This window comes from Pongo abelii, chromosome 9 (genome assembly GCF_028885655.2).
Source record: "Pongo abelii isolate AG06213 chromosome 9, NHGRI_mPonAbe1-v2.0_pri, whole genome shotgun sequence".
NCBI classification, from domain to species: domain Eukaryota; kingdom Metazoa; phylum Chordata; class Mammalia; order Primates; family Hominidae; genus Pongo; species Pongo abelii.
Genome location: NC_071994.2, coordinates 104,892,204 through 105,149,345, shown reverse-complemented (window position 1 = coordinate 105,149,345; position 257,142 = coordinate 104,892,204). Strand labels below are relative to the sequence as shown.

The window sequence follows — 257,142 nt, the reverse complement described above, 5'->3', positions numbered from 1 at the left end:
TTTATACAATTTCAGCCATGGTGTAGTAGGGGATAAAGATAACATATTCAATCCTTTGTCTACTCCCTTCCTCTTCTGCCCATTTTGTGGACCAATTATCTGTTGACAGCATCTTAAAATAGGGAGTCACCTTCTTCATATAAAGATGCACCCTTATCCTGGATCATTTTCAATGTCCAGGTAGATCACTATCTCAAAACACACGTATCCCAATTACTTGACCTCTCAACTACAATGGACCCTCATCTCTACTTCACTTTAGCCACCTGCCCCTTCGTCTGTACTCTGCATCATCCAGAAATACTCCAGTAGTGAAGTCAGACTATGGTATACCATGTTCTTAATAATCATCTGGTTCTCTTATTTCATTACTCACACCTCATTTATCCTTAACCTCTCCCTTTTCTGCAACCTATCACTCCCTTCCCTTTTCATTTCTGTTATGGTTTGGATGTTTCTGTCTCTCCAAAATTCATGTTGAAATGTCTCCAGTGCATCAGTATTAAAGAGGTGGGGCTTTTAGGAGGTGATTAGGTCACGAAGTTTCCTCCCTCCTAAATGGGATTAAGAACTTTTATATAAGAGGCTTCACACAGCATTCAGCTGTTTTGCCCTTTCATCTGTCTGCTGTGTGAGGACACAGCCTTCATCCCTTTAAGAGGATGCAGCAACAAGGCACCATCTTGAAAGCAGAAAGCAGCTGTCAGCAGACAGCAAACCTGCTGCTGCTTTGATCTTGGACTTCCCAGCCTCCAGAACTGTGAGAAATAAAATTCTAGTATTTATAAATTATCCAGTTTGTGGTATTTTTTATAGCAGCACAAACAGACTAAGATAACATCCTTGTCATTCGGTTTGGAAATCGTAATTCATTGTTTAAACTTCCCATGCTGGGTATGGTGGCTTATGCCTATAATCCCAGCACTTTGGGAGGCTGAGGTGGGTGGATCACCTGAGGTCAGGAGTTCAAGACCAGCCTGGCCAACATGGCAAAACCCTGTCTCTACTAAAATTAGCTGGGCATGGTGGCACATGCCTGAAATCCCAACTATTTGGTAGGCTGAGGCAGGAGAATCACTTGTATCCAGGAGGCGGAGGTTGCAGTGAGCCGAGATTGTGTCATTGCACTCCAGCCTGGGCAAAAGAGCGAAACTCCATCTCAAAAAACAATAATAATAATAAATAAGTTTCTCACAATTATCTAAGTCTTCAATCCCATTCGCTCATGGATTTTAATGAACTGAATCTGTTAAACTGTTTTAATCCAGTTATCTGTGTTTTATTTCAACACCTAAGCTTATGGGGCCCTAGCCCCACATTCATGAGAAGCTTCAATCAAAGCTTTTGATGTTTTGTCCAAATAAGGTTACACTACCTTCCCAAATGTATGCCTACACTATACAATTACAAGGAGGCATTCTTTGTAGAACTTTAAACTTTGTCTCATCACCAAATGACACTATCTATAATGCATTATGAATTAATAGTTTAAGTAGGCCAAGTGTGGTGGTGCACGCCTGTGGTCTCACCACTTTGAGATGCCAAGGGGGGTGGATCACCTGAAGTCAAGAGTTTGCAACCAGCCTGACTAATGTGGTAAAACCCCATCTCTACTAAATACAAAAAAATTAGACAGGCGTGGTGGCACATGCCTGTAATCCGAGGTACTTGGGAGGCTGAGACAGGAGAATCACTTGTACCTGGGAGGCGGAGGTTGCAGTGAGCCAAGATCGAGCCATTGCGCTCCAGCCTGGGCAACAAGAGTGAAACTCCATCTCAAAAAAAAAAAAAACAGGCCGGGCACTGTGGCTCACACCTGTATTCCCAGCACTTTGGGAGGCCGAGGCGGGTGGATCACCTAAGGTCAGGAGTTTGACACCAGCCTGGCCAACATGGTGAAACCCTGTCTCTATTAAAAATACAACAATTAGCAGGGTGTGGTGGTGCACACCTGTAATCCCAGCTACTCTGGAGGCTGAGGGAGGAGAATCACTTGAACACAGGAGGCAGAAGTTGCAGTGAGCCGAGATGGCACCACTGAACTCCAGCTTGGCTGACAGAGCAAGACTCCATCTCAAAAAAAATAAAAATAAAAAAATAGTTTAAGTAAATTCTATAATTATCTGGTGAATATCACAATTATTTTTCTTTGTAATTATCCCATGTTAAAAGTATTAACTTGTTAAGTGTAAACATTTGAAACATACCCATGTTTTAGAAACTTCTCTTGGCGTTCTGGCATGCTAAGTACACTGGGAACTTAAAAGAAGTGGTCAGCTCTCTTCCAGCCTCCAAGAAGCCTGGCTAACACCTTGGTTTCTGGGGCCAACGGAAAGGAATCTCACAGGTGAATGGATTAGTGTCCTTCCACATTTATAGTCTCTAACCAAACCATGTTTCCTTGCATCTGTAATGAGCCTTTTCTTGTATGATACAGCTATTCTAAACTTAGTCATGCAACTCATCACATTTATTCATTATCCCCCTGCCCCTCAGAAAATGACATCTTCTCCAATTGTTCAGAGATTTGGAGGCCACCATATACAAAAGCCTTGAAAGTCTTTCCCTGGCTGGTTGTGGTGGCTCACGCGTGTAATCCCAGCACTTTGGGAGGCTAAGGTGGGCGGATCACCTGAGGTCAGGAGTTCGAGACCAGCCTGACCAACATGGAGAAACCCGGTCTCTACTAAAAATTCAAAAATTAGCTGGGTATGGTGGCGCATGTCTGTAATCCCAGCTACTCAGGAGGCTGAGGCAGGAGAATTGCTTGAACCCAGAAGGCAGAGGTTGTGGTGAGTCGAGATCGCACCATTGCACTCCAGCCTGGGCAACAAGAGCGAAACTCTGTCTCAAAAAAAAAAAAAAAAAAAAAAAAAAAGTCTTTCCCTGACCTACATAAACATATCTACATCTTCACAAGTTCTTCCCTTCACAGGTACATTTTTGGAAAGAGAAATCCACATGCCTGTTCACTTCACTTTTTGTTCATTTACCTTTGACTCAACACATCTAAAAGTGAACTCTTGGCCAGGTGTGGTGGCTCACGCCTGTAATCCCAACACTTTGGGAGCCCAAGGCAGGCAGATCACTTGAGGTCAGGAGTTCGAGACCCGCCTGGCCCACAGAGTGAAACCCTGTCTCTACTAAAAATACAAAAATTAGCTGGGCATGGTGGCACACGCTTGTGGTCCCAGCTACTTGGGAAGCTGAGGCACTGAGAATCACTTGAACATGGGAGGTGGAGGTTGCAGTGAGCTGAGATCACACCACTGCACTCCAGCCTGGGCGACAGGGTGAGACTCTGTCTCAAGAAATTAATTAATTAATTAATTAATTAAAAGCGAACTCTTTACCTCTACCCTCCTCCATCACCAGCCATGTACACAACCTCACAAGCCACATCCTTCTTCTGATTCACCAGCTCAGTTAATGGCATCATGGTCCACATGCTTGTTTAAGCCAGAAAACTGGGTGTCCCCTTAATCACCTTCTCACCATCACTTACAACTTACTTATTACTCATTTGTGTTAATTTTCTTTCAGATATCTGAAAGTCTATCACCCAACCACATGCCCATTTTCACGTCTATAATACTTCACTTCTTATCTTTTTTTTTTTTTTTTTTGCAGTACCACCAAAATCATGTTCCTGCTTCTAGTTTTTTTTTCTTTTTTGAGACAGAGGGTCGCTCTGTCACCCAGGCTGGAGTGCAGTAGCGCGATCTCGGCTCACTGCAACCTCCGCCTCCCAGGTTGAAGCGATTCTTCTGCTTTAGCCTACCAAACAGCTGAGACTACAGGCGCATACCACTACGCCCGGCTAATTTTTGTATTTTTTGTAGAGATGGAGTTTCACCATGTTGGTCAGGCTGGTCTCCAACTCCTGACCTTAGGTGATCCACCCGCCTCGGCCTCCCAAAGTGCTGGGATTACAGATGTGAGCTACTGCTTCCGGCCTCCTGCTTCTAGTTGTACCTGGCTCCATCAGACTTCTATTCTGATGTCAGAGTGAGCTTCCTAACATGTAAGTCTGATCAAGGTGTGATACCATTCAGGACAAATTCAGCCCCCTTAGAATGGCATATGAGGCTTTTAACCATTCTGGTCCTTGCTGCTCCCCTCAACCTATCTTTTGCCACTCCTCATCTATGTCTGCTTTGTTTTCCAGACATATTGAACCACTTGTGGTTTTCTTGAGTGAGCCATTTTTCCTCTCATCCTTTTGCCACTGAAGATGTTTTTACTGCTGCTTGGAACTCACTTGCCTCCTTTTCACATAGTTTCCCCTGAAACTCAGCCTTCAAAACTTAACCTCTAACAGAGAGCCCTCATGGTTCTCCTCTGCTCATCAGTCCTCACCCCAGAGTAGGCAAGGGGCTTCACCTCTGGGCTCTCAAAGAATCTAGCTATTGCCTCCATCATGGCATTAACCATAGTTTGTTATAATAGTTTATATACATGTTTGTGTCCCAGCACTCCTCTGAGTGCTTCTGCAACAGTATCTCCCATTTTTATATCCCCATGACAGCAATGCTCAACAAATAATAGGTGTTCAAGAAATGTACAAAAGAGGGAGGGGAGAGAGGTAAGGAGAGAGATGTTGGATCCCAAAAGTGAAGATACGGTTGAATCTCAAACAACTAACTTGCTGCCATGACTCTAATTTTGAAAATTCAGCCTCCACAGACCAGACAGATGTTTCTATACCGTATATCTCCAAGACATCACAACATTGACTAAATGCTAATGCATTTGTCTTGTATGCTCAAATGTTTTTGATGGAATAAAAGTAACAGTTGGCCAGGCGCGATGGCTCATGCCTGTAATCCCAGCACTTTGGGAGGCAGAGGCAGGTGGATCACGAGGCCAGTTTCAGACCAACCTGGCCAACATGGTGAAACTGCATCTCTACTAAAGATACAAAAAATTAGCTGGGCATGGTGGTGCGTGCTTGTAATCCCAGCTACTCGGAAGGCTGGGGCAGGAGAATCGCTTGAACCCGGGAGGCGGAGGTTGCAGTGAGCCAAGATTGTGCCACTGTACTCCAGCCTGGGTGACAGGGCGAGACTCTGTCTCAAAAAAAAAAAAAAAAAAAAAAAAAGAAAAAGAAAAAAAAAGCCAACATTTAATTGGCTTCTTTGACACTGCTTTGTATACTGAGCTAATTTGTTCAATACTTTTTGCTTGTTTGTTTGGTATGCTGGAGATGTCACGCCTATTCCAGAAAGGCTTACTCCTTTCAAATATATATGTTATTTTCATATTATTCCAACTATAGATGCATTTTGGTTAATCAGCTTCTTTTTTTAAAATATAAAGTCATATGTGCTACAGTAAAAATTAATTTTCAATTAGATTTGTTTTTCTTCTAAAATCTAGCTGAAGTTATCCTTATGAGAGAAATTAAAGTTGGGCCGAATAGCCAGGTGTGAAGAATTTTGCAGTATGAGGCCCCTCAGGCTTAGGGCAGAACTGGGTGTGGCATGCACCAAATAGGCCCCCTAAATAGCCTCTCAAATGCTGTATACAATACCAGTTGTCAAATTCCGGCTTATACTTTTCCACATCCCGGCTTGAAAATAAAGGCTACTAGATCTCATTATTTATTATACTTTACTAAATTATACTAAAAATGGAAAGATGTTTTCTAAATATACTAAATATATGATTATCTGTCATTGGTTCTCACAGTGTGGTCCCTAAACCAGCAGCATCAGCATCACTAACTTGTTAGAAATGTAAAATCTCTGGCCATAACCCAGACCAATGAAATCAGGGACTCTGGAGGTGCACACAGTAATCTGTTTTTTTTCTGGGGGGTTTCATTTTTGTTTATTCATTTATCTTTTGAGATGAAGTTTCACTCTTGTTGCCTAGGCTGGAGTGCAATGGCGCAATCTCGGCTTACCGCCACCTCCGCCTCCTGGGTTCAAGCCGTTCTCCTGCCTCAGCCTCCCGAGTAGCTGGGATTATAGACATGTGCCACCACACCCAGCTAATTTTGTATTTTCAGTAGAGATGGAGTTTCTCTATATTTGTCAGGCTGGTCTTGAACTCCTGACCTCAGGTGATCCACCCACCTCGGCCTCCCAAAGTGCTGGGATAACAGGCATGAGCCACTGCGCCCGGTGCAATCTGGGTTTTAACCAGTCCTCTAGGTGGTTCTGGTGCATGCTGGCGTTTGAGATCCACTGCTCTATATTATCTTCTACATTCTATTTTTTTCTATTAATATTAAATATCATCCTTTGTAAACATTATGCATCAAAGTAAATGTCTTCATTTTATAGACAAATCCTTTAATCTCATTTTCCCCACAAATATCTATATCTAGCGTATAATATGTATTTAATTGATAATTGAAAATATCTATCTCATTTGTAACATATTCATGTTGTAAAGGATCTTACAAACTGATGTCTTGACTCCTATCTGAAAGCTGACAATTAATCTCTTAAGCAGTGATTCCAATTTGTTTGTAATTTTTTTTTTTTTGACCTGGAGTCTGTCACCCAGGCTGGAGTGCAGTGGTGTGATCTCGGCTCACTGCAACCTCCACCTCCTAGGTTCAAGCGATTTTCTGCCTCAGCCTTCTGAGTAGCTGGGACTACAGGCATGTGCCATCATACCCGACTAATTTTTCTAATTTTGTAGAGATGAGGTTTCACCATGTTGGCCAGGCTGGTCTTGAACTCCTGACCTCAAGTGATCCACCTGCCTCGGACTCCCAGAGTGCTGGCATTACAGGCGTGAGCCACCGCACCCAGCCATGTTTATAGTTTTAACATTCTGTGACTGCTGCTTTGTCATACACGTATCTTCAACATAACGTAGCATAATTTTTTTTTTTTTTTTTTTTTTTTAGATGTAGTCTCACTCTGTTGCCCAGGCTAGACTGCAATGGTGCGATCTCGGCTCATCACAACCTCTGTCTCCCAGGTTCAAGCGATTATCCTGCCTCAGCCTCCCGAGTAGCTGGGACTACAGGTGTGTGCCAGCATTCCTGGCTAATTTTTGTATTTTTAGTAGAGACAGGGTTTCACTATGCTGGCCAGGCTGGTCTCAAACTCCTGACCTCATGATCTGCCTGTCTGGGCCTCCCAAAGCGCTGGGATTACAGACGTGAGCCACCGCGCCGGCTGCACAAATACGTTTTAAAAACCATTAAGTAGGCTGACGCAGTGGCTCAGGCCTGTAATCTCAGCACTTTGGGAGGCTGGGGCTGGTGGATCTCTTGAGCTCAGGGGTTCGAGACCAGCCTGAGCTACACGGCAAAACCCCATCTCTACAAAAAAATATAAAAATTGGCCAAGCATGGTGGGGCATGCCTGTGGTCTCAACTACTCGGGAGGCTGAGGTGGGAGGATCACTTGAACCCAGGGGATGGAGGTTGCAGTGAGCTGAGATCATACCACTGTACTCCAGCCTGGGCAACAGAGAGAGACCCTGTATCAAAAAAGCAAAACAAAAAAACTGTTAAGTAGAAACCACTAGGCTGGCGCAGTGGCTCACACCTATAATCCCAGCACCTTGGGAGGCCAAGGAGGGCGGATCACCTGAGGTCAGTAGTTCGAGACCAGCCTGGCCAACATGGTGAAAGTCTGTCTCTACTAAAAATACAAAAATTAGCCGGTTGTGCTGGTGGGCACCTGTAATCCCAGCAACTCGGGAGGCTGATGCAGAATAATCGCTTGAACTTAGGAGGTGGAAGTTGCAGTGAGCTCAGATCATGCCACTACACTCCAGCCAGGGTGACAGAGAAAGAAGACTCCATCTCAAAAAAAAACCAAAAAAAAAAAAACCACTAAATTTCTGTTGAGAATTTAATATATCAACTCTCAACTCTCTGGAAGTGCCTTCTAATACCCACTTATTTCCTCTTTAACCTAAGTTCCTAGTATTTTGTCTAATAAGTGGAGAACAGCTGGATACCATTTCTGTCTAATAACCCTTCATATACTTGAATGTAGTCATTATTCCCTCAGTCTTTTTTCTAAACAATCTGGGTCCCTTAACATTTACTCAGTCTGTTTCTCAACTCTTTAATCATCTCACAGACCTCTGAAGCCTCTCCAAGCAGTCCACGTTCTTATTTATTTATTGAGACGGAGTTTCACTCTTCTTGCCCAGGCTGGAATGCAATGGCGTGATCTCGGCTCACTCCAACCTCTGCCTCCTGGGTTCAAGCAATTCTTCTGCCTCAGTCTCCTGAGTAGCTGGGATTACAGGCATGCACCACCACGCCCAGCTAATTTCGTATTTTCAGTAGCGATGGGGTTTCTCCATCTTGGTCAGGCTGGTCTCGAACCCCTGACCTCAGGAGATCCGCCCACCTTGGCCTCCCAAAGTTCTGGGATTACAGGCATGAGCCACCGCACCTGACCTCTTCTTTACTTATTAACGTCATGATATATGCTACAGACAGTCCAAAACATCATTTTTGTATATACAATTGATTAAAACTTATCAAGATTTTCTTTATGTAAAAAGTGTATAATTTAACATTCTTTAAAAATATTTTTTTGGTTAGGAAATAAAAATTTAAGCTCTTATCTTGTGCCCATGTATTTGTTGTGCTGAATTAATAAAAGAACATTTTAGAACTAAAAGGCAAAGGAGATCACTTCTTCATTTTACAGAAGAACTCAAGGGCTTGGGAGGTTAATCTGCATCATCCAATATGGCAGCCACTAGCCATATTTTAACAAAAAATTCAGTTCTTTAGTCACACTAGCCACTTTTCAAGTGCTCAGTAGCCACACATGTGGCTAGTAGCTATGATAGATAGCACAGATATAGATAATTGTTTCTTTATCACAGATATTTCTCTTGGACTGTGCTGGTTTAAATGATTTGCCCAAAGCAAATCATCCCACCATACTATCTACTACCTTTGAAAATAAGATGAAATATGAGCGATTACATCTCTAATATACAAGCATTTATTACATTTATGTACAAAGCATTGTGGTAGGCACGGATCCTGACGCCAAAAAGTTGTTTTTGTTTTGTTTTCAGACTGAGCCTCGCTCTGTTGCCCAGGCTGGAGTGCAATGGTGAGATCTCAGCTCACTGCAAGCTCTGCCTCCTGGGTTCACGCCATTCTCCTGCGTCAGCCCCCCAAGTAGCTGGGACTACAGGTGCCCACCACCACACCCAGCTAATTTTTTGTATTTTTAGTAGAGACGGGGTTTCACCATTTTAGCCAGGATGGTCTCGATCTCCTGACCTCGTGATCCGCCCACCTTATCCTCCCAAAGTGCTGGGATTACAGGCATGAGACACCGTGCCCGGCCTTTTTTTTTGGTTTTATAGACAGGGTCTCACTATGTTGCCCAGGCTAGAGTGCAGTGGCCATTCACAGGCATGATCATAGTGCATTAAAACCTCAAACTCCTGGGCTCAAGCAAGCTTCCTGCCTCAGCCTCCCCAGTAGCTGATAGTACAGGCACAAGCCACTTGCCTAGCTCCAAAAAGGTCTTAAAAAGAAAATTACTTTAGGCCAGGCACAGAGGCTCACGCCTGTAATCCCAGCAATTTGGGCGGCCGAGGTGGGCAGATCACTTGAGGCCAGGAGTACGAGACTAGCTTGGCCAACATGGTGAAACCTCGTCTCTACTAAAAGTACAAAAATTAGCCAGCCATGGTGGCATGCACCTGTAATCCCAGCTACTCAGGAGGCTGAGGCAGAAAAATCGCTTGAACCCAGGAGGCGGAGGTTGCAGTGAGCCAAGATCATGCCACTGTACTCCAGCCTGGATGACAGAGTGAGACTCTGTCTCAAAAAAAAGAAAAAGAAAAAAAAAAGCCAGGCATAGTGGTTCACGCCTGTAATCCCAGCACTTTGGGAGGCCAAGGCAGGGGGATCACGAGGTCAGGAGTTCGAGACCAGCCTGAGCAACACAGTGAAACCTTGTCTCTACTAAAAATACAAAAATTAGCCGGGCATGGTGGCAGGCACCTGTAATCCCAGCTACTCAGGAGGCTGAGGCAGGAGAATCGCTTGAACCCAGGAGGCAGAGGTTGCAGTGAGCCGAGATTGTGCCACTGCACTCCAGCCTGGGCAAGAGTGAGACTCTGTCTCAAAAAAAAAAAAAGAAAGAAAAAAAGAAAATTACTCCATTCTCCTGCCTCAGCCTCCCAAGTAGCTGGGACTACAGGGCCCGCCACCACACCTGGCTAAATTTTTTGTAAACTCGGGAGACAGAGCTTGCAGTGAGAGGAGATCGCGCCACTGCACTCCAGCCTGGGCAACAGAGTGAGACTCCGTCTCAAAAAAAAAAAAAGAAAGTTACTTTAAATGGGATTGCTGCCTATACAGAAAATGACATACGGTTTGGTCACATTTTTCCTTTTGGCCTCTAGCTATTTAATGCATTTATGTATATAAAAGTATATGTGTGTATGTGTTTTACTGAAATATCTCCAATCCCTTTGACCTTCCCTGGGACATCAGATAATTCTCAGCTCATACCTCAATTTCTGCAGCCAATTCCTGGCTGGTTTCCCAGGCTGCATACAGCCTTTCCTGTTTCTATCAATCTTCTTCAATTCTACAGCCATTTCCCTCAAGTACCATTTTCACCTTTGCTCACCCACTCAAAAGTGTATTTGATCACTATAGTGTATCATACACTAAAAACAACCATGATGAAGTTAACAACAATGACTTACATTTGTGTGACACACTTTTCTCAAGGCTTCCACATATCATCCTGTTTCATTTAATTCCTGTACTTCTCTCTGGATTTCAAAGCCTTCAATCAACTGTTGCTCTTTTATTTCATAAGATTGTTTCTTGTTAAATATTTCAAGTACATCAAGGCTGGATGTAGTGGCTCATGCCTGAAATCCTAACACTTTGGGAGGCCAAGGCGGGAGGATCACTTGAGGTCAGGAGTTTGGGCTCAGCCTGGCCAACATGGTGAAACCCCATCTCTACTAAAAATACAAAAATTAGACAGATATGGTGGCGCACACCTGTAATTCCAGGTACTCGTGAGGCTGAGACATGAGAATTGCTTGAACCCGGGAGGCGGAGGTTTCAATGAGCTGAGATAGCGCCACTGCCCTCCAGCCTGGGTGACAGAGCAAGACTGTCTCACAAAAAAACAAAAAACAAACAAAAAAGGTCAAGTAGATCTATTCTAAAAGTTTTATAACAAGGAAGCTGAGAGTCTCCTTGACTTTCCCAATTCAATCCACCAGCAAGTAACATTGGTTTCAGGTCCAAAAGCACATCTGGATACACCTACTTCCTTCCATATATATTAGTTTGCTTTAGGCTGTCATAACAAAGTACCACAGGTTTGGTGGCTTAAACAATAGAAAGTTATTTTCTCACAGTCCTGGAGGCTAGAAGTCCAAGATCGAGGTTTCAGCAGGATTGGTTTATTCTAAGACTTCTCTCCTTGGCCTGTAGATGACCATCTTCTTCTGGTTTCTTCACATGATCGTTCTTCCATGCTGTGTGCTAACTTCTTCCTCTTATAAGGACCACAGTCAGATTTAATTAGGGCCCACCCAAATGACCTCATTTTGCCTTCGTTACCTTTTCAAAGGCCCTATCTCCAAGTACAGTCCCATTCAAAGGCACTGGGGATTAGGATTTCAACATATGAATATGGGGGAGAGGGGCACACAGTTCAGCTCATGACACTCCATCGTCACCGAAACCATCCTTGCCCAAGCTGCCCTCATTTGTCGTTAGACCGTGATGCTAGTTTCCTTACTTCTACATGTCCTCTTGAATCCACTTACCACATAATAGCCACAGTGATCTTTTGATCTTTCAAAAATGTATAGCACTCTCTTGCTTAAAATCTTGTACTAGTTTCCCATTACACTTAAGTTAAATTTCAAACTCCCCTCATTGGCTTACAAGAGGTATGTGATCTATCTTTCTATCTTTCCAATTTCAATTCATGGCACTTTCTTTCTTGCCGACTTGTTCCATCCACAATGACTTCTGTCAGGTCCTAAAACATAACAAATTCATTCCATCTTGGAGCCTTTGCATTTGCTATAATTGTTTTTGAGAACATTCATATGCTTAGGTCTCAATTTAAATGTTAACCTCCTCAGAAGAATCTTCTCAGACTTACCACTATTATTTCCTACTAAAATCATAATTTATAATTACTTTATGTATTTTACTATGTTTTTGGTCACTAGATTGTACGTTTCTTTGAGCCATGATAATGTGTTTTGTTCATCACTGTTTCTCCAAGCTTAGCATTGTGCCTGGCACACAATAAACATTCTTTGAACAATCTACTCTTTCGGCAGATCTCTTGCTCTATTCAAGAAAGTTTGTAATTGCACATGTATTTCTTACTTCTCTGCACCATAGCATGAAACATTCTTTCTACCTAGAAATCTTTCCCCATCTAAGCCAATCCATGGCTATCATTTCTTTTAAAATAAACCTCAATTCCCTTCCCAAGGAAGCCTTTGATTATGGCTCATCCTTGACTGTCATCTCTCTCTCGGTTCCCTTAGAACTTCAGTGATATGTTTATTAAGTACTTAAAAACATAGTTTTCCTCTTTTTTTTTTTTTAGTTGAGACGGAGTCTGGCTCTGTCACTCAGGCTGGAGTGCAGTGGCACTATCGCAGCTCACTGCAACTTCTACCTTCCAAGTTCAAGCAATTCTCTTGCCTCAATCTCCCGAGTAGCTGGGATTATAGACGCCCACCAGCACGCTCAGCTAATTTTTGTATTTTTAGTAGAGACGGGGTTTCACCATGTTGGCCAGGCTGGTCCCGAACTCCTGACATCAGGTGATCCACCCAACCGGGCCTCCCAAAGTGCTGGGATTACATGCGTGAGCCACCATGCCCGGCCAGTTTTTTCTACAAAATGTTTTATTCTACAATATGTTAAGGTAATAAAGGGTGCTAGTTGATTAAAAAAAAAATTGGCTGAGTAAAAGTTAATTTAAAAGTTAACTTACATTATCATACATGGTTTCTACATTACTATCTCCCTCTCATACCTTTCTAATAGCAAAGGTGATAAAGAATATAATTTATAGATCCATAGTGTTTGTTAAAGCCCCATGAGGTTACTTTTTTCTCTTTGCCAAAAAAAAAAAAAAAAGAAAAAACCAAAAAAAAAAAAAAAAAATAGAAAGAGAAAGCATGAGAAAAGAAACATAAGCAGGAACGGTATCACTTCTTGGCCTTTTGGCTAAGATCAAGTGTAGCAGGAATGGTAAGTTTCAACCTTACTTAAACCAAGTTCAGCCTGCTTATTCCAATGAACTTGGCATGTGTACCAAGTCAGGAGATTGAAGACTTACATTAGAGGATATCAGGTTTACCAGCTACTGGAATTTACCAATTGGGACACTGCTAAATATGGCACTATATGTAGCTTTTAGTGTTAATTAATGCAGCTTTCACTGTAAAAGAATACTTCCCTGTCTCTTATTCTTTCCTTTGTTCTTTTGTTTTCATCTCTTCTTTTCTTTCTTTTTCTCTCTGGTTTTTTAAACCAGAGAAGGAGTAGAGAGTAGAGTAGTCATTCCCAACCCTGCAGTTGCCAACCAGAATGAATACACATTTTAAAGGGCAATATACAAAATAATGCTCTATCTCATAAACAGGTTAGAGCAATTAAAATAATACCATTTTGGCCGGGTGCAGTGGCTCATGCCTGTAATCTTAGCACTTTGGGAGGCCGAGGCAGGCGGATCACCTGAGGTCAGGAGTTCGAGACCAGCCTGACCAATATGGAGAAGCCTCGTCTCTACTAAAAATACAAAATTAGCCAGGTGTGGTGGCACATGCCTGTAATCCCAGCTACTGAGGAGGCTGAGGCAGGAGAATTCCTTGAACCCGGGAGGTGGAGGTTGCATTGAGCCGAGATCACGCCATTGCATTCCAGCCTGGGCAACAAGAGTGAAACTCTGTCTCAAAAAAAAAAAACAAAAACAAAAACATTTCAGACTGGGCATGGTGGCTCATGCCCAGCACTTTGGTAGGCTGAGGCGGGCAGATTGCTTGAGCTCAGGAGTTTGATATCAGCTTGGGCAACATGGTAAAACCCTGTCTCTACCAAAAATACAAAAAATTAGCCAGGCATGGTGGTGTGTGTCTGTGGTCTACTCAAGAGGCTGAGATGGGAGGATTGATTGAGCCCTGGAGTTCGAGGCTGTAGTGTGCTAAGATCATGCCACTGCACTCCAGCCTGGGTGACAGAGTGAGACCCTGTCTCAAAATGAAAATAAAAATAAAAACAATACCATTTCACATTCATCATACTGAAAAAAATTACAGATTTGACATATACTAAGTGTTATCTAGAAAGTTGTAAAATGGGAGTTCTTATATCAGCAGTGGGAGCATAAATTTGTGCAATCATTTTGAAGAGCAAGTTGTCAATATCTAGTAAGGCTGAATATATCCTACTAATCAACAGTTCTATGAGATAGAAGCCTAGAGATCCAGGAGCTCAAGCCCAGCCTGAGCAACACAGAAAGACCTCATCTGCAAAAAAAAAGAAAAAAGACTTAGAGAACACTTCAGAGGAAGATATGCCCAAGGATATTTATTCCAGCATTATTCATACAACCAATATGTCTAACAACAGGGAGATGGATAGATATGGTAAGGCCATCCAGTTAAAATGGATAAACAGGCTGGGAGCTGTGGCTCACGCCTGTAATCCCAGCACTTTGGGAGGCTGAGGCGGGCAAATCACCTGAGGTCGGGAGTTTGAGACCAGCCTGACCAACATGGAGAAACCCCGTCTCTGCTAAAAATACAAAATTAGCCGGGTGTGGTGGCAGGTGCCTGTAATCCCACCTACTCGGAGGCTGAGGCAGGAGAATCACTTGAACCCGGGAGGCGGAAGTTGCAGTGAGCCGAGATTATGCCATTGCACTCCAGCCTGGGCAACAAGAGCGAAACTCCGTCTCAAAAAAAAAAAAAAAAAAAAGGATAAACAGGAGTTATTTGTATCAACATAGATAAAATCTGAAAAAATGCTGGGTAATAAAAGTAAGTTTGCAAAAATTTTAAAACAGTATAATATATAACATATATAACAGTATATAATGTTAATAGAAACATACGTAGTAAAAGTATAAAATATACAGAAGGGCTGGGCACAGTGGCTCACACCTATAATCCCAGTACTTTGGGAGGCTGAGGCAGGAGAATCTCTTGAGGCCAGGAGTTCAAGACCAGCCTGGGCAATATAGGAAGACCTCGCTCTTTAAAAAATTTTAAAAAGGCCAGGTGCGGTGGCTCATGCCTGTAATCCCAGCACTTTGGGAGGCCGAGGCAGGTGGATCACGAAGTCGGGAGTTCAAGACCAGCCTGGCCATGATGGTGAAAGCTCATCTCTACTAAAAATACAAAAATTAGCCGGGCGCAGTGGCAGGCGCCTGTAATCCCAGCTACTCGGGAGGCCGAGGCAGGAGAATCACTTGAATCCAGGGGGCGGAGGTTGCAGTGAGCCGAGATCCTGTGACAGAGTGAGACTCTGTCTCAAAAAAAAAAAAAAAAAAAAAAAAAAAAAATGAGCCAGGTAGTCCCAGCTACTCCGGAGGTTGAAGTAGGAGGATTATTTGAGACTGGGAGTTTGAGACTGCGGTGAGCAGTGTTCACACCACTGCACTCCAGCCTGGGTGACAGAGTGAGACCCTGTCTCAAATAAATAAATAAATAAATAAATATATAAATATAACAAATATCAGATATATATATATGTATATATATATATATGCAGGAGAAGGATGCCCACTGGCTTCAGGATATCGGTTATTTCCAGAAAGGGAAGGAGGAAGATGGTTTGGGAGTAAAAACTTCAAGAAAATCTGAAGTAAGGCCATGAGCAAGGTGACTGTGGTTATAACAAGGTAATGTGAGATATCACTGTGGTGTTAGAATTGTTCATTATCTTTTTATTTTCATTTATTTATTTATTTATTTATATTTTATTTATTTATTTTTTTGAGATGGAGTCTCATTCCATTGCCCAGGCTGGAGTGCAGTGGTGCCATCTCGGCTCACTGAAATCTCTGCCTCTGGGTTCAAGCAATTCTCCTGCGTCAGCCTCCCTAGTAGCTGGGATTACAGGCACCCACCACCATGCCTGGCTAATTTTTGTATTTTTAGTGAAAACAGGGTTTCACCATGTTGGCCAGGCTGGTCTCAAACTCTTGGCCTTAAGTGATCCACCGCCTGTGCCTCCCGAGGTGCTGGGATCACAGGCATGAGCCACTGCACCTGGCCATTTAAAAAAAAATTTTTTATTTGTTTTGGAGACAGGGTCTCATTCTATTGCCCAGGCTGAGTGCAGTGACGTGAAGAAGGCTAACTGCAGCCTCAACCTCCAGGGCTCAAGTGATATTCCTATCTCAGCCTCCCGAGGAGTTGGGACTAGAGGCACACACCACCATGCCTGGCTAAATGTTATTTTTTGTAAAGGCAGGGTCTTTCCATGTTGCCCAGGCTTGTATTGAACTCCTGGGCTCGAGAGATCCTCCCGCCTTGGCCTCCCAAAGTGCTGGGATTATAGGTGTAAGTCACTGTGCCCAGCCTCTGTTCATTATCTCGACTGTGCTAGTGAATAGAGAAACTTACACAGGTGATAAAACTGAATAGAACGTAATATACATACCACACACACACACATGCACAAATGAGTATGAGTAAAACTGGAAAAATCTGAATAAGATCAGTGAGTATCAATGTAAGTATTCTAGTTATGATATTACACTACAGTTTTGTACAATGTCACCATTATCGGGGAAACTGGGCAAAGTGTACAAAGGATCTGTCTGTATTACTTCACACAATTGCATGTGAACCTACATTTATCTCAAGAATTTTAATTTAAAAATGTTAAATACGGTAAAATTTTAACTGTCAAACCTGGGTGGAGGGTATGTTATGTATTCCCTGCACTTTTTTCATATTTAAAAGAAAAAAGCAATATCTGGAACCCACTACAGAACTGATTCAATCACCAGAAGTAGAAGTAGAGATCAGTCATCTATACAGACAGTCCTCAACTTACGGTGGTTCAACTTCAGATCTTTCTACTACAACGGTGCAAAAGGGATACACATTCCATAGGGACTGTACTTCAAGCACCCATGCAACCATCATTTTTCACTTTTAGTACAGTTTTCAATAAATTACATGAGGCATTCAACACTTTATTGTAAAATAGCCTTGGTGTTAGATGATTTTGCCCAACTGTAGGCTAATATATGTGTTCTAAGCACATTTGAGGCAGGCTCGGTTAAACTATGATGTTTGGTATGTTAGGTGTCTTAAATGCATTTTTGACTTCTGATATTTTCAGCTTACAATGTGTTTATTGGGACATAACCCCCTCATAAGTTGAGGAGCATCTCAATTTGTAAAAAGCTTCACTCATTATTCTCAAGCAAAGCCAGGATTGTAAACCATTTGTTACTTTGGAGTGAGACCAAATTGGGTTCAAATCCTGGACCCAGCAATCACTTGTCCTGTGACCTATGGCAAATTACTTAACCTCTTTAAGTTTTAGCCTCCTCATATAAAGTGGAAATGTAATAGAACCTTGGTAATCCACTTTTTGGATGTATAGCATATTTTCTGCTTCCATATCTATAAGCACATCCTTGACTGATGCAGGAAGCTAGCTTACTCCTTTTCCTAATGTCAGGCAATGCTGCTGATATACAGTGCTGCTCCTCTAATTCTAGTAACTGTTCCTCATTCTGAGTTTAGGGTTTTCACTACTCCTTCCGTCTGGTTGTCATGTTGTTGATTCCACCTCTGGCTGAGTAGTATGTATCTCAGATCTGGCCAATAGCATTTCTAAGGCTACAGGGATTAGTTAACAGATGGTCAAAGTACCCCACTTAAGCCAATGTCACAAGATGGGATTTTTGTTGAGATTCTTGGGAATCTTGAGATAGGTGTTATTTTCCCACTGGTTTTTTGAACTGACAGGATGTATGCTAGGTATACTAAATTTTTTTTTTTTTTTTTTTTTTTTTTTTGAGACGGAGTCTCGCACTGTCGCCTGGGCTGGAGTGCAGTGGCGCCATCTTGGCTCACTGCAAGCTCTGCCTCCTGGGTTCATGCCATTCTCCTGCCTCAGCCTCCCGAGTAGCTGGGACTACAGGCGCCCGCCACCACGCCCGGCTAATTTTTTGTATTTTTAGTAGAGACGGGGTTTCACCGTGTTAGCCAGGATGGTCTCGAGCTCCTGACCTTGTGATCTGCCTGCCTCGGCCTCCCAAAGTGCTGGGATTACAGGCATGAGCCACCGTGCCCAGCCAGGTATACTAACATTTTTGTACATGGAAAGACACAAACTAAGAAGGGAGTCAACAGAGAGAATATGAACTGAGAGAGAAAACGGGTCTTGCATTAAATCAGGCCAAAAAGCAAGCCAAACTACTATGGGACTTTTCAGTTATGTGGGCTACTACATTCACTTTTTGCTTAAGACAATTTGGATCAAATTTTCTTTCACTTATAACCCCAAAGATTCTACTGACTTAACCTACTTTGAAGGGGTAGTTGAGAAGATTAAATAAAGTAAGACATGTCAAGCACTAACTCTGACTAGAAACAAACATAACAACAGGCTGGGAGTGGTGGCTCACACCTGTAATCCCAGCACTTTGGGAGGCTGAAGCAGTCGGATCACCTGAGGTCAGGAGTTCAAGACCAGCCTGACCAACATGGTGAAATCATGTCTCTACTGAAGCTACAAAAGTTAGCCAGGTGCGGTGGCAGGTGCCTGTAATCCCAGCTACTCAGGAGGTTGAGGCAAGAGAATAGCTTGAACCTGGGAGGCGGAGGTGGCACTGAGCCGATATTGTGCCATTGCACTCCAGCCTGGGTGACAGGGCAAGACTCCATCTCAAAAAAAAAAAAAAACCCAATAATACTGTCTTTCTACTTCCAGAACTATAAGCACACCCTTTGACTTACAAGGGATGCTAATTTGTTCCTGTCATTAATGTCAGACAACGCTGCTAGTATAAAATAGAAATAAATAGGTAATCTGATTTGTTGCCAAATAATATTTTAACTATTCGGTTAATACAAGGGAGAAAGACAAGGAAATCCCTACAAAACTTTATTTTAGGTTTCTTTGGACATATACTTCTGCCTGTGGAACAGTTTAATCTTTCTTAACTTTCGCCTTTCTTCAAGGTACCTTTCCCCATTCTTTGTTTCTTCACAAACATTATCTAATAGGACTCCCAGATCTATTTTGAAGAATTTCCTGACTACTTCACGCAGGCATGATTTCTTCTCTTGAAGTTTTTTTGCAATTACGGTCTCTGCTAGGCATCCGATACTTACATGCTGTCTTGTACTATTAGTAATACTAACATGTATGAATGCCTTACGTCTCCACAAGACCAACTTTCTTGAGTAATTGAGTCTTTCTCTTTCTCATTGCACCTATCACAGTTATGGGCACTAGAATGTAAGCTCCCTAATTTAGAAATTTTTGTTCATTGGTGTATTTGCAGTGCCTCGAAAGTGGCCAGGACATAACAGGTAATCAATAAGCATCTGTGGGGCCGGGCATTGTGGCTCACACCTGTAATCCCAGCACTTTGGGAGGCTGAGGTGGGCAGATCACTTGAGGTCAGGAGTTCAAGACCAGCCTAGCCAACACTGTGAAACTCCATCTCTACTAAAAATACAAAAATTAGCCAGGCATGGTAGCACGCGCGTGTAGCCCCAGCTACTTGGGAGGCTGAGGCCCGAGAATGGGTTGAGCCCAGGAGGTGAAGGTTGCAGTGAGCTGAGATCGCGCCACTGCACTCAGGCCTGGGTGATGGAGCGAGACTCCGACTTAAAAAAAAAGCACCTGTGGGATGCATGAGAATGAATGGTAGTTCCTTAAAAATTCTTGTTGATTAACTGGATGACTGAGAAGCCTTCAGGGTAGACAGTTTTTCTTAAGAAGCCTCCAGTGAGTTTCTAGAACCTTCAGACCAGTTTTCAAAGTTTTAAGGACCAGTGCTGGTTGCAGATGAGTTGGAACAAGGATGACAGACCTGTGAATCTGAATACAAGGAGAACTCAGGACAAGGGAGCTTCCTTCTCTGACCACAGCTTCCTACCACAGTTCCCACTTCCCAGTTCTTAGTACCTCAAACACCAAAATTTAATAATTCACACATAATTCATCATGAAGTATGATGCCTTGAGATGTTATCACTGCTATGAGCTCGGTTCAGTTAATTCTGTGCTTTGACAACTACTATGTACCTCTATTTGATCTTTGGACTTTGGACTTTTTTCACCCCAATTTATCACTGCCGGACTAATCTTTCTAGAATATCACTTTCATGATGCTACTACCCCTATTCAAAAGTCCTTAATGATTGCTATACATCACCTACTTAAAAGATTTAAATTTCTTAGCTTTGTGCCCACAGCTCTCAGTGACCAAGTCCCCAGTAATCTATCTTCCCTGTTATTATCCAGAACTCCAGAACAGAACTTATTAGTTTTAACTACTCAGATGTACTCATGTCCCCCCAAATCACCTTATGTTTTTGTATCTTTGAATTTATTTTTGCTCATGTGATCTAAATATCCCAACTTCTCTAAGTCCCTCTTTTTAATGTCCAAATTACAATTCTGCAAGACCCCTCTTCTTTAAGTTACTTTTGGAATTTTTGGAGAATGCTCTCAGAAAGTCTCAGAAAGCCATTCTGTGGTCACTTGTCACCACGGCCAGTTGTCTCACTCCAGACAACCCCTCTTCTCTCAGTTGATCAGAGTTTGCTTTTACAAAGCTGGCTTCTACGGGCTGCGGCTGCTGCTCTCTAGGGACAATTTTTGCCACAGACATGTTCCTGGGCTGCATATCTAATCCCATGCTGGGCAGCTAAATCCAGACTACAGTATGAATCCAGACTATAATAGTCTGCAGAATTTAACAAAAGGTTGAAGTATAACTAGAGGGATGACTGTACAGTAAATTTAAGGTGGGCACATAGGTATGAAGGCTGCTAAAGTCAATCAGCTCAGCCACTGCAGAGGAGGCTTCCATGCTGATGATCTATAACCCTCAGCACCAACCTTTCCCCCTCCCTCACTTTCCACACTCTCCACAGTTGCACTTCAAAGGCCAGTTTCTCTCTACCAACAGTTGTCAGTCAGACAATGGGTATGTATTGTCTTTCAAGTTCTAGGCATTGTGGACACAAAGGTAAACAAAATGGATACAGTACTTGTTTTCATGAAAGATATTAAACAAATTATAACAAATAGCTGAGCAAATAGTTCCAAGTGTACAAATGCTGCCAAAGAAATACCTGGAGTCTGTGCTCAGGACCTCTACGTTCTCTGGGGCCCCCAAAGAGGAAAAACCAATTTTCCCATCTCTTCAGTCAAATTAATAATAATCTATATAAAAGCAATTCAGGCTCCAAGAAGACAGCTTTTTACATTATTATGCAGACAGTTAACTGTTTCTCTTTTTTTTTTCTTCATATTTCCTCAGTAGAGAATGCAGCCAAAATTCGTGAGCACTCAAACTATGCGCCTGGCATCATTCAAAGCCCAACATATGTATTAATTAATATAATTTTCCAAAAAACTTATGAGGTAGTCCTATTATTATTATTATTTTATTTTATTTTTTTTTTTGAGATGGAGTCTTGCTCTCTCGCCCAGGCTGGAGTGCAGTGGTGCGATCTTGGCTCACTGCAACCTCCACCTCCCGGGTTCAAGCAATTCCCCTGCCTCAGCCTCCCGAGTAGCTGGGACTACAGGCGCCTGCCACTACGCCCAGCTCATTTTTTTTGTTGTTGTTATTTTGTTGTAGACATGGAGTTTCACTGTGTTAGCTAGGATGGTCTCGATCTCCTGACCTCGTGATCTGCCCGCCTTGGCCTCCCAAAGTGCTGGGATTACAGGTGTGAGCCACCGTGCCCTGCGAGGTAGTCCTATTATTTTTTTCCATTTTATAGAAAAGACAATTGAGGTGCAGAGAGTTAAGTAACCAGCTCAAGGTCACACACCAAGTAATGGCAAATTTAAAAATCCAGGCAACCTGACAGCCCAGCCCAAACTCTTTATCACTACTCTATTATGCCTTATAATACAGTTAATTTGCATAATCACAAATGAGTCATCAAATGATTTGTCCAAAACAATGGAGCAATCTTTCCTGAAAGGTCCTATCTACCTCCACCTTTAGAGCTGAGGAAAAATAGTGGCAATTCCTCAGTATCACTTTCCCATCTTTTGCCTCTGGACTTTCATCCGAGGGCCAAGCCCAGAGTACCTTGTCACATCATGTGCTCCCTTCAACTGCTGTTCTCTTCCGTTACTGATATCCCACCAGTCTTTCCATAGAAGCCAGACTATGCCTATCTTAGTTCAGAGTGATCTCTTCTATCTCTGAATTCATGCAACAATCACTCTTGGTAGTCACACTCTGAAAGATTACCTTCCTAAATAGGTTTATAGGGAGTGTATGTTTCCCCAAAGTAAACTGCCCAGTGCCTTGCATAGAATTGGTATTCAAAACGAGTTACTGATTGGCCAGTTGATTGATCGAAAGGGTCTCCAGGTCATAGGGAACTGTGAGGTAAGCAGCAAAGCTGGTAGCAAACAGACATTTCAGTTCTTGATTTTATGTTTTTATGTAATTTTAAAAAATCTATGGGTATTATGAGGATATCTGGAAAGTAGTTATTCATTCAATAAACATTTAATATGCCAAGGCATTGTGTTAGGTATTAGAAGTAAAACACACTCTTTCCCATGAGCCCTATACCCAAATTGCCAGCTGCATTCCAGATACAAATCCAGGTTCAAGTCCAAGATTATTGCTTTATCCCACAACACAGAAACACATCTTTCAAACTTGCTCCTGTTCCTCCTCAAACCTCAACATTTCTTACAGGCTTCCCATGACCCATGGGATATATGTCAATGATTTTTGCCATCAAAAAAAAACCAAAAACAATCTAAGTTATACATTAATACTATGAATGAAATAAGGAACAGTAGTAAGATAACCTGCTTCTCACTCTTTGAACAACTTACTAATGCCATCAGGCAACTTTCTCTGTTTACATGTAGCTCTTGTATTAGCTGTGGGACAGCTGCAGTTTTAATTTATTATGTGATAAAAGAGTTTACGACTACTTTCAGAACTTTTTTTTTTTTTTTTTCTGAGACGGAGTCTTGCTCTGTTGCCAGAGCTACAGTACAGTGGCGCAGCCTCGGCTCACTGCAACCTCCGCTTCCCGGGTTTAAGTGATTCTCTTGCCTCAGCCTCCTGAGTAGCTGGGACTACAGGCACACGCCACCACAGCCAGCTAATTTTTGTACTTTTGGTAGAGAAGGGGTTTCACCATGTTGGCCAGGATGGTCTCGATCTCTTGACCTCGTGATCTGCCCGCCTTGGCCTCCCAAAGTGCTGAGATTACAGGCGTGAGCCACCGCGCTAGGCCCCAGAACATTACTTTTTTATTGAGGCTTTTAAGTGGAACAAATGAAGCAAAAGAATTGTTATGCTTTGCCTAGCTTTAGAGATGTAAACGCTTGTGCAATGAAGAAATGTAATTAAATGAAACAAGTTAAATAAACTAACAATTCATATTCATGATCAGTGGTAGAAATGTTTAGTTTTCTGCTACATTTTCAATCCAGAATTAGTTAGCTTATAAATTAAAATACATGGAAAATTGAGGATTCACTTGAATTGCAATGCAACAAATATGAACTAGATTTCTAATTCCTTGTAACTTTTTGTAAAAATTCCACAACTTTTTTGGTATAGATTTTATTATGGATGAAATTTGATCCCCGGTTAGTATTCCACACAAATTTTTAAAACGGCATCTTGGTGTTTGCTTTCTTCTGCTCTAAGTAGGCTCCTTACATTTTTCTTGAATTAATTTGCAAGGTATATGTTTATCTATAAGTTAGTATTAAGATAGAAAAATGATAAATAAAAAATAGTAGAGGTACATAATCTGAAAGAGCATTAAGACATGTCTCCCACACCATAACAGTGGTATAAAACATGAAGGTGACGCCTGATAGGATCCACAATAAAGTAAGAAAATGTCTGTTCATGATTCTTTGCTGAAGGATAGCACATACCAGTAGAATCCTGAAAAAGACAAACCTAAATTATTATCATTATTTTCATTTTTATTTAATTAATTAATTAATTAATTTTTTTTTTTTTTGAGACGGAGTCTTGCTCCGTTGCCCAGGCTGGAGTGCAGCAGCGTGATCTCGGCTCACTGCAACCTCTGCCACACGGGTTCAAGTGATTCTCCCGCCTCAGCTTCCCGAGTAGCTGGGATTACAGGCATGTGCCACCATGCCCAGCTAATTTTTGTGTTTTTAGTAGAGATGGGGTTTCAGCATCTTAGCCAGGCTAGTCTTGAACTCCTGACTTTGTGATCCACCTGTCTCGGCCTCCCAAAAGGCTGGGATTACAGGCGTGAGCCACAGCGCCCGGCCAATCCTAAATTAGTTAGTATACAACTACATTTAAGTGATAATCAACATATTTGCCTATTATGTATTTTCTGTCAAAACAGGAAACATGGATAAAATCTTTGACAATAAATTGGCAGATAATTAATGATTAACTATGATAGGAATACATATGTACTATACTTACATGCATAATTTTTGTCTTTAAGGAATTTATAGTCCAAAGACAAATCCCATCATTTAAAAAAAAGTGCTTTTAAAGTGCTAATATTGCAAAAATTTTATATTTAGCAATTTTCTATCTTTGTTTTCTCTTTTTTTTTTTTAATTTTTTTTGGAGTTGGGAGTCTTACTCTGTTGCCCAGTCTGGAGTACAGTATTGGTACCATCACAGCTCACTGCAACTTTCGCTTCCTGGGTTCAAGCAATTCTCATACCTCAGGCTCCCGAGTAGCTGGGATTACAGGCGTCTGCCACCACACCCCGCTAATTTTTTGTATTTTTTGTAGAGATGGGGTTTTACCATGTTGGCCAGGCTGGTTTCAAACTCCTGACCTCAAGTGATCCGCCCTCTCAAAGTGCTGGGATTACAGGCTTGAGCCACTGCACGGGGTGGGGACTATGTTTCTTTTGTTTATCACTGTGACTTAGCCCAGTACAATAGCTGATACACAGTATATATTTAATAAATGCTTGTTAAGTGACTGAATGAAGATACTTAGAAACTGCTTTGAATGTAATAATATCTTTTGTATAATACTGAAATTCAAGTACCAGATTCTATGTATAAAGACACATTTATGGAATTCTTTTTTTTTTTTTTTTTTTTTTTAAGATGGAGTCTCGCTCTGTCGCCCAGGCTGGAGTGCAGTGGCAAGATCTCAGCTCACTGCAACCTCCGCCTCCCAGGTTCAAGTGATTCTCCTGCCTCAGCCTCCCTAATAGCTGGGACTACAGGCGCGTGCCGCCATGCCCGGCTAATTTTTTGTATTTTTAGTAGAGACGGGGTTTCACAGTGTTAGCCAGGATGGTCTCGATCTCCTGAGCTCGTGATCTGCCTGCCTCGGCCCCCTAAAATGGGATTACAGGCGTGAGCCACCAGGCCCGGCAACATTTATGGCATTCTTATTTATCTGCCCTATAAATGATGGTTTGACAGACTAAGAGAACTGTGCTCTACTCCATCTGAGTCACAGATTTAGCTCTAAAATAAGTAGGCAATGTTATTAGATACAGATGACAGAAAGGAAGCCAGGGAAAAAAGTTCAAACTGTTCTCCAAACAAAAGCATACTCTACCAACTTTTAATTTTAACAAAACTCTAAATAACATTGTCTTTTCTCCTAGGCATAACATTGTCCTGATTGTTAACTCCAGTTGTACAACTCTATTAATAAAAAGTAATTAAATTCTTGGTTGCAAAAGTTCTCTCACACTTACATAGGCTGAAACTTTAAAGACAGAAGAGGTAATTTGTATTTTCTTGGTTTGAGGATTCTTTCGAACACTAAAAAAAGGAAGAAAAGGTGATTTTAACATTTAATAGGCACTGGCATATACATTTAAGTAATGATCCCTTTTAGTATTTAAGTGTTCTTATTCATATAGAACATGGAAATACATACTATCCAACTAAGTGGTTTGAAAAAATGGCATCTGAGGCTTCATCCAAGAATGGGCAAGGTCAACTGAATTGAAATAGCAGAAAATTGAATCTTACAGTTAGAAGGTTTAAAGTCAGTCTGAGACTCAGATGATGAAATTACCTTCCCAGGCGACAGAGACAATTATTGGACAAATAGGGATTTGTAAAAATCAGACTGAAGTGTAAACAGCCATACGGGGTAGATAAAAGCATGCTAGACTGAAGACTTAAACAATGTAAATATAAATGCTAGTTCTGCCACTGACCTGTTCTTTCACTTTGAGTAGGATTAACCTTTCTGAGCCTCAATTTTCTCATATGTAAATTGGGAATAATATGTTCCTTTTAGTATATGAAAATCAAATGAGATAATGTATATAAAAACTATTTGTTGACCGGTCGCGGTGGCTCATGGCTGTAATCTCAGCACTTTGGGAGGCCTAGGCAGGCGGATCACCTGAGGTCGGGAGTTCAAGACCAGCCTGACCAACATGGAGAAACCCCGTCTCTACTAAAAATACAAAAACATAGCCTGTAATCCCAGGTACTCGGGAGGCTGAGGCAGGAGAATCGCTTGAACCCGGAAGGCGGAGGTTGCAATGAGCCAAGATTGCACCATTGCACTCCAGTCTGGGCAACAAGAGCGAAACTCCATCTCAAAAACAAACAAACAAACAAAAAAACCCCAAAAAACCCAAACAACTATTTGTTAAATTATATACTGCTAAGTTATATCATATTACAAATAATTTTTTTCAGTAGCTTTCTTTCAGTTACTCTCCCCACAAAAGATTTCCTATGGCAATATGTAGTGAGAAAGCAAACTAAGGATTGAGAAAATAAGCTACAGATATATATTTATAATTTGTTACATATATATAAATACATATACACACACTTTATATTTATAATGCCTTACAGTTTGTAAAACATTTTTTACCCAATTTTTAACTTTTTATTATTTTTTATTTTTGTAGAGACAAAGTCTTGCTATATTGCCCAAGCTGGTCTTGAAACCCTGGCCTCAAGAGATCCTTCTGCTTTGGCCTCCCAAAGTCCTGGGATTACAGGTGATGGCCACTGTACCCTGCCTCCAAAATACCCTTATATACATGACCTCATTTAAAGATCACACAACTTATTGAGGTAGGCATTATTTTGTCAATTTTATGGACAATATAACTAAAGAAGCTAAATGCTATAATTAAGATAAGCTAAATAAAAGTGGTATTTCTGGGAATAGAATACAGGTGACTCAGAGTCCAGTCATCTTTCTGTTACACCTCAGCTGCTTATCCCTGACCTATACACTCTATAAATATTTAATACATATGTATCAAAGGTATTATTAATGTGTGACATGTATAGGTAAAATTTAAAGGAAGATACCCTCTTCTCTACTTTTTTAGGTGTAAGTACTGCTTCTCCATCTACTACACATGTAAAAGTAATTGGGAGAGGGAGAGAAGAAAGAGGAGGAGGAGGAAAAAGGAAGACTCAGTTTGAGTGGTGTGTGTGTATGTATGGTTGAGCTTGTGTACCTTTTGGGGATGACCAGCCATAGCCATTTCAGGGTTCAAGAAACTTAGGTGGTTTTCATCTCTACTAGATATTTCATTTAGACTTAAACCCAGGATTAAACTGATTTCCAAATATTTCTATGACATAGGTCAAGTTCATTTTCTTTTGATTTCTCTATTGCTTAACATACTGCTTAAAAGTTGAATACTACTTTTAAGATTTTGTGCGTACCCAAGGGATGACTATAACCACTATATATAAAATACTTTGCATACACCTATATAATCACCTAGGTCAATATAAAGAACATATCTATGGTTATATCTAATTCTAAGTATTGATCTGTGGGTGGTTATTTGGTATAAACATACATAAAGATTCACCAAATTGTATGTATATTTATGATTTATTCATTTTACTATACATAAATTATTTCCATTTAAAAATCTGACGAAAGAAAAAACTTTGTAAAAGTGTTTATCAAATCAGTTTAGAGGAAAATTTAGTATTTGATATTAGAACAATCACTTAACACATATAAACATGTACCACAAGTATATCGGCTGGGCACGGTGGCTCACACCTGTAATCCCAGCACTTTGGGTAGCTGAGGTGGGCAGATCGCCTGAGGTTAGGAGTTCCAGACCAGCCTGGCCAACATGGTGAAACCCCGCCTCTAATAAAAATACAAAAATTAGCTGGGCCGTGGTGGTATGCGCCTGTAGTCTCAGTTATTGGGGAAGCTGAGGCACGAGAATCGCTTGAACTCAGTAGGCGGAGGTTGCAGTGAGCTGAGATTGCACCACTGCATTCCAGCCTGTGCGATAGAGTGAGACTCCATCTCAAAAAAAATCAAAAACAAAAACAAAAACAAGTATATTGTTTTAGAAAGAAACCACCATTTGTACATTATTAGATGTTAGTTTCTAATAGAAAGAAATCATATTATGCTATTACCTCTGATCCTACGTTAGTATTACTTTAAAATACCTCTAAAATAATTTGTCTAATTTTTTATAGGCCTAGCAAGAAAGTACAGTTATCATCTGTCCTATATCTCTTAAGAAAAAACGAAAAGGAAATATAAAGTGATATTGATTAGTGCTCTATGGTGTTCTACTAATAATTGCATTATATCAGATCTTTATCCATCACTAATTCCATCCTCTGATTACCATGGTTTTTAAGGATAAAGAAACATAATTTCCATATAATATTTTTTAAAGTGTAATTATATTAATGGTTTGGACATAATATAGCTGTTTCTTGTCAATGTCATTTGCGATTATTTCTGAGGATCAGTCCCATATTGACTCTAAACTCTGGGGTGTCCAGACTATTCTAAGTAACTCTGCACATTTTAAAAAACAAGGACCTGACTGGGTGCAGTGGCTCACACCTGTAATCCCAGCACTTTGGGAGGCTGAGGCAGGTGGATCACCTGAGTCCAGAAGTTTGAGACCAGCCTGGGTAATATGGTGAAACCCTGTCTCTACAAAAAATATGAAAAACTTAGCCAGGTGTAGTGGTGTGTGCTTGTGATCCCAGCTATTTGGGAGGCTAAGGTGGGAGGACTACCTGAGCCCAGGAGGCAGACGTTGCAGTGAGTCGAGACTGTGCCACTGTACTGCAGCCTGGGCAACAGAGTGAGACCCTGTCTCAAAAAAAAAAAAAAAAAAAGATAAAAAATAAATAAAATAGGCTGGGTGCAGTGGCTCACGCCTGTGATCCCAGCACTTTGGGAGGCTGAGGCGGGCAGATCACCCGAGGTCAGGTGTTTGAGACCAGCCTGGCCAACATGGCAAAACCTCATCTCTATGAAAAATAAAGAAATTAGCCAGGCATGGTGGCATGTGCCTATAATCCCAGCTACTTGGGAGACTGAGGCAGGAGAATCCCTTGAACCCAGGAGGTGGAGGTTGCAGTGAGCTGAGATCGTGCCACTGCACTCCAGCCTGGCCTGGGTGACACGGTGAGACTCCGTCTCAAAAAATAAATAAATAAAATTAAAAAAATAAAAAAGGTGTGTTTTATAGGACCTGTTATAATGGATTAAGAAGAAAATATTTTAATAACATTTTTACCCTTTTGTTTGAGTTAGAGACTCCTGAAATCACACTCTATAGTGTGCTCCCAACATGTGTAAACATAAGGGATGGACTGTGCTAGAATGGATTAGGAATAATATTTATCTGCAAGGGCAGGTTAGACACTGTAAAGCAGTCATACTTTTTCTTAGCATCCAAAAATGTAGAAGAGAATCGCAGGTGAGAATCTGGAGAAGGGAATGTTGGGAAAAATAGCAGTTTCTTCAATGTGTAGGTTCTAAACTTAGTTCTACTTCAAATATCTCCAACACAATCTCCTCCTCCACAGCACACAGTAGTGAGGAATTCCACAGGTTCATGTGGCTGATGGGGTACAACGCGTTGTGGCAGCAGTGGTAGTAGTATGTGTGTAAGTGCATGAGTGCGTGTGTGATTGTGTATGTGTAGGGTACACAGAGAAGTATCTTCAGGGAGTGCTAGAAGCAGTCTAGCAGGTTTACATGAACTTCAAATACTTAGGACAGTATGTTTAATATATTAATAGGTATGTGTATGCTTTTTCTGAAATTCTGTTCCTAACATATCTTCTTCCAATAATCTGTATGTGTTGACAATAACTTGTTCATTAAAATCACAGAGAGATTATAGAAACATTTTTCTGTTTTTAAAACCATAAAATAAATTAATTGCATAACTAAATTATGCAGTTTGCTGTATAGCTATATGACACATGGAATGGATATGAGAATTAAGGTGTTGAGTATAAGTAAAGTAACAATTATGAGTCCAATGAGAAGCTAATTCTGGTTTTCTCCTATTAAAGTAAAATTATATTACTAACTTTTAAGACCCTTTGCTTTCTATTGTTTTGCCTACTAAGATGATCCAATATCCTCATAACTGAAAAACCCAACCAAAGAACATTCACTTCAGTTAAAAGAAAGGTACAAATAAGAAATTTGTAAGGTTTTAATTCTCATTTGATCTTCAAAAAGAAAAATACTACTAGAATACCTCAAACTGTATAAGCACTGGGATTAATTTGAAAAGATAAAGATTACATCTACGTGAAAATTCTTCTACTTCTTTGGAACAAAGGTAATAATTGTTTTTACTATTAGTTAAGCAAACTCAAACATCTGGAGGGATCTCTTGTGTTCCCTTCAGATTTAAAAGGAGGCTTGGTAAGAAAAAAAGAAGGCTTGGAAGATGGCAGTTGGTAACAGGTCTGAATGAGGAAAAAAGCAGAAGAGCTAGATGAAGAATGAGGGGACTGAGAACTAAATGAGAGAGAAATCCAGAAATCTTTCTATTCTGGAAGAGAGGGGGAAGGTTATGAGAGGGGGGTGAGGGTAGAGCTTTTTATATGCTTTGGTTGTTAATATGACCACTGAATGATGTTGTGTAATTCCATCATGGTTAAACAAATAATTTATTCTATTAACTAGAGATTTACATATTGTGATCTAGCAACATTACCTCACCAGATCCTTATAGATAAGCTTTGTTGTTTCCAGATATGGGCTAATCACATCTTCATATTGACAAAGGGCTCCACCAAGGCAAAGATGTTTGAAAAGACAAAACAGGAACTCTTCTCTATCTGGTTGGCTGAATATTTCATATTTTTCTGAGTCTTCCACTAGCAAAACCTAAGATGATAAAATTCATCTTAATGTAACATAACTCAAGATTTTAACTTTTATGTTTTCAAAGGTTTCATTTTATAGACTTAAAAATAATCTTACACCTATTTTAAGAACCAATCTTGAGTCAACTGAAGAGAGTAACCTGTAATCTGCATTTATTTGCCTCTATTTTATCATTAGGAACTGACATTCAATGAAAAGAACAAATCAAAATTTAAAACACAGTGGCTACGTCTTCCCTCCTTCCACTTTATTTCTTTATTCTAGTTTATATTTTTAGTAATTGTTTTAGTGTTATGTCACCTCAAATCTTATTTGGAAATAAATAGGAGCATAAATATAAATGAGGACACTTCTCCATCCCATAAGGCCTCCATCTTGGCTTCTACCCAGAGACTAAATGGTCATTTTCTAAGCTCTCTCCTCTTATGGATTTTGGATCACTATTGTTCTTACTCCCACAAGTACTCCTTTTTGAACCATTCAGGTGCTGGAACCTCATATCCAGCTCTCGCTTTCCTGCTCTCCTCTAGTAAGATCACTTCACACATCACCTATTGACATTGACTCTTGCTCTTCTGAGGTCTTGCTACCTCATACAGAAAGCAGAAAACTAGATCCGATGTAGGGGATTTTCTTATGCCATTGGGAAATACAGACCACTGATTCATTTATCGATTGTAGTGGGTATAAAAGGTGACCAATGTAAGACATAACATATATTTTTTCCACTGGATTGTTTATATCCTACCTACTTTGTTTATTTTTTCTTCTTTTAGAGATGGAGTCTCACTATGTTTCCCAAGCTGGTGTCAAACTCCTGGGCTCAAGTGATCTTCTTGCCTCAGCCTCCCTATTTTAAAAAAAGAATGTGAAGGCTGGGCATGGTGGTTCGTGCCTATAATCTCAGCACTTTGGGAGGCCATGGCAGGAGGATCGCTTGAGGCCAGGAGCTTGAGGCCAGCCTGAGCAACACAGTGAGACCTCACCTCTACTAAAACCACCCCCCAAAATAAGCTGGACGTGGTGGCGAATGCCTGTAGCCCTAGTGAATCAGGAGGTTGAGGTGGGAGTATTGCTTGAGCTCAGAAGATGATTGAAGCTGCAGTGAGCCACGACTGCACCACTGCACTCCAGCCTGGGTGACAGAGAGAGAAAAAAAAGAATGTGAAATAGCTAAAAATAAAATATAGATATAATAAGACCCCAATAATAAAGGACAAAAAAACTATGGTCAAGAAATAAAGTGGAAAAAAAAATAAATACATACAAACAACTTTAGATGGGAGGGATGTCAAGATGGTTGACTAGAGGCATCTGGCACTCACTTCCTGAACAAAGTAGAACCAAAATAGCAAGTAGATAATCACACTTCAAAGAGGCATCTAACAGAGAACACTGGAATTCAACAGAGAGGTGACAGGAAACATACAAGCACAGAAGGAGCTGGGATTGGCTGGGAGTCTGGAGAGGCTTCCCAATGCAGGGAAATGGTAAATGAAAGACCCCAGCAGTCTACATTTCTACTGTGGACTCCTGCAATCCTCACCATGGGAGAGCTCCTCAACCCTCATGGGCCCAGAGACTAGTAATAGGCTGCTGCCTGGAGACCACATAATGGCACTGCTCCAGAGAGGAACTCATGCTGGCTGCCACCACCCCTCCCCCACCTCCAAGTCCTAAGCAGCTGCAGGATGGCACCATTTTGAGAATCCAACTCCTACCAGACTGCATCCTTCCTTGGGGCCCAACAGTCCCTGCATCTCCACATCCCTAGAGCCCCAATGACATCCCCAAATGTCCACCCGGACTCTGCACGGTGTCTTGTACCCCGGGGAATGAGTGATGCAGTACACTGAGGAGGCTGCCCTTGAGACAAAGGGAGACAAAGTGTGTGTTCCCCAGAGCCTGAAACCCACTTACCTGGGGCCGCTGTCACTGATAGCAACCTTGCCACCACCAGCAACAGGTCTACCACGCACTTGCATGTTCTCTGACGATGGGGTCTCCCACTCACAGCTGAGGGGCTGAAGCATACACCACTGGCAGCGACCTTGTACCCCCCATTCCTTTGGTAGCAGGGCCACTACACACTTGCATGTGCCCTGAAGACTGGCTCTCCCTACTGTTGCTGCCACTACTGCCAAGGCCACTGTTGCTGGGGGCTGAATTGTGTGTTCTGCAGAACCCAAGAGCCACCTGCCAGTGGCTGCAGCCACTGACAGCAACCCCACCCCACCCCCTGCAGCAGGGCCACAGCTCCCTTGCACATGCCCTCAGGATGAGCTTTCTCCACTCATTGCCCCTGCTGCTTCCATTAGGGGGCTTGAGGATCACCCTGCCCAACTCACAAGAGGCTCCACCTGTATGCACCACTGGAGGACCTGAGGACAGCCCCTCTGGCCTGGCACTGTCCCCCATCCAGTGCCCAAGCACACCCAGGACTCTGGGGTTTGCCCCGTCCCATCCACCACTGCTGACATCTGTGCACTCCTCTTGGGGACCTGAGCACAGGCTTACTCAACTGGCCACCACCACAGCAGCTGGCACCCACCCATACTTGCTCCCTGGGGGCCTGGGGATTGGCCTGCCTAGCATGTCACAGCCACCACTAATATAAGTGTGTACTGCTTGGGAACCCAAAGGTTGTCCCACCACTGCTACAGCCATCATCCATTTAATGCACACTGCCTGAGGACCCAAACACACATCCACACACCAAGCCCACCACTAACACTGCTGGCACATGAGCAAGCTGCGTGGAGGCCCAAGAATCAGCCTGCTTGGACCTGCTAACACCACTGCCTGCCTATACTGCTCAGGGGCCCAAGGACAGGTGTGCTTTGGCCAGCTGCTGCCACTACTAGAGCCCAAAAACTGGCCTACCTGTCCCCAGCAAAACCTCACCCCAGTCTCTACTAACAATTGCAACCTAAGCCACTGAGGAAACCACAGACACCAGTGATGCTGAGTACACCTGAATAAATCATATGGAGACTACACTACTGCATACACCCAGAATCAAAACCAAAATGCTCTACCCAACCACCACCATAAGTACATCTTCGGGAAAAAGTCTTCTAAAAAAGCCAATCCAATAAATTCAAAGAAGTGACTGTTAAACTAGATGCGCAGATATTAATATAAGGACACAAGAAATACAAAAAAGCAAGAAAAGATGACACCTCCAAAAGAACACAATAATTCTCCAGCAACAGATTTAATAAAAAATAAATTTATGAGCTATAAGAAAAAAATTCAAAATAATGATATGGCCAGGCATGGTACCTCACACCTGTAATCCCAAAACTTTGGGAGGCTGAGGTGGTGGATCGCTTGAGCCCAGGAGTTTGAGACCAGCCTGGGCAACATAGTGAAACCCTGTCTCTAGTCCTAAAAAACAAATTCTCCCAAAAAATTAATGATATTAAAGAAGCTCAGTGAGATACAAGAAAGCACAGATAAAGAATACAAAGAAATCAGAAAAACAATTCGGGATATGAATGAGAAATTCACCAAAAAGATAGATATCATTAAAAAGCACCAAACAGAAATCCTAGAACTGAATAATTCAATGAATGAAATAAAAGATTCAATTGAGAGTTTCAACAATAGACTACATAAAGCCAAAGAAAGAGTTTCAGAACTGGAAGACAGGTCTTTTGAAGTAACCCAGTCAGACAAAAAAAAAAAGAGAAAAAGAATGAACAAAGCCTACATTACATATAGGATACCATAAAGCAAACCCAGTTTTGAATTATGGGTGTTCCAGAAGGTGAAGAGAAGCCCAAAGGCTTAAAAAAAATCTATTTAACAAAATAATATCTGAAAACTTTTCAATTCTAACAAGAGATTTAGACGACCAGATACAGGAACCTTAAAGATCCCCAAATGAGTACTACCCAAAAAGGTCTTCTTGAAGGCACATTATCATCAGACCATCAAAAGTTAAAGAAAAAGAATTCTAAAAACAGCAAGAGAAAAGTGTCTAGCCACATATAAGGAAACCCTCAATAGATTCACAATGGATTTCTCAGAAGAAATCTTACAGGCCAGTAGAGGATGGGATGATTCAAAGTGCTCAGAGAGAAAACAAAGAAAAAAACTAGCAGCCAAAAATACTATACCCAGCAAAATTATCCTTCATAAATGAAAGAGAAAGTATTTCCTAGACAAGCCACAATGGAGAGAATTCATCATCACTAGGCCTGCCTAAGAAATGGTTAAGGGAGACCTATACCTGAAAGCAAAATTTGAAAACACAGAAAGGATTCAAATATTGCCACTAAAGAAAACCACCAAACCCCAAAGATAAACAAAAAGAGAAAAAGGAACAAAAGATATACAAAATAACCAAAAAATTTAACAAAATCACAGAAGTATGTCCTCACATATCAATAATAACCTTGAATATAAACAGACTAAATTTTTCACGTAAAATGTGTAAACTGGCTGAGTGGATTAAAAAAAAAAAAAAAAACTTGATCCAACTAACTATATGTTGCCCATAACAAACTCACTTGACCTGTAAATAAAACAGTAAAAAGGGACAAAGAAACTCATTATATAATGCTAATGGGGTCAATGCAGGCAGAGGATATACTGTTCTAAATATATATTCATCCAACACCAGCAGACATAAATATATAAAGCAAATATTATTAGAGCTAACAGAAGAGATAGACTCTAATACAGTAATAGTTGGAAAATTCAACACCCCACTCTCCACATTAGACAGATCATCTAGACAGAAAATTAATAAAGAAACACTGGATTTAAACTGCACTCTAGACCAAACAGACATCTACAGAACATTTTATCCAACAGTTACAGAATATCTATTCTCATCAGCACATGGAACATTCTTCAGGATAGACCATATGCTGAGTCACAAAACAAGTCTCAACACACTTAAAAAATTGAAAACATACCAAGTATCTTCTCATACCACAATGGAATAAAACTAGAAATCAATAACAAAAGAAATTTTGGAAACTATACAAATACATGAAAACCAACACACATTCCTGAATGACCAGTGAGTCAATGAACAAATTCAGAAGAAAAATTTAAACTTTCTTGAACAAATAAAAATGGAAATATAATATACCCATGCCTATGGAATATAGCAAAATTAGTGCTAAAAGAGAAGTTTACAGCAATAAATGCCTACATCAAAAAAGTACTAAGACTTCAAATAATCTAATGATGCACCTCAAGAAACTAAAAAAGCAAGAACAAACCTAAGTTAGCATAAGGAAATAAATACCAGAGCACAAATAAACAAAATAGAGACAAAAACAAACAAACAAACAGAAAGGAACTCTAGATGGAGAAAGGCTATCAAAATTGTACATTACACTTAACACTACCACACAAGGGAAAGAGGAAAATACAATGAATTATACAACAATCACTGTCTAGTAGCAAGTGCACTTAATTGTGAAAACTGATTAAGCTCATTCACAGTCTCTACAGAAAACTTACCAACAGGTCATTGCATATAAGAAGTATTTAAAAAACTCAACTCTATGGTGTTGTCCATACGCAGTTTATTTTTAATGCCTTGATGAAAATCAAGGTTAGGTATGTCTAGGAAAATATAGGTAAGGGAAAGCAGTCCATACTTAATTGCTTTCTGGGTGTGCCACATGTAACACTTGCACATCTCCACTTCCTTCTTTCCTCCCTCTTTCCCTCCCTCCCTCTGTAAGAAAATGATGATGTGTTATTGAGGCCCATGTTTGCAACTATCTGAAGATCTGGCTTAAGAGAAAGGTGAATAAAGTACTTAGGAATGAATAGTTAACACATTTCTTACATGAATACTCTCATATATTGAACTGATTAGGCTGTGCAATTTTTTGGGGGTGGAGGAGACAGGGTCCCACTTTGTCACTCAGGCTGGAGTGCGATGGTGCCATCTTGGCTCACTGCAGCTTCAACTTCCTGAGTTCAAGCAATCCTCCCACCTCAGCCTTCCAAGTAGCTGAGACTACAGGTACACGCCACCATGACCAGCTAATTTTTTTTCTTTTTTTAGATGGAGTCTCCCTCTGTCACCCAGGCTGGAGTGCAGTGGCGCAATCTCAGCTCATTGCAACCTCCACCTCCTGGGTTCAAGTGATTCTCCTGCCTCAGCCTCCCTAGTAGCTGGGATTACAGGCGCGTGCCACCATGCCTGGCTAATTTTTGTATTTTTAATAGAGATGGGGTTTCACCATGTTGGCCAGGCTAGTCTTATACTCCTGGTCTCAAGTGATCCACCCGCCTCTGCCTCCCAAAGTGCTGAGATTACAAGCATGAGCCACCATGCCCGGCTAGGCTGTGTAATTTAAAAAAATATAATAAATTTAAAAAAATATAATAATTTTAAAAAATTTTTTGGAATGAATGTGAAAACCTAATATTCTATGGCTGTTCTCCCTCTCCATTCACATACAGATCTCTTCAGCTATGTAGCTCTTAGACAGAGGTCACACTTCTGAGCCACAGTCAGGAAAGTGGTTGTTATTAGTACTCACATTACAATGAGCCAATACACTCTGTAGTGCTGCACAATGGGGGACCCTTTTTAGTTCAGGCTGAAGCTGGATGTTAGTTTTATTTTTTATCAGCCAGAAAGCAACCAAGTTAAAAGCCTTTCCTCCCTATTGCCACAGAGTAGCAATGAACCCAAGAGCAAGCCATACAGGCAACTAGTAGAAAAACACTGAGCTTCAGCATTTCATGAATAGAGGTGCTATTCATGGCAATAAATAAGACAGACAGCAAGCAGTTTTGCAGAGTATTCTGTTGGAAAACTAATACTTCTTTTTTAAAAAAAAATGTCCACTGATGATGCTTTTTCTGTAGAAGTGACAGTGAATTATCTAAAATTAGAGGTAAGGGTCTTTAGACCCTTATGCCAGAGAAGTGTGAGAGAGAAGAGCTGACAGTAGTACCCAAAAGGAGGGAAACCCAGACCAAACATTTCCTGATTAGTAATTTCCAATCCTTGGTAAGGAGAAACAGAAATTATATCAGATCCTTACTGTATAGTATTTTTTGTTTTGTTTTGTTTTGTTTAATTTTTTCTTTTGAGACGAAATCTTGTTCTTTCACCTAGGCTGGAGTGCAGTGGTGTGATCTCAGCTCACCACAATCTCTGCCTCCCGGGTTCAAGGAATTCTTGTGCCTTAGCCTCCCAAGTAGCTGAGATTACAGGCACCCGCCACCACACCTGGCTAATTTTTGTGTTTTTAGTAGAGACAGGGTTTTGCCATATTGGCTAGACTGGTCTCGAACTCCTGATCTCAGGTGATCTGCCCACCTTGGCCTCCCAAAGTGCTGGGATTACAGGAGTAAACCACCACGCCCAGCCATGTATATTATTTATATTATCTTATGTTAGATATACTTCATTTACCTAAGAGCAAACTATATGTAGTCTCATTCAACTGTGTGTGTTTGGGTATTCTCAGTCAGTTAATTTTATTTTCTTCTTTAACTAAGTTAATGAGTGCTTTTAGGTATTGCCTTAGTGTAGACTGGTTGGATGCCTCCTGTTCTCCTACAGACAAGATTCCTGTGTCCGGAATGATGGATCAGTAGCTTCCCTAGTTCACTGCTATCTGGATTTGTAATACATCAGACTTGTACATCTCCCTTCTCTCTTAATTGAGGATAATAATAACAGTAGTAATTAATAGTAGTTGTTAATATTTTGGAAAACTTACTAAGCTCCAGCCATTGTGCTAAGCAGAGTAAGTGCATTATCTCACATAATTCTCACATTATGCCTACTTTATAGATGAAGAAACTGAAGCTTAGAGAAGTTAAGGATCAGTTACTAAGTGACAAAGACTGGATTTGAACATATGGCTATTTGACATGAAAGCCCTCATTTTTAACTACTTTAACACTCTCAATAATTGTAACAATGTTAATATCAATAATACATTTCTTTTTTCTGCTTTTTAGAGACAAGGTCTCACTCTGTTGCCCAGACTGGGGTGCAGTGGCACAATCATAGCTCACAGCAGCCTCAAACTCCTGGGCTCAAGCAATCCTCCCACCTCAGCTTCCCAAGTAGCTGGAACTACAGGTGCACTCCACTGCACCTGGCTTATTTCTTAATATTTTTGTAGAGATGGGGGTCTTGCTCTGTTGCCCAAGCTGACATTTCATTTTAGCAGCATGTGATATTTCTAAAAGGTACATGTAAATTCTTCAATTAATTTTCTCAATGATTTTAGGAAGAAGGTAGAATGGGCACTTTCATCTTCATATTGTATATATAAGACCTTGAGGCTCAAAAGATTGAGAAGTTTGCCTAAGATTATTATCTTCTAAATAATAAATCAGGAATCAGGTAAGTAATCTATACATTTTAATTCCAAGTTCGGTGTACTTTTCACTAAAACAAAATTGAATTTAGTTAATCCAATGGCTTTGTTGATATTAGCAATGAGATAAAAAGATTCTTTTACTCCTGGGATGTTTTTATTTATTTATCTAAGTTTATTTTTGAGACAAGGTCTTGCTCTGTCGCCCAGGTTGGAGTGCAGTGGCATGATCACAGCTCATTGCAGCCTTGACATCCCAGACTCAAGCAATCTTCTCACTTCAGCCTTCCGAGCAGCTGGGACTTCAGCCTTCCGGGCAGCTGGGAATACAGGTGTGAGCCACCAGCCTTGGCTAACTTTTGTAGTTTTTGTGGACAGGGTTTTGCTATGTTGCCCAGGCTGGTCTTGAACTCCTGGGCCTAAACCATCCACCCGCCTCAGCCTCCTAAAGTGCTGGAATTACAAGTGTGAGCTACTATGCCCAGCCCCGGGATGTTTTTAATATTCATTTGATAAGTTAAAAGGCCCACACTGAGCAAAAATGGCCTTATTAAATAGGCCAGGACTTCCCTGCTTCAGCACTATAGATATTTTGAGCCAGATAACTTTGTTGTGACTGTCCTGTGAGTTATATGACGTTTCGCAGCATCTCTACCCATCAGATGTTAGTAGCACCTATTTGAGAATTACTGAAATACACAAATAATTAAGTTGACGGTTAAAGTGCCATCTAAGTAGAAATCTACCAATGTTAGGATTATTACTGATCATTACTTATAAATAAGTGGTATTTTATGACAAGGTATTTTATGCTTTAAGCAGGCAAAGTTTTTGACATTTTTGCATTTCCTGAAATAAAATTCCACTGCAAAATTTTAAAATTCTGTACTTACTCTTCGTAACTCATCAGAAATGAGAAATGGATCACAAAAAGAATCTAAACATTTAACAATATGTCCACTGTCTCGTACAATATCTTCATCATATAACCGATGAAAAAATGACATTGAAAGCTGTGTGCAAGGAACATTTATAGCTTCAATTTTTTTCACTTCTGTTCCTGAAAAAAGATATTTTATAAAGAATGGAGATAGAAAAATTAATTTAGTATTCTCAACTATTTCCAAAATAAATCGCTATGCAGAAATTCTAAGAAGTTAACAAATATGACATTTTTGATATATTTAAAATATATATCAGTTTATGAATTTTATTAAATTCTTATTTTGTAGCTTCTTCATTTTTGTTAATCATTAAGAGTTTATAACAAGACCAGGCATGGTGGCTCATGCCTGTAATCCCAGCACTTTTGGAAGCAAAGGAGGGCAGATCACTTGAAGTCAGGAGTTCGAGACTAGCCTGGCCAACATGGCGAAACCTCATCTCTACTAAAAATACAAAAATTAGCCAGGTGTGCTAGCACACACCTGTAATCCCAGCTACTAGGGAGGCTGAGGCAGGAGAACTGCTTGAACCTGGTGGGCAGAGGTTGCAGTGAGCCAAGATTGCGACACTGCACTCCAGCCTAGGCTGCGTCTCAAAAAAAAAAAAAAAGTTTATAACAAAATCTCACCATTTCAGGACTAGATGAATATAAATTAGAGGATACTTAAAAATGAAATACGTTTTTGAAAAATGTAGTAGAGGATTCTTAACGCGTATATTATCAGAATTGCCTATAAAAGCATAGGAATTGCTTTGTATGATTTTTTATTCCTACTATGCTTAACGCTTTATAACTCACTTTTTTTTTTCTTTGAGATGGAATTTTGCTCATTTCCCATGCTAGAGTGCAATGGCGTGATCTCGGCTCACCACAACCTCTGCCTCCCTGGTTCAAGCGATTCTCCTGCCTCAGCCTCCCGAGTATCTGGGATTACAGGCATGCGCCACCATGCCTGGCTAATTTTGTATTTTTTAATAGAGACGGGGTTTCTCCATGTTGGTCAGGCTGGTCTTGAACTCTCGACCTCAGATGATCTGCCCGCCTCGGATTCCCAAAGTGCTGGAATTACAGGCATGAGCAACCGCGCCTGGCCACAAAAATTTTAATTGATGAGCATTTGTAAAGTCCTTGAGTGTATCTTGAAAACATTTTCTCTTCATTTAAAAATTTCTTAGCAGGTGTGGTGGGTCACACCTGTAATTCCAGCACTATGGACAGCCGAGGCAGGTGGATCACTTGAGGTCAGGAGTTCGAGACCAGCCAGGCCAGGAGTTCGAGACCAGCCTGGCTAACATGGTGAAACCCTATCTCTACTAAAAATACAAAAATTAGCTGCATGTGGTTGCAGGCTTCTGTAATCCCAGCTACTCGGGAGGCTGGGAAGTGGAGTTTGCAGTGAGCCGAGATGGCGCCACTGCACTCCAGCCTGGGTGACCGAATAAGACTCCATCTCAAACAAACAAACAAACAAAAAATTTCTCCCTTGGGGTCTCATTTATAGTATTTACTACAAAAGACGGTTTTCTAAGTGAAGGTAAATTTCAAATCAGGCCCTAATCAAATTATCAAAATTCAGAATTACAGAAAACTGAAATAACGGCATTTCGTCTATTTTCCTCTTGTAGACTTAATTTTGCCCCATCCTCCATTCCCTATCCCACACTTATTTCCTGAATTTATCATTCAGGGATGGATTTTCTGCTACTAGAGGTTCCATTAAATTACAGAAAGTCATAAAGATTAAAATGAATATTTTTATTATTACCTCCATCGATCACTGAATCAGTCTCTATGTACAAACATATACACACACTCTCATTCTGATAGAAGAGGGGTGGTGTTCTTTTGTTCAAAGTTCTAAGATTGTAGACCTAGGTGTGGTGGCCCTCGGTGTATCCCTACCCTGGATACATTTGCTGGATCTCTGACCTGAGAAGTAGCTTGTGCTTAAGAAGAGTAAGTAATGCTGGTAATGTTTACACTAGCTCTTTTGGCTGTCCACTTGAGAGTCATGCTAGGACCTGTTATTCTATGTCCTGAGCTGGGCTCATGTGGAGGCATGAAGGATGCCTGGAGCCAGGAACTATATATGCCTCAGTAATTGCAAAACTGTGTTGCTAAGAAGCTTCCTTTGTTTAGAGGTAAGATCCTCTGAGAGATTAGATAAAGAAAAAAGGAGACCAGAGGAAATGATAAGAGGAGTTCTAGGTGATGTTGAAAGACCAAAATAACAAGAGCAGTGTAGAGCCTGATAGTTTCTGAAGATTGGTCAGTGGACACAGAAGGAGGGACTGACATCGGGCATGCCATTTTAATTAGCCTACCCTAGCTCTGATTTGGGGAGTGGAAGGAGGGTTTGGATGGTGAAAAAATATGATTAAGTTCAAACCACTTAATAAGAGATATGAAAATAGCATTTGCTGTGGACTGAATTCTATCCCTTCAAAATTCATATACTGAGACATAAAAAATAGCATTTTCTATGGACTGAACTGTATGGCCAAATATTCATATATTGAAGTTCTAACCCTCAACGTGATGGTAGTTGGAGATGGGGCCTTTGGGAAATAATTGGGTTTCAATGAGGTAGAAGGAGGGATGGTCATGGGACTTCAAAATATGAATTAGGAAGGACATAGTTCAGTCGTTGAGTCTATAACATGTAACCACTAGGACCCCAATTCATGTTCTTCTCACATGCAAAATATACTCATTCCATTCCAACAGCCCCACAAACTTTTTTTTTTTTTTTTTCCTTAGACAAGGTCTCACTCTGCCACCCAGGCTGCAGTGTGGTGATGTGATCATGGCTCATTGTGGCCTCAACTTCCTGGGCTCAAGTGATTCTTCTGCCTCAACCTTCTGAATAGCTGGGATTACAGGTGTGTGCCACCACAGCCAGATAATTTTTCGTAGAGATAGGGTCTGCTGCATTGCCCAGGCTAGTCTCAAATGCCTGGGCTCAAGTGATCCTCCCACCTTGGCCTCTCAAAGTGTTGGGATTACAGGGGTGAGCCACCTTGTCCTGCTCCCAAAATTTTCACTCATTCCAGTATCAACTCTAAAGTCCAAAGTTTCTTCTAAATATTATAAAAATTGGATATGGGTAGACTTGAGGTATGATTCATCCTAAGGCAAAATTCCTCTTCAGCTGTAAACCTGTGAAGAAGGACAAGGTATGTGTTTCCAAAATACGTAGGTGGGACAGACATAGGCTGGTCATTTCCATTCCAAAAAGGAGAAACAGGAAATAAGAAAGGGGTGACAGGTGTCAAGCAAGCTCTTAACTTAGAAAGTCAGATTCCTTTAGATCTTAAATGCTCAAGGATAATCTTCTTTGGTTTGATACTCTGCCTCTGGACCCACTGAGGTGGCAGTCTTGCTTCTACCCTGGTGGCGGTAGGGCCCTGAAGGCTCTGGGTGGCCCAATCTCCAAGGTTCCACAGGGCCAACTTAGCCCGTATGCTCTGCAGGGTGGCCCTGCCTCCAAGGCTTTGGTTGGAGTCCATCTGGCCTGTTGAAATGGAGGCAGTGTCCCTGATGGCCCTGAAGATCTCTGAATTGCTTCGGGGTCTTTCTAACCTTTTCTTGAAGAATAGCGCATGTTCACAGCCCAATAGCTCTATGGTCCAGTCTTGCAGGATCTAAGAAGTCCAACAGCCTTCCTTCATCTCATCTCATTGTTCAAACTAGCAGAGTCTTTGCTGCTGATATAATTCCATCTCTGTTCCTGACTTCTGTTGAAATGGCTCATTAAGTCCATGAGTTATACCCATGATCTCTTCATCAAATGGCTGTTCAGTGTTCTGAACAGTGTTCTCTTCAGAACAAACTTTCTCATTTTTTACAATAATGATAGGTTGAAAACTTTCCAAATCTTCAAATGTTTGTTCATTTTTGGTTAACAATTCGTTCTGCATTTCATCTCTCTTCTTTCATACTTTACTATAAGCAAGACATTACTTTAAGACTTTGCTTAGAAATCTCGTCAGCTAAATCTCCAATTTCATCACTTATAAGTTCTACCTTCCATAAAAGAATAGAAAACAGTTCATCCAAGTTATTTGCCACTTTATAACAAAGATCACCTTTACCCCAGTTTCCAATAACATATCCCTTATTTCCTTGGGAGCTATCACCAGAATGGCCCACAGTGTCCGTATACATGCACCTCAAGCTTCCATCCATCATTCAGTTCCAAAGCCACTTCCACATTCTTAGGTATTTGTTACAGCAGCACCTCACTTCTCAGTACCAAGATCCGTCTTAGTCAGCTTGGGCTGCTATAACAAAATGCCATAGTCTGGGTGGCTTAAACAATAGACATGTATTTCTCAAAGTTTTAGAGGCTAGAAAGTCCAAGGTCAAGGTCCAGATGATTCAGTTGCTGGTGAAGGCACTCTTCTTGGCTTGCAGAAAACTGTCTTCTTTCTGTGTACTCAGATGGCTCTAGTGCTTTTACTTCTTCTTATAAAGGCATTAATCTCATCATGAGGGTCCCACCCTTGTGCCCTCATCTAAACCTAATTTATTTTCCAAAGGCCCCATCTCCAAAAACCATCACATTGAAGGGTTAGGGATTAAACATATGAATTTGGGGGTGGGGACACAACTCACTCCATAACACATGCTATTTTTTATGTAGGAATTTCATTAAATTATGTCCCCAGCATTTATAAGACATGTAATGCATCACTGTGATCACATACAGAAAGAATACAGTTTTTCCCTAGTACTAGCATTATAAAACACTGGGTGCCTCCTTATCATTTGGTGTCTTAAGTTAGTACTTTTATGGCAACCCCATCAACTTGGAAGTGACAGAGGCAGGAGAGTGAAGTGGTGAATGTCTTCAATTCTGAATCCTCTGCTCACTCAGTCGAGTAAAACTGCACACATTACTTAGCTTATGCCTCTGACTATTCATTTGTAAAATAGTGATATATAATACTACCTTTCTTGCATTGTTTCATGAATCAAAGGAGGTAATGTGTATGATGCCCTTAGCTGAGCACATAGGAAGCAACCATTATATGTTATTAAAAAAAGACAAAGTGTATCTAAACATAGCAGCTATGGCGGCTGGCTGAGAGGATAAAACAGCACCGACAACTGGCAATCTCCAGGGAGTGCAGCACAGTGAAGGAGGTTCCATCATCACTTTCTTTAGAACTGGTTCACTTCCCAAAAGAATGTCTCTTCACCTATTTAAAAAAGCTGCTTCTTTTGCTTTAAAAGGGCCCCAGAGGAAAATAAGAGGGGGTGTATCAGAAAAAGAAATGTAGCAGAAAAAGAAAAAGTAAAAGGAGATAAAAATGAGGTAGTGGAAGAGTACTAACATTCCACTAGAACTTCTACTTCTGAAATAGTGTTATTATTCTTCTGTCCTATTTTTCAGAGTATTTGTAATTCATCAAGTCAGGCACATGAGACATTTGAGAACCTCTTTTTGCAATGATTTTTTCAAAAATTAGTACAAAATGCTATTTTGTGTATGTACTAACATGGGGAGAGGGTTGAGCACTTACTTCAGTGAGCCTTATTTTTTCAAATAGATTGACTGAAGTTACGGTAAACATGTTTTATAAACACTGTGATACATGGCTCTGATTATTTCCTTTTGAAAATTTTGAGTTGGGTAAATATATTCTCTCAGATACTCAGTTTAATTTTGTAAGGAGTCTGTACCAGCTTTTTGCTCTATAAATTTTGCAGGAGTCTTTAGCCAAAAGCAATAAAATCTGACCTACTAAGTCTAACATCATGAGCTGTTTGTAATCTTGTTCTTGACTAATACTTTAAGTTACTTTTGTGTAATTTACCAAAATACATCCCTAAACAAAAAAATCTAATTTAAAATGCATTTTATTGAGTATAAATCCATATCACCAGATTCTTCTAAATGGAACGTTGCTTTTATTCATTCTGTTGCTAAGATACCTCAACCTAAAATTTAAAATATAGCTTTCATTTTTTTTTCCAAAATAGTCTTATATTAACTCTCTGCTTTCTTCCTTGACCCAAGAGTTATTGAAGGGACTTAAGTGAGTGTTATTAAGTGTTTAAGTGTTTGGGTAATTTTCTTAAAAAAAATTTCTGACTCTTTCAATGTATTATGAAATAATACATTATGAAAATATAATCTAACTAGGCGCGGTGGCTCACACCCATAATCCCAGCACTTTGGGAGGCTGAGGCAGGTGGATCACTTCAGGCCAGGAGTTCGAGACCAGCCTGGTCGACATGGTGAAACCCTATCACTACAAAAACAAAAACAAAAAAAACAAAAAAAAATTAGGCTGAGCACAGTGGTTCACGCCTGTAATCCCAGCACTTTGGAAGGCCAAGGTTGGCACATTTACTTGCGGTCAGGAGTTCAAGACCAGCCTGGCCAACACGGCGAAACCCCGTCTCTACTAAAAACACAAAAATTAGCTGGGTGTGGTGGCACACACCTGTAATCCCAGCTACCTGGGAGGCTGAGGCAGGAGAATCGCTTGAACCTGGGAGACGAAGGTTGCAGTGAGCTGAGATCACGCCACTGCACTCCAGCCTGGGTGACAGTGAGACTCTGTCTCAAAAAACAAGCAAGCAAAAAACCAAAAATTAGCTGGGAATTAGCCGGGTGTGGGGGCCCACGACTGTAATCCCAGCTACTGGGGAGGCTGAGGCATGAGAATTGCTTGAACCCAGAAGGCACCACTGCACTCCAGCCTGGGTGACAGAGTGAGACCCTGTCTCAAAAAAAAAAAAAAAAAAAAAGTCCTATGGTTGGCTGATTCCTCTGTGAGAAATCAATGTACCCATGTACTCATCTCAATTTAGATTTTGCCTAAATATCCCTATATCAGTGGACTCTTTACTGATCTTTTCCCTCTGGGCAGAACTGACCACTCTTGCCCACACTTTTTAATTTTTTTTTAGTTTTTGAGGCAGTCTTGCTCTGTCACCCAGGGTGGAGGGCAGTGACACAATCTCAGCTCATGGCAACCCTCCACCTCCCAGGTCCAATCAATTCTCCTTTCTCAGCCACCAAGTAGCTAGTATTACAGGTGCTCGCCACCACGCCTGGCTAATGTTTGTATTTTTAGTAGAAATGGGGTTTCACCATGTTGGCCAGGCTGGTCTTGAACTCCTGTACTCAAGTGATCCACCCGCCTCACCCTCCCAAAGTGCTGGGATTACAGACGTGAGCCACCACGCCCGGCCCTTGGCTACAATTCTATGGTAGCACCTTTGACACATTAGTACATACACACACACACACACACACATTTTAACATATCAAGTTCCTTTAGTACAGGTTTTCTTATTTACCTTAATGTTCCCTATATCTAGCAGAGTACATGGAAAATACACAATAAATACTTTTATATGAATAAAAAGACAGAAAAATTGCTCTTATGTGTTAAGCCAGGATAGTAGCAGTAGACTCCCAGGAAAGAGATGCAGGGCAGGCCTGGCACAGCTGGTCATACTCGATCTTGATGTATCAAACAGATGAGTCATTCACAATTTATATTTTAATAATGAAAATTCCTGAGGCAAAATTTTGTTATAATAGTAAAATAGTATCTGAAAAGATGAAAATTTTATTTACCTAATGTGATCCATTGTCCAGAAGAATCTGAAAGTAACTTCAAATTGGGAATAACATTTGGGTCTTTGAAAAAAGCCTAAAATACAAATTTGAGGGGAATAAGTTAGATATTTTATTATAAATGATAGTAACAATTAACATAAAATAACTATAATCTCGTTTTATTCAAATAGAAAGGACAATTTTAAATTGGTAAAATGTCTGAGTAATAAAGAGTTTATAAATAAATGAAGTTTTATTACATTCAAGTTGGAACAGTATGAACATTGTGTGTCCAAGTACAGATGTCTTTGGAACTTAATTTAGAAAATAATGATATACAGTAAACATTAGGAGGTTATATAATGTTTGAAAACTTTGTTTTCCTTCAATCTTGCTTACTGAATTGCCTTAGTAACAACTCACATACTAGATCTAAATCCAAAAGTAACTGTCAATTTAATTCTTTCCAAAAGGCATGTAAAAAAGTGAAAAATCTAACTTCCTAAAAGTGAAACGTTTTCTGCATGGCAAAAGACAACAAAGCAGGTAAGAGTTTTAGTTCCAGATCCTTTTGTAGTTTATGAGCATGATGACTGCGTTTTTGCAGGTATGTGTGAAATGTGCCATCCTCGAACCTTGTTATGATGTAGGCATATTGTCAGTCTGACATGAAAGAAGAAAACAATATATAAAATAAAAAAGAGCTTTAGTTCTAGGCACCAGCAGCTGACTCAAGCTGAAAAGGCAGAAGAAAATTTATTAGAAGCATCTCAGGGAGTCCACAAAATGTTCCGGAGGTGGAGGGCATCAGGCTGAAGGCTGGACCCAGGAACAATCCAAAATCATATGCAGACCTGCCCTCATGAGGAAACTGTCACCCTTGCTGCAGCCCCACCAAGCACTACAGTTGATCTTAGCCAAAAGGCTGAGAAGCGATAGCCCCATCAAGCACTAGAGGAAACCACCACCACCCCTTTCTCCTATTCAAGTACTAACCAGGCCCAACCCTACTTAGCTTTCAATATCAGGTACATTCAGGGTGGTATGGCTATAAACATCAAGTACTAACCAGGCCCAATCCTGCTTAGCTTCCAATATTCAGGGTGGTATGGCCATAGACATCACCATCACTCCCTTCTAACCTAGGCCATTGCTGTGCCAGGTCTGTCTGGCCTGAAAGTGATCTCTGCCACTACCTTTGCCAAAGAAATGAATTCTGTGTGTGCCTCCTTCCTTAAGTTGCTCACTCCAAAATTCCAGTCTTGCACTGATGAATCTGTTTGTAAACCTAGGTCCCACGCTTACGATCTGGATGCAAGGGAGTTCCTTGCATTTTGGGAGGTTTCACTTGCACTTCCCAAAAGTTACCTCCAAATTGCATGGTTGTTCATAAGGTGCTGGACAGCCAGAAAACCTAATGTCTGTGAAGAGCAATAAATAAAAGAAAAATAATAGACTGAGAGAAAATATTTGCAACACATATGTTAAAACGGAGAAACTGACATCCTAGTGATTAAAAAAAAAAAAACTAAATGTAAGAAAAACCGACAAACCTAAGTTTTCTTCTGCCTTTTCAGCTTGAGTCAGCTGCTGGCGCTTGGAACGAAAGTTTTTTTTTTTTTTTTTTTTTTTTTTTAGATGGAGTTTCGCTCTTGTTGCCCAGGCTGGAGTGCAGTGGTGTGATCTCGGCTTATTGCAACCTCTGCCTCCCAGGTTCAAGCGATTTTCCTGTCTCAGCCTCCTGAGTAGCTGGGATTACAGGTGTGTGCCACCATGCCCGGCTAATTTTTTGTATTTTTAGTAGACAAGGGGTTTCACCATGTTGGCTAGGCTAGTTTCAAACTCCTGACCTCAGGTGATCTGACTGCCTTGGCCTCCCAAAGTGCTAGGATTACAGGCGTGAGCCACCGCACCCAGCCTACCTCTTTTTTATTTTATAATTTTTTTTCTTTTTTCATGTCAGAAGGGTAATGTGCTGACATCATCACAAGGTTTGAGGGCGGCACATGTCACCAAAGGATAAAAATAGGCATATAAAAAATAAAAATAGGGCCAGGCGCGGTGGCTCAGGGCTATAATCCCAGGACTTTGGGAGGCCAAGATGGGTGGATCACTTGAGGCCAGGAGTTCAAGATCAGCCTGGCTAACATGGCGAGCCCCGTCTGTACTGAAAAAATACAAAAATTAGCTGGGCATGGTGGCACACTCCTGTAATTCCAGCTACCGGGGAGGCTGAGGCATGAGAATTGCTTGAACCTGGGAGGTGGAGGTTGTAGTGAGCTGAGATTGTGTCACTGCACTCCAGCCTGGGTAACAGAGTGAGACTATCCTAAAAAAAAAAAAAAAAAACCCAAAAAACAAACAAACAAAAAAACCCCACAAATAGCCAATAAACTTTAGGAAAAGATGCTCAATTTCAAAAGCAGTGAAAGAAATGAAAATAAAATCCAGAAGATACCACTTTTATCCATTACATTGCCAAGATGTAAAAAGACTGGTAACTTTTGGTGAGAGCACCGGAAGACATGTACTTTCACAAGCTGCTGGCAGAAGTGTGAATCTTTATAACCCTTTGGGAAAGTAATTTGCTATTATCTTGAACAATAAAAACATGCATATCTCATTCAACAAACTCTACTTGTGGGTTCTGAAACCACCAGTGGATAAGATTTAGGTATAAGGAGTTTTTTGTTTTAATATAGTATTGTTTGTAGTGTCAAAACTTGGAAACAATTTCAATGTCTATCAGTAGAAAAACAGTTGAATAAAATATAGTCCATCTATATCAGACAGAATGTAGCTATTGGAAAGAAAGTATTAGAATAGAATGTAAGCTCCCTAAGAGGAGGGGTCCTGTTTTTCTTATTCACTGCTATCTCCCAGGACTTAGAACAGAGCCTAACATACAGCACTTACTAAATAAACATCCCCTGAACAGACTATGTATTGATTTTCAGGAAAAATCATAAATACTTTCAGTTAAAAAAGGGTAGTTTAGGGCTAGGCGCGGTGGCTCACACCTGTAATCCCAGCACTCTGGGAGGCCGAGGCGGGCGGATCACGAGGTCAGGAGATCGAGACCATCCTGGCTAACACAGTGAAACCCCGTCTCTACTGAAAATACAAAAAATTAGCTGGGTGTGGTGGCGGGCGCCTGTAGTCCCAGCTACTCGGGAGGCTGAGGCAGGAGAATGGCGTGAACCCGGGAGGCAGAGCTTGAATGAGCCAAGATCGTGCCACTGTACTCCAGCCTGGGCGACAGAGCGAGACTCCGTCTCAAAAAAAAAAAAAAAAAGGGTAGTTTAAGAGTAATGTATATGGCCAGGTGTGGTGCCTCACACCTATGGTCCCAGCACTTTGGGAGACTGAGGCAGACCACTTGAGCTCAGGAGTTCAAGACCAGCCTGAGCAACCTGGTGAAACCTCATCTCTACTAAAAATACAAAAAATTAGCTGGGCATGGTGGTGTGCACCTGTGGCCCCAGCTACTCGGGAGGCTGAGTTGGGAGGACTGCTAAAGCCCATGGGAGTGGAGGTTGCAGTGAGCTGAGATCGCACCATTGCACTCCAGCCTGGGTGACAGAGTGGGAACTCATCTCAAAAAAAAAAAAAAAAAAAAGAGTAACGCATGTGATAAAACAAAATAAAACCTCTATACATTTATATGAGCATAAAGAAAAGTATGTAAGAATATGTATCATAGGCCGGGTGTGGTGACTCACACCTATAATCCCAGCACTATGGGAGGCCAAGGCAGGCAGATCACGAGATCAGGAGTTCAAGACTAGCCTGACCAACATGTTGAAACCTTGTCTCTACTAAAAATACAAAAATTAGATGGGCGTGGTGGCACGTGCCTGTAATTCCAGCTACTCAGGAGGCTAAGGCAGGAGAATCGCTTGAACCCCAGAGGTGGAGGTTGCAGTGAGCTGAGATCGCACCACTGCACTCCAGCCTGGGTGACAGAGCGAGACTCTGTCTCAAAAAAAAAAAAAAAGAGTATCAAACTACTTGCTTCAGAAGTGGTGGTTACCGACTCGTGGTAAGAGGAGGGTTGAGAGGGTAGGGAGTAGGAGTAGATTGGGATAAGACTGACTTTTTCTATGAATTATTCTTTGTTGTTTAAATTGTTACAATAAATAGTTTCATTTTTTCAACATTCCCTTCAAGTGATCACTCACTTTTCCTTCCTGAGAGAGGAATACCTTCTTGAGAGAGGAATCTAAACTGTCTCACTTTTTATTTTTTTTTTTGAGACCAAGTCTCACTCTGTCATTCAGGCTGGAGTGCAATGGTGTGATCTCAGCTCACTACAGCCTCCACCTCCTGGGTTCAATAGATTCTCCTGCCTCAGTCTCCCGAGTAGCTGGGACTACAGAAGTGCGCCAACACACCCAGCTAATTTTTGTGTTTTTAGTAGAGACAGGGTTTTGCCATGTTGGCCAGGCTGGTCTTGAACTCCTGACCTCAGGTGATCCATCCATCTCAGGCTCCCAAAGTGCTGGGATTACAGGCGTGAGCCACCGAGCCCAGCCTCACTTCTCTTATCTACTTCTCATTCCTCTCTATCTGGTTCCTGCTCCTATCACTTAATGAATAGTACCTTTGACTTCTTAATACTAAAATCCAATGGACAGTGCTTGCCCTCATGCGCAGGCAGATAGTAAGAGCGGAGACAGTAACATGCCATGTATGCTATAAAAAAGTGCAGGTGCTATCAAAGTACAAAATGGGCAGACATAATCTAATGGCATTGGGAAGAAATGTTAATATAGAAAGAACATTTAGGTTTAGATCAGAAAGTTGAATAGGAGTTAGCTGGGCAGAGGGGTATACTGGTAAATGTTTAACAACTGGCCACTCCTCCTCCCCTAAAAAGCCCTGATTGTAGCGTTTCCCTGTTTCCATGGTGGATTTCAAGTTGCCAACAGTATAACAACCAGCAAACAAAGATTCCTGAAAGTCTAGCAATCAGGCTCTCCTAAACTGGTTCCGGTATGCCACTGGAATTACCATTTTTCAAGGGAGAGAAAATGGTAAGTATGAAGGCTGTAAGGTGAGAAAGGATGATACATTCCATTCAAGGAAAGTGAAGAGGTTTGGTGTGACCCAGAAGCAGCAATGGTCAGATAAGGCTGGGGAGTTAAATTGATCTTGCAGTCAAGTGAAGAATTTTAATCTTGATCGAAAATCGATCTAGATCTTGATCAGTATTTTGATCTAAGGGCAGTGGGAAAACACTGAAGTTCTTTTTCTTTTTTCTTTTATAATTTTATAATACAGACAGAGTCTCACTTTGTTGCCCAAGCTGATCTCAGACTCCTGGCTTCAAGCGATTCTCTTGCCTTGGCTTCCCAAAGAGCTGGGATTACAGGCATGAGCCATGGCACCAGCCACATTGAAGGTTTTTTTTTTGATGGAGTTTTGCTCTTGTTGCCCAGGCTGGAGTGCAATGGTGTGATCTCGCCTCACCACAGCCTCCGCCTCCCGGGTTCAAGCGATTCTCCTGCCTCAGCTTCCCAAGTAGCTGGGATTACAGGCGCCCGCCACCATGCCCGGCTAATTTTGTATTTTTAGTAGAGATTGGGTTTCTCCATGTTTGTCAGGCTGGTCTTGAACTCCCAACATCTGGTGATCTGCCCACCTCAGCCTCCCAAAGTGCTGGGATTATAGGCGTGAGAGCCACTGTGCCTAGCCTTTTTTTAAATTTTATTTTTAAATTATTATTATTTTTTTTTTGAGAAGGAATTTCACTCTGTCACCCAGGCTGGAGTGCAATGGCGCAATCTCAGCTCACTGCAACCTCCACCTCCCAAGTTCAAGTGATTCTCCTGCCTCAGCCTCCTGAGTAGCTGTGATTACAGGCACTTGCCACCACGGCCACCTAATTTTTGTGTTTTTTAGTAGAGACGGGGTTTCACCATGTTGGTCAGGCTGGTCTCGAACTCCTGACCTCAGGTGATCCACTCGCCTCAGGCTTCCAAAGTGCTGGGATTACAGGCTTAAGACTCTGCGCCTGGCCAGACTGAAGGTTTTTAAGCAGAGGAAAGAGTTATCAGAATCATCTATTTTTTTTTAAAGTTCATTCTGGCTGCAGTGTGGAGAATGAATTGAAGGGCTGGAAAAAGACTGGCTAGGAGGAAGGTTACTGTTGTAATCATGGAAGAGCTGATGTCCTCATCAGTCAAGGAGATACCAAGTGGGGAGGTAGAGAAGTAGATGGATTTAATGTTATTTAGGAGGAAGAAACAAATGGAGAAGGAAGATGACTCCTGGGATTTCTCTTCATGAAAAACCATTTAATAAATGCTATTTAACAAGAAAGAGAACAGAGAAGAGATGTGAGCTGAGTATTATTTACAAATATCTACATTATGCCAAGCCAGACACAGTCCCTGTTCTTATGGAATTTACATTCTAGTGGTGAAGAATTAAAGGTAAACACATTTTTTTCAAAAAGGTATCATATATGCTTAATTATAAAAAGATAAATTTTCCCCAAAGTTATTTCTAGACAAAAAGCAAGTTGCCTTATGACATTTTAGTCTTTCAAATAAAAGAATATTCATGCAAGTATTTTAATTTATATAATGGTACATTTGGAAAAAGATAAACTGGAATTAACCTCAATGAATATTGGTTTTGAATGCATTTTACGCCTTCTGAAAGAATCTCTTAAAAAAAAGAAAATTTAATTCAGATTTAGTAATTATTCCTGGAGGTTATTAACTTAACAGTTACATGTTAGATGTCATTATAAATGGAGCAGCAGGTCAACTGGCCTTTAGTGAATTGGCCTAGAACCAAAGGAAATGAGTCTTTATAAGGGAACCTCGAATAAGGCAATGCAAGTTACATCATTGAGATTATGATCATATGTCTAATAAGTGAATTTTTAAAAAATGTCCTAATACATGCAAATTGCATTTCTGGCTTGTTACGGAATTTCCAGTAAGGCATTAGAAGAGATTTTCTGTATCTCAACTTTAGGAAAGCTGACTGTGCTTTGGAAAAATATAAGATGATTCCTAAACTAGTTACAGTAATAACAAAGTTACTGATGTCAAAATGCATGTGAAAATGTTAAATAAACTTGTTTCATAAAATGTGAAAGTGGGCTGGGGTGATAACTCACACTTGTAATCCCAGCACTTTGGGAGGCTGAGGCAGGAGAATTGCTTGAGCCTAGGAGTTTGAGACCAGCCTGGGCAACATAGTGAAACCCTGTCTCTATTAAAAATAAACAAATAAAGAAATAAAAATGTGAAAAGTGGAAAAAAGATAAGTTTCTCTATTTTTAATTTTCTTATTAATTTAATTTTTACATCCAACATGCATACTGGACAGACAATATTTCTAAATTATTTAAATATATATTTGACTATATTATCTATCTGGCAGACTGATGGTTTCTAGTCTAATATCAATTCTTTCTTCCTTAAGGAATCGCGTTTTTATTTGGGACAGCAATGTGCTCAGCTTAGTCTGCATTTACAGCCTCTCTGGGATGTGGGAGGCCTAAATTCTGGTCACATGCCTAAGTTCTGGTCATGAGATGTAAGCAGAAGCATTGCGCAGGCTTCCAGGAAAGCTCTGTAAATTAAGGCGCTTCCTTGCAGTTGTTTATGTGGAAAATTCTCCTTATCATCCCCAGTCCCACATTGAAGATGTCAACACTATATGCTGAGCCCAGAGCTTTCTTGAAATCCAAAGTTAAATGCTATATTCAACTATCTAGAATACTGCCACTTGTATGTACCTCAAATTCAGCATGCCTAAAACTGAACTCATTTTCCTTGTAATTCTTCCATGTTTTCTACATATTTAATGGCATCATCAGCCACTCGAGTCAACCAAGCCAGAAACTTGGGAGTCATCCTACATGTCCCCTTCTCCTTTACTCTCAATATCTTACCATTCCTTAAGCCTTTCTCCTAAACCTGGGCCATACTGGTACTCGACATTATCATGTAACTGTCTAGAGGACAACAGTTTCCAATTTGGTGTCACTACTTCCTGACTCAGTCCTAACAACCCACCCTCCACACTTCCGCCAAGGTGATCTCAATATTTTAACATTGAAAGTCTTTCTTAAAACCTTCTCCTTCTTAGCCAGATAAAGTCCAAATTTCTTTGCATGGCATGAAAAGTCTTCTAAAATATTATCCCACCCATCTCTCCAACATTATCCTTGCCATTTCATCTACCTGATGAATTCCTACTCATCTTTCAGGCCCCGCCTTAAGAGTCTTGTCTTTTATAAATATTCTTCTGACCACCTCTGGCAAAAATGGTCACTTTCTCTTTTGTACCACCAAAGTACCTTATGCCTCTGGTATGTATTATATCACTTCTCCCTCTGCAATGCAATTTTTGGTATTTCCCTCGCTTTAATTGTGTCTATTCATCTATATAGACTTAGGAGCTAAAGAAATGTTTGCCAGATAAATGTTTCCTTCCATCCATTTATCATCTCACAGATACATTTTTGGAACATAATTTGTTTTTAAATTGAAAGGGAAAATTCAAAATCTGGAATTGTAGTTTAAACAACACCCTCTGTTCAGTAATCAGTTTTTGTAGTAGAAACAGCATGGTTTCTAGATTCAAAAATGCCTGGGTTCTGCCCTTTGCTGAATGTTTTTGCATAAATTACATATCCTTTCTGAATTTTCAGCTATAAAATGGAAGTCAGAACACCAAACTTCGCAGATTGTTGTAAAGATTAATGATAAATGTAATATAAAAAGTGCTGAAAGCTGAATCCGCGCACACTGGAGTCACTACTGCTATAGAAAAATACTTCATAAAGTAATATAGAATTTTTTTTTTTTTTGAGACAGGGTCTTACTTTGTCACCCAGGCTAGGGTGCAGTGGTGCAATCACAGCTCAAGCAATCCTCCCACTTCAGCCCCCCAAGTAGCTAGGACTACAGGTGTGTGCCACCACACCCAGCTAATTAAAAAATTTTTTAAAAATAGCCACAGGGTCTCACTATGTTGCCCAGGCTGGTCTCAAACTCCTGGGCTCAAGTGATCCTCCTGCCTCAGCCTCCCAAAGTGCTGGGATTACAGTTGTGAGCCACCATGCCGTGCCTCAGACTTTTTTTTTTCCTTGACATTTCTAGCTCCCCAAACTATACATGCCTTGTAAGCTGGGATCAGGTCTCTTCATCTTTTTAATACCCTCTAGAGGGACACAGTAAATATTCAACAAATATTTATTGAATAAATGAATTATATTAAAATGTTTACAGTATTCTAAAATTCAGTGACCTCAAATCCTGATCTTTAAAAAATATTATAGACAGCCAGTACTGGTATAGATAAAAAATATAAAAAACTACATAATAATCTAACCATGAGTATTTGAGAAATGTTATTAATGTCATTACCAGTAGCATTATAATATAATGGCACCATAACACTATCTTAGGGAAAGGGAGATAGACATTTAACCAATTTACTCTCTGTTATGGGTTGATAGTGTCCCCCCAAAATTTACATCCTTCCTGAAATATCACAAAGTGACCTTAGTTGGAATTAGGGTTGTTGCTGATGTAATTAATTAAGATCAGGTTATGCTGGGCCCTTAATTCAATATGACTGGTGTCTCTATAAGAAGAAGAGATGCAGACACATGAAGGGAAAAGGCTATGGGACTGACAGGAAGAGAAGAAACTGCTGCAGCTGCAAACTAAAGGACGCCAAGGGTGGGTGGCAACCGCCAGAAGCCAGGAAGAGGCAAGGATGGATTCTCCCTTACAGGTTTCAGAGGAATGATGGCCCTCCCAGCACCTTGATTTAAGACTTCTAGCCTCCAGAACTATGACACAATCCTACCTAATGTTCTCCTTTCTCCATTTCCTCCTATTTTCTTTAGTGCCCTTATCACTATATGAAATAATCAGATTTTTTTTTCATTTATTGTAGTCTTGCCAAGGCCTGTACAATCTTTGACAGCTGGGCTCTTGTCTTGTTCCTCCTCGTATTCCCAGCACTGGAAGGAATTCCTAGCACATGATAGGCCCTCAGGAAGTGTTTGTTATGCCAAACTATAAACTACAGTCAATGCGTGAAGGACATGAATGGCAGAGAATGAAGATAATTTCATAAACTGTAACAGTATTTTCCATTTGATTGAGGAGAAAAAAAAAACAGGATTGAAAATGATGGACTAAATTTTAACAAACACACCAAAACTTAAACTTTCAAGTGAGTTTTACCTCTCTCAAAGTAGTCACCTCTAGTAGTCAAAAGACTTATTCAAATCACTGTGCTATGGCTTCAAACTTTTTTGGGGGAATTCCTCATTTGGAACTGCTGGTAGAGCCTGAAGCCCAGTTCTCAGAGTGGGTGGGATGTTGAGAAAAAAATCAAAAGTAATTTGGAGCTAGTAAATAAAGCGGCGATAAAGCTGTGTGATAATATTTAAAATATTTTAAAACGAGGTGTGCCTATTGAAAAAGAGAGGCTGGGGGTGGTGGCTCACGCCTGTAATCCCCAGCATTTTGGGAGGCCGGGGTGAGCGAATTGCTTGAGCCCGGGGATTCAAGAATAGCCTGGGTAACATAGTGAGACTCTGCCTCTAAAAAAATTTTTTTTAATTAGCTGGACGTGGTGGCCTGCACCTGTAGTCCCAGCTATTCAGGAAGTTTGAGCCCGGGAGGTCGAGGCTGCGGTGAGCTGAGATGGTGCTACTGCACTTCATTCAGCCTGGGTGACAGAGAAAGACCCTGTTTCAAAAAATAAGTAAATAAAATAAAACAAAATAAAATGAAACAAAAATAAACAAAGGGAGAAACTAATCTTGTAGAGTGCGCGCGATCTTCCAGAACTGCAAAGTTCCCTGAGGCAAGATACAAGATGCTGAAAGTAGAGAAAGAATGAACTAAATGACAAACAAATTCATGGTGGGTGATTCGAAACGTAAAAGTTACTTTAAAAAAATCATTTGCACCTTTTATTACTCCCAAATGCCAAGAAAACGACGTCACTAAGGAATGGCGTGTTCACAAGAATCTATGCCAACGTGGGGGGAAGTTTAAAAATCGGCAGAGACCCAGGGAACTCTCCGACCCCCATACTAACCATAACGAAATCATCCTTCCGATAGGACTGAAAGGTCTGGTCAAAGCCGAACGCCTGCGCCTTGATTCTGCCCAGCATGGACCTGGGGCAGAGGAGGAAAAAGAAATCATCTGGGGGCTGGCACCCTCTCAGAGCGCAACGATAACCGATCCCACCCACAGCATCCGCCCTGCCGGGTGGTTCGGGGTTCACTCAGGAAGCCTCGGGGTTCACTCAGAATGGCGCCGACCCGCGCGGGCTCCTCGACGCCCGGCCCGCGCCTCCACAGCCGCGAAGACGAAGGGCCTCTTCTCTCCCTGCGCCTCGGTTCCTCACCACTGGCGGAGCCGGCTGGTGATCTCCTTAGAGCTCAGAGACTGGAAGGTTTTCTGAGGCAAGAACCTGAAGTAGTAGCCGCCCAAGTCCCCGCGCTCCCCAGTAGCCATCGTGCTCTCGGCTGCGTGGATGCCTGGGCCGTTTCCATGGAGACGCGGCGGCCGTCGGGTTGCAGCGACGCTGCGGGGGCGGGGCCACACGTCTCTAGGGACCCAGGGGTTCCGGCCTTGCCGCAGCGGGTGCAGGGACGGAGGTCAGCCTGTCTTTCCCAGGAGCTTGTGCCACTCCACTCCCCCACCCCGGGCTTGGCGGTTAGGGAAACTAGGGGTCGGGGATGGAGACAAATTGCCAATCGATACTTGCTGACATTAACTTTTAATAGTAGTTACTCAGTATGGGTTAATGTTCTAGTCTCAAGAGCTATAACCTCAGATTTACAGTTATCTACATTTGATGACTCAAACGTTTCTGAAGAAAAGATTATTCTGAATTAATTAGGTTTATCTATTTTGGAAGACAGATGTCTATGTGACTACTTAGGAAACTATTCTGTTTTACCATCTGTTTTTTTTTTTTCCTTAAAATGTACATTTGAAGGCCAAAAAAAAAAAATGTTTTCATACACAGTACATTACAACATGCTGTTTATTTATTTTTGTTTTTTAGACCACTTTTGTTCTGGTATGCGTGCTGTTTAATAGAAAACACACTTTTCTTATTTTCTATTGAAAAGTATCTTCGTTTCTACTTTTTTTTTTTTGAGATGGATTCTCGCTCTGTTGCTCAGGCTGGAGTGCAGTGGTGTGATCTCGGCTCACTGCAACCTCCGCCTCCCGGATTCAAGTGATTCTCCTGCTTCAGCCTCCCGAGTACCTGAGATTACATGCTAAGTTTTTGTATTTTTAGTAGAGATAGGGTTTCCCCATGTTGGCCAGGCTGGTCTCGAACTCCTGACCTCGAGTGATCCGCCCGCCTCGGCCTCCCAAGGTGTTGGGATTACAGGCTTGAGCCACCGCGTCTGGCCTGTCTCTATAGTTTTTATTTTTGCCTTATAGCATTTGGACTTCAGAATGGAGGGATAGTTCTTTTCCATCTCGTTGCTTTCTCTCTTTTTCCCCTAGCCCTTAAGAACTGACCTTGATTATTTTTTTAACAGCATTAGCAGAAGAAGAGACAGGGAACAAGGACAAAAAAGAGAAACAGAGGGAGAGAGAGAGAGATTATTCCTTTTCATTGATGTTTAGTATTCTGTTACTTGACTATACTACCGTTTATCCTTTTGGGCCGTTTCCTCTTTGAGGTTATTATGAAAGCAGCTATGAACATTCCTATGTATGTCTTTAGATGGACTTATGCACCATTTCTATTGGAAATACATCCAGGATTGGAATTGCTCAGTTACATGGCGTAAGTACGTCTAGCTTTACTACATACTGTCAAAAAGTTTTCTAAAGAAGATCAGTTTACATCCTAACCAGCAATGAATGACATTTCCCGTTGTTCAGCATCCTTGCCAACACATAGTATTGCCAGTCTTTTAAAATTTTAGCCATTCTAGGAAGGTTGTATTAATTTTTTATTGTGATTTCAGTTTGCATTTCCTTGATAGTTAATGTTGCTGAGCAACTTTGCAATATACTGGGTCATTTGGATATCTTCTTTAGTGAAATGCCTATTTGAGTGTTTTGTCCATTAGGAGGAAGAAGAGTTGTCAGTCTTTTTCTTACTAATGTTTAGGAAGTTTTTATATGATATGGATATGAGCCCATTGCCAGATATACATATTGTGAACATTCTCTTTGCTTGTAGCTTGCCTGTAGCTTTGATGCTCAGAAATTCTTAATTTTAATGAAGTTGAATTTATCAATTTTCTTTTTTATGTGTCAGATTTGATTTCTGCCTAAACAAAGTCAAGAAGATAGTCTCACATTTATGTCCATAATCCATCTCAAAATAATTTTTTAAAGCTGAAGATTAGTTCTTTCCCTGTGGTTTTTCAGTAGACCCATCTCTATATATTGGTAAGACTATTTCTAATCAGTGAATTGCTGTGGCACTTAAAAAAAATCAAGTGACTGTTTTTGTTCTTTCTATTCAGTTTATTGGACTGTCCTCACACGAATGCCACATTGTGTTAATTACTGTAGGATTATATAAAGACGTGATATCTGATGGTATAAGTTGTCTACCTTTGTTATTCTTTTTCTTCAAGATTGCATAAGCTGTTGCCTTTTCATTTCTGTATAAATTTTAAATTGGGTTTATCATTTTCCATCAAAGAAACCTGATGGGATTTTTTTTTTTTTTTTTTGAGACGGAGTTTCACTCTTGTCACCTAGGCTGGAGTGCAATGGCGTGATCTTGGCTCACGGCAACCTCCGCCTCCCAGGTTCAAGCGATTCTCCTGCTTCAGCCTCCGGAGTAGCTGGGATTATAGGCGCCCACCACCACGCCCGGCTAATTTTTGTATTTTTAGTAGAGATGGTGCTTCACCACATTGGCCAGGCTGGACTTGAACTCCTGACCTCAGGTAATCCACCTGTCTCAGCTTCCCAAGGTGCTGGGATTACAGGCGTGAGCCACTGCGCCCTGCCCATCTGATGGGATTTTAATTGGAATTGCATTGACTATCTAGATGAATTTAAGGAGAATTAACCTTGTAACAATATTGTCTTCCAAACCATAATAAATATCTATTTATTTAGATCTTTAATTTCTGTCAACAATGTTTTATAGTATTGAGTGGAAGAATATTGATATCTTTCATTAGATCAATGATTCTCAACCAAGGTTAATTTTGCTTCCCTCGGGGACACTCAACAGTGTCGAGATATGTCCCAACTGAGGTGAGGAGTGCTGTTGGCATCTAGTGGGTAGAGATCAACTATCCTGCTAAACATCCTGCAACGTACGGGACAGGCCCCCACAACAAAGACTGATCTGGCTCAAAATGTTGATAGTACCAAGGTTGAAAAACCCTATGTTAGGCCGGAAGTGGTAGCTTATGCCTGTAATCCCAGCATGTTGAGAGGCTGTGGCAGGCAGATCACTTGGGACCAGGAATCAAGACCAGCCTGGGCAACATGGTGAAACCCTGTCTGTACTGGAAATACAAAAACATTAGCTGGGTGTGGTGGCACATGCCTGTAATCCCAGATACTAGGCTGAGGCGTGAGAATCGCTTGAACCCAGAGGTGGAGGTTCCAGTGAGCTGAGATCACACCACTGCACTCTAGTCTGGGTGACGAAGTGAGACTCTGTCTCAAAAAAAAAAAAAAAAATTGCATTTTTTTGGTGCTATTATAAGTGATACTTTAAAATGCTTATTTTCTTCCTGTTTGTTGTATTACATAGTTACACAGTTTATTTTGTATGTTGATCTTGTATCCAGACACCTTGCTAAATTATCTTTTTATTTCTCATGGATTGTTAGTTTTTTTTGGAGTTTCTATATACACAATTGTGGTATCTGGTTATAAGAAGAGCTTTACTTCATTTTGTTTAATATTTGTGCCACCCACCCAGCTGCCCCCAATTACTTTAGTGCACTGGCTATGATGTCCAGGATAATGTTAAAAAAGAAGTGGTAGTAGAGGACATTCTTGCTTTGTTTACAACATCATAGCAAAAAATGTTCAGTTTTGGGTTATTTATTTTTGTGTTTATGTTTATGTTTATTTTTTGATTAAAAATTTTTTTTACCATTATATAGGGTATAAACTGTAGGTGCTTTAGTTGATATCTGTTATCAAACTGAGAAAATTTCCATCAATTTTTTTTGAGATTTAAAAAATTATGTAAAAGCGTTAATTTTTTTCACATTTACCAAATTGACCATATGTTTTTTCTTCTTTATTCTGTTAATGTAGTCAACTAATTTGTTTTGTTACTGTGAAGCCAACTTTGCATTTATATAATAAGCCCCAGTTTGTTATATTTTTCTTTTTATAAAGCACATTATTAAATGTGATAATACCATGTTTAAGATGTTTGATTCTATGTTCATGAGAGATATTGGTTTGTGATTTTCCTTACCTGTTATATACTTGTTAAGTTTTACTACTATTAATGTTTTTCTGACCTCCTAAAATGAGTTGAAAAGTTTTGTCTAATTTTCTATTGCTAAACTTTTTTTTTTGAGATGAAGTCTACCTCTGTCGCCCAGGCTGGAGTGCAACTGGCACGATTTCGGCTCACTGCAACCTCCGCCTCCCGGGGTCAAGCGATTCTCCTACCTCAGCCTCCTGAGTATCTGGGATTACAGGTGTACGTTAACATGCCTGGCTAATTTTTGTATTTTTAGTAGAGACTGGGTTTCTCCATGTTGACCAGGCTGGTCTTGAACTCCTGACCTCAAGTGATCCGCCTGCCTCGGCCTCCCAAAGTGCTGGGATTACAGGCGTGAACCACTGTGCCCAGCCTAAACTTTCTATAATATTGGTAATATGTATTTCTTAAATGCTTTTTAAAATTGTGCCAAAAAGAAAACTCCATCTATGACTGTTACAGTTTTTAAGGAATTTGAACACCTCATCTAGATTTTCAATTTTATTAGCATAATATTATTTCTCACATTTAAAAACTTATGTTTTAAATGTTTGTGGAATCTATAACGGTGTTATTTTTTAGTTTTAATATTGATGATTTATTTATTTTCTTTTTTTCTTGACCAGCCTTGCCAGTGGTATATCGATGTTATTCTTTTTTTTTTTTTCACATGGAGTTTTGCTCTGGTTGCCCAGGCTGGAGTGCAATGGGCGACCTTGGCTCACCATAACCTCTGCCTCCCTGGTTCAAATGATTCTCCTGCTTCAGCCTCCCGAGTAGCCGGGATTACAAGTATGCACCACCACGCTGGCTAATTGTTGTATTTTTAGTAGACACAGGGTTTCACCATGTTGGTCAGGCTGGTCTCGAACTCCTGGCCCCAGGTGATCCACCCGCCTTGGACTCCCAAAGTGCTGGAATAACAGGCATGAGCCACTGTGCCCGGCCGTGGCCTTGATGTTATTCTTGACAACCAACCAACTTTGGCTTTGTTGAACTTCTATATTGCATGTTTGCTTTCTACTTAGTTGATTTCAGTTCTTATCTTTATTGTTTTATTCTTCTGTTGAGTTTAATTTGCTGACCTTTTTCTAGGTTATTAATTTGTAAGCTGGGATCATTAATTTTTGACTTTTTTTTTTTTTTTTTTTTGAGACAGTCTCACTCTGTTGCCCAGGCTGGCATGCAGTGATGTGATCTCGGCTCACTGCAACCTCTGCCTCCTGAGTTCAAGTGCTTCTCCTGCCTCAGCCTCACAAGTACCTGGGATTACAGGTGCGTGCCACCACGCCTGGCTAATTTTTGTATTTTTAGTAGAGATAAAATTTCACCATGTTGGTCAGGTTGGTCTCGAACTCCTGACCTCAAGTGATCCATCCGTCTCAGCCTCCCAAAGTGCTGGGATTACAGGCGTGAGCCACCATGCCTGGCCAATTTTTGACTTTTTAAATGATATATGCTTTTAAAGATATAAATAGGCTGGGCGAGGTGGCATAGACCTGTAATCTCAGCACTTTGGGAGGCCGAGGCAGGTGGATCTCTTGAGCCCAGGAGTTGGAGACCAGTCTACGTAAAATGATGAGATCCTGACTCTACTAAAATTTCAAAAAAGTAGCTGGGTGTGCTGGTGTGCACCTGTAGTCCCAGCTGCTGGGGTGGCTGAGGTAGGAGGATTGCTTGAGCGTGGGAAGTCAAGACTGCAGTGAGCCATGATCATGCCACTGCACTCCAGCCTGGGCAACCAGAGTGAGACCCTGTCTCAAAAAAAAAAAAAAAGAAAAGAAAAAAGATATAAATAAATAGCTTACACTATTTTACTTATATCCTGCATGTTTTGACATAACATATTTTCTTCATCATTCATTTCAAAATATTTTCTACTTTCCAATAGAGTCTCTTATTTGATGAGTTATTTAAAATATGTTTAATCTTAAGCATTTAGAGATTTCTATTTTTCATTTTGTTACTTATTTCTAGTTTAATTCTACTGTGGTCAGAAAACATAAAACATAATCTGTATGATTTCAGTTCTTTCAAATTTATTGAGACTTATGGTTTTGCACATGCTTTATTTTGATGACTAGTCTATGTATACTTGAAAAAGATATATATTCTGTAGTTAAATTTGGTCATATATGGTAATTGTTCTGTTCAAATATTCTATGCTTTCACAGATATTAAGTTTGCTTTTCTTAACAGTAACGGAGAGAGGAAGTTTAAAATCTGTAGCGGTTGTTGCGGATTTGTGTACTTCACCTTTTTGTTTACAAAAATTTATAAATAGGCCAGGTGTGAGGCTTACCCCTGTAATCCCAGCTCTTTTCGAGGCCTAGGTAAGAGCATCTCTTGAGCTCAGAAGTTGGAGACCAGGCTAGGTGTAACATGGCGAAACCCTGTCTCTACAAAACATAAACAATTAGCTCGGCATGGTGGTGCATACCTGTAGTCCCAGCTATTCTGGAGGCTGAGGTGGGAGGATTGCTTGAGCCCAGGAAGTCAAGGCTGCACTGAGTTGCAATCACACCACTACATTCCAGCTTAGGTGTGTGTCTCAATCAATCAATCAATAAAAATGTTAGTCATTTCTTTCTATTGCAATTAACCTTTTATCAATATGAAATACCCCTCTTTGTCTATTGTAACAGTTGTGCTTGAAAACCTACCTGTATTAATATAGTTACTATAGCCTTTTTTGGTTAGTATTTTCATGATATGTCCTTCCATCCTTTAACTTTCAGCCTTTCTGTGTCTTTATATTTATAGAGTCTTTCTTCTAAACGGCACATATTTGGGGCTTATTATTCTTTAGCAAGCATTTGTCTTTTAAGTAGATTGTTTAGTCCATTTATGTTACTGACATGGTTAGGTTTAAGCTTATAATTTTGCTCATTGTTTTCTAATTCTTTTCTTTTCCCCTTTTATCCAAAAGTAGGCAAAATCGAAGGAATAATAAAGTACTTTTATTATTCCATTTTTCTCCTTTTTAGGTTTTTACTTAACATTTTATTGTAACTTTTTATGGTTACCCTAGAGATTACAGTATGCCTCCTTGATTTATTATAGTCCATCTTAAATTAGCATACTTACCATATTTCAAGTAAACAAGTATCTTTTTTTTTTTTTTTTGAGATGGAGTTTCACTGTTGGTGCCCAGGCTGGAGTGCAATGGCACGATCTCGGCTCACTGCAACCTCTGCCTCCTGGGTTCAAGCGATTCTCCTGCTTCAGCCTCCCGAGTAGCTGGGATTACAGGCATGTGCCACCACACCTGGCTGATTTTGTATTTTTAGTGGAGATGGGGTTTCACCATGTTGGCCAGGCTGGTCTTGAACTCCTGACCTCGTGATCCACCCACCTTGGCCTCCCAAAGTGCTGGATTATAGGTGTGAGCCACTGTGCCTGGCCTAATTTTTGTGTTTTTAGTAGACTTGGGGTTTTGCCATGTTGGCCAGGCTGGTCTCAAACTCCTGACCTTGTGATCCGCCCGCCTCAGCCTCCTAAAGTGTTGGGATTACAGGTGTGAGTCACCGCACCCGGCCAAGAATCTTACAATCTGAAAAGTCTACCCACATCTTACTGTTGTTTTGGTCAACATTATACTTCTACGTATTTCCAAAATACATTATTTTGTTATTGTTTTAAATAGTAATTATTATTTTATATTTATCAGTATGTTTTTTTCTTTACAGTTTTCTTATTCTTTCCGGTGGTTCTGAATTTACAACTAGGATTATTTTCATTCAGCATGAACATCTTTCTGTATTTTTTTTCTGAGACAGGATCTCACTCTGTCACCCATGCTGGCATGCAGTGGCAGGATCTCGGCTCACTCCAACCTCAGCTTCCCAGGCTCAAGTGATCCTCCAGCCTCAGCCTCCCAAGCAGCTGGGACTACAGGCTCAAGTCATACACCCAGCTAATTTTTGTATTTTTATTTTTTAGAGATAGGGTTTTGTCATTTTTCCCAGGCTGGTCGTGAACTCCTCAGCTCAAAGTGATTGGCCTGACCTAGCCTCCCAAAGTACTGGGATTACAGGCATGAGCCACTACGCCCAGCATGAACATCTTTCTTTAGTATTTCTTATAATTGAGGCCTCCTGGTGATTAGTTCTCTCAGAGTTTGTTGTCTGAAAATGTCTTTATTTCACCTTTATTTTTATTTTATTATTAAAAATATTGAGACAGGGTCTCACTGTGTTTCCCAGGGCGGTCTCCTGGGCTGAAGCAGTCCTCCCTTCTCGGCTTCCCAAAGTGTTGGGAGTACAGGAGTGAGCCACCGTGCCTGGCATTATTTTACCTTTATTTTTGAAGGAAATTTTTAGGCTACATAGAATTCTAAGTTGGCAGTTGGCAGTTATCTTTGTTTTGTTTTAGAGACAGGGTCCTGCTTTGTCATCCAGGCTGGAGTAAAGTTGCATGATCACAGATCACTGTTAACCTCAAACTCCTGACTCAAGTGATCCTCCCACCTCAGCCTCCTGAGTAGCGGGGACTACAGGTGTGCATCACCACACCCAAGTAACTTTTTTATTTTGTGTAAAGATGAGGTCTTGTTGTGTTGCCCAGGCTGGTCTCCAACTCCTGGCCTCAAGCAATCCTCCCATCTCAGCCTCCCAAAATGCTGGGATTACAGGCATGAGTCAACACTCCTGGCTGACATTTTGTTTTTCAGCACTTTAAAAATATTATTCCATTAAGGATTCCATAGTTTCAGATGAAAAGTCAACTGTTGCAAAGTAATGTGTCTCTTTTCTTTGACTGTGTTGAAATTTTTTCTTTGCCTTTATTTTCAGCAGACTTGCTCTTCTCTCCCTCCGTCTCTTTTTCCCTCTCTCTGGTATGTGTGTGCTTGTGTGTCTTATGTATTCAGATTCATCCTGTTTGGGGTTTTCTGAACTTTCAAATTCTTTGGTTGATTTATTTTATCAATTTTGAAAATCTAGCCATTACCTCTTCAAAGAGTATACCTGCCTTGTTTTCACTCTCTTTTTCTTTGTTTTTAGTTACATATATATTAGAACTTTTCACTGTGTCCCATATGTTTCTTAGGCACTGTTATACCTTTTTCAATCCTTTGTTTCTCCTTGTACTTCAGTTTTTCTCTTCTCTATTGACCTGACAATAGTAAATTCTATTGAAATTTACTAATTCTATTTTCTGCTCAATTTTAGGTATTTTATTTTTAAGCCCTAGAAATGTCCATCTTAATCTTGTTTAATAGATTCTGTTCCATTTAAATTTTCAAGTTTTTCATTTACTGCATGTTCTTTTTTTTTTCTTTAACAGAGTAATCAGAGTTCTTTTGAAATCAGGATTACTTAATGGTCTGCTTCTTTTGCCTATGTTGTCTCTTGTTTATAAATCATGTTGCTCTGCCTTCTCACATGTTTAACAACCTTTTAATGTAAGATATTGTGTATTTAAAAAGCATAAGATATTCAGGAAATACTATCTTCTACCAGAAAGTATTTATTATTTGCTCTGTTAAGCAAATAGGGTGAATAACAACTGTAATTCGGGATTTGACAGGATCAGGGCTTGGTTGTAGTTTTAGTATGATTGAAATCCAGTTTGTCTCTTTTGTTTCTAAAACTTGGGTATTCCCCCTCCCCTTCCACCCGACCGCCACCTCGGGCTTTTGATTGAGAAACTAAAAGATCTCTGTCTTCTCATCCCCCAAAGATAAGAAGAGTCAGTTCTGCCTTTCAGAGGTGTTGAGCTCGCTCTTTGGCTTGCCATGCTCTTCAGCATTGAAATGTCTTCAAGGGCCAGGTGCGGTTGCTCACACCTGTAATCCTAGCACTTTGGGAAGCTGAGGCGGGTGGATCACTTCAGGCCAGGAGTTTGAGACCAGCCTGGCCAACATGGCAAAACCCTGTCTCTATTAAAAATTAAAAAAATTTGCCAGGTGTGGTGGCATGCATCTGTAATTCCAGCTACTCAGGAGACAGGCATGAAAATCGCTTGAACCCAGGAGGCGGAAGATGCAGTGAGGCATGTTTGATGCATGTTTTCTAGACTATTCAATGAAAAAACAGTCCCATACTTTCTTTAAAATTTATGTTAAATCTCATTGCATGAAGGAATTTACTCTAATGCTTCTGTCTGAATTCATATAGATTTGGATCTTGCCAGATGATCAAATATTTGCACATACTATTTTGTACTTTTATCTTTCTAATATTTTGTGAACATCTTTGCAAATAGATTGTATGCTACTTGGCATGGAGGAGTTTGCTTAATACTTTATAAAAAACTTCCTTCCTTCCTACCTTCCTTCCTTCCCTCTTTCCTTCCTTCCTTCCTCCCTCCCTCCCTCCCTTTCTCTCTCTTCTCCTCCCTCCTCTCCTCTCCTCTCCTCTTCTCTTTTCTTTTTTCTTATTTTTTTTTTGAGATGGGATTTCACTCTGTTGCCCAGGCTGGAGTGCAGTGGCACAATCAAGGCCCACTGCAGACTCAGCCTCCCCAGGCTCAGATGATCGTCCCACTTTAGCCTTCTGAGTAGGTGGGACTACAGGTGAGTACCACCATGCCTGGCTAATTTTTGTATTTTTTTGTAGAGACATGGTTTTGCCATGTTGCCCAGGCTGGTCTCCAACTCCTAGGCTCAAGTGATCCTTTTGCCCTGGCAACCCAAAGAGCTAGGATTACTGGTGTGAGCCACTGTGCCTGGCCTATAAAAACCATTTTCCATAGAACCTAAGCACATAGTATTTTAGTTAATTTTTCTCTAAAATTTTCCAACTTTTATTGAGATGTAATTGACATAGAATTAACTGTACACATTTAAAGTGTACAGTGTGATGAAGTTTGACATATGTAATCTTCGTATTTTTAAAAAACAAAAATAAAAACATAGAATTATTTTCATTTTGGGTGTCAGATTCTAATTTAAATTTAGTTTAGGAATTTTTTGCTGCTTTTTGCATTACTCAGAAATAACTTTTGGCTGGGCATGGTGACTCACATTTTTAATCCCAGCACTTTGGGAGACTGAAGTGAGCAGATCACTTGAGGTTAGGAGTTCAAGACCAGCCTGGCCGACATGGTGAAACCTCGTCTTTACTAAAAATACAAATATTAGCCAAGTGTGGTGGCACCTGTAATCCCAATTACTCAGGAGGCTGAGGGAGGAGAATCATTTGAATCTGGGAGGTGGAAGTTGCAGTGAGCCGAGATGGCACCACTGTACTCCTGCCTAGGCGACAAAGTGAGACTCCATCTTAAAAAAAAAAGGAGAACTTCCCCAACCTAGCAAGGCAGGCCAACATTCAAATTCAGGAAATACAGAGAACACCACAAAAATACTCCTTGAGAAGAGCAACCCCAAGACACATAATTGTCAGATTCACCAAGGTTGAAATGAAGGTCAGGTTACCCACAAAAGGAAGCCCATCAGACTAACAGTGGATCTCTCGGCAGAAAACCTATAAGCCAGAAGAGACTGGGGGCCAATATTCAACATTCTTAAAAAGAATTTTCAACCCAGAATTTCATATCCAGCCAAACTAAGCTTCAGAAGTGAAGGAGAAATAAAATTCTTTACAGACAAGCAAATGCTGAGAGATTTTGTCACCACCAGGACTGCCTTACAAGAGCTCCTGAAGGAAGCACTAAACATGGAAAGGAACAATTGGTACCAACCACTGCAAAAACATGCCAAATTGTAAAGACCGTCGATGCTAGGAAGAAACTGTATCAATTAATGGGCAAAATAACCAGCTAACATCATAATGACAGGATCAAATTCACACAGAACAACATTAACCTGAAATGTAAACGGGCTAAATGCCCCAATTAAAAGACACAGACTGGCAAATTGGATAAAGAGTCAAGACCCATCAGTGTGCTGTATTCAGGAGACCCATCTCATGTGCAGAAACACACATAGGCTCAAAATAAAGGGATGGAGGAAGATCTAACAAGCAAATGGAAAACAAAAACAACAAAAAAAGCAGGGGTTGCAATCCTAGTCTCTGACAAAACAGACTTTAAACCAACAAAGATCAAAAGAGACAAAGAAGGCCATTACATAATGGCAAAGAGATCAAGTCAACAAGAAGAGCTAACTATCCTAAATATATATGCATCCAATACAGGAGCACCCAGATTCATAAAGCAAGTCCTTATAGACCTACAAAGAGACTTAGACTCCCACACAATAATAATTGGAGACTTTAACAGCCCACTGTCAATATTAGCCAGATCAATGACACAGAAGGTTAACAAGGATATCCAGGACTTGAACTCAGCTCTGCACCAAGCAGACCTAATAGACATCTACAGAACTCTCCACCCCAAATCAACAGAATATACATTCTTCTCAGCACCACCTGACACTTATTCCAAAATTGACCACATAGTTGGAAGTAAAGCACTCCTCAGCAAATGTATAAGGACAGAAATCACAACAAACTGTCTCTCAGACCACAGTGCAATAAAACTAGAACTCAGGATTAAGAAACACTCAAAACTGCTCAACTAAATGGAAACTGAACAACCTGCTCCTGAATGACTACTGGGTACATAACGAAATGAAGGCAGAAATAAAGATGTTGTTTGAAACCAATGGGAACAAAGACACAACATACCAGAATCTCTGGGACACATTTAAAGCAGTGTGTAGAGGGAAATTTATAGCAGTAAATGCCCACAAGAGAAAGCAGGAAAGATCTAAAATTGACACCCTAACATCACAGTGAAAAGAACTAGAGAAGCAAGAGCAAACACATTCAAAAGCTAGCAGAAGGCAAGAAATAACTAAGATCAGAGCAGAACTGAAGGAGATAGAGACACAAAAAACCCTTTAAAAAAATCAATGAATTCAGGAGCTGGTTTTTTGAAAAGATCAACAAAATTGATAGACTGCTGGCAAGACTAATAAAGAAGAAAAGAGAGAAGAATCAAATAGATGCAATAAAAAATGATAAAGGGGATATTACCATTGATCCCATAGAAATACAAACTACCATCAGACAATACCATAAACACCTCTACGCAAATAAACGAGAAAATCTAGAAGAAATGGATAAATTCCTGGACACATACACCCTCCCAAGACTAAACCTGGAAGAAGTTGAATCCCTAAATAGACCAATAATAGGCTCTGAAATTGAGGTAATCATTAATAGCCTACCAACCAAAAAAGGTCCAGGACCAGACAGATTCATAGCCGAATTCTACCAGAGGTACAAAGAGGAGCTGGTACCATTCCTTCTGAAACGACTCCAATCAATAGAAAAAGAGAGAATGCTCCCTAACTCATTTTATGAGGCCAGCATCATCCTGATACCAAAGCCAGGCAGAGACACAACAAAAAAAGAGAATTTTAGACCAATATCCCAGATGAACATCGATGCAAAAATCCTCAATAAAATACTGGCAAACTGAATCCAGCAGCACATCAAAAAACTTATCCACCAAGATCAAGTTGGCTTCATCCCTGGGATGCAAGGCTGGTTCAACATACTTAAATCAGTAAACGTAATCCATCACATAAACAGAACCAAAGACAAAAACCACATGATTATCTGAATAGATGCAGAAAAGGCCTTTGACAAAATTCAATAGTGCTTCATGTTAAAAACTCTCAATAAACTAGGTATTGATGGAATGTATCTCAAAATAATAAGAGCTATTTATGACACACCCACAGCCAATATCATACTGAATGGGCAAAAACTGGAAGCATTCCCTTTGAAAACTGGCACAAGACAGGGATGCCCTCTCTCACAACTCCTATTCAACTTAGTGTTGGAAGTTCTGGCCAGGGCAATCAGGCAAGAGAAAGAAATAAAGGGTATTCCATTAGGAAAAGAGGAAGTCAAATTGTCCCTGTTTGCAGATGACATGATTGTATATTTAGAAAACCCCATCGTCTCAGCCCAAATCCCCTTAAGTTGATAAGCAAATTTGGCAAAGTCTCAGGATACAAAATCAATGTGCAAAAATCACAAGCATTCCTACACACCAATAACAGACAAACAGAGAGTCAAATCATGAATGAACTCCCATTCACTATGGCTACAAAGAGAATAAAATGCCTAGGAATCCAACTTACAAGGGATGTGAAGGACCTCTTCAAAGAGAACTACAAACCACTGTTCAATGAAATAAAAGTGGACACAAATAAATGGAAGAACATTCCATGCTCATGGACAGGAAGAATCAATATTTTGAAAATGGCCGTACTGCCGAAGGTAATTTATAGATTCAATGCCATCCCCATCAAGCTACCAGTGACTTTCTTCACAGAATTGGAAAAAACTACTTTAAAGTTCATATGGAACCAAAAAAGAGCCCACTTTGCGAAGACAATCCTAGGCAAAAAGAACAAAGCTGGAGGCATCATGCTACCTGATTTCAAACTACACTACAAGCCTACAGTAACGAAAACAGCATGCTACTGGTACCAAAACAGAGATATAGACCAATGGAATGGAACAGAGGCCTCAGAAATAACACCACACATCTACAACAATCTGATCTTTGACAAACCTGACAAAAACAAGAAATGGGGAAAGGATTCCCTATTTAATAAATCATGCTGGGAAAACTGGCTAGCCATATGTAGAAAGCTGAAACTGGATCCCTTCCTTACACCTTATACAAAAATTAATTCAAGATAGATTAAAGACTTAAATGTTAGACCTAAAACCATAAAAACCCTAGAAGAAAACCTAGGCAATACCATTCAGGACATAGGCATGAACAAAGACTTCATGTCTAAAACACCAAAAGCAATGGCAACAAGAGCCAAAATTGACAAATGGGATCTAATTAAACTAAAGAGCTTCTGCACAGCAAAGGAAACTACCATCAAAGTGAACAGGCAACCTACAGAATGGGAGAAAATTTTTGCAATCTACCCATCTGACAAAGGGCTAATACCGAGAATCTACAAAGAACCTAAACAAATTTATAAGAAAAAAATCAAACAACGCCATCAAAAAGTGGGCAAAGGATATGAACAGACACTTCTCAAAAGAAGATATTTATGTAGCCAACAGACACATGAAAAAATGCTCATCATCACTGGTCATCAGAAAAATGCAAATCAAATCCACAGTGAGATACCATCTCACACTGGTTAGAATGGCGATCATTAAAAAGTCAGGAAACAACAGGTGCTGGAGAGGATGTGGAGAAATAGGAACACTTTAGCACTGTTGGTGGGACTGTAAACTATTTCAACCATTGTGGAAGACAGTGTGGTGATTCCTCAGGGATCTAGAACTAGAAATACCATTTGACCCAGTGATCCCATTACTGGATATATACCCAAAGGATTATAAATCATGCTACTATAAAGACACATGCACACGTACGTTTATTGCAGCACTATTCACAATAGCAAAGACTTGGAATCAACCCAAATGTCCATCAATGATAGACTGGATTAAGAAAATGTGGCACATATACACCATGGAATACTATGCAGCCATAAAAAATGATGAGTTCATGTCCTTTGTAGGGACATGGATGAAGCTGGAAACCATCATTCTCAGCAAACTACCACAAGGAAGGAACCAAATACCACATGTTCTCACTCATAGGTGGGAATTGAACAATGAGAACACTTGGACACAGGGTGGGGAACATCACACACAGGGGCCTGTCGTGGGGTCGGGGGAGGCGGGAGGGACAGCATTAGGAGAAATACCTAATGTAAATGATGAGTTAATGGGTGCAGCAAACCAACATGGCCCATGTATACATATGTAACAAACTTGCATGTTGTGCACATGTACCGTAGAACTTAAAGTGTAATAAAAAAATTGAATAACTTTTGTTATGTTGTTGGTCAAATTATCATCTTTTTTCAATCCTATAATCAGTGATTAGGCTTTGAGTGTATAGTTTTAAGTGCAATATTTACCGGAAATGGATAGTTTTCTAAGTGTTGGTTCTCACTCAAATATGCATGACTGGTATATGTTCTATGTAACCTTCATTAATTCAGTCTTGACAGTGTATTTTTATTTTTTAGTACCTTCCAATCATCTTTATAGTTTAAAAAAAGCTTGTATAAGTAACACATGTTTAATATAGAAAACAAGCAAAAGAGTAAAAATTACCTATCATCCCAGACATAGAATTTTACATTCTATGTGTATGGCATTTTTATAAAGTATATTTTCTTCTAGGCTAGGCACAGTGGCTCACATCTGTAATTGCAGCACTTTGGGAGCCTGAGGTGGGTGGATCACGAGGTCAGGAGTTCAAGATTAGCCTGACCAACATGGTGAAACCCTATCTCTACCAAAAATACAAAAATTAGCTGCGCGTGGTGGCTTGTGCCTGTAATCCCAGCTACTCGGGAGGTTGAGGCAGGAGAATCGGTTGAACCTGGAAGGCAGAAGGTGGCAGTGAGCTGAGATCACACCACTGAACTCCAGCCTGGACAACAGAGTGAGACTCTGTCTCAAAAATAAATAAATAAATAAATAAATAAATAGTGTGTTTTCTTCTATTCTTTTTGTTGCTCAGCCAGAACAACTCATTTTCTTATTTTTCCTCCTTAACCCAACCTCTGTGTTGTTCATACAGCCATGTGTCTTTGGCACATAAGGTAAAATTTCACATCATCTGCGGCCAAATGAGGTAAATAATAAAAAGGTAAGGTAATACATGTTCTGATAAATCTATTCTATTAAGCAATCTTCTTTATTTTGAAATCGTGTTATCTTTTTAAATAATGATAATATTCTATCTTTCATAAAATTATAATGATTAAATTAAAATGTTATTCTTGGCCAGGCAAGGTGGCTCACATCTGTAATCCCAGCACTTTGGGAGGCCAAGGCAGGAGAATCACTTGAACCCAGGAGTCTGAGACCAGCCTGGTCACATAGCAAGACCTTATCTCTACAGAAAATTTAAAAAATTAGCCAGGTGTGGTGGTGCCTCCTCATAGTCCCAGCTATTTGGGAGGCTAGGGTAGGAGGACTGCTTGAACCTCGGAGGTCAAGGCTACAGTGAGCCATGATCACACCACTGTACTGCAGCTTGGATGACAGAGCAACCCTGTCTCAAATATATATATATATATATGTTTTTTGTTGAAAAGTTTGTAATCCTATGTGTATGGTGTTTCTGTAGTAGAGCCTTGCCTCTCAACATGTGGTCTATGGACTAGCATCATTGACATCATATGGGAACTGGTAAAAACATAGAACCTCTGGCCCAACCCCAGACCTCATGTCATGAAGCAGAATCTATACTTTAACAAGCCTCTTTAGGTGATTCACATACACATTAAATGAGAAGTGCTGGTCTAGACACTATCCATCCACTATATATATTAGCCCCTTTGACTCTTTTTTTTTTTTTTGAGACCGAGTCTCGCTCTGTTACCCAAGCTGGAGTTGGAGTGCAGTGGCGTGATCTCGGCTCACTACAACCTCTGCCTCCCGGGTTCAAGCGATTCTCCTGTCTCGCCCTCCCGAGTAGCTGGGACTACAGGCACGTGCCACCACATCTGGCTGATTTTTTTTTAGTAGAGACGGGGTTTCACCATGTTAGCCAGGATGGTCTCGATCTCCTGACCTCGTGATCTGCCCACCTCGGCCTCCCAAAGTGCTGGGATTACAGGCGTGAGCCACTGTGCCTGGCCCCTTTGACTCTTACTTTAAGCTATTCTACACTTCCATCTACCCAATTGCTCAATTCAGAAACCTGAGACTTCTCTTTGACCCCAGCTTGCCCCACCCCTTCGCTATCTTTCCCTATACCAAATTCGTCACTAAATCTTATTATAATCTCAATGTATATACAATCTCCACTTCTCTCCAGGTTCCACTTCTCTCCACTGTTGCCACTTTAGTCAAAGCTACCATCATCTTTTTGCTTGGATGATTGTAACTAAAACTTCCTAACTGTTCTCCGTTTTCTACTCTTTCTCTCCTGACATTCATTATGAATTCATCAGCCAGATTGAGCCTTAAAAAATGGTAAATTAGATTGTAAAATGACACTGAGATGGGACAGTTCCTTTGAGCTCCTCTCAGGGCTTGAGACAGGGGTGTGGTTCTTTCACTTGGCTACCGAGCTCAGCTCAAATCCCCTGCAAACGGGGGAGCACGCAGGTGAGCGGGTGCAGGAGCTGGGGCAACTACCTTTGGATGCTGGCAGGAACAAACCCTGCACCCGCCTGTGGCAGCGTCTAGGGGCTGCCCATGACCTCTGGAGCCCTAGAGGGCATGTGTTACAAACAATGCTCTTTTAGCTTTGCCATCTGTGGACGGCACAAGTGTTAAACAGCTCAGTGAAGAATCAATGTGACAGCCTTTTTGGGTTCCCACACCCAGTGCATGCTGAATCCTTGTCGGGTGTCGAGGAAGTATCGGATCACACGAAAGGACTGAAGGGTGGTGTATGTGGAGGGTTTTATTGAGCGACGAAAGTGGCTCTTTGTGGCCATTTTCTTGTTGCAAGAAATGTTGAGGGAATGTCTGTATGTGCTTATCACAGTGCCTGGTGTGTGCTGACTAAATGAATATCATTATTATTTCCTTAGTGGGATGGGGAGCTAAAGGAGATGGAGTGGGAAGATAATCTCTTGGAGTTTGGCCATCCCAGCTGAACTCCTCTCCGACTGTAGTCTCCGATGTCCAGCTGCCTCTTATCGTCTCAACATTCAGATGCTTCTTCCCTTCTCCCCTTCTCTGCTGCACCGCTCTGCTCCTCTGCCAGTGGAGCTTGGGGTTTTTATGGGTACAGGGTGGGGGGCGTGGCAGGCCAGGGTGGTTTTGGAATAGGCAACATTCAGGTGGAAAAACAGGAATGCATCTTCTCATTTACGGCCACGGGTCCAGGCTTGAGGGTGTAGCCCTCACCAGGGACCACCTTTTTCTACTCAGTGTTTCCCTGCCTCCTGTCTCTTTCAACACTATTGAGAATTCTTCAGTGAATTTTCATTTGCACGTAAGGTAAAAATACAAAATCTCTACGGCTTACATTGTCTTTCTTTCCAATCTAATTTCCTATCTCTTTCCCTGGTTTCCTACCTAAGGATCACTAGCCTGGAAAAAGCCAAGCTCTTTTCTTGCTCAGGGCCTTGGCAGAAGGTTTGTCCCCTGCCTGGAAGACCTCCCTCCCTCTCACTCTTAGCCTAACTACTTCCTATGCATCTTCAAGTTTCAGGTGACAAGTCATTTCCCTACAGGGACTTTTCTGACCCCCAATCAACATTAGTCTTTCTGGTCATTCTCTCATAACAATGTACTTGTTCCCAACAGCACTTGTAACAGCTTGCAATTATTTAAATATTTGTATGCTTCTGTATTTAATGTTTTTCTCTCTCATTAGCCAGTAATCTAAGAGGTCAGAGATTGAGTATTCTGTTCAACATTGTATCCTTAGTGGCTGGCACACAGGAGGGGATTCCAGAAAATTTATTGAGTAAATGAATCAATGATTCCAATTTTACTGATCTATATTATATTATAGGTGTGAAAAATACAACTGATTTGACTAAGTTGATTGGTTATATTATTGTTGTAAGCATTAAGATTAGTTATAGGAAGTCTTGCTCCCTGGATATATTTAATTTAAAACAGTACAAGCTTTAAGGATTACCTTTAAATAAATAACATTTTATAAAATTAATTTATAGGTAATTTATTTTTAAATAAATTTATAAATTATAGCAAATTAATTTTAATTTAAATAAATTTATAGAGATGTTATGTATAAATTTAATTTACAGCTTTTAGCTATAGTTAAAACTTAGATTTTATGGGGAAGCAGATCTGCTCTTTACCTTGTCACTTACTTGTTGTATAAATGTAATTGGCTAGTTACCTTCTTTGTCATAGTTTCTGCATCTGGTTGTTGTAAGAAGTGTTGAGGAAACGTCTGTATGTGCTTATCACAGTGCCTGGTATGTGCTGACTAAGTAAATATCATCATTATTTCCTTATTAACTTTTACTTTGTTTAGCTCAGCAGCAGCCTGTGGTTCATGATGCAATTAATATATCTGGTGGCAGTTAAAAAGCCCTATGGTAAAGGAAAGGGTTAAACTGGACTGTCTTTTGTTTCTGGAAGACAGCTAGTGTGGGAGTGGGGTGGAGGGGGATAGGGTGGGGGTGCAGTTACGGCCCCAGGAAGATATAAACAAGTAGGGGCTGGAACGTGTCTTTCTGTTCTGTGACAGGACTCCTGTCTTTGACATTAATTTAAAGCTTTCTAGGGCTGTCAAGAAAAGCAGTTTCTTTGCCTTCCTAATGGCTGGGTACAAGTTATGTCAGTCTTCGGTTTCTATAAAAATACTTTTTATTGCAAAATCCTGTTTTTGGTTTACTCTTGTTTAAACAAAATTTATGAAATGTTACAAAGCAATGTACCCCAACTTACTGCTCAAATCAATCTGCCACACCTCCAGCACCAAGGGGTTGGGGTGGACATTGGCGGGTGGCTAAGACCCAGTGAGGGGCTGTAACTATTGCCTGAGATGGAGGAAAATGCTAAAGAGACAAAGTAGGGGGTCTAGTTAGAGAAATTGATAAGCAGAACTCTACTCTAAAGGGAAGGGGATAGCTCCTGATTATTATTTACATGTTTTTTCAAATCATGGGTAAACCTATAGATAAATCTATGCTTACTTAGTCCAAGAACTGGGAATGCTTGGAGAAAAGGACCATTAAGCTGTTTCCCACTCATGTAATAAAATGGAATTCTGATCAAAGTTCCATATTAACAGGAATGAGCGAGCACATCGTGTCCTCACACCTTTATCTGCCTTTCCTCATCTAAAATGCCACAGCTCATTATGTTGCGTCTCATTTGGAACTATGAACATACTTGTAAGGCTCAGTCAGTGACTGTTCCTTAGTGCCTCTTTTAAGTGTGATATTTATCTAGCTTCTCATTCAGGGAGGCACAGCCACTTTGAGTCTGCAGGTGAGTCTTTTTTCATTTGTGTGTTGCAATATCAGGGGGCTGGGTGTGGGGAGTGTCCCTCAATCAGATAGGTCTCTTTGGAGATCCCAGATAACGCATTCCCAAGGTTTTTTTGTTTTTAATTTTTTCAGAGAGAGAGAGATGGGATATTGTTGATGCCTTAAGAGATTATTATAAACAGTTCTTCAGAAAGCCCAGTGATTTTGCTAAATCGGCTCACCATGTTCTTTAGGCATATGCTCTAATAATTATGATGATAGGATAAGGGCCTTAGAGACATGAAAATGTGTACACCAGTCTTTTTTGGGCAATAGGATCATGCAGTTTTCCTGTCCATGTATTTCTTAGCTTTGCAGCTAATTGTGAATGTTTTTAAAAAAATTGGTTTGAATAAGATGCAAAGGCATATGGAGCTGTGTATGTGATATTCTGATTTTTTTTCTCACCTACTGCTTACTCCCTCCCCCCCTACCGTACACATAGTCTCTATCTGTAGACTCGCAGGTGTGTCCAGGTTCCTATGCTCCAAATAAACATACCTCCTTCCATTTGGCCAGCCAACTGACATGGTGGGTTGTAAGGATTAATGAGTTGATACATGGAACATGCTTAGACCAGTCTCCAGCACATAGAAAACACTCAAATGTTAGTCATTGTTATTATTTATTGGGTGTCCATTATTTGCAAAGGGACCTTATGTTCTGAAAGGCATATTAGGTAAAGAGCAATCTTCTAATAGCTAGAAATACAGAAGGGGAGACAGGACAGGTACACTACAGCCAGAGTGGTTGTTGAAAAAACAATCTAATCATGTCTATGGCATTAAAATCCTTAAATCCTGACCGGGGCATTAGTGGTCTGGCCTCTACCTACCCATTCAGCCCCATCTTGCACCACCCTCTCTTTTATTCTCTAAATTCTAGTTATATTAAGTTCTTTTATTTCCTAGGATGGAAGCTCTAAGGAGGAAGGACTTTTCTTCTGCTTTTGTTTAGTAATGGAGCCCTTGCACCTGAGATGGTGTCTGCCATATAGGAAGAGATCAACATATGTCAGGTTTAGCATTTGCTGCTCTCTCTTACTTTTTTTTTTTGAGACGGAGTCTCACTCTGTCTCACAGGCTGGAGTGCAGTGGCATGATCCCGGCTCACTGCAACCTCTGCCTTCTGGGTTCAAGCAAGTCCCCTCCTCAGCCACCTGAGTAGTTGGCATTACACGTGCGTGCCACAATGCCCAGCTAATTTTTGTATTTTTGGTAGAGATGGGATTTCACCATGTTGGCCAGGCTGGTCTCGAACTCTCGACCTCAAGTGATCTGCCTGCCTCGGCCTCCCAAAGTGCTGGGATTACAGGCGTGAGCCACCGTGCCTGGCCTTGCTCGCTCTTACTTGCACACACCCCACTCCTTATCCGTACCACCACCCTTCACTGAGCTGCTCTCTACTACTGGGTTTCATATCACTTCTTTAGAGAATCATTTCCTGACACCTTCATTTGAATTAAATTTCCATCCTATGTACTCTTTTACTACTGTGAATTTTTAAACTTCTATTTGTTTAAAGTATGAAGAGAATCATATCTGTTTTGATCACTTTATATCCTCGGGTCCTAGTTTATTGCCTGAGTAACTGAAAGTTCTCAATTTATTGACGTAAAAAATAGCTCTAATGGAAGGTAGAATAAGATAAGTGTTGTAATGCCAAGAGAGGAATATAAAGTGCTTGAAATTTAAAGGAGAAAAATACTATTTACAATGACAAGAGTCAAGGAATGTTTAATGGAGGATATAGCATTTGAGCTGGGCTTAATCGGAGGCGGTAGGAATCGGAGGTGGTAGGAAATGTCCTTGAGAAAAATCAATAGCCTGAGCAAATTCAAAGAAGTGGTATAGATGCTGTGGTGTGCCACCAGGAACCCTCTTCAGAGCTAAGGCACTCATTTGCTCAACTGATGGAATCCTGGTCTGTGGATGGCTTAAGGTTAAGTCCCTTTCCAGGAACTGTGCACAAACAAAGCGAGCTCCTTTACCCAAATTGATGCTACTACCTCCCCAGGGCAATCAGAATACGTTGACTGGACAGCGGGGCCCCCTTGCCTCAATCTGGAACATGTAGGATTGACTAGAATCTCTGTTGTAACTGCTTCATAGTTCCAACATCTCCCTCTATGTAACTCTACTTCCTTCCTTTCTTTACAGGAGAGTGTGCCTCCATAAACTTCTTGTGCACAGATCTCTGTCTCAAAGTCTGTTTCCTATGGAACCCAATCAATGACAAATAGGCATTGTAAAATTTGCACAAGAGGATAATTTAGTCTAGAGAAGAGGGTTTTTGTTTGTTTGTTTGTTTTCTAAAGCAACTGAGTCTAGCCAGGCGTGGTGGCTTATGCCTGTAATCCCAGCACTTTGGGAGGTGGAGGCGGGCAGGTCACCTGAGGTCAGGAGTTGGAGACCAGCCCGGCCAACATGATGAAACTCCGTCTCTACCAAAAATACAAAAAAAATTAGCCAGACATGGTGGCACATGCCTGTAATCCCTGCTACTTGGGAGGCTGAGGCAGGAGAATCGCTTGAACCTGGGAGGCAGAGGTTGCAGTGAACCAAGACTGTGCCACTGCATTCCAGCCTGGGTGACAAAGCCAGACTCTGTCTCAATAAATAAATAAATAAATAAGCAACTGAATCTCTTCAGTAAAATTCCTTATTTAAGACTCTGGCTCTGTTGCCCAGGCTGGAGTTCAGTGACACAGTCTCGGCTCACTGCAACCTCTGCCTCCCAGGTTCAAGTGATTCTCCTGCCTCAGCCTCCCCAGTAGCTGGGATTACAGGCGCCCACCACCACACGGGGCTAATTTTTGTATTTTTAGTAGAGATGAGGTTTCACCATGTTGGACCAGGCTGGTCTCAAACTCCTGACCTTAAATGATCTGCCCACCCCGGCCTCCCAAAGTGCTGGGATTACAGACATGAGCCACCGTGCGTGGCCTCTTCGTAAAATTCTCATTTGGAGGCATCAACATGTAAATCAGGTGAAGGGAGAGTTCTAGTGTTTGAAGTGGGATGAGTGGCAGGATCCTTGCCTGTTTGCTCCGTTATCTCACGCCAAGATGGCTCTGAGAGGGCTTTACACAGCCCCTAGGGCTTATTCATGATTAGAAAACCAGTAGGAAAATCATAACGTCAGTGAAATAGATCAGGAAAAAAATTAGACCAGGCAATTGAGTGTTTTGAATGTCAGAACAGGAAATCTGGACATTATTCTGGAGGTTGGGGGTAGGAGGGTAAGGAGAGTAGTGATAGTATTGAATTAATGGGATAATGTAAGGATTGCACTGAGGCAGTTATTTTTCCCATTTGGAAAAAACAAAATCTCTACCACATATTGTATTACAATTTCCTGTGGATTAAAGACATACATATAAGTAAACCATACAGTTACTACAGAAATGTAAATATAATCTACATGCCAATTTAAAACATCTCTGGCTTTAGGCCAGGAGCAGTGGCCCACACTTGTAATCCCAGCATTTTGAGAGGCTGAGGTGGGAGGATTGTTTGAGCTCAGGAGCTTGAGACCAGCCTCGGCAACATAGCGAAACCTCATCTTTACTAAAAATAAAAATAAAAATAAAAAAATTAGCCAGGTGTGGTGGCATGTGCTTGTAGTCCCAGCTACTCAAGAAGGTGAGATGGGAAGATCATTTGAGCCCAGGAGTTCGAGGCTGCAGTGAGCTGGGATTGCGCTCACTGCAGCCTAGGGGACAGCGTGAGACCTTGTCTCCAAAACATAAAATAAAATCCCTGGCTTTGACCCCTTTCTGAATTTCCAAACGTGTATTTCCAAATGCCTCCTTAACATCTTGCATGGTTGTCTAACCAGCACCCACTTAACATGGCCAAAACAGGCTCTCACTTGTTTCTTCCATCACTTTGTAGTCTTTTCTATCTTAGTCATTAGTTCTCCATTTTATTTAGGTACTTATGTATTTATTATTTTTAAATAAAGAATAGAGATGAGATCTTACTATGTTGCCCATGCTGGTCTTAACCTCCTGGGCTCAAGCAATCCTCCGGCCTTGGCCTTGCAAAGTATTAGGATTACAGGCATGAGCCACCTCACCCGACCTCTCCATTTTATTTACGGTTTAAGGTCAAAATAGAATTACTGTTACTGACCGGGCACGGTGGCTCACGCCTATAATCCCAGCACTTTGTGGGGCCGAGGCAGGCAGATTACCTGAGGTCAGGAGTTTGAGATCAGCCTGACCAACATGGTGAAACCCCATCTCTACTAAAAATACAAAAAAAAAATTAGCTGGGCGTGGTGGTGGGCCCCTGTAATCCCAGCTACTCAGGAGGCTGAGGCAGGAGAATCGCTTGAACTCAGGAGGTGGAGGTTGCAGTGAGCTGAGATGGCATCACTGCACTACAGCCTGGGTGCAACAGAGCAAGACTCCGTCTCAAAACAAAAAATTTAAAAAAATAAAATAAAATAAGAATTACTGTTACTGGGCAATGAGAGAGACGCCATTTATCTTTCTTTCCAACATACAAGCATTGTCTTCCCATAAAAAAACAACAACAAAGACAACAACTGGATATTGATTAGGTTTTTAATTTCCGTGGAATTCACTAACTCTATGATGTTCTTAGTCCATGACTTGATATAACAGAATATCACCATCTGGATAATTTATAAAGAAAAGAAATGTATTTCTCACAGTTCTGGTGGCTGGGAAGTCTAATATCAAGGCACTGGAATCTGGTAAGGGCCTTCTTGCTGCATTATCTCATAGTAGAAGGGAGGAAGATCTAAAAAGCACATGTGGAAGAGAAAGGGGGAAAGGGGCCAAACACATCCTTTTAACAGGATCCTGCTCCTGAGATAACAGCATTAATCCACTCATGAGGGCAAAGCCATCATGACCTAATCACATCTTTTTTTTTCTTTTTTTTTGAGACAGAGTCTTGCTCTGTCACCCAGGCTGGAGTGCTTGGGTGGGATCTCAGCTCACTGCAAGCTCCACTTCTTTGGTTCAAATGATTCCCCTGTCTCAGCCTCCCAAGTAGCTGGGGCTACAGGTGCCTGCCATCACACCCAGCTAATTTTTTTTGTATTTTTAGTAGAGAAAGGGTTTCATCATGTTGGCCAGGCTGGTCTGGAACTCCTGACGTCAGGTAATCTGCCTGTCTCGGCCTCCCAAAGTGTTGGCATTACCAGCGTGAGCCAACGCTCTGGGCCCATGACCTAATCACCTCTTAAAGATCCCACCCCCTCAGTACTGTTGCATTGGGGGTTAAGTTACAACACATGAACTTTAGGGGGCACATTCAAACCATAGCATGTTTCCACTATAGTTACTCTCTTCCATGGCTATCTCCCCATCTTCCACCACTTCTTGGCATCATAAACTAGCTGGCTAAAGCCATGCCTTGGACACCACACTCATATCTGGCTCTGTTAATCTGAGATGGAAAACTAAATAGATTAGAAAAGCATTAGATTGCTTTAGACACCAATGTCAGTTGGTAATCAATATATTGGGAAGAGTGCTTAGGGGTTGAAAGAGCAGTCATGTGACTATCTCTGCACTTCAAGAATAGCCTGGAACTTATTACAATTTCCCATTGGGTTAACCAGGAAAATACTCACTTTACTATACCTTGGAAAAATTGTGTCTATTTCAACTCCAGAGTTGGACGTTTAAACTTGGCTGATCCAGCAAAGTTTACATAAGCAAAACAAAAGAAGATCTGGCCTACACTATTGTGACCCATGAATCATTTATCACCTGTCTCCCTGGTTTTTACACCTTGGCTCTTCACACTGGTTTTAATATCTGTTTCTAGAACATTTAGTTTAGAGTTCACTTTGGCCTTTTCTTTCTTTTCTTTTTTTTTGAGACGGAGTCTTGCTCTGTTGCCCAGGCTGGAGTGCAGTGGTGCCATCTCGGCTCGGCTCACTGCAAGCTCCACCTCCCAGGTTCACGCCATTCTCCTGCCTCAGCCTCCCAAGTAGCCGGGACCACAGGTGCCCGCCACCAGGCCCAGCTAATTTTTTGAATTTTTTAGTAGAGACAGGATTTCACCATGCTAGCCAGGATGGTCTCGATCTCCTGACCTCGTGATCCGCCCGCCTCGGCCTCCCAAAGTGCTGGGATTACAGGTGTGAGCCACCACGCCTGGCCTCTTTCTTCTTTTTTTTTTTTTTTTTTCTGACACAGTCTTGCTCTGTTGCCCAGGCTGGAGTGCAGTGGCACTGTCTCAGCTCACTGCAACCTCCGACTCCTGGTTTTCAGCGATTCTCGTGCCTCAGCCCCTTGAGTAGCTGGGACTACAGGCACGCATCACCAGGGCTGGCTAATTTTTGTATTTTTAATAGAGATGGGGTTTTGCCATGTTGCCCAGACTGGTCTTGAACTCCTGGCCTCAAGTGATTCACCCAGCTTGGCCTCCCAAAGTGCTGGGATTATAGGCATGAACCACCACGCCTGGCCCACTTTTTGAAGTTTAGTTTTCTGTTCTTTTGGTTTTATCATTCTTTGTGATCTTGTAAGCAATCCATTACTGCTGTCTTGTGTGGGTAGGTGAGTGGATGGGGGAGTCATACCTGGAAGGTTAACTGTGCAAGGATGGAGGTGAGTTAACTTTTGGGTTTATTAAGGATAAGATGAGGTCTTGAATGCCTTACTCCTTCAAGGGTCTAATTTTTGCACTCTAGGATAGGTCTCACCAAAAAGGATTTCTGTGGAAAATATTCAGCATTAAAAAAATGTATACTTCTGAAGTGCTTGCAGTTCATTCTTTGACTATGTTTGGTGATGATTTTATACCATTTTCATTTTTGTGTCCTAGGCATAGCTTCTAGGACTTCATCCAACTTATTGATAAAAAACGCTTAATGGAATTGGACCCGATACAAAGTCCTCTGGCATGATACTAAAAAACCTTCCATTAGATGGGCAGATCTATTGTTACACATAACTGTACTGTATTGCAACCTGCATTCTTCTATTTTGTCTACAAGAACATTATAAAATACTTTGTTCTGTGATTTTTGGAAAATAAGATCCAATGGGCCTATAACAATCCTTCTGTCTACTTCAATGGTTTTCAGGCTGTCCTCCTTGAAATCCAGCATTTTTTGGAAGTGTCTCAGGGTCTACTTTGTGGAATGGAGAAAAGAGGCTTTTCCTCTCCCTCTTCAATCAGAACAAATCAGAGAAGCTCTACTTTTATCTATTTTAGGTAAGATTTCATTTGCCTAGAGGATTATTTGGCTTTATAATGTTTGAAAACCATTTTTTCAAGATAAATTGCTGCTGCTGCTAAAAAGAGACAAAACACCCTTATGCTACCAATTCCTTCTGTGTCTGAACTGGGTCATTAGTCATTACAGTTCAGTTGTGTACTTACAAACTATTGTCTAGACATGTTTCCAGGCTTTTATGGACTATCTTGTGAAATTAATTACAGTTACAATGCAATTCCACAGGAGAATTCATTCTGAGTTTCAAGAAGGAGCATTAAGGAGTTAAGAAAGAGAGTGTGTTCTGGGGTCAGATTTCCTGGTTTTGAACTTCAGCCTGCCATGCTTTCTGTGTGGCTTTGGACAAGTTTCTTGACTCCTCTCTGTTTCACTCTTCTCATCTGTTTTTTTGTTTGTTTTGTTTTGAGAAAGAGTCTCACTCTGTTGCCCATGCTGGAGTGCAATGGCGTGATCTCAGCCTACCTCCTGGGTTCAAGGGATTTTCCTGCCTCAGCCTCCCAAGCAGCTGGGACTACAGGGGCCAGCCATCATGCCCAGCTAATTTTTATATTTTTAGTAGAGATGGGTTTCACCATGTTGGCCAGGCTGGTCTTGAACTCCTGACCTCAAGTGATCTGCTTGCCTCAGCCCCTCCCGAAGTGCTGGGATTACAGGCGTGAGCAACCACACTTGGCCTGTTCTCATCTTTTTAAAAGAGGACAATATTCTATCTACATTACAAGGCTCTGAGAGCATGAAATGGGATTATCATGTACTGTGCCCCGCAGAGTGCCTGGCACGTGGTAAGTATTCAGTCATTCGTGGTTATTATTACCGTAATTTGTTCAAAAGCTGCTCATGATTGCACACTACTGTTTACTTCTGAAAAATTATCTGTAGTACCTTAATTTATGAGGACTTGACATAAGGTGGGTCCTCAATAAAAACTGACTGAAGATCTAACTGAAGCTTTCTCATCTTTCCCTTTAGGGGAAAATTCATTGTTGGATTATATACATTAATTCAACCTTCACTGAAGTTATTTTTACTGGATTGTTTTAATGGGGGAAAAAAGGCATATCAACAAAATTCATTACTAGGAAGCTTGAATTTTACCCCAAAACTTAATATATTCTGGCTGGGTGCTGTGGCTCATGCCTGTAATCCCAGCACTTTGGGAGGCCAAGACAGGTGGATCACTTGAGCCTGGGAGTTCGAGACCAGCCTGGGCAACATGGCAAAATCCCGTCTCTATAAAAAATATAAAAATTAGCCAGGTGTGGTGGCGGGCATCTGTAGTCCCAGCTACTTGGGAGGCTGAGGTGGGAGGATTACCTGAGCTGGGGAGGCCAGGGCTGCAGTGAATTGAGATCACACTACTACACTCCAGCCTGAGTGACAGAATGAGACCCTGTCTGAAAAATGAATAATGTTTTATTTGATGTTTCTTTAGGTATCCATGCTGAAAGATGGAGTTATACAAATTATTTAAAAGTTACATTAACTATTTAAGAATTGTTTTGAGAACAAATATGTGTTAATGAAACCACTATACAGGATCAATACTTTAGCAGTTGCTTCTGGGAGGAGATTACCTTTTGTTTATTTCTGACTTATAAAACTGACTAAAAAATAATTTAAAGACTAATGTGGTCAATGAAATCTCGTAATTTTTAGCTGGTTTGTCATGGAAATAAGCTGGAAAGTGATGAGTTAGCTTTATGGAAGAGGCTGATTTCATTCTCTCCCATTTAAAATGATACTTTTGGCTGATGATTTATTTGGATTAAAGCTCCTCTTGGCTTCCTAGCTGTGCAAACCTTCCAAGTTTTTTCTTGTAATGCTCTTAAAGCATCTTTGAGTCTTTGATGCTATTTTTGCCTTCCCAATTCATTTGGGAAAAAGCTGTTTGAAAACCTTACTCACTTCAGACAGTACATACATTTAGAAAGCAATCTAAATAACAATGAAATATTTTGCATTAGGGTAGACCAGCTAGATTCTCCTAGAAATATGGTATCCACTTGCTAAGCCAGTGGCTTTAATAGCTTTTTTCCTTAAAAAAGACAAAACAAAACCCAGTTATTCTTTGTTTTTTCTCAAGCCAAAGAGAAAACAGTCCTACTTCTCTATGGTGATGAAATAGATTTGTAACATGTTTTTATTCTAAACTCTAGCCCTTAAAATATATGTATATATATCCACTATCTTGAGCTGTTTGTACTTTTTTTTGGTGGCAATTATTCTGCTAAATAGAATATTTTGTATACAGAAATTTCACAACAAAAGGAATATGACTCTTACACTTACTGTGTTCAAATCTGAGACATGAATTTCAGTGTGTGACCCTCCCATGAACAAAAATCTCTATACTTTTTTGACTCATTTAACCATGACATGCATTTGCTTGAATTTTTTTTTATTTTTCTTTTGTTTCTTTCTTTTTTAATCTTACTATTTTCTTCTGCCTTTCTCATTTCTTTGTTTTTGTATTTTTAATTTTTTTTGGTATTTTTTTTTTTACAACAGCCGTAGTGAGATATAATTCACATACCATAATATTTACCCTTATAAAGTATATAAAACTCAGCGGCTTTTAACACATTTGTAGAGTTGTGCAACCACCACCACTAATTTTAGTATACTTCATAACCTGACGTAGACTCCATACCCATTAGCAGTTATTCCCTATTTCCTCTTCCCAGCCGCTGGCAACCACCAATCTATTTTCTGCTTCTGTAGATTTGCCTATTTTGGACATTTTATATAAATGGAATCATACAATATGTGACTAGTATCTTTCACTTAGCATGATGTTAATGTTTTCAAGATGCATCTATACTGTAGCATATATCAGTACTTTATTCTTTATTGCTGAACAAGATTCTACTGTGTGGATAGACCACATTTTATTTATCCATTCATCAGCTGATGCACATTTGGGTTAGTTCTTCTTTTTAGTTATTATAAATAATGCTGCTATGAAAATTTATTTACAAGTTTATGTGTAGATATATGTTTTCAATTCTTTTGAGTATACGTGTATCTAGAAATGGTCTCCTTTTTTTTAACTTTCATTTTTTAAAATCTGAGGTAAAATTTCAACAATACATTGTTATGCACATTTTTAGTTATTTTATGAATCATTTGTTTCATTGTGGTGTTTGACTTTTATTAATTTCTTAAAACTCTGTATATTCACATATTATTGTCAAATTGTTGCAATTTCATTGCTTTAAAAAAAGCATTTTAATTGTTTTTTGGCCCAGTGTGGTAGCTCATTCTTGTAATCTAGCACTTTGGGAGGCTGAGATGGGAGGATTCCTTGAGGACAGAAGTTCAAGACCAGCCTAAGCAACATAGCAAGACCCCCATCTCTATTTAAAAAAACAAAACAAAAACAACAAAAATGTATTGCTCAATAATTATTTTGAATTTAAAGTTTATCAAAGTTACAGATACCTTAAACATAAAATACAAGTCTTATTATTATGGAATAATTAGCAGTATCCCTCTCCATTTCTTCTCCCTAGATAATAATATTTATTCTTTTGGCTTTTTCTTACAGTATTTACTTCAATATTTCTAAATAACATGCTTATCCTGTCATTCTTGGTATTTGTTTCATATACTACCTGTTAACCTCCTACTATATTCTCCACCTGTCTCCCTCACACTTCCCATTCTCCCAGCCTACTAAAATTCTTATTAATTTTTGTTAGATCAATATTTAACATTTGCATTATTATGACTAAATATAATTTTTGCTGTTGTCATCTAGTGTACTATGAATATTTATTATTCTCTGTTCACATTTTTGTTTTGGCTGCCATACAAATTATGATTTTTCTGTTTAGTTTTCTATGTAATTTATCACTAATTCTTTCTCTTCCAGATTGCACACATCCTCTTAGTAACTCAAACTTAGTAGATTTCCTATCAATTTTATCTTCTTGTGGCCATTCCTTCTGTACTTGTCTTGACTGGTTGCTTTCTAGGCTTGCCGCAGAGCTGAATTTTTCCTTTACCGTCACCCTGGGGATTTCTGTGTGTGTTTTGCCTTTTTCTTGTTGCTCTGCATCCTTTGAGAACCTATCCTCTGGGCTGGGATGGGTTTCAGAGCACCTCAGCTAAGGTCTTTGATCAGTTATGCTCCGTAGCTGGAGGGCTGCAAAGTGCATTCTCATGGCCACTGCAGCTCTCTTGCCTCCCAGATTTCTTATCTTTGTTTTCTTGGTTTACTCCCTTGTTTTAGTAGATCGTATGTTCTAGTAGCTCAAGAACACGATGGCCCAAGATCCCGCTTCAGTAGTCCTCAAATATTTGGTTATTCCAGTTTCCTCAGTGTATTCCCACAGAAATGACCATAGGTCCCTTAAGACAACGACTGAGGGAATCTTTGCAGTATATATTTCTTGGGGGAATTGCAGGGTCCTTCTTCCTGGAGACCAGGCCATCTTATCATTTAATGGGTTTCAGTTTAAAAATAGGGGCCGGGCGCGGTGGCTCACGCCTGTAATCCCAGCACTTTGGGAGGCCAAGGCGGGCGGATCATGAGGTCAGGAGATAGAGACCATCCTGGTTAACACGGTGAAACCCCGTCTCTACTAAAAATACAAAAAATTAGCCGGGCGCTGTGGCAGGCGCCTGTAGTCCCAGCTACTCGGGGGTGTTGAGGCGAGAGAATGGCGTGAACCCGGGAGGCGGAGCTTGCAGTGAGCTGAGATCACACCACTGCACTCCAGTCTGGGCAACAGAGCGAGACTCCGTCTCCAAAAAAAAAAAAAAAATTGGCTCAGGCCGGGTGCGGTAGCTCATGCCTGTAATCCCAGCACTTTGGGAGGCCGAGGTGGGCGAATCACTTGTCAGGAGTTTGATACCAGCCTGGCCAACATGGTGAAACCTTGTGTCTATCAAAAATATAAAAAATTAGCCGGGCGTGGTGGCATGTGCCCGTAATTCCAGCTACTTAGGAGGCTGAGGCAGGAGAATCACTTGAACCCGGGAGGTGGAGGTTGTGGTGAGCCGAGATCGTGCCACTGCACTCCAGCCTGGGCGACAGAGCAAGACTCTGTCTTAAAACAAAAAAGGCCCAGGTCTGGAAACTGAGCTAGATATTATAATTTTTATTGGGACCACTGTCCTAAGCTACCTACTCCTCCATTCTTTACTTGTTTTGATTGTAGATGTTAAGTAGTACCCTTGTAGGGTGCCAACTTGTTTGGACCCTAGAAACTCCAAATTGTATTCATCATTTCTACAACTGCCTGACAACCGAGCCCCCTCTGCTGCTTCTTTAACCTTGCTGGTTGTTAGGGTAACTGTGGCCCCTGGCTTCTGGCAGTTACCTGGTCTCTCTTACTCTGGGGGCTCATCATGCTGGCTACAATTAAGGAGCCCAGCTCTTTAATAGAGGAGGCTTGATCTCCTCTCATACCTTCAGTCCGGGCCTGCAGAGCAGAGCCACCACTTAAGTTCCTAGTGATATCAGTGCCCCTCTCTCACTACTCCTTGTTAAGAGCTAGCATTTACTCCACGTGAGAAGACCCTACTGAGGCCTTTCCACCACAAGGCAGCCAGAAAACCCTCATAGTTACCCCCCTGTCTGCTGACAAGCAGATAACTAGTGTTAAATCCCAGCCCAATACAGCTGGGGAAGTTCTAGGTCTGAAGGATCTGCAAGAAGGATCTGCAGGGAGAGGCAGCAGCATCACTGAGATCTTGTTGGTTCCTGCAGTCTCCTAATGGTAGGAGAGATGGGCACCGATTTGGGAATCCGGTGACCAAGAATTCTTGGGGCTACCCACCCAGATGTTTCAGGGCTCTGGTCTTTTTGTGACAGATTTGCCTTGCCTGATAAATGCCTCTGCAGCTCCTTATTCTAAGTCCTATAATTGCCCCGCAGCTGAGCTCTCTTCCACTGCAGGGTGATAAGGATCTCTTTGTAAGCAATACCACCACAAGTGCATCCTGGCTCTCATACTTAACCTTTAGTGGTTAACTGCTCTCAGTTTCTCATCACTCTGAAGGGTTTCAATTCAACTTAGTAATAACTAGCTACTATCTTTGCAGGTGTTGTCCCCACTGCATCTTTTAAATGCCTGGATTCTTGCATTGGCAAGCCTGTTTTTCTTAGGGAATGTTTCCCCAGGTCATCACCTGTGAAATATTGGCAGTCGAGCCACTACCTTGAGCCAGGGACAATCTGTGACCCCCTCTCCACTCAGCATGGGGTTTTCCTTGCCAGTCAGAGATTCCATCCCCAATCTCCACCTTATAGCCTGCTTTGTTGGACTGTTCCTGGTACCAACTATGTCAGTTCAGTTCCTCTGAAAAGCAGATATCAAGATGGAATTAGAGGTGTATGAGACTTATTGAGAAGAAACACCTGTGAAGGGTAAAGGTCATGATGTTATGTGTCTGACACATGTGAAAAGAGCATGGGAAGGAAGAAGTAGCTCTGAAAAAGGAAGTCTTGCCCAGGCCTATTGAGGCACCCATATGTAAAGACTGTCCACCAGAGAAGTCCCTCACTGGTTAAGAATTGTCTGTTTCTGGTACACCCACAATTTTCCACAGTCTTCCACAATGTTCAGTCACTGGGAACAGTCTGCGGGGAGAAAGGCATTGATGTGAACACCATGGTGGATGCAGAAGGTACAGCAGGTAGGGGCTGTCAGCCAACAGTCTCTTTGGCGCAGGTTATCTCTTGAAAGGAAATCTGAGTGGTGCGTGTTCATAACTACCATAGCTATTGTAGCTTGACACAATGCCTGCTTTGCTGTAAATCAGGTTTATTTGCAAGAGTTTTTATTGATTTTTATATGTATTTTGATTTTTAATATGTATTTTATTGATTTTTATATGTCTCTTGTGCCAGTACCACATTATCTTAATTATAAGAGCTTTTGCTGGGTGCCATGGCTTACGCCTGTAATCCCAACACTTTGGGAGGCTGAGGTTGATGGATCACTTGAGGCCAGGAGTTTGAGACCAGCCTGGCCAACATGGCAAAATGCTGTTTCTACTAAAAATATGAAAATTAGCCTGGTGTGGTGGTGCATGCCTATAATCCCAGCTACTTGGGTGGCTGAGGCAGGAAAATCACTCGAACCCGGGAGGTGGAGGTTGCAGTGAGCTGAGATAGTGCCACTGCACTCCAGCATGGGTGACAGAGCAAGATTCTGTGTCAAAAAAAAGAGAGAAAAACAAAAAGTCTTGTTATTTGATAGGGCAAGTACCTCCACGTTAGTCTTCGGACATAGGTGTATCTGGGCTGTTCTTGTTCTTTCCTCTTTCACATAAATTTTTAGATCATCTTGTCAAATTCCACAAACAGGCCTTGAGTGTTTTAGTTGGAATTGCATTGAATGTTTAATATCAATGGGAAGAACTGACATGATATTGAGTTTTCAAATCCAAGGATATGGTATATACATCCATTTATTTAAATATTTTAAAATGTCTTTCAATATTTTAATCTTTTTTCCAGAAAAGGCTTGCATATCTTTTTAAAGATTCAGAGTTGGCATTTTAAATTTGGTTATTTTTGTAAATGGTATCTTTTAAAAAGTTACAAATTTTTTTTTTTTGGTCGTTTCTTGCTGGTGTGCAGTCGTGCCTTTCAAAACGGACCTACCTTGAGGCAAAGGGGCCAGGACTTCATGCCCCACATCAACCAGGCATTGGATAAGGGCGGCCCTCAGGGACTGGGCGTGGCCCCGTGTGAGGAGCCTCTTGGCCTGCGGGAAGTGCCTGGAGAGTGAGTCAGCTGAGAGCTGTCAGCTGCCGACATTCCTGTCAGCTGGGGAAAGACTCCTCAGGTCCTGACGGGGCAATCTCAGCAGCAAGCCCTCAGCAACCACTAAATGCCTTCTAACGGGTTAAAGAAATTCTCGTTTATTCATAGTTTTAAAGTTGAGTGTTCCTGCTTTGGCAAAAGAAGGAGAGTGGTCCAGCTGTCTTACATGACATTTGGATCTGGGGTTTAACTGTTTGTCTAACAGACTTCCAACTAATCCTGTTTCAGTCTTACCTTTACCCCCAGTTTTCAGAACTACCAGATGTCTTTCAAACCTGGGCCTTTCTGGTTTTGCAGGAAAGACTGGCTTGCTTTAGGCTTCCTCTACTGCCAGCATAGGTTTTAGCTTTCTTTGATTATCTAAATCAGTTACCGCTTCATCACCTGCTTTCTAACCTTCCAAGTTTTGGCGCTGTCTTCCCTTCTTTTCTTTGTCTTGTACTCCCTCCTTTTATTTATTATTATTTACAACAATTGAGACATCTAGGGTATCTCTCTGTTTTTTTGTGACGGAGTCTCACTGTCGCCCAGGCTGTAGTGCAGTGGCGCGATCTCGGCTCACTGCAACCTCTGCCTTCAGGGTCCAAGCGAGTCTCCTGCCTCAGCCTCCCGAGTAGCTGGGATTACAGGTGCCTGACACCACGCCTGGATAATTTTTTTGTATTTTCAGCAGAGACGGGGTTTCACCAGGTTGGCCAGGCTGGTCTCAAACTCCTGACTTCAGGTGATCCGTCTGCCTCAGCCTCCCAAAGTGCTGAGATTATAGGCATGACCTACCGCGCCTGGCCGGTATCTCTCCTTTTTAATCCTTGTGATTTAAGTAGGGGTTCAGGAAAGAGCAGAGGCATAATAATGCTTCCAATTGCTCTCTTGCCTGAAAGCCTTGTTTGATTTAGAGATTTATGAAGTAAGGGCAAAGCAGGCTGAGTTTGACACATGCTGTTTCTAATGCCTGAAATTACATCTTCTTCCATCCTTGCTTGTTTAACCCATCCTTCAGCCCTCACTTTGGTAGTCACATTTTCCAGAAAGCCTGCCTTCACAGCCGAAGTCCTGGATTAGATGGCCCTTCTAGGCAATTCATTATAATCTGTGTTCACTCACACTTTGCTGTAATTACCTGTTTGCCGGTCTTTAAGATCTCATAGGCTAAATGTTTTGATTAGTGGGATTGTATATGATCTCTGTTGGAGTCCCTAGTCCCAAGCATAGAGATGATTTAAGAGGTACTCAATAAAGTTGTATTGAGTGAATACGTATTACATAGCTTTGAATTGATTTCTGATCAATGCAGTAACTTACAAAGTTCTCACTTTCTGCAAATATTTTTTTTTGTTCTTTCTTTGCTGGGCTGGAGAAACCAAAAAGGCAAAATACTAGTTTTATTTTCATGGACACTGGAAGCTTTAACCAATGTCATTTAAAAAGTACTTGGATTTCATCTTTAATATGAAGAGTTAGGTGGAGTGGCTGATGTATAAATTTCTTTCTTTAAAATTATTTGAAATTCTTGGAAAGTTTTCTACTTAATCTTTAAAAAAAGGCATTGTAAAAAATCTCTGGAAGAAAGGCATTATGACAACGACTGCATATACAATAAAATATGAGGATAAAATATTAAAAATGAAAAAGAGATTTTTAATGAGTTTTAGGTGTTCATAAATATTGTTTAGGTCATAATCCATTTTAGGAAACATAAGCAACATTGATAACTTTGGCAACCTTTTAATATAAATTAATTTAAAATTGCATATCAAATTTACCATTCTGTAGAGCAATACTCTTAGTGCTTTCGTACTTTGCAGTCAAAAGTGCCACTGTGCCTGGAGCCTGGCCTGGATGGCAGGAAGATTGCTTGAGCCCAGGAGTTTGAGACTAGCCTGGGCAACATGGCAAGACCCCATCTCTTTAAAAAAATTAGAAAAAAAAAAAGGGCCATCCAATGGAACAAAACTCAGACTGATGTAACCTTTCCAAGAGAAAGTTCTTGGAGAGTTTGTTTTGACTGATACTTATATATAGGAGATAACACAAAATTATACTTACTCATCTTCTGATTCTGAAGGTCCAGGGACCCCCTTTACGAATATTTGTAGATAAGGAATACCCTGGAAGATGCTTTTGTGACAAGCAAACTCATCCTCCAGTATAGAAAATCTGTTACAGGGTCTGTAATTCAGCTACACAGGACATCTGGAAAGGCAGACTTTGAGGGGCTTTCTTTCTCTTTCATGTGTACACTTTTATCAAAGGAGACAATTTCATTTGCTTTTAATTTTTTTGGACTTCTCTAAAGTTACCCATGCACAATGTAGATAGTGTGAAAAATATAAAAAAAAAGTATTAAGATAAAATGAAAATCACCTGGAATCCTATTGCAGAGAAACCACTCCTGATATTCCATTGCATTAACTTCCTGGCTTTTCTTTCTTGAGGTGTTTATTTCCTCCCACGGTTGAGACACTCTAAGTATAGCTCCAGGTCTCTCTATTTCCACTTAGCAACGAATCATTGCTATTTCTTTAATTCATTAAATATTCTTTGAAAATATAATTTTAATGGTTGTGTAATAGTCATCATATAAATGTACCATAATTTAACAGTTTCCCTGTTTATCATCTTATAGAGTGTTTTCTTACTTTTCCTATTATAGCAATAAGCTATATTTCATAACTTTATTGTAAGTCTTGTTATGCCTGAGGAAATTCCGTCTGTAACTCTGAAGAATGAAAGTAAACGCAGGTTTGTAGTAGAGACTTTTTTGAGGTAATACATGTGAAATGTATATAAGTTACTAATAGAAAAGATAATATATTTGGTAGGTATGATTAGTATTAGTGTATGGGGAATTTTATTTGTATTATTTATATTATCTGTATTGTTAAACTTAAGCAGCCTACTATTTCAGAAAACATTAAATCATGTCTACTTTCAGAATAAATTAAATCATAAACCATAGTCTATGTGACATAGTTAATATATTAAACCAAGTGTTGTCAGAGACCACTCATTGTCAAACTGGATGGCAAGCTATTAGTGGGTGAAGATGTATTATTTCCTGTAACCAACGTTGTTTTTAAAATAAAATACAATAGAATATAAAAATATCAAAGGGCATCCCTTAGTTAAGTTTTCTTACTCGAAAGAGTGAAAGCTACTGGCATTGACTGATAGAAAAGTTTATTGTTTTATAACCACTAGAGGGCAGTCATTACACTAGTTTTAAAAAAGGCCAACTAACAGCTTAATACAAGTTGACCTAGTTTTACAACTGATTATGATAGACATAAAATTACATTTAAAAAGATTGTCGGGCTGTTAATGTACTATTATTTGAGGACCTATTACATGGCACCCATTGAGTTAGGGAGACACTGATGAATAAGACATGTTCTAGAATGCAGTGAGAAGGTGTGATATTACAAGGCAGTTATGCATATCGTTTGGGCTTATGTTTGCCTTTCTAGCCTCATATCCTGCCACTCCCCAACTTGCAACCTGAACTGCAATCATGCTGAGCTACTTGTAGTCACCTGGAACATACTGTTCTGTCTTCCTGGAATATTTTTTGTGTCCCTCTCTGCCTGGTGAACCGCAACTTATACTTTAAGACCCAATATCCTGACTTTCCCAGACAGAAAAAAATATGTGCTTTCTCCACTTGACTCCTTTAGGGTCAAGTTCAGCCCTATTACAGGTGATTACTTATGTCTCATTCCCCCAGGTAACTGAACTACTGGAGGGCAGGGAATATATCATTCATTTTTTTTTTCTGTAGCTGGGTTATAGTGCCTGGCACATAGACAGAGCTTAACATAAATATTTAGTCAATAAGCAAATAGAAGTGCTATAAAGAGATACTGTAATGAATTTCTTTCTTACATAATCTATTGATCTTCTACCCTCTCATTTTGTATATGCCACTAATATAGCAGCTATTCAACCGCCAAAGCAAACCCAAGACAGACTGTTTGAATTATTGATGGTGAGGGAGGGTTAGGCTTTACTGAATATGAAAGGGAAAGGGAATTTTGGAGGATAATTTAGGTTTCCCTAGTTATTTCCCCCATGATGACTTGCAAGATTATATTTACTTTAGGAATACAATAGCTAAGACTAAATAACCTTTATTTTTCCATCCCTTCCTTACTTTTGCAATATTTACTTGGCCAAGTAGGTAAAGTGGTTTTGTTTGCCATTTGGCTAGCAGCTAATGATGCTGACACCTTTGGTATTAAGAAGACAGGGTGCCAGCCGGGTGCAGTGGCTCACATCTGTAATCCCAGCACTTAGGGAGGCCAAGGCAGATCACCTGAGGGCAGGAGTTCGAGACCGGCCTGGCCAACATGGTGAAACCCCATCTCTACTAAGAATACAAAATTAGCCAGGTGTGGTGGTGAATGCCTGTAATCCTAGCTACTATGGAGGCTGAGGCAGGAGAATTGCTTGAAACCGGGAGGTGGAGGTTGCAGTGAGCCAAGATCGCACCATTGCACTCCAGCCTGGGAGACAAGAGTGAAACTCCGTCTCAAAAAAAAAAAAAAAAAAGACAGGGTTCCTAGTACATTCCACTGGTAGGCTATAAAAGCTTAAAAGATTTAAAGTTTCAGTATGTTCTAAGTGCTCATATGGCAAATTAAACAATTCTCCACCCAATTGGTATATGCATTTGTTTATAAAAGGTTTCGTTATATGTTCACCTTAGTCATGTTTGTAAAAAGTTGAAAAAATATTTTTAGCTAATTCTAAATCTTGTAAATAAGCCTATACTCATAATCATCTGGAAAATTCTGCTCTGAAAAGAAACCTTGGCTGGGCACAGTGGCTCATGCCTGTAATCCTAGCTCTTTGGGAGGCCAAGGTGGGTGGATCACTTGAGGTCAGGAGTTTGAGACCAGCCTGGCCAACATAGTGAAACCCCGTCTCTACTAAAAATACAAAAATTAGCCAGACATGGTGATGGGTGCCTGTAATTCCAGCTATTTGGAAGGCTGAGGCAGGAGAATCACTTGAACTTGGGCGGTAGAGGTTGCAGTGAGCTGAGAAGGTGTCCTTGCACTCCAGCCTGGATGACAGAGCGAGACTCTGTCTCTAACAAAAAAGCTGGTTGTACATGATAGAGGTTAAGTCACTTCTAAAGACAGATAGACTTTGGTTTGCTTCCTGGATATATCTTTCCCCACCTTTGCAACCTGGGGCACATTACTTAACCTTGCAACACCTCAGTTCTCTTATTTGAATATGGACATAATAATAATACTTCATTGGGTTCCTAGGAGGATTAGATGAAATCCTGCATATAAAGAGCTTTGCACAAGACTTGGCATATTAAAAGCTTTCAACAAACGTTAGCTGTTGTTATAGGAAAAGTTCTTTATTGCAAGATAAAATCTTTTTTTTCTTGGCATGTAGACATTTTTCCATTTCAAATAATCAGCTCTTAATGGTTTTTTTTCTTCTACTGTGGCAATAAAAAGGAGTATTTTTGTCATTTTGATAAGACATACCATAAGCAAATGAGTGATTGTGACTATAAAAACCTTGGCGGTGAAGCCTCCCCTGTGGGATGCTGCAGTCCAGGGACAACTGTATGGGCCTCAAAAAGTCTCCCACACTGTTTCCCCATTGATAGGGTTTGGATCTGTGTCCCCACCCAAATCTCATGTTGAATTGTAATCCCCAGTGCTGGAGGTGGGGCCTAGGGGGAGGTTATTGGATCACGGAGGCGGTTTCTCATGGTTTACCACCACCCTTCCTTGGCGCTGTCTTCACGATAGTGAGTCATCATGACATCTGGTTGTTTAAAAGTGTATGGGACCTTTGTCCTCTCTCTCCTGCTCCTGCTCCTACCACGAAAGATGTGCCTCCTTCCCCTTTGCCTTCTGCCATGATTGAAAGTTCCCTGAGGCCTCCCCAGAAGCTGAGCAGATGCCAGCATCATGCTTCCTGTGCAGCCTGTGAAAACATGAGCCAATTAAACCTTTTTTCTTTATAAATTACCCAGTTTCAGGTATTTCCTTATAGCAGTGCAAGAACAAACGAATCCACCCATCTATCCACAGAGTTCGTAATCTTTACAGCCACTGCAGAGGCAGTAGGGAATATTGCTGAAGTATCAAGCACCTTGAAGATCTTTTACTACTTTGATGAGATGGAAATTTCTCTTCTTCAGTATCATTGATATTGGGCTTGGAATGTGGCTTTGAAACAGACTGTCTAAATTATTAACTCCTGTGGGCAAGAACATTGCTCTGTATAATCCATATCAAGTGATATATATATATATATATATATATATATATATGTAAGTGCTTAATACATTTAAAACTATTCAATGTATGTTTTAATGTTTTCTATAATTACAGTGATAATTGTTCCAAACCCCAAATTGGGACATTTAGTATAACAACAGATTTTAAACCTTTTGAGAATTTAAAACATTTTAACTTGTTATTTTGAAATAATTTTAGATTTACAGAAGAGTTGCCATAATGACACAAAGGGTTTCTGTGTACCTATTACCCAGCTTTCTCTAATGTTAACATCCTACATAACCAGGTACAGTTACCAAAACTAAGAAATGAATATTTGTATATAACACTATTAACAAATAACAGACTTTATTAGAATTCTACCATTCTTTTAAAAATGAATACCCTTATTCTGTTTCAGGATCCAATCAAAGATGTTATGAAACATTTTGTGGTCATGTTCTTTTGTCTCCTCAGGTCTGTGACAGTCTCTGTCTTTCCCTCTCTTTCATAACCTTGACATGTTTGGAAAGTTCCTCAATTTGAGTTTGTGTGATGTTTTTCTCTTGATTAAATTGAGGTTATGAAGTTCTGGGAAGAACACAGCAGAGGCGATGTAATCTTCTCAGTGCATCATATCACATTATATCAGGAGGTACAACATGATATTGACATGTCTTTTTGTTAGTAATTTTAACCTTGATAATTTGGTTCAGGTGATGTCAGCTAGGTTTCTGTACTGTAAAATTACTTTTTTCCCCTCTTTGTAATTAATACATATTTTATGGGAGATACTTTGAGGCTCCATAAATACCCTGTTTCTTCATATAGTTTTTAACAAATGTTAGCCGTCATTTGTGGATCTTGCTTGCAACAATTAATTGTGGTTTTCTAATGGTGATTTTTATATTTCTCTAATTTCTTCTACATTTCTTCATTGGAGTTCTACTGTAAAGAAGAGTTATTCCTTCTTCCTCATCTATTTATTCAATCATTTATTCATATCAGTATAGGCAGGTGTAATTTGTTTTATTATTTTGGTTATAATAGAATATTATCATTATTTATTTTGTTGCTCAAATTGTTTCAGCTTTGGCATGGGGAGCTCTGTCAGGTTGGCTCCTATGTCTTTTTGGAATGTCCCCATTTTATTTATTTATTTACTTATTTGAGACGGAGCTTTGTTCTTATTGCCCAGGCCAGGGCAGGCTGGCTCCTGTGTCTTTTTGGAATGTCCTCATTTTATTTATGTATTTTGACACAGAACTTTGCTCTTGTTGCTCGGGCCGGAGTACAATGGCACCATCTCAGCTCACTGCAACCTCTGCCTCCTGGGTTCAAGCGATTCTCCTGCCTCGGCCTCCCAAGTAGCTGGGATTATAGGCGCCTGCCACCATGTCTGGCTAATTTTTTCTATTTTTAGTAGAGATGGGGTTTCTCCATGTTGGTGAGGCTGGTCTCAAACTCCCAACCTCAGGTGATCTGCCTGCCTCGGCCTCCCAAAGTGCTGGGATTACAGGCATGAGCCACCCGCACCCAGCCCATTTTTATTTATATTTAATTTAGTACCTCCTTACTCTGTATCTTGTATTTTGCCTGCCCTAGCCCTGGATTCAATCACTTGTCTAAAAGCCCTGGGTCCTTTTATTAGAGAATGGTATTTAGAAACCAAGATCTGGGTGTGAAGTCTTTTGTGTGTCAGATCCTGTCAGCAAAGACATATATCTATGTACTAACCTATGTAGACACACGTATCTATATTTCGGTATCCATGTATCTGTATCTGTATTTTTAAAATTATGAATTTATGCTCATATGTTGTTTTTAAAATTTTAAAAATTATTTGTTTAGAGACAGGGTCTCACTTTGTTGCCCAGGTTGGAGTGCTGTGGTGCAATCATGGCTCACTCAAGTGATCCTCCTGCCTCAGTCTCCCAAGTAGCTAGGACTACAGGTACATGCCACCATGACTGGCTATTTTATTTCAATTTTTATAGAGACTGGATTTTGCTATGTTGCACAAGTTTGTTTCAAATTTTGGCCTCAAGCAATCCTCCTCCTTTGGCCTCCCAAAATGTTGGGATTATAGGCGTGAACCATCATGCCTGGCCTTGGTACCTTATTTTTGAGAGCCCCCAGCTAAACTGGGGTTCCAGTACCAGAGTAGCTAGCAACCCTACCGCAACAGTATATGAAGGGGAGATGGATGTGGGTGTTAACAGTGTGCCTTTCATGGGATACTTCTTTTACCTGGAGGATGGCCTAAGTCCTAGTTGCCTGACCTGACTGGGGGTCCCTCACATAGGAAACTTGTTTATACTGGCAGATGCCCTGTGGCTCTTGTCTGATCCATGTCCAGTTTATGCCTGCCTGACCATCACTTTGGCACTGGGAGTTCAACCTTGTGCTCTCCCTGGTGTTCCCTGGTTCTTCAGATGGAAAGCACAAATTCAGTACATCACCACAATAGGAAATAAGTTCAAAGATTTTCACATACAGATCCTGGGCAAGGAGGGCATAATGAGTCAGGAGGGCAGTCCTCTGTCCCCAGGTCATATGAGGCAGAAAGGAAGAGCCAGAGAGAAAGTGTGTCTAGCAGCATGTCTAAGGGAATGGAGTGTGGGCCACTTTAATAGGCAAATGTCTAAATGGTCCATTTAAAGAGAGGCAGGAAAGCAGGGAGCCCAGTCCGCTAGGCAGGAGAGATACCTCTAAGTTCTTGTCACTGGCCACCAGCTTGAGCCATCTGGGTGTAAGGTAGAACTGGAAATTGTGTCAAAGATGACTGAGCCCTGCTTTGGTATGAGAAAGTTAAACTTGTATTCAAAATGGATGCTGAGCAACATAAAATTATAAGAATTCTCTATATATCTCCGACATCAATCCAGCACCAAAAGTTTTATTCTAGTATTCTCCCTTTCTGGGAAAGGCAAAATAATAGAAACAAAATCCAGATCAGTGGTTGCTCAGGGCTGTATGAAGGAATTTTTGGCATGATAGGGCTGTTCTGCATGGTACAGTAGTGATGGGTATACAATGCTATGCATATGTCAACACCTACACAATTCTACAAAGAGTGAATTTACTGTAGGCAAATAAGAAAAACATCCAGGATGTTGGAAGAATCCAACATGGGATACAGATTGTGACAAATGAATCTAAACTGTATTAAAATTATTCACTTGGTAAACTATCACTCCTGTAATCCTAGTGACTCAGGAGGCTGAGATGGGAAGGTGGTTTGAGGCCAGGGGTTCCAGGGTAGCCCGGGCAACACAGTGAGATCCTATTTCCAAACAGAAAAAAAAAAAAAAAAAAAGAAGAAAAGCTAGGCATTGCGGTGCATGCCTTTAGTCCCAGATACTGGGGAGACTGAGGTAGGAGGATCTCTTGAGCCCAGGAGTTCGAGGCTGCAGTGAGCTATGATTATGCCACTGCACTCCAGCCTGGGTGATAAAGTGAGACCCCCAACTCTTAAAAAACAAAACAAAAACCCACCACAGTGAAGGGGGTGGAGAAGAAGGAACTGGCTTTAGTGACTTTGGAAAACCGTGTGTTGACTGAATAAGTAAGATTGGGGATGAAAAGAATGATATAAATGCTGTACTTTAGTTACAAATCTGTTTCTCCTAGGTATGTGGATTAGCAATTCTGAAGCAAATTTTCATGTATACTAGAGTTAAGTTAGTGCCTGTATTGTGGCTAATGAGTGTCACGTTTCTCAATGTCAAAGAAGATACAAACAAACATTTTGGGAATTTTTATATTAAAAATTTACAGAGTTATAAAAGCCAAATCACATTTAGTTGTACATTTAATGAATCATTTTTATTGTAAAGGGTAAATTACATGAAATTGACAAAATTTAGTCCATGTAATATCTATCAAAATACATACATGTAAGTGTGTGTATATTTATATATGTATACAGTACAGTTTTTGCAAAAAGCTTCAACATTCCTAAGAAACACAGACATAGTCATTCTGGTACAATATGGATTTAAAATAAGTTCATGGTAATCCTCCCTGATGCCAATTTTAAAATGAAGACCGTCTAAATTTTTCTGACCAGTTATTAGTTGCCCTGCCTCTCGGAAATGTGTTTAAACTTTTCTTTCAATTATTTGATACCTTTTGCCCAAGAGATTACTATCTCTCTCTCTCTCTTTTTTTTCTTTTGAGACAGAGTGTTGCTCTGTCACTCAGGTTGGAGTGCAGTGGCACAATCCCTGATCACTGCAACCTCTGCCTCCCAGGCTCAAGCGATCCTCCCACGTCAGCCTCCCCAGTAGCTGGGACCACAGGCACACACCACCAAGCCCGGCTGTTTTCTTTTCTTTTTTTTGTATTTTTAGTAGAGTTGGGCTCTTGCCATGTTACCCAGGCTGGTCTTGAATTCCTGAGCTCAAATGATCCACCTGCCTCGGCCTCCCAAAGTTCTGGGATTACAGGTGTGAGCCAGCATGTCCGGCCTCAGATTACTCTCTCTTATAAGAAGTTTCATAAGTTTTTCCATTGAGGAAAGTGATGCTTGTTTGATTTCCTCTAAATTTACTTCTTCACATTCGAAAGGAGACTCTTTTCTTCCTTAGAACTTGAAGATTCAGTGTGAAAGGGCATTTTTCTTTCTTATATTATTAAAAAAGTTATTTTTTAAAAATAACATTTTTATTTTTTATTTTATTTATTCATTTTTGTGAGACAGTGACTTGCTCTGTCACCAGGCTGATGCAGTGGCGCAATCTCAGCTCACTGCAACCTCTGCCTCCTGGGTTCAAATGACTCTCCTGCCTCAGCCTCCTGGGTAGCTAGGAGTACAGGTGCGTGCCACCATGCCCAGCTATTTTTGTATTTTTAATAGAGACGGGGTTTCACCATGTTGGCCAGGATGGTCTCAATCTCTTGACCTCATGATCTGCCTGCCTTGGCCTCCCAAAGTGCTGAGCTTACAGGCATAAGCCACCGTGCACAGCCAACATTTTTATATTTTATATAGAGATGGGGTCTTGCTACATTGCCCAGGCTGGTCTGAAACTCCTGGGCTCAAGCAATCCTCCTGCCTTGGCCTCCAAAGTGCTGGAATTACATGCATGAGCCACTGTGTCTGGCCAAAAATGTTAGTTTTCACGTTTATAGCATGCAAAGTGCTATTCTCTTCCACTTTAATTCACAAAGGATCTTTACTCTATGTCTTCCCACTTTTGTCACTTTTAATGAACCCACCCTGTATCTACTAAAATTCTGGAGGAGTCATGGGCAGAATTACATAAGAATTCTGGTCATATGACAGTTTCATAAAAGGAAAATATCATAATGTGCAAGTTCTAGTAAAATGCAAATCTTATCTTGTTTCACCAGCTTACTATTTAGGCTTTTTGTTTTTTTGGCCTATTCTGACTTTGGATTTTAACTATTTTCAACTATCTTTTGCTTGTAGAGGCATTCTTTGGTTCCTAAGAGGTATTAAAGTGAGGGATTATTAATGGTGAAGCTAGTTTGGCATGCAGGATGCTGCTGTGTACATATATACTAGTGTATATGAATATAAACCCTTGTCTTTTTTTTTTTTAATAAAAATGAGTTTTCATCTGAGGTGCTTGGAATGATTCACAAACAACTTGGCACACTCTTCTGGCCTGCTTACCCCCATTGAAATGTTATTTTATAAACTACATCTTAATTCACAGAATTTTTTCTTGATAGTATAAAAAATTCTCAAATATTTTCTATAGGGGCACACAACTTTCTATTTAAAAGTCTAAGCACTAAATTTTCTGTCACCTTCCTAAATCCTATCTTATAATTAAAAATATAGGAAAGCACAAATGTTTCCTTCATTAGGTCAATTTTTTCACTAATTTTCTTCATTTAAAAATTGAATTCTTTTCCTGTTTTTCCTCATTTCATCCAATAGTTCTCATTTCTACTAACATGGTGTGGCAGAAAGAACATGGGTTTTGGAACTAGATAAACCTGAGTTTGAACTTTGATTCTGCCACTGTAGGTAGCTATGTGGCCTTGGCTCAGTTTAACTTCTTAAAGCCTCCAGTTTCTCATCTATAAAATGGAGACAAAAATACCCATGGTTTGGGTGGCTGGTCAGATTAAATAAAAAATATATGCACAAAATTTGGTACATGGTAGGCATTCAACGTGTTAACGCATTTCTCACTACTTCAAGTGTTTCAAAACTAATTATATGGAGGAACCAAAATTTAGTAGTGTTATTAATAAAAGGCCACATAACATGTTTTCTTAAAACTCTTAATTTTTAATTTTGATTCATTACCTTTTTTTTTTTTGAGACCGGGTCTCACACTGTCACCCAGGCTGGTGTGCAGTAGCGAAACACAGCTCACTGCAGCCTCAACCTCCCAGGTTCAAGTAATCCTCCTGGGCTCAAGTAATCCTCCCGCCTCAGTCCCCCCAAGTAGCTGGGACTACAGGTGCATGCCACCATGCTGGTTAATTTTCGTATTTTTTGTAGAGACAGGGTTGCCCAGGCTGGTCACGAACTCCTGAGCTCAAGCCATCTGCCCACCTCGGCCTGCAAAGTGCTGGGATTACAGGCATAAGCCAACGGCCCTGGCTTGATTCATGGCATTTTAATGAAAAATTTCATGTTTTTTTTGTATGCCAAAGTGCCATGTATGAAATTTGGAAGAATCGATGTAATTTTACAGCCATAGGAAGGCCTCCCTTCACCATACAAAAAGGTAACCTTTGCTCTATTGCTGCCACCAAGGGCCATTTTGTGAGATGTGGTAACTTTAAGAATATTTATTATACTGAAATGGGCAATTAAAAAATCAAAATATGCCATACTTCATCAACATCTTATCAGTAAGTTAGAGGTTTAATAAAGAGGTTCAATAAACAGAAATTTTATTTAATATATATTTCAACATGAAATCTATAAATTGCAAAGGAGCACTGTGAATTCTTTGGAAAAATGTTTGTCTGCTCTACTCATAAGCTTCATCCTTGTGGCATGTATTCAGAGCTAGGTTATGTCCTGCTTTTTGTTCAGGCAGGCATAATGTCTTTCATGGTATTCTCAGAACTCTGTTAAACTTCACTGCTTTGTTAAATGTCACTGCTCTGTTAAACTTCACTGCTCACAAAATCTGAGTTATGACAAATGTTCACGGGGGTTGTTGCTCACATGTTTTCCTATGGCTGGTTTTCACAAAATGGTATCTAGTCCTAGAGAAGTACATGAAGGGTCTTCTTAGACAGATCCTGCTGGAATTATCTCTTGTCTCTGCAGCTGCTGGTTCTGTCTTCTCTCTTCTCCTGGAAATGAGAAAGAAGAAACAAGCATGCAAACACATGCCAAAACACTGCAGCTACAAACTAGGCTGACATGTCAAATAGTGGCATATTCAACACATCCTGACATCATTCTCTCCAGTAATGAGTTTAACATTGCAGAGGACATTATAGATTATTTACCTCAACCCTTAGGTTATTTTCATCAGTACCTTTCTACTCTAAAAGGTAAAATTCCCACTTTGAAAATGTTCAATTTTACAATTTCATTAAAAATTCAGGGTTCAGGCTGGGCACAGTGGCTCACGCCTGTAATCCCAGCACTTTGGGAGGCCGAGGCACGCAGATCACGAAGTCAGGAGTTCGAGACCTGCCTGGCCAACATGGCAAAACCCCGTCTCTACTGAAAATAAAAAATTAGCTGGGTGTGCTGGCACGTGCCTGTAATCCCAGCTGCTCGGGAGGCTGAGGCAGGAGAATCCCTTGAACCTGGGAGGCGGAGGTTGCAGTAAGCTGAGATCGCTCCACTGTACTCCAGCCTGGGTGACAGAGCATGATTCCGTCTCAAAAATAAATAAATAAATAAAAATTCAGGGTTCAAAGTGAAATGATAAATTCTAATTTATTTGCATCCACATTTAAAGCTCTTTATTTAAAATTTTCTTCTAGATAAATTCTGGGTACCAATAAATCTCTATAGTGTTGTATAGCAGAAACGGGAGTTCTTGGGGGTGAGCTTGTGAAAACAATGTCTGATGGAACTAATGATGAAAGGGCCTGGAACCCACATAGTTAGGCACGCCAGAAGGAAACCTATGGGAACGTTAGCCCCTGCTTCCCTCTCCAGTTTTCTCTCTCCCTCTTCATCCTGAATCTGTTTGATTTAGTCCTTGGAAGTTCCTTTCTCCTTTTTAGTCTCTGAAATAATATTCATTTGGCTAACTCTGAAGCTTTTTTCAGAACTCAGAATGTTGTTCATTTCCCATATGTTCATATACCTGTGAAGTTAGTGTTTTTTACACTGATTTATAAGAGACTGCTTATTTTTATGTTTCCTCTATCAGACTGTGTCCATCAGGAAAACAAAGCCATTAGAAGAATTATGGGACTAAGGTATTTATTACAGGAATTACATTTTACCAAATATAGGAGCTGCAAAAATGAGGGTCTGGAAAAGGAAAATTGAAGGATCAGAGTATATGGGGCAAGGGATAAAAATGTAGGCTGCTCTACTGTGGTGTGCCAGTCAGGATCAGAGAAAGGATGACTAAGCAGGCTGTTTGAAGCACTGGTGTGGGTAAACAAATTGAAGCTTGCAGGGAAGTCTGATAATCCAAGCATGCCCAAGCTGCTGAAGTGGAACTATGAAGGGGGAGCTTGCTGGCGAAATCTATGGAAACTGCTGAATGTGGAACGACTCTGCTTTTCTGAAGCTACTGTCTTCAGGTCCGCAGCCCAGTGCCTGGTGGTGGGCCTGGGGCTGCTGTTGGTCAGCAGGGCCTGTAGTCATGAAGATGCTATAGAGTGGAGAGGAGTGAGCTGCTGGGCACCTTTGTATTTGTCCATCACTGACTAACCATGATAATCTTCTAACAATAATGGCTTCGGATCACTTCTGCCTTCTTCTTTTGTGGCCAAAATTTCTAACTTAGAAATGTGAATCCTAGCCTTAGCAAAGTTGGCTATTTTGTGCTCATGATGTATTTTTAGAATGTAGCAAAGTTTCTGGCACATAGACAGTACTTAATATTTAATAAATGGAAGAAGAAATGGAAGACCACTTATACAATGCAAATGAGAAGCAAAGCAAAATTTGTCGGAGACATGAAAGTATTTCATAAATCTCTTTCTTGACTATAATAGTTAATTCAACATTTATGTAGTACTGCTGTTTTATTGATAGATTGGTGACTAAGAGAAGTCCAGCAAAAGAAGAATTTGTCAGTGTATGTCCAGTATTGTCAATGAGAGAGGGTACTTGGACTGACTACTTCACTGGCTTTCCTCATCAGTGCAGGCTACACTTTGATCCCCTTCCCCATGAACTCCCAGATGGACAAAGGACAGGGGACCAGGAAGGGTAGGTGACTTTCTTGTTTGTCATCACTGTTTCTAGACCAGTGTTTCTCATCCTTCGCTTCCCATTTGAATTATTCAGAGAGCTTAAAAATATCTAAATGCCCAAGCTGCTCTCAGGTATGACCCAGGCATCGGTATTTTTTAAAGCTCTCCATGTGATTCCAATGTGTATCCATGTTTATGCTTCTATGTGAAGTTAGTGCTTCACATAGAACTAACTTGTGTTTCAAAGTTAATTAGCAGCATTGGTATTACCTAGTCTCATCCCAGACCTACTATATTAGAAAATGTATTTACCAAGATCTGTAGGTGGTACAAAGTACACTGAAGTTTGAAAAGTGCTGTTCCAGACCATTTTTACCAGAACCCAGTGCCAAGGCAAAAAATAAAAAAAAAAAAGATTCAGTAATGTCTAGTTTTAACACTGCATGTTCTCACTCATAAGTGGGAGTTGAACAATGAGAACACATGGACACAGGGAGGGGAACATCACACACCAGGGCCTGTCAGGGGTGGAGGGCTAGGAGAGGGATAGCATTAGGGGAAATACCTAATGTAGATGATGGGTTGATGGGTGCAGCAAACCACCATGGGACATGTATACCTATGTAACAAACCTGCATGTTCTGTACATGTATCCCAGAACTTAAAGTATAATTAAAAAAAAAAACCTCTCAAGACACAGAAGAGATATGGATACTTACCAATGTACACTTCTTAGCAGTTTTTCAATTAGGATACACATCTAAAGTTATTTGAAGATTGGTACACTAATATCTGTTTCTGCTCCCATGACTGAAGGAAATACTCTGAATATAAAAATGTTTATATTCTGTAGACAGCCCAGAAATAATGTTGTACTCCTATAACCATCTGATCTTCAACAAAGTTAACAGAAACAAGCAATGGGGAAAGAATTCCCTATTCAATTAATTGTGCTGGGATAACTGGCTAGCCATGTGCAGAAGACTGAAGCTGGACCCCTTCCTTATACCATATACAAAAATCAACTCAAGATGGATTAAAGACTTAAATAAAACCTAAAACTATAAAAACCCTGGAAGATAACCTAGGAAACACCATCCTGGACATAGGCCCTGGTAAAGATTTCATGATGAAGACACCAAAAGCAATTGCAACAAAAACAAACATTGACAAATGGAACCTAACTAAGCTAAAGAGCTTCTGCACAGCAAAATAAACTATCAACAGAGTAAACTGACAACCTACAGAATGGGAGACAATATTTGCAAACTATGCACCTGACAAAGTTTTAACATCCAGAATCTTTTTAAAAAATCTTTTTGAGGTAGAGTTTTGTTCTTGTCGCCCAGGCTGGAGTGCAATGGCGAAATCTCGGCTCGCTGCAACCTTCGCCTCTCAGTTTCAAGCAATTCTCCTGCCTCAGCCTCCTGAGTAGTTGGGACTACAGGTGCACACCACCACGCCTGGTTAGTTTTTTGTATTTTTAGTAGAGACAGGGTTTCACCATGTTGGCCAGGCTGGTCTCGAATTACTGACCTCAGGTGACCAGCCAGCCTCAGCCTCCCAAAGTGCTGGGATTACAGGCATGAGCCACTGTGCCTGGCCTAATATCAAGAATCTATAAAGAACCTAAAACGAATTAACAAGCAAGAAACAACCCCATTAAAAAGTGGGCAAAGAACATGAACAGACATTTTTCAAAAGAAGACATACATGTGGCCAAGAAGCATATGAAAAAAAGCTCAACATCACTAATCAGTTGAAAAATGCAAATCAAAACCACAATGAGATAACATCTCACACCAGTTAGAATGGCTATTATTAAAAAGTCAAAAAATAGCAGATACTGGTGAGGCTGCAGAGAAAAGGGAATGCTTATACACTGCTGGTGGGAATGCAAATTAATTCAGTCATTGTGGAAAGCAGTGTGGCAATTTCTTAAAGAACTTAAAACAGAAGAACCATTCAACCCAGCAATCCCATTATCGGGTATACACCCTGAAGGAATGCAAATCATTCTATCATAAAGACATGTAGGGGTATGTTCATCGTAGCACTATTCACAAAGACATGGAATCAACCTAAATGCCCATCAATGGTAGACTGGATAGAGAAAATGTGGTACATATACACCATGGAATACTATGCAGCCATAAAAAAGACCAAGATCACGTCCTTTGCAGCAACATGGGTAGGGCTGGAGGCCATAATCCTAAGTAAACTAATACATGAACAGAAAACAAAATACCACACGTTCTCACTTATAAGTGGGAGCTAAACATTGAGTACACATGAACACAAAGATGGGAACAACAGACACTGGGGCCCACTTGAGGCCATGGAGGGTGGGAGGAAGGAGAGGATTGAAAAACTACCTATCAGGTACTCTGCTTATTACCTAGATGGTGAAGCAATCTGTACATCAAACCCCTGCGATACGCAATTTACCTGTTTAACAAACCTGCACATGTACCCCTGAACCTAAACTTTAAAAAAATCTTCATATTCTGACCTTTAAAAATTTTTTAAAATGAGAGGATATTTGCATAATTCTAATGAACAGTCTTATAATAAAAAGCTGATTGAGGAGAAAACCTCTGTAAACCAATCCCAAGAAATATTAATATTAATATGGGGTTCTTACCTGTATTGATATGTACATAAAATCAGAAGTTTCCTAAAACAAGAAAAAAAGAGCTTCTTCAAATACTTACCAGAAGTGGTATTATTTGTAAAGTATTTTTGATGGATGAGTTTTTGCAAATGGATCCTTGTATATCTGAAATAATTATATCACAATACCAAAATAATTTAGTTACATATATAGAAATAGAAGAATGACTAAAGAATCAAATATTAAATTCTGATGTATTGAAATATTCAAAATTGAGTAAGAGACTTTTTTCCTATCACCCCCAGAAATAGTCTTTATACTTATATTAGGTCCAAAAATGGAAGTAATTTGATTAGAAACAATTACATAAAGCTTATGTTGATCAAAGAGAATTCCTAGTACTTTGACTATTACATAACGATCTTCATTCAAATGTTTTTTTTCCTTTCTCTTTTTTTTAAATAAAAAAATACTAATTTCATCCTTGGAGCCTCTCAGAAAAAGAGAGATGTTTATTTAGTTATTGAGGCATAAAAAATTGAGTCACTTGGTTGTCTTTTCAATTTTTAGATTTTTGTCTATATAATAGCAAGCATCTTAGCAAAAGAAAAATAATTCAGGCAGAATCTTTTACATGAAGCATTTAAATATGTAGAAGTATCAAACAAAAATTTAAGAAATTCTCCAATTATTGACTTAAATTTTTTTATTCTTTATCTGCATAATTTTACATCTTAAACTCATAGCCTTAGTTCATGATTGTAGCTCCCTGCTTTTTATTTATTATTTTTAAATTTAGTTTTAATTTTAAAATACAGAGTATATAAAACATATGCATATTTTAATGAATACTTATAAAGCTAATGTCTGTGTGACCACCTAGATTAAGAAATTTGAACATTATCACTACCTTGGAAGCTTCCTGTCACTTCCTGCCTCCACAATGCCCTATGCATTTCATTTCCTTCCCTCACCCAAAGAGGTAACCAACCCACTATACTGCTTTGCTTCTTTGTGATTTTAGCACATATTAATTGCAAGGATGCAAAATAATATCGTTTAGGTTTGTCTGTTTTTAGACTTCATATAAATAGAATTGTACTATCTTTATTCTCCTGTGATTTACCTTTTTTGCCCAAAATTATATATTTTTAGATTCATAAATGATGATGTGTGTAGCTGTAGTTTGTTTATTTTTGTTTTTTCTCTTGCTGTTTCAGTTTGGAAAATTTCTACTGACCTATATTCAAATTCACTGATTCCTCAGTGGTGTCTTGAGTCTAATGATGAACACATATAAAACATTTTCCATTTCTGTTACTTTTCTTTCTCACACATCTGTCTCTTACAGTTTTCATCTCTCTGCTGAAATTCTCCATCTGTTCATGCATGTTGTCTATCTCTCTCATGTTGTTCATCTTTCCCATCATAACCTTTAACATATTAGTCATAGTTATTTAAATTACCTGTCTGATAGTTCCAACATCTTGGTCATCTTTGCATCTTATTCATTGATTGCTTTGTTCCTTGATAGTGCTTTTTTTCTCTTGTTCTTTTAGTATGTCTCATAATTTTTGACTGAATGCTGGATATGACTTTTGGATACTAGAAACTGAGGTAGATAGTATTTGTGTCTTGAAATGAGTATATCCACTTCTGCTAGGTCACTGGAGTGTATGTGTGTGTGTAGGTGTGTGTAGTGTGTATGTGTAGATGTTTAAAAACTTAGTAGGGAATTTAAGCTGTTTATTTATTTATTTATTTAGAGACAGGGTCTCCCTCTGTTGCCCAAGCAGGAGTGCAGTGCTATGATCATGGCTCATTGCAGCCTTGACCTCCCTGGGCTCAGGTTATTCTCCCACCTCAGCCTCTGGAGTAGCTGGGACCACAGGCATGTGCCACCATGCCTGACTAATTTTTTTTGAATTTTTTGTAGAGACGGGGTTTCACCATGTTGCCCAGCTGGTCTCAAACTCCTGGGCTCAAGTGATCTGCCTGCCTCAGCCTCCCTGAGTGGGTTTGAGTTTTGTTGTTGCTGTAGCCAACTACAGTAATTACTAACATTACTAATTTCAAATTCCATTAGTGTTATTTTGTACTTATGCAGGGGTCTTGGAGAGTCCCCCCACCCCTTGAAATGTTCCTGTTCTGCCCCCATGTTTTGGCCTTCCTGCATGTGTGCACAGTAGAAGGGATCTCTCTCTATGCTCTTGCCTGTCTCTCAGTAGTAGGTTTCTATTATTTGTTACTTGGTACTTGCTGATCTGGTGGTGGGGAAGTACAGTAATTTTTCTGTTGTCCTGGTCCAGGCTCAGTCTTAAGCAGACCCTGTGTGGCCTCTCTTTCTCCTGCTCCTCCTTCCCATGACAGTTAACTTTGCTTTCTATCTTTGGCAGGTTTTGTGCAAGAGAATTTTAGACCTTTCCACCAACAGTAGGATACCTCTAATGGTTTTGGCCTGGGAATGTGTCTTGCTCCTCTTTCAGGGGTAGAGGCTTTTTTCCTTTACTTTTTCCCTATCCCCAGTAAGTCTTCACCTGTGCCTTGAGAGCAATCAAGAAGGTATGCTGTCCCTGTCCCAGATGGCCTTTATTCTGCAGGGGGAAATGTTCTGTATGGGGGGCGCTTCATGCCTTTCCTACAGCAGTGGCTGCTGGCCTTTGTCAGGCCTGCACTACTGTGGGAAAAGTTTCTCTTGTCTCCTGCTCTGCCTCCTATTTGCCTCATGAACACTCAGTGTAGATCCACGGAGAAGAATCTGAGTAGGTGTGAAGTTCCCTTGTGCCTATGACTCCCAGAGGTTCTACATCCTCATAATAGTCCACATTCATCTTTTAGCAATCTGTTGAAAATTTAAACAGAATTTCTAATATCAGCTTGTATGGAACCTGACATTTCCCTCTCTCATATTCTCCCATGGGTGAGAAAATGTTCACAACCTGTCTCTCTTTAGATGTTTCTGTGTTTCCTTTTTGTTTTTGAGACGGAATCTCACTCGGTTGCCCAGGCTGGAGGGCAGTGGTGCGATCTCGGTTAACTGCAAGCTCTGCCTCCCGGGTTCATGCCATTCTCCTGCCTCAGCCTTCCGAGTAGCTGGGACTACAGGTGCCCGCCACCACGCCCGGCTAATTTTTTTGTATTTTCAGTAGAGACAGGGTTTCACTGAGTTAGTCAGGATGGTCTCGATCTCCTGGCATCGTGATCCGCCCGCCTCAGCCTCCCAAAGTGCTGGGATTACAGGCGTGAGCCACTGCGCCTGGCCTGTTTCTGTGTTTCCTTGGATGCTAGGCTGCTTGGTTGTGATGTGACCTCAGCTCTCTAATTGGCTCAAGAAAAGTTACACTTTTGTCATTTATCTTTCATTGTTTTTAAAATGGGATTGATGCATTCTGGCCTTCTACATTTTAAGCGGAAATAGAATCCACACACACAAAATACATATATATATATATATAAAATATGTGTGTGGTTCTGAATCATAGGTGATTTTTGCCACCCAGGGGATATTTGGTAACGTCTGGGAGCACTTGATTGTCATGATAGGGAAGTGCTATGGCATCTAGTGGGTAAAGGCCAGGGATGCTGCTAAACATGTTACAATGCACTAGACAGTCCCCCACAATAAAAATTATCCAGCTCAAAATGTCAACGGTGTTGAGGTAGAGAAAATCTGATAGATACATAAAATATTTCTATTATTGTTCATATCTAAATAATTAGAAATTCCTATTACTGTTTTTCTTCAGAATTATGATTTATTTAGAAATGTGTTTCTTAATGGTTATCTTTTGGTTAGTAGATTTTAGGTAAATTGCATTGTGGTTAGAGGATGTGGTCTGTGTGACTCTGATCCTTTGAAATGTGTTAAGGCTTGTTTCATGGTCTTATATATGGTTCATTTTATAAAGGTTGTATGTTTACTTACAAAGAACGTGTCCCTTTATCAGGTTTGTTAATCATATTCAATTTTTATACATCTATTTGATTTTTAAAATCTATTCTATCAATTACTGACAATGGTATGTTAAAATCACCCACCATGGTTAAAAATATTTTATATATTTGAGGCTATGTTCTTAAGTGCATATAAAAATCTTAAGTATTTCTTCTGAAGTAAGACTTTGCTCATCATAAAGTGACATATATATATGTATATTTTTGAGATGGAGTCTCGCTCTGTTGCCCACCTGGAGTGCAGTGGCGCGATCTCAGCTTACTGCAACCTCTGCCTCCCAGGTTCAAGCAATTCTCCTGCTTCAGCCTCCCGAGTAGCTGGGACTACAGGCACAGGCCACCATGCCCAGCTAATTTTTGTATTTTTAGTAGAGACGGGGTTTCACTATATTGGTCAGGATGGTCTCGATCTCTTGACCTCGTGATCCGCCCGCCTCAGCCTCCCCAAAGTGCTGGGATTACAGGCGTGAGCCACCACGCCGGGCCCAAAGTGATCCTTTTTATGTCTAATAATGCTTTCTATTTAAAAGTGAATCAAAACCAGCTTTCCTTTGGTTAGAACTTGCTTGGCATACCTTTTCCATCTTTTTTTGCTTTCAGTTTTTTAATATCCTTATGTTTTAAATGTATTGTTTAGAATCAGAATATAGTTGCAATGTAAAGTTCCATTTAACAACCTCTTTTAACTGTAGCAGTTATTACATTTACAGTTATTGTAAATATATTCCTACATACAATCTTACACTATTTCTCCTATGTTTATTTTTCTCTCCTTTGTTGCTTTATTTCTGATTGATTTCATAGTTTTTACGTGCCACTTTTCCTTCTCTACCAGTTTGGAAGTTGTATATTACATTTCTAGTCCTTTAGTTGTGACTCTAGTAATTATCACAGGCATACTTCAATTACCAATATCTAACTTTAATCTAGGACTTTACCCAATTCCCTAACAATATAAACATCCTAGTATACTTTTACTCCATTTATGCCCACTCAACTTATGTACTATTATTGATAGGTATTTTAATTCTAACCTTTTTGTCTTTGAAACATATACTACTTTATTATATTTATTGTTTTATGCAATGTTTGTTGAAATTTACTCTCTCAGACTGTCCATCTGAGGTTAACTGCACTTCTGTCTGGTGAAGTGCAGTGAGAATTTCCTTTAGTAAGTCTGCTGTTAACAAAGTCTCTTGGTTTTTGTCTGAACATATTTTTAATTCACCCCCCTTCTTGAGAGACATTTTCATGTTAAGAAGGTATTAAATTTGAAAGTTACTTTCTCTCAGCACATTGGACATGTTGTCAATATCTCCTGATATTTTTTCATTGTTTTCTGCCTTTTTGTTGCTGATTAAAATTCACTGTGATGTATCTTAGTTGTCATTTCTTTTTATTTACTCTGAAATGGGTTGGGTTGTTGAATCTGTAGGTTGGCATTGTTCATCAAATTGGAAAAGTTGTCAACCATTATCACTTTAGATGTTGTCTCTAGCTTTTCAGACCTTTTTATTTACTCTTTTGTGTCTTTTAAGCTCTATATCATATTTTCCATCTCTTTGTCTCTCTAAGATACATTGTGGATAAATTTCTTTGATTCATATTCTAGTTTACTAATTCTCTGTTCAGACATCTATAATCTGGTGGTTAAACCATCTACTAAATTTTACATTTCAATTATTATATTTTCAATTCCCAGGCATTCTATTTGGGCCCTTTTTCAAATCTGTTTGCTCTTTCTTTATAGTTTCTTATTCCCTGCATGTTTAAGTTTAAAAATGACTGCATTTCTGCATTTTAAAACTTATTTCTGATAACTTTAGAGCATACAAGCATAGTTATTTATAGTTTGTGCCTGGTAATTTCATTATCTGAATCCTTTCTGGGTCTGTTTATTCTGTTTTGTGGATTCTTTTGATTTTTTTTTTTCTTCGTGCCTTTTTTCATTATGGATTATTTAGTTTTTTTTAAATTGTAGACTGCTTATTTTCCTTGGATTTCACTTGTGATAATTCTTTGAGGACTGGAATATAGGTCCAGAAGATATATAAATGTACTTTTCCCAAGTGTTTTGGAATACTACTAGTTTGGGATCATTCTAAATTAAGTTCTTTGCTTGAGATCTTAAGAACTACTCAGGTAATGTGAGTATGGGCTATAAATTAGTGTGATACTTGTATTAGACTGTGATTCTACATTCTCAGGGATCATTTTTCCTCTATCACTTGCTCAATACTGAAGTTTAAAAAATGCAAGCCTTTTTTTTTTTTTTTTTTTTTTTTTAGAAAAAAATTCCCTCTCCCTGCGCTGCCTCCTCTGTGTATGCATTTGTAGTGCACAGCTCTTTGGGTGGCCCAGCTTTATGGTGGAAAGATCTTCTATGAGACTACTCATACTGAGTAGGCCTGTTCCCTATTTTCTATGAGGCCATGGAAAGCAAAGTTCAATTTCACCCCATGAGTTAAATATCCTCAGGACAAGAGCTAGATGCAGCACTCTCCTTATCTTTTTGAGTTCTTATTTACATTTAGTTATTGGTCTTAAGAATGTCTTACATTCTTACTAGCTCATCACTATATTGCAGGTTTAAAAAATACTTAATCAAGGATTTATGGTTGTTTTGATGGGTGGTCAGTATAGATACATAGCATGTCCATTGCTGAAACAGAAGTCTACTCATATATTCTGAAAGGACAGATAAGTCTGACAAAGAAGTTGACATCATCATAAATGATATGGCATACTTGAAATAGTATTCAAATATATTCTGAATGGTTATGCACTCAATTAAGTAGTTGGTAATATGGATATATTTTGTATTTTTCTTCTCAATTTTAAAATTAAAGTTTAAATTAAAATTGTCTAAGTGTAAATGCAGTATTTCTTATAAGAGGTGTTCTTCCATACTTACAATGTAGTCTTTCATTGAGATCATTAAGGGACTCTAGGATCTTCTGTTCTTCAGCTGACAGTGTGCAGATGTTGAATTGTTGAGTTTTATTTAAAGGTAGATTTGATTTCTGTATCGGTTTGCTATTCAAGACAGTCAGAATCTCATCCTCCGGCACTGATGCTGTCACTAAGTTTTCAGCCATCAAAAACTCAGAAGTACTATCTGAAACTACAGAAACTTACATCAATTATTCTTTGAACCCCTTTTGTCTTTGAGATCAGCCCTTATACATACTTATACATACTTATACATACTTAACTGTCTGTATGTATTCATATTACAAGCAGAAACCTAGTAAATATCTGCTACTTTGATTTCATTTATCAGGATCCTCTATCTAGCATTTTCCTATCCTTCGTTTTTTAAAAAAGGATATTCAAAATGACAGCAGTGAGTTAATAAAAATTCCCAGAGTATTACTTGAACTAAAGAAAAAAACTATATAATGCAGATAGTTTTTGTCATATGTTTGTTATTCATTGGTAGAACAAAAAAGATGAAGGAGACTGTCTTTATAATAGTAGTTATAATGAATTATAACAAAGTAAGACAAAAAAACGCTTAAGATGAGAAACTTTGATGATCAGCTAAACAGAACTGACAGCCTAGAAACAGACCCAATTAGATATAAGAGCATGTGATCAAAGAAGTATCAAAGATTTGACAGAAGGGAAAGATGATTTTACATATTAGTTTTTGTTTATAAAAGAATCGATTTGGGCTGGGTGCAGTGGCTCATGCCTCTAATCCCAGCACCTTGGAAGGCTGAGGCGGGTGAATCACTTGAGGTCAGGAGTTCGAGACCAGCCTGGCCAACATGGTGAAACCTCGTCTCTACTAAAAATACAAAAATTAGCCAGGTGTTATTGTGGGTGCTTATAATCCCAGCTACTTGGGAGGCTCAGGCAGGAGAATCACTTGAACCCAGGAGGTGGAGGTTGCAGTGAGCTGAGATTGTGCTACTGTGCTCCAGCCTGGGTGACAGACTCTGTCTCAAAAAAAAAAAAAAAAAAAAAAAAATCAATTCGGAGTTTTACTTCCCACTGTTTGTTTAAACAAATTCCTAAGATATTAAAGACAAACTTAAGGAATCAACCCATTAATTAAAGCAACCCAGAAGAAAATGAAACAAATGTTTCTAAATTTCTGTATTGGGAAGGTTCTTTGACAAAGCTTAAAAATAATGGAGACATCAGTAAGAAAAGACTAAAACATGTTTATTTAAAGCCAGTCTTCCCTAATAGACTTTACACTTCTGAAGAGCAATACTTTTGTATATTTTGTTCATTATTGTAAATGTTAAGTATGCCTTATCCAAAATGCTTGGGACTAGATGTGTTTCAGGTTTTGGATTCTTTTAGAATTTTGGATATTTGCATACACATGAGATATGTTGGTGATGAGACCTAGGTTTAAACATGAAACTCAGCTGGGTGCAGTGGCTCATGCCTGTAATCCCAGCATTTTGGGAGGCCGAAGTGGGTGGATCACTTGAAGTCAGGAGTTCAAGACCAGCCTGGCCAACATGGTGAAGCCTCGTCTCAACTAAAAATACAAAAATTACCCAGGTGTGGTGGCATACGCCTGTCATCCCAGCTACTTGGGAGGCTGATGCAGGAGAATTGCTTGAACTTGAGAGGTGGAGGTTGCAATGAACCAAGATTGTACCATTGCACTTCAGCCTAGATGACAGAGTGATACTCCTCTTAAAAAAAAAAAAGGAACTCATTTATGTTTCATATATACCTTATACACATACCTGAAGTTAATTTTATATAATATTTTAAATAATTTTGTCCATGAAATGAAGTTGGTGTATATTGAACCATCAGAAAGCAAAGATATCACTGTATCAGCAACCTATGTGGATTATCTGTGGTTGTTTGGCATCACTGTTATTCCTGACTCCAAATTTATATCTACTGAAAAGCAATAATGTTCTTATACCTATTCACACATAAGTACTTAACAGTAAAAAATAAGATGTATCCTTCATACTGTCAGAAAATAGTGTGTTCAGGGCAACTAAGCACCACAGTAACATCACCAGAATACCTGTGTCAGCTGTTCAACAACAGCAACAAGGAACAATGGCAGGCTTCCAGTCTTAGGTATTATGTTACATTTTGATCAAATGGTTACTGTACACTGTATTTAATTTTTTTAGGTGAGAAGAAACATCAGAAGCAGCTGAGGCACAAGGAAGTGGGTCCTCTAGGGATGAGGAAATATTCTGCTAGATGACCTTAAAAAATGTTTCTTCCAGAGACTTTTGCCTCATTTACAATGTTTTTTTTTTGGTCTTATAAGCCTCTCTTTGATTTTATAAACTGACATAATTTCTTGTTGTTATGAGTGTACACTGCTCTAGTCGTTCAATAAACCCATCACACATTTTCATCATATTGTCAATTGGCACCTTTTTTTTTTTCAGTGTTAACAATGCCATTATCATCAGTATTATCACAATCATCTTAATTCAGAGCTCTTTTGGCTATTTCATCATTGGTCAATGAAAACACCTGGAGTCTTATTATCGATGTTAATAACCTCTTTGATATCCACTTCTTCCAGCTTACTGATAGACTCTGAAGGTATATTTTTTGCTTATGTAATGATGTCAGACATAATTTTTTCTCACTTGACATACAGAATCCTTCAGTCACTACCTTGTTCATCATCACTGAACATAGTTGCAGGCCAGAGGTTGTGCCAGGAATGCACAATTGTGTCTTTAGTCCCTGTGTTCCAAGTGTTTGCAACAGCATGTATGGCATCCTTCATGCTAAACTGGTTTTGAAAACCTTCTACATCCACACCTCTGTTCACTGTTGCTGGCATGCTGTTCAAGAAAGTGTTTATATATATTTACTCTTCATTTATCTAAGGATACTCTAGTCACACGGCTGAATTAATGAAGTAATATTTGGGGGAAAGCACGTGGCATAAACATTATTTTTGATGAGAATTTCAGCTGGAGGATGAAAAGAACAGTTGTCAAAGAATAATAAAATCTTGCAGTCATCATTCAATCCAGCTTCCCTGATATAAAATGTTTGTGAAACCAATCAGAAAAGATGTCCCTGGTGATCCATGTCCTTTTGTTAGCACATTAATGGACTGGTAAGAAATTCACTCCTTGCAATCAGTGAGGACACAAGCTTTTGCCTATCATAGCAAATTTACACTTGGGCGTGACTGAGTCATTAGCACACCCCAGCAGTTATTCTGTTATTCTTAATTCTTGTAGGGACTGTCTCATCAGCTATAGTCAATGTTTTTTTGAGTAACAACACCAAAACAGTGATATTCATCAGCAACATATACTTGTTCTGGTGTCAGATTTTCATCAGTGATGACCTTGGCAAACTCTTCAATGAATTTCTCTGCTGCTTTGTAATCAGCAGACACTTGATCACCACAAATCTTTAAAAATAATGCTGTGTCTTAAATTTCCATAACCAGCCTGTTGAATATTCATAGTTCTCTTCAATTTTCAGTTCATCATGATAGATCTTTGCTTGTTTCATGATCAGCATACCATTAAGTGGCACATGCTCATGCGACGCTGATGGATCCACTCTTTGACTTCATGGTTGAAATCCTATGCAGTGTTTATATGTTTTGCATTAATTTCTGTTCATCTCTTCCAAAACAGAACTTCAACAATTTATCCTTCTGTTTCTTCAGGTCATATATTGTGGTCATTCCAACACCATCCTTTTCTATATGACATTTTACACTTACGTTGCTGGTCTAGTTTCTCCAAGTTTGACTTTCTGGGCTATTGATAAACAGAAATGTTTCCTCTTTTTCTTATCACTGCTACCCACAGGGGTATCTTCAGGTCTTTTTGATATTTTCAACAATATCTTTACATCACAAAGCAGAGAAAAGGCAAAACAATACAGTGAGTAATGCATGTAGGTCTTGGCCCCATGTGGGGCCTTGTGGGGAATCTGCCATTGGTACATGTATCATTTTATACTCCTTGTGAGCATGCTTACATGGGGGAATCTGGGTGTGCATGGAAAAGATACAGCACAGCTGAAGAGGGTTGAGAGAATCTTTTTTTCCCCTTGGGGACACTAAATAAACTGTGTGGTATGAGCTTGTGTTTTAGCTGTGACCCATTATATGAAGTCAGGTGTAAAATTTTCCATTTGTGGTATCATGTCAGGGGTCAAAAAATTTTGGATTTTGGAGCATTTTTGATTTTGAAATATTTGGATTAGGGATATTCAACATGTATATCCAATACCTACTTGTAAGCAGAAGATTAGCTCTCAATAATCATTTATTGAATGAAGAAATAAAAATTAAAACATATGTGAAAATACAATATAAGTAGAATAACATGCAAATAGTAAAGTAGTGAAACATCTTCAACTAATATAAGAATTCAAATCCTTGATTGCTAAAGAATTTGCAGACATCAGTAAGAAAATTTCAAACTCTAATATCTAAGAAAAAAGAGTACAAAGAGACAGTTCACCAAAAAATACATAGAAAAGCAATTAAGCATAATATTAATGAAAGGTATAGAAATCAAAACTAATATAATACTATTTTTTTGTCTATAGCAAATATGAAAAGATTCTACATCAAGTTGACATACACCACTAGACATACACTACTAGAACAATTTTGAATAATACTTCTCCGGAAAATACTTTAGCAATATATATGAAAAGCCACATCAATGCTTATTTCTTTTGATCCAGTATTCATTTAATACACAGAGTTTAATTCAATAAATATTTACTGGGTGGCATTTACATGTCAGTCACTGTAATTTTAATTCTGGAAATCTAACCTACAGAAATAAGTAAAAATCAGAAAATAACTTGATGTAGAAAAATGTTCAATACATTATTATTTAGAATAAAGAAACACTGACAATGACCTGTATGTGCAGGGGTAAGGAGAGTTCAGGTTCTAAATGGTGGTTTAACAATTACATAATACGTTAGCATCTGAGAATAGGCATACAAGGAAAAAAATCACTGGGAACAAAGATCAGAGAAAAATGTTTAAACTAAAACATACCTTCTTCAACATAAGAAGTACCCCTTGTAGTTTGTTTTGGCTCACTTGAACTTAGCAGGACACTTTGTCCAAAATTCTACAAGAATAGAATATTGAATTAAAACATATTTCCATATTTAAAATTCATAATATGTACAGGAACTTTTAAAAAACGTTTAATTGCTGTATATATTTTTAGCTATAATTGTTCATGTAACTTGTATATTACATTTTTTAGAGCTGAATTCAAGAATTATTATAATAAAGATTTCTATGGTAATGGAATATTATGAAAATGTTTTATGTCCACTAAAAAATTTTCAGATTATGATATTGTCCTGGATATTTGGAAGAGGTAAAGTGAGTTGGATGGTAATCAGAAGCGCTAAGTAGGCTGGCATGGTGGCTCATGCTTGTAATCCCAACACTTTGGGAGGCCGAGGCAGGCGGATCAAAAGGTCAGGAAATCGAGACCATCCTGGCTAACATGGTGGAGCCCTGTCTCTACTAAAAATATAAAAAATTAGCCGGGAGTGGTGGCACGTGACTGTGGTCCCAGCTACTTGGGAGGCTGAGGCAGGAGAATCACTTGAACCCAGGAGGTGGAGGTTGCAGTGAGCTGAGACTGTGCCACTGGACTCCAGCCTGGGTGACAGAGTGAGACTCTGTCTCAAAAATAAAAAAGAAGTGCTAATCAAAGAAAAGGTAAGAAATTACCTTAAAGTTTCTAACCTAGTTGGTTTATCATTGTAAGGGTGAATCACAACTATTAGCCAAAAGCATCTGACTACAGCTAATGCCAAGGATAGGTAATTATCTTACGTGACAAAACTTAAAACACAAATAGCTGCCCCAGTGCTGCATAGAACCTTGAAAACGGAAGTCTCAGAACACTGGCAAAAAGTGTACGCATCTAACACTTTCTGAGAGATACCAACTTCCCTTCCCTGAATATGGTCTACCTCCTTCTTTATCACCATTCTGTTTCACTTTAAGAAATAATTGTTTTCTGTCAGATAAAACTGCCTGGCTATGACTATACGTAACTTTTGTTCAATCTGATCTGAGGAGAAACTGCAGATTTTTGCAACAGCTCTCCTTCAGTATATCTCATAGTCTTGTTTGATCTCCATTATAGACTTGAGATACCTTGGACTGAAACCCTCGTGCAAAGCGGCAATTGTACTTTTTCTACCTTTCACTTATCTCTTTGAGATTTTCTCTATATAGATGTCATGGGCTGGAGAAAATCCAGTATGATAACATGCATTTCCTAATACAAGGTGACAAGGGCCACAGCTGTAGTAACTGAACCCTTGCTTAGGCTCTGGAATAAAAAACCAAAAACAAAAACAAGTCAAAATAATAAGGATGAAAAAATTTGATTCAGGAACACTGACCTATTCTTAGGCTAACAAGACTTTGGAAGTTGTGTAAGTGGATGGGTGAAGATCTGTACGTGAAAGTGGAAGGGAGGCTTCTCAAAAGGACAAAAATGGGCTCTAAATACATTAAGAATGCAAAAGAGCAAGAGACAGAATAGAATAAGACCTAGTAAAATAAAAATGAATTTACAGAGGGCACTAATAACAGGCATTTAAAATTTTGTTTGTTTTCTTGGTTATTAACTACATATTACTTTTAAATTTATAATATATTAATGAAAATAAGGAAAAAATAAGGGTAAAGATGTTTTTGCATTGTGCATTTTGAGATGTTGGATGGGAACATGGCAGTTGAAGTGGAAGGACTTGTTAGGCATTATTGTATTTGTAATCAGGAAGTTATATCTGTAATTAACCATTACACTATTAAGTAATAAAAATATATGGGTAATGGGATTAACTTTATTTACATAAATATACAACTAAATGACTTGTTTTGCAGATAAGATTAGATCATTGTTGATTATTCTCCACATTAGTAATCTTATCCATATAAAAATCAGTACTTCCTATAACATACAAATCATAGCACCTTCAATCAGTAACTTGGAATATAAATTCTTCATAAGGCATTTTATTAAAAATATTCCAGTTTTATTAAAAAAAGTCAGAGTGATATTTAAAGTGGAAACTCCAAGTGAAATGCTATTTACTTATCTATCTAGACTTTTAATATTCTAAATTCAATCCTTGGATCAAGTTAGACCTCTAGAAAATGCCATATTTGACTTCACTTACTTAGCTCTTACAGAATTACCTCCATTTATTTTAATTTTAGTTTTATTTATTTAATTTTTTTTGAGAGACACAGTCTCGCTCTGTCACCTGGGCTGGAGTACAGTGGCACAGTCATAGCTTACTGCAGCCTCAAACTCCTGAGCTCATGCATCCTCCCGGAACTTCAGCCTCCCAAGTAGCTGAGACTCCAGTGCCTGGCTAATTTTTTTATTTTTATTTTTGCAGAGACGAGGTCTTGCTATGTTGCCCATGCTGGTCTTGAACTCCTGAGCTCAAGTAATCCTCCTGCCTTGGCCTCCCAAACTGCTGGGACTACAGGCATGAACCACCACCCCTGGTCATTATTTTAAAATTGTTATTATGCTTTTTACTTTCATTGAAGATCTCTATCTTGAACAGCCACATTAAACTCTTTATTCATTTGTTGTGGAACCGTTATTAGGAGCATATTCTTTATGTATTTCAAAGTTCCCTATGAAAGGTCGTCAATGGGAAATGTTTTTTTAAAACTGTATCCCAAACAACAACATCATTATCAATATCCCTTGAGAAATATATATAACTCATCTAATTTTCCTTTTTGCCATGTCTTCCAGGAAGCTCAGACACAAATAGGATATTCAGTCACATGAAACTATAGTTGTCTTTATGATTAGCATGCTTTTTTTTTTCTTTTTGAAATGGAGTCTCGCTCTTGTTGCCCAGGCTGGAGTGCAATGGTGCGATCTCAACTCACTGTAACCTCCGCCTCTCAGGTTCAAGCAATTCTCCTGCCTCAGCCTCCTGAGTAGCTGGGATTACAGGCACCTGCCACCACCCCTGGCTAATTTTTTTTGTATTTTTAGTAGAGATGGCGTTTCACCATGTTGGTCAGGCTGGTCTTGAACTCCTGGCCTCAGGTGATCCACCCACGTTGGCCTCCCAAAGTGCTGGGATTACAGGTGTGAGCCACCGCATCTGGCCTAGCATACTTGTTTCTTCTATCCAGGTCTCTAATTTACTTTTCTTTCTTTTTTAAGTGTATATTTAAATAGCTTTGTTGAATTTTGTTGTGAATGACCTCATTTTTTCCAGCATTGGCTATTAATAATAACAACTAAAATAATAATAATGATTTAAAGGTGGTTTAAAACTTTCATTAGTAACTGATTATACAGGCTAACTAGAACACAGCAAGTAGGTATAGTGGAATAATCTCCTAGCATAAAGATTCCAAGACTGCTTCACAAATGGCTTTGGCTATAATTATATTTATGTCGTGGTATACAGTTTACAGCAAGAGCATAGTCCTTTAAGAACCTCTGTTTTCCAAGTAATTTTTTAATATTGAATAGAGATTTTGATTAATATTATACTTACATTAACTTGCTCACTGTACTTCTGTCCTACAGATCCAGGGTTTTGTCTTTTCTGTTCTAAAATATTTCTTCGCTTAGTTTCAACAATTCGTTTTCTTCTCATAACAGCAGACCCTTAAACAAATGCCAGCACAATGTCATAAATTATGCTAGTTGAGTAGCCAATATATACCCACTGCAAACTTTCAAGTTACTTTCAAACATCAAGAAAACTCTGTAAGTTTAATTCATTCAGTTAGCATACTTTACTGAGCTCCTCTTACAAGTTCTATGCATGGCACAGTTAAAATGATGAATTCAACAAAATCCTTGCTTCTGAGGGATTTATAGTTTAGAGCAGTAACCTCCAGAGCATGACGCAGAACACCAGAAGTTTGTGTAAGATAATCCACTGGTGTGCGGGAAGAACATATTAGAATTCCAGTTCATATTTATCATCTAAAAATTAGAAGTTAAACTTTACTCATGTAATATATGATTGACACTGGCACCCTGGTTATTTTGCAAGGTTGATGCTCATGTAATGCATGAAGTAAACTCAGTTATCTTAAAAGAAGAGTTAAAATTCCAAGTGTGAGAGGTTGACAGTGGTGTCATCATTCATTAGCTCTCATTAGCTTCCTGCAATGTACTAAAATTTATGTGTGCCCAGGTAAGTGAATTTATGCATATCTTATAGTATCTTAACAAGCCCTCACAAAATAACAAAGTGGCTAAAATAACTTTTGTAGGGCTTCTACTATATCTTTGATATTTATTATGTAGGTTGAGTTGTAGTTACATGAATGTTTATTATATTATTTTTCTTTTCTTTTTTTTTTTGAGACAGAGTCTTGCTCTGTTGCCCAGGCTAGAGTGCAGTAGCACGATCTTGGCTCACTGCAAACTCTGCCTCCCGGGTTCAAGTGATTCTCCTGCCTCAGCCTCCCAAGTAGCTGGGACTACAGGTGCATGCCACCACGCCAAGCTAATTTTTGTATTTTTAGTAGAGACAGGGTTTCACCATGTCGGCCAGGATGGTCTCGATCTCTTGACCTTGTGATCTGCCTGCCTTGTTCTCCCAAAGTGCTGGGATTACAGGCGTGAGCCACCGCACCTGGCCTTTTCTTTGCTTTTTTATGACTACTTAAAAACATATTCTTGCAAAATCACAGATCAAAATAATACTAATAATGCAAGGATAGGTAAACAACAGCAAGGCCAACACATTTCTTTTTCTCAATCACAAACTCTTTGCCACATAATGACAATGACATAATTATACCTGTAACAAACTTGGTATCACAAATTCAAAAATTATCAAAAAATTGTAACTATAACTTTTACCCTAAATGTATATTGTGCTGTGAGATATTAGCTAGTGATATCATACAAAATTTAAAATTTTACTTTAGCTTATCTTTGAAAAATTTCTGATTAAGATTCTTAATGTATATATTAGTACAGTAATACATATGTATGCCATGTATGTGTTCAAAATTTTTATTAATAGTAGTACAGTAAAAAATCTTGGAATCCATTTGTCTAGAAGAATGAATATAAATGAATTATTATAGTAAAATGCTTAACTTGTATGTATAGCTATAAGTGGAATTAAGTGAAAGCACAGAGGGTACAGTGACTTTGCAAGAATCAAGAAAGGTTTCACGAAGTTTGAGCTTGGTCTTAAAAGAGTATTTAACTTTCTGGGCCTGTTTAAAAAACAAAAAAGGTAGTAGTAGGTTACCAAATAAAAGGGCACTTTGAGTCAGAAGAACATTACATACAAAGATGTAAAGTAATGATGATGCATATTTAAGTTTCTTGGGACCAAGGGTGAAAATTCAATTGGTCTAGGGCATAGATGTGCATATGTGTATAAGCACTTAAATGTCTTGGGAAAGACATGGAAATGTGTGCATGTGCTTTATGATAAGAACCTTACAAAAAAGCCTTTACCTTTCAAGAAAGCTAGCCAGTAACTGAATACCTGACATTTGAGAGTAAGAATAATAACATAATACTAGCTAATATTTAATTAGCATTTATAGCTAATAATATAGCTAATAATTATAGCATTTGGCAGGTATTGTTCTAAGGGCCATAGGCACTATTATTATCACTATTTTTATATATAAAGAAATTAAGATGAAAAAATGCTCAACATCATTAATCATTAGAGAAATGCAAATCAAAACCACAATGAGATACCATTTCACACCAGTCCGAATGGCTATTACTAAAAAGCCAAAAATTAACATGCTGGTGAGGTTGTAAAGAAAAGGGAATACTTATATGCTGGTGGTGGGAATCTAAATTAGTTCAGCCATTGTAGAAAGCAGTTTGGCAATTTCTCAAAGAACTTAAAACAGAAGTACCCATCAACCCAGAAATCCCATTATTGGGTATATACCTGAAGAAATATAAATCGTTCTACCATAAAGACACGTGCATGTGTATGCTTATTGCAGTACTACTCACAACAGCAAAGACATGGAATCAACCTAAATTTCCATCAATGGTAGATTGGATAAAAATGTGGTACGTATACAACATGGAATACTATGCAGCCATAAAAAGGATCATGTCCTTTGCAGCAACATGAATTGAGCTGGAGGCAATTATTCTAAGCAGACTAACACAAGAACATAAGGAAACCAAATACTGCATGTTCTCACTTATAAGTGGAAGCTAAACTTTGAGTACATATGTTCATAAAGAAGGGAACAACAGACACTGGGGCCTACTTCAGGGTGCAGGGTGGGAGGACAGTGAGGACTGAAAAACTACCTACTGGGTGCTATGCTTACTTCCTGGGAGACAAAATAATCTGTACACCAAAACCTAGTGACATGCAATTTACCTATATAACAAACGCGCACATGTTCTTCTGAACCTAAAATAAAAGTTAAGAAAAGAAACAACAACAAAAAAGAAATTAAGGCAGGAGGGAGGATAAGTAACTTGCCCAAGGTCACAGAGCCAGTAAGGGGCAAAGCTGGGATTCAGCTCCAATTAGTTGGGCTCTAAAATCTAAACTTCTAGCTCTTACACATATGCTAGTAATTTTCATTCTGATTTGACTGTGTCTCACAGAAATAAATATATTTTGCATTGTGACCTTGGATACATATGTAGTTTTATAAAATATATTTATCCTCACAACATATGATACCTTCTGGTAGTTTCCATTCTAGAATATTCTAATTCTAAAATTAGACTTCATTAAAAAATACTGGTTACCAGTCGTTGATTTCACAATTGAAGAACGAGTCATGTCCCACAGTTTAAAAAGCACTGTATTATGCTTATTTCCACCTGTATCTATATGCTAAATGCTATATATGCAAAATGTTATAGTTTCCACCGAGATAATTTCAGCATCAATACAGTTTCTATGTTGTTTTCTATTCTTGGAATTTTCTTCCTCTAAATCTTGAGAAGTCCTCATCTTTATCTAAAAAGCTTTAAACACCTTGCATACAAATTTCCTTGTTCATGTAACTGCTGTGTCAAAGTTTTATCTCATCCCTCAGTCTGCTCATCAATTTTCTGAAGTCACTTGTGTACTTCTTGACTGAATTATTTATCTTTGTGCTTTATTGTCCTTTGTAGTTTTGTGGATTGTAGATTATTGATCACAGTTAAAGACACAGTATATGCTTAAAACTGTTTATGTATTTTTCTATTCACATACATATGCTTAAATATTATCTAACAATTAATACAATAGCTGATAACCTTGCTATTTTTGCAAAAATAATGTAGCTTGCACTGGTATCTCTGGCCAAATTCCTAGTTTCATATGAAAATTCTAGATAGGATAGTTTCACTACCAAACTCAAAATAAAGCTACTAATCTTCAATAAAGCATAATATTTAAAAAAATCTGTAGTATTCCTAATTGTAAACACAAGAAAAAATACCAGAGACATTCTCAGAATTACAGTTTTGGAAAAAATCTTATAAGTTAACTAGTTCAACCTGTAACCTATGGATCTAAATTACTCACAGGTGGACATTCAACTGCTGCTTGAATGGAATAGTGATGAGGAGCCACTACCTCATGGGGGCATCCTCTTCCTTTGCTGGATAGCTCAAATCCTTCCTTATGCTGAGCTGAAAACCTCTCTGCAATTTTTACCCTTTCATTTCAGTTCTGTTTACTCCTTCTTCTTTGTCATAAGCCTTCAAATATTTGTACACAGCTATCATGTCTCTTAGGCTTGTGTTTCTTTAACTGACTTTTAGACTGAACCTCTCCTCTCATAGCCCTGGGCAATCCCAGTTTGTTTATAATTCCTTAAAATATATATTATAAAATGACATAGAGTACAGCAGTACTTCTAAAGATCTGCTTGTTACTGCCTAACATTATTGTCCAAAATTATAGTGACCTTGTAACAGCTATGGTAAACTTCTACCTTTTTTGCTTTGTGTGTGTGTGTGTTTAACAAAGAAGAGTTATCAAAACAGGTATCTGCCTTCTTAGAAGTGTAAAACCGATTTAAAAAAGACTAAATACATGCCAGCAACCATAAAGGAACTGCCCACATTGAGAAAAACTTTTAGTCATTAGAAAGAGTAAAAATACCATCACAAATTGGCAGAAAATAATTATAACACATATACTCTATATTGGATCTGTATACACAATATATAAAAAATTTCCATCAATAAGAAATTTAAAAAAATAGAAAAACAGGCAACAAGAACAGACATTTCACAGAAGAGAGAATGCAAATGATGCATAAACATATAAAATGGTCAACTAATTAGTAATCAGGGCAATACAAGTTATCATAATTAGAAACATTTTAACGAATACATTTGTATTTTTATTATATTCAGTTGCCAGACAAATAGGGCTAAAGTTTTTCTATGCCTTTTTATTATTAAAACCTGATTTATTGCTTTTTAAAAAAAATTTTTAAGTTTTAGGATACATGTTTGTTACACAGACAGATGTGTGCCATGGTGGTTTGCTGCACCTATCAACCCATCACCTAGGTATTAAGCCCCGGATGCATTAGCTATTTATCCTGATGCTCTCCCCTCCCCACTCCAAGACTCTAGTGTGTGTTATTCCCCTCCCTGTGTCCACATGTTCTAATTGTTCAGTTTGCATTTATAAGTGAGAACATGCAGTGTTTGATTTTCTGTTCCTGTGTTAGTTTGCTGAGGATAATGCCTTCAAGCTTCATCCATGTCCTTGCAAAGGACATGATCTCGTTCCTTTTTATGGCTGCATAGTATTCCATGGTGTATATGTACCACATAATTAGAAACCATTTTATACTGTACGACTGAAAAACATTAAGAAGTTTATCAGACTTTTGGTGAAGATGTAGTAAAGGGAACTTTCATGTATTACTCTGGAAAACATTTTGGATTACTAGTAAAGTTGAAAATACACATACCATATGGTTCAGCAACATGTGCATCAGTAGATGTACAAAGCTGTTCTTGGAAGAATTATTCATAAAAGGAAGAAACTAGAAGCAACCCAAATGTCCAATGATAGGAGAATGAAAACATTGTTAGCACATTCATATAATTGAATGTGATTGCAGCAAAGAATATGAAGTACAGCCAACCCAATCAATCTAAAAAACAAAGTTGATTGGAAAAGGCAAATCCCAGAAGAATACAGATAAAATAATTCCATTTATAGAAGTTTCATAACTGGACAAAATAACATATTGTTTGCAATACATTCATATGTGGCAAAATTATAAAGAAAATCTTGGGATAATTAACATGAAATTCTTTTTTTTTTCTTTTTTTTTGAGACGGAGTCTCACTCTGTTGCCCAGGCTGGAGTCAATGGTGCAATCTTGGCTCACTGCAACCTCCACTTCCCAGGTTCAAGGTGATTCTCTCACCTCAGCCTTTGGAGTAGCTGGGACTACAGGTGCGTGCCAGCACATCTGGCTAACTTTTGCATTTTTAGTAGAGACGGGGTTTCACTATGTTGGCTAGGCTGGTCTCGAACTCCTGACCTTGTGATCCGCCTGCCTCGGCCTCCCAAAGTGCTGGGATTACAGATGTGAGCCACCACGCCGGGCTTAACATGAAATTCTTCATGGTGTTCACGTCTGTAACGGAGGAAGGGGATGCAATTGGAAAGCAGCATATGGGGCTCTGTAGGTATTGGTGATTTTTCTTTCCTTTTTTTTGAGATGGGAGTCTCGCTCTGTCCCCTAGGCTGGAGTGCAGTGGCAGGATCTCAGCTCACTACAAGCTCCGCCTCCAGGTTCACGCCATTCTCCTGCCTCAACCTCCCGAGTAGCTGGGACTAAAGGCGCCCGCTCCCACGCCCGGCTAATTTTTTGTATTTTTAATAGAGACAGGGTTTCACTGTGTTAGCCAGGATGGTCTCGATCTCCTGACCTCGTGATCTGCCTGCCTTGGCCCTCAAAGTGCTGGGATTACAGGCGTCAGCCACCGCGCCCGGCGATTTTTCTTTTCTTTCTTATTTTATTTCATTTTTTTTGGAGACTGAGTCTTGCTCTGTTGCCCAGGCTGGAGTGCAGTGGTATGTTCTTGGCTCACTGCAACCTCCGCCTTGGGACTGAAGCGATTCTCCTGTCTCAGCCTCCCGAGTAGCTGGGATTACAGGCGTCCACCACCACGCCCAGCTAATTTTTATATTTTTAGTAGAGACGGGGTTTCACCATGTTGGCCAGGCTGGTCTCAAACTCCTGGGCTCAAGTGATCCGCTTGCTTTGGCATCCCAAAGTGCTGGGATTACAGGCGTGAGCCACGGCACCTGGCTGCTATTGGTGATTTTCTATCTCTAAAAGTGAGCAGTGGGTACAGGGTTCTCTTATTATTAGTCTTAACTTGTTCTTATATGTCACATACATTCTTTTCTATGTCAGATATATTTCACAATTAAAACTTTAAAAAGTATGCCAGGCACCATGGCTCACAACTGTAACTCCAGCTACTTGGGAGGCTGAGGCAGGAGGAGCTCTCTGCCCAGGAATTCAAGATCAGCCTGGGCAATGCAGTGAGTCCCCACCTAAAAAAAAAAAAAAAAAAAAAGGCAACCCTCCCCCCTCCAAACCTTAAACAGTAAACTGAATGCAAATAAATGTATGACTTTATAGCTATCTCTGCTAAACTGAACTGAACTGGTTTTGATTTGCCAGTTCAGTTAGCCAGGATGATTCTGAAGCTTGCTTCCAGCCTCGATTTCATCAGTAACTTCCTTTGATACTTTGTGCCATCCACAAACTGTATAGATCAATGTGCTATTGTTTTCATGTATATTACTGAAAAATCTGTTGTTATTCAGAGTTTTAAAAAAACAAAGTAAGGCTGGGCACGGTGGCTCACGCCTATAATCCCAGTACTTGGGAGGCCTAGGGAGGCGGAGCACCTGAGCTCAAGAGTTTGAGACCAGCCTGGGCAACATGGTGAGACTTCATCTCTACCAAAAATACAAAAAATTAGCCAGGCGTGGTGGTGCGCACCTGTGGTCTCAGCTACTGAGGGGGCTGAGGTGGGAGGATCGCTTGAGCCTGGGAGGCAGAGGTTGCACCAAGATTGTGCCATCGCACTCCAGCCCGGGTGACAGAGTGAGACCCCTGTCTCAGAAAAAAAATAAAGAAACAAAGTAGCTCAATAGTGAAGAACACAGAATCATAATGCCTTAATTTTGAGTATGCCACTTACACTAGCTATGCAATTTATACAGTCAATTATCCTCTGTGACCCAGTTTCCTCATCTATAAAACGGGCGTAAGAATATTATTTACCTCACAGATTTATTGGAAGAGTTAACTTTGTTTCAATATTTAAAGTGCCTAAATAGTGATCGGAACATAATAAATGTTACCTAATTTTTGCCTAGGATATTTCCTCATCTATAAAATGTGACAGTTTGAAAGAAATTGTCACATTGGTCCTTTCTAGTAATCAAATTTTTGATTCTGTGAAGATATTCTTAGTAATTATTGGAAAAGAAAAAAGTATTCTTTTTGAAATCAGATTTAAATAATGTGTCAACATCATTTGGCTTAAAAAAAAAGGAAGTAGAATATATGTATAGAAAAGTGCACGAATTGAGAATAAACAGATTATATACCCAAACCCAGATTTCACAGCCACTTATGTCAAGAAACTGAATATTACTAGCACCAAAAATTCTCCCCTCATTACCTGTTTCCATATACCCACCTGCCAGTTTTACCTGTTCTTGACATAAATGGAGCAGAGTATGCATTTTTGTTGTGCAATATGGTTCTTTTGCACAATATTATGGTGTTAGGTATACCCACACTGCTGTTTTTCAGCAATAGCTCATTTATATTATAGTATTTCATTAAATGAATAATGGAATTTATACATTACACTATTGAAGAACATTTTGGGTTCTTTATATCTTCTGGATGTAAGCCCTTTGTCAGTAATATGCATTGCAAATATTCTCCCACTCTGTGATTTTCCTTTTCAATCTGATAATGGTTTTTTGGATGAAAATAGTCTCTATTTTTAATCTACAATTGATCAGTCTTCTCCTTAGTGGTTTGTTCTTTTAAAGTATTGTGTAAGAAATTGCTGTCCATCCTAAATTATAAATGTATTACCTATATTAGCTTCCAAAATAATTTTTTTTTACTTTCCACATTTAGACCTGCAGTTCACCTGGAATTAATATTTGTGTATGTGGTAACATAAGGATCATTTTTACTAATTCTATATATCCTATTGATGAATTATAAGATGAACTCTTTGTCCCTGCTATGCAGTGCCACCTTTGCCAAAAATCAAGTGTTTAAATATGTAGGTCTGTTTCTGGACTCTCTATTTAATTGGTCTAAATATCCTGTACAAATGCCATATTGTAATAATTACTTTAGTTTTAATAATATCTAGTAGTTTTACAACTTTGTCCTTCAAGATTATTGTAGTTGTTCTTGGCCTTTGCATTTCCATATAAATATTAGACTCAGTTTCTCAATTTTCACAAAAATCCTATTGGAACTTTGATTGAGATTATACTACATTTATGGATTAGTTTGTGGAGAATTTCCTTCTTTTTAATACAGACTTTTCCAATCCATGAACATGGCATATCTTCCCCCTGCTCCACCATTTCATAGGTCTTCTTTAATTTTTTTCCATACCCCTACCCCTGCCTCTTTAAGTTCTCTCAACAGCGTTATAGTCTTCTGTGTAGAAGTCAAGCAAATCCTCTATTATACTTATTCCCATGAATTTACATTTCTAAATGTTATTTAAAAAGTATCATTGTTGGCTGGATGTGGTGGCTCATGCCTGTATTCCTAGCACTTTGGGAGACTGAGGCAGGCAGATCGCTTGAGCTCGGGAGTTCAAGACCAGCCTGGGAAACAAGGTGAAACCCCTGTCTCTGCAAAAAATATAAAAATTAGTCAGCCATGGTGGCATACACGTGTAGTCCCAGCTGCTTGTGGGGCTGAGGTGGGAGGATTGCTTGAGCACGGGAGGTTGATGCTGCAATGAGCCATGATAAAGCCACTGCACTCCAGCCTGGGTGACAGGGTGAGACCCTGTCTTTAAAATAAAATAAAATAAAATAAAATAAATAAAATAAAATAAATAAATAAAATAAAATAAAATAATAAAATAAATAAAATAAAATAAAAAAATAAAATAAAATAAATAAAATAAAATAAAACAAAACAAAATAAGTCAAATAATTAACATTAAAAAATCAGTGTTAAATTTTCCAGGTCTCCCCTTCTAAAATCCTAAAACATGTCCACTAAACTTATCAATTATTCAAATTTATTTTCAATTCGCCATTCACACCCGATTACATATTCAGGAATCGTATCCTATTTCTAGGGTAAAATATATTGATATTCATTAGTAACAGACAACGCTAAGTTCTTTCTCTGTCAGTGTCATTTTCCTACAAAACTTCTCTCAATTGACATCTTTTCCCTTAAGGTTTGTTTTTACCTTTATCTAAGCCCCTATCTAAGATTGTTATTCTTTAACAATCTCTGTTCCTTTTTAGATGAGAAAGCCCATAACTTATACTATGAGGAACTGATTTGCTCCTCTAGATATGGGCTCATATAGTTTAAGTGTTTCCGGGCATATTATTTCATTCAGGCTTTATAACTTTGAGCAATCCTTTTATTTATCATTGGTCAACAATTTTTTCCCAATCTCTCCCTCTCTTCACAAAGCTCACTCTTCCAATCCTGCTCATTTATTCTATCTAATCCCCTAATATTTTATTGACAAAATAGGGGCCATCTGAATGCCTTCATGTTTTCCTTCATCCACCTCCAAGCATCTCTTATTTCACTTAACTTACATATTTAAGTTTTATCTCAAAGGAAACAAGCATGAAGATATATAGAGTTGAGATAAACGGTGGGGCAGGATCTCATGGCAACAGAATTTTAGATCAAGAATATCAAAAGAGGAGTTACTTTTAAAACTGAATCCATAAATGGTTTCTTCTATGTCATTCATATTTTAAACTTTTTCTTCCTACTAGATCATTGCTCTAAATCTAATCTCCCGCTAAAAAAGTCTCATAGTTCTGCCTATTCAAGTTAATGTCATAGATCTTACACTTCATGGCTAAACTACTTGAAAAGAATGGCTTATACTCATTGACACTGCATCCTCCTTGGTGTGTATTAAATTATTTTATTTAAAAATATTTTTAGCATAGTAAAGAACATATACTGTACAAATATAATTGAAAATCTCTGTGTATCAAAGTTGCTGCATACTATATAAAATAAATGGTGCTATCTGGAGTTGTGCAACTATTTGTGGCAGCCCTGTATGTAGCCCTCCTGGAGCCTATTCACCTTCTTCTCTCCCCAGAGGTAGTCACTATTTTGAGTTTGATGTTTGTCATTACCATTTCTGCTATACTTTCGTTACCCACGGATGTATCCATTAGCCATAATATTGTTTTACATATTTTAAATTTTTATATAAGTTTATTAATGTAGTCTAACTACAACTTTTCCTCCCATTTTGGATATTTATTCCCATTGATACAGGTTTGAGAAAAATGAGCAGTGAAAGTATCTGATGAGGAAAGAGAAGTAGGGAAATCAGATGTTTGGGGAGGATGTTTGAAATAATTATTTCAAAGCAAGGACAGTAAATTTACGAGATAAACAGTAGGAATACTCACTAATGTTGATCATCAGAAAATGTTTCATAAATCTACAGTATAGCCAATATGCCTGGCACATTGGTATGAATTTTCTCTGCTACTTAGAAGGAGGCAGAGAAAAAGCAAATAATTTTTCCCCCTAGGCGGGGGAGGGCTGTTTGATTCTTGTGACAAAAAAGACCAAGAGGCAAAGAGTTTAGGATATTGGTAAAAGAACTATTGAAATCATGAACCTGGCCAGGCACGGTGGCTCATGCCTATAATCCTAGCACTTTGGGAGACCGAGTGGAAGACGGCTTGAGCCCAGGAGTTCATGACCAGCCTGGGTAACACAGGGAGACCCTGTCTCTATATAAAAAATTTAGTTGGGCATGGTGGTGTGTGCCTGTAGTGCCTGAAAGGTTGAGGTGGGAGCATTGCTTGAGCCCAGGAGTCCCAGGCTGCACTGAGCCATGATCATGCCACTGCGCCCTAGCCTGGGCAACAAAGTGAGACCCCATCTCAAAAAAAAAAAAAAAAAAAAAAAAAGAGATGATGAATTGGAATGAGAAAGTAGAGAAAATACTGGACTAAAGAAGCCCAGTAGGGTAGAAGAATGGTAGGAGTAAGAGTAGGGAAAAAAGAGGACAATGTGCTTAAGTAGAAGAGTGAGTGAGTTTGCTTACTACCTGGGTAACATGATCCATACCCCAAACCTCAGCATCATGCAATATCCCCATGTAACAAACATCCACATGTACCCTCTGTATCTAAAATAAAAGCTGAAATAAAAAAAAAGAAATAGAGGAGTTATGAATGTTGACGAGGTCCAGAATATAACAAAGGGAAAGGGTATTTGAGGCAGAATTGTAGAGAAAGTTATTAGAGATGAAAAAGGAGTGAGAGAGATCAGGATGTTTGCTCATCCATATAAAAGCTGAACTATCCAATATGATGGCAAAGACTTTATATGGAAATGAAGACTGTGAAGCAAATATCAAAGTCATCTTTTAGGGGGGAAATAACTGGAGACATCAGGAGGTGGTATAGTTGAATGGCTTGGATCTAATTGGAAGAGTTTTTCCTAGAGAGTTATGCTAGAGTGTTCTGGAAATGCTAATTGAGAACAAGATGCTCTCCACAATTGTCAACTCTGGATGCATAAGGGTATAAAAATAAAATGAACTGGCAAATAAGAGAGTAGGAAAAAAAATCCCACAAATGCTCACTGAACTACAATCCAGTATTAACAAAGAGTTCACTTGAAACATTTTATATTTAAAGAGTTTTGGAAAAAAAGCTTAAATGACTGAACATACAAAATATTCAGTATTGTTAGTACTGTTATATTTTCTAAGTATAATTGCTGTATTAATAGGTATAGATATATACAACAGTGTGAATATTTAAGAACATTTAAGAATGTTAAAATTCATTGCATTTTCCAATGTCCCTTATACGAAGGTCCCAGAGAGAACTACCTCCTTTGATTAAATGTCAGGAAAATATTGGTTTCTCCAGATAAAATGTATCCCATTATCAGAGAATCAGATAATTTTAATATGCTACCCTTTCGTACATAAGCTATTGGGAAACTATAAGTTTCCTAATTAGCAGAGTGTGATATATGATATTTGCTTTATAACTATATTTACTATATGGTTTTAGTAGAAAAAGCACAGGACTTGTAACCATAGAGATCTGGATCAAAATACCAGTTCTGCTACTTGCTAGCTCTTGACCTTGGATAATTCTGCTTACTTCTTTGCAAAACAGTGTCTTAAAAAATATTTATTTCTCAGTATTATTACAAGGTTTAAGTGAGACAGTAAATATAAAACACTTAGTTTATACTTTACACTAGTGTACTGTGACTGGTACAAGGTAGAAACTCAAAAAGGGTAACCATCATTATTTTAGAATATTTAATCTGTAAGATACCTTCATTTTTTTGAAGTGTTGTGAAAACTAAAGTTACATTCTGAAATGACTGGATAAAAAAATCATAATTTTAGTGAGAGAAACAATTTTTTAAAATCTAGATTTTCGTAGACAAGTAATGAAGATTTTTAGATTATAGTGTCTGCATTTCGCTTCCCTTTGGCTAATGTGGCTTCTATCCATTCAATTCAAGGAGAGTCTGGGTGATTACTAAGTGCCAGGCACTGTTAGGATCTGGGGATACTGTGATGAATTACAAAAATGTCCCTTGGCCTTAAAAACTCATGGTTTAATTGAAGATGACTTTGAATATTAAATTTTAAACTCTCATTATATATCAATATTTATTCATACCTTTGGAAAAACAAGAGTTGTTTTTCTGATTGCCTCCAGACTCCAGTCCTAACTATTTCTCAATAGGCAACTGTTTCCTATTGGCAGGAAAATGTATTGCTTTCTAGTTTATTCCTTCATAGAAGGAAAGAAGTTTTATGAGAGTCAACCAGCTAGTAAGGGCAATGGCATTCTACAGAGAATTAATTTTCAAAAATATTTCAAGGCAATGATATTATTTTTTTGCTCTCACAAAAACCAATAGTCATAGCAGATAAAAGCAGAGCTGCCACACTTTGGGAAAGAGAATGGGAGAATTAGGTATATCTAATTAATATTAGTTTATAGCAACTCAATTTAACAAACGTTTTAAAGAAAAATAAATATAACTACATGTATTCACTTGTTTATAATAATTTAAACAGTATTTTTCACTGTGCTTACTTTGATGGAAAATTTGACTACAATAGTAATGACAGAATAATATGGGACAAGAACCAGATCCTATTCCTTGTCCTTCCTCTTAAACTAACAGGAAAAGTCATGGAAAAAAATGGAGGCTGGCAAAAGTTTCTAATTTCAGTTGAGCACTGGTTGGGTCACTCTCTTAAAAGTTTCAGCTACTAACGTCACAATTTTTTTTTTTTTTGAGATAGAGTCTGGCTCTGTCGCCCAGGCTGGAGTGCAGTGGTGCACCATCTTGGCTCACTGCAACCTCCTCCTCCTGGGCTCTGGGTTCAAGCGATTCTCCTGCCTCCTCCCAGGCAGCAGGGATTACAGGCACGTGCCATCATGCCCGGCTAATTTTTGTATTTTTGTAGAGACAGGGTTTCGCCACGTTGGCCAGGCTGGTGTCGAACTTCCAACCTCAAGTAAATCCGCGCGCCTTGGCCTCCCAAAGTGCTGGGATTACAGCCATGAGCCACTGTGCCTGGCCAAAAATCACAATATTACAGGAGGTAAGTTACTTCTTTCTTTTCTTTTTTTTTTCAGACAGAGTCTTGTTCTGTCATCAGGCTGGAGTGCAGTGACGTGATCTTGGCTCACTGCAACCTCTGCCTCCCAGGTTCAAGCAATTTTTCTTCCTTAGCCTCCTGAGTAGCTGGGACTATAGGCACGCGCCACCATGCCGGGCTAACTTTTCCATTAGTAGAGATGGGATTTCGCTATGTTGGCCAGGCTGGTCTTGAACTCCTGGCCTCAAGTGATCCGCCCGCCTGGGCCTCCCAAAGTGCTGGGACTATAGGTGTAAACCACTGTGCTCGGCCTGGAGGTAAGTTATTTCTATAAAGCTATTGTTTAATATTAATATTTATGTAGTATGTATGGCCATACATAAATAGGAACAGTTTCACATGACTTTAACAAAGGTGTACATTTTATCTATAAAAAGCTACAAATTTATTCTTACCCGTAGCCCTCTTATTTTGATGCAGGACATTAGGCCCTCTTTTCCACAAGGGAACTGATTCTTCTTCAGCAGTTCTTAGAGTCACAGATGGATAACTTTCTTCATAAACAGGACTTCTTTGGGTGCAATATAATGTCCCATCTTGCTGGGCAACTGCTTGAGTGCCATTTGAATGATTTATTTTTGCGAAAGTATGGCACTCTGAAGAACAGTATGATGGCAGTGATGGTATCACAGTGACTAGGTCAGAACAAGCATTTGAGAGTGGAGAACTACTTTCCTGATTCCACTGATTCAAACTGTGTTCTGTTGGAAGCACATGTTTTGAATTAAAAGAGTTATGTGTAATAATGTTTTGAAGATTTTCAGGAGTTACTGATTGACACTGAGACACTTGTATATTTTTACCACTTCTAATATTTGATGTAGATTGAGGAGGAGGACGAGGTATAATTAATTTTCCCTGAGCTTGTGTAAATATGTTGACTTTGCTTGCAGATTGTGGTTGAATGACAGTGCCTTTTCTGTCTGTACATATAAAGCCTGATTGGACTTTTGCAGATCCTGGTTTTCTAATTATTTTTGCTCTACCTCTTTGTGGCTTACCTTGCTTAGTTTTAGAATCATCATGTACAGGGATTTTACTTTCTTCATTTTTTGAGGCTGGCCAGGCATGTTTAGCAAAGTTATAACCTGAAGGTATAAAACAGTTCAAAGGCATATGGTCTGCTCCAGATCCTCCTAAAGTCGTAACATTTTCAGGGATTGAATCCTCCCTGGACTTCTTTCTATCAGCAGAATTTACAGCACAAGTAGAAACACTAATTATGTTGCTTCCAGCACCACTTTGAATGTGGAATTGTTGAGAATGCTGTTGAGTTGTTCCTGTTTTATTCTTCAGTGAATGACTGTCTTCAGCATTGTTTTCTATATTGCTAGTTTCATCAAACCACCTCAGTTTTTTAATAGTCTTTGGAATTTCTACACCTTTTTCCCTTTCCTTTGTTAATTCAATACTATCTCTGATAGCCGCTGCTTTTTGATTTCCAAACTTAAAGCTCTGATTTATAATTAATGCTTTAAGATAACCATGTTCATATTTAGATTCTTTCTTTAAAATACTTTTAAGAAATCTCACACCATTTCTCTCATGGATGTTGTATTTCATTTTCTTATGCTGGCCAACAAAGTCATAATTAGAAGTTACATTAGACAAGGATGATGTTTCAGCTAATTTTTGTTTTTCATCTTTTGAATCAGGATTGTGAGGTATATAGGCATTTTGAAAACTGTCTGAAAATAAAGGCAACTCTCCCTTATTGCAATTAAAATATTTTATCTCTTCTTCTTTACCATCTTTCAATTCATCTAACTTATCAGAACACTGCACTGCATCAATTTCTTTTATGTGTATACTGTTCTTTGCTGAAGGTCTAGCTGACTGTATATTAGATGGCAAAACTAAAGGCGTTGCCACTGGTACACATGAAGTAGGAATTGAAGTAGTTCCATTTTCTCGATTTAATTCAGAATATTTCTCTTGGTCTGGAAATGTAGCCACTTCCCGAGTTAGAGAATCTGAAGTGCTTTGGGATTTGCTAAATTTAAATGTTGGGCTCTCAGTAACTAACGGTTTCTCTCTTTTGAATGCTCCAGAAGTGGAGTCGGTTCTCCTCATAGTGCTAGTTTCAGAGGTCTTTTCACATTTTTTATCTAGCACAATTATGGGTGGGCTAGATACAAAGGGTACTGAATTATTAGCAGTATTTGTGGCTCTTTTCACTGTTCCATTCAAAGGAGATGGATTTTGTTCTTTACTATTAAAACATTCCCATGAAGGCAGAACATTAGATTTACTTAAAATATCTGAGAAAGGTGTGACATTCTGAGTATTTGAAGCATCTAAATTCGTAAGCCAATTATTTATATGTTGAGTTTTAGAGAATGCCAGTTTATCTTCATCAAAGCAGCTGAGATTAGTTGATTGCATATTTGCTGGTTTGAGGGAAATGGTATTCCGCTGGATGGATGTGGAATGCTCCTTATTAAGTGTTAAATATATTTCTTCATGCTCTGTAGCCTCAAGACTGTCTATACTTGAGAGGGTTTCAGAATTGGTTATCTGATTAACTTCATCACAAAATTTCTGGAAAAAAAAAGAACATTGTTTATAGCTTATAAACTTTTAAATGCCAAGATTAATGATTCAACATACCATTGTTACTGAGCCCAATTCTCCCTGCATATAGAGTAGTATGACTAATGACTATAAACATCATAGGTATATAAATAATTCTTATCCCTGCAGCAATCCTCAAGGTAAAAAACTGGGAGGTAACAAAGACTTCTAGTACAGTATGCTTGCTTTGATTTCAACTTCTAAAGTAATACCTGCTTATTCTAGCCACAGTTAGAACTTAAAAAAATTTTTGCTATTGCTATTCCATTTACAGTATGAAGTTTCTTGAAGGCTTAGTAACGGCAAGTGAGATTCTGAAAAATAATTATTTACAAATTGTATTTTTTCCTAAAACATTCACTGGACTTGGATGAGGCTCCTAAAAGCTCTGTGATCCTAATGTGAGTTTCCTGTTAGTAGGGGCTACATCTTTTTATAAAACTTAACTTTGTGGACTGTAGTAAGGTTGTTAACTCTGGCTACATGTTAAAATCACATAAAGAACTGTGTAAAATATCTATACCTGGGTCCTGCTGATTTAATACTTGGATGGGGTCCATATACTGGTATTATTTAAATTCCCCAGGTAATTTTCATATGGGCTTAGGCTCAAAAACTATTGACTTTAATGACTCCTTTTGGAGGTTTAGCATAGTAGTAATTTCCATAAATTCCATAGACATTTACATCACTATTTCACTGAAATTTACATGAAATTTATCAGTCTTTAATAAAATTTCAAAATTACTTCAATGTACGGTAAATGTTTAAAAATATTTCTATTCTCTCACACATACCTAGCATGCATTAATCTATATCACATATATAGAAATAAATTTTAAGAAGACATTAAATTGTATATCTAGTCAAAATGCTGAATGGAAAGAAAATTGATATCCCTTAAGATTTATCATACATTTTAGATTTATCTAAAATATGCAAATTTTAAAAATTTACATACTATGGTATTAGACAAAAGTACATTCTTTTTCTATCCCAGTAAGTAAACTAAGAAATAAAGTAAATAAATTACAGAATAAAAATATTTTAATTTATATAGTTAGTTCTTACTGATTTAGTATTGTGGAATAAGTTTTAAAAATTATTCATGAGAGTTTTATATTTTTAGCATTTAGTCCCTATTTATCACATCCTTTGACATACTTCTTAAAGTGACAGTCACTCAACCCAAACAGGGAACAAAACAAAGCATAGCTACTTCAATGCCTGTTCTTGGAACTAAGTTGTTTTAACTGATAATGATGATGAAATCAGGCCTGGAAGGCATCCTTTGAGGTTACATCTAGTGAGACACAGAAATTTGCGTTAGAAGATCCTTCTAGATATAAGTATGACATCCATGGCTCTAAGATTTCCATTTGCATAGGTCTGTAATTGCTTCATCTCCCAAATCACCTCAAAAGAAGTTTGGCAACTTCTGATATCATAAACAAGGCTTTTTTTTTTTTCAGAATTTTTTCCACCACTAAATAATGAAACATGATCAATTTCAAGTTTTGCTTATAAGTTACATTAGCGGTCTATCTTATCTTTATTGCCCTGCATGTAACATATCTTTTTTCCCTCTGGCTTTAATCTGATTTTTATGTGCCTTTCTGTGGTATGTGTGTGTGCATACACTTATCCTTCTTGGAGTCTGTTGGGCTTCTTGAGTCTGTGGATTTATAATTTTCATCAAATTTGAAACATTTCCAGTGATGGTTTCTTTAAACATTTCCGTTCCTACTTTGTGAAATTTTATTTAAATTTTATTTTTAATTAAATGTGTTGATGGCTTTATATGGTCTCACAGGTCACTAACTGTTCATTTTTTTCCAGCCTTTTTCTCCCAAAGCTTCAGCTTGGATAATTTCTATTGCTATGTTTTCAAGTCCACTAATCTTTTCTTCTCCAATGACTGCAATGTTAAGCCCATCCAGTCAATTTTTCATTTCTGATAGTATGTTTTTCAGAACTAGAAGGTCTGTTTATTTCTTTTTTAAATTGTCTTTCTTATGTACATTTTTACTTTAATTCCTTGAAAATATTTGTAAAAATATGTTAAAATTCCTTGTTGGTTAATTCCATCATCTCTGTTATTTCTGTCTGATTATATTGACTACTCTTCTCCTGGTTATGGGTCATATTTCCCTGATTCTTCATATGTCTAGTAAGTTTTGATTGAATGCTGACATTGTGAGCATTATGTTATTGAATATTTAGATTTCATAGTCTTCTTTAAGAATGTGTTGGCCAGGCATAGTGGCTCACGCCTGTAATCCCAGCACTTTGGGAGGCTGAGGCGGGCGGATCATGGGGTCAAGAGATGGAGACCATCTGGCCAACATGGTGAAACCTCGTGTCTACTAAAAGTACAAAAATTAGCTGGGCATGGTGGCGGGCACCTGTAGTCCCAGCTACTCGCTGAGGCAGGAGAACTGCTTGAACCTGGGAGGCGGAGGTTGCAGTGAGCCGAGATTGCACCACTGTACTCCAGCCTGGTGACAGAGTGAGACTCCATCTCAAGAAAAAGAAAGAAAAAAAAAAAAGGAAAAAAGAAAAAAGTGTTAAGTTTTTTTGTTTAATAGGTAGCTTGGGTTACTAGTGGATCTTTTTAAGGCTTATTCAGGCAACATAACTATGTAGAAAGCCTAGGTCATAAGGCTTACATCATTTCTTTCTCTTTTTCAAGATCATATCCTGCACTGCCTCTGACTCATGTCTAAAAGCAGTTGTTTTACATATTTTATTCATAATTATAGTTGTTTATGATAGGAAGGCACATCACAATAGCTTCCAGGAATCTTCTGTTTTGCTTTCTTAGCCTTGCCACTGTTGATTAATTGTTGGATGAATCAGGCCAATGTTATGAATTTAATCTGATATTGGTTTATTAAAAATCTCATAAATGTGCATAATTATTAATAAAAAATAAAGTACACCGATGGACATGTAGGAAAATCAGCCGATATCTGTATTCAGTTGTGGAAAAAATAAAGTATATGCCCTACTAGGGATAGATTACAAACATCATTTCTAGCAAATTCTGCCATATTTCCATTAAGAAACTAATATCTACATATATTATAATTTTCTGGTTGCTTTTTATAATACAATTTCTAGCAATAATACATTACATTGTACTTTCAAAGGTAAGGAAAAAACTAAAAAATTATTTCTATAGTTTCTATGATGAATTTGTGCTGATCCATCCACACTCTCTTTCATGGCCTCCTCTCAGCTAGTAAGATATTTCTTTAGTGGAGAACACTGCAAAAGTGGAGCAAAATTAGTGCAAGGAATTAAACTATTAACAACATTTTTATAGTTTCATACTTGCAAATTGCTCAGATGCTGATCTTCTAGGAGTTTCTGAGTTTCCTCCAGTTTAAGCTGGAACACATTTTTGCTAGTAGCCAAGGTTGCCCTCATGTTTTCATTCATTTCTTTCTCACAATCGATTTTGGATAAGAGTTGTTTCTGATGCTTGTGATCATTTTTTGATAATGCTGAAGGCAAGGCAGAATCTATAGCTCTGTGAACCAGACGTAAAAAGTGCTTAGTACATTTAAATAAAGTTAACTTCTTTCTATATGTATATACATGACACATTAGGTGTAATACGTGTGTGTTTGTCCAGATAACCACATATAAGGATATTGGAGAAATATATAGACATGTTAGAATGAGAATTTAAGGCAATCAATAGTAGAATAAAAATAGTTGCGAGACTAAAGTACCATAAAGAACTCCATCTTTATATAGGAATGCCCAGTAATTCATGGCTTTGATTATTATAACCTATCCCTCTATAATCTGGGATAAGGGTAGAAGTAATTCCTGTGTAGAGTTAGTCCTCAGGTCTTTAAGAGCATTCCTATATGGATAATAATATACTGCATTACCCTTCTTTCTGAGTTGATGTCATGGCTGGTAGGTTAGGAAAAAACTGTAACCCTAATAGTGTTGGTTGAAGATTCAAGCAGATAGAAAATATAAAAATTACTTGTCAGGGTCGGCAGGAATTTCCTCCCTATTTAACTAGCATTGGGAACTTGGATCTTCCTCAATGGAGGCCAAGTATTCACTTATTTTCAGTTATTTCGGGAATATAAACAGGAATATAAGCATGGTTTTTATGCCACAGAAGCATACCCTTAATATAGAGTCTACCTTTACTATGCTAAAGGGCCATCCAAACATTTTCAGTGCATGACATCATTTTCTATTAGAATTTTGTATCTTCTGCAAACCTATAGCATGTTACATTTCAGGACATATACAAAGTGAAAGCAAAGAACTAAAGAAGATTTTTGGGGGAGGATAGGATGGGGATGAGAGTACCATATAGCTGAATGCTGCTGCACTGGGGCTGGCAGTGTGAATCCCAAGAGCATTTATTCCTAATTCAATTAAATAATTCCCACTTTAATGAGAATAAAAATGTTTTGGAAGGTGACAATGGCCACATGTGATATATACCTATTACCTATCTCCAATATCCATATATATATCTTTATTTGGACAGACTGGAGTAGTCAAGGTCAATGATTACTAGATTAACTATCCCTTTGTGATCACACATTTAATCAGGGTGAGCAAGAAGGTATTTAATATAAGTTCCTGAACATTGAGAGTATGTTTCTGTCTCTTCCTTTTACACTTTCCTACTCTTACATAATCCTTCCCCTTCAGTTGCCCTTCCCAAACAAAATATTGCTATATCTACAAAATATCTAATAAACTCAATTTATTTACCTTTAAAGTTGTCGTGTCTCAACTTTCTTCTCTATTCCTTTCTTCTCTACTCCACTTTCTTCTCTTCTCTTCTCTACTTTCTTCCCCCAGTGAGGAGGATTGAAGGGGTGGATAGGAATAAAAGGAGATGGGGAGGTAGAAACAGAAGGAGAGTGAAGAATAGGGGGAAAGGAGGAGGAAATCATAAAGGAAGAAGAAACAGGAGAAATTGAAGAGGGAAAAGCTAAATAAGTTGGAGGCAAACCTGGAGAGGAAGATGAATGCAAAGGAGAGGAAAAAAGAGGGATAGATGAAGGAGGTAAGGATGAAGAAGTAGAAGAGGAAGTTGAAGAAGAGGAAAGAATAGATGAGGAGGAAGAAAACGGTATACAGGCTGAAGAAAAGGATGTGGAAGTAGAAGGAGATGAAGGCAAAGAAGAAGATGGAGAATGACAGGGAGATGCAAGGGAGAGAACTGAGGCTGGCGGATGATCTGCAAAGGTCTCGGGCTGATTTGACAATGCTGTGGCTTGTGGAACAGATTGCTGGACTGACTGAAAAGGATCCAAGCTAGCAGGATGTGCAGGCAACAGAGTGACATAAGAAAGAGTGGGGACTGGTGGATGAGGGGGGTGACTGGATAAACAGGAAGGCTTCAAAACAGGGAGAGGTTCCAAAGGGGTTGGGGAAACAACCAGTTGAGCTGGAAGGGAATGACGAACAAGGGTAGGCATTAGAGTGGCTGCGGTAGAATGCTGTGCTGGAAGGAAATGTTTGGGTCTGAAAGTTTTGCAAAATAACTTGTTCTGTGACTCAGGGTCAGGAATGATTGGAGAACTTTGGGGTGGGTGGGGTAGATGGCCAGGTGGGCAAGAAGGAATTGGTGCTGGTAGACGAGGGAAACTGCTAGAAATGCTGGAAGTAGCCGGGGTTGGAGGACGAGGACGATATTTAATTGGGTAAGATAGTAACGGGACTGGTGCAAAGGTCTTTGGAAGAGTAGAGGGTACAGATGGATGGATAGGCAGTATATGGGGCTGGCGGGTAGGAGAAACAGTTGGGTAGCTAGGAAGAATTAGGAAGTGGTGGGACCGCAATGGGACCCGCGGAGGAGACAGTTGATCAGGTAAGTAGGGGTCAGGTGTGGAGACAGCTGGACAGGCAGGAATGGATCTGCACAGGTGGAAAAGCATTTGGACAGGCAGGTAGAGAGACAGCCTTATTAAGATTTTTTTTTTTGGTTTATTGGGCTGCCTCTAGGCTTTTGATTGATGTTATTTTCTTGTCCATAGGGTCCATGCATGATCATCCTTTGATCAACCAGTGTCCTCTCACATGGACTGAAAAATGTACATAGCTTATTCAGGTTCGCCATTTCTTATTTCTAGCTCTTAGAGTATTTTCACTTCTCAGAAGCCTTTTACTCATACAGATACAGGAATATGGGCTGGACAATCTGGTTTAAAGCATGAGTTCAAAGGGCAAATAGAGGTCAACAGATAACTGCTCAGCTCTGGCCAGATTTCTCAGTGTAGCACGTAGTTCAGGATCAACGGCCACACCACAAATACATGGATATTGGAGATAGATATCTTGCAGTATCATTTTATTAAAGTTTAACCATTTAATATGGGAGACAATATATCCTGTTTTACCTTACACCTTCCAGAATGGTCAAGCATATTAGCTTTCTGATAAGGATTTGGTGGTGACAGAAGACTAATTACTTCTTATATTTTTAACTTTACTCCCTTATTAATATTCTTACATCTTACTATTTGCTGAAGCAGCTTCTATGTTCATGAGAACATATTCTCTGATTTATCTTGGGGCTTAAGCACTAAATGCCCTGCACTTTTATCACACTTTTTTTTTTCTCTTTTGCGTGATCACATTGCCAACATCTTATTTTTATCTACCACTAACATTTTCCACATTAGAATAATCTTACTGATATACCTCTGCTTCTTTGTAAGCCCCTTATTTCTTGGCATTACTTTATTTCTTAACACATTTAGGTTTATGTTCCACTGAAAATGTATTTTTAATGTGATAGTAGTTTATCAATGATTTCAGCTTAATTATATTTTCAATAAATAAAAATACATCCATTAACCTAACAGCTGATTCTTAATATTCCAATATCTCATATTCATATAGAATTTCAAAGTTTACAAAGCACTTTCATATACATTTCTTAAGACTATTGGTTATCTGTGGAGAGAAGTCTAACTTTTTAATAAGTAAATCATAGTGTTCTCACTGTACATTGTATACACTTGTTGTTTTCCAAATACATAGAATTTATGTGACATACATATATATATAAACATACACACACACAGATAGATATAGATATCATGAAGTCAAAGTCAAAATAGTAGGTTAAAATAACATGAAAACTAACTAGGTATTCTAATGCACAATAAAGATCATTTCTCATAAAACAAAGATGATGTGTGTTATTTAATGATCCTGGCATAGACTTGCTGTAATCATATCTACATGTTTGCTACAGGGAAAGCAAAGTTGTTCTGACAGTTTAACTCTTCTAAGACTTCAAGCAACTGCACACTGTTGAACAAGAAAAATGCCTATGCTTTTCTTCATTCTACAAGAGTTTTTAAAAATTGAAAATATCTGGCTGGGCGCGGTGGCTCATGCCTGTATTCCCAGCACTTTGGGAGGCCGAGGTGAGTGGATCACGAGGTCAAGAAATCGAGACACTCCTGGCCAAAATGGTGAAACCCAGTCTCTACTAAAAATACAAAAATTAGCTGGGTGTGGTGGTACGTTCCTGTAATCCCAGCTACTTGGGAGGCTGAGGCAGGAGAATCGCTTGAACCCGGGAGGTGGAGGTTGCAGTGAGCCGAGATCGCACCACTGTACTCCAGCCTGGAGACAGAGTGAGACTCCGTCTTAAAAAAAAAAAAAAAAAAAAAGGAAAATAATAAATAATTCAATTAACATAAAGTATAAGAACTGATAGAAAAAAAAAACCTGAAAGTGAAGAAGCCCTGTATAAAAAATGTACATTGCTTCTACATTAACTGGTTTAGAATTTTAAAAATTAGTCTAAATAAATCCTGGGACTCCCTCTAATTGTTTGTCATCTCTTTTCAGACAAGCTTTCCTATAGAGTACTCTAAAATTATATTGCCACATATAATGTGGTAGTAAATTATATTACACCACAACTTCCACTTGTCTCTTAACCTAACTGTTATCTGGCTTCCACCTCTATCACTTCAATGTACTACTTTGCTTGTGGTTAACTAATTACCTAATAATTGCAAAAATAGGTATTTCTTGACCACTATCTTTCTTGATTTTAATTCCCTTGGTTTCCACATCATCACATTTCCTGTTTATTTTCTTACTTCTCTGGTTGTTCCTTCTCAGGCTCTTTCTTGAGCTCCTCTTTCTTTGCCTGTCCTTTATATGCTAAAATTTTTGAGTTATGTGACTTTCTTTTTTTCTTATCTATATCCATACTTTCTTTATAATCTTACTTATACTGTCCATGTGACCTTATCTATATTAGCATGTGAGTAAAGGGTTAACAAAATCTTCTCCTCCTCTATGGACCAATTCAACTTTGAGTTAACTTTCTAAGTCTATTTCTCTGGATAATTAGTAGGATTTAAGCTGTGTTACAAGGCACATTGATTATGGTAAAAATGGCCCTTCATTGGTAAACCACATCTGGACTAAGAGGACTACAAAGAAACCATAGACATCTGCTAGAAAGCTATAGTTTTGAGTTTCCTCGAGTATGATAATTCTTGTTACCAGACATATTTCTTCCATGGGAGCAATTCATATGGAGCCATTACAAAAAACATCTGTTCCTGTTTAGAACACGGGGCCTCTTATCCAGAGCAGGTAGATGCCCACCCATTGTGATAATGTAAGCATTATAAGCCTTAAAGCTGAGCTGTCACTTGTAGAGGGTGGAAACATAGCGAAAACTAGCCCCTCAACTGCTCTGTGGCCTTCTATAAGGATTCCTCCTATTGAAGAATGTTACCTAGTTGGCATGCAGTGTTTTCTGGTCTCTAATTGAAGCCAAACATAGCCTGGTACAGTTAAGGGAGTTTTATTGTTTAGCTGAATCTAAGACTACCACTGGTGGATACTGCCATGACTTTAACTTTATTCATTCATTGATGATTGTCATATCTACATTCATGGCCCAGATTTCTTACTATAAAAAATTGGCTCTTGAGTATCTCATAAGTGTCTCAAACTCAAACATGTCATTCTCCTTCCAATTACTTCCTCCCCTAAACCTATTTATTCTTCCCTCATATTCATCTTTTTTTTTTTTTTTTTTTTTACTGAGGTAAGAACACTTAACATGAGATCTACACCCTCTTAACCTCATAGTCCTCATTTTGATAAATGGTTTTACCACTTATTCACTGACCAAATCTAATCTCTGGAGTCATCTTTGATTCTTCCCAATAACTCCAGGTCTTAAACAGTTACCAAAGCATATTGATTCTACCTTCTAAATAGCTTTCAAGAAGTCATCGTTTTCATCAACTAAATTACCTGATTTTTCTACTTTTAGTGTTCCCCTTTTCTTTTCCATTCTGGCAATATTTCCAACCTATAAATATTGTGTGTTTGCTTCAAATCTTTCAGTAATTGTTTTTAAAACAAACTCTTTAACAAGGCTCTTCATGATCTAACTCACAGCTTCCTTTCCAACCTATCTGCCCACAATTCTCTTCTCACTGTACACATTAGCCAAATTGAGCTACTTGTAGCTCCCTTAACATAACATGCCTTTTATGATTCTATGCCTTTTCACATGCTAATATTCCTTCTGGTTGAAGTTTCTTCTCGGTGTTTGTCTCAGATAAATATCCTCCTCATCTATCTAACTTCGGGCCACTTTTATACACTTTGAGAAGTGTTCACTCATGTCAGTGATATTTTTCCACTCAAAGTATTTATTGAATACCTCCAACATGAGTACTGAATTAAGCACTATAGGGAATACCTGCATATGTAAGACTGAGACACTGTCCTTTAGAATATTACAATCTGGTTGTGGGGACAAAAGTACACATGAAAATTAAGCAACAATATATACAATCATAACTTTCAAATCTATTTCTATAGCCTTGGCCTCTCACCTCATCTTTGGTTAAATTATTTTTACACATTTCTACGTGGATATTTATCCCCTCAATTCAGAAGGCTCAAAGGGAATTTTAAAAAGTTAATCATATTCCCTTAATCAGCAAGTCTCAAAATATCAGTTGCTTTTTATTTTTTTGCTTTTTTTCATTTCCTTTGTCCTATACCAAACTCATCTATTCTTTTAATAAAATATATTTTCTTTCTGTTTCTATTCTGTCTATTCTCCAATTCTTCTTCCTCTTCTTTCTCCTCCTCTTCCTCATCTTCTTGTCCTTTTCTTTTTCCTTCTCCTTCTCCTTTTTCTTTCGAGACAGGATTTCACTCTTCTTACCTAGGCTGGAGTGCAGTGGTGTGATCATAGCTCACTGTGGCTCCAACTCCTGGGCTCAAGTGATCCTTCTACCTCATCTCCTCGAGTAGCTAGAGCTACAGGTGTGTGCCAGCATGCCCAGCTAATTTTTACATTTTGTGTGTGTGTAGAGATGGGGTCTTGCTCTATTGTCCAGGTTGGTCTTGAACTCCTGGCCTTAATTGATTCTCCTTCCTCAGCCTCCCAAAGCACTGAAATTACAGGTGTGGGCCACTATGCCCAGCCTATACTTCAATTCTTATACTTCTAGTTGATCAACATCCTTAAATTCTTATTTCTTTATGCTACTTCTCTGCACTGTGAAAGCACATTATCTTCATTCTTTCTTCTCTCTCATCTTCTCACTACTCAAAATCTTCTATTATCAGAGCCATCCTTTCTTCACTATACAAAATAGTAATGTTCTGGTTTAGGCAGTAAGGATCTATCCCTTGGGTTATTCCACTAATTTCCTCTCTGGTCTCCTTGCCTCCAATTTCTCTCTATCCTCCCTACTGTCCAACATTTGCACCATTTATCTTTCTAAAATAAGAAAGAGGATGCTATCACTCCCTGCTGAAAAACCTCCATTGGCTCCCCACTGGTTACAGGATAAAGTTCACACTCACTTGCTAGACATACAAGCATTTTACATCTGATCACAATTTACATTTCTAGATCATCCCCTGTCCCATCAGCAACACATCCTGTAGTCTCGACACTCTGAATAAGTTCTATTTCCTCAGGGGTCTATGCCTTTCACAACACTGTAGCACTGCATATGCCTAAAACCCAACACATGCTTCTCTGATAAATCTTAACTCATTCTTTAAGACTACCTTCTACCTTCAATGCTGTACTTCTTTATTACTTTGCTAGTATTTCTGTAACAACCCCCATTATACAGTATTATATTTGTATTATGTTGTAAAGACCAACAAACAGTATTATAATGTAATTGCAAACCCTTGCTAGGCAGAGGACCATATCTCATTCACATGTGTAACCCATGCTAATCAATGTCTAACACAGAATAAGTACTTACATTTTTATCCTACTCTACCTTTATAGACTCCAATTCTGTTGCTCATCACTTTAATATTCATATTTAAACATCATAAGATCTTTTTTAAGGGAAAAGCCATATATTGGCCATACATCTCTTCTGGCTATTGTCCTATCACTCTCTAACTTTCACAGTCAAACTAAACTTGTTATCCTTTTTGCTCTCCATTTCTCTTCAACTCATTGCAATTTATTTTCTGCCCCCACCACTCCACTAAAATTGGTCTGACAAAAGTTGTCAGTAACTTTTTTTGTTGTGAAATACAGTGGACCCATTGTTTCTGTGTTGGATATTCTCTCTTTGCCCTTCCAGATTCATTTACCACATTTCTCTACTTGACTCTGCTCCAAGAGACTGAATGATCCCTTGCTCTTTGATTTATGGCTGAGTTTGGCCAGTGGAAGGTACCAGAAGGAGAAAGGAGGGTGACAGAAGAAAGAGGTTTTTGATAATTATTCCTCTGACTTCCTCCCTGCTGGGCTTGCTTTAGCAGTGGCTTACATTCCTCTCCCTAGGACCACAGGACCTGTCTAGCCTCCTTCTTCTACAATATAGCTCTTTTCAGTTCAGGTCTGTGTTGGTAATACTGACTTTGTGTCAGTTCTGGGGGTGCTTTACCATCCTTGTTGGTTTTATAGTCCCTAACTTAACCTCTCAGTCACCTCTTTTAAGTGTACCTCCTGTTCCCTGCCAGGATCCTGACTGACAGACATTCTGTGTCTGATTCTTTAGAAGTCATTTGATCTCTGTAAACTATTTTTTTCCCATGAAAATTTATCCTTCCCTAGTTTTCATGATACTGACCTCTCCTAGTCCTATATGAGCCATTCTAGCCATTCTGTTTGCAAGCTTCTCTTCTTTTTCCACTTCCTTAAATGTTGCTGTTCTTCAGTGCTCATCACACACATACTCTCCATAGTTGACCATATCCATTACCTTGGCTTCAAATGCCTTTAGCCTAAGTCCTTCTCTTGAGCTCTAGGCTATATAATTTCTACATTTATTGAAATATCCCTAGCTTTCAATCCATTATCCACAATTGTTCACAATGGATTGGAATAATATGTTTAAAAAGAAAATTTCATCTTATCGCTAATTTGCCTAAAATTATTCATTGATTCCTCTTAAACTCTCAAGATAAAGTTTATATTTCTTGGCATACAGATGCACTTATCTCTGCAATCTTGTATCTGGCAAAGCCATCTGTATTTTGCATTCTATGATGTACACATACTCTTACTCCTAGAGTATATCATGCCTTCGATTGCCCTTGGCTTTTGCACATGCTCATCTCTCTGTCTAAAATGCCATCCACTCACTTGTTCCAAATAACTACTATTTTCTTCAAAGCTTTGCTGAAGAAGTCTCTGTCCCATGAAGTCTTTCCTGAACTCTAATTAGGATCAAGAGGATATATTTACTTGTTCTTAGTCCTAATCAAGGGAACTGTTGCCCACAGATATTCTAAAAATGTAATAACATTATGCACAGGTAAGATATTAACATAATTTATTGTCTGAATTGTAGATGTATTTATATAAATGAATTTTATATATTATTGTAATTACTCATTTGGCACTATTCTATATTTCTGAAGCACTATTTCACTTATCTTTTAGATTATGCACTAGGGATTATATTTTACAATAGTATATACTTCTCCATATCCCCTTATAATGCCTGATCTACTTTTATACACGTAGTAGCCTTAACAAATGTTTGGAATAAATAAATGGAAGATACAGGATGTCCGAGGGTACCCAGTGGTTGATCGGTCCATCCTATTACTTCTAGATGATTCACTTATGCCATCCTGCAGAAGAACCAGGAGACTCTATAGCCTTTTCAAGACATCCAGGAGAGATTTTCAGTAAGGAAAAACCCATTTCTACCATAAAATTACTCTTTTTACCTAAATTTATTACAATTCAACATAATTTTCTCTTCTCAGTAAAGATATCAACATTTTAATCAAAATATCAATATCAATATTTAAAAAGTGTTTTGATGGTACGGTCCACAAAAATTATTTAACATATATAGTATTTTGTAATACCAAGGACTTTAAGACAACAAATTGGAATTCTGACCTATTCTTGGAGCAATTTTCATTCTACTCTACCTCAATTTAATCTGTAAAAATAAAAGAATAAACTCCAAAACACAGGTGAGGAGTAGCTGATGAGAAAGCTGACAAGCACAGCAACTAGATGGTTATACAATTACTGTAATAATTGTATACAATAATCATAAATTACTTACCTCCAGTTTATTGTTGGTCTACGGGAAAAGGGAAGGTTTACTTCTGATTTTAAGTTGGATTCCTGAATTTGTTTGAGGGCCTCTTCTAATGGAGGAACTGGTTTTCGGAAAACTAAAGAGATAATGAAGACCGAACAGTACAGAATCACTTTATCTTCAGTGGTCACTTTACATATAATTTAATTGGTTAATGATAAAATATTACTTTAAAACTTTGTAAAAATAAAATATTTTCAGAATAGTGTAAATACTTTAAATTTTGACATTCAATTCCCAAAAGAGAATGTGTTACCTCAAAGTTTTCATCACCAATTTTAAGAATATTTATCAGGAAAAAAGAGACTTTGAGAAATGTCTGGGCTCTTCATCCTGGCATGCAAATTCCCCTATATTTGATCTCATAGTGCCATAAATTTCTGACAAAATTTATAAATATTCCTATGAAGAAAAGGGGAACATACAAAAACACCAACTAACATTTCCTGTTCACTCTGATGGTAGTTTCTTTTGCTGGGCAGAAGCTCTTTAGTTTAATTAGATCCCATTTGTCAATTTTGGCTTTTTTTGCCATTGGTCTTGGTGTTTTAGACATGGTGAGTTCATGTCCTTTGTAGGGACATGGATGAAATTGGAAATCATCATTCTCAATGATGATTAGGACTATCGCAAGGACAAAAAACCAAACACCGCATGTTCTCACTCATAGATGGGAATTGAACAATGAGAACACATGGACGCAGGAAGGGGAACATCACACTCTGGGGACTGTTGTGGGGTGGGGGGAGGGGGGAGGGATAACATTAGGAGATATACCTAATGCTAAATGGCGAGTTAATGGGTGCAGCACACCCGCATGGCACATGTATACATATGTAACTAACCTGCACATTGTGCACATGTACCCTAAAACTTAAAGTATAATAATAATAAAATAAATAAGATAAAATGGCAAAAAAACCACATTTCCTGAGCACTTATAGACCTTATTTTTAAGCATTTAATGCACATAAACTATTTAACCCTCACTATGGCCTATGAGGTATATTTGAATTTTACAACTGAGGAAACTAAGGCATAGAGAAGGCAAGTAACTTGCTCAAGATCATACATTAGTATGGACACTCATCCATATACTGTACTGCACAACCTTTAATATAACCCTATGTCCCATATATAACCACTTTCTCAAAGCTTTCCACTGTGCACTTTGGTATTCAACATACTCTATTTTACCCTACTTCTCTCTCTAAATATTGTCTTCTCCTACAACCCTCTCAAATGGAGACATCATTTTCCTCCCATCATATACTATAAATCTACTATCTATCTATACATGGTATCTATAGTATATCATATACTATAAATAACTCAAGGCCTAGAAATACAGTGAGTGAATTTCTGGCTTTAGCTCTTCGTGGGTACTTTCAAACTATCTTCCTCTTTTCTTTTTTAAAACACCAACATGTCATCAGACTTTTCCATTATTACAATGTTTGTAATTTATTTAAAATGTTTAAGCAAAAACAGTATGTTCTTATGTAAGGGTTAGTACAAACTTGAACTCTAGAGACAATCCATTTCCCTAATCAACTGGTAATTACATGAAGAATGCAAAGCTACAGGATAGTCTGCTCATATTCGCATCATAAAGGATGCACCTATCAAAGTAATAAATTAATTAAAAAATTATTTATTGAATGTTTAAAATAAGGTTTTCTGCTAATTTATAGAGGCACTGTTCTCCTTCTAGCCTCTCTTCCGCCACTTTTTTTTTTTTTTTTTTTTTTTGAGAGTCTTGCTCTGTCGCTCAGGCTGGAGTGCAGTGGTGCGACCTCTACTTACTACGACCTTTGTCTCCTGGGTTTTTAAGCAATTCTCCTGCCTCAGCCTCCGTAGTAGTTGGGATTACAGGCAACCGCCACCATGCCTGGCTAACTTTTGTATTTCTGGTAGAGATGGGGTTTCACTATGTTGGCCAGGCTGGTCTCGAACTCCCAACCTCAGGTGGTCCACCCGCCTCAGCCTCCCAAAGTGCTGGGATTACAGGCATGAGCCACCGCGCCCGGCCTCTTTCACCACTTTCAATCAAATTAGTAACTAAATCCTACTATCTATCTATTTATTTATTTTTTTGAGATAAGGTCTGCCTCTGTTGCCCAGGCTGGAGTGCAGTGGTGTGATCTTGGCTCACTGCAACCTTCGCTTCCTGGGCTCAAGCAACCCTCCCACTTCAGCCTCCTGAGTAGCTGGGACTACAGGCATGAACTACCATGTCTGGCTAATTTTTGTGTTGTTTGTAGAGACTGAGTTTCATCATGTTGCCCAGGATGGTCTTGAACTTGTCAGCTCTTAAGCCATCCGCCTGCCTCGGCCTCCCAAAGTGCTGGGATTACAGGCATGAGCCACCTCGGCTGGCCGTGATTATATCTCTTGAATATAGTATCTCTGGCTGGGCACAGTAGCGAAGAAGAGCAAGACTCCGTCTTGAAAAAAAAAAAAAGGATGAATATGGATATGGATGAATATGAATCTTATCTCTTACACTCAATGCACTGCTTTAATTTAGGAGCTTAACATCTCTTACCATAATTATTTAAATAGTATCCTACTAGTCTACTTACTTTAGTAAGTCTCTACTTCAATCTATATTCCATCTTGTAACTATGATTATCTTTCTAACAAATCTAATTACAGCAGAGACCCCTAGTTCCCCACCTAATACGCATTTTCCCTTTTTTCTAGGTAACAGACCCTAGTTAGGGGTAGCAATATACCTACATTAAAAAAACTATTTTTCAGACTCCCTTGCAAATAAAGTTGCCAAGCAGAGATCTCAGAGGTACATCTTTTTTTCCTGTTCTTTCTTCCTGCCTAGAACACTGGTATGACGGTTGAGCTCTAGCAGCTACATTGTGACCACAACAGTGAGGGTATAAACTGTGTACTAAAGACTTTTGAGCCGAGTGACAGATGATCCTTCTGTCTCTCAGCTCAGTATAATCATCAAACCAGCTCTTGACTGCCTACCACAGGACTTCATATTATGTGGGAGAAAAATAAACTGTTATCATGTTTAAGCTATTGTTATTTAGCGCAGTTTTACTAGCTGCCCTTATTAACAGTAATATTTATTACTAACACAGCAATGGCTTGCTTTCTTGTTAAAAAAACTGTAAGTGGACTGTATTTTGCATAAAGATGAAATTCCTGGCATGGCATATAAAGCTCTTTGAGAACTGGCTACCTCTTATTTTTTCTAGCTTCATATCTATTTTTCTTCTTTTCCCCAACCTATGCTTCAGATACACTGAAATACATAATTTATTTGTACAAGCTGTTCTTTTGCCTGGGATGTCCTTTTATTTTCTGTTTGCTTTGCAATATGCTCATTTGTTAAGATCCGACCTAAGTCATTTTTCCAAGAATGATGTCCTTGATGTCCTGACATAGGTTTAGTGTTCTTTCCTCTGCTCTCACGGCACTTTACACACTCTGCTACCATAGCAATTATCATTACGTTATTGACATTGCTTATACCACTCTCATCTCCAAAATAGGTTGTAAGATCTTTAATGGTAGAATGCAATTAGATTTTTCTATATCTCAGCTTAGCCTAAGGCTAAGTACAACACAGTACACCATATGTTTGCTGAATACATAAAGGTTCTGCTTATCACTATTCTTTATGAAGCTTTGACATATTGTTAATTGTCTCACTATTTAAGGTATAAAAATGTAGATATAATACAAAAGAACCAACCATAATCATATTTAAATTCTTAACTGGTTCCAAGTTTTTATCTTGTTGGATTATATTACTCTGTAGACTTTTTGTTCTGCCAGTCTCTCAAATATGAATTTGAACCAAACCATTAAAAAATACTAGAATAAATGTGACACTAATTTTCTGAACCCAAATGTTAAATTTTCTTTGTACTAAGCTACTTACCAAATCAATTTTAAAAAGACAAACCATTGTAACCAGTTGGAAGTCAAATCAAACTGTGAGTTTCAGAATTTAGTAATAGAGCCAACAATATTCTCTGAATTAAACCTAAATCAAATGACTATTTTTCATTTGATTAAAGTGCTTTTACTCAAAAGTCATATTGGTCTTTTTAGTTTGTTTCCACTTCATTTCTTCATTTATGATTTTATTGTCTACTCAAGTCAAATGAGATTAAAACTTTAATTTATGTTCTCATATTGTTCTAGAAATTAAGGCACCTGCTTTCCTCCGCTGTGAAAGAGGAATATGGGCACGCTGGAATTTTTCAGTAACTTCTTCAAACTTCTGTTTTCTTTGTTGAAGTATTTGTTCTCTAATTTGGTGTTCTTTTTCTTCTTGTTCTTTTCGTTTCTCCTCAAAAGCTCTATATTTAAAACACAAAGTAAGCAACAGAAATAGGTGGTAAGTTTAGAAAATAGTTTCAAAATGATGCATTTATTATATAACAATGTTTTCATTTTTCAAAATTTTATTTAAAAACAACAAATTTTAAATTTTTTAAAACAGGTGTTTGCCAAAGACTTATTTCTTTGTAAATGGTAATTTCAGAACTGTATCCAGGTCTCTTGCAACTAAGAGAAGATTCTCTAATGCAGCCCTTTCTAATTTCTGGCAGGTTTGCATACCTATTCCCACCTCGCAAACTGTGCTGTGGAAAAAGCCTTTTCTAGGAAGCTATGCCATTTTCTGTAATGTGAAGAATGAATTCATTAGTGAAAGAAGTAGCTTTGAAAATTACGAGGTATTCAATAAAACCTGTACATTTTTATTTTTCTTTTGGACCACAAGTTTAAAATTGGCTGTCAAGTTGGAACTGTGCTAAAAATTCAGGAAATTTACACAAAAATGTGGATTTCCAGTTTCTCTTCAAAATTTGGAAGATCTGGCAAATCTGGATTCTTAATCACACATAGCTCCAAACACCTGCCCCTAATCCCTGCCATTCCCTATTTTTCTTAACTTTCTTATTTCATTTATTTCTGATTACCCCCAGACACTTGAAATTATGTTCTCTAGTTTAAGCTGTACTGTCTCAAAAATTGATTTTGTCCTTGGAAGACTGTGTGTGTGTGCGCGCGCACACGTGCATATGTGTGTATGATTCAATAATTATTTGCTGGAAAATGAAAAAAAAAAATGAAAAGGCAAGCCTACAAATTACTGGTAGAGAAACCTCCAAAGGGAACTCCTTAGAATGCATGGGGTTAGGAGATGGTTGGTAAGAACTCTTTTAGAATTTTTAGTGCCATAGGTTACTATTAACCATCTTTCTAAAGACCTCTCCAGGCTAGAACATTATGCTACTCTAAATAGCTCAGATTAAGGGAACTATATATACTTTCAGGTGATAGAGGACTATAGATCTCCAAGTGGTCCAACATATGAGATAGGTAGAATGTAGTGATGTAGCACCAGAGGTGGGGGAGAAGATTTTTAGCTCCCAAAACAATCTCCTTCAAGAATCTCCCCAGGTCAAGATAAGAAGTTGCTTTTACCATTTGATTCAACATAATATTAGAAGTTATAGCCACAGCAAGTAGGCAAGAAAACAAAAAAGGCATCCGGACTGGAAAGGAAAAAGTGAAATTAACTCTAGTCCAGATGACATAATCTTATATTTAGAAAACCCTAAAGATTCCACGTAAAACCAGCACTAATAAATGAATTCAGCAAAGTTGCAGGATACAAAATCAACACATATAAACCAGTTGCATTTCTATACACTTAACAATGAACAATGCAGAAAGAAAATAAACAATCTCAATTTACAATAGCACAAAAATGCCTAGGAATAAACTTAACCAAGGAGGCAAAAGACTTCTACACCAAAAACTGTAAAACATCACTGAAAGAATTTTGAAAAGATGCAAATAAATGTAAAGACCTACCATGTTCATGAATTCAAAGAAGATATTGTTAAGATGACAACACTACTCAAAGCTACCTTCAGATTCTATTCAATCCCTTCAAATCCCAATGACTTTTTTTTTCTTTGCAGAAATAGCAAAATCCATTTTAAAATTTATATACAATGTCAAGGAACCCGGAATAGCCAAAATAATATTGAAAAAAAAACCACCCCAAAAGAATGTTTCGCCCTTCCTGATTTCAAAACTTATTACAAATTTATGGTAATCAAAGCAGTGTGGTACTAGCATAAAGACGGACACATAGATTAATGGAATAGAACAGACAGCCCAGAAATAAACCCTCCTATATATGGCCAAATGATTTTCCACAAGGATGCCAAAACCATCTAATGAGAAAAGGACAATCTTTACAGAAAATGGTGTTGGATATCTGGATACTGTGAAACAATATAGTTGGACTCTTACCTTACAGCACATATAAAAATTACCCCAAAGTGGATCAAATATCCAAATACAGGGACTAAAACAAAACTCAGAAGAGAACATACGGAAAAAGCTTCATGACATTGGGTTTGACAATAATTTCTTGATATGACACTAAAAGCACAAACAAAAGGAAAAATAGATAAGTTGAATTTCATCAAAATTAAAAACTTTTGTAGATCCAAGGACATCATCAACAGAGTAAAAAGGCCACACAGGAAATGAGAAAAAATATTTCCAATCACATATCTGATAAGGATTGATATCAAGAACTCCAACAACTCAACAACAAAACAACCTGATTTTAAAATATGGGCGAAAGACTTGAATAGAAATTTCTCTAAAGAAGATATACAAACACAAACAAACACATGAAAAGATGCTCAACATCATTAATCATTAAGCAAATGCAAATTAAAACCACAATGAAATGCCATACCACACCGATTAGGATGACTATTATTTAAAAAGCAAAACAAAATAAAAAATAGGAACTGTTGGTAAGGATGTAGAGAAACTGGAACTCTTATGCATTGCTGGTGGAAATGTAACATGGTGCAGCAGCTGTGGAAATTGGTATGCTGATTCTTCAAAAAATTAAACATAGAATTACCATAGGATAAAAGAATTTCACTTTGAGGACTATATCCCAAAGAAGTGAAAACAGAGACTCAAACAGATATTTTTATACCCATTTTCATAGTAACATTATTCATAATAGCCAAAAGGTGGAAGCAACCCAACTGTTCGTAAATGGATGAATGGATAAACAAAATGTGGCATATATATACAATGGAATTTTTTTCAGTCTTAGAAAGGAAGAAAATTCTGGCACGTGCTACATACACATAAATGAACCTTGAAAACATTCTGCTAAGTGAAATAAGCCACTCACAAGAGGACAAATGTTGTATGATTTCACTTTAAATGAGGTACCTACAGTATTCAAATTCAGAGAGACAGAAAGTAGAATGGGGGTTACCAGCTGGTGGGGAGGGTAGCATGGGGAGTTTGTGCTTAATGGGTACAGAATTCCAGTTGGGCAAGATGAAGTTCTGGAGATGGATAATGATGATGGTTACCCAACAATATGAATGTACTTAATGTAGTCTTTGAAGACAGAGAAAACAAAAGCGATTAAATAGAGTCATAATAGAGTATTCTACTTTCTGTTGGGAGGAAGGAGACACAACTTGCTTAGCAGAAGCTGACAGAGTCAGCTTAAAAAGTTCCAAATTCTACATTCATATGTTCTTGAGATTAAAATCATGTGTCAAGTAGATAAAATCACGTGTCAAGCACTCCTGTGGTAGCCATAGTCAGTCTCCAAACATAATGTCCAATGAAGCATGATTATGTAGTCCCCTCCCCTTTAATCAGTCTGGCCCTGTGACTTTCTTATTACCAACAGAATATTATGGAAGTGATACTGTGTGACTTCCCGTGCTAGAATTTTGCAGCTTCCAACTTGGACTTCTGGAATGCTCACTCCAGGAAAGCCACACCCCATATAGGAATTTCAGTGACTTTGAGATCACCATGCTGAAAAGAAGCCCAAGCTAGCTAACAGGAGAGACAGCACTGGAGAGAGATAACTGGCTTGGTTCCAACTGTTCTAGCCTTCTCAGCCTACCACAAGACATGTGACTGAAGAAACCATCTTGGATGGCCAACGAAGTGGAATCTTCAGATAACACCAACCACAGCACAAATCTGAGTGCAAAAGCATGAAACTTCCAACGGAGAATAAACCAGCTCAACCATTCAACACAGATTTTTAATAAATTGTTTAAAGCTACTAAATTTTAGGGTCGTTTGTTATATAGAAGCAAATGATCAGAATAATAACTGTAAGTCAGTATTTTAAAAACCAGTTAACATTTATATAGTAGAGATGGGGAGAAATGTTTATTAACAAAAATTGTTTATTTTCTTTTTATGTTATTTTAAAAGGATTACATCCATTTATTATATATACTTTTCTGAAGAATAAAACTTTTTTTGATTTTAGAAATTAGTTTTGTGATATTAAAATCTTCCTAGTAAACAGCACTATGTCATGCATTATTTGGTTTCAGAGTATCAGCGCACTGCAACTGCCAACTTAGGCAACTGTCTTCTTTATGTCTCATGGCTGATAGTGCAGCATGTAACTGCATAAAACAACTTATACCTATGACATTTTTTTAAACAGAGATGTCTGTTCCAGGGATTTTTTTTTTGTACTATTGTATTTTTCTTTTAGAGCACTATCTACTTCACTGATAATGAGAACAATTTACATTTATCTAGTTAGGTAAGGAAGGAATCTTAGTCAGCTGGTATGTATTACTGATTTATGTTAGTGATGTTTCAGTGATCCTTACAGATTTGTTTCCTGGGCAAATGCTTTGATGGTCTGTCCTTTAATATGGCTGATATGGAGCTAACTCTATACAATATTGTATATCTGAGAGTTGGTCTGAGAAATCCATGGCTGACTAGATGTTCAGGAGAATTTGTTAAATAATGAGTTTATAAGCCTTCCCCTATTAAAGTATTTGAAGTCGTTTGGTAATATCTCATATCTGAGTTATCAAAGAAGACACTAAATCTTTATGTCATATGGCAGACACTTGTGAAAACAAGGAAACAAAAGTTATTTGTTGTTTAATATTTCAAAACAGGCAACATGAATTAACAACCATCTCATTGGTACTGAGTGAAATCATGGTAAACTAAATTATTAGCTTGCAAGTAGGGTAAAATCTCAGACCCTTCACAGTTTCTGACTTAACACTTGCTAGAATGGATACAAAGTAAGACCCAATTGCAAATATACACGTGCTGAAGGCAAAAGAATGGAAAAGCTTGAGAAATTTATTTGACTACATTAATATCAGATGAAGTTTTTGACTATGTATATTAATACCAGACAAATTTATTAGAGTGTTATTAATATTGGACTTTAAGAAATGGAGTATTACTAGAGGTAAAAGACAGCATTTCATAATGATAGAAAGGTCAATTCATCAGGAAGACACAAAAATTATATAGATGTATGAACCCAATAATAGACCTTCAAAATACATGAAGCAAACACAGAACTAAAGATGGAAATGGACAAATCCACAATCCTAGGTGCATACTGTAACATCCTCTCTTAGTAACAGAACAACTGGAAAAAAGTATCAGTAAGAATATAGAATATTTGAACAACACTATCAACTGGGTCAATCTAGTTGATATTTATAGAACAGTAATAATTTATACCCAACAATCATAATACAGAGTCTTTTCCCAAGTACATCATAAAAATCTTATGTTGAGCCACAAAAGAAATGTTAATGAATTTCATAAAATTAAAATCTTACAGAGTATGTTTTTGACCAAACACATTTACATTAGAAATCAATTACGATATCTAGAAAAGCTCCAAATAACTGGAAATTAGAGAAAAAATGAAAACATAGTTCTAAGTAAACCATAGATCAAAGAAAAAATCTAAAGAGAAGTAAAAAAAACATTTTGAATGATATAAAAATTAAAATACAGCATACTGAATTTGTTAAATGCAGTTAAAAGTGTGTTTGGAAGAAAATTTATGATTTTATTTTAAATTTTTTTGTAAAGAAGAGGGGGTGTCTTGATTTGTTGCCCAGGCTGGTCTTGACTCCTGGCCTCAAGAAATCCTCCTACCTTGGCTTTCCAAAGTTTTGGGATTACAGGTGTGAGCCACCACGCTTGGCCAATTTATAATTTTAAATGCTATACCAGAAAAGAGGAAAGGTTTAAAATCAATGACTTCAGTTTCCACCTTAACAAGATCAAGATGAGCAAATTTATCCTAAAAAAGAAAGAATCTAATAAAAAGAAAATAAACTGATGAAACAGTAAGCAAAAAAAAAAAAAAAAAAATAGAGAAAACATAGACAAGTTGCTTTGGAAAATGTTAAGAAAACTGATAAACTCCTAGCAAGAACAAGGAAGAAAAAAAGGGAAAACAAAAATTAATAATATCATGAATGCAAGACAGGATATCACTACAAATACCTCAGGCCTTAAAAAATAATAGGAGAATATTACAAACAACTTTATGCTAATAAATTCAACAACTTAGGTAAAATGGACCAATTTCTTAAAAGAAACTACTTTCCAAAACTGACACAAAAGAAAATAAAATATGAAAACCTCTACACATTAATAAAATAATTTATAATTAATAAGTTTCCCACAAAAAAACTCTAGGTTCAGATATATCATAATTTTTTTTGTTAAACGTTTAAAAGAGAAACAACAATCATATACAACCTTTTTCAAAATATAGAGGTGAACAAAACACTCCCCACCATGTTTTATAAGGCCAGCATAACTACGATTCCAAAACCTGACAACACATTAGAAGCAAAGAAATTTATAGACCAATATCTCTCATCAACATTACACAAAAATCCTTCACAAAATACAGGTTAAGCATCTCTAATCAGCAAATCCAAAATCTGAAATGCTACAAAATTTGAAACTTTTGAGTACTGACATGAAGACTGAAAGTCTGCCTTTGTTTGCTGTTGCTGTTGTCTGATAGCTGATACAGGTATTCCGGTGATGCTACTGTACTGGTTCATTACCTTGAACACATTATTTTTTCAATGTGTTAATGTTATCCGTCATATTTTTTTCTTTTAAGTACTTAAGTGTGAATAAGTATAAGAAAATGATTGCTTATCAGTAACATATAAATTCAGACTCAGGAATGGTGGTGATGACCAAACAATCACAGATTGTCCACGTGGGTGACTGAGACAATGACACCTTTGCTTTTTGATGGTTCAAAGTACACAAACTTTGTTTCATGCACAAAATTATTTAAAAATATTACATAAAATTACCTTTAGGCTATGTGTATAAGGTGTATATCAAACATAAATGAATTTCATGCTTAGATTTGAGTCCCATTCCCAAGATAACTCATCATGTATGTACAAATATTCCAAAAGCCTAAAAAAAATTAAAATCCACAACACTTCTAGTTCCAAGCATTTGAGATAACGAGCACTCAATCTGTATTAGCAAATAAAATCCAGCAATTTATAAAAATAACATATCATTACCAAATGAGGGTTATCCATGGAATGCGAAATTAGTGCATCTCACTATATTGACAAAAAAGAGAGAAGTGATATGATCATCAAAATAGATGTAGAAAAAGTATTTGACAGTATTCAATGCACATTCATAAAAATTCTCAGCAAACTAGGAATGAGAGGAAACTTCTTCAATCTGATAGAGGGCACCTACCCAAATTCCCTAGCTAGCAACATAGTTAATGGTGAAATAGTAAATACTTCCCCCAAAAGGTATAAGGCAAAGAGGGTTACTCATACTACTTCTATTCCCCATTTGCACTGGAAGTCCTAGAAAGTTCACTGAGGCCAACAAAAAAGTAAAAGCCATATTGACTGGAAAGATAGATATTAAATTCTCTTTATTTGCAGATGACACAATTATATAACTAGAAAATCATCAGGAATATATAAAATAACTCCTGGAACTAATGAGAAAATTTAACAAGTTCTTAGAATACAAGGTCAATATAGAAAAATCATTTGTATTTCAACATATAAGCAACAAACAATGGGAAATGAAATTTAAATAAATTCATTTATAAAAGCATTACAAAATACAAAATATTTAGGAGTCATTAAACAAAGACATGCAAGACTTCTGTATTGAAAACTAGAAAATGCCACTGAGAGAAATTAAATAAACAAACCAAAAAAACCCAAACCAAAATAAAGGGTGGGGGAAAGAGGAGAAGAGATAAGCTATGTTCATGGATTTCATGGACTGCAAGATTCAATTTTATTAATGCAATTAGAATTGTTATCAAGTCTTTCTAAATTGATATACAAATTCACCACAATCCCACTCAAAACCAGGCAGATTTATTTATAGGGAAAAGTAAAAATACCTAGAATAAGCAAAACTATCTTGAATCAAAACAAAATCAGAGGCTACACACTATCTTATTTCACTATAAAGAAGTGGTTCTCAACTGAGGAGAGTTTTGCCCCTTCCCCCTCAAGTGGACCTTTGACAATGTCTAGACACATTTTAAATTGTCATGTCTGGGGTGTGCTACTGGTATCTAGTGGACAGCAGGCAAGTACTGTTAAACATCCTATACTTCATCCTAAAATTCCTATATGGTAGTTCCCCCATAATAAATAATTATCTCATCCACAATGTCAATAGTACTGCTGTTGAGAATTCCTGCTATAATGCTACAATAATCAAGTCAATGTAGTATTAGTATAAGAGTAAACAGACCAATGGAACAAAATACAGAGCACAGAAGTAGACCCTCAATTGATTTTCAAAAAAGGCATCAAGACCACTGAATGGTGAAAGGAAATTATTTTCCAACAAATGGTGCTGCAGCAACTAAATAAACTTATGTGAAAAAACCACTCAACCCTTATATCACACCACACACATATAATTAGAGATGAATGATAAAACTAGACTGAAAATCTGTAAGTATGAACTTTCCAGAAGAAATCAAGAAGTTATGACCTTGGGGTGGACAAAATGTCTTAGAGAAGACTAACCATAGAACAAAAAATTGATAATTGTATGTCATCATAATGTAAAACTGCTCTTTGAAAGATTTTATTAAATAAATGAAAAGGCAAGCCACAGGTTAGAAGAAAACACTTACAATATATATCTGTGATAAAGAACTTGTTCCCAGAATATATATATATATATAGATCTTATATATCTATATATATCTTACAATTCAACAAGAAGAAGACAAACAACCCAACTTAAAACATGGACAAAATATTTGAATAGGTATTTCATAAAAAAACTTAGGAATGGCACATCAGGGAAGTGCAAACTAAACCCAATTTATACTTAGTATATAGCTAAAATTAAAAAGGCTGACTGGGAAGGTTATAAAGCCACTGGGACTCACATGCACAATGCTGGAGGGTGTGTAAAAAAGGTCAGCCCTTTTGGAAAACTGTTTGACACCTTCTTATATGGTTAAACATACACATACCCTAAGACTTAGCAATTCTACTTTTAGTTACTGAGAACAAATAAAAATGTATATCCACAAAAAGATTTCCTACTTATGGATTCTCTCATGTTTTACCATTTTGGCTATAATTGTCTTTCCGCCAGCAGCTTTATTAGTAGTCCCAAATTAGAACAACCCCAATGCCTATCAATAGAAGAATGGCTAAATAAATTATAATATATTTTTACAATGGAATACCATTGGGCAATAAGAATGAACTAATACATGGATGAATCTCAACATGAAAAATTAACTCTGATGATAGAAATTATAACAGTGGTTGCTATGAAGGGTGGAGATTGACTGCAAGAGGTTTGAGGGTATATTCTGGGGAATGATAATGATAAACTATGGAGTATGAAGCTCAGTTGGAACAGAAGTGAGAATATGAGGGATGGGATTAACAGAAAAAGGGTAAAAAGATAAATGGATTGGAGGACCTGGTGGGGTCTTAGAACTGTTGAATTCAGGGTACTAGAGGAAGTGGCATGGAAGAATAGGAGATATAGATCAGAGATTGAGATAACTGAAACTGAGATTTTAGAGGTGAAGTAGTAACTGGTAATAGTTGAGGTGATGTGCCATTGAATGTGTGAAGTTCAAGAAAATGACAGACCATTAGGTTGGATGAATGGTCTATGCGGATACTAAAATCACAAAGAATGATTGCTAGAATAATGGTAGGGAGACAAAAACAGCCAAGCTGCTAAAACTTTCAAGGAATGATACAGAGGATCTATAGATGACTGCAGTAAGGAAAAGTAGGGGTAAGCAGTATATTTTGATGGCATGTGCTTGAAGACAGCTGGAGGATTTTAGAGAAAAGGGAGAGCAATAGCCAGAAATGACAACAAAGAGCGAAGATGACACCTTGTCCTTTGTATCTATCTATGAGTATCTTCACACTTTCCATATTACCTTCCACCTCCCTCTCACATCCTTTATCATAGAGAAAAACAGAAGCTGTAAGCAGAGACCTTATCACATATCGAAAAAATTACTTCATCCATGTTTTCCTCAACTTGGGGTTCTAGGAACAATTTCTAATATAATCACATATCTTCAATTGCTTTAAGTCTTAATTGTTTTGGCGGAGGGGGGGGTTCTTGGGGGTGAAAGTTTTCCATGTTTACTTTCTTCCCAAAAGCACTGTGCATGTGAGCATTTACATGACCGGCATTTATATTTTGGATAGAGGGATACTATCAGGGTGCTAGGGACTGATATGGAAAGAAAGTTTGGGAGAAGGCTGCTGGCAAAGTAAAGTTTGTCATTACATATAAGGTGACCTGTGAAAATAATACTCACTCATTACAAGTGCTTAGTATGGTCAGGCACTCTAAATGCTAAGTATTTTTTATGTATTACCTTGTTTTATCCCACAGCAGTTATCTGAGGTAAGCATTTTACAGACAAAAAACCTGAATCTTAAAAAGGTTAAGTAACTTGTGCAAGGCCACATAACTATTAAGTGGAAGAACTGGGAGTCTAAACTAGGCAGCCTGATTCTACCTGGTTTTAAACGAGTATACACTACGTAACAACCTTTCTGTAATTTTTTTCTTCAAAGCACTTCCATCTCCAACTTACACACATAACACGAATTTGTTTTCCCATGGAACCCTAAGCTTAACCTTACCATAGGATTTATCTCACTAAATTGTAATTACTTACTTTTCTGCATTGCTTATCAGACTGTAAGTATCCTAAGTTCAGTGTCTGTGTCAGCACATAGCATAGGGCTTGGAACACAGCAGCATGCAATAGCATCGTTGAATGAAAGAATTAATTGCATTTTAACTGTCTGTCTTTCCCATCATACTCTCCAAGTTCACTGAGTGCAGAGCCTGAAATTTTAATTTCTGGAAGTCCTGTTCCTAACACAATGCTTTGTACCTGGTAGATGCTTAATAAATAATTGTTTAATAAATGTTTGACCGTATGTCAACTTCAAATATAATCAGAGCACTTTTAAAAGCAGTTATCTATTATTTTTATTTAATAATGTATCTGTTCGGTATATAACAGTAAGTAAAACAGATATGGTTCAGGCAAGTATTTATTATCTAGTGAGGCAAGCTAACAAAACCAAGTAAACAAAGAATTACTAATTATCATAAGTGCTAGGAAGTAAAGAAACTCTAGTTTGACATAGGGAGCCAGGGAAACCCACTTTAAATAAGGTAAACAGGGAATATTTCTCTGGAGATATTTAAGCTAAAAAACTCCAAATACACAGGGGCAAATCATTTTAAAAATGGGGAAAAAAGTGGTCTAGGCAGAAACAGTGTGCAAAGGCCCTGAATTGAGAGGGAAAAAAACTTAGCATGTTTGAGAAATTGAGAAAATAACCACCAACTCAGCAATATTTGGCAATGATGAATGATAGATTTCCAAAGCTAAGAGGTGGTATTTTCCTTATTATTATCCAAAAGTCATTTTGATAGCAAATTATCATCACCGTCATTTCATATTGTTCCACAGTGGCCAGGTTTTCTGGGCTAAAATGTATACAGAAAGTAATAATAATTTCATACAGTATTTTCTGGGGCTGTAGAAAATAAAGCCAGTGTTAAGTTGAGCCACATTAAACCAGGGATGGAGTGTGACCAATAAGCAGACATTTCTACTCCTGAACTCAATGATAGGCCAATAATAAAAAGTTTTAATAAGCAATTATAGTGATGATTACTATACTTCTTTCATTACTCAACGACTATTTACAGAGTTCCTTTTATATTATTCTGTGCCAGGCACTGGTAAGTGCTGTGAGAATAGAAGGAAATGGAAATAAAAATGAGAAAGCTTCTCTACCATTGTAGAATTCAGAGTCGAGAAAGTACATTTTTGCTTCCTATTTACCCTGGAATTAGTCTTTTTCACAGAAGAAACACAGTCTGCCTTAGCAACTTTTGAAGGGTCTGTTTAACATGTGCAGCTCTGCCTCATGAAACACGTAGAGCACCTTGGCTCAATGTGAGCCATCTCATCAAATGACAGCTATATGCCAAACTATTTGTTCTAGTTTCCCAGGAGTCTACAGCTATGGGTATCATTTTCATCTGTTGGAAATGCTCTTGAGAAGTGAGCAAATAAACATCATGGCAACAGTTTAACAATAGAACCTAGGAAGTAGTATTTAGAGTATCTGAGGTCACAGGAGACAAATGTAGAACTGAAGAACTTGCCTTTTGTGATACATTTCCTTTTTCTGGATGGAACGACATTTCAGATCTAGGTAGTTACAACTTTCTAGAGATATGATAATATTAAACTGTAAAGCTAAATATATTTTGAGACAATTAGAAATTAAAAAATTAAAAATAAGGATAAATTGTTCTTGAAAATTAAAAAATGCAGTTGGATAAATGGTTTTTAGAAATGAAAAATACCATTTTTAACAAACAATAATGTCAACAATAAGCCTATAAGAAATAAAACTAAACCCAATAATATACTGTGAGTTTTCATTGCCTGTCAAAGAAACATGTGTCCCAGATTATAATCCTGTGCTTTCTGAGACATAAAATTATTTGAAATCCTAAAAGAATGTATTGAAAATCATATTTTCCAACAGACTGTCTTTCACTTGACTGGAAAAGAAAACAAATGAAACGTTGAAAATTTCGCTCAGTACACTATCACACGGCAAAACACTCAAACAATAAAGATTCATAGAATTAGTAATATACATCATAAAAAGGAAAAATACAGAAGTATCTCATTTCTCTAAAGGTTGAGGTGTCAGTGAAAAGAAACATATCAATTAACTAAAGCTCAAAAATTTTGTAACAAGCTGCCTTAGCTCCTCATTCACTATTCTTAGATTTCAGTTCTAACAAAATCCCTCGATTTAGTAGGTAAAAATGTATTAGAAATATTAAAAAAATGTGAAGGAGCTGCTAGAAGGAGAAATACTAACATCAAAAAGACACAAATTCTGCTTCTGGAAAAACGGAGGTAGACATACTTTTTCTATTTCTCCCACTAAGTACAACGAAAACACCTGTGCATGATATATACAGTTTGCCCTTCATGTCTGTGGGTTCCATATCTATAGATTCAACCAACCCTGGATTGAAAATATTTGGGAAAAAACAATAAAAATAACAATGAGAAGTGAAGCCAGCTGGGCCTCTGGGTGGCGTGGGGACTTGGAGAACTTTTCTGTCTAGCTAGAGGATTGTAATGCACCAATCAGCATTCTGGAAAATGGGCCAATCAGCACTCTGTAAAATGGACCAATCAGCAGGACATGGGCGGGGCCAAATAAGGGAATAAAAGCTGGCCACCAGAGCCAGCAGGGGCAACCCGCTGGGGTCCCGTTCCATGTTGTGGAAGTTTTGTTCTTTCACCCTTCATAATAAATCTTGATGCTGCTCATTCCTTGGGTCCGCACCACCTTTAAGAGCTGTAACAAACACCGCGAGGGTCTGCGGCTTCACTCTTGAAGTCAGCGAGACCACAAGCCCACTGGAAGGGACACAACAATACAATAAAAATAATACAAATAAAAATATAGTATAACAACTATTTACATAACATTTACACTGTATTAGTTATTATAAGTAATCTAGAGAAGATTTAGAGCATATGAGAGGATGTGCGTAGATTATATGCAAATACTCCACTATTTTATATAAGAGACTTGAGTATCTGTGGATTTTGGTATCCCTGGGGGTCTTGGAACCAATCACCAGAAGATACCAAGGGGCAACTACACATCACCCCCCCCAACACACACCCATAAGAAGATTCTGAGAAGTGAAGAACAGGAGTTCAGCAGGCTAGGGACCTTGGCGCCTGAGGAAGGACATGGTGATTAAGTTCTCTGGGTTTTCTTTTTTGTTTCACATATCCCAGGCTTGGAGCAGAAAAAAACTGGAAGCCTGGAAGTATCAACAAGCTTAGACAAAAAAAAAAAAAAAAAAAAAAAAAAAAAGTCCTAACTAAAGCTTGCTCTCTCTAGCCTCAAGATAAGGAAAAGATCAGCTTAGCTAGACAGAAAACTTAGGCAAAAATCCTGCCACTCCATCCAAACACCACAGAAAATTGTGGTTCCACTCCCATCCAGCCGGAAAAGACTGAATGGAGAGCTTAGATTTCTATCCTTGCCTCCCTTGTAACAATGTGCCCTCAACCCTCCTGTAGGGATGGTGTCAGAGAAGCTGAGTAGAACGCCTGGCTTTCATCTCCACCTGGTGGTAATGTGGTCTTCTCTTCATCCTGGTATTAGTAGAGACTACGTCATGAGTCTGGACTTTCACCTACCCGGCAGGAAGAGGTGCCCTACCTCTCCATAGTCGGTGGTATCTGAGGAAGCCTGCAGAGAGACATGACTTTCACTACCATCCAGCAGTAATAAGGCCACCTCCACTGTGGTATCAATGGAGACCACGTGAGAAGCTGGAACTCCTCCTCCTGCTCAGCAGTAATAAAGAACTGTCGTACTCGTCTAGTGTCCACAGAGGCTGAGTGATGAACCTTGGCTTCTACCTCCATCTGTCTATAATGAGGCTGCAACCCTTCTTCCCCTGCTAGAGCAGTGTCAGGGAGAGCCAGCTAAAGCTAAAGGTTTAAATAAGTCACAGAATCTCATAATAGAATATGAAAATGTTCGGGTTTCAATAGAAAATCACCTGTCATTCTGAGAACCAGGGAAGTCTCAAACTTAGTGAAAAAAGACAATCAACCTATGCCACCATCAAGATGACAGGAATGTTAGAATTATTTGACAAACATTTTAAAGCAGCCATGATAAAAATGCTTCAATGAGCATGTTTGTAGATGAAAAAATAGTCTCAGAAAATAAATAGAAAATATAAAGACTCAATATAAAGAAAAATCAAATGAAAAATTTAGAATTAAAAAATGCAACAACTGAAATAAAAAAACTCAGTAGATTTATTAGGAGATCCAACATAGTGAAGATGTCAGTTTTCCCCATCCCACATTGATACACAGGTATAATGCAATTCCTATGAAACTCCCAGCAACAATTTTTGCAGGTTTAGATAATATTATTCTAAATTTTATATTCAAAGGCAAAGATTAGAACACGTAAAACAATTTTGAAAAAGAATAAGGTGGGAAGAATCAGCCTACATGATTTGAAGACTTATTATACAGCTACAGTAATCAAAATTGTGGGGTATTGGTGGAGGGAGAGACACAAAAATAACAGAATAAAGAACCGCAAAATAGATGCATATAAATATGCTCAACTGATTTTTGACAGGGTGAAAAAACAATTCATAGAGGAAAGCTATGTTGAAATAATTCATTATTTTCAACAAATAATGCTGGACCAATTGGACATCTGGAGACAAAACACACCCCCCAAAAAACTATCAAACAAAACCTCCAAACTTTGGTACACATCTGAGACTTCATACAAAGATTAACTAAAACTGGATCACAGACTTAACTGTAAAACGTAAAACTATAATATTTTGAGGATAAAACACAAGAGAACATCTTCAGAAACTAAGGCTAGGCAAAGAGTTCCTAGACTTTACATCAAAAGCAGAGTCCATAAAAAGAAAAACCAATAAGCTGAATTACATCAAAATTCAAAACTTCTGCTCTGGAAGAGACTCTATGAAGAAGATGGAAAAATAATCTCCAAGGTAGAAGAAAATGTTTACAAACAACATATCTGACAAAGGACTAGTATCTAGAATATATGTAGAGCTCTCAAAACTCAATAATAAAAGAGCAAACAGTCCAATTAAAAATGAATAAAAATGTAAAGAGAATTTCACTAAAAGATAACAGATGGTAAATAAAATATGAAAAGATAATCTGCATCATTAGCAATTAGGGAAATACAAATTAAAACCACAATGAGATATTACTACATACCTATCAGAATGATTAAAATAAAAAATAGTGACAATACCAAATGCTAGTGAGGATGAGGAAAAGCTAGATCATGCTTATACTCTGAAAAACAGCTGGCAGTTTTTAAACACACTAAATGGGCAACTACCATATGACCTAACCAGAGTACTCATGGTCACTTATCCCAGAGAAATAAAAGCTTACGTTTATACAAAAACCTGTATGTGAATGTTTTTATCAACTTTATATCATGTCCTTCAAGGGGTGAATGGTCAAACTCTGGTGCATCCATATCATGAAATAATAATAATAAAAAATATTCAGCAATAAGAAGAAAAAAACTACTGATACACACTACAACTTGAATGAATCCCAAAGAATTGTACTGAGAAGAGTCAATCCCCAAAGGTTATATATCGTATGATCCCATTTATACAAGACTCTGGAAATGAAAAAAACTGTAGAAATGGAGAACATCATATTAGTGATTTCCAGGGGGTGGGACTGAGAGAGAAGTAGGTGTGGCTATAAAAGGACAACACTTCAGGGATCTTTGTGGTGATGGAAGTGTTCTTGACTGTAAACATATTATTATCCTAGTGGTGATATTGTACTATATAGTTTTGCAAGATGTTATCATTGGGGGAAACTGGGTAAAAGGTATATGGAATCTCTCCATTTTTTACAATTGCCTGTGAATCTACAATTACCTCAAAATAAAGAGTTTAATTTGGTTTAATTTAATTTATTATTATTGTTTTTAAATGGAGACTCGCTCTGTCACCCAGGCTGGAGTGCTGTGGCATGATCTCGGCTCACCACAACCTTTGCCTCCCAGGTTCAGGAGATTCTCTTGCCTCAGCATCCTGAATAGCTGGGATTACAGGCACGCGCCACAATGCCCGGCTAATTTTTTTATTTTTAGTAGAGACGGGGTTTCACCAGGTTGGCCAGGCTGGTCTTGAACTCCTGACCTCAAGTAATGCACCCACCTTGGCCTCCCAAAGTGCTGGGATTAAAGGCGTGAGCCACTGCGCCCAGCCAACAGTTTAATTTTAAAAAGAGAAATTACAAGAAGATAGATAATCCTCAATGCAAGAACTCACCAAGCTTAACTGTTACAGGCTACTTATTATAGCCTAAATAAAGCTTAACAGCTCAAAGGCAGTACAATAATGTAACGGAGGAGAATATTTAATGCTCATAATAATGATTGTAGGGCATGAAGAAAAGATCAAACCACTTTTATCATAAACTATATGAAAGATTATAGAAATATGCATTGTATTTTAAAAAAATTTATGTTAAAATATGAAAATAAAGTTTTCATAATCTACAAGAATTCCATTTCTGGCAATGCTGTTTATGCTTCACCTATAATTAATCCTTGACTCCTACTGATCCTATCTACTCCATCCAGCTCCACCTCCATAGCCATCTTCTTGCCTAGAACATTATAACAGCTTTCTACTCTACTCTTTGCCTCCAGCCTGTTTTCAATTCATCCTCTACCCCTTTGCTATAATGAGCTAAAATATAAATCTGATGACACTCCTCTGATTTTATTCCTTCAACAGCATCTTTGATTTCTTTAGATTGGCATAAAAGTTATTTCATAACATGTGTACTATCAACACTGTACTTCATCTCCTGATACTCTTCCACATATTCCCATGCATCGGCCACATACAATTTTTGTCGTGTATTTCATAACATTAGGCTTTTTCACATATTGTTCTCTCTAAATAAAACATCTCTCTTCCTCTTCATCTTCCCTGGCCAACTCTTGGTTAACTAATACAAGAGACTTTGTTCTTCCAGGAATTCTTTCTTGTCGTTTAAGTCTATGGCATGTGCTTCCATAGAATCTCGTAACTGATGCTATTGCAGTACTTACTGCATAGCATTGCCATCTTTTATTACTTCACTATCAGTAATCTGAGGACAGAAATCATGTTTTTATTTTTTTATCCTTTGCAATATGAAACCTTGGGGTTTCCTAGTAAATATTAGTTGAGTGAATAAATGACTGTCTTATGTAACAACATTTTAAATAGTCAAAGATAACTTCCAAATATCCAAATTTTCTTTAATATAGTATGGATGGCTGGGCACGGTGGCTCATGCCCATAATCCCAGCAGTTTGGGAGGCTGAGACGGGCGGATCACTTGAGTCCAGGAGTTCAAGACCAGCCTGGCCAACGTGGCGAAACCCCGTCTTTACTAAAAATACAAAAATTAGCCGGGCATAGTGATGGGTGCCTGTAATCCCAGCTACTTGGGAGGCTGAAGCAGGGAGAATTGCTTGAACCCAGGAGGTGGAGATAGTGGTGAGCCGAGATCATGCCACTGCACTCCAGCATGGGCGACGGAGCAAAACTTCATCTCAAAAAACAAAAAACCAAAAAAAAAAAAAAAAATGTATGTAGTATGGATGTATTGCCCATGCATATTTAGACCTATTGATATTGACAGTTTTAAATTTATATCTAAAATTATTTGAATCTATTTTTTTTCAGCTTATAGCATATATATCTATGGAGGTTCAATAAATATGACTTATTGTTTAACGTATAATTCCTTCTTAATTACTCTAGGAGTACTTTTTTAATGCTTTTATGAGAGACTCCAAACTCCATCATTCTCACAAACAGATAATGTAGCTACCTCACACTTCATGTCCACCAAGTATTTTGCTGATCCTCTAAGTATTTTTTTCTGCCTCTAGGATATTTAAGGAATCTTTTTTATTGTAGATTTTAGTGACCCTTCCAAAGTACTTGTCCCTCATCTGTCATTTGGTATTCTTTCCTCTTCTTCACTGCGCAATTTTCCCCATTTTGTCGTGTTTTTCTCTTATTCTGCCAGTTAATTACATAGAATTTTGTCTCATCATCTGAGCTTTTATGTGCCTGTATTATAATGTTTTATAACGATCTGAATGTTCCCTTTGAGCTCTTTACTTCTTAAAATTTATTTCAATTTCTTTGCCTTATGAAGTTGCATTAATCACATCATTGCCCACCCCTCCCTCCCTCTCTTTCTTTTTTTTTTTTTTGTCTCACTCTGTTGCCCAGGTTGGAGTGCAGTGGTGCAATCTTGGCTCACTGCACCCTCTGCCTCCTGAGCTCAAGCAATTCTCTGCCTCAGCCTCCTGAGTAGCTGGGATTATAGGCACCTGCCACAACACCTGGCTAGTTTTTGTATTTTTAGTAGAGACGAGGTTTCACCATCTTGGCCAGGCTGGTCTTGAACTCCTGACCTTGTGATCCACCCACCTCAGCCTCCCAAAGTGCTAGGATTACAGGTGTGAGTCACCATGCCCGGCCAGATTATTGCCATTTTCTAAAGTTTACTGGTAGAATAGATTAACAAAATAAATTCTTTTCATGACATAATGTCGAATCATTTGTGCTCACTGAATTCTCCATGTTGAGTGAATAAATGCCCATTCACTTATTTACCAAAAGATAGTTCTGGTTGGTGGACTGAAAAAGTAGGAAATAAGCCAGTTTATTTCCTTTGTGTGTGTGTATCTTAAAATTGCTTGGTCTACAAAGAAGCATATTAGAAAGTAACTTGAGGATGTACTCCAGCAAACTAATGGAATACAAAGAACGAACAAACAAACAAACAAAGGGATGCTATGAGAGGCAAAAAATTATGGCTCCAACTCCTAAGAGCAATAAAAGAAAGTTCTGGGATGCCAGTTGTGCAATAGGCCTAAAAGATAACCAGTATCTACTGGAGCTGGAAACAAAGGGGACTTGGAGGGAAACAAAGGGGACTCCATTGTATAGATACTGACTGAAAGAATGGAAAACTTGAGGATGTGATAAAAGCAGACAATGAAAGAAAAATATTGGCTAACAGAAATGCAATAAATAATAAGAAAATAAAAATGTGTGTGATTTAAAGCAACTAATGAAAATAAAGAGAACTTGATGCTAGGAACATTTTCCTTTGACTTCTGCTGGACACATAACACTGACAATGTCAGCGTATAACTGACAAATGGCAGGAGACTGTCTCTACCTGAAGAAAATACTATTAAAAAAAAAAAACCAAAACCGCCTATAATTCCAGCACTTTGGGAGGCTGAGGTGGGAGGATCACTTGAGGTCAGGAGTTTGAGACCAGCCTGGCCAACATGGCAAAACCTTGTCTCTACGAAAAATACAAAAAAATTAGCCGGGCATGGGGGTGCGTGCCTATAATCCCAGCTATGCGGGGGGTTGAGGCAGGAGAATCGTTTGAATCTGGGAGGCAGAGGCTGCAGTGAGCTGAGATTGTGCCACTGTACTCCAGCCTGAGTGACAGATTGAGACTCCATCTCAAAAAAACAAAACAAAACAAAAAACCACAAAAAAACCACACACACACCCCCCCAAAACAACAACAAAACAAAAAAATCCTCTGTGACCACAATGTAAGTGGACAGCATAAACTTAAATGATGTAAAAAGTATAAATTGATAGACAATGGCATGGTTAAGAAGACCATAATCATAGACAGCTTCTGAAATTCGGATGTGCACAAATAATTCAGCCCCCTTATAGAAGGTGAAATACAGAGACAAATGATTAGTGTTTTAAAAGAAATGTTTATGTATCTTTACACTGCACTTTAGGGTAATAGAAAATAAAAAACAATAATATTGTATTGGAAAATGTCCTGCATCTTAGAATTTCAAAGCAAGATTTCTTTTCTGTTATTTTCTACATCAGAATTCTTACATTTGATGAGAGAATACAAATAGAAAATTTATTAATAAAATTCCATGAAGGCTTGCTATTAAACAAAGTTGATTATTGTAAAATAAACAATTGACAAACATTAATAATGAAAAATAAGTCCTATGTGTCAGACACTGATATTTTTACATGTATTCTCAAATATTCCACTTTATTTCTACCCTTTCTGCTCTACACCAAAATCCCTTGAAATAGATGTTATTAATTCCAATCATAAATGAGAAAACTGAGGCTTAAAGACATTAAACAGACTTCCTTTAATTCATAGAGCTAGTATTTCCTAGATCTCTGACTCCAAAGTCCATTACTCTTTCAACATATGATTATTCATCTTTATTAAACACCTGTCACACGCCGTTTATAGATGCCAGGAGCCCAAAGGTAGGAGAAAAACAGAAACACATACATACAAAATAAAATTCAAAATTTCAGCAAATAATTTCAACTACGTCAGACAATAAAAAAGTTAATCTGAAGAGAAACATAATGCCAGGCAAAAATTATAGGTAAACAATTTTTTATTCCCCAAATGGGATTTGTAACATATGCTCAGTGATGTAGTTAATAAACTCTAGGGATTTTCTGCTATTCATATATTGTAGAAATATGGACAAGGTAGCAAAAACAACACTTAAAGAATGGCATAACTGCTCTGTCTCAAAAAAAGCCTAATATTTAAAAAACACCCTGAAAAATGTTAAGCAGTGATTGAACAATTTGTACTTTTACTTTACTATAGTTTCTAGTTCACCCTAGAAAGCTCCTTTTTCCAGCATTCACTTATAAAACATTTCTACCCCTTCTACTGTTATTCATATTGCTACCATTATTCATATTTTTCCAATTTTTATACCATCATTCATATTTTTTCCATTTTTTCAGATTGAACGAATGAAAAGTGGCAGATATAGAAAAATTATATAGAAGTGAATAACAAATCAAACTCAAACTATATACCGAAAGACTAAATATTAATTGGTGACTTTAAAATCATCAAGAAATGATACAAAAAAAGAAGATAATACATTTCATAGTCATTTTAAGAAGTGCATATGACAATGCAATAAGCTGTTCTATGACAAAAAAAGACTGCTACTGTCAGAGACCTAGATAATACACCACCACCCTTGTGCTTTGGGAAGGAAAACAATAATAAAATTTACAAAGCCAAAAATTGATCATCTTGATCAATGTTTCACAGATAACAATGCCATGACTTAGCTTCATAAAGTGCTACAAAGTAGAGAAACTATTACTTTATATTGACTTTGAATTTCTATACTTCTGAATAAAGTGCAATTACTTACTTTTTTCTCCGATTTGACTCCACAAAATATTTACGTGCTCGATTTCGACATATTTTTTGTTGCTGCAGTAATATCTGGCGCTCTTCTTCTAAATTTTTCTCCAGATGGATTTTCATATCTCTAATGATAGCATTAAGTTAAGAACAATGGTCTACATCTTTAGTGGATGACTGTCAGTGCTATATGATAAATATAACTATAGCCTCATGCAAATGATGTAATGATAGTTTTTGTGGAATAATTAGTATGTGCCCACATTAGTATATGACTGGCAAACATTTTATGTAAAAAAAAAATTGGGCTGGGTGTGGTGGCTCACACCTGTAATCCATCACTTTAGGAGGCCGAGGCAGGCAGATCACGAGGTCAGGAGGTCAAGACCCGGCTGGCCAACATGGCAAAACCCCATCTCTACTAAAAATACAAAAATTAGCTGGGCGTGGTGGTGCATGCCTGTAATCCCAGCTACTTGGGAGGCTGAGGCAGGAGAATTGCTTGAACCCAGGAGGCGGAGGTTGCAGTGAGCCAAGATTGTGCCATTGCACTCCAGTCTGGGTGACAAGAGCAAGACTCCATCTCAAAAAAAAAAAAAAAATCTGACTTGGTATTAGAACTTAAGATATAGCTCGCTTTTCCGGGAGAAAAAAATCTACTTTTAGAAATCATGAGCTCAGACTGGGCGTGGTGGCTCACGCTTGTAATCCCAACACTTTGGGAGGCCGAGACGGGTGGATCACCTGAAGTCAGGAGTTTGAGACCAGCCTGGCCAACACGGTGAAACCCTGTCTCTACTGAAAATACAAAAATTAGCCGGGTGTGGTGGTGGGTACCTGTAATCTCAACTACTCAGGAGGCTGAGGCAGGAGAATCTCTTGAACCTGGGAAGCAGAGGTTGCAGTGAGCCGAGATTGTGCCACTGCATTCCAGCCTGGGCAAAAAGAGAGAACTCCATTTCAAAAAAAAAAAAAAAAAAAAAAAGAAATCATGAACTCAGATAAGACAGAAATCATGAACTCAGATAAGACTGTATATCTTCATTCATTACACAGTTTTTTTTTTTTTGAGACAGAGTCTCACTCTGTTGCCTAGGCTGGAGTGCAGTGGCATGATCTTAGCTCACTGCAACCTCTGCCTCCCGGGTTCAAGTGATTCTTCTGCCTCAGCCTCCCAAGTAGCTGGGACTACAGGCATGTGCCACCACACCTAGTTAATTTTTGTATTTTCAGTAGAGACGAGATTTCACCATGTTGGTCAGGCTGGTCTCGAACTCCTAACCTCAGGTGATCCACCAGCCTCGGCCTCCCATAGTGTTGTGATTATAGGCGTGAGCCACCGCGCTTGGCCTCATTACACAGATATTTGAGTACTCACTAACAAGTTGCCTTCATAGTCATGAATATAAGAAAATGAAATAAGAAGATTGTATTTCACTAACAGAAAGTAGATGAAGTAAATGTTTCACCAGATCCCTTAATCTATAGTAGGAAAGTACATTTTCAAATATTAAACAATCAAATAGCAATATAACTAGAATGGTTACGAATACAGTTTAGTTACTTACTTAGTGACTTACTTAGTGGTTACAAAAAAACACTAGGAAAACCATGTATAGTCATCTGTGTATCCAGAAGCTTGTCAGAGAAAAAGAGGAATATTTTGGTTATCCTAATCACCTGTTCATTTGAAATTTATTTTATAAAATTAAACTCTCCTTAAATAAGTTGTAGCAGTATGAGTAATTTCTCCAATTTATTTAGTTGTGTTTTAATTGACATGATTAAGTATCTTTATCAAATTTGTCAGAGTAATTTTCTGTTTTTCATGAGTCTTCTGTTTTTAATGATTTTGAATTAAAAGAAGTTCATTTGGCTGGGCACAGTGGCTCAAACCTGTAATCCCAACAATTTGGGAGGCCAAGGTGGGCAGACTGCTTGAGCCCAGGAGTTTGAGATGAGCCTGGGCAATATGGTGAAACTCCGTCTCTACAAAAAATGCAAAAATCAGCCAGGTGTGGTGGTGCATGCCTGTAGCCCCAGCTACTTGGGAGGCCGATGTGGGAAGATCACTTGAGCTTGGAGGGGGTTGAGGCTGCAGTGAGCTGAGAACACGCCACTATACTCCAGCCTGGGCAACACAGCGAGACTCTGTCTCAAAAAAAAAAAAAGTTCATTCAATTACCATGTAATCACATTTAGTACCTCATCATTAGATGTAGAAATATATGAGATTATACTGAAGTTATAGATTGTAGGGCACATCTACTTGTCTTTTTTAGAACAAACAGCTTGTTTAAAAACTTTTTACACTAAGAGGGAGGTTCAAAATTCTCTTTAAAAGCTGCATTTAATCAAGATTGTAAAAATCTCATAAATTGATTATTAATGGTAAAACAGAATACAAGAAATTCACTCAATAATAAACTATGCGGTACATAATTTGTTAATTCAACATGTTAATTTCAGGATCCTATAGTGCTTCAGCATCAATATTATAAAGAAACTCTATTATTACATATTTCAGAATAACAGGTTTATTTGAACATTTTGTTGTTTAGACCTTTGCTGATGGGGGCTTGTTTTCTTTTATGTTGCTATTTAACCATCTTTATACCATAGGCCATAATTCATTTTACCTTCATTTTAAATAAAATTTTACACTACTTCAAGACAAAGACCCAAACACACTCACAAACATATTTTTACTTAAAGATTTCTTTTAAAGGATTTATAAAAATCAAACCAAAAGGGAAGAAAATTTGGTTCTTTGCTAGCACAGAAAAACTGTTATTCTCTGATAGAATACTTTAATAAGAGCCAGACTTCAACAAGATGGCTAGGTATTAAAAGTGACAACTCGGCAGTAAAGAAAAGTGCAACTTCCTTTCAGGGTGCACAGGGCCAACCTGAGGTTGAGGGTAGGAAGATGCTTTGGCTTACGTGAGAAGCAAGGAGGAGAGAGTTCTGTTCTCTGACATGTAGGAAGTCTCATCACGACAGCATAATGAAAATCACAAATGTAATGTTTGTAATGCTCTGACAACTATATAGTCTTCAATTTAACCAAATGATTTTCTACTTTCTTTATATATAAGTATAATAGTATAGTATGTTTCCTGCTGAATTATTAATTATTAATATAAAGAATCCTGCTGCTTTTGTATCATTTCAAATATGGTATTCAAGTTTAAAAAAATTAGATGGCTGGTTAAATTTTGTTTTTTACACAAGCTGTATGGTAAAGGTATGAGTTCCATAAAAAACACTGCTAAATACCTGTCCAAAAGAAGGGAATTTTTATATACTTAACATTAAAAAACAAAACCAAGAATAATATGGATTGTAACATGTGATTTTAAAGCATAGCTTATTCTACCCCACTCTATCCTCACTTCTCCTCTCCCAACTTAGTCTTTTATCCAATTAGGTTGTTTAAAATGTTGCCATCACAAATAACTATGTATTATATAACCCATTTTTTTCCCAAATCTATTAAAGCTATGTTGATTTGATTTTTCCTCTACTGTACCTTCTTCCTCTCCCTTAACTCAGGTACTCTAAATCCCTTGCTTGGACTACTACAGTGCTCCTCTAACTCATCTTACTCTAAACCTCTATTTGAACCTACACAAAGTCAGCTAAATGCAAATCTGATTGTGTTTCTCTTTGTTGTTCTCCAAAAGCTCCCTATCACCTTCATGAAAAATTCTAAAGTTCTTGGACCTATATATAAACCATTCTATAATATAGTTTGTTTTTTCAACTGTATTTCTTAACATTTCCCTGTATGAATCCTATGCCCAGACACACTAAGATAATTATAAACAGAACAACCCGTGATGTATCATACCATTATCTCTTGGCACATGCTTGGCTAACTCTACTCATCCTTTCAGGGCCATCTCAAGCAGTTCCTTCCCTTGAAGCCTTATCTGGCCTCCACTAGATGACTTGATGACACCTTATGAGTACATCGTTAAGTGTCTTCTCTACACTTCTGTAACTCTCACGCCTGGCATGGTTCTTAGAATATAGTAATGATTTAATAAAAACCTGCTGAATTATTCCCTTGGAGAAAATTCTCTGGGGTAGATATGAGGACAAAAGGCATATGCATTTTTATATCTTTTAGTGCATTATAGAAAACTTGGCTCCTAAGGGGGTTATACAAATGTATATGCCATTAGAAATGTATTATGTACCTAAGTTTCAAAATCTCATGACCATGGGGCAGTACCTTTTAGAAACACAAGGTACAAAACTATGTTTTATTATGTATGTATTAGCAAAATACAATTTATTTATTTATAGACAGGGTCTCACTCTGTTGCCTAGGCTGGAGTGCAGTGGCATAATCTTGGCTCACTGCAACCTCCACCTCCCAGTCTCAAGCAATCTTCCTGCCTCAGCCTCTTAAGTAGACGGTACTACAAGCATGCACCACAACACACAGCTAATTTTTGTATTTTTTGTAGAGATATGGTTTCACCATGTTGCCCAGGCTGGTTTCGAACTCCTGGACTCAAGCAATCTGCCTACCTCGGCCTCCCAAAGTGCTAGGATTACGGATGTGAGCCACTGGGCCCAGCTGAATGGGTTCACTTCACTTTCTATAGTAAAAGTAAGATCCCATCAGTGAGCCTTGGAGAAAAAAAGACAGGTGGGTGGGAGTGTGTGAGTTTGTGCTGCTTGTTGGAAGAGACCTGTCAGGGCATCCATGTCTTATCAAATGGTAAGACAGTCTATCAAGTGTGATGGAAGGTGACAGAGACCTGGCAGAGGCATTAATAGGAAAAAGAAAGAACCCTGTTCCTGTTTAGGTGAAGCTGGAAACCATCAATCTTTAGTGGTACAATCTGTATTGTTTTGTGATTTTTCTTTGACAACATTTTTATTATTTGCATGAAGGAGTAAAGGAACAGGACTGTGGTAGTTATTGAGTGGCTGAGACAGAATGATTGGGGTACAAATAGCCAAAGATGTTGGTGAGAGAAAGTTCAAATAGTTAAGAATAAGGTATAAACTGGAGAGGAAAGGAGAGGCAAGGTGGGTGCTAGGATAAAATGGGAGGGTTGAAGGCTAGAGATATTTATGAGGAAAAAAAGGCAGGTATAAGGGGACATGAGAGACCTTCCTTTTTTTTTTTTTTAAAAAAAAAATTCTATTTCTATTTGAACTCTCAAGAGAAAAAGAGATTGAAATGATAGAACTTTAGCTAATTTTAATTAAATAAACTTTATAAGGTTTTGTTGTTTTATAACCTTTAGAGTCAGAAAATTCTGACTCCAGTGAGAAAATGTCTTCAACAGAAAGCCAGATGGCCTCTGAGTATCATGTTCATATTTGAAATTGAAATGTAAATGTTACCACATACTTGCTTATTTTAAGACTATGGTCCTTTCATTTGCTTTCTTTCCTTTTTTTTCATTTAGTCATGTAAATTTGAGCACCTACTCTGTACTAGGTATCCAATGGGAAACATTATAGACACAAAGAACATTCCAATTAAACTTATATAAAAGGTGCTTTAGTGTTTTTCCAACTAGCAAACATAATGTTCTTGATTTAGTGTTATAATCTTTATTATGTTCAAAAATAATTCCTCTGTTCCAATTTAAATATATATTATCTAAACATACATATATACACACATATACAAACTAGCAAAAATATATATAAACCAGCACACACACACACACACACACGTTGTTGAATTTTATCAAAGTCTATTGGTCATCTATTAAAATGTTCATTTATAACTTGCCTAATTTTAACTATATATTTAGCCTTTAAGGATATTTTTTAGTGTTGTATTTCTTTATAGGAAATGTCATTCTAATTCTGGAATAGAGTCTATTTGGTCGTGTTCATTCAAAGTATTGCTGGATTCTATTTATGAATATTTTCTTTGGCATTTGTATCAAAAATTTATACCACATAAATTTTAAAAAATGAGGCCTACAACCATTTTATTAATGAAAATAACAGAAAATACACTCTCAATGAGCCATTTACAATACTTCCTTATTTTCTGATTTAGAGATAAATCAGGGTCGTGTAATAGCAGTTGTGTCCAAGAAAATATAATGTCAAGAGGCCAGAATTAAATCCATACAGAAAATGATTGTATTCATTTCAGAGTAACCTTTAAGAGGGCAATTTTGGGGAGCAGCAAGGGCAAAAGCCAAACTGAATGGGGTTAATAATGAATAGATGAGAGGTACTAGAAGCAGCTATTGCAAGCTACCATTTTGAGAACTTGCCCAAAGAAAGAAAAGACTGAAGGGATGGAAGATTGGAGAAAGCATGATCGGAGAAGAGACATTTTACTTTTAGTGAAGCTCTATACACACTTGTCTTCCTCACTAGATTTGTATCCCTAGAACCTAGAAGAGTCAGCCAAAGAGCAGGCACTCAATACAAATTGTTGACTTGCTGCTAAAATTGTAACAGAGTACAAAGAACATCCTAGAAATTGGAGACAAAGGGGATAAGTAAACAGAGTTAACTTGGAAAGAGAAGACACCCATCTCTGACAAGAATGAAGATGATTACACAACACCATCATTGCCAACCAAGTCCTTTGGGAATACAAAGGTTAAATCCTAATCATCACAACAGTCTCTAAAGGAATAAATGTGATTTACAGATTTTGATAACAATATACTTCTCCTCTTTCCATTTTCTACAATGCAACCAACAGCAACATCAAAGGTAGGCTTAACCAACTCTTCGAGAAAAGTCAGAGATAATCCAGATTGCAAAGCGTCCAGGTCCCCTGTTTCTCATTTCCTCCCTTCTGTCTCTCTGACAACAGACTGGGCAGAGATGGAAAACAAAACAACTTACCAAACTGTGTAGCCTTTAGCAGCTCTGGTAAATGCATTTAGTGCTGTGTTAGGATAACTGTTAAAACGGACTCTTTAGGATAGCAAAACATTTTACTTATTTGTGTAATTTCTCTCTCCAAGTAGTACGATAAATCAGGAAGTAGTTAACATGTAAGTAAAGAACATAATGGCATAATTCTAGAAGGTAAAAAATATCCCCACAGAATACGCAGTTGATGTGTTTTAAAATTCACAAAAATTTTACAAAGTTGAAGAATGGGAGTAGAATAACAGGGTGATGGGGGGAAGCAGCCACAGCATTAGATAAAATGGTATAATTTCAGGTCTAAGGTGAGACACGACAGTTGCTAAAGGAAGTATCTGCACTAAGATGACTTGCTAGTTTTGATCACCCTGCGTCAAAGGTAATGGGAATCTAATTGGAAAAAAGATGGGCCCCGTTTTCAACATCACTACCCTGGCAGCCACAGGCTGGGAAGGATACAGGTAAGCGCCAGGTCGGTGATGCCCGCCGCTCTCCCGAGGGCCGAGGAGGGCTCTGTCGAGGTTGTCCGATGATTCAGTGCTCAGTTCCCCGACCGCGCTCCGGGCTCCGGGCCTCCCCGCCAGCATCCTTCACTTCAGCGCCGCCTCTCTGCTCGCCCCCAGCACCTCCCTCATGGCAGCTCTGGCTTCCTCCTCCTCCTGCTCGGCCCCTCCCTACACTCCGTCTCTCAGGCCCCGCGTCACGGGCGCAGAAGGGTTGGCCTCGACAGCCCTAGCTCCCGCGCAGCGGCACTGGTGCCTGTAGTGGCGATGGCAGCTGAGGCAGCGGCGACCTCGCCGGGCAATAGCAGACGGGGCGGCAGCAACCCTGCAGCCGCCATCTTGACAACAACCGACGCCGCGTCCTTGACAACGGAAACCTGGGAGGAGCTACAGGTCGGGGCGGGACGATGTGCCCGAAGCAGCCAATCGCAGGCTCCGCCGGCCCCGCCAGCTTCGAGCGGCGGGTGGCAACCCAGGCATACCTAGGGACCCGGGTTGTTGCGAGAGGGGTGAGCTGAGTGGTGTTTTAGAGCCTGATGCAGTTCTGCCTCCCTTTTTATGAGAGTGTTTTTGTGGCAGTACCGACAGTGACGAAAGACAGATGTAAAATCCTCAGATACAGGCAATTGCCACCGGGAGGAGTCTGCAGTGATTGTCTGGGGGACAATTTGGAGTTGAATTTGTTAAACTACTGAATCCTGTTGTGAGATTTTGAGTTGTGAGTCTTTCTGTGGCATCACCATCCCCAAACACCGTCTCTTTAAAATGTCTTTGTGAAGTGGAAATTTTCCTTTCCTGCATTCTCTCATCCACTCGGTAATGCTTCTGGCATTCCCTCTGCAGTCGTCTTCCTTGCCTTTGCCCTACTTATAAGGTCTACATTTCAAAGCCTCCTAATGGTTCTTGCATTGCTGCCAGATTCTGGAAATGGACCATCACAGCAAAACTAGCAATCTCTTGGGAAGATATGCCAAAAGAGATCATCGCATTGAAATGGTTTTGGGAAGTATGGAAAATTAAATGGATTTTTGAGCCACTAGTTTATTGGCTATGCAAGTGACAATTTTGAAAAAGGCTGAATCTTATTGTTGGAGCCTAATGTAAATGCACATATAAATTCTGACTGTATTTCAGTCAGTGTTTTCTTGGAAAAATTCCCAGATTGGAAGCAGAAAGTACAGACCAAATAAAGATTATTCACCCACCATTCAAATGTCTCTGCCTTTGTGAATTAATTTGTTCATTTTAAGAGTTCAAATAATAAACTTTTCAGTTGAAACTATTTAAAACAATCTTTGCAAACTTGGTTGCAATGATTCACATTGGAATGTACACTGGCGACAGATTTTAAAGTGCCACAACAAATCCAGTTTCGATTTAAGGCGCAAAACACATGAACTCTCCTTCAGGAGCATACCAACAGGATAAAATATACAATTCTGACACGAAAAGCTAAATGTATACAACTGGACACTTGGTTATCTTGGCAAGTTTTTAATTGGCCTAGCCACAGGCAATGGCCTTGATTCTATTCCCACTGCTATCATCACAAGTTTGTCTCCCCATGGGTGATCTGAGCAAAGTAGGGCAGTGCAAAGTACAGATGAATATGAGAATATTAGGGTTGCTATTTGGAATATTTAGGCATGGTTAGCTTTCCAAAAGTCCAGCTTTTGCTATATTATTAGTTTGTGGTCTCGTAAGTCCTAGGCATCTCACTGCTTTGTGACTTGGTATATTAGCACTAAGAAGCATAATTTGGTTTCTCAATTGCCTATAAATCCTTTCTTATGTTAACTTAAAAAAACACGTAATTTATGAATCTAGAAAGGAGAGGAAAGGGTTACAGCCTGAAAGGAGGGCCATCCCACAAGCTGGGAGTGTGCCTCCAACTGAAGCCTAGAGAGGCAGGTACTTTGAAGGAGGGATGTTGAGGTAGGAGATTTATGCTGCAAAGTTGGCTAAACATACATAATTTATAGGATATAGGAGGAGCTATGAATATTTATGAAGGTAGTTCTGATGCATGTATATTGAACAAACGTGAATGTAACATATGACCCGTGTTCATTTTGGGCTGGAGACTTAACATTTAATTGCATTACAATTAGGCCCTATTATGTCTAAATTTTTTTTAGGACACAAAGGCACTCAAGTGAGCAGTCTCCTCAAACTGGCCAGAACCACCTCATGGTTGGTGGTCTTCTCATCAGGAGAAAGTTATTGAAATCAATCTCTTGTCCAATCACAGCTGTAGTTATGGCTTATGGAACAGAGGGTCAGTTAGTCAGTGTCTGGTGGTGAGCTACGATTGTTTTACTATTGCTTATCTCAAGGCCAGTGTTTGTTTAGCTGCTAGAGAAAAACAGAAAACTTGTGGAAGTTAAATATAGTTTGTTCCTTAAGTGTAGGAGTGCACGACAACCCTTGCCTGGCACGGCCTTAGGTCCTATTTGTCATTTGATATCTTATTGCCACCAATATTTTAACGTTAATCTCTATTTTAACATTAATCCTGGTCAATTGTGTCTAAACTACAACAGGAAGAGGATATAATGAGGCATAGCTGACCTTCCATCCCATTATGGCTGGGAACTCAGTTTTAAGGTTTTCCCAGGGTCCCCTTGGCCAAGAGGGGGTCTCTTCAGTCAGTGGGGGCTTAGGATTTTATTTCAGTTTAGACTTATATAATTATTCTTCATTCAAATATTGTTTTACAGTAACAAGAAGAAAAGAAATTTCAAACAATGTTGCCAGTTTTTTTTAATCATAGGTTTTTTTGACCTTTAAATTCTTTCTTTATTTCTTCAAAATATTAAGTGGGTTTTCCACATTCTATTTAAGTTGTAGAATGCTAGATTCTTATAGAAAGGCAGGGCCCAAGGGGCTCTGAACATCATGATGCTTGATTTTGTCATGACTTTTTTGTCAGTGTTATTTATGGAAAAAGGCTTTAGGATTAGATATTTGGATAATAAAAAACATGAGGATTTTATAAACTTCATCTCTTGACAGGAAAGGCAGTTGTGATTCAAGCAGTAAAGAAGAATATTACCCTAAAATCCCTATTTTTTATCAGAAGGGGCATCTGAATTAAATATAATGTTATATTCTTTCACACTTTGAAACCATAAAACAATTCCTTCTTTTGTTAAGGAAATATATATTGAGCACCTACTATGTGCCAAGCACTTTCTAGGTGCTAGGGATACAGTGAATAAAACTTCAAAGTCCTTATGTTCATGAAGCTTATATTTATTTTTCTTCCCAACTAGAACATATTAGGGTAGTGAAAAGTGCTACATGGAAAGTGGGATAGTGAAGGGGGACGGAGACCAACGTCATTTCTATCTCACATTGTGAGAGGGTGCTCAGGAAATGGCCCAAAGGAAGGGAAATTAGGACATAGGTCCGAATGAAGGAAAGAGGTTGCCATTCAAATATCTGGATGAAGAATAAGGGCACAGGGGTCTGTGAGTACAGAAGACCGTGAGGACAGAATCATACTGTTGTGCTCAAAGAACAGCACAAGACCACTGTTGCTGGACTAGAGTGAGGTAGGGTGTATTAGGCAGTTCTCGCACTGATATAAAAAATACCTGAGGTTCGGTAATTTATAAAGAAAAGAGGTTTTATTGGCTCATGGTTCTGCAAGCTGTACAGAAAGCATGGCAGCATCTGCTTCTGGGGAGGCTTTAGGGAAGGGAGCTTTTTACTCATGGTAGAAGGAAAAGTGGGAGCAGGCATCTTACATGGCAGGAGCAGGACTGAAAGAGAGAGGGGAGGTGCCACACACTTTTAAAATGACCGGATCTCATGAGAACTCACTCACTATTGTGAGAACAGCATCAGTGGGGAAATCTGCCCCCATGATCCAATCACCTTCCATCAGGCCCTACCTCCGACATTGGGGATTACAGTTTGACATAAGATTTGGGCGGGGAGGCCTGGCATGGTGGCTCACGCCTGTAATCCCAGCACTTTGGGAGGCCAAGGCAGGTGGATCACCTGAGGTCACGAGTTTGAGACCAGCCTGGCCAACATGGTGAAACCCCATCTCTACTAAAAACACAAAAATTAACTGGGCATGGTGGCAAGCGCCTGCAATCCCTGGTACTTGGGAGGCGGAGGAAGGAGAATCGCTTGAAACTGGGAGGCAGAGGTTGCAGTGAGCCGAGATTGTGCAATTGCATTCCAGCCTGGGTGACAGAGCGAGACTCCGTCTCAAAAAAAAAAAAAAAAAAGATTTGGGTAGTGATGCGGATCCAAACCATATAATAAGGGAAGTGTGCTAACATATGAGATTGGAGTGGTACATGGCCCAGATTTAGTGGCGACTTGTATTGTATGCAAGGACTTAATGTAAAATCCAACTTTCAATGGAGGGATATCCATTGGAGAGTTTTGGTTAGAAGAGTAACACAATTTTATTGAACCTTTAAAGAGACCCTCTAGTTGTTATGGGGAAAACCAGGTTATAGGAGATAAGACCAGAAACAATGAGGACAGTTATAAGGTTACCAGAGACGGCAGACTTGGACTAGGATGGTAGCAGTGGAGGTGGCAAGAAATATTTACAGTTTGAACCTTGAGCCGATAAGATGTGTTGGTTGATGGTTGCAGTAAGCGAGAGAAAAAAAGTCAAATGTGACTCTCTGATTTTTGGCTCAAACAATTGGATAAAGTGTATTGCCATTACTAAGATGAGAAAGAATAGGTAGGGGTGGAATAAGGAATACAAGCTAGGCTTCAAACATGTTAAATGTGAGATGTCTATTAGACATGCAATTTCATTAATGTGGTCTCATAAATTGTTGATGTTTTATTTACAAAGGAAACTAATAATAACCACTTTATGGTTATAAAGCATATTCACATAACCTATCTAATTTGAATATATATAAAAAAATATATATATATATATTTTTTTTTTTTGAGACGGAGTTTTGCTATTGTTGCCCAGGCTGGAGTGCAATGGCATGATCTTGGCTCACCACAACCTCCACCTCCTGGGTTCAAGTGATCCTCTTGCCTCAGGCTCCTGAGTAGCTGGGATTACAGGCATGCGCCACCACGCCCAGGTAACTTTGTATTTTTAGTAGAGATGGGGTTTCTCCATGTTGGTCAGGCTGGTCTCAAACTCCCAACCTCAGGTAATCCGCCTGCCTTGGCCTCCCAAAGTGCTGGGATTACAGATGTGAGCCACCACACCCAGGCTGAATATTATTTTTAGTATCTTTAGAACAGAAAATAAACAGAATTTATTTGAGCAAAGAATGATTTATGAATTGGGCAGCACCCAGAACAAGAAGTTCAGAGAGCTCCACCCAGCAGCATGAGCAACAAGATTTTGTTGGACACAGAAACAAAGTAGAGGAATCATGTGATTGATTACAGCTAGGTGTTTATCTTATTTGGGTATACTCTGATTAGTTGGCTGCCTATGATTGGCTGAAACTCCGCTATTTGTTACAAAAAATATACTCCTAAGTCAGGCTGCGGTTTGCTACAGAGGAACTCAAAGTACAGAGACAGGCTCAGGTAATTGCCTCCTGCTTATTTAATTTAACAAGTATTGTAACCATGTGGCAGCTGTGATGGACAATTTTTTGCGCTTTCACTTTTGTCTTAGCTGAAGCTATTTTTTTTCCCATCTTCTGCTGAAGTATTTTCTTGCTCAAATAAGAATTTCCTGAATTGGTCTCTGGGCAAGATGTGAAAGAACAAAGAATTTTAACATCTGGCTAATTTAAAGTTCTGCCAACTTCTGCTGAAGTTCTGCCATTTTCACTTCAATTTTGTAAGACTTCAACTAGAAATTTAAGATTACAATATGTGTATTTGTCTATTAATATAAATTATAAAAGTCATCAATATTGTCTGCAATGTTACATATATTAATCTTTTAATCCATACAACAATTTCCATAATACAAAGGAGGTAATTGAGCTATAGCAATATTATTAACTTTGTCCAAGATTCCAGGGTAAGGGAGTGTTGAAACTAATCTTTAAATCAGGCAATCTGGCCTTGGAGTCGGCACTCCCAGCCATCTCATACTGTCTCATTGGAGAAACTCTGAGAAAGTGATTGCCACAAATAAGAGATATGATTGTTTGGGTTTAAATAGTAGGTGGTGAGGAAGGAAAGTCAGAGAACAGATAATTATTTTAAGCTGTTTCTTCATTAAGAAAATATTTGAGTGCCTCTTGTGTGTCAGTCATTGTACTAATACCATAAAAACTATGGCAGTTCTCAGGTTAGGAAAGGAGATGGAGAAAATAATTTCTCGAACCAGAAGGAAGATGCAGGAAAGTTTTGCTTTGCCTCTTAATTTTAGGATAATGAAGACTTAGGCATGTGTGTAGAATGAAGGGAAGGAGATATTGAAAGGGAAAATTTGAAGACATTGATCTATCAACCTTCAAAGAGTGGCCATTTTCAATAATATTATTTCTCTGATGTTCAGAATTTTTACAGTTTTAACAAAATAGTTGTAATTAGATTACAACTAATTACAGATTAATTAGAGTCTTAGAAATTTGACTTTTTTTTTTTTTTTTTGAGATGGAGTCTCACTCTTTTGCCCAGGCTGGAGTGCAGTGGTGTGATCTCAGCTCACCGCAACCTCCGCCTCCCAGGTTCAAGCGATTCTCCCTGCCTCAGCCTCCCTAGTAGCTGGGATTACAGGCACCTGCCACAACACCCGGCTAATTTTTGTATTTTTTAGTAGAGACGAGGTTTCGCCATGTTGGCCAGGCTGGTCTTGAACTCCTGACCTCAGGTGATCCACCTGCCTTGGCCTCCCAAAGTGTTGGGATTACAGGTGTGAGCCACCGCGCCCAGCCTTGAAATTTGGCATTTTAAAAGTAAATTTTAAGTCTGAATTATCTGCTCTGGATGTCCACCTTGATCAAATTTCTACTTAGCATTTTATAGAAATAGTTCCAAGGTAATATTTTTCCCACTCTATCAGTCATTTCTACTTCCTATTTTTTTGCAAGCAGTTTGCAATTATTGATGTATAGCTTATCAAAGCCTTTTTTTTTCCCCAAGGCAAGAAAAGGCTGACTCACAAAAATTAGATGAATTTATAAATTCATGCTTTATTTATCTGTCTACATCTGTCATTTATTTATTTATTTCTTTACTTATTTATCTATTTGTTGCCTATATTGCAAAAGCTTGGATTTATAATACAGACATGAAGTGATAAAAAAGGAATTGTACAACTTAAAATATCAGGATCTCCAGAGGCTACTTTGTTTTTCATATGAAGGGTGTTGTTTCAAACCAGGGCATGGAAACTAGTAAGTTTTGGCTTATGTTTTTGTTGTACGCTTTCCAGAGGTTTTTAACTGAAGACTCTATGCTCTGTAGTTCTTTCCACGGAGAGCTGACTGATATTTGAAGAAGTGTTTTCATCTATCCAAGAAAAATATGATGTCTCCATCCCAAGCCTCACTCTTATTCTTAAATGTATGTATTTTTATTTGTGGAGAAGCTGTACAAGGTAACTGTGTACATCATTCTACGGTAAGAATTTTAGCAATATTATATTAGCTAGGAAAGCATGATTAGCTTTCAAGATATATAGTAGAATTTTGAAAAGATTAATCATAACTACCAAATATAATTTATGGAACAATTAAAACATTTATTTACAAATGTTGAAAATTGCTTTAATGTTACTGGATTTAAACAGAGGAAACTATAAACTGAGGATTGATTCAACAAATATGAAAAAAGTTTGAAGACGTTTCAGGCCTAGGTTAAAAACTAGCCCACAACTTTTCAATGGAATATCTGATAGGTAGTAAAAAATCACTTTGCTTAAAAAAAAAGCTGTTCCACAAACTTTCATATTTCAAATATTGTCCTGTGAGTGGCTACCCAGGAAATTAAGAAATTGGTCCATTTGATTTTATTTACTCATCAGGTTTATTTGTGGAAGTTTGAATTAAATAGCTTATATTTTTCTCTAATGATCAGCCTTGTCTTTCCTGAAATCTAAGCTTTTCTCTATAGTCTTATTTATTATGTATTAGGTCATATAACATGTTTAATGCATTTTTTCTTATTTCTATTTTTTAATATAAAGGACTCTTCAGTAGTTAACATTGTAGAAGATGTATCTAATGCAAAAGATGAAAGTAAAAGTAATGATACTGTTTGTAAGGAAGACTGTGAGGAATCATGTGATGTTAAAACTAAAATTACACGAGAAGAAAAACATTTCATGTGTAGTAAGTATTAAAAATAAACACAATAATAAGGGTATATGATTCATTATTTTTAGGGTAGACACTGAAAAGTATACTTTAGCTTTTGTCTGGGTCATTTTCTACACATCCTGATCATCCTAGGCCAGAAGCTTTATTGTTTGGCCCATAATAGGTGCTTAATAAATATTTGGTAAATGAATGGATCCTTTCTCTATGTAGCTAATTCTGTTTGCAACAAAAGGGTCTCAGGCTTCTCAAACCAATGAGTGCAGCTTTAGACCTATTAAGACAGATGGCTAAATTCAGGAAAAAGCTAATAGAAAGTGACAGGCTGAAAATAAGAAAGAGAGAGGAAGCGGAGTGAGGTAGAATTAAAAATATCAAGATTTATTAATGTGATTCTACTGCTGGTGGACAGAAACTTAGAAAATAAATTTTTAAAGAATAACATACGTAATAATGTGTGGGCCCTTTTGTTATAGGGGGCAACATTATTACTATCTTGGGTAAAACTCACATAGGGTCTGAGAAATATAGGTAGTCAATGTTTATTTCCTAATTTTGGTGGTGTGTTATTAGAAATGTCTTTGGTGTAAGAAATATACACTGAAATAGCGTGATGGTACATCATGGCAACATGGTTTCAAAGGCATTAGGAAAAAAGTTATTTGTACTGTTATCGCAACTTCGCTATAAGAAATTTTCTTTTAAAATAAAAACATTTTTAAAAGGAAAATGTATAGTAAATATTTAGTCAGAAACCAAATAACCAAAACCTTTGACTAAGATTTATTATATGTAGGTATATGTATGTGCTTGCAATTTAATTGTGTAAATATAGTATTAATAGAAAAATTAAAACAAACATGTACTTTTTAAAATTAACTTGCCTGGTATAAAACTGTTACCACTAACTTTCTTTTACAGTAAGAATTGATGAATCCTATAACTCCTGCCTCTATATATCTCATCTTATAAAGTGAGAATTTATAATCAGAACACTGTCTCTTAATGATAACAGATTAATTATTCTGGGCAATCTATATTAGTAGGAAGCATAGTTTCATTAAGAAGTATTGAGACAATCATTTCTGGGGTTAATCCTGAGTTAAACAAAATATATACTAACTAAAATATGTAATTCTGAGTATTAAGATAAATCGAGTTAGTATTGAGTTAACATACATATCCAAAATCAGGTAAAATTCACTATTTTTCAAGGTAATTGTTTTCTGTAACAATATAATATTTAACAGCCACTTTTTATTATGGTTAAGGAAATTTGCAAAATTCTATTGTTTCCTACACAAGAAGTACCAAAAAACTACTAAGGAATATGATGGATGAGCAACAAGCTTCCTTGGATTATTTATCTAATCAGGTATAGATGTTTTAGTATTGTTGTTGTTATTGCATGTGCACGTTGATGTATAGTTACCTGGAGGTATAATCTTTTTTAAAATGCATTCATGTTCAGATCTATTTAGTGCCTACCATGTTAGAGGCACCATAGTTAACTTTAGGCAAACAAAAAGCAGTAAAAAAATCGAACTTAATTCAAGGGGTATAGTCTAGTGGAGCATTAAAATGTGTTGACAAAAATGTGGTTGTTAGAATGCCACAAAAGAGAACTCTCAGATACAAAAAACTTCCCAGAGGAGAAAGTCTGTGAACAGTCATGAAGGATGAATAAATGTTTTAAAAATCATAAAGTTTGGGTAAGGCAAAGAGGACATTCCATTCTGGGGAAACTTCTTGGAGTTGGTGCAGGGTGGAGTGGCTGGTGAGGTTGAGTAAGGAAAACTGACTATAGGAATAGGCAAGAACGAAATCATACCACACCAAGGAGCCACTGTAGTGTTTAAGCAAGGAAATGCCACAATCTGATCAACTTGTGTGGCCAATGACTTGAGGAAGAGCCAAAGGAGGAGGTAAGAAACTACAGCAATGGTTTGGACAAGGTATGAAGGACAGATGTGCAAGAGCAGCCAAATGCAGAAATAGGGGCAGATAAAATCGACGTTAAGGAGGTAGATACTACGAAATTTAATGATTGCTATTTAGCTTTGCCTTTATTCTTTGTTAAAGCAGGAAGAAATCAATCTAGAAAAATGGGCACCATTATGTATTTCATGTAGGGTTTATGAGAGGCTTAGAGATGGCAATTTCTTCAAATATAAATTTACTTAAATGTGTATGCATGTGTTTAGGTTAACGAGCTCATGAATAGAGTTCTCCTTTTGACTACAGAAGTTTTTAGAAAACAGCTGGATCCTTTTCCTCACAGACCAGTTCAGTCACATGGTGAGAACTTTGGTATTTCAGCCTTTTCATGTTTGTCTTTTATTGCTTAAAATTTTCCTGGAGAGGTTGATCCATATAAAAGTTTTGTTTAAAAACTACAGCTCACCATTCTCTAACAGACTGGGGGGCTAATACCTGCCATTAAGCAAATTTCACCGCAGACAACGTGTACTTTCTTAAAATGGGAAACTTTTTCAACCACGTGAAAGCCATGGCTGTATAAAGATATCCTGAAGCTGTTGAAAATAACGTAGCTTTCTATAGCTTTGTTCTGGGCTCCCAGTTTACATCTTATGAATAATTCATCTGCAGATAGAAGAAAAGAAAATTTCAAAGTTCTCCCACCTGTAAAAAATGTTTTTGACATGTTTGAAATGTTTCAAATTGGGGCATAAAATTTGAAAAGAAAAAGAAATGTAAGACAAGAATAAACTGAAAGTTAGCACTTTTTATACTAAAACATAGCATATTAATTCCTAGAGGCTTGGACTTCTAAGAAAAATACCCTATAAATCTTATAAATATGAATTTATCCCCAAATGTTTAAAGCAAATAAATATTATTGAGGGCCTAGAACATGATCTTTATGTTCTTCTTTGAAAAAGAAGAGAATAAACAGTGCCTGAAAATCTTCTATGTGATAGGTAGGAAGACAGGCACTTTCTCACATTATTTTGTTATTAAAATTATTTTATTATATCTCATAACTGCCCCAAAGCAGGTATAATGTGGTAGTCAGGAGCATGGACTCTGATGTCAGACTCCTTAGTTTCAAATTTCTGACCTGCTGCTCTCGATGTGTTTTCTTATCAGTAAACTGATAGTACCTACCTCTTACAGTTGGTGTGAGGATTAAATGAATAAATACAGGAAAGTCTCTTAAAATATTGCCCGCATCAAATGTTTATCACAAGGAACATTAAAAAAAAATGCCCGAATCATAGGGAGAGCAATATAAGGGCTTGCTATGATCATCATCATCAGATAAGAAATATCCAGCCCAGAAAAATCGAAATAATCTGTTCACATTAATTTGAAAGGTAATGATAAAGCAGATACTCCAACCCCGATCAGTCCTTCAGCATGAACTTCTTTCATGTCTCTGAGCATAAAGTCATTATGAGAATATCTCTTAACAATTAAGGACACAGGCAACAACAAATCTATGTCTCCCAGAGACGAAGGGGAAAGCAAATGACTTTTTATAGCTAACATTTTGTAGATGGCATTTTCTTTGTCATTTGCGTGTGCTGGGCACTATGGTAAGGGCTTTATGTAATACCTTACTACGTAAATAGTTAGGATAACACTATGAAGTAAAGTGTTAGGAGTAGAACTAGGATGTTAAGATGGGCATTTGGACAATGGACACTCTAAGGGTTGAATTTATTTCATTTATTAAAGATGCTACAGAGTAGAGTATCTTCCAGAAAATGTAATATCCATGTCCACATAGACGTGTTTACAATCCTGGGGAGATGAGTGCTTTGGAGAAGGTGATTATGGGGTGCTGTAATTCTAACTGTTGTCAACAGAGTAGGCTCTAACGTCAGGCATAATTTCTTGGGGAAGAAAGTGATTTTCCCCTTTCTTCCTTTGGCTACTGGTATTAGTGGTCCCAAACACATCAGTCTCTGAAGTTGGGAATAGAATAGTGAAATATGTGTCTGTAGTGGTTAATCAACTTATTCCTTTTGGTTTTCTCCTCCCTATTCACGTAGATTTCCTTTACACATTACATTCTCTAAGATAAACCTAAATTTCTGAAAGGGCATTATTTATTGGTAAAGAGAATGTGTAATTATAAAATATGTTTAATAAGTGTTGATCCCAAATGAAATTTTTAAATAGTATAGGAAACTAATCATTAACAGTGATATTATAAGTGAAGGCTTATTGCAGCATAAATTCTTTAATCCCTTATATTTTCTTTTTATTTCTAAAATTGTGACCATTTTTCATTTTGAAGAAGTTAAAATAATATAATAATGAAAATTATGATAATAGCACTATCAATTCTCTATAGTAAAATGATTGCCTTAAGTGTACATTTGAAAATATCTCAATTAAATAATTTTGCTTTTCTAGGTTTAGATTGCACTGATATTAAGGATACCATTGGCTCTGTCACCAAAACACCAAGTGGTTTATACATAATTCACCCAGAAGGATCTAGCTACCCATTTGAGGTAAAGTTTTCCGGTATTATGTGGGCTAAGATAAACATCCAACCAATTTAATTTATGTTAAAATTTAAATTGTTTTAATTTTTAATTTTTCCTTGAAAAATTTTAAATAAATTAGGTAAAGTTCTACTTTCAAAATTTTGGTTTTTTAGAATTCTAATGCCCAAAACATGAATTAATAAAAGAGCTAATGTCTGTCTTTCACTTTTCTATTTGAGTTTCTGCGGTTATACTCTTTAAAGTAAATCCATCTGATGCAAAAGCTTATATTATCCTCGTAATAGGCAGAACTATAGCAGGCAGAACTATGCAATATAAATACTTGCTTGCTTTAATTAGCCTGTGGATATTGGAAAATAATGGTGTGCTTTGCCTTGGAGCTTACTAAAAATACTTTTGACTTCCCTTCCTGTATATGGTTATAATTTCTTCTGATGATAGATGATTTTATGTGATTGTATGAGAAATTAATAATTAAAAAAACCTTTCAGTGGGGTGCAAGGCAGACTGAAAAGCTGATTCATTCTGAAACTGATAAAATAAATTACTCTTATGTCTATTCTTAGTAGTTCTCTGCAAGGATATCTAGTAGAAATTTCTGCTAGAGACTATGCATATTGATGGAATATATATGTGTGTGTGTGTGTATATATATATACACACACACACATACAGTTTATATATTATATATATATTTTCCTGGGTACTTCTTTGTGCAGAAGAAAGTTTATGATACTTATACCTTATTGATAGTCTTTATTGGATAATAAAGTCACTTTTTTTCTAAGTAAATACTACCGATTTCTCTTCTTAGAGTTACTACCATTATTTTATTTGAAATCTATTGACAAGATGTCAAAAAATTGGAAATTAGGTGGGAAATAATTTTAAAATTACCTAAGTTAGTTCACCTACAGATTCAAAACTGGATCTGAACAGATGTGGAAAAGGAAGGCTTCTAATTTTGTGAAGAGTGGGATGCATAATCACCTCTTTTGTGGGAAAGTGCTGGTTCCTTAACTTCCTCCATGCTGCTTTTTCTCTGTCTCTATGCGGGAAGTTTCTGAGGGAGAATTTTGCTCTGATTTCTTCCCCATATCGCTTCTATGGGTGCCCTACAGAGGTCCTTTTAGGGGCATTTTACCCAGCATCAACAGATGTGTCTATGAGCACCTGCTGAGTGGGCACAGATCATGCCTTTCTCTGAAAATGCCAGTCTGAAAACAGGGCTTCCAGGCTTGTGGGAGAAAAGAGCAAAGACAAGCACGTGAAATATTTAGCGGGCGCACACACACACACACACACACACACCAGTGTTTTAATTCAAAATTTAGTTTATAGAGAAATACATTGCTCTGCCACATCAGAGCAATACTGTTATACAAACTGAAGAATATTTATAAAGTTGAGTAATAAGAGGATAACCTTAAAATGCTGCAAATACGGCCAGGCACGGTGGCTCACGCCTGTAATCCCAGCACTCTGGGAGGCGGAGGCGGGAGGATCACGAGGTCAGGAGATCAGACCATCCTGGCTAACACAGTGAAACCCCGTCTCTACTAAAAAATACAAAAAAAAAAAAAAAAAAAAAAAAAAAATAGCCGGGCGTGCTAGCGGGCGCCTGTAGTCCCAGCTACTCGGTAGGCTGAGGCGGGAGAATGGCGTGAACCCGGGAGGCGGAGCTTGCAGTGAGCCGGGATCGCGCCACTGCACTCCAGCCTGGGCGACAGAGGGAGACTCTGTCTCAAAAAAAAGGGGGGGGGGGGGGGGGGAAGCTGCAAATACATATTTTTAAAAATGATTGTTATAAGGACTGTGATTAAGTTAATTACAAATTTGTTTGATAATAAACAGTATTATTTAGGTTAATTACAGGTTTGCTTTATAATAAGCAGTATTATTTCTAGAAATACAAAAACATCTGAATAAATTAATGGCATATGATTGCACTGAAAACTCAGTGGCAGTATCGTCTCTTTTTCTAAGCCTAAGGATGAAGCATTAGTGTTATATTATCAAATAATGAAAATAATAGTGTATTATTTTGGTCTTCTCTGTGCTTATTTTAGGTAATGTGTGACATGGATTACAGAGGAGGTGGATGGACTGTGATCCAGAAAAGAATTGATGGGATAATTGATTTCCAAAGGTTGTGGTGTGATTATCTGGATGGATTTGGAGACCTTTTAGGTTAATTTTTTGTATTTTTACTCTACACTGTTTACTCTTTTTGGTATTATATCTATAGAGTCTCTATTGGTCAGATCTTTAGTAAAAATAGCAAATGCTTGCAAATATCAAAATATAACTTTAATCACCCTCTTTTCATATGCCAGATCATTTAAAATAAGTAGGTCTTCAGTGGAGATCTGGAAATCTTTATTTGTAGATATATGGTGAAATGTGATTTGAGTGAAAATTCTAGATTGGATATGTATTAAGTATCTACTATGCACCCAGCAGAATTCTGGCAGGTGATCACCAACTGTTTGCAGAACGAATAACTGAATGGCAGCGTCGTCCTAGATCTTAAAATTCTTGAGGGGTGTGTTGTATCTATACAAGCTAATGAAATGGCGAATTCAGGTATGTGTCTGTGCAAACTCAAATTATTTAAACTGAGCATAGTATTAAAATATCAGTAAACATCATTATGCTCAAAATTTGAAAATTATAACCCCAGGTTGATGTAAAATCTGTTTACATTATTGCCACATGGCACCATCACTTTTGCTGGTAAACAGGAACACCAATATTTCTGAACTTTGCAGAATTTTACATTAATTGGAACTTCTGCCAGTGAGTTTACTAATTTTTATGCTAATTTAAGTTACTATTTTTATAATTGTAAATCTTTAATCTCTCATAATAATGTCATCCAAGGATTTGGTAAGTGGTGGTGTCAGTCCTAGTGCTAAAAATGCTACTGAATGCCAGTGATTTTAGAAGCAATTTGGCTTATACCCAGGTAACTGCCATGCTCTGGAATATAGGGAATTTACTTGCATTTTCTCAGCATTACTTCTGATTTTTCCATTGAGTGCTTCTTCTTGAATTAGGGAGTTATAGATCCATATACAGGCTTTGCCATCTTCCTTACTTCAAATTTATTTTTATGGGGAAAGAATATGAGTTTTGACTAACCAGGTCTTCAGGCAGGTATACTGCATACAAACTGAGACTGCTTTGTACTGGTGTATTTTGAAAACAAATTTGGGGCTGGGTGTAGTGGCTCACGCCTGTAACCCCAGCACTCTGAGAGGCCAAGGCAGGTGGATTGCTTGAGGCCAGGAGTTTGAAACCAGGCTGGCCAACATGTTGAAACCATGTCTCTATAAAAACACAAAAGATGGATTCACAGCCAAATTTTACCAGAGGTACAAAGAAGAGCTGGTGCCATTCTTTCTGAAACTATTCCAAGCAGTAGGAAAAAGAGGGACTCCTCCGTAACTCTTTTTATGAGGCCAGCATCATCCTGATACCAAAACCTGGCAGAGACATAACAAAAAAAGAAAATTTCAGGCCAATATCCCTGATGAACATCGATGCAAAAATCTTCAATAAAATACTGGAAAACTGAATCCAGCAGCACATTAAAAAGCTTATCCACCGTGATCAAGGTGGCTTCATCCCTGGGATGCAAGGCTGGTTCAACATATGCAAATCAATAAACATAATCCATCATATAAACAGAACCAATGACAAAAACCACATGATTATCTCCATAAATGCAGAAAAGCCCTTTGATAAATTCAACACTCCTTCATGTTAAAAACTCTCAATAAACTAGGTATTGATAGAACGTATCTTAAAATAGTAAGAGCTATTTATGACAAACCCACAGCCAATATCATATTGAATGGGCAAAAGCTGGAAGCATTCCCTTTGAAAAACAGCACAAGACAAGGATGCCCCCCTTCACCACTCCTGTTGAACATAGTATTGGAAGTTCTGGCCAGGGCAATCAGGCAAGAGAAATAAATAAAGGGTATTCAATTAGGAAAAGAGGAAGTCAAATTGTCTCTGTTTGCAGATGACATGATTGTATATTTTGAAAACCCCATTGCCTCAGTCTCAAAGCTCCTTAAACTGATAAGCAACTTCAGCAAAGTCTCAGGACACAATATCAATGTGCAAAAATCACAAGCATTCCTATACACCAATAACAGACAGAGAGCCAAATCATGAGTGAACTCCCATTCACAATTGCTACAAACAGAATACAATACCTAGGAATCCAACTTACAAGGGATGTGAAGGACCTCTTCAAGAACTACAAACCACTGCTCAAGGAAATAAGAGAGGACACAAACAAATGGAAAAACATGCCATGCTCATAGATAGGAGGAATCAATATCATGAAAATGGCCATACTGCCCAAAGTAATTATTTTTTTTTGAGACAAAGTTTCACTCGTGTTGCCCAGGCTGGAGAGCAATGACGTGATTTTGGCTCACTGCAACCTCTGCCTGCCAGGTTCAAGCGATTCTCCTGCCTCAGCCTCCCGAGTAGCTGGGATTACAGGTGCCTGCCACCATGCCCGGCTAATTTTTGTAATTTAATAGAGATGGGGTTTCACCACGTTGATCAGGCTGGTCTTGAACTTCTGACCTCAGGTGATCCACCTGCCTCGGCCTCCCAAAGTGCTGGGATTACAGAAATGAGCCACCGTGCCTGGCATGCCCAAAGTAATTTACAGATTCAATGCTATTCCCATCAAGCTACCATTGACTTTCTTCACATAATTAGACAAAACTACTTTAAATTCCATATGGAACCAAAAAAGAGCCTGTATAGCCAAGACAATCCTAAGCAAAAAGAACAAAGCTGGAGGCATCATGCTACCTGACTTCAAACTATACTACCAGACTACAGTAACCAAAACAGCTTGGTACTGGTACCAAAACAGATATATGGACCAATGGAATAGAACAGAGGCCTCAGAAATAACACCACAAATCTACAACCATCTGATCTTTGACAAACCTGACAAAAAAAAGCAATGGGGAAAGAATTCCCTATTTAATAAATGGTGCTGGGAAAACTGGCTAGCCATATGCGGAAAACTGAAACTGGATCCCTTCCTTGGACCTTATACAAAAATTAATTCAAGATGGATTAAAGATTTAAACGTAAGACCTAAAACCATAAAAACCCTAGAAGAAAACCTAGGCAATTCCATTCAGGACATAGGCATGGGCAAAGCCTTCATGACTGAAACAACAAAAGCAATTTCAACAAAAGCCAAAATTGACAAATGGGATCTAATTAAACTAAAGAGCTCCTGCACAGCAAAAGAAACTATCAGCAGAGTGAACAGGCAACCTGCAGAGTGGGAGAAAATTTTCTCAATCTATCCTTCTGGCAAAGGGCTACTATCCAGAATCTACAAATAACTTAAACAAATTTACAAGAAAAAAACAAACCACCATATCAAAAAGTGGGCAAAGGATATGAACAGACACTTTTCAGAAGACGACATTTAAGCGGCCAACCACATATGAAGAAAAGCTTGTCATCACTGGTCATTAGAGAAATGCAATCAAAACCACAAGGAGATACTATCTCATACCAGTTAGAATGGTGATAAGTAAAAAGTCAGGAAACAACAGATGCTGGAGAGGATGTGGAGAAATAGGAACGCTTTTACACTGTTGGTGGGAGTGTAAATTAGTTCAACCATTGTTGAAGACAGTGTGGTGATTCCTCAAGGATCTAGAACCAGAAATACCATTTGACCCAGCAATCCCATTACTGGGTATATACCCAAAGGATTATAAATCATTTTACTATAAAGACACATGTACATGTACGTGTATTGCAGCACTATTCACAACAGCAAAGACTTGGCACCAATCCAAATGCCCATCAATGATAAACTGGATAAGGAAAATGTGGCACATATACACCATGGAATACTAAGCAGCCATAAAAAGAATGAGTTCATGTCCTTCACAGGGACATGGATGAAGCTAGAAACCGTCATTCTCAGCAAACTAACACAGGAACAGAAAACCAAACACTGCATGTTCTCACTCATAAGTGGGAGTTGAACAATGAGAACACATCTACATAGGGAAGGGAACATCACACACAGGAGCCTGTCAGGGGGTGGGGGCTAGAGGAGGGATAGCATTAGAAGAAATACCTAATGTAGATAACAAGTTCATGGGTGCAGCAAATCACCATGCCGCATGTATATCTATGTAACAAAGCTGCACATTCTGCACATGTATCCCAGAACTTAAGTATAGTAAAAAATAAACACAAAAATTAGCTGGGGGTGGTGGTGCACGCCTCTGTAATCCCAGCTACTTGGGAGGCTGAGGCATGAGAATTGCTTGAATTAGGGGTAGGCGGAAGTTGCAGTGAGCCGAGTTCGCACTACTGCACCGCAGCCTGGGTGACAGAGTTGGACTCTCAATAAATAAATAAATAAATAAATATAGGATTACAGAAAATGTATTTTTAAGTCTTAAATTTGAGGGTGGGGTACTGGGAAAAGATGGCAGGGGCACTTAAATTGAAGTGTTGTATACTGTGTGAGACTCAGTGGACCCCCATGGAGCCATCTTACTGGGTGCACTTTCTCTCCTTACTTTTCTTTTTTTTTTTTTTTTGTTTTTCTTTTTTTCTTTTATTATTATTACTATTGTTATTATTATTATTATTATTATACTTTAGGTTTTATGGTACATGTGCGCAATGTGCAGGTAAGTTACATATGTATACATGTGCCATGCTGGTGCGCTGCACCCACCAACTCGTCATCTAGCATTAGGTATATCTCCCAATGCTATCCCTCCCCCCTCCCCCCACCCCACAACAGTCCCCAAAGTGTGATGTTCCCCTTCCTGTGTCCATGTGTTCTCATTGTTCAATTCCCACCTATGAGTGAGAATATGCGGTGTTTGGTTTTTTGTTCTTGCGATAGTTTACTGAGAATGATGATTTCCAATTTCATCCATGTCCCTACAAAGGACATGAACTCATCATTTTTTATGGCTGCATAGTATTCCATGGTGTATATGTGCCACATTTTTTTTTTTTTTTTTTTCAATATTACACTGTTTATTATTCATAAAATATTTTTCTCACAGTTGCTGGGGTTAAAAAGTTTCGGTTATGCAAGTTGAAAAAGTTCAAGAGGTCTGCTGTATAACATCGTGCTTAGAGTTAACAATATTGTTGTAAAAAGTTAAAAATTTATTAAGGGGATAAATTTCATGTGACATGTTTTTTACTACGATAAAAATGACAATAATGGTAAACATATATTTGTATAAAATTAAAAAATAGGTATAACTCAACTATAGATGGAATAATCAGCACAGTTAGGAAATTTCAGTATAGTCAAGAAGTCAGGATACTTGTTACTTTTGAAAGAAGGAAGAGGGTAGTGATTGGGAAAGGCACAAGGGAACATCTGGGGTACTCAAAATGAGAGATTTGCTGACCTTAGTAGTTGATGGCTTTTAAAAAAAATTCATTGCACTTCATTCATGTTTTGTGTACTTTGCCGTGTGTATCATATATTTCAATATAAAAGCTAAACTACTATTTTTAAATAATAAATATCACCTAATTATAGTTATATTACAGTGGAAATAATAACATTCTTACTCACTGAAGTAGTAATTTTGGGCATTTACTATATAATGAAGACACTGAGATCAGCAAGGGATATAGAAAAAAAACAACAACAGTCAAGTGAAAGCTGTATAAATCCTCTGCTGGGGCTGTGCACACAGTGCTTCAGCAACAGGGATGTAAAGCATGTTGGAAATTGATCAGGGAAGATTTTTCAGAGTAAGGAGACATAAAGAGAAAGAATGATTGGCATTTACAAGACATAAGGGGAAAAGAACACTCTAAATAAAGGAAACAACATGTGAAAAGGCAACGATACCAAGGTTCGTGGAAATCTGGGACCATCATTGCTGCAGGCAAATGGTTGTTTCCATATTCTAAGATTACATATTGACTTTTAGAGAGCATGTGAAGTTCTAGTCCTCATCATTAATTAATACTCCCTACTAAAAACCATGTCTTTATATTATGACATAACTCAATTGACTAGTAAAGATTTTTTTTTTCTTTTTTCTTTTTTCTTTTTATTATTATTATTATTATTATTATTATTATTATACTTTAGGCTCTATGGTACATGTGCACAACGTGCAGGTAAGTTACATATGTATACATGTGCCATGCTGGTGCGCTGCACCCACCAACTCGTCATCTAGCATTAGGTATATCTCCCAATGCTATCCCTCCCCCCTCCCCCCACCCCACAACAGTCCCCGAAGTGTGATGTTCCCCTTCCTGTGTCCATGTGTTCTCATTGTTCAATTCCCACCTATGAGTGAGAATATGCGGTGTTTGGTTTTTTGTTCTTGCGATAGTTTACTGAGAATGATGATTTCCAATTTCATCCATGTCCCTACAAAGGACGTGAACTCATCATTTTTTATGGCTGCATAGTATTCCATGGTGTATATGTGCCACATTTTCTTAATCCAGTCTATCATTGTTGGACATTTGGGTTGCTTCCAAGTCTTTGCTATTGTGAATAATGCCGCAATAAACATACGTGTGCATGTGTCTTTATAGCAGCATGATTTATAGTCCTTTGGGTATATACCCAGTAATGGGATGGCTGGGTCAAATGGAATTTCTAGTTCTAGATCCCTGAGGAATCGCCACACTGACTTCCACAAGGGTTGAACTAGTTTACAGTCCCACCAACAGTGTAAAAGTGTTCCTATTTCTCCACATCCTCTCCAGCACCTGTTGTTTCCTGACTTTTTAATGATTGCCATTCTAACTGGTGTGAGATGGTATCTCATTGTGGTTTTGATTTGCATTTCTCTGATGGCCAGTGATGGTGAGCATTTTTTCATGTGTTTTTTTGGCTGCATAAATGTCTTCTTTTGAGAAGTGTCTGTTCATGTCCTTTGCCCACTTTTTGATGGGGTTGTTTGTTTTTTTCTTGTAAATTTGTTGGAGTTCATTGTAGATTCTGGATACTAGCCCTTTGTCAGATGAGTAGGTTGCGAAAATTTTCTCCCATTTTGTAGGTTGCCTGTTCACTCTGATGGTAGTTTCCTTTGCTGTGCAGAAGCTCTTTAGTTTAATTAGATCCCATTTGTCAATTTTGGCTTTTGTTGCCATTGCTTTTGGAGTTTTAGACATGAAGTCCTTGCCCATGCCTATGTCCTGAATGGTATTGCCTAGGTTTTCTTCCAGGGTTTTTATGGTTTTAGGTCTAACATTTAAGTCTTTAATCCATCTTGAATTAATTTTTGTATAAGGTGTAAGGAAGGGATCCAGTTTCAGCTTTCTACATATGGCTAGCCAGTTTTCCCAGCACCATTTATTAAATAGGGAATCCTTTCCCCATTGCTTGTTTTTCTCAGGTTTGTCAAAGATCAGATAGTTGTAGATATGTGGCGTTATTTCTGAGGGCTCTGTTCTGTTCCATTGATCTATATCTCTGTTTTGGTACCAGTACCATGCTGTTTTGGTTACTGTAGCCTTGTAGTATAGTTTGAAGTCAGGTAGCGTGATGCCTCCAGCTTTGTTCTTTTGGCTTAGGATTGACTTGGCGATGCGGGCTCTTTTTTGGTTCCATATGAACTTTAAAGTAGTTTTTTCCAATTCTGTGAAGAAAGTCATTGGTAACTTGATGGGGATGGCATTGAATCTGTAAATTACCTTGGGAAGGATGGCCATTTTCATGATATTGATTCTTCCTACCCATGAGCATGGAATGTTCTTCCATTTGTTTGTATCCTCTTTTATTTCCTTGAGCAGTGGTTTGTAGTTCTCCTTGAAGAGGTCCTTCACATCCCTTGTAAGTTGGATTCCTAGGTATTTTATTCTCTTTGAAGCAATTGTGAATGGGAGTTCACTCATGATTTGGCTCTCTGTTTGTCTGTTATTGATGTATAAGAATGCTTGTGATTTTTGTACATTGATTTTGTATCCTGAGACTTTGCTGAAGTTGCTTATCAGCTTAAGGAGATTTTGGGCTGAGACAATGGGGTTTTCTAGATATACTATCATGTCATCTGCAAACAGGGACAATTTGACTTCCTCTTTTCCTAATTGAATACCCTTGATTTCCTTCTCTTGCCTAATTGCCCTGGCCAGAACTTCCAACACTATGTTGAATAGAAGTGGTGAGAGAGGGCATCCCTGTCTTGTGCCAGTTTTCAAAGGGAATGCTTCCAGTTTTTGCCCATTCAGTATGATATTGGCTGTGGGTTTGTCATAAATAGCTCTTATTATTTTGAGATACGTCCCATCAATACCTAATTTATTGAGAGTTTTTAGCATGAAGGGTTGTTGAATTTTGTCAAAGGCCTTTTCTGCATCTATTGAGATAATCATGTGGTTTTTGACTTTGGTTCTGTTTATATGCTGGATTACATTTATTGATTTGCGTATATTGAACCAGCCTTGCATCCCAGGGATGAAGCCCACTTGATCATGGTGGATAAGCTTTTTGATGTGCTGCTGGATTCTGTTTGCCAGTATTTTATTGAGGATTTTTGCATCAATGTTCATCAAGGATATTGGTCTAAAATTCTCTTTTTTTGTTGTGTCTCTGCCAGGCTTTGGTATCAGGATGATGCTGGCCTCATAAAATGAGTTAGGGAGGATTCCCTCTTTTTCTATTGATTGGAATAGTTTCAGAAGGAATGGTACCAGCTCCTCCTTGTACCTCTGGTAGAATTCGGCTGTGAACCCATCTGGTCCTGGACTTTTTTTGGTTGGTAAGCTATTGATTATTGCCACAATTTCAGATCCTGTTATTGGTCTATTCAGAGATTCAACTTCTTCCTGGTTTAGTCTTGGGAGGGTGTGTGTGTTGAGGAATTTATCCATTTCTTCTAGATTTTCTAGTTTATTTGCGTAGAGGTGTTTGTAATATTCTCTGATGGTAGTTTGTATTTCTGTGGGATCAGTGGTGATATCCCCTTTATCATTTTTTATTGCATCTATTTGATTCTTCTCTCTTTTTTTCTTTATTAATCTTGCTAGTGGTCTATCAATTTTGTTGATCCTCTCAAAAAACCAGCTCCTGGATTCATTTATTTTTTGAAGGGTTTTTTGTGTCTCTATTTCCTTCAGTTCTGCTCTGATTTTAGTTATTTCTTGCCTTCTGCTAGCTTTTGAATGTGTTTGCTCTTGCTTTTCTAGTTCTTTTAATTGTGATGTTAGGGTGTCAATTTTGGATCTTTCCTGCTTTCTCTTGTGGGCATTTAGTGCTATAAATTTCCCTCTACACACTGCTTTGAATGCATCCCAGAGATTCTGGTATGTTGTGTCTTGGTTCTCGTTGGTTTCAAAGAACATCTTTATTTCTGCCTTCATTTCGTTATGTACCCAGTAGTCATTCAGGAGCAGGTTGTTCAGTTTCCATGTAGTTGAGCGGTTTTGAGTGAGATTCTTAATCCTGAGTTCTAGCTTGATTGCACTGTGATCTGAGAGATAGTTTGTTATAATTTCTGTTCTTTTACATTTATTGAGGAGAGCTTTACTTCCAAGTATATGGTCAATTTTGGAATAGGTGTGGTGTGGTGCTGAAAAAAATGTATATTCTGTTGATTTGGGGTGGAGAGTTCTGTAGATGTCTATTAGGTCTGCTTGGTGCAGAGCTGAGTTCAATTCCTGGGTATCCTTGTTGATTTTCTGTCTCGTTGATCTGTCTAATGTTGACAGTGGGGTGTTAAAGTCTCCCATTATTAATGTTTGGGAGTCTAAGTCTCTTTGTAGGTCACTCAGGACTTGCTTTATGAATCTGGGTGCTCCTGTATTGGGTGCATATATATTTAGGATAGTTAGCTCTTCTTGTTGAATTAATCCCTTTACCATTATGTAATGGCCTTCTTTGTCTCTTTTGATCTTTGTTGGTTTAAAGTCTGTTTTATCAGAGACTAGGATTGCAACCCCTGCCTTTTTTTGTTTTCCATTTGCTTGGTAGATCTTCCTCCATCCTTTTATTTTGAGCCTATGTGTGTCTCTGCACGTGAGATGGGTTTCCTGAATACAGCACACTGATGGGTCTTGAGTCTTTATCCAATTTGCCAGTCTGTGTCTTTTAATTGGAGCATTTAGTCCATTTACATTTAAAGTTAATATTGTTATGTGTGAATCTGATCCTGTCATTATGACGTTAGCTGGTTATTTTGCTCGTTAGTTGATGCAGTCCCTTCCTAGTCTCGATGGTCTTTACAATTCGGTATGATTTTGCAGTGGCTGGTACCGGTTGTGCCTTTCCATGTTTAGCGCTTCCTTCAGGAGCTCTTTTAGGGCAGGCCTGGTGGTGACAAAATCTCTTAGCATTTGCTTGTCTGTAAAGTATTTTATTTCTCCTTCACTTATGAAGCTTAGTTTGGCAGGATATGAAATTCTGGGTTGAAAATTCTTTTCTTTAAGAATGTTGAATATTGGCCCCCACTCTCTTCTGGCTTGTAGGGTTTCTGCCGAGAGATCCGCTGTTAGTCTGATGGGCTTCCCTTTGATGGTAACCCGACCTTTCTCTCTGGCTGCCCTTAACATTTTTTCCTTCATTTCAACTTTGGTGAATCTGACAATTATGTGTCTTGGAGTTGCTCTTCTCGAGGAGTATCTCTGTGGCGTTCTCTGTATTTCCTGAATCTGAATGTTGGCCTGCCTTGCTAGATTGGGGAAGTTCTCCTGGATAATATCCTGCAGAATGTTTTCCAACTTGTTTCCATTCTCCCCGTCACTTTCAGGTACACCAATCAGACGTAGATTTGGTCTTTTCACATAGTCCCACATTTCTTGGAGGCTTTGCTCATTTCTTTTTATTCTTTTTTCTTTAAACTTCCCTTCTCGCTTCATTTCATTCATTTCATCTTCCAGGGCTGATACCCTTTCTTCCATTTGATCGCATCGGCTCCTGAGGCTTCTGCATTCTTCACGTAGTTCTCGAGCCTTGGTTTTCAGCTCCATCAGCTCCTTTAAGCACTTCTCTGTATTGGTTATTCTAGTTATACATTCTTCTAAATTTTTTTCAAAGTTTTCAACTTCTTTGCCTTTGGTTTGAATATCCTCCCGTAGCTCGGAGTAATTTGATCGTCTGAAGCCTTCTTCTCTCAGCTCGTCAAAGTCATTCTCCCTCCAGCTTTGTTCCGTTGCTGGTGAGGAACTGCGTTCCTTTGGAGGAGGAGAGGTGCTCTGCATTTTAGAGTTTCCAGTTTTTCTGCTCTGTTTTTTCCCCATCTTTGTGGTTTTATCTACTTTTGGTCTTTGATGATGGTGATGTACAGATGGGTTTTTGGTGTGGATGTCCTTTCTGCTAGTTTTCCTTCTAACAGACAGGACCCTCAGCTGCAGGTCTGTTGGAGTACCTGGCCGGCCGTGTGAGGTGTCAGTCTGCCCCTGCTGGGGGGTGCCTCCCAGTTAGGCTGCTCAGGGGTCAGGGGTCAGGGACCCACTTGAGGAGGCAGTCAGCCCGTTCTCAGATCTCCAGCTGCGTGCTGGGAGAACCACTGCTCTCCTCAAAGCTGTCAGACAGGGACATTTAAGTCTGCAGAGGTTACTGCTGTCTTTTTGTTTGTCTGTGCCCTGCCCCCAGAGGTGGAGCCTACAGAGGCAGGCAGGCCTCCTTGAGCTGTGGTGGGCTCCACCCAGTTCAAGCTTCCAGGCTGCTTTGTTTACCTAAGCAAGCCTGGGCAATGGCGGGCGCCCCTCCCCCAGCCTCGCTGCCGACTTGCTGTTTGGTCTCTGACTGCTGTGCTAGCAATCAGCGAGACTCCGTGGGCGTAGGACCCTCTGAGCCAGGTGCGGGCTATACTCTCCTGGGGCACCGTTTCCTAAGCCCGTCGGAAAAGCACAGTATTCGGGTGGGAGTGGCCCGATTTTCCAGGTGCCGTTTGTCACCCCTGGAAAGGGAACTCCCTGACCCCTTGCGCTTCCCGAGTGAGGCAATGCCTCGCCCCTGCTTCGGCTGGCGCACGGTGCGCTCACCCACTGACCTGCGCCCACTGTCTGGCACTCCCTAGTGAGATGAACACGGTACCTCAGATGGAAATGCAGAAATCACCCGTCTTCTGCGTTGCTCGCGCTGGGAGCTGTAGACCAGAGTTGTTCCTATTCGGCCATCTTGGCTCCTCCCTCCTGTGCCACATTTTCTTAATCCAGTCTATCATTGTTGGACATTTGGGTTGGTTCCAAGTCTTTGCTATTGTGAATAATGCGGCAATAAACATACGTGTGCATGTGTCTTTATAGCAGCATGATTTATAGTCCTTTGGGTATGTACCCAGTAATGGGATGGCTGGGTCGAATGGAATTTCTAGTTCTAGATCCCTGAGGAATCGCCACACTGACTTCCACAAGGGTTGAACTAGTTTACAGTCCCACCAACAGTGTAAAAGTGTTCCTATTTCTCCACATCCTCTCCAGCACCTGTTGTTTCCTGACTTTTTAATGATTGCCATTCTAACTGGTGTGAGATGGTATCTCATTGTGGTTTTGATTTGCATTTCTCTGATGGCCAGTGATGGTGAGCATTTTTTCATGTGTTTTTTGGCTGCATAAATGTCTTCTTTTGAGAAGTGTCTGTTCATGTCCTTCGCCCACTTTTTGATGGGGTTCTTTGTTTTTTTCTTGTAAATTTGTTGGAGTTCATTGTAGATTCTGGATATTAGCCCTTTGTCAGATGAGTAGGTTGCAAAAATTTTCTCCCATTTTGTAGGTTGCCTGTTCACTCTGATGGTAGTTTCTTTTGCTGTGCAGAAGCTCTTGAGTTTAATTAGATCCCATTTGTCAATTTTGGCTTTTGTTGCCATGGCTTTTGGTGTTTTAGACATGAAGTCCTTGCCCATGCCTATGTCCTGAATGGTAATGCCTAGGTTTTCTTCTAGGGTTTTTATGGTTTTAGGTCTAACATTTAAGTCTTTAATCCATCTTGAATTGATTTTTGTATAAGGTGTAAGGAAGGGATCCAGTTTCAGCTTTCTACATATGGCTAGCCAGTTTTCCCAGCACCATTTATTAAATAGGGAATCCTTTCCCCATTTCTTGTTTTTGTCAGGTTTGTGAAAATCAGATACTTGTAGATATGTGGCATTATTTCTGACGGCTCTGTTCTGTTCCATTGATCTATATCTCTGTTTTGGTACCAGTACCATGCTGTTTTGGTTACTGTAGCCTTGTAGTATAGTTTGAAGTCAGGTAGTGTGATGCCTCCAGCTTTGTTCTTTTGGCTTAGGATTGACTTGGCGATGTGGGCTCTTTTTTGGTTCCATATGAACTTTAAAGTAGTTTTTTCCAATTCTGTGAAGAAAGTCATTGGTAGCTTGATGGGGATGGCATTGAATCTGTAAATTACCTTGGGAAGGATGGCCATTTTCATGATATTGATTCTTCCTGTCCATGAGCATGGAATGTTCTTCCATTTGTTTGTATCCTCTTTTATTTCCTTGAGCAGTGGTTTGTAGTTCTCCTTGAAGAGGTCTTTCACATCCCTTGTAAGTTGGATTCCTAGGTATTTTATTCTCTTTGAAGCAATTGTGAATGGGAGTTCACTCATGATTTGGCTCTCTGTTTGTCTGTTATTGATGTATAAGAATGCTTGTGATTTTTGCACATTGATTTTGTATCCTGAGACTTTGCTGAAGTTGCTTATCAGCTTAAGGAGATTTTGGGCTGAGACAATGGGGTTTTCTAGATATACTATCATGTCATCTGCAAACAGGGACAATTAGACTTCCTCTTTTCCTAATTGAATACCCTTGATTTCCTTCTCCTGCCTAATTGCCCTGGCCAGAACTTCCAACACTATGTTGAATAGAAGTGGTGAGAGAGGGCATCCCTGTCTTGTGCCAGTTTTCAAAGGGAATGCTTCCAGATTTTGCCCATTCAGTATAATATTGGCTGTGGGTTTGTCATAAATAGCTCTTATTATTTTGAGATACGTCCCATCAATTCCTAATTTATTGAGTTTTTAGCATGAAGGGTTGTTGAATTTTGTCAAAGGCCTTTTCTGCATCTATTGAGATAATCATGTGGTTTTTGTCTTTGGTTCTGTTTATATGCTGGATTACATTTATTGATTTGCATATATTGAACCAGCCTTGCATCCCAGGGATGAAGCCCACTTGATCATGGTGGATAAGCTTTTTGATGTGCTGCTGGATTCGGTTTGCCAGTATTTTATTGAGGATTTTTGCATCAATGTTCATCAAGGATATTGGTCTAAAATTCTCTTTTTTTGTTGTGTCTCTGCCAGGCTTTGGTATCAGGATGATGCTGGCCTCATAAAATGAGTTAGGGAGGATTCCCTCTTTTTCTATTGATTGGAATAGTTTCAGAAGGAATGGTACCAGCTTCTCCTTGTACCTCTGGTAGAATTCGGCTGTGAACCCATCTGGTCCTGGACTTTTTTTGGTTGGTAAGCTATTGATTATTGCCACAATTTCAGCTCCTGTTATTGGTCTATTCAGAGATTCAACTTCTTCCTGGTTTAGTCTTGGGAGGGTGTATGTGTTGAGGAATTTATCCATTTCTTCTAGATTTTCTAGTTTATTTGCATAGAGGTGTTTGTAATATTCTCTGATGGTAGTTTGTATTTCTGTGGGATCGGTGGTGATATCCCCTTTATCATTTTTTATTGCATCTATTTGATTCTTCTCTCTTTTTTTGTTTATTAATCTTGCTAGTGGTCTATCAATTTTGTTGATCCTTTCAAAAAACCAGCTCCTGGATTCATTAATTTTTTGAAGGGTTTTGTTTGTCTCTATTTCCTTCAGTTCTGCTCTGATTTTAGTTATTTCTTGCCTTCTGCTAGCTTTTGAATGTGTTTGCTCTTGCTTTTCTAGTTCTTTTAATTGTGATGTTAGGGTGTCAATTTTGGATCTTTCCTGCTTTCTCTTGTGGGCATTTAGTGCTATAAATTTCCCTCTACACACTGCTTTGAATGCATCCCAGAGATTCTGGTATGTTGTGTCTTGGTTCTCGTTGGTTTCAAAGAACATCTTTATTTCTGCCTTCATTTCGTTATGTACCCAGTAGTCGTTCAGGAGCAGGTTGTTCAGTTTCCACGTAGTTGAGCGGTTTTGAGTGAGATTCTTAATCCTGAGTTCTAGCTTGATTGCACTGTGATCTGAGAGACAGTTTGTTACAATTTCTGTTCTTTTACATTTATTGAGGAGAGCTTTACTTCCAAGTATATGGTCAATTTTGGAATAGGTGTGGTGTGGTGCTGAAAAAAATGTATATTCTGTTGATATGGGGTGGAGAGTTCTGTAGATGTCTATTAGGTCCGCTTGGTGCAGAGCTGAGTTCAATTCCTGGGTATCCTTGTTGACTTTCTGTCTCGTTGATCTGTCTAATGTTGACAGTGGGGTGTTAAAGTCTCCCATTATTAATGTGTGGGAGTCTAAGTCTCTTTGTAGGTCACTCAGGACTTGCTTTATGAATCTGGGTGCTCCTGTATTGGGTGCATATATATTTAGGATAGTTAGCTCTTCTTGTTGAATTAATCCCTTTACCATTATGTAATGGCCTTCTTTGTCTCTTTTGATCTTTGTTGGTTTAAAGTCTGTTTTATCAGAGACTAGGATTGCAACCCCTGCCTTTTTTTGTTTTCCATTTGCTTGGTAGATCTTCCTCCATCCTTTTATTTTGAGCCTATGTGTGTCTCTGCACGTGAGATGGGTTTCCTGAATACAGCACACTGATGGGTCTTGAGTCTTTATCCAATTTGCCAGTCTGTGTCTTTTAATTGGAGCATTTAGTCCATTTACATTTAAAGTTAATATTGTTATGTGTGAATTTGATCCTGTCATTATGATGTTAGCTGGATATTTTGCTTGTTAGTTGATGCAGTCTCTTCCTAGTCTCGATGGTCTTTACATTTCGGTATGATTTTGCAGTGGCTGGTACCTGTTGTGACTTTCCATGTTTAGCGCTTCCTTCAGGAGCTCTTTTAGGGCAGGCCTGGTGGTGACAAAATCTCTCAGCATTTGCTTGTCTGTAAAGTATTTTATTTCTCCTTCACTTATGAAGCTTAGTTTGGCAGGATATGAAATTCTGGGTTGAAAATTCTTTTCTTTAAGAATGTTGAATATTGGCCCCCACTCTCTTCTGGCTTGTAGGGTTTCTGCCAAGAGATCCGCTGTTAGTCTGATGGGCTTCCCTTTGATGGTAACCCGACCTTTCTCTCTGGCTGCCCTTAACATTTTTTCCTTCATTTCAACTTTGGTGAATCTGACAATTATGTGTCTTGGAGTTGCTCTTCTCGAGGAGTATCTTTGTGGCGTTCTCTGTATTTCCTGAATCTGAATGTTGGCCTGCCCTGCTAGATTGGGGAAGTTCTCCTGGATAATATCCTGCAGAGTGTTTTCCAACTTGTTTCCATTCTCCCCGTCACTTTCAGGTACACCAATCAGATGTACATTTGGTCTTTTCACATAGTCCCACATTTCTTGGAGGCTTTGCTCGTTTCTTTTTATTCTTTTTTCTCTAAACTTCCCTTGTCGCTTCATTTCATTCATTTCCTCTTCCAGGGCTGATACCCTTTCTTCCATTTGATCGCATCGGCTCCTGAGGCTTCTGCATTCTTCACGTAGTTCTCGAGCCTTGGTTTTCAGCTCCATCAGCTCCTTTAAGCACTTCTCTGTATTGGTTATTCTAGTTATACATTCTTCTAAATTTTTTTCAAAGTTTTCAACTTCTTTGCCTTTGGTTTGAATATCCTCCCGTAGCTCGGAGTAATTTGATCGTCTGAAGCCTTCTTCTCTCAGCTCGTCAAAGTCATTCTCCCTCCAGCTTTGTTCCGTTGCTGGTGAGGAACTGCATTCCTTTGGAGGAGGAGAGGTACTCTGGTTTTTAGAGTTTCCAGTTTTTCTGCTCTGTTTTTTCCCCATCTTTGTGGTTTTATCTACTTTTGGTCTTTGATGATGGTGATGTACAGATGGGTTTTTGGTGTGGATGTCCTTTCTGTTAGTTTTCCTTCTAACAGACAGAACCCTCAGCTGCAGGTCTGTTGGAGTACCTGGCCGGCCGTGTGCGGTGTCAGTGTGCCCCTGCTGGGGGGTGCCTCCCAGTTAGGCTGCTCGGGGGTCAGGGGTCAGGGACCCACTTGAGGAGGCAGTCAGCCCGTTCTCAGATCTCCAGCTGCGTGCTGGGAGAACCACTGCTCTCCTCACAGCTGTCAGACAGGGACATTTAAGTCTGCAGAGGTTACTGCTGTCTTTTTGTTTGTCTGTGCCCTGCCCCCAGAGGTGGAGCCTACAGAGGCAGGCAGGCCTCCTTGAGCTGTGGTGGGCTCCACCCAGTTCAAGCTTCCAGGCTGCTTTGTTTACCTAAGCAAGCCTGGGCAATGGCGGGCGCCCCTCCCCCAGCCTCGCTGCCGACTTGCTGTTTGATCTCAGACTGCTGTGCTAGCAATCAGCGAGGCTCCGTGGGCGTAGGACCCTGTGAGCCAGGTGCTGGCTATACTCTCCTGGGGCACCGTTTCCTAAGCCCGTCGGAAAAGCACAGTATTCGGGTGGGAGTGGCCCGATTTTCCAGGTGCCGTCTGTCACCCCTGGAAGGGGAACTCCATGACCCCTTGTGCTTCCTGAGTGAGGCAATGCCTCGCCCCTGCTTCGGCTGGCGCACGGTGCGCTCACCCACTGACCTGCGCCCACTGTCTGGCACTCCCTAGTGAGATGAACACGGTACCTCAGATGGAAATGCAGAAATCACCCGTCTTCTGCTTCGCTCGCGCTGGGAGCTGTAGACCGGAGCTGTTCCTATTCGGCCATCTTGGCTCCTCCCCCTCTCCTTACTTTTCAATTGTGAGTGTGTTGCTAAAACGTCTGCCCCGGTGAGGTCTGAAGAAAGACTTAATATCTTAGCTATAATTTGAAGAGTTTGAATGCTGTCATGTTATTCTCCAACTCTGAAGCTTGTTTTGACTGGACCCTTGTTTTCTTTAATAATTTTATGATTCAAGTAGAGGCATATATCTCAGAGCAGAGGTATACATATTTGGGCTATGCCACGTGGGTAGGGAGAGGTAGAAAGCCATTGGCTAGAATATGTATGCAAGAAGTATGCAGTCCGAGTTGGGGAGTTTTATATTTCATCCTGAATCTATAATTGTCTTGGAAATATTGATCCTAAACCTGGGGATATTCCAATGTTATTACATTATGTTCAGGGCACAGGAAATTAACCAGCTGCATTGTAACAAAGAAGTGTCTGTTAAGAAAGTATTCCAAGACAGGAAAAATAATTTCAACTGAGTGTTTTCAGGAAATGTTTCTTTAGGAACCGCTGATTTGGAGGTTAAACCTCATTTACTGGTAAATAACGTTTTGTTACCTGCCATAATATTTCAATTGGTTTTATTTTGAAATGCCTTAAGGTAAAAGTTGACTTTCTATTTTAGTCTTTAAATGAAGACTAATTTAATTTTGGGAGATAAAATTTGGGGAGATCATTATTATCTTCTCTCCCCAAATTTTACTTAATTTGGGGAGATAAAAATGAAAAAGGGTCTGATTTTCTCAAGTCTGGTGAAGTAGAAGTAGGAATTTTGTTTGTTTTATAAAGTAGGTAAGCACTGATAATTTGAGCTAGGTCATCCAGTGCCTTTAATTACTTATGTGAGCCATCTCAGGGTTTTTGAAATGCTAAACAAGACCAAACATTCAATAATAAACCATTATTCTAATTTGTATTAAAACATATTAAAACAAAGTACTTTTTTTACAGGAGAATTTTGGCTAGGACTAAAAAAGATTTTTTATATAGTAAATCAGAAAAATACCAGTTTTATGCTGTATGTGGCTTTGGAATCTGAAGATGACACACTTGCTTATGCATCATATGATAATTTTTGGCTAGAGGATGAAACGAGATTTTTTAAAATGCACTTAGGACGGTATTCAGGAAATGCTGGTAAGTTTTTTTTTTATTCCTAAAATTATCCAGATCTAAATTATAACTGACTCATTATTAAGTGAAGATAAAAATAATGCATTTGTCTTTATATATAACACATAACTGATAACAGAATAGATTAGGAATAAGAAAGCTGGCCAAGTCTTGAGTTTTGAAACTTTGTTATGATCATTGTACCACCTCATGTTTCTGAAGTGCTTTATAGTCTCTAAAACAATTTGCCTTATGTAATCTCAGTTGATTCTTTGGATAGAGAGCCTGTGGAGTAGGCTGTGAAGGTATTTTCATTTTCATGTTCAGAGAGGCTGACATTTAGAAGTGACAGACTGTTAGAGGTGATCTCTAGTCGTCTCACTTTACAGGTGAAAAAACCTGAGTGATAAAGTGACTTGCCCAGCGTTCCGAGATCACGTCACCTGAGCCAAGGCAAGAAACCAGGCTGACAGAACAACAAGTTTAGTGTTCTTTTCATTGTACTTTGATGCATCTGCTCATTTCCAAATAAATTTAATGTGTCAGAACTTCAAAATACTTGATGTTAAACTTGCATTTTAATGCTGAAAATTTAAAGGCATTTGAGTTAAAAAGTACTAAATTCAACTCCCTTTTTGCTGTTTGTGGTACTTGTTCATTATGTATATTTAGTGTTAGAAATAAAAAAATAAATGATATATGTTCCCAGCTCTTTAACTGATCCCAATATAAAGGAGAAGATAAGTAACACTGGAAATACAGAATACTGATAGGACTTTTGGGGTCAGAAAGAGGGTGAGAATGATTTCAGTTGATTGTACCCAAAAAATATTCATGGAAAAGCAATTTTTAACAAGCTGTTAATGTTAGATTCAACATGGGAAGCTTTTTAAAAGTATATATTCCTGTAGAATCTGATTCAGTTATTTTAAGCCAGATGGATATGTTGGCATACTTGCAGTTGAGAACCACTGATCTAGTCTTGGAAGAAGGGATAGGCTTTTGGCAAATGAAGGCTGACAAACAGAGCAGCTTAAGTTAAGGCATAGAGGGAGGAAAATTATAGGGCACAGAGAGTTGTCTGACATGGTTGGAATCTATGATACCTGAGGGGTTTACACTTGGGTTATTAGGTGAAAGTCTGAAATTCCAATCATGATCTATAGGGAAAGGTTTAAAAAATTACAATATATGATTTTCAATGCTTGCTCTCTAAAAGTGTAAAGAACTATCTAAAGATGGAATACACTATATTAGGAAAAGTTTATGTGGGGGTTCTCTGAAAGATGACTAGGATCTAATTAAACGATAATATTGATAATGGCAAAAGTTTTTTTGTTACAAAACTCTCAAATTTTGCCATACTGTACTCTACATTTTCCCAACAAGGTTTTGAAGTTGTGAAGTAACTTTCAACTGTTGATCACGTAATGTAATCAAAAGAATAAAAGAAAAAGGTGTCAGCAGAATGTAATGATAGAAATACAGATAAAATCAATGGGTTAAATGTGATCAGGTGTGTGGTAAAGGCAGGTCACAAATTTGGCTTTGAGCTTGGAGCAAAAACAGAGATATGAATTTGAACATTTGAGCAACACACTTGTTCCATGAGAATCCCAACTATTCCTGATTAGAAGACTTGAGATAAATTTCTCTGGATTCTTAGGGAAAACAAAAGTGTTATGTTCTCCAACCACACTCTCACAGAAAACATGATGGGTATATTATAATAGGCTATTTTTAAGGAAATATACCTATGCATATATTTTTTAAATGAATTAAATAAAATCTATCGAGGAGCTTATGTGCTGTATGATCCTTCCGGTGGTCGGACTTTATCTAGGGAGAGTATCCATGGCATGATCACATTGTTTAGGCAATGCTCCATGGGTATTGTCTCTCACTGGAACTTTGGAAAGGTATCACACTGTGTGGGTGTTGGAGATTATATATTCTCTGAAAATCCCTACAACGTGTGTGTTTTGTTTCCCATGAAGTGCAGAGTCAGAGACTTTAATAATCAGCAGAATTGGGGTATAGGATACGCCACCACTGCTAATGAAGTTCTTCAGGCCCTTTCAAAAGATTTATCTCAAGAGATGCCAAACTTTCAGAAATAATGAAACAAACATAGAGCTTGGTTTCTCCACAGATTTTATATGGCTTCTTTTTTAAATTAGTGTTTCAAACATTAGCCAAAGTTTACATATAGGTGAAATGTAGGCATTATGGGTTTACTTAGAATCTTTAACTTTATGGAATTTTATGAAACAAAATATGACTCCTGCTCCTGCCACTGAGTTAACTGGGTCATCTTGGACAAGATACTTAATCATTGCAGGGATATTGTAAATACGAGGGATACCATACATACAATGTTCAGGCCGGAAGTGGTGGATCACGCCTGTAATCCTAACACTTTGGGAAGCTGAGGTGGGTGGATCACTTGAGGTCAGGAGTTCAAGACCAACCTGGCCAACATGGTGAAACCCCATCTCTACTAAAAATATAAAAATTAGCTGGGTGTGGTGGTGTGTGCCTGTAATGCCAACTACTTGGGAGGCTAAGGCAGGAGAATCACTTGAACTTGGGAGGTGAAGGTTGCAGTGAGCCGAGATCATGCAATTGCACTCCAGACTGGGGGACATGAGCAAAACTCTGTCTTAAAAACAAAACAAAATAAAGCAATGTTCAATAGAAGCCCTTTAAAAATGGTATTGTCTTAACTACTATCCAATTGGTCCATAAATCATGTGAAGAGCCGTGAAGAAAAGGTACACGTCAACAGTATATCTGAATTTCTCTTGAGGGCATTTGGTATTCTGTATAAAGTTGATGGTCCCTAGAAAAAATCCCCAACTTTGTAATTGTAAATCTAAATTTCTTAAAGGTAAAAGTTTCTCTAGCTAAAGTGACGTAAATGGTAGTGGGATGAAAACCTACCCTGTGTAAATTATTTTTTTTCCTAAATTATCAATTTTCATATTGGTCTGTCCAAATTTTGACAGCTCTGTATGCTATAATTTTTGGCCTAAATTATCTGGTTTTGTCTACACAGCAAAACTCCATTTTGGACTGTGACTTTTATATCAAATACTCATTTAAAGATGCCTGTCATGTTGAGGAACTCATCACCAGATTGTGGCATGTTGAATCTTCGAGTAGGAGAATTTTAACATGATAAACAGTGGAAAAATAATTTAAACCTTATTTCCAGATGTGATGCTCTTGCCTAATATGCTGGTAATGATTAATTAAAATAATATAAATTTCCTTTAAATTCAATCATTAAAAATTTTTTTCCCAGGTGATGCATTCCGGGGTCTCAAAAAAGAAGATAATCAAAATGCAATGCCTTTTAGCACATCAGATGTTGATAATGATGGGTGTCGCCCTGCATGCCTGGTCAATGGTCAGTCTGTGAGGAGCTGCAGTCACCTCCATAACAAGACCGGCTGGTGGTTTAACGAGTGTGGTCTAGCAAATCTAAATGGCATTCATCACTTCTCTGGAAAATTGCTTGCAACTGGAATTCAATGGGGCACGTGGACCAAAAACAACTCACCTGTCAAGATTAAATCTGTTTCAATGAAAATTAGAAGAATGTACAATCCATATTTTAAATAATCTCATTTAACATTGTAACGCAAGTTCTACAATGATAATATATTAAAGATTTTTAAAAGTTTATCTTTTCACTTAGTGTTTCAAACATATTAGGCAAAATTTAACTGTAGATGGCATTTAGATGCTATGAGTTTAATTAGAAAACTTCAATTTTGTAATATTCTATAAAAGAAAACATGACTTATTGTATGTTTTTACTTCTGACTATATTAACAATATACAATGAAATTTGTTTCAAGTGAACTACAACTTGTCTTCCTAAAATTTATGGTGCTTTTAAAGGATTTTGCCTTTCCTTTGAAGCATTTTTAAACCATAATATGTTGTTAGGAAAATTGAAGAGAATATTTCACTTATTTTTATACTTTATATGATTATGTAATCTACAGATAATTTCTACTGAAGACAGTTACAATAAATAACTTTTATGCAGATTAATATATAAACTACACATGATTTGAGAACCTTAACTATTTCTAGGTGATGCCATACCATTTTAAAAGTAGTAAAAGTTTGCTGCCCAAATAGTTTTTCTTGTTTTCATATCTAATCATGGTTAACTATTTTGTTATTGTTTGTAATAAATATACCGTACTTTTATATCCTGATCAGCTGCATTCTAAAATACGTCTTTATCTGGACTCTTTTTGAACCAGTAGGAATGGTATGGACTTTACGTGAAGGATGGTGGATAAAAGAGTGATGAATCAATTCTAGATACACTCTAGGAGTAAGCTGGTCCTCTCTACTTTTTCTACTAAGGTGGAGGGAATTGGATGGTAAGGATTCCATGGGAGAGGACAGCAGAGAACATGCAGGGCCAAGTGTCAGTTACTGATAAGAGAGACAAGGGAAATGATCAAGAATTAGCTTTGAATAGAAAGTACTTTGTCCAGAGTTAGGGTTATATAATACTCAAGGGAGGGGAAAAGTGGCTGAAAAATTAAGTGGGAAGAGGATTGAATTAAAAGTAAGTTTGAGGATACAGATGTCAGGGTGACATAGCTAAGCCCAGAATAGAACACAGAATCTGATTTGGGTTCAGGGATGGACAAAAATGATAATAAGGTTGTCATTTAAGGTGCTTTCACTTTGATATCCTCTGAAAGCAGTGAATAAATCGTGAACAGGATTACATGAGATAAGATTGCAGGAGGGTGCACATGGATTCCCATGGTCTCCAGTGCACATCACAGAGGCACAGCTGAGGTTGTATCTTGGCAGTGGAGTCAGATGCCTGCCAGGTTGGAGAAGCACAGAACTGCCTTTTTTATCTGTAATGATATGAGCACCACAAGGCAAATTCCCCTAAAAATAAAGGGAATAATTTTGTCACTTAGCAAGCCACTCTGTTGTTTTGAATCTGGGCCTTGAAATCTTTGCTGAGCTGGGACAGAGGCAATCTCCCTTATGGTACTGCAAGAGATAGGGGCTTCACATTTTTATCCCATCTAAAGGCTATGGAAATGATGGAAAAATTGAGGATGAAAGCAGAATGGGAATCAATGGAATATTAAAAGGAAAGATGGACCCAGAGAGAAGTGAGAAATTTTAATTTTGGGGGGCTTTGGAGTGGAAAGATGTATTTGACTTATAATTGACTAACCATGGGCAACATTACTTCCGGGTTGCCTTGTGAGATGCTTTAAAAGTATTAAGAGGTCTCAAACCCTACTGCAAATGAGAAGGTATATTTCAGGTCATAATCCTGAGCCTCAGATACTCAGACCTGACTCTTAGGAGATGTTAAGGGATAAGGGCAACTGTCTTTCTTTTCCTTCCTTCCTTTCTCTTTCTTTCTTTCTTTCTTTCTTTCTTTCTCTTTCTTTTCTCTTTCCTTCTTTCTTCTTTCTTTCTTTCTCTTTCTTTCTCTTTCTCTTTCTTTTCCTTTCTTCTTTCTTTCTTTCTTTTTCTTTCTTTCTTCCTTTCCTCCTTTCCTTTCCTTTCCTTTCCTTTCCCTCCTTCCCTCCCTCCCTCCCTTCCTTCCTTCCTTCCTCTCTTTCTTTCTTCCTCTCTTCCTTCTTTCTTTCTTTCTTTCTTTCTTTCTTTTCTTTCTTTCTTCTTTTATCCCTCTCTCTTTCTTTCTCTCCCTCTTCTTTCTTTCTTTCTTATCTACTCCCCCAGTAGCATGCACATGTGCCTTGGAAGTAGGCATAATAGGTAGCAGTCACATGCTGATAGTCTGAATGACATCTTTATAGAGTCATTCTTTCACATTCTGAAGACTTCTCTGGCTAACTGGTCCTGTTTAAAAATATAAATGCTTTATTCTTTCATCCACTTACACTTTAATGGTCAGTAAACACTCTGTGTCCAGTTGGAAGAAAACCCCCCAGCAATATATAGATCCAATAGCTTCTCTTTATGCCAGCATAGATTAAGTATAAACAAAAAAAGTTAACTTACTCATAATAGCTTTGAGAGCTATAGTACTCAAAGGTAGGCTAAAGGCAAGTAATGACCTATTTAAAAATATTTCTAAAACATGACAGAAAAAACATAAACAACTAGAAGTAGCAACACACATCATAGTCTTCAAATAGAAGACTTGATGCAAAGGGCCCTGGATGTGTAAAGTTGAGTAGTGGGTGTGAGAACCAAGGGTGGTTTGGAGATGCAGGAACAATGTGTAAGGACGATTTGGGTATTACTTAGGATCTTGCTGATGCACCCCAGCAATGTCCTAGGTAGACAGGAAATAGGTTTGTGTTTGTGTGTGTGTGTGTGTGTGTGTGTGTAAATGACTGGCTTGTGTCATGAGGGTTGGTTGCACAGATAATTTAATCACCCAGATATTAAGCCTGATATCCATTAGTTATTTTTCCTGCTTCTCTCCCTCCTCCCACCTTTCACCCTCCGATAGGCCCCAGGGTGTGTTGTTCCCCTCTATGTGTCAGTGTGTTCTCATCATTTAGCTCCCACTTATTAGTGAGAACATGCAGTATTTGGTTTTCTGTTCCTGCATTAGTTTGCTAAGGATAATGGTCTCCAGCTCCATGTTTGTCCCCGCAAAGGACACGATCTTGTTCTTTTTTATGGCTGCATATATTCCATGAAGTATACGTACCATGTTTTCTTTATCCAGTCTATCACTGATGGATCCCACTAATCTTAATGAGCAGTGTGCTCTGGGAGGGCAGTTTTGTAACAGTATGGGCTTTGTGGTTGAGGGGGTGGCCTGGTTTGAAAGAGGAGCTCACTGAAGTGCAGTGGCTGGCACCAGGCTGCTCTTTCTGTCTAGCCACCACAGGAAAGGGACAATGAACCTCCCGGACTATTCAGATCTGTCTCCAATGTAATCCATACTCTTAACATGAAAGAACAATAGAACTTTTTTTTTTAATTTGGAGAAAATTTAAAGTCCTGTAAGTGTGATTAATGAGAACAAATAATATGATGGAATAGGAATTGATGGTGTTCTGATATATTGGTTGTGAAAGCACACTATAAACATATTAGTTTTTTATTGCTGTGTGACAGATTACCACAAATTTAGTGGCTTAAAAGGACTCTCAACTACTAGCTTACAGTTTTGAAGCTCAGAAGTCTGGCAAAGGTTGTGTGGGTTCTCTGCTCAAAGAATGATGCGGCTAAATCAAGGTGTCATCCAGGTTGAGTTCTCATCTGGGTTCGGGGTCCCCTTCCCTGCTCATTTGTTGGCAGAACTCATTTCCTTGTGGTTATAAGATTCAGGACCTTGTTGTCTCTCTAGCTGTGGGTGGGACTGCTCTCGGCTTCTAGAGGTGGCCTGCTGTTCCTTAACATGGGATCTCCAGTTTACAGGATGAATATTTGCTTTCTTCCAGGTCAACCAGAACACATCTCTATATCTACCACCTCTGCTGCCAGCCAGACCAGCCAGAGAAAACTAGCTGCTTTTAAAGGGCTCATGTGGTTAGGTCAAGCCACCTGCATAATCCTATCTTAAGGTTAACTGGTTTGGAAACTTAATTGCATTTGGATATCCCTCCAAGGTAGTATATGGATTGGTGTTTAATTGAATAACTGGGAGAAGGTGTGTGCATGTAAGCTGCGAGAAATATTGGAGGCCATCTTAGAATTCTGCCCACCACAATAAAACTACAAAATTAAAATGTGTGTAATGAGGAAAACAGAGAGGTCGGTAAAATACTTGACTATGTCTATAACTTGATAGAAATATGTTATGCAGAATATAGAAAAAGTAGAGTTTTATATTAGTGGGAGAAGAGAAAAATGGATAAATGGTAATTGGGAAAATGGTTAAAAACTTGAAAATAAAAAGGAATGCTGTATTGCATAGAAATTAATTACAGATCGATTAAATTCACTAAAAATTAATGTTAGGCAAACATATGAGTTAATCTTTTTATTTCCAAGGCAGAAAGATTTCATTTGATTACTTGAATATTTGAAGGCTCCATATACCCCAAACACTGTAAGGAAAATTAGAGATAAGGGAGAAACTAGAAAAAGTATTTGAACAAATGACAGATTCTATTTCTTATATATGATTCACTCTAAAATATAAGAAAAGAACATCCTTATGAAATAGGCAAATGACATGAAAAGCAATCTCCATAATATAAATGGTCAATATACATAAAATTATCTCATGAGTTATCATAAAAATTAAGACCTAATGTCAGCATTTACATGAGGTAACACTCAGTGTTTGTACAGAAGCCAAGAAGTGGGCTTACTCATACTTTTATTGTCATGTAAATTGATACAACCTTGTTGAAGGGTACATTTGATACTTGTCTAGGTCTGAGGAATAGTCAGGAGAAAACAGCTTATCCCAATTTTATATAACATAGCCACATACACATGATTATGAATATTCTATCATAGTTAACATTTAGTGTTTATTCTGTGCCTGACACTGTGCTAAATATTATGCATGGATCTCATTTAGTCCTTAGAAAATCCTATGAGTTAGGTATTATTCTCACTTTTCTGACGAAGACAACTGAATCCAATTTATAACTACGGCAGTCTCACTTATGTGTAGGTGAACTGGAGTTTGAACCCCATCAACCTTTTCAACTCCATCTACCGTGCTGACACAGTCAGGTGTCGGGGGCAGTGTGGCGGCCCCCAGATGGCTGGCCCTGCTCAGGCTGCTTCTAACCACTGGTCCCTATTGTGCTATTAGGCAGTGAATGTTCTTATAAGTTAAGGACAACTGAATCCTTATGTTAGTTCTGAAATAGGTTTTCAGTGATGTTATAAAAAAGAGTTCGCAAGGCCGTATGGTGATGTAACAGCAGGAGATAGGTAGCTAGGTGTTTAGGTACATGTAATAAATAGTAGGAGATAGATAGTTAGGTTTTGTGAAAACAAAACCTAAGCTTTATTGTCTGTTGAAATTAACCTAAACCAGGCTTGCCATCAGACTCATAGTTATTGCTCACTATCCAAGAAATTATATAAGAGGCTCACAGGACATGTGCTTTCAATTCAAATAAACAAGACTAGAAAAGCTTTGAGAAACAGAAACGAGAAAAGTTGGTAATATCAAAGCATATAAAAGGCTATTTTCATTTCATTGTTCAGAGTATTATAAATCGAATGTATTCATGCTTTTTGTTTTCTATAAAAGTAGAGTGTAAGAAGTCAGATACTTGTTACGTGGTGCTTAAGAACTTAATGCATTAAGCAGCTGGGAATGAAACAAGATGTTTCATTTTCCACTAATGCCTAAGACATTTTATATTTCAGCAAGGCTAGTCTTCTGAAAGTGAAACAAATGGAATAATGAAAACTGATTTCTCCCAAGTTGTACAAATTTCTTTCCCTGTATTGTCAGTTTCAAAGAAATATCCAAAGAGGAAGCATGAATCCATGGATCAGAAGGGGTTTTTGTTGTCTCTGAGTATTCTCCAGAAGGAATCCTAAGGCTCTTGTGGTCCATGGTAGCCTCTCATTTCACCTGAGCAAGTGGGAAGGACTGGCTGCTGGGGTTGGGGTACTGTCTGAACGCAGGGCTCAGAGAGCTATGTGACTCTAGGTGGTGAGCTCTAGAATGTGGCCATGAGAGTGAGTGACAAATACGGGACAGTATTTAGTTTTGGGAAGTGAGGAGGCCAGATAATTGAGGCACCAGAGTCTGTGTGTCAAAACCTCCTAGAGGAATGGAAGGTCTTAACATAGAGAGGAAAACTGAGCTATGTGGTCAATCCTTGAATGAATAAAATTGGGTGGCCAGGCAGTTAGACAACTAGTATAGGTGGGCCTGGGAGTTCATTTTAAGTTAATTGCAAGGGTTGGTTCTTTCTTGATGTACAAGAAATTGTCTTGCTATTTGCTAGACTATTGTCTCTCTATGCAGGAGATAATCTTATAAATTAACGGCATGATTTAAGAACTCATTTCTAAGGATTATCAATCTTTTTGCACCTAAGTAAGTTACCTGTACTCAAATTCTTGTTTTAGGGTTTACTTTTAGATAAATCCAAACTAAGAGAGATAACAAATATGACATTTTCACTATGTTGTCTGACATCCATATGTCAGAGTTCAAGAATTGTTACCTTATCAGGTTGACTAGGCCACCCATTGGTCTGAGATAGATAGTTGCTTTCACTGCATAGTCTCAGAAATGAGCTCATATACAGGGCAGCAGGATGTCTGAGATTGGGGGAATAAAATCTTGTTCTAAGATTCCCAAGCATCTTGCTAGAAGATAAGTCTTGTGACAGCTGCTAGAGAAGTTGACAACTCTCTGATAATCAGCCTTCATTCTTTCTTTTTCCTGAGAACTTGGGCCCAGAAGGCTTCTAGATTCTCCCATGTGGGCCCATTCAGGTCTGCCCACACTAGACTTAGTATTTATTTCCCCGGACAGGTTTGAGTCCAGATGTGAGAATGGTTAAAATCAGCAGTTGGTAAAGTGTGGCCCACAGGCCAAATATGGCCCGTATTTGTGATTTTTTTGTCCAATAAAGTATTATTGGAACACAGACATATTCATTTGAATATTGTCTATGCCTTCTTTCATGCTATAAGGGTAGAGTTGAGAAGTTCCCACACAGACCGTATGGTCTACAAAGGTGAACATACTTACTATTTTGTCCTTTACTTAAAAAGTTTGCTGAATCCTGGATTAGATTCGAGATGGGAAATTGGAAGAGGATCTGTGAGAGATCAAGCTCACTGGGCGGAAAAGAAACCAGAGAGATACTTGGTGCTGCAGCCTACATGGTTCGTGTAAGGGGATATGGATTACGGGACTGGTGCTGGCGAGGCTCAATTTCTGGTCATAATTTTCCAGTCTCCTTGAGAGAGGTATCAGATTTGGTAAAGGGCACCCAAACAAAGCCTCAAAGCCTCTGGATTCTAAAAAGACCTGCTGTTTATGACCCTTTATCCCAGAATAGGTCCACATTCCTTGAGGAATACTGAAAGGAATTCTTTAGGAGGCTTCTGAACTTATTAACAGGGCATCTAGGGGGAAAGGCCCACCTTCCCAGTTAGGGAATCATTACCTTTCTACAGCTTTCCCACCCAAAATACCCTCATAAGGACTGCTTGCAGTCCCATTAAATACCCCTATTTATAGGTATTCTGCCCCTTTCTCTATACTAGGGCTTTCAGGCCCCATTATTCTGGAGGAGAACAATGCTCAGTCTACAGGGAGAGATATGTGCCTGATGGAGAACACCAGGTTATACTAAAGGGACTTCCCAAACTCAGACCAGTACCTGTGTCTTACTCTAAATACTAAATACTTACTTTAAATACTAAAATTTCTCTAACCCAATCCTCTTTATGAATAGGAATAAGTGGGGGTCAGGTGGTGGGCTTCTGTTCCCTGAGGAACAGTCCATAGGAATATCTTTAGCTTTCTCTGGCAGACAACAAATATTCAGGACTGTTTTCAGGGATCAGGAAGCAGTTACACTAGTTGATAAAACTTATTGTGTCTTTGGGAAGGGTTTCTCCCCCAACTAAGATGCAATGGATCATTCCAGGGAACTGCCCTTCGTTCCCTAGAGGATGCTCCTAGAGTATGGCAAATGATTTCGTTAGGATGTTGTAAATGTCTGATTCTTTTCAAGCCCCAATAGATTTGGCCTCAAGTTCTTGGGTCTCTGCAAAAATTCAACATATTCATCTATTTCCAAATATTCTTCCCTCAAGTAGGTAGTATATTGTAAGTCTGCACATACAAATAAGGATGAGCTTCTCTGAATTTCATTGAGTACTAACCCTTGGCCATGTTCTGCTTTGAACTTGAGGTGCTCAGGCTGTTGAGAGGAGGTAGGTCACCCTAGTGCCGTGCTGCTACATCTCTGAACTGGTTCTGAGGGTAACAGAACTCTGCTTGGGTTAGCAGTTCCTCGGTGTTGACTTCTTTTGGGACCAGTCCCTTCCCTAACTTGTTAATGTCTTCAGGGAAATCTTATATTCCAGAGAACAAAGTTAGCTCTATAGGGGTTCTTCTTCTTTATACTGATTCTTGATGAACTTTACATGAGAAGGCTCCTGGCTTCAGCTGCAAGTTTCAGAGATCAGGCACCTAGGTTTTACCCATAGATGGCTTATGACTGGTGGTCTTTCTTGACACTTACATAGATATTCACCTCAGGTTTTCCCCTTTCACAAAGAATGAGATCTGCTTTTTGTCATCAACCAGAAGTGATCTAGATGGAAAAAGTCTGGCAATGGCTGCCCTTTACTATTCTTATTGGAAAAACTGGCTTTGCTGATTGAGGTAACCCACTCATCCTTGTTCCTTCCCTTCCCTGAAAAGATAGCAATGAGCCTTGGAGACTTGAGGAATGTGGCATGATGTTTGGGCTCATGGGCAGCAAAGCTGGAAAGAAGATTGGAACCAAATGAATCTTGGATGGTGGTGTTCATCGCTTGTCCTGAGTACTACACATGTAGATTTTAGTTGCTCTCTTCAGTCCTTATCTTTGTGTCCTTCTATCTTTTTTCAGGATTTGAAGACCTATTGTGGCAGCAGCAAGCCAGTCTCATGCTGCATGGATGGATAAAGACTATATGTGAAAGTCCTTCTGCTCTAGTATTGGTTGATTCTCAGGTAGCTTTTTTTCTTTGCTACTAATATTTGGTATGGTGAACAGAGAGGTTTATAGCAATGTGTCCACTGTTCTCAGCCCACTGAACTTATATGGTTATATGGATTGTTACACTGATGGGTTATTATTAAAATCATTCTCAACACAATGATGGAACTACTGAATCAGCCTTGAAGCACTTAAACATCTAGATCTATGAGGTAGTCATTTGATCTTTTCTCTCTGACTCCTGGGAGACAAAGTAGCAAATGTAAGAAGCCATGTGTGCTCATTTCTGCTTGAATAATTTTACAAAGCCAGGACTCTGTGATGACATGCAGCTCTCTGGAAACATGTTTGGAAGGCAAAACAGGATACAGCACACAGCCTCCCTTGTCTCTGGACTGAATCACTACATCCCTTAAAAGATACATGATTCTAATCCTTGCCTTTCCTTACACGTAACATCTGACAGGATTAGTGATTATGTGTGTGCAATCTATAACCAAATGTACTTTAGTAAACCATAACCAGATGTACTCTTACTCCCAAACTTTGATGTAATTTTGCATGTACTGAATCTTTACCACCTGTATATAAGCTTTGAACTAAAATACTGCATCAAAGTAGTCTGATAGAACTGCACCTGGGCTGTAGCCTTTGGTCTACAGCCCTCAGTAAGACTTCTGAATAAAACTAACTTTAATGCTTTAAAAGCTTGATTTCTTTTTTGTTTAGTGAACAATCATGACAACCACAAAGGAACTCACAGTGGACTGCCCAGGGTTGTCTGGAACATTGTGGGGATCCAGCACCTTGGGGCCAGCATCTTCCAACTTCTTTGTGGTTGGAGACAACTGGGTGACTCTCCCTTGAATCTCAGATCTCCTACTTTGTTTCTGGTCCTGAGTTTTATTCATCTAGTTGTTTTGACTCCTTGACAAAGAGGTAAGTTCTTCCTTGAGACATTTTGTTTCTCCAGAAGGGAAATTTTCCTAGTTGAAAGTTACTAGGAAGAAATGGCTGCATGTATAACACACATGGAAACTCTACTGCCAGGTAACTCCCTAGATGGGAGGAGTTTACCAAAGGAGATGAGGGGTGAAAAATTCCACCTTTGATACAATATTCGTTATTTGGGTGATGAGTACAGTTGAAGGACAAACCTCATCATTAAGCAATATATCCATGTAACAAACCTCCACAGTTACCCCCTGAATCTATAATAAAAATAATAAGTCTGAGGTGGGGGGATCGCTTGAGCCTGGAAGGTTGAGGCTGCAGGGAACCGTGTTCATGCCACTGCACTCTAGGCTGGGTGACAAAGTGAGACCCTGTCTCTAAATAAAGAAAGAAAGAAACAAGTGTGTGTTACAGTTTAAAAAAAATGATTATCATGTTTTTCTCCCAATCTTTAACGTACTTTAATGCTTTAACTCACTTAAGTATGTACTGCTATATATTATCTGTAGTATCCTCATAATAATCCTATTGAGGTGTTGTGTTAGGTGCAAGAGAAGGCAACGTCAGGAAACCTGGCTTATGCTAATTAAGATAAGATGCGATCTGAAGCATGTTTTTCAATAAATAGGCAAGTATGCACACTGGGCTCAATGCTCATTCTGTACAACTGCAACTGAAGACTACCAACCTTCCTGGAAAAGAGCCTTCCTAACTATGTGGGACAATTAGCATTGGTCTTATAAATACAACCAGCTGATTGATTTGTGACTAAAAGGGGGAGCTTGTGAGACAAAGAAGCAAATGTAAGAAGCCATGTTTGCTCATTTCTGTTTGCCAGCATATTTTCACAAAGCCCCTGACTCTGTGATGACCTGCAGTTCTCCGAAAAGATGCCTTGGAAACAAAAAACAGGCCCCAAGTCTCTTACCTAAGTCACTACATTCCTTAAAAGAGAAATGATCCTAGTCCTTGCCTTTTCCTACACATAAAATGACACCTAACAGGGTTAATGATTATGCTTCTACAATCAACAACTAAATGTCCTTTAGTAATCTATAACCAGATGTACTCTTATACCCAAACGTCTTTAAGTGGCTAGACTTATTTAAAAGTGTCCTACTAGCTTATTACCAGCATGTTAGCTATTAGTCTTTCTGTATTTGAGTTTTGGTCTGAAGAATTATTCAGTTATAACTGGTGTTCAAAGATTCACAACTATCTCTGAGTTTTTTGATTTACATATTAAGGGAGCAGGCACAGGTAGTCTCGGTTTATAAGCTCAGGTTCTTGTTCTGGGCCAAGGTAGGAGGTGGATGGGCTATCTGAGAAGAAAACGATGTGATTCTTGGTGCAGGACATGGGAATGGGATTCAGTGGAGAGCTTCATTAGATATCTACTGACGTGGATGATGGAGATCCAGGAGAAGCCCCTTCTTGTAGCCAGATGTCCTTTTTTGTGTCAGTAACTTCAGAGCCTTTTTAAGGGTGTGTGTGGGGTCTCAACTGCAACTACCTCTGGCAGTTCAGAAAAACTTGGTACCAGATAAACTTTCTTTTTGAAGAAACATGAACCACATAATGGTCCTGTCTGTAAGTCGCTCAGGAGGGTGGGTCTGCCTCAGGGGCAAGCATGGATTACATATAATTTGAAAAATATCCAGGCTCTTTTGGAGGGAGAACAAACGAATTAATAGTTTCCAAACTGTCCTCTCTCTGTCCTTAAGGATACATTTTCCTCTCGGGGTCTATGAATCCTGAAAATTTGAGACAGGTCTCAGTTAATTTAGAAAGTTTATTTTGCCAAGGTTGATGACACACCCATGACACAGCCTCAGGAAGTCCTGATGACATGTGCCCTAGGTGGTCAGGGCACAGCTTGGTTTTATGCATTTAGGGATACATGAGACATCAATTAAGAAGCACATTGGTTCAGTCTGGAAAGAGGGGACAACCTGAAGCAAAAACAGGAAGACTTAAAGTGGGGAGGGAGCCTCCAGCTCACAGATAGGTGATACACAAATGGCTACATTCTTTTGAGTTTCCGATTAGCCTTTCCAAGGGAAGCAAATCAGATATGCATCTATATCAGTGAGCAGAGGAGTGACTTTGAATAGAATGGGAGGCAGGTTTGCCCTATACAGTTCCCAGCTTGAGTTTTCCTTAGTGATTTTGGGGACCCAAGATATTTTCCTTTCATGCGTACCAGGGCCCAACAACTATAGAGCTAATTTGCGTAATGTGTCTTGGTTGGCAAAAGCTTCACTGTGTCATTGTGATTTTGAACTATAGTCATACACCACATAATGACCTTTCGGTCAAAGACAGACTGAATACATGATGGTAGTCTTATAAGATTATGGTGGTGCTGAAAAGTTCCTATCATCTAGTAACGTCATAGCCATCATAAAGTGGTGGCAGAGTACATTACTCACGTGTTAGTGGTGACATTGATGCAAACAAACCTACTGTACTGCCAGTCATGTAAGTCTAGCGCATATAATTATAAAATGTACATAATATTTGATAATGATAATAAATGACTTTTATTGGTTTAGGTATTTACTATACTATACTTTTTATTGCTATTTTAGATTGTACTTCCTCTACTTATATATAAAAAGGTTAACGTAAGACCGGCTTGGGGGGGGTCACTCAGGAGATATTCTAGAAAAAGGCATTGTTATAATAGGAGATGACAGCTTCATGTATATTATTGCCACTGAAGATCTTCCAGTGGGGCAAGACGTGAAGGAAAAAAAGACAACGCTATTAATAATCCTAACCCTGTGTGGGGCTAGGCTAATGTGTGTGTTGGGGTATTAGTTTGTAACAAAAAAGCTTAAAAAGTAAAAGATGAAAAAAAAAATTAGTCTGGGCATGGCAGCTCATGCCTGTAATCCTAGCACTTTGGGAGGCCAAGGCAGGCAGATCACTTGAGGTTAAGCATTTGAAACCAGCCTGGACAATATGGTGAAACCCCTTCTCTACTAAAAATACAAAAAAATGTAGCTGGGTGTGGCGGTGCATGCCTTCAATCCTAGCTACTCGGAAGGCTGAGGTGGGAGGATTGCTTGAACCCAGGAGGTGGAGGTTGCAGTGAGCCAAGATCATTCCATGGCACACTCCAGCCTGGGCGACAGAGCGAGACTCCATCTCAAAAATAAATAAGTAAATAAAAAATTAAAAAGGCTTATAGAATAAGGATATAAAGGATATATTTCTGCGCAGCTGTATCATATATTTGTGTTTAAAGCTAAGCGTTATTATATTTCAAAAAGTTTACACAATCGAATTAGAACTCAAGGTTGAGAAACTCTGTCAAAACCACACAACTACATGGAAACTGAACAACCTACTCCTGAATGACTCCTGGGTAAATAATGAAATTAAGGCAGGAATTAAGAAGTTCTTTGAAACCAATAAGAACAAAGAGACAATGTACCAGCATCTCTGGAACACAGCTAAGGCATCATCAAGAGGGAAATTTATAGCACTAAATGCGCACATCAAAAAGGTAGAAAGATCTCAAGTCAACATCCTAATGTCACTACTGAAAGAACTAGAGAGCCAAGAGCAAACAAACGCCAAAGCTAGCAGAAGACAAGAAATAACCAAGATCAGAGCAGAACTGAAGGCAACAGAGACACAAAAAACCCTTCAAAAAACAATGAACCTAGGAACTGATTTTGCAAAAATTAATAAAATAGATCATTAGCTAGACTAATAAAGAAGAGAGAAAAATCAAATAGATACAATAAAAAATGATAAAGGAGATATCACCCCAACCCCACAGAAATACAAACAATCATTTGAGAATATTATAAACACCTCTATGCAAATAAACTAGAAAACCTAGAAGAAATGGATACATTCTTGGACACATACACCTTCCCAAGACTGAACCAGGAAGAAGCTGAATCCCTGAATAGACCAATAACGAGTTCTGAAATTGAGGCAGTAAGAAATACCATAAAAACCAAAAAAACCCAGGACTAGATGGATTTACAGCTGAATTCTACCAGAGGTACAAAGAGGAGCTGGTACCATTTCTTCTGAAACTATTCCAAACAATTGAAATGGAGGGACTCCTCCCTAACTCATTTTATAAGGCTAGCATCATCCTGATACCAAAACCTGGCAGAGAAGCAACAACAACCACCAAACTTCAGGCCAATATCCCTGATGAACATCGATGAAAAAAATCCTCAGTAAAATACTGGCAAACCAAATCCAGCAGCACATCAAAAAGCTTATCCACCATGATCATGTTGGCTTCATCCCTGGGTTGCAAGCCTGGTTCAACATATGCAAATCAATGAACATAATCCATCACATAAACAGAACTAAAGACAAAAAACACATGATTATCTCAATAGGTACAGAAAAGACCTTCAGTAAAATTCAACATTCCTTCATGTTAAAAACTCTTAGTAAACTAGGTATTGATGGAACATGCTTCAAAGTAATAAGAGCCATTTACGACAAACCCACAGCCAATACTATACTGAATGGGCAAAAGCTGGAAGCATGCCCCTCAAAAACCAGCACAAGACAAAGATGCCCTCTCTCACCACTTTTATTCAACATAGTATTGAATGTTCTGCCAGAGCAATCAGGCAAGAGAAAGAAATAAGGGGTATTCAAATAGAGAGGAAGTCAAACTCTCTCTGTTTGCAGATGACGTGATCCTATATCTAAAAAACCCCATTGTCTCAGCCCAAAAGCTTCTTAATCTGATAAGCAACTTCAGCATAGTGTCAGGATACAAAATCAATGTGCAAAAATCACAAGCGTTCCTATACACTGACAATAGACAAGCATAGAGCCAAATCATGAGTGAACTCCCATTGACAACTGCTACAAGGAGAATAAAATACCTAGGAATACAACCTACAAGGGATGTGAAGGACCTCTTCAAGGAGAACGACAAATCACTGCTCAAGGAAATAAGAGAGGACACAAACAAATGGAAAAACATTCTACGCTGATGGATAGGAAGAATCAATATCGTGAAAATGGCCATACTGACCAAATTTATAGATTCAATGCTATTCCCATTAAACTACTATTGATATTCTTCACAGAATTAGAAAAAACTACTATAAATTTCATATGGAACCAAAAAAGAGCCCATATAGTCAAGAAAATCCTAAGCAAAAAGAACAAAGCTGAAGGCATCACACTACCTGCCTTCAAACTGTACTAAAAGGCTACAGTCAAAACAGCATGGTACTGGTACAAAACCAGACACATAGATTAATGGAACAGAATACACAACTCAGCTATAAGACCGCACATACTACAAGTTTACAGTAACCAAAAGAGCATGGTACTGGCACAAGAACTGACACATAAACCAATGGAACAGAATAGAGAACTCAGAAATCAGACTGCACATCTACAACCATGTGATCTTCAACAAACCCAACAAAAACAAGCAATGGGGAAAGGATTCCTTATTTAATAAATGGTGCTGGGAGAACTGGCTAACCATATGCAGAAAATTGAAACTGGACCCCTCCTTTATACCTTATACAAAAATTAACTCAAGATGGATTAAAGACTTAAGTGTAAAACCCAAAACTGTGAAAACTCTAGAAGAAAATCTAGGCAATACCACTCAGGACATAGGCATGGGCAAAGACTTCATGACAAAAACGTCAAAAGCAATTGCAATAAAAGCAAAAATTGACAAATGGGCTCTAATTAAACTAAAGAGCTTCTGCACAGCAAAATAAACTATCATCAGAGTGAGTGACAACTTAGAGAAATTGATAAAATTTCTGCAATCTATCTGACAGAGGTCTAATATCCAGAATCTACAAGGGAAACTTAAACAAATTTACAAGAAAAAACAAACAACCCCATCAAAAAGCGGGCAAAGGACATGAACAAACATTTCAAAATAAGACATTTATGCAGCCAAGAAATATAAAAAATGCTCAACATCACTGTTCATTAGAGAAATGCAAATCAAAACCACAATGAGATACCATCTCATACTAGTCAGAATGCCAATTATTAAAAAGTCAAGAAACAACAGATGCTGGTGAGGTTGCAGAGAAATAGGAACACTTTTACACTGTTGGTGGGAATGTAAATTCGTTCCATTGTGAAAGACAGTGTGGTGATTTCTCAAAGACCTAGAACCAGAAATACCATTTGACCCAGCAATCCCATTACTGGGCATATGCCCAAAGGAATATAAACCGTTCTATTAGAAAGATATATGCATACTTATGTTCATTGCAGCACTATTCACAATAGCAAAGGCACGGTATCAACCCAAATGCCCATCAATGATAGACTGGATAAAGAAAATGTGGTACATATACACCAAGGAATACTATGCATCCATAAAAAGCAATAAGATTATGTTCTTTGCAGGGACATGGATGGAGCTGGAAGCCATTATCCTCAGCAAACTAACACAGGAACAGAAAACCAAACACCACGTGTTCTCACTTATAAATGGGAGCTGAACTATCCAAACACATGGACACAGAGAGGGGAACAACACACACTGAGACCTGTCAAGTGGGGCATGGAGAGGGAGAGCATCAGGAAAAATAGCTAATGCATGCTGGGTTTAATACCTTGGTGATGGGTTGATAGGTGCAGCAAACTACCACGGCACATGTTTGCCTATGTAACAAATCTGCACATCCTGCACATGTATCTTGGAACTTAAAATAAAATTTAAAAAACCCCAAAAATCTGAAAAAATGAAATCTTAAAAAAATTACAAAGTTTATGGCCACGCATGGTGGCTCATGCCTGTAATCCCAGCACTTTGGGAGGCTGAGGTGGGAGGATCACCTGAGGTCGGGAGTTCGAGACCAGCCTGACCAACATGGAGAAACCCCATCTCTACTAAAAATACAAAATTAGCCAGGCATGGTGGTGCATGCCTGTAATCCCAGCTACTTGGGAGGCTGAGGCAGGAGAATTGCTTGAATCTGGGAGGTGGAGTTTGTGGTGAGCCGATATCGTGCCATTGCACTCCAGCCTGGGCAACAAGAGTAAAACTCCGTCTCAAAAAAAAAAAAAAAAAATTACCAAGTTTATAAAATAAAGAAGTTACAGAAGTTGCTTACTTGTTACTGAAGAATGAAAAGTATTTCAAAATAAATGTAGTGTAGCCTGTGTACAGTATTTATAAAATCAACAATAGTTAACAGTAATGTTCTAGGCCTTCACATTCACTCACCACTCTCTCACTCTTGCACCTAGAGCAACTTTCAGTCCTCTGCAGGTATACCATCGTTTATCTTTTAAAGTGTATTTTTACTGTACCTTTTCTGTGTTTACATATACCTAGAAATGCAAATAGTTATCACTGTGCTACAATTGTGTACAGTAACATGCAGGATTTGTAGACTAGAAGCAATAGACTACATCACATAGCCTAGGTGTGTTGTAGGTTGTATCTTCTAGGTTTGTTATGATGTTTGCACAACGATGAAATTGCCTATCAATGAGTTTCTCAGAATGTATCTTATTGTTAAGTGTCATATGACTGTACAAGGAAAATGTGAAATTATGGGTTAGGGTCACATTGAGAAGGGCATTTTTAGCATTTTTAGGGGCCAATTTGATATACACTGGACCATGACTTCTGATGACTGGGGATGGGGTTGTGTGCTGTGAGGTTGACTCAACCAGGGCTACAGTTCTCCCAAGCTGTTTTGCTGAAGTTTCACATCAATGACCCCTTAGTCGAGCTCATCTGCACTGTTTACTGATAACAGTGACATTGATGATTTGCACTGGGTCTCAAAGAGGCCTCAAAGGGTTCTGCCATTATATAGCCGACTACGCCCACAGGAACAGCAGGGTAGTAGAAGACCAGGCTGTAATGCCATTTTGGCCTCACTGGATCTGAGAGGTTTGCGCATATGTAGGTGGTTCCTGACCAAACAGAAAAGTGCATCCATACATCCTTGCGCAGTCCCAGCCTCTTTGGACCCCTCCCTATGAGGCAGCCTTAGGCTGAGGTGTATATCCTTACATTAATGCTGTTGCTATATTGTATCCTTTGCCTGTAAGAAACTGTCTTTGTCAGCATTACCAGTTTGGATCCTGAGGGTCTTTTTTAGCAATTGAACTGGACTCACTGCCACCACTAATGCAGATCTGAACAGCAGTATGGTTATCTTTGGAATATCAAATGCAGAGTTCAGACTTGCTAACATAACTGCATAGGAGGAGGGTGCAATCTCCCGGAAAAAGGCAATTTGTGGAATGACACTAACTGAGCTCATCTGCCTATCCTAATACTGCCTTTAACACGGTTCAGGGATGGTTACTTAGGTCTGGTGACACAGACTGTGTTCCCTCAGCCATGTCCCCTCATCCAACTGGTGTCCTCTCAGCTTAGGTATAAGTATTTGAGATGAGCAATCCCATTACTGGGCATATGCCCAGAGGAATATAAATCATTCTATTATAAAGATATATGCATACTTATGTTCATTGCAGCACTAAGGAAGATTGCACCCTCCTCCTACGCAATTATGTTAGCAAGTCTGAACTCTGCATTTGATATTCCAATGATATCCATACTGCTGTTCAGATCTGCACTAGTGGTGGCAGTTAGTCCAGTTCAATTGCTAAAAAAGACCCTCAGGATCCAATTCCTAAACCTATTAAATTACTTGTTATATAGTGACTTTATCACAGAGGGGCTTAGGAATATGTTCCAGGTTGTCAGGAAAAAAGAGCATAATTTTCTTTTTCTTTCATTTCGCAGATGGAGGAACAGATTGCCTGGTTGGCTTACAAGACACCTAGCCTGCAAGTGGCAGAGTCACGATTTCAATGCAGCCCTGTCAGAGGTAAAGCCTACACTTTCTCAATTCCATTAAGCAACTTAATAACTCCTGGTGAATCCTCCATGCCATATATTTCTTTTTTTAAGTTTCATTTTATTTTTAATTGATAAATAATAATTGTATATATTTATCAGGTACAATGTGATGTTTAGATACATGTATACATTGTGGAATGATCAAATCACGCTACTTAGCATATCTGTCATCTCAAATACTTATTATTTCTTTCTAGTGAGAACATTTAACATCCTTTTAGCTATTTTGAAGTATATCATGCATTATTACTAACTATAGTCACCATGGTGTGTAATAGATTACCAGAACTTATTCCTCCTGTCTAATGAAAACTTTGTACCCTTGACCAGTGTCTTCCCTTTCCCCCAGCCTCTGATAACCATGATTCTATTCTATCTTGATTAGACCTTTCCTGCTAGCAGTGGGGAATTGTCCACACTGCGCTTTGATTGGAGATTTGTGAGAGTGCAGAAAGATATACTAGTCTTATTTCTCTCCTTTCAACTAGGATTTCTTTGAATTCTAATTTCTTCCTAAAACATGATCCATAGTGATACGGTTTGGCTGTGTCCCCACCCAGAATCTCATCTTGAATTATAATCTCCACAATCCCCACATGTGAAGGGAGAGACCAGGTGGAGGTAGTTGAATCATGGTGGTGGTTTCCCCCATGCTGTTCTCGTAATAGTGAGCTCTCACGAGAACTGACAGTTTTATAAGGGGCTCTTTCCCCTTCGCTCCTCACGCTTCTCTTTTCTGCCCGCTTGTGGAAAAGGATATGTTTTCTTCCCCTTCCATCAAGATTCTAAGTTTCCTGAGGCCTCCCCAGCCATGCAGAACTGTAAGTCAATTAAACCTCTTTCCTTTATAAATTACCCAGTCTTGGGTATTTCTATATAGCAGTGTGAGAACAAACAAATACACAGAGAACACAGCAAAAAATCTTCACCTGTAGGTGATAGTGCGTTAGTCTCAAGTGCAGGCTACTGGTTCATCCAAGCTGCTCCCTTTCCCTTAGACTACCCTGTGGAAATATTGCTTTCACAATCAGCCCTGTCTCCATCCCAACCATGTAAATGGATGTACCTCCAGAAATTCCCATTTTTCTTACTGGCAATGACCATACCACCTCAGTCTAGGGATTAGAAAGTGGCTTCCCACACAGCCAAACAAAAGGAAGGAAACGGAGTGTTTGAAGCCCAGTGTAAGATGAGGGCACAAAGGAGAGAGAGAAGGCACTAACACACCTAGTTTTATGCCTCTAAAAACACACTCATATTCATCCACCAGCAGTTTTAAATCTTCCTTAGTGTTTGAAATTGCACTAAGTAGCCTGGGAAGAAGACTGGTTGCGTGAAAGATTGGATGGCAGCTTGAAACACCTGAAAGCCTCTCTGAAGAAAAATCTATTAATCTCATACATGCCAGGGTCTTCAGCAAAGTCCCTCATAACTTGAGCAATTCCTGCTTTGGAAGATAGTAGGGAAAACATGGGACATTCACTAAAATGGCACATGCAGGACCTTAGTATTTCCATAAGGAAATATGAGGATGAAAGCAGGGAACATGAGTCACTGTGTGTCCGTTGGCGTTTCTGAAAGTGATATATGAATCACTCTAATGCAATTGGGGGTTGTAAATGGGAGATGGAAGTGAATGAAGGAACCTAAGTGCTACTCCTAAGCTTTAAAGGTCAAGCTACTGTAGATATGGGTATCATGGAAAGGGCATGAAGGTCACGAAGGGGGATGTTAGGTTCATTGAGCTGGATATGAGTGCCAGAGGAAACAGATTGCTCATTAGTATTATGTGGGTAACTTCGTTGAAGGTGAATATTTCACTTATTGCATGGTTAGTGTGCCATTATATACGACTTAAAGTGATTCCTAGCTATGGGATAGTTATTCCTGGTTGCAGTCACATGGGGAATATACCTAACATTGTTTTATGGTTCTTGCACCATCTGTGTTTATCTGTTCATATTCTCTTTTAGTGTTTTCAAGTTTTAGCACATCCAAGATGTTATAAGGGACCCTTAAGGAAAAGTTTTGTGTCTACATGTGGATGAGAATTAAAGGGAGACTACCACCTATGCTCAACATGTAGCGAGAATCCAAGTAAAGACAGAAAAAAAATTCAGAAAAACGAATTTACGTTACTGGTCTTCAGCTACTTTGGTCAGCGTACTTATGGAATGAAATGTTGGAAGTTCTAATTACATACACATAACGCATAGAACAGACAGGGGAACCAGGATATGGGTACCATGAGCAGCTGTGTCAACATCATGGCCTGGGGAAACAGCTTTACAAATGGCCAAGACTAGAGAATGGTTGGCTCTGATGGAGAAGTGAAAAGAGTACTGCAGGGCTAACCAGTCATGGACCTTGGCCATACAATTGCCAAGGGCCATATTAATAGTAAGAGATTATAACAATAATTTCACCTTCCATTAAAACATTTGACCTTCATCAGAACCCCATGGAGTTGCAAGGATTATGAACATGGACCTGAATATTTAAAGCCCAGAGCTGAGAGGACACAAGTTGGATGAGGGGACCCGGCTGAGGGGACACAGTCTGTGTCACCAGACTGGGCAGACAAAAGAGAAAATTTAGAAATCTAGGGGAAACATACACAGGAAAGATTGTGTGTTTCCCAAGCCTAAATATGGGCATTATCTTTCTTTTCATAAGAATTCATTATGCTAAACCCATCATCAGGCTTACCTCCTGTTGTGTGCACTTTCTCAAAGGAATATGAAGTTCATGAACATACTGATTTTCTGTATTTTTCATAATTGATCCCAGGTCCCTAGAACAGCACCATGCACATTAAAATTATACAAGTGTTTGCTGAATGAAGGAATAAATGAATCCCTCCTTTTAGCAACACTCACTAGAATCCAGCTCAAATGTGTTTAATAAAATTAATTAGTCCAGGGACACCATCAAGTATTTTAGGCTATTAGCCAATTAGAACTACCCCCATTGCTTTGCCAGGTCAAGCAGGTAGATTTTCTAGGTTTCTAAGCAAACTCTAATGAGGGAAAAAGGGAGTGAGTGGATTAGAAGTTATTTGGGCAGAGGCTTGATTTGCATGTGTCTTGTGTCAAGGCTTGTGGAAAACTAAAACTGTAATTTTTTTTTCTCTTTCTCCTCACTTTTTCTTGATTTTTCTAGGTGAGATGGAGTAAGTTCTCAGGATATATGAGCTAAGTTCTAAACCTTGTCTTCAAAGAAGGTCTTTGAGGGACTTTTCTCTCCTTTTTTCCTTTCTAAAAGACACTTCACCTTGAGAGAAAAGTTAGTAGATTCCCCTTTTTATTCCCCATCTTGGGATTCTGTTTCTTTACTACTCCTTAGGCTTTGTCAGTAAGTGTTGACAAAAGAAGTGCTATGGTCTGAATGTTTTTGTCTCCCCCAAATTCATATGTTGAAATCCTACTCCCAATATGATGGTATGAGGAAGTGAGGCCTTTCGAAGGTGATTAGGCCATGAAGGTAGAGCCCCCACGAATGGGATTAGTGCCCTTATAAAAAAGGCCTGATAGATCCTTTGCCTCTTCTACCATGTGAGGACACAGTAGGAAGAAATGATTTCAATGAGAAATGATCCAGAATGTGGGCCCTCATCAGACGGTGAATGTGCCTGGATGTTGGACTTCCGAGGCTCCAGAACTGTGAGAAATACATTTCTTATGTTCCTAAACTATCCAGTTTTTGGTAATTCATTATAACAGCCCAAATGGAGTAAGAGAGGAAGAAAACTTGTTTTAGGTCTTAGAGGGTTGCTTAGACTAGTCGGAGTTCCTGTCTGGGAGATTCCCGCAAGTGTTACGTATTTCATCTCGACTTACATGGTTCTCCCTCCACCAACTCCAGATTTTTATTGCCCACTTAATTGCCTCATCAGCTTCAATTCTCTCTGGCTTAATTTGTGTGTAGGGGTCCAAATTATTTTCCAGCTTCAGAAGACCTGCCCCAGGGGTTTCCCTTGTAAACCTTGCTTATTTTATAAGCAAATGAGAAAGACTAATTGCTGGCTGAACTCATGGCTCTTAAGCTTAATAGCTCCTTGTAGGGAAGTACAGAATATGGCCAGGGGTGGGAGGGAGGTAAGTGACTAATACAACCCCTATGTAGTCTTAGGAAGAAGATTAGAGAACCCAGAGCCTGTATATTGTTGAAATGCTCTAGGGTGGTGGCAATCCACACTGTTCAACTGGTTATACTTTGGGTAGAAAGGATGACAGAATAAATGAGAGTGGATGACCAGTCTGGTTAAATAGCAACCAGAAGAAGTGGGTCTGGCGATTAAGTTCAAAGAAAGTGCCTTTCTCTTGGTACCTTCTTGATAGTGTGAGCTCAGGCAAAGCATGGGAAAACATCCAAGCCATGAAGGTATGGATCCATGTGGCTCTGATATCTTTTTAGTGGTGGAATTTGGAGAAATTTGAACACTTGTGCTAAAGAGATATGACTATGTATGAGGATGGCTCTGGTCATCCCAACATTTCTCTACCCATATATTAACCCCAAACATTTCTCTACCCATATATTAACAGGAGATGTTTGTGATGAATTTGCCAAAGTACCTGAGGAGATCATCAGAATCTCTGACTTAGACCTATGGTCTAGATAATGTGGGGTGGGGTGGTACTCAAGAGTAGATTACTAGATTCTGGGGTTTGTTTCTTGACCCTTAATTCCAGGCATCATCGAGAAAGTTCTTGAGCAGCAGAAGCTTCTCTTTCACAAATACAACTCTTGTGTCCTTGTCTGTGGAATGCAACGATTTTCGTGGTTTGGATTGGACAACCAGATTGGATTTCTAGGTTTGGGAACAGGCAATATTCTCTTTGCCATCTCTATTCATGAACAGCTGCTGGGTATATTGGCAGTGTCCCACAGGTGGGACTAATTTTGCTTATGTTTACTCATAGGGTTTTGAGAGTCTCATTTGAATATAATTACTGAGGTTCCTGCTCCTTTACTTTCTGTAAAAAAGATCTGCAGTATGGAATGCATTACTCATGAAAAGAGATTGCATTAGGCTGGATAATTGAAAGACTCACAAGGCCTCGAAGAGCATATTCAATAAAGGCAGAGGATACAGTAAAGCAGGAACAGGAGATTGCAAGCAAGCATCAGGGGTCCAAGAAACTTCCAAGTGCAGCTCCCCAGTGTCTTTCTTATTTACATCAGGATATGCAATGTTTCCAAATTGAATTACCAAGAATTGTGTGATGATAAATCTTTGTTTTGGGAAAGGTACTTAAACATTTCCAACAGTGTCTTTTATATCTCTCTTGGTCACGTAGCCAAGCCAGGATATCCAACTGGTTATACTGGGTATAAGCCATCAATAAACAAACTGGTTCTGACTGCCACCAGGAGAATTTGAACTTTAATCATCACATCATTAATCATTAGCTCACTATTCTTGTCTTGGCTGAGTCAGGGCCAGAATCCCAGGAATTCCTGAAGATAAGCAAAGAGTTGTCCTGGTCAAGCTCTAAGGTACCTATCTTGCACAATCTACCCTCTGACACTTAGTCATGCCTTTTAAAATACATGTGTATTACTGGTTCTTTTTCCTGAAACTTTGACTATTTATAGAAAAAAGAGAAAGGGCATTTTCCAAAGAAATAACTGTCTCCCAATGAAGTGTAGGTGTTTTAAAGAAACATTTCGGTTTACCAATTTTCCAGCATAAACATGTGCAACCATTACAATGGTTTTACACCTTTTCACTACTGAAATTTCTGGGGAGGAGGGAGTTGCTTTTATAAACATTGCGATATAACTTACATACCATAAAGTTCACCCTTTTAGTGTACGTAGTTCAGTGATTTTTGGCATATTCACAAGATTGTATATCCATCACAACTATTTAATTGCAGAATATTTTTATCACTCCCTAAAGAAATCCCATACCTATTGTCAGTAACTCGCTTCCCTCCAACTTCTGCAAGCACAAATCTAGTTTCTGTCTCTATGGAATTTCCTATTATGAACATTTTATATGAGTGGGCTATATGATATGTGGCTTTTTGTGACTGGCTTCTTTCACTTAGAACAATGTTTTAAAGGTTCATCCATGTTGTAAGGATGTATTGGTACCTCATTCTCTTTTTTAAAAGCTTTGAGATATAATTAACATACCATTCAATTTACAGATAGAAAGTACAATTCAATAGCTTTTTGTATATTTAAAGTGCAACTATCACAATAACCAATTTTAGAATATTTTAATTGTGTCTTTGAGTGTATCTTGGTTGGAGTTTCTTGAGCTTCTTGGACATGTAAATTAATATTTTAAAATTAAATTTGGAAGTTTTGGTCATCATTATTACTTTTTTGAGATGGAGTTTCACTCTGTTGCCCAAGCTGCTGGAGTGCAGTGGCAGGATCTTGGCTCACTTCAACCTCCACCTTCCAGGTTCAAGCAATTCTCCTGCCTCAGCCTCAGGAGCAGCTCGGATTACAGGCTTCTGCCACCAGGCCTGGCTAAGTATTTTTAGTAGAGATGGGGTTTCGCCATGTTGGCCAGGCTGGTCTCGAACTCCTGATCTCAAGTGATCTGCCTGCCTTGGCCTCCCAGAAGGAGGGATTACTGGGATTGCAGGCATGAGCCACCATGCCTGGCTGGTCATTATTTTTTAAAATATTTTTTCTGCTCCTTTCTAGCCTCTCTTGGACTTCCATTATGTGTATGTTGGTAACTTAATGATGTCCCACAGGACTCTGAGGCTCTACTTGTTTTGTTTATTCTCTTTTCTTTTCTCACACAGAATAATCTCAATCTACTTATCTTGATGTTTGCAGATTCTTTCTTCTGCTGGCTCAAATCCACTATTGAGCCCCTCTAGTGAATTTTTCACTTCAGTTAGTTTTCAATTTCTGAATTAATATTTGGTTCTTTAAAAAATAATTTCTATCTTTTTATTATTTTTTATTGGATGAAACATAATTTTCATACTTTCCTGCAGGTCTTTAGATGTGATTTTCTTTAGTACTTTGAACATGTTTAAGTAGTTGATGTAAAGTCTTTGTCTAGTAAGTTCAATATTTGTTCTTCCTCAGGGGAAGTTTCTATTGACTTTGTGTGTGTGTGTGTGTGTGTGTGTGTGTAGTGTATGGGCCTTACTTTCTTGTTTCTTTGCATGACATTAATTTTTTGTTGAATATTGGACATTTAAGATAATACAGTGTGGCAACTTTGGAATTCAGATTCTTCCCCACTCTCCAGGGTTTGTTGTTGCTGTTTTTAGTTGTTTGTTTGTTTAGTGAATTTCGGGAACTAATTTTGTAAAACTCTATTTCTCATGTGTGGCCACTGACATGTCTGATTGGTTAGTTTAGTGACCAACACATGATTGGATAGAAATTTCCTTAAATGTCTGGAATCAATTAATCTTTGCTAAGAGGTTCTGTGTGTGTTTTGGGGCATGCCTTTGACATGCAACTGGGTAGTTGACAACTCTGCCTTAGCCTTCACTTCCTGTTTGTGCAGAACCTCAAGACTAGCCAGAGGAGAGAGTTTAGAGGGTTATCAGGTATTT

At 38.6% G+C, this 257,142-nt stretch overlaps 3 protein-coding genes, 1 long non-coding RNA gene, 1 other non-coding gene and 1 pseudogene across 9 annotated transcripts; 3 read left to right on the top strand and 3 right to left on the bottom strand.

Moving 5' to 3' along the window:
* Positions 1-22,624: 22,624 nt before the first annotated feature.
* CFAP300 (cilia and flagella associated protein 300) lies at positions 22,625-60,377 on the bottom strand. The gene is made up of 7 exons (XM_002822391.6): positions 59,581-60,377; positions 59,266-59,347; positions 48,193-48,268; positions 40,540-40,706; positions 31,150-31,322; positions 25,897-25,963; positions 22,625-24,121 (listed from the first exon to the last, which is right to left on the bottom strand). Exons 1-7 carry the CDS (start codon positions 59,688-59,690, stop codon positions 23,993-23,995), a joined length of 804 nt encoding a protein of 267 aa, XP_002822437.3. The 5' UTR covers positions 59,691-60,377; the 3' UTR covers positions 22,625-23,992.
* LOC112135663 (small nucleolar RNA U13) lies at positions 48,740-48,843 on the top strand. The gene has a single exon (XR_002916918.2). It is a non-coding gene; the product is annotated as a small nucleolar RNA U13 (small nucleolar RNA).
* Positions 50,132-50,222, bottom strand: LOC112135674 (small nucleolar RNA U13; annotated as a pseudogene).
* Positions 59,774-125,369, top strand: LOC129048749 (uncharacterized). The gene is made up of 4 exons (XR_008511337.1): positions 59,774-59,833; positions 60,925-60,987; positions 87,647-87,777; positions 122,858-125,369. It is a non-coding gene; the product is annotated as an uncharacterized LOC129048749 (long non-coding RNA).
* On the bottom strand, positions 105,578-194,710 carry CEP126 (centrosomal protein 126). 4 transcript variants are annotated; one of them, XM_024255892.3, is made up of 11 exons: positions 193,463-194,710; positions 186,132-186,251; positions 164,023-164,168; positions 159,796-159,907; positions 149,564-149,762; positions 144,049-146,194; positions 129,261-129,373; positions 125,740-125,815; positions 120,649-120,858; positions 113,881-113,945; positions 105,578-109,126 (listed from the first exon to the last, which is right to left on the bottom strand). In XM_024255892.3, the coding sequence occupies exons 1-11, from the start codon at positions 193,588-193,590 to the stop codon at positions 109,082-109,084; spliced, it is 3,360 nt and encodes a 1,119-aa protein (XP_024111660.2). In that variant the 5' UTR covers positions 193,591-194,710; the 3' UTR covers positions 105,578-109,081. The 4 variants fall into 4 exon arrangements, with proteins under 4 accessions (XP_024111660.2, XP_054380946.1, XP_054380948.1 ...); XM_054524971.2 differs by having other exon boundaries at positions 120,649-120,852; XM_054524973.2 differs by having other exon boundaries at positions 144,655-146,194.
* A 4,199-nt stretch (positions 194,711-198,909) lies between these two features.
* On the top strand, positions 198,910-231,363 carry ANGPTL5 (angiopoietin like 5). Of its 2 annotated transcripts, none has more exons than XM_024255893.3 (9): positions 198,910-199,047; positions 200,887-201,042; positions 201,608-201,752; positions 203,009-203,112; positions 203,942-204,035; positions 206,124-206,224; positions 208,291-208,411; positions 226,967-227,152; positions 230,436-231,363. In XM_024255893.3, exons 2-9 carry the CDS (start codon positions 200,947-200,949, stop codon positions 230,753-230,755), a joined length of 1,167 nt encoding a protein of 388 aa, XP_024111661.1. In that variant the 5' UTR covers positions 198,910-199,047; positions 200,887-200,946; the 3' UTR covers positions 230,756-231,363. The 2 variants fall into 2 exon arrangements, with proteins under 2 accessions (XP_024111661.1, XP_054380945.1); XM_054524970.2 differs by having other exon boundaries at positions 198,956-199,047; positions 200,855-201,042.
* Positions 231,364-257,142: the final 25,779 nt, after the last annotated feature.

Coding starts and splice junctions, on each gene's coding strand:
- CFAP300 (XM_002822391.6), bottom strand. CDS start 59,690: ATGGCTACTGGGGAGCGCGGGGACTTGGGCGGCTACTACTTCAGGTTC. Junction 25,964..31,149: donor ATCTATAAGGATCTGGTGAG/GTAATGTTGCTA, acceptor TCCTTTTTTTAG/TGTTCGAAAGAATCCTCAAA. Junction 24,122..25,896: donor TCTTTAAAGTTTCAGCCTAT/GTAAGTGTGAGA, acceptor TGTCTTTTTCAG/GATTCTACTGGTATGTGCTA.
- CEP126 (XM_024255892.3), bottom strand. CDS start 193,590: ATGCTGGCGGGGAGGCCCGGAGCCCGGAGCGCGGTCGGGGAACTGAGC. Junction 186,252..193,462: donor CACCGACCTGGCGCTTACCT/GTATCCTTCCCA, acceptor TGCTATCATTAG/AGATATGAAAATCCATCTGG. Junction 109,127..113,880: donor TACAAATAATACCACTTCTG/GTAAGTATTTGA, acceptor TCTCATTTCCAG/GAGAAGAGAGAAGACAGAAC.
- ANGPTL5 (XM_024255893.3), top strand. CDS start 200,947: ATGATGTCTCCATCCCAAGCCTCACTCTTATTCTTAAATGTATGTATT. Junction 203,113..203,941: donor TGGATTATTTATCTAATCAG/GTATAGATGTTT, acceptor GCATGTGTTTAG/GTTAACGAGCTCATGAATAG. Junction 208,412..226,966: donor TGGATTTGGAGACCTTTTAG/GTTAATTTTTTG, acceptor CTTTTTTTACAG/GAGAATTTTGGCTAGGACTA.